General features: G+C 47.2%; 2 protein-coding genes across 2 annotated transcripts; both read right to left on the bottom strand.

The window, feature by feature from the left end:
• Positions 1-897: 897 nt before the first annotated feature.
• LOC115657893 (gamma-aminobutyric acid receptor subunit gamma-4) lies at positions 898-97,744 on the bottom strand. Its single transcript, XM_030576226.1, has 9 exons — positions 96,953-97,744; positions 85,549-85,697; positions 85,021-85,088; positions 39,303-39,523; positions 32,702-32,784; positions 27,418-27,555; positions 22,854-23,006; positions 5,982-6,184; positions 898-4,889 (listed from the first exon to the last, which is right to left on the bottom strand). Exons 1-9 carry the CDS (start codon positions 97,006-97,008, stop codon positions 4,602-4,604), a joined length of 1,359 nt encoding a protein of 452 aa, XP_030432086.1. The 5' UTR covers positions 97,009-97,744; the 3' UTR covers positions 898-4,601.
• A 46,276-nt stretch (positions 97,745-144,020) lies between these two features.
• On the bottom strand, positions 144,021-281,035 carry GABRA3 (gamma-aminobutyric acid type A receptor alpha3 subunit). The gene is made up of 10 exons (XM_030575756.1): positions 280,676-281,035; positions 264,200-264,331; positions 250,369-250,490; positions 197,697-197,764; positions 189,808-190,028; positions 170,526-170,608; positions 163,714-163,857; positions 161,240-161,392; positions 156,425-156,636; positions 144,021-144,477 (listed from the first exon to the last, which is right to left on the bottom strand). Exons 2-10 carry the CDS (start codon positions 264,286-264,288, stop codon positions 144,145-144,147), a joined length of 1,425 nt encoding a protein of 474 aa, XP_030431616.1. The 5' UTR covers positions 264,289-264,331; positions 280,676-281,035; the 3' UTR covers positions 144,021-144,144.
• Positions 281,036-288,358: the final 7,323 nt, after the last annotated feature.

Raw genomic sequence — 288,358 nt, 5'->3', positions numbered from 1 at the left:
CCATAGGAAACTTTCAATTCTGAAGACACTACCTTTTCCAGTGCAAAAATTTCATATGCAAGATTTTGTCATACTCTGTTAAAATTTGGCTTATACATGTGGTATAAATAGGACAAGATAGCACTTGGATGAAGGGGTTTCATTTGTGCTGTATTCAGATCCTTTTATTGGCTGAACATTCCCTTCCATCCACAGTAGCAGGACAGAGAACAGATTTCATGGATGCAGACTGCTATTAATACTGTTTATTATTTACATTTACAGTTAACACCCAAGAGCCCCAACCGAGATCACAGCCCCAGTGTGCTTAGGATGACCAGATGTCCCAATTTTATAGGGACAGTCCCAATTTTTGATTTTTTTTCTTATATAGGCTCCTATTACCCCCCACCTTCACTCCAATTTTTCACATTTGCTGTCTGGTCACCTTAAGTGTGCTAGGGGCTGTACAAACACATATAAGAGTCAGTCCCTGCCCCGAAGAGCTTACAGTCTCAAATTGTTCCATTATACAGCATATTTGTGGGGAGAAGTGAAAGGAATAGGAGGCAGTGCAGTGACAAATAAGCCTTTTTCAAAGAAAATGTATAAAACACGAATGCTGGTGTCATGGCTTCAGTACAGTCATTAGTCTGGTGTGCTGTTTGGTCAGCATCTCAGTTCACCCTGTATGGACAACATACAAGGACATAAAAAGTCAGCAGCCATCCCATTTTAAAACAAAAACCAGACCACAGTACATTGTTGGTTGTAATATGAACCAAGGAATTCATAATTAAGGCTGCCGTTTTTACTTTAATCTGGGAAAAAAAGGGAACTATAGGTAAAGGAGGGTTCTACCCCTAGCTCTGCCACGGACTTGCTTTGTGGCCCAAAGGAAGTCAGTTTTTTTTTAAAAAAAAAAACCCTGTGCCTCAGTTTTCCTGATCTTAAAATAGTAGAATGATCCTTACCCGTCCTTGCAAAGTACTTTGAAATTTATGGATAAAAAGTGCTGTAGAAATGTAAAATGTTAATTAATAAATACATTTGTTTATTTATTGTAATAATTGGGATGGACTCATTTTATCAAAGCCAGAGGAAACTCCTTCTCCTACTCTTAGGAATCAGCTTGATTTTGATCTCTTGTGTTCCAGTCCTTGTAATTCTATTTCCCCCTCTAAACACTCCATCTTTCCAGGCCAGATTACCCATTTTTTGCAGTATCTCATCAAATCCAAGTCTTACTCAGCCCAAGTGCTAACCATCTTTTCCCTTCCCTAGACCTCCTGTGTAATATAATAATCCTCAAGTTGAATTGGCCCAAACTGAATGTAGTTCTCCAAGGGCTGGATCCTACCAAGTGCTGAGTGAGCAGCTCTTTTGAGACGTGGAGTAACTTCCACTCTTATTGATCTGAATGGGAATTGAGGGTTCTGGGCACATTGTAGGATCGCCCCCCAGATCAGTATATACCATCATGGACCCAAGTGTAAACAGATAAAATTCCCAGGACACCTCTGCCTACTCACTCGGCACTGATTTTGCCCATTGTTATATTAGCAGAGGAGGAGGTGTATGTGTGGTGGTGGTCATGGCAGGGGAATTCTATCCTCTTTCATAATATACCTAACCATCTATCTTGCTAAGTGCTGCTGCTTACTGGATAATCATGTTTTCCATGACAACCTCCTAAGTCAAAGTATTCCAAATCCAGGGCTGTATCTGAGGAGTTTTCACTGTCTTTGCTGATGTGCATTACCTTTGTCTTCTATCATGTTTAAACCTGCCTGGAGTTTCTACTGGTGCTGGTGTCACTGGCATATTTCACCATCTGCTACCCATTTACTCCACCAAATCCTTGACGAATATATTAAGTAACGCTTCTTTCCAATACAGATCTGTGGTGCCCCCACACTCACTTCATTCTCCTCTGAGAACAGGCCTTTCCTATGATTCTGTCACTTAAGCAATTTTTAATCCATGGCAATCTTTATTTTCTGGAATAGCCTCAAAGAGACCCTACTGGGGGATCATAGAAATTAGTGATGGCAAAACACCTATCTAGTCCAGCCATCTGTCAGGACATGGTTCATTCATACAGTATATTATGTTGCCACGTCCAATCTCATTTTATTCAGTGGTGTAGTGGTAAAAAAAGAAGTGGGTGAACTAGCCTAACCTAAACTCCATATTCCTCAAATGAAAAGTGGGCAAATGTGGGTTACCCAAGTTTGCCCTTGACTACACTGCTGGTTTTACTATGTTAAGTGAGATTTCACTCCCCTTCGCTCAGGACACAGTTCCATAGCCCAACAGACTTCATCGTCAGGAAACTATTTTTATCCTTTTCTTAGACTTCCTTTTTCTACATTAATTTTTTCTAATTAGAACCCCCCCCTTGTACCACCCTCAATAATTCTGCTCTATCTTGTCAAAAGCCATTGGAAAAATCCAAGTAAATTATGTCTGCTGGGAAACCTTTATCTCCTGATTTATTCAGCATTTCAAAGAACTCTAACAGGTTACACAGGCATAATTTTCCCTTCCAGAAGCTGTGCAGGTTTGACCCTATTAGGTTATACTTAGCCAAGTGTTGTACTATTGTAGCCTTAATTAGGCTCTCTGTGAGTCCCCCTGGAAGCAAGGTAAGGGTATATTTATGAATTAATTAAACATGACATATCATTATTCAGATCACATTCAACAGTGTCAAAGTCCATCTTTAAACCAGATCAAATTTGCTCTCTAAGAATACATATCCCTTTTGGCCCTATTAGCTGTCTGGTAAACCAGCCATTCCCACCTACACTCCCTGCAGGTGTTGTCTCTCTACGTGGGACAAGCCTTTAAAGTGACGGGTTTTTCTAAAACATGCTCTTTATAAAAGATTTATTTTTAATTTCACATGGCAAGTAAATATGAATGGGAAGTCACTTTCTGCAAACAGCATTGTGGGACAGGTGCTTAGCTGGTATAAACGGGGCAGCAACAATGTACTTCAGTGGAGAATCCGGCTCTGTGTTTTTCTGCTACAGATGCAGACTCTTCCTGCTTAGCATTGAATGGCATTTTTCCCCAATCCTCACCAAGGAAAGATTGCTTCCCTCCCCAAGTTACATGGCCACACAAGTTCTGTGACAGTATGTGAGCAAGGAAACACCTACCTCTCCATGCTTGACCTGGCTAAGGGCTACTCAACATAGCAGACCTGGCACTTGCGGATGTTATTGAGTTGCTCCACCCCATCCTGAGAGCCACTCACCAGAAAAGAGGTGGGGAGTGTCAGAAAGTGGGCAGAGCCATGGCTTTCTCCTAAATCTTCCAGTTTAAATTTTCTTTCTGAATCGTAAAGATTTAAAAATAGATCTGTTTGAGCTGCCAGGGCCCCCAAAAGGACCTTGCATGTTTGTTATTCTAAATTCAGCAGGGCCTGATTCTGCCACCCTTACTCAGGTTGAGTAATACCTCAGTCCATGAGAAGCCCCATTGGTTTCAACAGGATGATTTGTGGAGTCAGATACTACCCACTGATGGAGGGCAGTAGAACTGGGATCACACTTTGTTCCCCTGAAGCAGAACTAAAAGAAGTCAGACCCTGTCTACACTACAAATAAAACAATATTAGGGGTAGGGCTGTCAAGTAATCACAGTAAATGCAAGCAATTAACATAAAGCAAATTAAATATATTAAAAAACAGTTGCAAATAATTACAGTTTTAATCTCACTGCTGAACAATAACAGAATATCAATGTAATTTTATTATAAATATTTTGATGTTTTTCTGCATTTTAAAATATATTGATTTCAGTTACAACACTGAATTCTGTGTTGTAACTGAAAGCAATGTACATTGACATGACAGAATACAACCTGGATGTAACTGGCCCTTTATAGGGTTGTATTTGTAGAGTAGATGGATCCTCAAAGGCTTATTTAAAACTTTCCAAATGCATAGTTTCATAGACTGACCAGTGTCTTGGTACCATCTGCTACAGCTGGGGACAGCTGTGGGCTACAGTGAGAGTCCCATAGCAACCCTGCAGGTGGATGCTTCAGGGAGATGCACTGGTCCATCCCAGGTCTATGGCCATGCCCCCTTTCTAGCAAGTACCCCCATCCACATTTTGAACAACACTGGCTCCTGACAGAGGGGAGGATGTAGCTATTTTCTCCTCCCCCACCTCCAGTCCTTGTGGACTTTTCCATGGCCCTTCACCAGGGTCTATGTCAACAGAAGCTGACTCAGGAGTAGAGTTGGTCAAGAAATTTATTTGATTTCCTGCAAAAATGAAAAAAAATTTCACTTTTGTCAGCACTTTCTGTGAAATTACTGGGGTTTCATTGGAAATGGAAAAAACATTCAGGTTTGTTCTTTTGCAGAAAACTGGAAATTTTCACAAGAAAATTTCCCATGGGTTGACAACCTGGTTTTCATCAAAAAGTTTGGCCATGCATTTTTTCCCCAACTGGTTCTACTCAGAAGGGGAGGAAGGGGTTAAGGTTGGGCAAGTGTCAAAAAAAAATGAATGACTAAAATGAGAAGCAACACTATTTCCCTTTTTCCTTTTCTGCAAATCTTGTTGGCCTCTGGTTTATTTCAGCACAGACTGGGGAACAGCTAGAGATAGAGATAGGCGATCCAGTACACGATGTTGAAGAGCAGGAAGGCAGTGGGGAAGAAAACCCGGGAGTAGGAGTCCAGGCGGGAGATGTGAATGCGGATGCGGCCCTCCCGCCACGTCCCTGTCTGACAGTCCTCGATGCAGCAAAAAAACCTCTCACATTCCTTCCCTTCTAGGCAAGGGGCACCCAGCTCCTCCTCCTCCTCAACCTCAGGAGGCCAGTGCATGAGGTTGTTGATATTGATGGTGGTGAAGGAGGGCATCATGTGGGCATTGGCAGGTGGCTAGAACAAGGAGGAGAATGGGTTAGAGATAAAGTAAGGATGAACCCTCATTCGCCCAGACAACAGACCCCACAACTGGCAGCCAATCAGTCTCCTGGGATCTCCTGGATGTACTAAGTGCACAGAGATACTAGAGAGCTCTACTTTCCCATCTTTCTGTCTGACTGTAATTCAGTCCTGGGCACAGTTCTGGGCCGAGAAGACCTGAGAGTGCTAATCCCCCAGCGCTGTCTCTGACATTCCATGCCCCACACAGCAGATGGTTTTCTCAGCCTGTCACATTCCTACTGAGCCCAGATGTGGTCTAGGAGTGCAGGATGCTGCCCAGATATGTTCTCTGATTTCCATCGCGTTTTCACATTTGCCATGGGAGGAAAGCGTGGGTAGTGCACTGATTATAACAGCTCACTCTTGGAGAGCAAGTATGTCTTCAGCTCAGCAGCATAGCTCCTCTCCATCAGAGCAGGGTGGGGGCTTGCAGGAGAGATCCAGAATTCAGGTTTTCAGCCTCATGCCACCTAGGAACTTGGGGATAAAGCCCTGTTTAAGGTCAGATATGCAGAACTGGTTGGTGTGTTGACGGCACCCACTGTGATCTTAAGCAAAACCCACTGAAAGGCATGAGTACAATGGCTAGATTGAATACGTTCATACTCAACAGCTCTCCTTATGTGCTCTGAAGGGCACTGTCACTTCCCTGGGCACCCCTTGCTCCTAAAGTTCTGCCTCTTCAAGCATCCCCCCTCCAGGGGCCCACCAGCCCCTCTGATGCCTACAGTCTCTAAGCTTGGCCTCTTGCACCATCACACCCCTTTGGGGTGTTACTGTCTGTCCCTCTGCCATGCCCAGTCTCCAGAGCCCCACTCTCTCCCAGTCTATTGCCATGTGTCCCTCCCTTCGGCACTCTCTGGAGTGGCACCCATAACAACATAGCATGAGAACAGGCTTTGCACCATTATGCCTTGTGAATACAATATGCTGCTGGCCAGGAGCCAAAGAACACAGCAATTCTCTGTGCAGATGGGATGCGGTGACTTCAGGATATAGCAGCGCTAGCTCCCCATCCCCTCCCTCCACCTTGTCCCTGCCTACCAGTCTGGGTTTCTTGCTGTTGTGCTCTGGTGGTTTCTTGTTTCCCACCAGGTAGTTGAGCGTGGCGTACTCCATGAGAGCAGCAAAGACAAAGATGAAGCACACCGAGACAAAGAGGTCCATGGCGGTGATGTAGGAGACCCTCGGGAGGTGCTTGCGGGAGATGGTACTCAAGGTGGTCATGGTGAGCACTGTAGTGATACCTACAAGGGCATAAAGCACTGTCAGGAGTAACAAAGCCAAGAAGAGTTGCTTATGTATAACATTACCGGTCATCTCCTTCCTCCATACGCCATCAGCGCAGAATTCCCCAGCGGCTCCAGCACGCCACTTTCCCTAACTCTCCAAAGGGAGCCAGGTCGTCCTGACTGGCCATCGAGGAGGTGAGCGGCCTGTTCTATTACTGTGTAACAGTTCTGTTGTGGGGACAGTGGAGGGCTTGGGCAGGGGAGTGTGTTCACCTGAAGTGTAAATCTATTCTGAAAGGGATGCTACAAAAATGCTCCTGTAGGGTTCTGTGCCTATTGGGATTCCCATGCCAAATATAATAGAACCATAGAATATCAGAGTTGGAAAGGACCTCAGGAGGTCATCTAGTCCAACCCCCTGCTCAAAGTAGGACCAATTCCCAACTAAATCATCCCACCCAGGGCTTTGTCAAGACTGACCTTATAAACCTCCGAGGAAGGAGATTCCACCACCTCCCTAGGTAATCCATTCCAGTGCTTCACCACCCTCGTAGTGAAAAAGTTTTTCCTAATATCCAACCTAAACCTCCCCACTGCAACTTGAGACCATTATTCCTTGTTCTGTCATCAGATACCACTGAGAACAGTCTAGATCCATCCCCTTTGGAACCCCCTTTCAGGTAGTTGAAAGCAGATATCAAATCCCCCCTCATTCTTCTCTTCTGCAGACTAAATAATCCCTGTTCCCTGAGCCTCTACTCATAAATCAAAATGCTCAGTTTATACGTAAAAGGAAGGTATAAGGGATGGGGCCAACTTGATTCAGGGACTTAACAACATTCTAACTTTCTGTCATTAAAAGCTAGAGCGAAGATTTCCAAGATGGTAGACTGATTTGGGGATGCCTCTGGCTTGAGACATCTATGGGCAGATTTTCCAAAGTGCTGAGCCTCAAATGGGAGTGGCAGTGCTCCACAACTCTGAAGATCATAGACTCATAGACTTTAAGGTACACTCTAAGTGACTCACCTAAGACCACCCCACACCAGTGGCTCCTTTTCAAAGTGCACACACAAGCATGAACAAGACACACAAGTGACAAAGCAGCTCTTGTTATCCTTTCCACAATGCCCTACCCCCACCCCTTGTAGAGTTATGCTGCAAAAGCTTCAAAGCCCAGTGTTTTCTCTCTTGCTGATGTGCCTGTAATGCCATACAAAGAATAACAACATCTTTGCAAATCATGTGGCTGCCCAGAACTCATTTCACCAGAGACAAATGGAGTTCAAGGCGCAAAAATATCCAGTTCTATTCTAAATCTAGAACCACCATTTGGAGAGGGCTCTAACTGTGGGGAAAGGAGTTCTATGGCAGGTTGTGCTCCCTTCCTACATGCTCCTGGTCTGTGCTAGGAAGAGCTTTAGCAGTTTCCAGCTGTGTGCGCTATAGGTATGCATTTACACACATTGTCCTGTCTGGGAGTGTCTTGGAAAGTCCTGGGGAGCAGACGACAGCGTACCAAAGCCATATGGTAATTTTTGTCCTACTCTCTCCCCTCACTCCCCAACCCTCTTCAGTCCCCCTCATGCTCTCCAGGCCTTTACTCATCAGGTTATCTGTGCAAATTAGATTATACATTTCTCTGGGCAATGAACTTGCCTAATTTTTTGTCTGTAAAGTGCCATCTACAGCACCATCTAAATTATTACAAATAATAACACCGCAGGCAGTGTGGCAGGGTTTGTATAGGAAGGTGGACTGTAAACAGCAAATGTTGCAAAGAGACACAAGTCAAAGAGTCTGCTTTTAGATTGTGCATGAAAACTGGTAACACATGGGTGACAAGGTAACCCAAGGAGAATCCATCTTTGGGGCTCTGATGCCTTGGCTTTTCATTGTCTGGGATGTTAGCAGAGTCTCCTTATGGAGTCATAGCCTTGGCTTCTATCACTGCGTATCTGTGACTTGAAGGGTACATCTACAAGTGGAGCTGGCGGGGGTGGTGTGGGGGGGGTGGTTCCCAGCTAGAGGAGACATACCTGCACTAGCTCTCATCAAGCTAGCATGCTAAAAATAGCAGAGTAACTGTGGTAGCACGGGGAGCGGTGGGAAGGGCTAACTACCCTGGGCACAAACTCACCCGGATCCTGTGTGTACATCCTCAGGTTGCTAGCCCGAGCTACTGTCTTTGCTACCACAACTACATTACTATTTTAGGGTGCTAGCTGTCATCAAGCTAGTGTGAATATGTCTCCTTGAGAAGGGAATTACAACCCACCAGCCCCAAGTGGAAATCCTACACTAGCGAGTGGGTCACACAAGTGAACCCTCGTGAGACTATCTCACTGCCACCTGATTTGTGTGGTATAGTACAATGTACTTCCCAATGCCAAGGACTTTGTAATGTTTTCAACAGTTCTAACACATTGGTCAGAGAAAACGCTTCCGAGTGTTCCTTGTACGGTCTTTGTAGTGTGTCTGAGCCTAGTCCTGAGCCTGTTGAGCTCAGTGGCAACACTCAATGGCGGTAGAACTGGTCTATGTGTGTGATACCAAGTCACCAGCACAACTCCACCAAAGTCAGTCTGTAACTGAGTGGAGAATTTGGCTCTGTTTAATTCTGTGATGTAAACATGGCTGCACAGCTCCCAGGATCAGACACCCAGGGGGAACTGTGCTAATAAGGGGGGAGCAATAGGAAACCAGTAGTCTACCAGCCAGATTAATAAAGAGTTATTAATGAGTTAAAATGACATATCAGATGGAAAAATTTAATTGCTATCACATGGCAGGAACATACCATGGTTATCACCAGGGTGGATATAGATGCTGGAAGTGGTGCATTTTTTCTATACCATGCAATGTTTAAACACTATCAGACATTCAATCTGAAAAAAAAATCATAAAATCACAAAAAGGGCCATAACTCGAAGTAACACAGTATAATTTTGGCCAAAATTGGCAGCAACCTTCTAAATATAATTCCTAATGTAACTATGTGTTTTGGAAAGTTTGGGAAATATTTAACCCCGGCGATATATTTTATGCATTTTCCCATATTTTTTTGCCTTCGGTCAAAGCAAAAGTCTGTACGTGACAGTCTGAGCTCGTTTATACCATGTAATACATTAAAATATTTGTCATTAGCTGTAGAATGGACTGATCTGAGAAAAAGGTTTTCTGTCTGCTACTTTATGTTTTATGAGTATTGGTTACTTTCCAATCATTACTGCTCTGGCAAGTGATGTTAATAGAGCGTATTACAATCTGAAATATTTTCAGGTCATGTTCCACTCTCTGGGCCAAGACTGGACCTATGTAATGTACGATGAAGCAATCTACTGCAAAGCACAGTTGATTAAATGGAGGAATAAAAACAAATTTGACACTCATCACTTTGAGATGGGAGTCGTGCATCATGCAATAAATTTCATGAGTGATATATAGGCAGTGTGATGCAGGAAAGTGGGTTTGAAGACATCCTTGTGGAATCAACATCTTCGGTGCTTCCATCAACAGCCATGCTCTAAGAGAGAAAGGATATAACTGTGGTGTTAGAATCCACAAACTTATGAATGAGGCAATGAACTGCTCGAAATGGATAGCACTTGGCGATTCCATGAAAAATGATGGTCTCCCAAATGATGAGAAGAGATGCATCTTGGAGAAAGCTCAAACATGCACTGAAGCATTTGAAGATGTGGAGAAGGCATACAGAGAAAACAGAGTGGCAGACTTCCCAATTGCCCAATCACTCCAACAGCTCATGGACACTTGTGTTACCCAAGGAAAAATCTGTTCAGATACATTTCTGTTCTGTTTTGGGAAAACTATGTAACAGATTTCTCCCAATTACTAATGGATTACATTGCAGCAAAGAGAGATGATAACAACCTGTCATAAACAGATAGCTAAGGGTTAATGTCTCTTTCACCTGAAGCACCTGACCAGAGGACCAATCAGGAAACTGGATTTTTTCAACTTTGGGTGGAGGGAATTTTGTGTCTGAGGTCTTTGTCTGTCTGCCTGCTTTCTCTGAGCTTTGGAGAAGTAGTTTCTGCTTTCTAATCTTCTGTTTCTAAGTGTAAGGACAAAGAGATCAGATAGTAAGTTATATGGTTTCTTTTCTTTGGTATTTGCATGAATATAAGTGCTGGAGTGCTTTGATTTGTATTCTTTTTGAATAAGGCTGTTTATTCATATTTCTTTTAAGCAATTAACCCTGTATTTGTCACCTTAATACAGAGAGACCATTTGTATGTATTTTTCTTTCTTTTTTATATAAAGCTTTCTTTTTAAAACCTGTTGAAGTTTTTTTTTACTGGGAAATTTCAGGGAAATTGAGTCTGTACTCACCAGGGAATTGGTGGGAGGAAGAAATCAGGGGGAGATCTGTGTGTGTTGGATTTGCTAGCCTGATTTTGCATTCCCTCTGGGTGAAGAGGAAAGTGCTTTTGTTTCCAGGACTGGGAACGGAGAGGGGGAGTCACTCTGTTTGGATTCATAGAGCTTGTGTCTGTGTATCTCTCCAGGAGCACCTGGAGGGGGGAAGGGAAAAAGAATTATTTCCCTTTGTTGTGAGACTCAAGGGATTTGGGTCTTGGGGTCCCCAGGGAAGGTTTTTCAGGGGGACCAGAGTGCCCCAAAACACTCTAATTTTTTGGGTGGTGGCAGCAAGTGCCAGGTCCAAGCTGGTAACTAAGCTTGGAGGTTTTCATGCTAACCCCCATATTTTGGACGCTAAGGTCCAAATCTGGGACTAGAGTTATGACATGGTGTGCAGTGGTGAGATAGAATCCAGAAGCCAGTAGGAATATTATATTTTTCTTTTCTCTGCTAGGGACTTTTTAGCAGAGAGGGTTTGGTTTTCAAAGAAACCAGAGGGAATTTTTTTTTCTGCTCTCTCTGGCAGTTTGTGGCTTGCATATTAAGCAAGAAGCCATTAAGGAGCTGTTACAGGTCTTTTGTCATGCAATAGCACTCCCATTAGGAGTCAAATACCAGCACTATATACATGCAAATAAAGTGGTTTTTCTAGTTTACGCTAGAGGAAGAAAAGGAAATAAGCGCTGTTGCTAGGCAGACTTCAGGAGGCAACAGAGAACCTGCAGTTCTGAAGATAAACACCGGAGGGCACCCCAACACAAGAAAACAGAAACCATGTCTACCAAGACAAAAATGAGGCCGAAGAACAAATCAAAGAAGCTGAACACAGGTGACAACTGGAAAAAAGACAAAAAGAGGTGGAGCTGAAAGAAAAGGAAGAAAGCATCAAACTGGCAGCCTACCAAAGAGAACAGGCAGCCAAAGAGGCAGCACACAAAAGAAAACTAGAAGAAGAAGAGGTGGCCCACCGAAGGAAACAAGCAGAAGAAGAGGTGGCCCACAGAAGGAAACAAGAAGAAGAAGAGGCGGCCCACCGCCGAGACATGGAAAAACAACAAAAAGAGATGGAACTCCAGAGGGAAGCCCACCGACAGGCCATGGAATTAGAAAAGGCTAAGCAAAACACAGCCAACCCTAACAACCCTGCGCCAATTATCGTTCCACAGCACAGGAAATTTCCTACCTACAAGGCAGGTGATGACACCGAGGCCTTCTTGGAAAATTTTGAAAGAGCCTGTCTTGGGTACAGCATCCCTGAAGACCAGTACATAGTAGAATTGAGGCCACAGCTCAGTGGACCTTTAGCAGAGGTGGCAGCTGAAATGCCTAAGCAGCAAATGAATGACTATAAACTTTTTCAAACCAAGGCCAGATACAGAATGGGGATCACCCTGGATCATGCCCGTCGGCGCTTCAGAACCCAAAAGTGGAAACCAGATGTGTCATTTCCCAAACACGCCTACTACGTTGGGAAAAATTATGAGGCCTGGATATCAGGACACAATGTTAAAACCTTGGAAGAACTGCACCTCCTCATACAAATGGAGCAGTTCTTGGATGGTGTTCTTGAGGACATAACACGGTACATACAAGATGGAAAACCCAAAAATCTCGCTGAGGCGGGGGAGATTGGAGCCAGATGGATGGAAGTGGCAGAAAGCAAAAAAGCTATGGTCAAGAGGAACGAATACCCCAAGGGGCACACTGACCATAAACCCTACAACCGAGGACAGCCAAAGACCCCACATACAACCCAAGTCAAGCCACAGATGCCCTATTCTTCCACCTCACCAGTCTCCAGTAACTCACCTCGGCCCACTGACCCATCAGATGGAAGATGCTTTAAGTGTAATGAACTGGGACATATAAAGGCCAACTGTCCCAAGAACACCATGCGAGTGCAATTCATTACACCACCATCACACCAAAGATCCCCAGGCCTGGATGCCTCTCAAATATTCTTGGAGCGAAGGGAAAATTTGAGAGTGGGCGGAAAGAAGGTTACTGCGTGGAGAGACACGGGGGCACAAGTGTCAGCTATCCACCAATCCTTCGTAGACCCCAAATTCATCAACCCAAAGGCCAAAGTGACAATTTACCCCTTCATGTCACAAGCTGTAGACTTGCCTACAGCTGAACTGCCTGTCCAGTACAAAGGCTGGTCAGGAATGTGGACTTTTGCAGTCTATGACAATTATCCTATCCCCATGCTACTGGGGGAAGACTTGGCCAACCAGGTGAAGCGGGCCAAGAGAGTGGGAATGGTTACACGTAGCCAAACCAGGCAAGCTTCCAGACCCATTCCTGTTCCTGAGCCATCCACAGAGGCCCCGTCTGTGTTACCAGAGACCCAGACAGAGGTAGTGGACCCGGATTCCATGCCAACCACTGAAACAGCCACAGCACCTCCAGTCCCAGGCCCGGAACTGGAACAGCAACCAGCACCAGCAATTGCAACCCCATCTTCAAACTCAATGCCAGTGGGCGCCAGCGAGCCAGAACTGGCAGAAGCAACAGACAGCGATACCCAAAAGGCTCAGCCAGAGCCTGAAATGCCCTCAGGTGCACCAGCAGAGAGCGGTTCACCAGCAACGGAAACAACCCCATCACCTACATCGCTTCCAGAGGGACCAAGCCCAAGTCCACAGTCTGAGGAAAAACTGGTGACCCCAGCCTCAAGGGAACAGTTCCAGACTGAGCAGGAAGCAGATGACAGCCTTCAGAAAGCTTGGGCGGCGGCACGGAGCACCCCACCGCCTCTCAGCTCGTCTAATCGATCCTGGTTTGTTATAGACCAAGGACTTTTATACAAGGAAATTCTTTCTGGTGGACACTGGGAAAAATGGCAGCCGCAAAAACAGTTGGTGGTTCCAGCTAAGTACCGGGGGAAGCTCTTAAGCTTAGCCCATGATCATCCCAGTGGCCATGCTGGGGTGAACAGAACCAAGGACCGGTTGGGGAAGTCCTTCCACCAGAATTCAGTAGTTAAAAAGTGTTCTTAAAATGTAGAAGTCTCTTAGTTATATACTTAGTAGTATATGTAAAGGTGCATGTGTTGTAGTAATCTGTTTATTTTAAAGTTCTAGAAGGAAATCGCCGCCAGTGAGCTTCCCCACTGTCTGCAATTTGGGGGGCGTGTCATAAACAGATAGCTAAGGGTTAATGTCTCTTTCACCTGAAGCACCTGACCAGAGGACCAATCAGGAAACCGGATTTTTTTCAACTTTGGATGGAGGGAATTTTGTGTCTGAGTCTTTTGTCTGTCTGCCTGCTTTCTCTGAGCTTTGGAGAAGTAGTTTCTGCTTTCTAATCTTCTGTTTCTAAGTGTAAAGACAAAGAGATCAGATAGTAAGTTATATGGTTTCTTTTCTTTGGTATTTGCATGAATATAAGTGCTGGAGTGCTTTGATTTGTATTCTTTTTGAATAAGGCTGTTTATTCAATATTCTTTTAAGCAATTGACCCTGTATTTGTTACCTTAATACAGAGAGACCATTTTTATGTATTTTCTTTCTTTTTTATATAAAGCTTTCTTTTTAAAACCTGTTAAAGTTTTCTTTACTGGGAAATTTCAGGGAAATTGAGTCTGTACTCACCAGGGAATTGGTGGAAGGAAGAAATCAGGGGGAGATCTGTGTGTGTGGGATTTGCTAGCCTGATTTTGCATTCCCTCTGGGTGAAGAGGAAAGTGCTTTTGTTTCCAGGACTGGGAACGGAGAGGGGGAGTCACTCTGTTTGGATTCACAGAGCTTGTGTCTGTGTATCTCTCCAGGAGCACCTGGAGGGGGGAAGGGAAAAAGGATTATTTCCCTTTGTTGTGAGACTCAAGGGATTTGGGTCTTGGGGTCCCCAGGGAAGGTTTTTCAGGGGGACCAGAGTGCCCCAAAACACTCTAATTTTTTGGGTGGTGGCAGCAAGAACCAGGTCCAAGCTGGTAACTAAGCTTGGAGGTTTTCATGCTAACCCCCATATTTTGGACGCTAAGGTCCAAATCTGGGACTAGAGTTATGACACAAGCCCATGGGCTTGAGATATTTGCATAAATGATTCCAGTTGACTTCCAGTGTGGTCATGCTAGATGGGACTGTGTAAATGTAGCAGAAGCCAGATATATATCATGATCTAGTTCAAAGGGAGCAGTATACTGGACTGCCAGACCCTTTAGGGGTGTATGGCATAACTTGTCCATCAGGCAACCTCTCAACAAGGACTGTGGGAATCATCAGCCTCTTTGCACAAAAGGTAAGGCTCTGACCAAACATTAGCTGACTGCACGTTTTAAGCAAGCTGTAACAGCTATGACAAATGTGTGGAATTCAGCCTTCAGCAACAGATTTCCACAAAGAAGCTATCAAAAAGCACATGACTGCTGATGAAATTGCCGTCCAAGATGTTATTAAAAGTTATGACCGAAAGAATGACAAATCCTTTTAGCATTGAACCTGGAACAAACCCATACAACAGAAGCTACTTGTGAACAGTGCAATATTTCTTGTGACCTCATCTGAAACTGCAGAAAGTTTGCACATGGCAAGAGAAAATGGCGCACAAGAAAAGCAGTTTGTGACTAGTAGGCAGTGAAGAGGTGAGGTAGACCTCTTTGATCTCATAAAAAGTCATAATTTCAAATCATTAGATCCTCCTGGAATCTCCCATTGCTTCAATGGATGAGGGTTCAGCTAGTGTTGATTTGAGTTCTGGGTTTATTTGTTTTTAGGGCTCCTCGCATGAGAAGTGAGTCCAAGCATGAATTTGCAAACGCGGTTGCACGCCTTGCAAATGCAGTCATTGTTGGGGGGAGGGTTTGAGGTGTTGGCCTTATGATGTGCGTTCTACTCCTGCAGAGACCTCATGGCACAGGCCTCTTCATCTGGGTTTGTCGAGTGCAAGAGTTCCCAGGTTCTAATATCTACCTTGCATGCTCTGAGGTTGGCCTTCAAGGTGTCTTTCTATCTGAGGATGGGTTGACCCTTAGAACAGGTTCCCAAGCTCAGTTGGCTGTTGAGCACTGCTTTCAGTGTAAGGAAAACCTCTATGCAGATCACGTGTCCCCCCCAACAAAGTTGAGCCCTGATGAGCACACTCTTCATTCCAGGGATCTGGCACCTGTCAAGGACTTCAGTGTTGGGGATCCTGTCCTGCCACTTGATATAGCAGCTGGAGCTTAGGAAGCGAAGGTGGAAACTCTCCAGCTGTTTGATGTGGCACTGGTAGAGCATCCATGTCTCACAGCCATAGAGGAGTGAAGTGAGTACAACAGTGTGGTGAATTTTTATCTTGATTCTGAGGTAGACTCCATGCTCCCTCCAGAGCTTGTTGATGAGTCTGCCAGATGCCAAGTGTGGTGTTGCTGGAAAGTGTGCTACCCAGGCAGCAGAATTTCATGACTGAGCTGAAGGGTGTGTTGTCAATTGTCGTTGGGATCATGGTGCTCACAATGCTGGTGGTCTGGTGCTGGCTGGTACATGACCTCCATCTTTTTCAGGCTCATTCTGAAACTGAAGCATTTCGAGCCATAGGCAAAGCGGTCCACAATAAGCTGAATGTCCTGAGTGCATATACAATGAGGGCACAGTTGTCAGCAAACAGGAGTTCTCTCAATAGCTGTTCAATTACCTTGGTGTGGGCCCTAAGTCACTGTCGATTGACTAGACCCCATCCAAGCTAAACCGGATGTGTGCGCCTCTGTCGAAGTCCTACAATGTGAACAAGACCTTGCTGAGAAGACAATGGCAAACAGGACTGGAGCCATTATACATCCTTGTTTGGTGCCATTGATAAGGAGGGCTTCTGATGAATCATCATGCTCCCCATCACCCTGGCCATCATGCTGTCATGAACAGAGTGGATGACATCAATCATTTTCTCTGGGTAACCAAATTTATGAAGGAGTTTACATAAGCCCTTGCAATTCATTGTGTCAAAGGGTTTGGTCAGGCCAAAAAACATCATGTACAAGTCCTTGTTCTGTTCACCAGCCTTCCCTTGTACTTGTCGGGATGCAAAAACATGTCCGTGGTTCCACGGCCAGCACAAAAGCCACATTGTGACTCTGGATACACTAAGATCACTAGGTGGGAGACGAACCTGTTGAGGACAACCTGTGCAAGATCTTCCCTGCTATAGACAGCAATGAGATTCCATGATGATTGTCACAGCTAGATATGAATCTCTTCCTTTTCTATAAATAGAGTATGAAAGCATCCTGATATTCCTGGGGCACAGTGCCTTGTTCCCATACAGTCTTCGAAGGGATGGTGAGTTTCCTGATCAGGTGGGCACCTCCACATTTGTATGCTTCAGGTGGAATATCATGGGAGTTGGAGATTTGCCCATGGACAGTTGCTTGATGGCCTTAGTAACTTCATCTAAAGAAGGCTCCACAGATAACTTCTCCAGGGCAGGATGCTGTGGGAGTGAGTCAATGATTTCATTGGACATAGTGGATTGACGGCTCAGGACACTGTCAAAGTACTCTGCCCAGTGAGAGAGAATATCGTTTTTGTGAGCAACTGGTTATCATCTGCGATAAGGACAGGGGCTGTGCCACTGGATAGTGGGCCATACACAACATGGAGACATACATAGAATCATACTTGTCAGCCACTTCTTGTAGTTCTGCAGCCTTCTGCTCCCACCAATGATTTGTCAATATCCTTATTTGGGTTTGTCATGTATGTTTGGTCTGGTGATGTACCAGGACATTTTAGCAACCAGTCAGTGTCCAGACACTGCCAATTAGTGGGATGGACTATTAGTGATTCTTCTTGTTGCATTTAGCCATTTATTAGGCTGTTGCAGGAACTTAGCATAACTAAGGCAAGCCAAGAGTGGGGGTGGGGTACAGCTATGACATGAAGTGGGCTTGACTCTACACCCCTCTGATATGCAGGGGTATGCATCTGTGAAAAATAGGAAGTCTGGCTATATTTCAGGACTGTTGTTATGGAGAAATATGGCTCTCAGATTAACTGCTTGGAAATTGCTTGATTAACAGTTATTCTTTTAGTGACATGTTTTTGTAACACTTGCTTTTGGCCCAGTGACTGATTTTGTTTGGTCAGCAATGTAACCTTTGTTTTTGATTGATATGTCTCTGTAACTTTTTGAGCATAAGAAGGGAATTGTGGGTCTGGGTCAAGTGAGTCACTTCGTGAACACATTGAGATCTCCAGCCACAGAGGGAAGACCAGTGTCTGGAAATCTGCAGCTGAATCACCTGAATACTGCTCCAAACTCCTAGGGGGTAATTGTCAGTTTGGGGTGCTCTATAACCTATTGTGTTTATATGTGCTTGAGAGTAAACAAAGCAGTGACTTCAAGTAAAGGCATTCTAGGCAGAGTGCTGGCTTTAAGTGAAAGCACATAGTTTTGATTTGTTTTTGTCAGTCATACAGCAGGCAGAAGCACTGCATCTCCCTTGGTCTGTCCTGATACTGTCTCACGGAGAGTAAAGTTACCTAGAGCCTTGGGTTCGGGGAGGCTGTCTGCTTCCCAGCTGCCTTGTGTGGAGTTAGGCAGCTTGGAGCATGCCTAGTAACCAGATCCAGGCCCACAAGGAAGTGAGGCAGGGCAACGCCCATTTGTCCCGGTTGGAGAGTTGTGCTGGTGCTTCAGCGTGAGATTAGGCCTCTGGTGCCTGGACTGAGGTAGTGGTACATGTGCTCAGAGGCACCAAGGGAACTTTTAGAGCAAAAACGTAGGTGCCAAGTGGTTGGTTGGCAGCTGAGGGGGGATTTTGTGGCTCACAAAGGTGACTAAAATGGGATTTAGGTGCTCAGGTCCCTTTGTGGATCTGGCTTTGTGTCCCTATAGTGTGGACTGAACATTCTTAGGCTCCTCTGATTTCGGTGCTGTGGGCCTGTGGCATGTACTGAGCACATCCATTCTTAGTTCACTCCCCAGCTCAGCACCGCATGCCTGCTGCATCAGCAAGGTCTGTACTGCCACCTAAAACTCTGCTGGCATGCCCTGGGTAGTTTGCCCCATTGTAAAAACAGGTCAGAGGTAAGGGGAGACTCTAGTCATCCAAGATCCCTAAAATTGTACCCTGGATGTTATTCTGGGTCCTCACCTGGCATGCCAGCTTTCAAGCCAGTCTGGCTCTGCATTTGCATTTTAGAACATTTTAAAATTAAAGCCAGCTCATTTGCTGGAAAAGGAAGGGAGCTGAATCTCAGGAACCCCATGACCAAATGGTACCCAAGGCCTTTTCCTAGCAAATTTCCATGCCAATCTGACTTGTCTATGAACTTTACAGCACTTTGTACAGTTTACCTTTGAACAGAAATGCTACCACAGTCTTCAGGTGTCTCTTGTGCCTGTTGGCATTCTAGGTTTTGCTCACAGCAGCATCACTTTGTAGAACCAAAGTGAAAATGTAACAGAGTTTGTATGATTGGGTTTTGGAGCAGTGTGTTGGTCAGTTCAGGCGAAGGCTGGTGAGATGTGTTCTATGTGAATACTGCTCATTTTCCCCCCAGCTTTGTGCAAAAATCTTTCTTTCCCATCCCAAGAACAAGCGTGAAATATCAGCGGTGGTGTGTCAGTAACCTAACTGCATGCTGTCATTTATAAGCCTGCTCCCATTACCTACAGTGTGAGCACTTTTGAGAGCAAAGAGCAGAAACACTCAGACATGGTCACATGTGAAAGATGATACACCAGTGTAGAAGGTAGTTATGTCTCTGCCTGTAGATGGCTTTACAAAGTAGCACCATGCCTTTGAATTCTTGGCATGGACAGTACTGACCTAACCAGGCAGTTAATGAAGAACACAGCAGTTGCTGAATTAAGCAGTCCTGGCTCAGTGTCACTAGAGAGATTTGAAGGTAGGTAACTGCAGCCCAACCCAACTGCAGCTTTTCCAGAGTTAGCAGCCTATGTCTCACTGGTATCTTGCTTGTTTCTTACCAGAGCACATCTCTGGATAATATGCGCTACATGTTGTTTGCTAAGAAGAACGAAACAAGGGAGAAACTGCCTCCAACAATGGCCTCCTTCAGGCAGTTTCTGAAATGTGCAAACTATCAGCCCTACATATGGAATCATGCAATAGTTCAGTATCTTCAAACATCCCCTGTCAACAACAGATGGGTGATAGCATGGGACATATTTTTCCTAAAATGATGGCGCTGCCACCTGCTCCAGAAACCATCCTCACCTTTGTGCATTGTGGCAGTGAGAGTATCTGTGCACCAAGGAGATGCAAATGCCACAAGGAAGATACAGTGTTATGCGATGCATGCAGCTGTGACAGTGATGAGTGTAGCAACAGAGTATCAAACACATCAGAAAGGTTCTGAGGGGAGAATAGAAGTGTTTCAACTATCTCCAAATTTCGGAGACTATTTTATGAGTAAATATAGCTCAAAGGGGTGTTGATTAGACATTCAGTAGTTTATAGTTCTATGGAGAGGTTACATAAGAGTATATGCTTATACTTCATTAGTCACATGATATATTCATACAAGACAGTCTACAGCCGTTCTACTAAGAATCATTACTGTTATATAAGTAGTTTACATAGATTGTCATTGTCCTCAGTGATGGTAAGAAGATAATTACATTTGTACTAAGCTTGCTTTAGACTTACATCTCCAGCCAAGCAGATAACATCAAAAATATATGTTTTGTAATAAGAGGGTAGGGGTCTTATTATTTGCATAATGTCATAAAAATAGCAGACAGAAAAACTCTTCTCAACTCAGTCCATTCTACAAATGATGACAAATGTTTTGATGTATTACATGGTACAAACAAGCTCAGACTATCATGTGATTACAGATTTTTGCTTTAACTGAAGGCAAAGTAGTATAGCAAAATGCATAAAATATATCACGTGGGCTAAATATTTCCCCAAACAGGACTACCTTAAGCATATAATTACATTATGAATTGTATTTAGAAGGTTTCTGCCAATTTTGGCCAAAATGAGACTGTTTCTATGAGTTATGGCCCATTTTGTGAGTTTGATTTCTTTGGATTAGATGCCTGGTAACATTTAAACATTTTTGTGATACAGAAAAGCTGCACCACTTCCAGCATCTACACCCATTATATGTGCCTAACATGTAGCAATGACATTTTCCTAGCTGATGGGTTACGTAGGGTCTGGGCTGGTAGCTACAGGCTCTGTAAATTCCTGGAGAAAACAATGGTGAATTTCTAGTAGGCATGAGTTAAGCTATGGTCCACCAAGGGCCGAACTCCTGTAACTCCATTGACATCAATGAATTGACACCCACAATGAATTTGGCCTGTGCAGTTACAGCCCAATCCAAAGCCCAGTGAGTCAATGGATGGCTTTCCCTTGACTTTAATGGGGGTAGGATCAACTGCTTAAATAGCTCATACATGGGATCCTGTAGCCTATTCATAAAGAGCAAATGTGGAGGTTGCCGATTCTGAAGATAGCTCCCATGGTCAATAGTGGGAACTCAGCCATAGTGCTGCATGGTACAGAGGGTTCTGGAGCAGGCAGTCCGCATATTCCTGCTTCTTCATTGCTAAGCCAAAGTTATCCTCCCTTCCACCCTGCTGAGGTTGCACAAGATATAAGTGGGAGTAGATTTTAACCGAATATATTTTCCTATTGTGCTTGCATTAGCATCTGGGATATGATTTAGCAGATTTTTCAAATACCACTGAAAGTAGCATAGGCTCTCTAATGTAGGCTGACTCCAGCTTTAATGCATTTGGGATTATTTTTATAAAATACAACAGGGCTACAGAGAGAATACATTACTTTTGACATCCTGAGGCTCAGCATCCCATGGGCAGAGCCCCCTCCTGGGTAAATCCAGTTGTGGAAACCTGCTTTTGGAACGTATTTTACTGCAACAGTGCTTTTTCCTGCCCCGCTGAATGCCCTGTTTGTTGCCATTTATTCCTTCGGATGCTTAGAATGCAATTGATCTCTACCTCTATTAAAACCAACATTAAACTCCCCACCCTGCCCTGCTTCTTTTTATGGGGTGGGGGTGGCATTCCAGAGATTGTGAGAGCATCCAACTAGCCCTGTCCAATGATGATGGTCTCTCCAGTGTCAGAGGAGATCTCACAGGCCTGATGCTGTTATCAACAATCCAGGTGAAAGAAAATGAGTGTGGGGAGGGGAAGAAAATACAAGATGTACATCATACTGCAGACTCCAAATAGAGTTAAGAGCCTCGAAATGGAATCAGAAGAGCTAGAGGTGGTGAAGACCTATTAGATCTCTAAACGCTATCTCCTGCTAGTGGTACCCCATCTCCACATATATAAGAACATAAGAGCAGCTGTACTGGGTCAGACCAAAGGTCCATCTAGCCCAGTATCCTGTCTTCTGACAGTGGCCAATGTCACGAGCCCCAGAGGGAATGAACAGAACAGGAAACCATCAAGTGATCCATCCCCTGTCCCCCATTCCCAGCTTCTGGCAAACAGAGGCTAGGGACACCATCCCTGTATAGTGGAGACATCATGGGACAATAAATGGAGATTACTCTTGATCCTAACCAAAGAGTCAAAATATGTTTTATATCCACTTAAAGTGCCAGCCAGAGATGGTGAGCAAACCTAGACAATGAGCAGGGTCCTCCCCTCTCCGCTTGCCTTGCACTTGTGTGTGCAGACACCTGCATGCATGTGAACCTCAGACCCTTACCAGAGCCCACTGTCAGACTGACACTCCACTGGATAAAAAGCAGTAGCTCTACCAAGTGCACCAAAGAGCTCTTCCCCCCGATATCACTGTGCTGTCGTGAAGTTGCTGTTAGATACACAACTCACCCATGTGGCAGGAGAGCCAGGGCTGGCGGAGTGGTGCAACAGGTGCAGCCTGCTAACGTGATCTAACACTGCTCTGTGTGTGTGTGTGTGTGTCTGTCATTGTCACCGGTTAGGTGCAGAACAAGTGCCAGGGTTTCTCTCAGGCTAATGTGCAGAGACCCATGATGCACTGCAGATTCTTTGCTAGCCAGAACTGCAGTCCCAGCTCTCTCTTGCTCTCAGGCCTGTGTCAAGGATGGAACATTACAAATGAGGTGACCTAGCATCTAGGATGCTAGATACTTTTGAAAATGTTATCCAAGTCCCAGAGCCTCAAAGGTACTTAGGCATGCATTGAAATCTGTGGAAATTAGGTGCCTAAATACTGTTGACGATCTATTCCCACATGCCCCAGCAGTCTAAGTCCTACAAATTTTCACTAGCCTGCTGAGCCACTTAGACATTTTGGAAAATGGCCCTTACCAGCTAGCTGCACACACCTCTGCTGAGACAACAAGCGCCGGCGGCACAGTACAGTCTGCCTTACCCAGAGAAGTCCTGGCCGGTGTGGAGTCTCTCTTGATCCAGAAGGAAACCCAGGATAAAACTACGGTCAGGATGCAGGGGATATAGGTCTGAATGGCAAAATAGCCCATCCGCCTGCTCAGATCAAAGGAAACCGTCATGACCATATAGTCCCCTAGGAAAAGGCCACAAAGAGGCAGACAAGTCAGCATAGTAGGAGGTGGAGATGGTTAATCACCCTTTTATTCCTATTATCTGTCACACTTAGCCCCCAGGACCATACTGTCTGAGTCTGTCACAAGCTTTAATGTATTTAGCTACACAAGACCCTGGTGAGGTAGAAAACCACTACCCCCCACGGGGCAACTGGAGGCACAAAATGACTTGCCCAAGGACATGCACAAAGTCTGTAGCAGAGCAGGGAGTAGAACCCAATTTTGCCTGGGTCACAGGCTAAAGCCCTAACCACTGGGCCATGCTTCCTCACTACCCTTTGGGGAACAAACTCCCCTTCCTGAGGAACATCATTTCCTTTTTCTTGCTACATGACATTAGGCTTGGAGGCCCATGAGGCCTTTGAATTCCTGTGGCAAGTCTGTGGCTTGCCTCTGTAGCTGACCATTTGAACATGAACGAACACAGGGCCTGAAGGTGCCAATGACTGCTCTGCAAAATAGCCAGGCCCTCAAAGCCTGATGCTGATTCATGGCATTTGAGGCACAACTCACTCTCTCACCACCACGGCCAGCAATGACATCTACATGCAAAATTTCTACCTTAACATAAAAGAGGCTAAGAGGATCCCTGCACCTCAATTTACTCGCCTCTCCTCCTTTGCTTTGACACTACACCCTTGTATGCGCATGTGCATCCAAACACAGCCCTAGGCACTCACCGTAGTGCAGTTTAGGAAGCAAGGAGAAGCTACACCTAGGCAGGACTGCAGTGACAATGGGAGCGGTGGGATCCATTCAACATCTCTTTGCCATTAGAAGCTTGGCTTATAACTCAGTTAGCCTGTCATTTTACTCCTTAGTCAATATTGCTTACTGACAGATACTAGCCCCTTCTGTCACACATGGCCCTCCATAAAGCAGCAACTGATTTGCAGACATTTTTACATACTGGTCCACCCACCAGCACACTGATCACCGATTCTTAGCTCTGCTGCTGAAGAGTTTCTTCTTCAAATCTCTCCTGAAAATCCTCTTCTCCCAGGGAGCCTGCCCAGCAGCCAAGTCCATGTCTTCTCCTTCCTGAGCTTTGGCCCCGTGTCTCTGTGTGGTGCAGAGGAGGTTTTAGGGGGTGATGGGAAGAGCCAGCCCCTCTCAATGAGGGACAGAGGAGGCGGTGAGGGTAAGGGGGGCAAAGTCAGCCCCTTCCAGTAAGGGGCAGGAGGAGCAAGAGGGGCAGAGCCAGTCCCTCCCAGCACAGGGCAGAGAGAGGTTCTGGGGGCGAGAGGAGTAAGATGGGACTCAAGGCATTTGAGCCGAGGAAGATGGTGGCTAAGAACAAAAAAGAGCTGCCATACTGCATCAGCCAAGGCCCATCTAGTCCAGTAGCCTGTTTCCGACAGTGTCCAGTACCAGAGCATCAAGGGGCGGGCACAGAGAGATCCACCGCATCATCCCCTCCCAACTTCAGGCAGTGAGAGGATTGCCCCGAGTATGGAGCTGCATTCCTGCCCATCCTGGCTAATAGCCACTGATGGCCCTATCATCCATGGACTTGTCTAGTTGTTTTTTGAACCCAGTTATACCTTTGGCCTTCACAACATCTCCTGGCAAGAGGGTACAACCCGTGTAATTTAGGGCTTAGTTTCCTCTGTCTGATGTGATTTACCAGCTGGCCAGCATCCTTCTTGCTATTTCTGTAGCCAGCAGCCTGTCTGCTGCAATTCTCAGATCTATCCCACACGTGTCTATCAGTGCTATTGTGGGATATGCACAGTCCACTGCTGGCAGCTGGCATGGAACTGCTCCGACTGATCTGTGCATGGAGCACCTGCCTGGGGGCCCCGGGCTCTGTTCTCATTGGATGGGCTGCTACAGCCTTTGTCTGTCTGTCTCTACCTCTCAGCCTCTCTCCTTTGCCCTCGCTGCCAAGCTGCTAACTTTGGCATCTGAGCTTTTTAAACCAAGAGGTGTTGGCATAAATCTGCACTTTTTGATGGTTTAATATATGTGCATGGCTCCCCGGCCAGTTGCTTTCGCCGGGAAAGAAGATGGGAAAAGCAGTTTGTTTTGATTGGTCTGTTTCCCTTACCATGGTGCAGAGTCAGCTCACTCAGGGCACAGGTTTCACATCTGTAAGGATGGGAGATGTGGCAGTGCCCTGTCCGTATTTCCCTGTGACGGATTCTGCTTCCCCAAAGGGATGATCCTAGAGAAACCCTTCGCTCCTGGTGGGAGAAGGCAATTCTCTCTCCATGCGCTCTTCAGTGCTGGCTCTCATGGGTGCCATTCTGGAGTTTGAAGTGCTCCATTTCCAGTGCTCCCTCCTAGAGCAAACCAGTGTGTTTGCTCCCCATGCTTATACAGACTTGGGTTTTCTCCATACGGCTGCACCTCTGTTCTTAGGGTCCAAGCCTGAGGGCTTGCTGTCTTGTGTGGATCAACCCCACTCCCACTGCTCCCTTTTGAAGGACTGTTTTCCTTTCATCAGCAAGGCCCTGCCCTCTTCTGGTGCAAGGGCAGGAGGATTTGATCTCCATGTTGTCCCTCTCCCAGGCTTCCCTTCCCATCACATCACGCCAGCAATCATGTGCTACCAACACAGCGCATATTGGGGAGTCAGCTGAGTCCCTTCCTATCACATCACATCTCCCCTCTTCTTCAGGAGGGCAGGCACTCCTCAGAGGTGATGCTCCCCTGGGTTCTCCTGAATGCAAGGCCTCTGCTGCTACCTTCTGCTGCACAGCTGTGGAATTTACATCTCCTTCACTGAAAGCTCCCCTAATTTACAAGTTCACCTGCTCCTCCTCTACTGCCTACTCCACAAGTCCCACTCTGGCAGCATTTTCTTCACACAGCTAATATTTGCCTGTCATGGATGTACCCCTCTCCGCTTGACCTTTTCTATGTGCACTTGTGTTTTCTAACCAAGCAGGCATCTCAACTACTGCCCTGATCCCTCCAGGTACAAGCCTTCTCCAGTGTCGGAGAGGAGCCAGTGATAGTGCTGAAACCTGCTGCTCCTAGGGCAATGGAGACAAGTGTTGACGATAAAAGAGTTCACACTCCTGAAGCCGAATAGGGGCAGCCCAGCTTGGTAGAGCTAGAGACTGGGGGTGACAGAGGATTTCAGGTTCCCTGGTGAGCTAAGTGAAGCTGATGATTGGTGGTGGGGCAGGGTTCTCTGATAATATCAGGAAAGCCCCTGATGATGGGGAAGGGCTGGGGGCTGAAGATTCTCCATTCCCTGGTGATATTGGCATTGCAAAGCTGGTTTAGATTCATGCAGGTTTCTGCAGTGAGAGGCTGCAGCACATGGGAACACGGGCTGTCATGTATCAGGCCCAGCTCTGCTAGCCAAAGGGACGTGTTGCTACCGAGCTTGCCAGTGTGGAATTATAAGTTTTCACTCTCCTCCTGTCATTCTTCAGTGTCCTGTTGTCCTTCCCGAGACATTAATTTACAAATCTTTGCACTTCAACAGCATCTTTCAAGGGAGGCTCTCATAGCACAATGCAAATATTAGTTCATTTACCCTCACACCTATTCTCACCCTCAGTTTATAGAGAGTGGAACAGAAGGCTTCAATGACTTGCCCAAAATCACACAGCAAATTCATAGCAGGGCAAGGAGTAAAATCAAGGCGTCCTGACATCTTTCCACTTACTCCTGCTGTTAGACACCACTGTTGTCTTCACCTCCAAGGGTTTGCTTAGCTCCATTACCATCATACAACACAACTCATGTGCATTCAGGACAACTAACATGTGGCAGGATGGCCGTTAGATGGAACCTGAGTTCAGACTGAGTATGTTCCCCAGCTGCAGCCACAACTAACAGCAACTTCTGCATAACATTCCATCAGCTGGCCTGTCCTGGAGATGTGCTAGCAGCATATAACAGCTATGGCTTCATCCACAACATTTATACCCAGGAGCTGTCCTGAGACAAGGCCCTACTTTTCATTTACTACTCCACTTCTCAGCCATTGACTCCCATTCCGCCTGGCCCTCATGCTGTCCCCAGCCACACTCTTTATCCCCATTTCCCTTCCTACCCAACCCTTGCTGTCTCTAGCTAGGTCCTTTCTCTGCCCTGCTCCAGCCTCAGGCTGTAGGTGGCTATCCTGTGCCTCTGTCCTACCCCATGCTGTGCCTAGCTACATGCTGTGTCTGCTGCTCTTCTCCATGGGCTATAGCAAGCATATCTCCCTACAGGTTGCCTGTAGCTGGACCCTTCTTTTAATGAGTCTATCTTTGGCTTTATGGCTTCCTACTGCAACCCTCCCCATCTGGTGCTTCCCACCAATCCCCTAACCACTCTGCCCTCTACTACTCTGTGCACATGCTCTCTGAAACTGGGGAGAGCCCCCTTGTAACACAGCAGTGTTTCTATCGGGCCAGGATGCCTTACCAGCTCCTGTCCTGAGAACTTCTGACGTGTTCCTCAGGCCTGTGAAGTCAAACTGATAAAGTCTCCATGTGCGCTGGTCTGAGACCTCAATGGAGTAACGCCTCCAGCGGTAGATAATCTCCTCTCGTGGGTAGCCATCTGGGGATGGGATAAGGCAACAAGAACAATGGGTGAATTGCCATGACACCTTGTGCAGAAATAAGAACCTTGCATGTCTCTTTGGTACCATCTGCTCTGGAGACAATTTGGACTGCTGTGATATACTATTGTTGCTATTTCGTATTTCTAGTGTGGTTGTGCCTAAAGACCCTGCTCATGATTGGGACCCTTTTGTTCTAGGCACTTTGCAAACACACAAGAAGATCTGAGCTGGGATTCTCGTTGACTCAAAGGCCATTATGTTTAATGAGTCTGACCTCCCTGCATAAAGCAGGGCCTAGTTTCCAAGGAGAGTTGGGCACCTAACTCTTAGGCACCTTTCAAAACCCAGCTATGGTCCCCAAAGAACTTACAGCGTAAAGAGGCAAGACAGGCAAGCAGTAATACCCAGATGACAGAGAAGCACCGGCTTGGATCCCAAGCCAGTGTAAATCAGTGTTGCTCCACAGAAATCAAGATAGCTAGGTTGCTTTACTGCTACTGAGGATCAAAGAGCCCATTAAAATGTCCAAAGATCCCTGTCTTTTGTAGTTCCAGTCCTTTAACACTGCTTCCTCCCTATCCCTTGATCAGGTGTCTGAGCCAACACTCCTCAATCCACCCTGGCCACCCTACAGATAACCTGGTTTTTAGCCCTTCCCATGACTATGATTGTTTCTATTTTAACACTTGGGCGTTGGCTCACTCTTCTCTGCTGTGGTTATTTCAGACCCCCAACAACTCCTAACTGTACATTGCAAGCTTCTACTGAGCCATTATGACAGCTTTGTCTCTCCCCCTGCCTATGTCTGAGAGATCTAGCCCTGTAGACCTACACGTCCCTGCAGGCTGACATGGCAAGCGACTACCATTCCCTGTAAGAGGAGACTGTGGAGCAGGTAGCTCACTAGAACAGTGGGTTCCCTCTCTGTGTCGTAAATTGGCTCAGTTTAGTCTGCATCCCAATAGGCCAAAAGGAGTAAAGGTCCAAATCCAGCACTAAGGGGTGGGATCCAAGCCCTGACTCTAGTGGAGTTACATGGTGTGGGAGCCCACAATTGGGAGAACAGTGGGTTTGCTGGTCAGGATTGCGGTGCACTGATGCTGCTGCATTGGAGATCATGGCTATGGCATAGCACAGGGGGCTGCAGGATTGGAATGAAAAATTTAGTTCAGGGAGGCAGTGTGGCCTAGGGGATACGGCACTGAACTACAACTCAGGAGACCTGCATTCAATTCCTAGTGCTGCCATCACTTTAGTGGGTAACTGTAGGTGAGTCAGTTTCCCTCTCTGTGCCTCCGTTTCCCCATCTGTAAAATGGGGATAATATTACTGCCTTCTTCTGTAAAGCACTTTGAGCTCTGTGGCTGAAAACAGATAAGTACTAGAAGTGGCTTAGAAGCTATAGGTAGGGTGACTAGATGTCCCGATTTTATAGGAACAGTCCCAATTTTGGGGGTCTTTTTCTTATATAGGCTCCTATTACCCCCCGCCCGTCCCAATTTTTCACACTTGCTGTCTGGTCACCCTAGCTATAGGTCAGGGGTGGCCCCTGGATTGGGATAATGGGGTGCTGCAGATCAGGGTTGAGATGCACAGGAAGGACTGGGTGGACCAGCAGGTGTGTCAGGTCTGGACAGAGATGTTTGAAAAACTGGTGTGAAGGGACAGGCAGGGACCAGCAGGGTTAGGGCTCACCAGCAGAGCTAAGCTGGTCTAAGATGGGAAGGAAGGGGATGGGGGCATGCCAGCAATTGTGTGCAATGGCAGCACTGCCTGAGAGACACTCGCTCAGGGCTCTAGGCCAGAGGAATTATCCATCACTTTCATTCATACCTAAATTCAGTTAAGAAAGTAACTGCCACTCAAACCTTTGGGAGATGTGCTGAGAAGCTGCATACTGGGTGGGAGGGCCCGGGGCTCCCCTTTGCCCTTCTTGCCTGGGAAGCCCAGGGCATGGGCTCAGTCTTCCCATGCCTTGCTGGGAATTAGTGCATGGCTCCCTGCCCCCGGATCAGCCATTCCTGTATGATCTGGGGGCAGAGGCTGTGCTGCTTCGGGCCAGGCATGGCTGCAGCATCGCAGCTGGTAGGCAACAGCATCAGACAGACTCCCCTAATGAGCGGCGCATCAGCAGCCAGTTAGCTGGATCAGAGAGAGAGGTTGGGCTGTAATTAACGGCCAGCGGCTGGCTTAAGGGACTGCTGTCAAAGCTCTTCTGTTTCTTGGCTCCATGCCACACTGGAGTTCAGCGCTCGCCCTGCACAAGTCCCTGGGGCTCAAATGCTCTCTCTCCTCCATTGCCTTTCAGCAAACAGTCCCTGGAGAGCCCCTGACAGATGATACGCCTCAGAGGCTGGAGCAGCAGTACAGAAGAAGAGTTGTATTTACCGTAAGACCTATAGGCTACTGGTTCAGTGCGAGCTGAATTGGAACCAAAGGCTGATCTGACCCCAAAGCGTGAGATGGGTGCCTCTGCTTACATCTGATACAAATCTATCCAGAGGGCTGCCTCCTGGGTTCCATCCTGTATCCAAAGGAGATCACCCAGCCCTATAGCCAGCCCCTTTGTTATTGGTGACTCAAAACACCGATACTGGGGGCAGAGCGGTGACCTCACTCCTCATTGATGACATTTGCAGCCGCCTTCCCCCAGGAGTTGAGAAATGACCCAGAAGTAACACTGTGCTATGGCATGGGCTTTCCCATGCAGGACTGGGGAAGCTCAAACTCCACCTGATCAAATCAGGTTGCTTTTAAAGGAAAGCTTAGTTGTCCATGCAGAGCTACTTCCAGGGTGTCTGCAGCCAGCAGGGAAACGGGTAATGGTAGAATTTCATTGGAGCCACACCACATGGACATATTTTGCTGGTGAACAAAACACCCTAAGGCAGTGGTTCCCAAACTTGGGGCGCAGCTTGTTCAAGGAAAGCCTGGATGGGCCGGGCTGGTTTGTTTACCTGCCGCGTCCGCAGGTTCAGCCGATCGCAGCTCTCAGTGGCCGCATTCACTGCTCCAGCCCAACGAGACCTGTGGGAAGCGGCAGCCAGAGTGTCCCTCAGCCCGTGCTGCTTCCTGCAGCTCCCATTGGCCAAGAACGGCAAGCCATGGCCATTGGGAGCTGCGATCAGCTGAACCTGTGGATGTGGCATGTAAACAAAGTGGCTTGGTCCACCAGAGGCTTTCCCTGAACAAACGGCGCCCCTACTTTGGGACCCACTGCCCTAAGGCCATGTCTATATTGGATGAGTCCCAATTTCAGCTATCAATGGCCAGTGACTGGTACTGCTGCAATCCCAGCGTAGGCAGCTGAAGCTGCTGTTAGCACTGATGGTGTTTACCCCTGTGCAAATAGCGGCTTTGCCTGCCTACACTAGGGCTAGTATTGGTGCAGCTACAGCAATGGCTGCAACCAGGCCAAAGCTCTGCTCTCATGCTTCTCCTTGCCTTTCCACCCACCTCCCAGTCTGAGCATATCTCTGGCTCCCCAGCAGCTGCACCTTGCAGCAGTGGCTGCTTCTCGCAGACTTGGTTTTATTTGTAAAATGAAATGTCAAACTTGTTTTGAAGCAGGGATCTTGATGCCTCTATGATAGCTCCTTGGGGGAGGGGAGATAGAAGTGCCTGACAGAGTAACTAAACGGTGTTTCTAATTAATTGTCGAGCATGCATGGCATGTACTGTTAATTAGCAAAGAATGAGGGAGGGGCAAGAGGTGGGAGGGGATGAGGGGACCGTATCTCCTCCGCATTTTGTTTTCCTCATAAGCAGCTCACAGCCACACGGTCTGAATCTCGTCAGTGGCAAGGAGATGGGGCAGGGAGGTGGGGAGGGAGCTGCTTTGCAATCTCCTGATGCTGATGGAAATCTCTTGCGAAGACATAAAATGGGATGACAGGCTCCAAGCTAAGTTACTGATGGAGCCCAGTAGATAGCAGGCACCACCAGCGACGCCCGCTCCAAACATGGGGTATGTTTAAACTGCATGCCGAGCATGGGCTCTGACTCAGGTTTGAGCACAAGCCGGGCTCCTGTCCACACACAAATCGGTCTGACTTGGGTTAGAAAGCACACAGGACCCAGGTCCTTGGGCCCTGATAGGGGGATGGGTCAGAACCCAAGTCCCGCTGTGACTTGGGTCCAAGCCAAGTGTGGATGCAGCTCAAGCCACAGATTTGCGTCAGAAGCTCTGCATAGTGCAGTATGTTAGCACGGCTATGAGGTCTGGTCCAGCAATTATAAACTCAGTTTTACAATGCAATGAGGATTCTCAGGCACAGGCTTGGAAACACTGAATCCACTAGCCTGGGTCCTACAGAGCCAGGCTTAGAGTCAGTGTAGACATACCCATCGGGTACATCTATACAGGAAAAAAAACCCTGTAGTGGCTAGCCTCAAAGCTTGGGACACAAGACTCGGGCTTGCGCTACAATGCTGTAGGTAGGTGTGCAGACGTTCCTGCTCCAGCTGAAGCCCAGGGAAGGGATGAGTGTCACAGCCCAAGCTCCAGCCTGAGCTAGAATAGCTACATGGCTATTTTTAATGCTGTCACATGAGCCCAGCAACCCCAAGTATGTAGACCCAGGCTCTGAGACTCACGGAGAATGAGCTCCAGGATCTCGGCCCAGCTATGTCCCCTTGTGCCACTCTGGTGGCCAAAGGGCATGGGATATATCTTATCACCCTTGGCTTGGGGGAATCCCCACTGGGTCATCACAGATGCCCCTACACCATCCTTCCCACAGCTCCTAGCTGAAGTGCACTGTGCTCCAACTACCTTCAATTGGTAGATGATCCCATGGGGAACACTGCTAACTGGTGTAAGTTAAAATGGCCTCCAGACTACTCTAGCCTTCTCCAAGGCTGGACAGATAATCAGGGAGCATAAGCCTTATCCCCGTTTCCCCAGTCCCCCTCTATTGCACTGAGCAGAAACTTAATGGAGCACAGAATCTTGTCCCAGGAGCAGGAGGATGCCCCAGGACATGGCTGAGGTCTGTTGCTGGTGCTGTCTGGGAGAAGACCAGCAATACAGGAACATGGGGTCTGAATTAACACCCACCTAATAGAGTCTGTTCTCCCTGGTAAAGGGTTTGGGCCTGTTGTGTTTCTTCCTTAAACCGTATCTAAGGCACTGATACTCACAACTGGAGAAAACCAGCGGGCAGGAGTGCGTGTCCATTGGAAAATTCTGCAGCTGGAGTAGACATTCCGCCTCTATGGTCAGCCTGGAAGTGAGACAAAAGACTCAGCCTCAATGCAGCTTATTCTGACTTCAGACACAGCTGTGTAATAAACCCACATGGGAATTTTCTGGCAAAACAGTTGTCAAAAATGCTGAGTTGCCAAAACAGAAATGGTTCATAGGAAAGGGTCAGGTTCACTACATTTTTTACTCAAAAATATTTTGGATTTTTTAAAAGAAATTGTTGAAATGTTTCATTTTGACATTTTTGAAACAAAACATTCCAGTTTGAAATGCCTCTTCATTTAGAAATTTAAGCTAATTAGGATAAAAATGGTCAAAATTTGAAATAAAACATTTCAAAAGAGTCAAAGTGATTTTTTTTTCCCATGGATTTTTGGTTCACAAAAATGTCCATGATTTTGAATTTTCATCCTGATTTGGGATGGTAACACTTTTTGATATTTTTGTCTAACTGTGTAACCTTCACTAGCACCAGGAACCCCCAGCATTGAGATATCACTGCATCCCCTCTGCTAGATCATAGCCCAGCCCCTAGTGACACCCAGAACAAGATATCATTGCAACCTCCCTGCTAGATCACAGCAGGGCTGCCCAGAGGATACAGGGGGCCTGGGGCAAAGCAATTTCGGGGGCCCCTTCCATAAAAAAAAATTACAATACTATATTCTCGTGGGGGCCCATGCAGGGCCCAGCGCAAATTGTCCCACTTGCTCCTCCCCCATGGGCGGCCCTGGGAAAAATAAACCTTCTGCATCTCGGCACAAATCCAGTTTTGAGAAAACTTCTTTACAAGGTATCACTGGTTCTTAGCATCAGCTAGTGCTAAAAGGCACTAAGGCTCATTAAAAGGGTTGGACAAATATGTGCTGTCAAAACTGTTTCTGGATCGAAAACTAGGGGTTTTTAAAAAGCAGAAAAAAAATCACAGACATCTGCTTTCCCTAAAATTTGTTGTGGTTTTTTTAATTGAAAAGCTGAAATTAGTCTGCCATAACCTGAATATGGTTTGGGGTTTCAGAAGTGTGTGGCCAAATATCTGCTGCTTGCTGTGTTTGATTGTTTAAAGAAACAATAAAAAAAATTCTGCTTAAAAAAAAATGCAAAACTCTTTGAACCACCTCAGCTTGTGACCAAATGCCTGAGCCCATCCAGTCAGAGATTCTTCCAGGTTTCTGATACTCTGCTGGCTTTCTTGACTCATATCTGTCTCCATAACTTTGGGTTCATTTAGGTTAGAATATAAGAACAGCCATACTGGGTCAAAACCAAAGGTTCATCCAGCCCAGTATCCTGTCTACTGACAATGGCCAATGCCAAGTGCCCTAGAGGGAGTAAACCTAAAAGGTAATGATCAAGTGATCTCTCTCCTGCCATCCATCTCCACCCTCTGACAAACAGAGGCTAGGGACACCATTTCCTACCCACCCTGGCTAATAGCCATTAATGGACTTAACCTCCATGCATTTATCCGTTTCCTAGAGACTGGCTCCATGGGGTATCTCACAAACTGGAGACGGTTACTGTTGGTTTGTCTTTAGTATAGCTTATGTACATACACCACGAACTGAGCATTTGAGCTTGTTCCAAATCTGGGATGAGCCTATGTTGTGAAAACTGAAATGCTGAAAATAGCACATGCATGTGAATGGACATAGGGTGTTAAAATTAAATTACCCCAGGGGTTCTCAAACTGGGGGTCGGGACCCCTCAAGGGGTCACGAGGCTATTACTGGGGGCCGCGAGCTGTCAGCCTGCTCCTTAAACCCGGCTTTGCCTCCAGCATTTATAATAATGTTAAATATATTAAAAAGTGTTTTTAATTTATAAGGGAGGTTCACACTCACAGGTTTGCTTTGTGAAAGGGGTCACCAGGACAAAAGTTTGAGAACCACTGAATTAACCCCTCTGGAGCCTCAGGAAGTATGGGGGGGGTCTTCCTTGGTAGGGTTGGGAAGGAGGTGGGTGGTGTAGGATATTGCTCTTCTCATGTGATCCCTCCCCCAAGGACTAATTTTAAATGAAGCTACCCTCCCCTGACATGAATCTCCCTATGGCACTGAAATTAAATACAGACTATAATTTGGCATTTGAGAAGTGAAAGGGATGGTAGCCCTAACGGAAAAGCTAACAGCTTGGCTCTTCTGCAAGCCCTTACTGCTGAATGAGTTTTAGGGTGGGGAAGGCTGTGCCTCCCAAACAGCCTGGCCCTGCCCCCTATCCGACCGCCACCCACTTCCTGCCCCCCGACTGCCCACCCCCTTCAGAATCCCTGACCCATCCTGCTCCTAGTCCCCTCACCAGCACCCCAGGACCCCACCCCTGCTCCCTATCCCCTGACTGCCCCAACCCCTATCACCCCCCTGCTGAGTCCTGACAGACCCCCGGAACGCTCACGATCCCACCCCCTGACCGCCCCCCCCCAACCTCTGCCCCCTCCCTGTCCCCAGGACTCCCTGTCTCCTAGCCAACCCCTCACCCGGATCCTCACCGCAACCATGAGCTTCGCTCGACACAGGCAGCGTGTCTCCGGCGGGCCCCTGAGCCCCGCCCAGCTCAGAGCCGAGTGGTCAGGGGGCGGGGCTGGGAGCTCCACGCTGAGCTCAGCTCCCTCCGCTTAGCCTGGAGCTCGCAGCCCCGCCCCCTGGCCACGCGGCTCTGAGCGGGGCGGGGCTCAGGCGCCCCGCTGGAGCTGTTCGGGACACTGCTGGCTGGGCTGAGGCTCCGGGAGACGGGGCCGGGTGGGGCCGGGGAGGGAGCCTCTGCCATGCTTATGGGGGTTCCTGCGGAGCCAGGGGCATGCGGCAAATTGCCCCACTTGTGTTCCCCCCTGGCGGCCCTGGATGACAGCACAGCCCCCAGTGACACGCAGCACTCAGATATCACTGCATCCCCTCTGCTAGATCACAGCCCAGCCTCCAGTGACACCCAGCACTGAGACACTGCTGCATCCCCTCTGCTAGATCACAGCACCAGTGACACCCAGCACTGAGACACCGCTGCATCCCCTCTGCTAGATCACAGCACAGCCCCTAGTGACACCCAGTACTGAGACACCGCTGCATCCCCTCTGCTAGATCACAGCACAGCCCCCAGTGACACCCAGTACTGAGACACTGCTGCATCCCCTCTGCTAGATCACAGCACCAGTGACACCCAGCACTGAGACACTGCTGCATCCCCTCTGCTAGATCACAGCACCAGTGACACCCAGCACTGAGACACCGCTGCATCCCCTCTGCTAGATCACAGCACAGCCCCTAGTGACACCCAGTACTGAGACACCGCTGCATCCCCTCTGCTAGATCACAGCACAGCCCCCAGTGACACCCAGTACTGAGACACTGCTGCATCCCCTCTGCTAGATCACAGCACCAGTGACACCCAGCACTGAGACACTGCTGCATCCCCTCTGCTAGATCACAGCACCAGTGACACCCAGCACTGAGACACCGCTGCATCCCCTCTGCTAGATCACAGCACAGCCCCCAGTGACACCCAGCACTGAGACACTGCTGCATCCCCTCTGCTAGATCACAGCCCCCAGTGACACCCAGCACTGAGACACTGCTGCATCCCCTCTGCTAGATCACAGCACAGCCCCCAGTGACACCCAGTACTGAGACACTGCTGCATCCCCTCTGCTAGATCACAGCACCAGTGACACCCAGCACTGAGACACTGCTGCATCCCCTCTGCTAGATCACAGCACCAGTGACACCCAGCACTGAGACACCGCTGCATCCCCTCTGCTAGATCACAGCACAGCCCCCAGTGACACCCAGCACTGAGACACTGCTGCATCCCCTCTGCTAGATCACAGCCCCCAGTGACACCCAGCACTGAGACACTGCTGCATCCCCTCTGCTAGATCACAGCACAGCCCCCAGTGACACCCAGTACTGAGACACTGCTGCATCCCCTCTGCTAGATCACAGCACCAGTGACACCCAGTACTGAGACACTACTGCATCCCCTCTGCTAGATCACAGCACCTAGTGACACCCAGCACTGAGACACCGCTGCATCCCCTCTGCTAGATCACAGCACAGCCCCCAGTGACACCCAGCACTGAGACACTGCTGCATCCCCTCTGCTAGATCCCAGCACAGCCCCCAGTGACACCCAGCACTGAGACACTGCTGCATCCCCTCTGCTAGATCACAGCACCTAGTGACACCCAGCACTGAGATACCGCTGCATACCCTCTGCTAGATCACAGCCCAGCCTCCAGTGACACCCAGCACTGAGAAACTGCTGCATCCCCTCTGCTAGATCACAGCACCAGTGACACCCAGCACTGATACACTGCTGCATCCCCTCTGCTAGATCACAGCACAGCCCCCAGTGACACCCAGCACTGAGACACTGCTGCATCCCCTCTGCTAGATCACAGCACCTAGTGACACCCAGCACTGAGATACCGCTGCATCCCCTCTGCTAGATCACAGCACAGCCCCCAGTGACACCCAGCACTGAGACACTGCTGCATCCCCTCTGCTAGATCACAGCCCAGCCTCCAGTGACACCCAGTACTGAGACACTGCTGCATCCCCTCTGCTAGATCACAGCACAGCCCCCAGTGACACCCAGCACTGAGACACTGCTGCATCCCCTCTACTAGATCACAGCACCAGTGACACCCAGCACTGAGACACTGCTGCATCCCCTCTGCTAGATCCCAGCACAGCCCCCAGTGACACCCAGCACTGAGACACTGCTGCATCCCCTCTGCTAGATCACAGCACCAGTGACACCCAGCACTGAGACACCGCTGCATCCCCTCTGCTAGATCACAGGACAGCCCCCAGTGACACCCAGCACTGAGACACTGCTGCATCCCCTCTGCTAGATCACAGCCCCCAGTGACACCCAGCACTGAGACACTGCTGCATCCCCTCTGCTAGATCCCAGCACAGCCCCCAGTGACACTCAGCACTGAGACACTGCTGCATCCCCTCTGCTAGATCACAGCACCAGTGACACCCAGCACTGAGACACCGCTGCATCCCCTCTGCTAGATCACAGCACAGCCCCCAGTGACACCCAGCACTGAGACACTGCTGCATCCCCTCTGCTAGATCACAGCCCCCAGTGACACCCAGCACTGAGACACTGCTGCATCCCCTCTGCTAGATCACAGCACCAGTGACACCCAGCACTGAGACACCGCTGCATCCCCTCTGCTAGATCACAGCATCTAGTGACACCCAGCACTGAGACACCGCTGCATCCCCTCTGCTAGATCACAGCACAGCCCCCAGTGACACCCAGTACTGAGACACTACTGCATCCCCTCTGCTAGATCACAGCACCTAATGACACCCAGCACTGAGATACCACTGCATCCCCTCTGCTAGATCACAGCACAGCCCCCAGTGACACTCAGCACTGAGACACTGCTGCATCCCCTCTGCTAGATCACAGCACCTAGTGACACCCAGCACTGAGATACCGCTGCATCCCCTCTGCTAGATCACAGCACAGCCCCCAGTGACACCCAGCACTGAGACACTGCTGCATCCCCTCTGCTAGATCACAGCACCTAGTGACACCCAGCACTGAGACACCGCTGCATCCCCTCTGCTAGATCACAGCACAGCCCCCAGTGACACTCAGCACTGAGACACTGCTGCATCCCCTCTGCTAGATCACAGCACCTAGTGACACCCAGCACTGAGATACCGCTGCATCCCCTCTGCTAGATCACAGCACAGCCCCCAGTGACACCCAGCACTGAGACACTGCTGCATCCCCTCTGCTAGATCACAGCACCTAGTGACACCCAGCACTGAGACACCGCTGCATCCCCTCTGCTAGATCACAGCACAGCCCCCAGTGACACTCAGCACTGAGACACTGCTGCATCCCCTCTGCTAGATCACAACACCTAGTGACACCCAGCACTGAGACACCGCTGCATCCTTTCTGCTAGATCACAGCACAGCCCCCAGTGACACCCAGCACTGAGACACTGCTGCATCCCCTCTGCTAGATCACAGCACAGCGCCCAGTGACACCCAGCACTGAGACACTGCTGCATCCCCTCTGCTAGATCACAGCACCCAGTGACACCCAGCACTGAGACACTGCTGCATCCCCTCTGCTAGATCACAGCACAGCCCCCAGTGACACCCAGCACTGAGATATCACTGCATCCCCTGTGCTAGATCACAGCACAGCCTGCAGTGACACCCAGCATGAGATATCACTGCATCCCCTCTGCTAGATCACAGCACAGCCCCCAGTGACACCCAGCACGAGATAGCACTGTATCCCCTCTGCTAGATCACAGCACAGCCCCCAGTGACACCCAGCATGAGATATCACTGCATCCCCTCTGCTAGATCACAGCACAGCCTCCAGTGACACCCAGCACTGAGATACCAGTGCATCATCTTGCTATATGGTAGCACAGCACGTAGGAACCTCTTGCACTGTGACCCGACTGCATCATCATCTCTGTGCTCCTGCATAGCAACACAAAGCTGCAGGGGTTATTTAGTTGCTTTGAGTTTGCGGCTGATGCCCGAGACGTACCGGAGCGTGTAGAGCACCTTGCCATCATTCCAGATCCTGAGCAGCTGGTTGGGTGTGGTTATCCAGTGTGAATCAGCCCGCTTGGAGTTCCTGAAAAAGGTGTCTGGGATCCAGATGCGGCTCACCATGTTAGTGTTCAGAGTCAGGGCTTTGAGGGTACTGTTAAAGCGAAGGCGCCGATCATACCAGGTCTGAGCAAAGAAGATATCAATGGTATATTCCTGCCAAAAGAGACAAGAGAGCATGTCCTATTATGAGGAATTATCTAGCTTGGAACAGACACAGTGCTTTGCTCCCAAAGCTCAGAGGGCAGGGTCTTGGGGCCACTGAGTTCCATTCACACCCAGAACTCCTGGGAAACAGAAGATGAAGAAGGCATCCAGCTGGAGTGAGCAGGGGAAGATGGGCGGGTTGCCCATGTTACTGTTATTTATTACATCTAGCACCTACCAGCACCAGTTCAGATGCCATGGAGACAGAATATGTGGGTACAGTAGTATAGGCATTGTGCATACTATTAGTATATTGATTCATTTGTCAGCCTGAGAGAGAATTTTGGGTTTGACTTTTTGCTATTCTTATATCTTATACTAATATGTGTAAACAAAGGACAAAGACTGTATGTTGCTGCCTAGTCAGATAGATTTGTTAGTACAATGGGAACAGATAAGAGTGGTTAAAGTGTTACTCAGGAAGATTGCCTCAACCCCTATCTCAAGAAAAGGTCAAGCAACCAGTCAGAGCGGCAAGGGGGGATTGAGGAGAAGGTATAAAATATTAAAAGACCAAAGAAATGCCTGTCTCTGACCACAGCACAAGCTCACTCCTTATCCCTCCCATGAGGTACAAAAGGGTGAGGCTGTAGGCATGCATTGCAGGTATATTTGGGCCTGCTAAGAAGGAGGAGGGGGGAATAGGGAATGAGAATGGGGAATAGGAAATGGAGGCTCTATGGTGTCAGAGCTGGAAAGAGAGACAGGAGGTAAACACTCTGTGGCGTCAGAGCTGGGAACAGAACACTGGGAGACAGGAGCTATGGCTATGCTAGCTTGGAACTAACCCCAATAAACATTGCATTGCTTGCACTTTGGACTTCTGGTCCTGTCTGAGTAACAAATACCAGGAAGAGGGTAAAGGGAAAGCCCTCTGACACATACGCTTAGTAAGAGACAGCCCAGGAGCGCTTACATTCTAAATGGACAAGACGGACAAAGAGTGGGAGCAGGGATACATTATACCCATTTTAGAGCTGGGAAACTGAGGCACGGACTGGCCAAGGGTCACACAAATAGTCTGTGGCAGAACCAGGAAGTCAGTCCAGCTCTTGGAAAAAGCTTTGATGGAAGAGTTTTCCATCGGAAAATGCAGTTCTGTCAAATTCAAAAGGCATCACACAATCAGGTTAATTCTGCTGAAATTCTGATTTTGAGAACAAAAGGGGAAAAAGTTCCAACATTGGTGACACATCCCTGGTTGACATTCTCTGGGTGAAACGTTTAGAAAGGGAATTTCTGTTCTGTGTCCAGCTCTGCTCCGAGTGCCAGACCAGTGCCTTAGTGACAAGACTATCTGTCCTCCTGAATTTTATCAGCCAGGGTGACTGAGCAGCTTCCCACAGAGGGACCTCTTGAGTTCTTGGGAACTGGAAAGTCTGCTAGAAAGGCAGTTTATTCAGATTGCTGCCTCACAGTAGTGAAATAAGGGAGATACGTCATCTTCACCAGTGTAGTGCTTCAACTCACTGGTGTGTGTTATCCTAGCCACATGGTCCCTCCAGTGGGATAGGAACCCAAAACCTCATTGCTCACAGGCAGCTATTCTAGCAGGTGAGCCAAAAGAGAATGTCCCTCGGGCCCAGCCAGCGGGAGCCAGGCTGGCCGTTCACACCTGTGAGGTGCTTTGGGTCTAGTCTACATTTCCATTCCACTGCAGCAAACAGTGCACGTGAAAGGGTTTGCTAGCCCTGGAGATTAAATGCCAGCTCTTCCTGGAACAAGGAGGGGACATACTTCCCCCATCAGTATTCCTGTAGACCTCTGGAGCCCATGGCCCAGTCAAGCTTAGTACCAGCCGGGAATATGCCTGTCTGAGATGGGGACTCATGTCTGCTAGGAACTGAGCTGAGACCACCAAACTCATTTCACACTAGCCATGAGATTGCAATGGTTTTTGGTCACTACTGTCCTGTTCCTTCCTGATCTCCTCCACTCTAGTAAAATCCTTAATGCACTCAGGCAGTGTCTGTCTCTCCTCCCTCCTGGACGATGATGAATAGTGTGACTCTGCCACCTCTCTCTCTCCCTCTCTTGATTTATCTCAGTGCAAGTTTTCATGACTGCATTATGTCCTCCCCCTGCTGCCCTGGCCACTGGTTTAGAACCAGCTTCCGAAAATTGGCTATTAAAATAGCCAATGAAAAATGTGTCCTCTCAACATGGGAAGGGGAGCGGAGTGCTAGACACTCTGCTTCATCTTCCCCACTTTGAAATGTTGTCCTTCTGCTGTCAACTGACCAGCGATGAATGTCATTGGTGTTGAATGTGCCCCTCGCATGAGAATGAGATCATGGCAGAACAGCAATACCAAGGGATGGTAGATTCATCATGCGTGCTGGCTCCTGAGAACCTGGTCTCAGTGAGAGATGGGCGGAGGAGGCTGCTGATCCGGATCAGGTTTAGGCTAGGGTTCAGCATTTACACCGGGGCTCAAGCTGCATGGGTGGCAAGGTTTTACAAAGAGTTCAGGGCCAGATTTTCTAAGTATTCAAAATTGGAGCCAGATTTTCAGAAGTGGCCAGTGCCCTGCAGCTCCTGTTGTGACACTGACAGATTTTTAAAAGAGTGCAGAGAGAAAAATGTTGAGCTTTTCTGAAAATCTGGCCTCCTTTTGTGAGGAGGGGGTCCTCCTGGGGTCTGTACCTGGAAGCAGTGCAATGCTATGCCAGCTCCGGTGGAGTTTTAACTTGGGAGAGTTACTTGAGACAGACGCGTCAAAGGGTAGGGGCCAGATGAAAAGCAGTCCACTGATTCTCCAAGTTGGGGGCTGAGCTACAGCCAACAATGGATCTTTATGAAATAATTTTGGAAATATAACCATTCCATTTGCCATTCCAGCAAACATCATGACAAACAGGGATGAGTGAAACTCATTTATGCCCTAAACGCACTCTGATGGCATGGGAAGAATTCAGTTTGTGAGTGCAGAGCCTTCCTGGGAATTCCAGCTTTGCATCTAATTGCAGCTGATATTGTGAGCAAAGCTGGGTGAACAGTCTGCAGGGAAGAATTTACTGGCTGAGTTTATCCCCTTTGTCCTTTGGTGAATGCTCTAAGGGTAGATGTTGATTTTTATGAATGTGTTTGTTATTCAAAATTAGCCAAGGCATGATTTATGCAAATACATTTTAGCCTGTGGGTGGCACCTGACCCGCTGCACTCTGTGAATATTGCTATTCATAACATCCTATTTGCTCTGTGTTTGGTCATCTAAGTCACATGACGTTGTGCTTCCTCAGTGGCTGACTCCCAGTCCCGCAAGGAACTTTCAAGGTGCTAGTGAATGATGTGAATACTCATGCAAAGATCTAGTCATACAATTATTCATAAAACTTTCCCTTTCCCCATGCACAACTGTTCCTGGAAAGCCTCACAAGTATTAGCAAAGCAAAGGTGTGGATTTTATTTGAAAAATTGCTTGCAAATTTTTTTTTGCAGAATCTGCTTGTGAGATTTTTGCCATCTTGCATGATGGAAAGCTCATGAAATCATCTAGAGCACCTACATTTCAAGCCCTAGATGTACCCCTCTTGCAGTACAACATGGTGTTGTAGCCATCTTAAATTCAGGTGCTGCTTGACACAGCACAAGTCTGCACTCTGAATGCTGGTCATAAACAATTTACTTAAGGGGTCTCTCCTGCCAGGATTCTCAGATTCCTTGTCTGCCACTGGGCCACTTCTCTGTGCCTCAGTTGCTCCACCTAGTAAAGGGTTATTGCAAAACATTCCTATGACACTATTGCAGAGGCCGTTGTGAGGATTAACTGAAGTGTGAAATATGTTTTTGGATCACTTGGTGAAAGGTGCTAAAGAAGTGGAACATCTTTTAAGAGCTAAGTATCAATCCAGCCATCTGGGCAATATTTGGTGTACCACACATACACATGCTCCAATATGACACCAGGTGCAAAAGAAACAGCCAGAGACTATTAAAGAGAACCACCAGCCACTGCAAAGACTGGCTGCTTGAAGGCCACCAAAACTCCAGTTGTGACAATGTGTAGTTATCCAAAGCCCAGATGGGGTGATGTGACATTCTTTATTTGGGAGTCCTGTGGACTCAGATCTGATTTGGCCATTCAGCACTTCCCCATCACCCTGCCATCTACACTCAATCAATCCCATCACTGGGAGCTGCTTTTATGCCACTCTGCTCCATTTCATCTGCCATTCATTGCTCTTTTCTTGGTCGACATTGTCAATACTAGCAGAGGCCAGCTCCCAGAAGGCTGCCCATACCTGCTTTACTTGTGCAGCTGAGGCAGGATATTTGGGAAGAGGAGGAGTCGAGAAGGGAGGGGATCAGGGCTGCCTACACAATGTTAAGTGATGCAATTAACATGTGGGTGGACAGCATTCAATCTACAGTTTCCTTTGTGCCATGCAGAACATGTCTCCTCGTTGCATATGCATGAAATGGTAATTGAGCTCAGTAACCAATTTTATTTCAGGCTGCTAAGCTGCATTCGGAATTATTATCGTGTTATCTGAGAGCCATATGGTGTGGTCTGTATCCACTGCTCAAGCAAAACTATACACATTACCCAACACTACAGAGCGCTCTCTGAAACACATAACAAGCAGGAAATACGGAGGGGGAGAGAAAAGATTGTCCTCAAGCAGCCTTGGCATACATTAGAGACTCAGGCTGGCAGTGTTGTAGTTCTAGTGGAGGTGGCATATTCCTTCTAAAATGACTTCTTTTCTCCCAAATTACCCTGCCAGCCAAAATTTCATATGCACAGTCTCAGCCCAGAAGCAAATGTGTATATGTAGATACCTAATTCCAAAAGCAATTCATTCAGCTAGTTATCTGAAGGCAAAAATAATACATATTCCATTACTTTGCCTATTTCCTGTCCCTGTTTACAACTCTTCACCCCTGCTGTAGGAGAGAGAGTCTTCTCCTCTGCGGAAAACTCCCTCCATCTTTGCTCCTCACTGACTGCCAACCTCTTTTCCCTCTCATCCACCGTCATCCTCACTTTTCCCTCTGCTAATCTCTGCAGAGCATTAGGGAATGCATTTCTGAAGGGTACTATATGCAAGGCAGGCAGCAGGGGGTTGAGCCAGGAATTCTAATCCCAGCTGTGACAATGGGGGCCAAATTCAGAGGAGACTCATAGATTCTAAACTGGTATAATTTACACCTTCTCCTGGTTCTTTTGTAAATTACTTCTGCTAAGACTCACACCCTACAGTTTCTACCTTATATCTTTTCTTGCAGATCACTTTGGAATCTGACCCCGTGAATGCAGAGGAGTCTAAAATGTTGTAATTTACAGACTGAAGGCCAAGTTTAGACCACATCCACCCTCCTTCTACTATCTTAACTCACACTGTTAAGTGCCCTTATCTTAGACCTACTTATACCCACTGCCCAGGTGTATGAGGGACTCTGTTAAGGAGCTAGAAGAAGCTGTAAGTTAAAGTAGGGTGGAAGTTATCTTACTGTAATGTAATCTACTGACACCTTCTCTTAGGGTAGGTCTACACTGCTGCTTAAGTCGATGTAACTTACATCACTCAGGGGTTGGAAAAAGACACCCCCATGAGTGATGCAAGTTACAGTGACCTAAGCGCTGTCCACACCAGTGCTGTGTTGCTGGGAGATGCTCTCCTGCCAACGTAACTTCTGCCTCCCACGGAGGTAGAGTAATTATGCTGACCAGAGAGTGTGCTCTCCTGTCGGCATAGCGCGTCTTCACCAGACATGCTATAGCAGCACAGCAGCATCAGTGCAGCTATGCTGATGTAGCATTGTAGTGTCGACTTGTTCTTAGTTACTTTTCGTGCTATGCCTCTCTCTGCTGGCCCTGGATGTGTACATTACACAGGCTCAGACTGCATTAGACTCTGTGGGCTGGACTCAGGGCGATATATAGGTGGGGCATAAATTACATATCAGTTAGCAGGTATGAGCCTATAGGAGTCTCAGAGCAGCTGAATAGGTGTGATGAGCTGGCCAGAAGAAAGGATGGATTACAGCAGCTTTGACTCTCCCATATCGACAAGGCCTACATGAGTTGAGGAAAGTTGCACCATCTTAATTTTGGGCTTGTCTACATGGGGACACTCAAGAAAATTCATCCAAATTAACTATTGAAATTGAAAGTGGATTAGTTAAACTATATCAAACCATTGCATAGACACTCTCCTTCAGAATTAAAGTGATCTTAATTTGATTTAGCTTAATTCGCTTCCAAAGCAGAGACATTAAATCAGTGTTTAAACCCATTTAGTTAAACCAGTGAAAACCTGCGTAGACCTTCTTAATTTGATTTAAAATGGGTTATTTCAGATTATTTTAAATTGATTGGGAACATATTTAAGTCGAGTCAAAATAAACTGGAATAAGAGCATCCACACAGGGATTTACACTGGTTTAACTAAATGGGTTTAAAACCAATATAAATTAAACTGCTGCAACTTTCCCATGTAGACGGGGCCTTGGATGCCTCGCTGAATTCAGTCCTGCCTTATTGTATAATCCTAGGAAAGTCAGGAGTCCTCCCTTTGTGTCAAATTCTTTCAGCAGAAGTGCTTCCCCACTCCCCAGGGCTATGTTGAGGATTAGTTAGTTAATCTTCCAAGAGTGCTTTAAAGCACTATGTTGTTAAGTACTTTTATTGTAACAAAGTTGCATGGTACAATTCTCTAGACTGTAAGATATCCAGGGAAGGACGTTGTCTAGACCCAGCATGAGGGGGCCCTGATCCTGATAGGGGCGCACAGGACAATCATAACCTACTTATTAAGCAGCAATAAGCACTAACGATGCTTTTTGGACTCAAAATGTATGACCTTGTTTGAAATCTTCAAACCTGATGCATGCCATCCTCACCCCCCTCCAACCATTGGGCACTGGCATGACACTTCAGCAAACACTTTAAAATTAGCAGCACACTTGAGGCTTATTAAATGCATAAGCTGTTGCTCCACTTGTTTCTTCTTCACAACCACATTAGCCATACTAGGGTTTTCCTGTGCAGAGCTGGAATAAAAGGGGGAAGTAGCAGGCCAGGATGGAAGAGAACTGGCAGAGCTGCAAACAAAATCCCAGGACTGGAATAGCTAGATGTGCTGCCAGTCAGTTCAGAGCTACATTGGCACAGCTGTCTATGGGGGAAGTTTATGCAGCTTCAGTCTGCACTATGTCTGGGTCAAGTCAGTGTGATTCATTTCTGACTTCCAGCAGCCCATAAATTCACTCACCCATTAAAAAACAACACATATCCTTAGGGAGCATCTCAAACAACCTTTAGAAAAGGGATAGCTAGCTGGGCACACAGTCCAGTTAAACAAGGGCTAGCATTGCCCTTCTGGCACATGGGGCTCTCAGCTGGCATTGGGTCAGGGAACCAATTTAACTCTTATTCTCCTATTGTGATGACTCTTCAGCGATCATCCCTTTTCTGCTGCGGCTAGCTTTGAATTCAGTGGAGCTATGCTGATTTATATCAGCTGTGCATCTGACCCCCTTATGGTTTTTTTTTTCTCCAAAGCATGATGCATCTGATCCCTTTGAAGAAAAATTGGGTACGTCTACACAGGGAGTAAAAATGCGCACTGCTGGCCTGGGTCAGCAGACTTAGGCTCGCAGACTGAAAAATTGCTGTGGGGATGTCTGGGCTTAGGCAGGAGCCTGAGCTCTGGGACCCTGTAAGGATGGCTACACAGCAATTTTTAGTCCCTTCGCTTGAGCTCTAGGAACCCGGGCCAGCTGTGTCCATGTCGCAGGTCTTTTATCCCTGTGTAGACATATTCATTGAGATCAATGCTGGGAGTTGTGGAAAAATCCCACTCTGTGGGGCACATCCTCTACTGGTGTCAACTGTCACAGCTCTGTTGACTTCAGTGGGGCTATGACAATTTACAGCGCCTGAGGATGTGTTCCTATGTCTTCATGGGCCTCAGCCAAAATCCATGGACATCAAAGGGAATCTTTCCACTGACCTCAGGGGGCTTTGGAGCAGGTCCTACATGACTGGATTATTCTTTTTCTAATTTCTTCTTTACCAGTTAAATACTTATGATTGGCTCTTTCTTTTTCTTGCCCTCTTGCTTGCTTTTCTTGTTCTAGAAAGGTGGTAAGAATTAATTCAATCTATACATTGTATTGTTGGGGAAAAGTAAATAGTTTTAATAAAAGTACACCCTTAATGGGACTTGAGCTCAGAGTCAATATACAGCAGACCCTTGGTCTACTTTATTGAGTAGTCTTTGGTTAACGTCCTTGGAGATTTGGACTTATTATTGTGGCCATTGGAGAATGGCAGTATTTTCTGCAAATGAAACATACTGAAAATGTTAATGCTGCTACGAATAATCAGACCAAGTTGAATGGAAAGGCTATGAAGTCCAGAGAATACGCATTTCCCATATACTGCAGCAGTGGACTGGGAGCGAGGTGAGCTGGATTCTAGTCCTAGCTCAGTCACTGACCTACTCTGTGACCTTGAGCCAGCCACTTTACTGCTCTCTGCCACTGTTTCCCCTCCATTTCTCCGTCCGTTGTGTGTATTTAGACTATAAGCTCTCTGTGGCAGGGACAATCTAACCCTATGTATTTGTACAGCACCTGGCACAAGCAGGCCATATGATGAGGTGTCCACTCCCACTCAAGGGAGACCAGGTGAAGTGAGGTCCATTAACCTGATAGTCTGCCCCTGAGGGAGAGCCTGGGACTGAAAGGCTGATTGACGGTAGAGCCCAGCTATGAAGGAACACGTGGGGCTGGTATAAAGCCAAGAAATTGGCAGCAGAAAGGGGCTGCAGGGGAAGTAGTTTCCAGTCACTCCCTGGGAGAAGGGAGCAGTGTTAGGGGCTATGGAGTTCAGTAGTCTGCAGTTACTGCCTGGCAGGAAGGAGTTTGGGCTGGACTCCCAACACAAAGAAGTGTGTGTGTGTGTGTGTGTGTGTGGGGGGGGATGATGAAATAAGAACCACTGACCCAGAGCAAATCATTTAACCTCCCATTTCCCCAATCAGAGATGCAGTCTCACATGGATGTTTGAGGGGATTAACTGGCTAATGACTATGGTGCTTTGATGTCCTGCTGCCTTCTCACCCTTTCCCCTTGGCTTTGTGATGTTTCCCTTTTGGCAAACGCCAACATCTGCTCATTGCAGTCACTGTCCAGTCAGAGTAAAGAGACATTTCCACTGCTCTGAGGCTTCCCCATACATCTTTAACACGGAACCATTCCCTCATGATGCAATTTTCTGCCCTCTAGTGATGTCATTTCCTCTTGGAACCCTAAGGAACCTTGGTGGGTTGCTGTCTCTGCCTGGCAGTGAAGCATGGTATGCCAATTAATTCACCCTTGACTCCAGAGCACGTGACCCAGAAGTGCATATTTTAGCTTCCGATTAGCAGCCATCTCCCAAGGGGAAATCAGGAAAATTCTTGAGTTGAGACATGACATCAGCCAGACTCTGGCTAGTAAAAGCACAGTCTGTCTGCATGCTCACTGATGAGGTTATTATGAAAAAGGCACAGGCGTGGACACGGAATGTTAAAAGCAGATGAGATGGCATAATTAACATGGTGGAGTCAGACCATCTCAGTGAAATCTTGTGCAAGGCACTGCAGGAGAGAAACAGCCTCCTTTCAGTCTTGTTAGCTGTTTTCTTCCCCCAGTTCATGGTATAAAGTCATGTGCAAGCAAACAAGGATGCCCTCCAGTGAGGGTGACCTCCAGAAAGCACTCAAACTGTCAGCAAAGCCACGCCAGAGATACCAGAAATGTTTCATCGTGTGAGATCCTGGGTGGGCTACTTTTTAAATGCTGCTTTGGATGTCAGGGTTAGAGTGACAACTCACATGATCTGGGGAAAGGGGACTGGTGAGAGGGGAATATCAAAGAGACATGGACAATAATGAGGAGAGAATCACAAGTGGCATAGAGCAGGCCAGGCAGGTGCTTTTGTTTATTTGTCTTTAATACAAAAAGGGGGCACTCCATGAAATCAGAAGGGACGGAAGGAAATACCTTTTCGCACAGTGTGCAATTAACCTGTCAGAACTGCTGCTACAGGACAGCCCGAGGAAACTCAAACAAGAAGCTGCAATTTCTATAAATAAGACTAGCATCTGCAGTGACACTCACCAGGGTAAAAAAAAAATCAAGGGCTACCAGTTAGCAAGTTTTAGGGTATATACTGCTCAGCAGGTGAAGTCACTTACTATAACACTGGAGGTCTTAGGACTATTTCAGAAGCATCCAGCCCTAGGCACTGTTGGAAACAGGAGACTGGGTTAGACTTCCTGTCCGCTACAGCAGACATAAGGGCCCCTCAGTTTCCATGCACCTGGTCCGTTTATTGCCCTGCTTCTCTGAACCTATAATGCCTCCACCTCAGTTTCTCCATATCCTTCATTTCCCTTTGTCCATCTTATTTCTGAGCATCCATCTGGCTTCTTGTTCTGGTCTGAAAACCTCTTCGAGCATCCTGGTCCTATTATTAAAAGCAGCACATCTGAACACTCCAGCTCCTACTGCTCGTTCCCTCTCCGGTGCAGGGGCAGGAAGGTTAAGCATTCCCTATCATGATTACACTGAATTCACAGGGGAAGGGCTCTATGTCCAATCCCTCAGGCGGAGGAATAAGACTGTTGAGAAAAAACCTCAGCTCAAAATGACACTGAAATCAAAGGCCCTCACTATTCAGATGATGAAAAAAAATCCAGTGTTGTGACTTTGAGGGCAATTTGCCCACGTTTACCCATCAGGTTTCACACTACAACTTGTCCTTTTAAAAATTTTGGAGTTTGAGTCTGTGGGGAGCATCTCTGTGCTGTACTGAGGAGCCAACTGCAGAGATGATAGCTGCAGTACGAACCCTCCGGGTACCTTTCCTCCCCCAACAAACAACTCGGCTTTAGTGCTTCCCTTCCCTTTGATCAATAAATAATAACCAGGCGTGATGGGCCAGTGATGCAAAGTCCAGATCTGGAGCTGAACATCACCAAAGTTTTGGGGGTGCTGGAAGGAGAGGTTCCAGTTTGAACCATTGTACAAAGAGGAAACAGACCCAAGCTATGGGCGCTGAGCCCTCCTGAAAACTCCAGCCTGGCTCACAGAGGTTCTAATCAGATGCTGGAGTCACTGGGTCACAACATTACACTCTCAGTCCTGCTTGGCAGCAGCTTTGCCAGCTCTCACCTCAAGGTGGCGCTCAGATGTGACTGCTGCTGTAGCAGGCCCCTTGTTCTGAGGAGATGGGGAGGGGGATAGAGTGACTCCACCATGGTAGTAGCCACCGTAAAAGAGTGAATGGAAACAGAGGGACCCAAGGTATATCCAGCAGCATGTTCCCAGGCTAGGGAGGTGGCATGCTGAGCCCCCAGGAAAGAGAAGGGAGGGCAGTAACAATTCAACAGGAACAGCAGTCAAGCAAAGGGTGACTCTGATTGGTCACAAAGGGGGGCTATTGAAATATGATGTTTTCACAGCAGGGGGAAGACTGGAGGCATGAGACTCAAGCCAAACACAGAGGGACAGGGATGCTTGGCATCCCATTTGGAGTGGGGAGGACCCCACAGGTGAGGAGGGGCACGCAAAAGCAAAGATTGGCAGGAAACCAGGCCCTTGAGTTTTGGTTCAATCCAGGTCTAAAAAACCACACTAGAGACCGGAAGAAGAAGTTCAGACAGCACTGGGACCCATGCCCATATGAACATCCTTCCCCCGCCCAAAAGATTCAGGCCCATTGAGCTTCAGAGCCGCTCTGCTAATAATCATGTTTACAAGCTGCTGTCCATAGTGCTGAGATTCCCAGGCCTGGAGGAACTTCAGTGTCTGTGGTTTATCCCACCCCTTTCCAGCTCTTTGGGAAAAATCAATGCAGAGAAAGTTCAACTCACAAAAGGGAGCATGCTGCAGAAAAACACTCCTGACACAGCTATCTCCTGGCCCAGATAGGAGTGGGGAGCAATCCACTCCAGTGACTCTCCGCATGAAAGCGGTTTAATTCTCTCACTTCCTCCTCCACCAGCTCCTCTCGCTCATCTCCTGTTTTCTCCCTGTTTGTCCTTTCCTCTCTCTTCTCATCCCCAATCCCTAGTTTCCCCTCTTTTCCTGCCTCTGTTAATTTAGATCTGTCATCTTAAAGGAGCTTCAGGGAGCAGGATAAACCCAGAACAGGCAACTGGGAGAAAGAGTCAAGACTACAGAAAAGGAACTGTGGAGAACCCTACCATTTCACCACAGCCTCCCTCCAGGGACAGGCTCAGGCTTAGCCCTGACCAGCCAGTTTCTTTGCTGAGATCAAAGCAACCTGACATGTGGCGACAAAATGGAAGCAGAAGTCACATTTATGCTTCTTTCATAGACAAAAGCACTGGAACAGATCTACCTAGGAAGTTACATCCCTATCTCTCTGGACCATTTAGTCCCCAGAATCTCAGCTGTTTGCCCAAGTCTTCCTTTCCTAACTGCTTTGTTGTAAGCACTGCATAGCATACGTGGAGTCGCGCCAAGAGTGGAGGCTGCGAGTTTCAAAGGACCCTCATTGATTTAGGGGCCAAAATTCCACTGAAATTCAGTGGTAGTCAGGTACCCACTCCCTTAGGCCCCTGGGAAAGCCCCAGCAATAATGTATGCCTTTTGTGAAGCCAGCCATTTAATAGTATTTTAAATTCCGTGGTTTGCCCACGCTGTAAGAAATGAGCCTGAGCCCACAGCCAGAATCCAAACAGAGTCAAGTTCCAAAGAGGAAGAGGAGGCTTCCCCAGTTCTCCTCTTGGCTCTAGGCCTCTACATCGAGCTCCTTCCTCTCCAAGACTGTCCCTGCCAGACTCAGGACCCCTGCTCCCCACAGACCATCTCCATGGCAGTCCGGAGCTGAGACATATGCCACAGTGGGTCAAGCGCTGCCGTGCTGTAAATCAGTGCACTCAGGTCAGTTAACTATGTTGTCCTACCTCTAGCTCTTTCCCTGGACAATCTCTGGGCAGAGTCTCTACTTGCCCCATCACACAGAGCAATGGTGCTAGAACTCTGGACTGTGAGAAATAAGCCCCAGTAGCAGCTGCAGGGCTGTCAGCTGATTACTACTGTCATAAGCAGATAAGTAAGAGTTAATAGAACAGAAGTACTTCATGTCTCTTTTGCCTGTAAAGGGTTAACAAGATCAGTAAGCCTGGCTGACTCCTGACCAGAGGACCAATCAGGGGACAGGATACTTTCAAATCTTGAGGGAGGGAAGTTTTTGTGTATGCTGTTAGTGTTTAGTTGTTGTTCACTCTGGGGGCTCAGAGGGACCAGACGTGCAACCAGGTTTCTCTCCAGTCTCTCCAATAAAGGCTCTTATAAGTTCAGAATAGTGAGTACTAGGTAAATAAGGCGAGTTAGGTTATGTTTGTTTTCTTTATTTGCAAATGTATATTTGGCTGGGAGGAGTTTGAATGTGTATTTGGCTGGAAAGAGTTCAAATTTGTATTTTGCTGAAAGGATTTTAATTTGTACTTGTATACTTAGGCTGCGAAGGTATTCCCAGTGTCTATAGTTGAAAGACCCTGTAACATATTCCATCTTAAATTTACAAAGATAATTTTTACTGTTTTTTCTTTCTTTAATTAAAAGCTTTTCTTGTTTAAGAACCTGATTGTTTTTTTTTTTCTGGTGTGAGACCCCAGGGGATGGGGTCTGGATTCACCAGGGAATTGGTGGGGAGAAAGGAGGGAAGGGGGAGAGAAAGGTTAATTTTTCTCTGTGTTAGGATTACTTTCTCTCTCAGGGAGAGTCTGGGAGGGGGAGAGAGAAGGAGGGGGAAGGTGAATTTTCCTCTCTGTTTAAGATTCAAGGAGTTTGAATCACAGTGATCTTCCAGGGTAACCCAGGGAGGGGAAATCTGGGAGAGGCAACGGTGAGGGAAAGGGTTTACTTTTCTTTGTTAAGATCCAGAGGGTCTGGGTCTTGGGGGTCCCCAGGCAAGGTTTTGAGGGGACCAGAGTGTATCAGGCACTGGAATTCCTGGTTGGTGGCAGCGCTACAAGTACTAAGCTGGTAATTGAGCTTAGAGGAATTCATGCTGGTACCCCATCTTTTGGAGGCTAAGGTTCAGAGTGGGGAATTATACCATGACATGGTGGCAGAGGTGGGATAAGATAGAATCCAAAAGCCAGTGAGGTTTTTATTTCTCTCCCTGTCAGCTATCTGCAGGTAGACTGAGAGGTTTGGCTTTAGGAGCAAAAGCCAGTAGGATTTTTAATTTCTCTTTCCCTGCTAGCTGTGTGTAAAGCAGGCTAGAGGAGATTGTTTTAAAAGCAAAGGTCTGCAAGTTTTTTGGTCTTTCCCTTCTGAGTATTCTGAAGGCAAAGGCATTAGGGTTTAACAAGGATCTTTGTTAAACAAAGGGACTCCAGTTGTGAGTCACCATACACCAGCAAAACATATTTGCAAATGAATGGGTTTCTTTTCTTTCTAACTCTGTCGGGAATAGCTAGGTAGAAGAAGTTAAAAAAAGACTCTGTTGCTAAGCAACCCTAAGGAGGCAACAGAGAAGCAGCATTTCAGGCAGTAAACAGCAGAGGGCGCCCCAACACAAGAAAGCAGAAACCATGACTACCAAGGACACTCTGAAACAGGAACGGGCAAAACTGGAGGCGGAGGCACAAATCAAAGACGCAGACCACAAGCGAGACATGGAAAAGAAACTACAAGAATTAGAAATAAAACAAAAAGAGATGAAGCTGAGAGAAAGAGAAAGAGAGGCTGCCCACAGGGGAGAGCTGGAGATAAAAAAGAGTTGGAACTCCAGAGGGAGGCCCATCGGCAGGCCCTGGAATTAGAACAGGCTAAGCTGAAGGACATAGCCAATCCTATCAACCCTTCGCCAGTTATTGTTCCACATCCCAAGAAATTTCCCACCTACAAGGCAGGTGATGACACTGAGGCCTTCCTAGAAAATTTTGAAAAGACCTGCCCTGGGTACAGCATCTCTGAAGACCAGTACATGATAGAGCTGAGGCCACTGCTCAGACCCCTAGCAGAAGTGGCGGCTGAAATGTCTAAGGAGAACATGAACGATTATAAACTTTTTCAAACCAAGGCCAGAATCAGAATGGGGCTAACACCTGAGCATGCCTGTCAGAGGTTCAGAACCCTAAGGTGGAAACCAGATGCGTCATTCACCCGACACGCCTACCACATTGGAAAGAATTATAATGCCTGGATATCAGGAGCCAATGTTAAATCTCTGGACGACATGCACCTCCTAATACAATTGGAGCAGTTCTTAGAGGGTGTTTCGGAGGAAATAGAAAGGTACATCCTAGATGGGAAGCCCAAAACTGTAACTGAGGCGGGGGAGATTGGAGCCAGATGGGTGGAAGTGGCAGAAAAAAAAAGGCTACTATCAAGGGGAGTGAATATCACTGGGGTCACACCGACAATAAATCCTATACCCAAGGACAACCCAAGACCCCACCTACAACCCCAGGAAAGCCGCCGACTCCCTATTCTCTCACCCTACCAATCTCCAGTAACCCACCTTGGCCCAGTGACCAGTCAGCTGGGCGATGCTTCAAGTGTAATGAACTGGGACATATAAAGGCCAACTGCCCCAAGAACCCCAACTGAGCGCAGTTCATTATATCTCCATCACTCCAAAGATCCCCAGACCCAGATGTCTCTCAAATATCCTCGGAGTGAAGGGAAATTTTGAGAATGGGCGGAAAGAAGGTTATTGTGTGGAGAGACACGGGGGCACAAGTGTCAGCTATCCACCAATCCTTAGTGGACCCCAAATTCATCAACCCAAAGGCCAGTGACAATTTACCTCTTCATGTCACAAGCTGTAGACTTGCCTACAGCTAAACTGCCTGTCCAATACAAAGGCTGGTCAGGAATGTGGACTTTTGCAGTCTACGACAATTATCACATCCCCATGCTACTGGGGGAAGACTTGGCCAACCAGGTAAAGTGGGCCAAGAGGGTGGGAATGGTTACATGCAGCGAAGCCAGGCAAGCTTTCAGACCCATCCCTGTTCCTGAGCCATCCACAGGGGCCCCGTCTGTGTTACCAGAGACCCAGACAGAGGTAGTGGACCCGGATTCTCTTCCAATGACTGTAACAGCCACAGTACTTCCAGTCCCAGACCTGGACCTGGAAACACAACCAACACCAGAACCATTGCCAGCACTAATGCCAGCGCTTGCAAACACATCTTCAACCCCAATGCCAGAGGGCGCCAGCGAGCCTGAACTGGCAGAAGCAGCAGACAACCATACTCAAAAGGCTTAACCGGAGCCTGAAATACCACCTGGTGCACCAGCGGAGAGCGGTTCACCAGCCACAAAAACAACCCCATCACCTACATCGCTTCCCGAAGGACCAAGCCCAAGTCCACAGTCTAAGGAGGAACTGGTGTCTCCAGCCTCCAGGAAACAGTTCCAGACCTAGCAGGAAGCAGATGATAACCTTCAGAAAGCTTGGGCGGCGGCACGGAGCACCCCACCCCCTCTCAGCTCTTCTAACCGATCTCAGTTTGTTATAGAACAAGGGCTTTTATATAAGGAGACTCTTTCTGGTGGACACCAGGAAGACTGGCATCCACAAAAACAGTTGGTGGTTCCAACTAAGTACCGGGGGAAGCTCTTAAGCTTAGCCCATGATCATCCCAGTGGCCATGCTGGGGTGAACAGAACCAAAGACCAGTTGGGGAAGTCCTTCCACTGGGAGTGGATGGGCAAGGATGTTGCCAAGTATGTCTGGTTTTGTGAGGTGTGCCAAAAAGTGGGAAAGCCCCAAGACCAGGTCAAGGCCCCTCTCCAGCCACTCCCCATAATTGAGGTCCCATTTCAGCGAGTAGCTGTGGATATTCTGGGTCCTTTCCCAAAAAAGATCCCCAGAGGAAAGCAGTACATACTGACTTTCGTGGACTTTGCTACCCGATGGCCGGAAGCAGTAGCTCTAGGCAACACTAGGGCTAAAACTGTGTGCCAGGCCCTAACAGACATTTTTGCCAGGGTAGGTTGGCCCTCTGACATCCTTATGGATTCAGGGACTAATTTCCTGGCTGGGACCATAAAAGAACTGTGGGAAACTCATGGGGTGAATCACTTGGTTGCCACCTCGTACCACCATCAAATCAATGGCCTGGTGGAAAGGTTTAATGGAACTTTGGGGGCCATGATACGTAAATTTGTGAATGAACACTCCAATGATTGGGACCTAGTGTTGCAGCACTTGCTATTTGCCTACAGTGCTGTACCACATCCCAGTTTAGGGTTTTCACCATTTGAGCTTGTGTATGGCCACGAAGTTAAAGGGCCATTACAGTTGGTGAAGCAGCAATGAGAGGGGTTTACACCCTCTCCAGGAACTAACATTTTGGACTTTGTAAGCAACCTACAAAACACCCTCCGACACTCTTTAGCCCTCGCTAAAGAAAACCTAAAGGATGCTCAAAATGAGCAAATGGCCTGGTATGATAGACATACCAGAGAGCGTTCCTTCAAGGTAAGAGATCAGGTTATGGTCTTGAAGGCGCAACAGGCCTATAAAATGGAAGCATCATGGGAAGGGCCATTCTGGTCCAAGAGCGCCTGGGAGCTGTTAACTACCTCATAGCATTTCCCAATTCCTCCCTAAAGCCCAGAGTGTACCACGTTAATTCTCTCAAGCCCTTTTATTCCAGAGACTTACAGGTTTGTCAGTTTACAGCCCAGGGAGGAGATGACACTGAGTGGCCTGACGGTGTCTACGATAAAGGAACAAGTGACGGTGGCATGGAAGAGGTGAACCTCTCCACAACCCGGAAACGTCTGCAGTGGCAACAAATCAAGGAGTTGATGCACTCTCCCGTGAAAGTTTCCCAGAATCAACTGGTTAAAAATTGTACTTACAATGTGAAAAATCTTGTAGTTTTACATAATTAGTGGCATATGTAAGGGTGCATGTGGTTATTAATCTGTTTATTCTAAAGTTCTAGGGAAAAATCACTGCCAGCGTGGTCCCACACTGTCAGCGATTTGGGGGGCGTGTCATAAACAGATAAGTAAGAGTTCTTCTTCGAGTGATTGCTCATATCCATTCCAGTTAGGTGTGCGTGCCGCACGTGCAGGTTCGTTGGAAACTTTTTACCCTAGCAACTCCAGTGGGCCAGCAGGTCGCCCCCTAGAGTGGCGCCGCCATGGCACCTGATATATACCCCTGACGGCCCACCCGCTTCTCAGTTCCTTCTTACCGCCGTGTCGGTCGTTGGAACTGTGGAGTGTGGCATTGCTGTCCTCCAAGTCCCTAGCTCTCCTTCGTTTTACGGTTCATAGTTGTAGTTAGTAGTAAATAGTTATAAAAGTATAGTTAGTTAATTGTTGTTTGTAAATAGTTGTAAATACTTATTAGCGGGTTTGGGCCATAGCCCTTCCTGGCACCCGGCACCGGGCCCATGCCTGGTTCGCCGGGCTTCAAACAATGCTCGGCCTGTAAGAAGCCGATGCCGACCAGCGTGCCCCACGACGCTTGCCTAAAGTGCCTGGCGGAATCGCACATTTTGGATAAGTGCCTCATTTGCAAGGCTTTTAAGCCTAGGACAAAAAAGGAGAGGGACCAGAGATTAAGGACTCTCCTTATGGAAGCGGCACTGAAGCCGGTAACTTTGACGCAGACCATCGCCTCTACACCGGCACTGGACCGCGTTGGCACCGGAAAGACACCCTGGCACTGTCCTTCGCCGGCACCGGGACCCGAAGCAAGGCCTCGAAGTCTGCAACTCCATCCAGGCAGACTAGAGTGGAGCGCCTGGCACCTACCTCGGCCGCGGCACCACCAGCAGGGATCCCGTTGACTCCGGGCCCTGAGGGTCCGTCGAGTCCGATCCCTCCTAGCTCCCCCATAAGATGTGGGGTTGAGCTATTGGTCCCATTGACGCCGGAGACTTTCGCTTCGGCACGGGACCTGATCGCTCTTACAGAGCCAACCCAGCCTCAACCCTCGGAACCCCCCGGTGCGGGTTGTATCCAGAGGCAAGCCGACAACGATGAGAGCGCCATCTCAGGACTCACCCAGTCCGCGCCAATCGCTGTTGAGGTCCCGATGCCGTGGACACTCTCGCTCCCGGCGCTGCTCACAGTCCCGGCACCGCTCCCCTCGGCGATACCGGTCGCACTCGCGGCGCCGGTCATCCTCCAAACAGTCCCGGTCTGGATCAAGTCACCACTACCGGCACTGGGACTCTAGGAGCCGTTCCCGTTGGCGATCAGCTCCCCGGTCGACCTCCCGGCACCACGTCGGTGGCAGGTCCCAGTCCCAATCGGCCTCCCGGCGCTGCGTTGGAGGCAGGTCCTGGTCCCGATCCCGGCTCCGAGTTGGAGGCAGGCCCCCGTCCCAATCCCGGCACCGGTATGATTCCCGGTACCGGTCCCTGGCACCGAGAACATCTTTGGCGTCAGGACTAAGGGATCCCTACCAGCCGCGTTCGGCCCCTCCATGGCCTTCCAGACAGCCGTCTGTCTCATCACAGACAGACAGTGTATATGCGCGGGACACAGACAGACACGCGGCCCTCTTTCAGGACCCTCCTCCGCAGGACCAGGGACCGCAGCAGTGGGGTTCTGGACACCCTGGGCGTACCACCAAGCCCAGGGCCCTCAACAACTTCCTCCTCAGCCTGCGATGGCTGAGCGCAGGGTGCCGGAGGCATCGCTGTCTCGCCCCCCTCCCTCTCCGGAAGGGGAGGACAGGTCCAACCAGCAGGACCCTGAGCTCCCTCCGGAGTCAGAGGCGCAGTTTCAGACAAAGCCCCCCGTGGACGCTCTTTTGCCAGGGGTCTCCTCATCGTCCTCTCCCAATGAGGCAATAGCAGGCACATCTTCCACCAGACCTCCCCCACTCGACCTCAGGGCGCACCAGGACCTCCTCAGGCGCGTAGCGCAGAACTTAAACCTGCAAGCTGAGGAGGTTTCCGAGATCGAAGATCCCGTGGTGAGCATCCTCTCAGCAGATGCTCCCACCAGGGTTGCCCTCCCCTTTATTAGGACTATCCAGGCCAACGCCAATACCATCTGGCAGTCGCCGGCCTCTATCCCTCCTGCTGCATGAGGCGTGGAGCGTAAATACATGGCTCCCTCCAGGGGTTATGAGTGCCTCCATGTTCACCCAACACCGTGCTCTCTCGTAGTGCAGTCAGTGAACGAGAGGGAGCGTCACGGACAAGAGGCCCCAGCACCCAAGTCCAAGGAGGCAGGGCGTATGGACCTCCTAGGCCACAAGGTCTATTCGGCAGGTGCCCTCCAGCTCAGGGTCTCCAACCGTCAAGCCCTCCTTAGCCGCTACGCCTATAACTCCTGAGTGGTAGCGGATATGTTTAAGGAGCTGTTGCCACAGGATGCGCGTCAAGAATTTGCGGCAATTCTTGACGAGGGCAAGAAGGTCGCAAGGACCTCGTTGCAGGCCTCCTTGGACGCAGCAGACTCGACCGCTCAAACCCTCGCCTCAGGGGTTACAATGCGCCGCATCTCCTGGCTTCAGGTTTCTGGCCTTCCACCGGAGCTCCAATATACCATCCAGGACCTCCCGTTTGAAGGTCAGGGCCTGTTCTCGGAGAAGACAGACCCCAGGCTAAAAAGCCTGAAGGACAATCAGGTCATCATGCGCTCCCTAGGGATGCACACACCCAGGACACAGCGCAGACCCTTCTGGCCACAACACCACCAGCAGCACCCGCCGTATCCCCAGTTCCGCCAGCGGCAGGACCTCAATAGGCGCCGTGGCAGAAATGGCAGGCGCAGACAGTCGGGCAACCAAGGGGGGCAGAACCAGGGCTCCTCCAAAGCCCCACCTGGGCCCAAACCTTTGTTTTGAAGGTGCGCCTGAGGGCACGGTACCAGTTTCCCCCACGGATCCTTCCCCCCCATTTTCCAACTGCCTTTCGTTTTTCCTCCAGGCGTGGACCCAAATAACATCCGACCGCTGGGTCTTACACACTGTGCAGACGGGATACCATCTGCAGTTTACGTCTTACCCTCCCTCCCGCCCCCCACCCTCGTCCCTCTTCAGGGACCCCCTCACGAGCAATTCCTCCGCCAGGAGGTGCAGACGCTCCTCGACAAAGGAGCCATAGAGGCGATTCCGGAGAATGAGAAGGGCAAGGGGTTTTATTCCCGCTACTTTCTGATCCCCAAGGCCAAGGGAGGCCTCAGACCTATCCTCGACCTGCGGGAACTCAACAAACTTATGGTGAAGTTGAAGTTCCGCATGGTATCCCTGGGGACCATTATCCCATCTCTGGATCCTGGAGACTGGTACGCCGCCCTTGACATGCAGGACGCTTACTTTCATATCGCCATATTGCTGCAACACAGACGTTTCCTTCGGTTCGTGGTCGACCGCCATCATTACCAATTTGCGGTCCTCCCATTTGGCCTCTCCACGGCCCCGAGGGTATTCACGAAATGCATAGCAGTCGTCGTCGCATATCTTCAGCACAGTCGCATTCATGTGTTCCCTTACCTCGACGACTGGCTGATTCGAGGCACATCAGAGCTGCAGGTCCGCAACCACGTCCGCAGCATCAGCGGACTCTTTGCTACCTTGGGCCTCATTATCAACGTGGACAAGTCCACTCTGCTCCCCACGCAGAGGATAGAGTTCATCAGGGCCGTTCTGGACTCCACCTTGGCCAGGGCCCTTCTGCCATTGCCCAGGTTCCAGTCACTGTCGGCCATCATTCAACGCTTGCAGGCGGCCCCCCTGACCTCTATAAGGACATGCCTAACCCTCTTAGGCCACATGGCGGCCTGCACATTTGTGACAGGTTATGTGCGGCTCCGCATGAGGCCCCCTCCAATCTTGGCTCATTGCGCAGTACCAGCCGACCAGGCATTCGCTGGACACAGTTATCACCATCCCCCAGGGAGTACTGGACTCCCTCCGGTGGTGGCTAGACCAGTCCGTTGTGTGTGCGGGGCTCCCGTTTCATCCGCCCCAACCCTCGGTATCCCTAACAACGGATGCCTCAGACCTGGGCTGGGGGGCCCACCTCAGAACTCTGAGGACACAGGGCCTGTGGTCCCCTCAGGAAGTGGACCTCCACATCAACATACGGGAGTTGAGAGCGGTCCGTCTTGCTTGTCAAGCGTTCTCCCATCAGCTTCGAGGTCGCTGTGTCGCGGTATTCACCGACAACACGACGACAATGTACTATGTCAACAAGCAGGGCGGCACGAGATCCTCTCCCCTATGTCAGGAGGCGATGCGGCTCTGGGACTTTTGTTTGGCTCACTCCATTCACCTCATGCCTTCCTTCCTCCCCGGAGTACGGAACGTGCTGGCAGACCGCCTGAACAGATCCTTCCTCTCACACGAGTGGTCCCTTTGCCCGGACGTCGCCCTCTCACTCTTCCAGATGTGGGGTTGTCCCCGGGTGGACCTCTTCACGTCCAGGGGGAACAGGAAATGCCAAGTGTTCTGCTCCTTTCAGGGCCAGGAGCCAGGGTCGGTATCGGACACCTTCCTTATCCCGTGGACGGCCCACCTGTTCTACACGTTCCCTCCGTTCCTGCTGGTCCACAAGGTCCTTCTGAAGGTACGCAGGGACAGGTCCCACGTGATTATGATAGCTCCAGCATGGCCCAGGCAACATTGGTACCCCATGTTGCTGGACCTAGCCATAGCCGACCCAGTCCCCCTGCCCCTTCACCTGGACCTGATCACCCAGGACCACGGCAGGCTCTGTCACCCGGACCTCCAGTCACTGCACCTCACGGCGTGGCTCCTGCATGGCTGACCAGGTCCGAATTACGCTGCTCTACCCCGGTACGTGAAGTGCTCCTGGGCAGCAGGAAGCCTTCCACCAGAGCGACGTACTCGGCCAAGTGGAAGCATTTCTCCTGTTGGTGCACGGAGAGGGGCTTCATCCCTATGGAGGTTTCTGTTGCCAATATTTTAGACTACATCTGGTCCCTCAAGCAGCAGGGCCTGGCGATATCGTCCCTTCGGGTTCACCAAGGCGGCTATCTCCACCTTTCATCCGGGTGGGGATGGCCGCTCGGTTTTCTCTCACCCGACGGTGACTAGATTCCTGAAGGGACTAGAATGTCTCTACCCCCAGGTCCGACCCCCTGCCCCTACCTGGGATCTCAACCTGGTTCTCATGGGCCCTCCTTTTGAGCTGTTAGCGACTTGCTCCCTGCTCTATCTCTCCTGGAAGACTGCCTGTCTAGTGGCCATCACCTCAGCTAGACAGGTGTCGGAACTCCGGGCCCTCACGGTAAATCCCCCATATATGGTCTTCCATAAAGACAAGGTGCAGCTGAGACCGCACCCTGCCTTTCTCCCCAAGGTGATCTCAGCCTTTCATGTCAACCAGGAGATCTTCCTCCCCGTCTTTTTCCCGAAGCCTCATTCGTCACGCAGGGCACGTCACTCCACTCGCTTGATGTCCGTCGGGCTCTCGCGTTTTACGTGGAGAGGACCAAACCGTTCCGCAAATCCCCCCAGCTTTTCGTGGCAGTAGCGGACCGAATCAAGGGGCTTCCCATTTCCTCACAGAGGTTATCCTCATGGGTAACGTCCTGTATCAGGACCTGCTATGACTTGGTTCACGTCCCTACGGGCCATGTGACTGTGCACTCTACCAGGGCGCAGGCGTCATCGCTGGCTTTCCTCGCCTGCGTGCCCATCCAAGAGATCTGTCGGGCAGCGACCTGGTCATTGGTCCACACCTTCGCTTCCCACTACGCCCTGGTCCAGCAGTCCAGAGATGACGCGGCCTTCGGCTCTGCAGTGCTCCATGCCGCTACTTCTCACTCCGACCCCACCGCCTAGGTAAGGCTTGGGATTCACCTAACTGGAATGGATATGAGCAGTCACTCAAAGAAGAAAAGACTGTTACTCACCTTTATAACTGTTGTTCTTCGAGATGTGTTGCTCACATCCATTCCAGACCCGCCCTCCTTCCCCACTGTCGGAGTAGCCGGCAAGAAGGAACTGAGAAGCTGGTGGGCCGGCAGGGGTATATATCGAGCGCCATGGCGGCGCCACTCTAGGGGGCGACCTGCTGGCCCACTGGAGTTGCTAGGGTAAAAAGTTTCTGACGAACGTGCACGTGCGGCGCACACACCTAACTGGAACTGATATGAGCAACACATCTCGAAGAACAACAGTTACAAAGGTGAGTAACCGTCTTTTAATAGAACAGAAGTACTTCATGTCTCTTTTGCTTGTAAAGGGTTAACAAGATCAGTAAGTCTGGCTGTCACCTGACCAGAGGACAGGATACTTTCAAATCTTGAGGGAGGGAAGTTTTTGTGTGTGCTGTTAGTGTTTGGTTGTTGTTCACTCTGGAGGCTCAGAGGGACCAGACGTGCAACCAGGTTTCTCTCCAATCTCTCCAATACAAGCTCTTATAAGTTCAGAATAGTGAGTACTAGGTAAATAAGGCGAGTTAGGTTATGTTTGTTTTCTTTATTTGCAAATGTATATTTGGCTGGGAGGAGTTCAAATGTGTATTTGGCTGGAAGGAGTTCAAATGTGTATTTTGCTGAAAGGATTTTAATTTGTACTTGTATACTTAGGCTGCGAAGGTATTCCCAGTGTCTATGGTTGAAAGACCCTGTAACATATTCCATCTTAAATTTACAAAGATAATTTTTACTGTTTTTTCTTTCTTTAATTAAAAGCTTTTCTTGTTTAAGAACCTGATTTTTTTTTTCTGGTGTGAGACCCCAGGGGATGGGGTCTGGATTCACCAGGGAATTGGTGGGGAGAAAGGAGGGAAGGGGAAGAGAAAGGTTAATTTTTCTCTGTGTTAGGATTACTTTCTCTCTCAGGGAGAGTCTGGGAGGGGGAGAGAGAAGGAGAGGGGAAGGTGAATTTTCCTCTCTGTTTAAGATTCAAGGAGTTTGAATCACAGTGATCTTCCAGGGTAACCCAGGGGGGGAAATCTGGGAGAGGCAACGGTGAGGGAAAGGGTTTACTTTCCTTGTGTTAAGATCCAGAGGGTCTGGCTCTTGGGGGTCCCCGGGCAAGGTTTTGGGGGGACCAGAGTGTACCAGGCACTGGAATTCCTGGTTGGTGGCAGCGCTACAAGTACTAAGCTGGTAATTGAGCTTAGAGGAATTCATGCTGGTACCCCATCTTTTGGACGCTAAGGTTCAGAGTGGGGAATTATACCATGACAACTACCAATAAAGTTCCTGTATTATCATGGGGCTGCTCAGATTGGCTGCTGGTGGTGCATTAATAGGCATAGGCTGCTTGTAGCCCTGCCAACAGTTTGAGTCTTTACTTTATGTGAAGGATCTGCAGCTTTGCACAAGCTGCACTGAGTGCAAAACCACAGATCCACCACACGGTGCAGGGCTGGAGGCCCTTGGCAGGCTCACCAATCCGCTCCTGGCTGCCAATTCAAGGAAACCAGTGATAACATTCCTCCAAATCCTCTCCTCTCTCCAGGGAGCCAATGGTGATAAGCCCAGGAACCTCTAGGCAGAGGACAAGGTGAAGAACTTTCAGCACAGAGGTGGTGCTGTGTGAATCTCATTCTAGTCATGGCTCTCTCTAGCAGAGAAGAACAGAGAAGCCTGTCTATTCCTGACTGTTCTTGCAGGTCCTCCCCTGTGTTTGGCAGCTGGGATGGCTACCAACACCACAACAATAGGTGCAAGCCCAGACAATCACTGCCAGGGAATTACTTTGGGTGTGTAATACCTGACCTGCTAGTTTCCCAATGTACTTAGTGGATCAGGTTTCTGGATTTTCTGATTTCATATTGGTATTTGGTGCTACCTGGGCCACTTAATGCATCTCTACAGTTAAATCCCTCAGGTTTATGCTCCTAGTTCTTGTTCCCTCCTCCAACACACACATTTTTGTCTCTATACCCCCTTGAAAGCAGGTGGAAGGGATTCAGACTGCAGTGACAGGTAGGCACGCACCTTGCAGGACTGGATTGTGAAATAGCTGAGGTTGTTTCAGGTCAGGATGGAGGAGCACTGGGAGATCTGAGGGGGGCCCAGATCTGGAATAGCAGGGGGAGCAGAGATGTATTGCCAGAGCTGGTGGAGGGTGGCAGTGCAAGAGCATGGGAGTGTTGGACTGAAGCGCACAACCCTGGCCCATTCTCTGCTGTTAACAAGCAGCACGATCACAGCCACACATTCACAAGCATCAAATTCATTCACAAATCTAGCAGGTGTCTTTGCAGGTAAATCTTCATCCTTGCTCTGGCAGCAATTCCTTTATTCGGTGGAACTGGTCAGGCAAACAATTAAAGCACATCCAGCCAATTGCAGATTGTGATAAATGAGAGGGGATGATAGTTCCCTTTTGTGGACAGCCAGCCAGCTACAAAATCCCCCTTGGTGCTGTTCTCTACTTGCTTTACCTGTAAAGGGTTAACAAGTCCCTAGGTAAAAGGAAGGGAGTGGGCACCTGACCAAAAGAGCCAATGGGAGGGCTAGAACTTTTTAAAATGGGAAGAAAAAAAAAGAACTTTCCCTTTGTCTGTTGTTGTTCTCCAGAGAGCGGAGACATAGAGCAGCAATGCTGTAAGCAGCTTTAAACCAGGTATGAAAAAGCATCAATTCATACCTCAAACCTACTGATCTGAAACCCAGATATGTAAGTAGATCAGGAATTTCTAGAAAGATGTGGGCAGGTTTATTTCTTTTATTTTGTAAGGCTTGTGGACTCCTCTGTGCTAACCCCAGATGTTTTTTTTTTCTTGTAACCTTTAAGCTGAATCTCAAGAGAGTTATCTTGATGTTTAATTTTCGTAATTGTTTCTTTTAAGATCTAGCAAAAAGCTTAAGCTCCAAATGTATTCCCTTTCTTTTTGGGTTTAATACAATTTACCATTTTAAAGAACAAAACTGGATTTGTGTGTCCTTAAGAAGTTTGTGCATATGCTGTTTAATTAGCTGGGGGCAACAACTAATTTCCTTTGTTTTCTTTCTCAGCAATTCCCCGGAGGGGGAGGGGGGGTGAAAGGGCTTGAGGGCACCCCACAGGAAGGAATTCCCAAGTGCGTCTTCCGAGGTCAGAGAGAAGCTGTGACTTTGGGAGTTTTATACAAGCCTGGAGTGGCCAGTATTAATTTTTAGAATCCTTGTGGGCCCCCACGTTCTGCACTCGAAGTGCCAGAGTGGGGAATCGGCCTTGACACAGATCAAACAACAATCAAGGAGACATTCACTCACTGCAAAGCCCCCTACTTACTAAGCAAAGCCTTTCTTATAACATAGAATTTCTGTGGCACGTAGGAGCAATGCTTACTTGAGAGAAGCCACCTGCTGCCTTGATGCCAGCAATCTCCAGATTCATGAACAAAACTCAGTCTGGACACATTGTGGTGTATGTTGAACATACCAGCCTCCCATCGGTGCCATCTCTCTGCCCACATCGCAGCACCAATGGGGCATCTGCCAGCAGAAATCTCCTGTACAAATTCATTTTCCTTCAGGTAGTCTGTATTGAGGACACAGGGCCCAACCAACTATGAAATGTCTGCAAGCCCCATGGCACACGTCTTCACTTCATATTAAATGCACCAGCAGTTTGTTTCACTCTGTAGCTTCTGCACCCAGCATGGTGCCAGGCAAGGGAGAGCATAGACAATATTTATCTGGAAGGTAGAGTGGCCGACCATCTATAGCACGTTTGAGCATTGGCCTGCTAAACTCAGGGTTGTGAGGTCAATCCTTGAGGGGGCCATAGAGGGGTCTGGGGCAAAAATCTGTCTGGGGATTGGTCCTGCTTTGAGCAGGGGGTTGGACTAGATGACCTCCTGATATTCTATGATTCTATCTACAGAGCTGGGTTCAGATTGCTTTGGTCAGGCCTGGCTGGGATTTGGATGACACTTGTGCAGAGATTGCAAAGGGTTTTGCAGGGGTGGTGTGAGAGCATTGCAGAGCTGCTGTGAGGCAGTCGCAGGATGTTCTGCAGACCGAACATGGGTTTAATTGTCTGTGTGGTGGTCCAAATAGCTGGGCCTGCTGCAGATCAGAACGGAGGTGCTTTGGCAGAAAGTGCAAGGGAAGTTTGCACAGCCCCTGCTGTAGCCAGGTCGGGAACTAGCAAATGCAATAAATCTCTCCTGTGAGCACTAATCCAAATGTGTACAAATCAGGAGGGGGGAAAAAAGCAATTAATGATGGCTTGGAGATGCAGGGAAGGTGTGCACGCAGGGGAGAGTTAAGAGAGGCAGATAAAGGGAGGTAGAGAGATTCTTTGATGTGGCCAGCACTGGTGCCTTGCTGGCTCTCAAACTGGCTGTGTCACCAAACCACTGCTGTTTATGTGTAATTTGTGTCTTTGATGATTAAATGCCAGATCCTTGTAGGTTCACACAGAAGGCATTCTAGAGTCTGATTAATGCATCCTTCAGCAGGTGGAATGGACACAGCTTTGACAGTATGCAAATTCCATTTCAGATCTCTATGACTCTGTCTAGTTACTGAACTCTCACGCGTGCTAAGTGGGGCAAGAAGAGGATTCTGCCAAAGATGTTTCTCTGCTTCCATTCATTCCTTTCAGGAAGGGAGCTGTCTTTTTTTTTTTTTAATTATTATTATTATTACACTCAGGGGAATTCACTCTCCATGCATATGCAATCCTGAACATCCTGCACACTGCCCCAACAATGGGACCCCAAGCCAGGCCTGCCAGTGATCACCCATAGCCATTGCTTCCAGGTAGTGTTCTTCAATTAATAGTTATAAACTTATACACGATGGCTAATAGACCATGCAATAGTAACCAATACACTTTAATGGAGATATATTAGAGCTGGTCCAAAAATATTAAATGGAACAGTTTGTCAAAAAATGAAGTTTTGTTGAAATCAAAATGTTTTGTGGGAAAGAGATTTAGACAACACTTCCTACGGGAAAAAAGTTGAAAAGAATCATTTCAACTTTCACATTTCATTTCCATAAGACAAAAATGTTTTGATTTGACTCATTTTGATTAATTTCATTTTGACATTAATATAAAATACTAAATAACGTAAAGTCTAAATGAAATGACGACATTGAAACCAAACTAATCAACATTATGGAAACAAAATGTTTTGATTGTCTCAAATTGAAATTTTTGGGAATTTTCATTTACAGGAAGTATTGAAATGTCAAGTTCTTTTTTGATTCAGCATGAAAAGAAATTCAAACTATAATTTTCCAGGGAATGGAAATTCTGGATTCTGACCAGCATTAGGAGATAGTACACTTGATCTTAGCTGTGAGGAGCTAAGCTCTTAATACACATAACTCCTCAGAAAAGATCTGAAGCTACCAGCTCAGATAAATCCACCCCACCCTGAAAATATCTCCATTCTTCATGTGGCAACTATTGGTGCGTCTCAAAGGCCATTTCTTTCAAAATTGCCACTGTGGTTCTTTTCCTGGTATTTGGACAAACCAAGTCATGGTTGCTCAGGGAAAAATGACCAGAATCAGGAATCAGACCTGGATTACCTGACACAGCCATTAATGGCCCATACACACTGTACATACCATGGTATTTTGGTAACCAGGTTGAGACTCACTTATCTGTTCCATTTAAAATGAACATGGTTGTGTCCATGCTGTGGGTTTGTTCACAATACAGCTGTGTGTCACCCCCGTATGTGAGTCCACACCATGCTCCCAAACTTGTCTGTGTCCATGCGTTCGGGGTAAATTTGGGCAGCTCTCTTTCAATGTCTCAGCAAAGGATAGTGCTCCTGGAGGACATACAGGCAGAGTACCACCAACAGAGTGTGTAGCAATATCCTCCCTTACATAGTGCCGGGAGGAAGGAGGACTGGTCAATCTGTTGGCAAAGGCATGGTTAGAGAAGGCCCCGCTGCCACAGCAAAACAGTGTTATGACTTAATTACAGATAGACAATCACGTGCCATCTTAGGCTTCTGGAAGGAGATAGAGAGAAATGTAGCTGCCATGGTTACAGACAGAGCATTAACCAATGGGTGGACTTTTAAGAGTGCATCTTTAGTGTATGTTCTAATGAAAGAAATGGAAAGTTGAAGAGGCATGACTGTGTGATTTTGCCAAATCAGCAGCAGCAGGGAAGGTGTTAAGAACATGGGTGGGTATCCTTGTTGGTTATGTTAAGGATGGAGAATCAAGAGTTATGCAGTCACTTGTAGACCAGGCAGAGAGCTTGTGTGAAATGACAGGAAAAGCCTTCAGTCAATGTCCTTCATGAAAGGTCCCCATTGATTTCAGGCCAAGTGTTAAAAATAGCTTGGCCAGACAGAAAAAAAATCAACAGCAAGATTAGTTAAAGGATAGGTGCTTTCTCCCAGTGCTGCCAGGAAATGAATTCAGAGTAGAAATGTTCTTGCCAGGAGGAACATCTGGAACTTACGAGAGACGGTTGCTTAATTATGAATGTTGTCTTCTATGTTGCTCAAAGTCCTGAGGCCCTTGTCTTAGTTACTTGTTACACAAGTGAAGTCACCTGCCTCCCTGCATTGAAATTCCAGTGGCGAATTTAAGACTCTTGATTGAGTACAACCAACTTTCCCGTTTCAGCATTTGATTGGGGAGCACAGATGTTAATTAACCTCGGGGCTTTGTTCTCCAGAAATAAATCCCAAAGCAAGAACTTTCCCCAGGAGGCAACAGATCAGGTTTTAATTTTTTTTTGAGCTTTCTTCTTAAAGTGACAAAAACCCAACTTTCATTCCATTGTTAACTGATTCCATATGTTTTCTACACAATAAACTGCTTATAAATAAATTACTGACATGGATGTCACTGAGAGGAGATAGCTGGAGGGGGATTAGTGTATGCTCTACTAATAAATGGAGCAGGCTGAATTATTCATTGTGAATAAACCAGCCCTTTTCCTCTTGGGGAGCTGATCCTGATTTCTGTGAATGTGTTTTATGTGCCCTGGTCAGTAACTGTTCAACTGGACATTTGTTTGTCATGATATGTGATTGGTCACCTCAGTCACATGATGTTGTTACAGGTCCCTGATTGATCAAGAGTTGTGGTTTTGTTGTTTTGTTTTTTTGAGAACAACTATATCCTGGGCACTCTTCTGTGTGTATGGAGGTACCAGGACTGGTATGAAGAACAGCCATTCCCCAAACACTTGTGTGAACAAGAACTGGTTCACGTGAACATTCATTAATAAGGGGTTGAAGCAAAGTGCTGTTTGAAAACCGGAACGAATAGCTGCGAAAATTTTGAAAGATTCAAGCAGCTCTAACAATGAACCAGGATAGAATGATGAGCCATGCTTAGAAGCCAAGGGCTTAATCCAAAGCTCTCTGAAGTGAATGGAGCTCCAAATAAGCAGTACACATTTTCGGACTGGATAGTACATAGTACATCTACTTCAAATGCAGACCGCATTCTTCTTCATTTTCAGTCAGATACTGACCCAGTTACACTGGCATGAAACCAGAGCAATGGCTCTGAAATCAATGGAGTTACATTGGTGCGGCCAGGATGAGAATCTGGACCTTTCTGCCATATGCAGTTCTGTAATGTTGCTGTGTGCTGTTACACAGACATCATTTTCCACCCCAGAGGTGGAATATTTGAACAGATGAGTGTGGAGTTAAGAGATTCCTGTCTAGAGTGTTTGTGTGTGAAGCATTTTGAGATCTTTCAGGAAAAGAGAAGCATAATGTAAATGTAGGATTTTAATATATTTGGGAAAAATTATCATCATCTATACAGTTATATTGTGCTCAGTACCAGAGTATCTGAACACCTTTAAAAAAAACAACAAAAAAAGGTATATTACACCCATTTCAGAACTGCAGTCTAGTTTCCTCTCTACTTACTCCAGGCCAATCAAGCTAGTATAGTCAAGATGTAAATATTCCTTTGAGCCTGGCAGTTTTTATTGCTCCTTTTTAACAGATGAGGAAAAAGAATCATAAAGCAACTGACCTGTGACTTGCACATATTGATTTAGTGGCAAAGCCCTGACTAGAATCCAGGAGGATGCCTGAGTCTCATTTCATGCTCTAACCCAGGGGTGAGCAAACTACGACCCGCAGGCCAGATCTGGCCCACGGGCAGTTTTAAGCTGGCCTCAGAGCTCCTGCTGGGAAGTGCACCAAATGGCTCCCGGAAGCTGTGGCATGGCCCTGCTCTGGCTTCTACAAGCTCCACTGGTCCCCTCCGGTGCTCCAATGGAAGTTGCAGGGGTGGTACCTGCAGATGAGGCAGTGTGCAGAGTCGCCTGGCTGCACCTCCGCGTAGGAGCCAGAGAAGGGACATGCCACTACTTCCAGGAGCCGCTTGAGGTACGCCATTGGACCCTGCACCCCTGAGCCTCTCCCCATGCCCCAACCCCATGCCCCAGCCCTGATCCCTCTCTTGCCCTCCTAACCCCTTGATCCCAGGCCAGAGCACCCTCATGCACCCCAAACTTCTCATCCCCAGCCCTATCCCAGAGTCTGCACACCCAGCTGGAGCCCTCATCCCTTCCCACATCCAACCCCAATTTTGTGAGAATTTATGGCCTGCCATACAATTTCTATTCCGAGATCTGGCCCTCAGGCCAAAAAGTTTGCCCACCCCTGCTCTAACCACTACACTCACTGCCTTCAAAGTGAGCTATTGCTCTGATACAGAAAGACAGACTAAATAACCCAAGAGTTTGTTTCCATCTCTTTTCACCCAGAGATCAGAACAAGGGACCTTTCTCAAGTCAGCTTTGTGGAACCAGACTTTCCTTCATAGCAGTCACTTTTGTCAGCTTTCACTCTGAAGCCCTCTTTCCCTGACTACTTGAGATGTACATGAAAGCAGTCGGTGGGGAGTTTTCTTCACACAAGCTGCTCTTAAACTTTAAATTAAAGTGTGTCCAATGAGGATATAATTTATATTTTACAAGACAACATTTGTAAGTTAATTACGCATCAGCTGATCATGAACAAACATGGGCTCCTCCACCCCTCCAGCATTTTAACAAGTGCGCCACAGATGCAGATCTATTCTGCAGCAGTTCGTCTTGGAAAATATGTTTTTCATGGCCAATTTAGTTTGCATGCTGCATAGTAACTACTGCAACTAGGTGCAGTATTATAGATGTAATAGAGACACTACTATTTGCTAAAGAAATATGGAAGAATTATCAAAAGCACATGTTCAGAGATTTAACTGCTATGGGGGTCTATCCAACCACTTATGCAGAGAGCTGAGTGAATAATCTGCTATGAATAATGTATGAGGAAGCAGTGCAACTTCCATTGAAGCCACAGGCACTTCAGTGAGCTGGCTTTGGCCATAGATGAATTTCAGTGGCCTGCTTCTCCCTTGTGCATCTTGTGTGGTCATTTGCACCAGTGCACAGTGGGTACAAGAAGCAACCTACTCCGAATGGTAACATTTCCAGCATTTCAACCAGCTCTGGTGTGGAGCATTGCGCCTACCCCACCATGCCCAGCACAGCATTCCAGGGCATGTGGTCTATTGCCACCTGTTCATGTCTTTGGCTTGTTCCATTTCCTTTTCCCATGGTCCTTGCAAATATCATGGTGAAGAGTCACCAGCCTCCATGAGTCACTGCTGTGTTGACTCATGTCCTGGGGCTTACAAGTAGCACCATCACTTTTGCACACTCAGGGAGGCACCGTGCTTAAGTTTATTATTGCCATGTTTATTCAATAATTGTGTGGTTGCCCCTGTGCTTGTGTGGTTGAGTTTTGTGCTTTGCAGGGGAATGAAATGTTGTATCTTGAGGATCCAGAGAGGGGAGAGGTCTGAGCCAGAGTCTGCCGTGAGGACACAGCACTCCATGGCCCAGGAAGTTCTCACTATCCCTGCTCCCCTCCCATCCACACCAACTCTCACGTTATTTAGTGAACTCTTATTTTTACTGATTTATTTTTTTAATTTAAACACCCCAGAAGGAAGGCTCTAAGTGCCCTTGACACCAGTTAACACTGTAATCTATAGCGATAAACCCATCCCACAACAAAAGAGCTGTAAATCCCTCCAGCAAACAGCCACCATCAGCAAAAAACAATTAAAAAGCAGAACTTCTTGGTCCCTCAGGTCTCCAACAGAAAGCATCACCCCTCCCCCCATTGCCACAGCCTCCCCCCTCACCACCTCCAAATGCCTGTTCTCATGAGCACCATTGAAGAGAACCACTATAGTTTTGTAAATGATTCACAATGAGACCAAAGAGCTAATACTGAGATTTGCAAAGCTGCTGCCAAGGGGATTCAGGCACTCACATGCCATCAAGATTAATGGGACTCTAACTGGGCATCCAAATCCCCTAGGCAGCTTTGAAAATAGCCGCATTGTTTGTGACAGCTCATTTGGCCAGCCATGTTCCTGGCCCCCGCCCAAGCATCTCAGCGTACAGCCTCGGTAAGTGTCTGTGGCAGAGCTGTGTCCTTGAATAATGAATCAGGATGTTTTTACACTTGCCTCATCAGATGCAGTTGGAGGCTGGGATTTCTGAGGTGAGTCAGGTGCCCAAATCCCACTGAGAGATGATAGGAGCTACGTGTACGGCTTCCTTTGGGCCCTTTAGAAACCCTGGCCTAGCTGTGTGGTTAGCTCTGCGACTCAGCTTTGTCAATGTTACTTGAACTCCTAACAGTAGCTTCAGCCTCTCCACTCTCTCCTCCAGGCCTTTCCTAGGGTGGCCTCTGGACGTACCCCTGGTGGCAAAACATTACAAAGTGACCCTGACATGAGTGCCCTCCTGCAGCCAACCTTGACAGCACAGGCATGACCTGCCTCAGTTTCCCCCTCCAGCCACCCATGCAAAGATCTATTGTCAACAGCAAATTCAACCTTTTTATTCATATAAAAACACTACAGTCCACAGATCCCTCATGGTAAAAGGAAGTTCTCTCATATCCCCAAAGGAGAACAAGGTGACAAGACAGAAGCTCTTCAATCCCATTCGCAGGTCACCCACTCGAAAGTCAATAAACATGTAGTCCCAGCTCCTTTAGCCCCACTCCCCCAGCCATTTGCCTGAGAGTTCCCAGGCCTGTTTCTCTCCCAGGAATCTTCTCCTATAGCCCCACATGAGATCTCCTGCAAGAGGCTCTCCGCAGTGTTTCACTGCCCAGGTCTCCTCCTCATCTGAGTCTTACTCCTGCTCCTGGGGACCTCTCTTCAGAGTCAACACCTTGCTTCTGGGCTCAGCTTACACTGACCACACTGGTTCTTCCCTGCATTCCTAGGGGCCTCTACACAAGCCTCCCCTGCCACTCAGCAGGGCTCCCCAGCTCTAACTAATCCTCCCAACAGCTTTCCTGCAAACTCACTGCCAGCAGCTCACCATGACAGCTCACCTTCAGTCTTCCAACAGCTCCTTCCCTTGGCAACTCCCTGTTGCTCCTACCTTTCACCTGCTTCCAGGCACCTCTACCTGGTCCCTTCCTGTCTTCTAGGGCCCAGCTGGGAGACAGCTGACCAAGCACAGCTGCACTTGCCTCCTTCTTCTTAAAGGGGCCAGTCACATTGTGACAAGGCCCTTCTCTTCCTTCAAGTCTCTTTCCTCGAACATCTCCTTACCAGCTTATCTCCAGTTCCCAGGTCAGACCTCTCCTTTATCTCAAAGTTCTCTGACTGCCTCTCCTTGATTGGCTTCTCCTCCATCCTTATCACTGGGGGCTTCATTGTCTTTGCTGATGTGCCTCTTACCCCCTTCCCTCTGCCCTTTCCTCCCTAGGGCCCACACACTGGGTCCATAAAAGTCAATGGGATTCCATCTGATTGGGATTTGGTGCATATTCTTATCCAATCTGCCATGCTCACACCAGCCATTCCCTTGGGCAGCTCACTATCAGCCATTCCCACTCTGTCTTCAGCCTGCCTGCGATCTCACCTGCACTGATGGCTCCCTGGTGATGTTCAAACACTCTCCAGATCCGAAAATGACTCTTTGGGGCATCTTGCCCTGTTGTGAGGCTGTATTTCATTGCACTGGTTAGTCAGTGCACCCAGGGGCTTTGAGTGCAGGTCAGATCAAATCAACAGCGTGCCCCAGAGAAGGGACAACCAAACAACAATCATTTCTGCTGGGCAAGTACATTGCAGACTCTCCTCCAAGCTCCGGAGAGGGTGCGAGATCCCTCATTCCCTCCCTGTGTGATCAGTGTCTGTCCTAGGAAGGGAGTTTAATCTCACACACATGGTGGATTGTGCGGAAGACGCAGAATTAAATCAGTCAAGTCAGCAATCCCACTGAGTCCGACGCCCTGAAGCTGCCCCTTGCAAAGAAATGTGTCGTAATAATGACTCCTAAGGACACTTAACAAAGCCCTTTGCTAAAGGAGAGTTAAGGATGAAGGTGTTTTCAGTGGAGACCAGCTAACACCCAAGCCACAAGATGACCCATCTGGAAATAAACAAGGAAGGGATCTACTGGTGCCCCACCGCCATACTCTCCTGCCTCATTCCTCATCACCCCACCTGATTTACACTGTCCACCCAACTCTGACTGTGCCCCCTAGCTCCCACAGAACTTGTCCCCACTCAGCACCTGAGCCAAACCCAGCTCAGCCAGATTCCAGAATGGGGTATCTGGGGCTTGGAAACAAGATGAGCCAAGAAAAGGGCAAGGGCCATTTTCAGAACACACTCATGGGCATAATTAGGCAGGAGGGATAGCTCAGCGGTTTGAGCATTGGCCTGCTAAACCCAGGGTTATGAGTTCAATCCTTGAGGGGGCCATTTAGGGAACTGGGGTAAAATCTGTCTGGGGATTGGTCCTGCTTTGAGCAGGGGGTTAGACTAGATGACCTTCTGAGGTCTCTTCCAACCCTGATATTCTATGTTTCTCCACTGTCTTCCTCCTGGGTCATGCCTGGGCAAAGTGATGCAACATGCTACCAGTGCTTACTGATGCTTCAGTGGTGCTAGAGGCCTCAGCCAAGGTCAGGACTGCATTGTGCTAGTCCTGCACAGACACCGTAAGAGACAGTGCTGGCCATGAGGAGCTTACAATCTGCAAACAACAAGACATACAGATGGTGGGGAAGTGATCTGCCACGGTCACCCGGCAGGTCAGTGGTAGAGCTAGATCCCAGGCATCCTGACTCTCACGTCAGCACTCCCCTGACTTGAGACTGTTTTACATCTGCTTTACGCTGGGAAAAATGACTTTACCAGCTGAAAGGCAGTGGGGAACAAAATCAGCCCCCAAATTTTTACCATACCTTTTCTGATTTTCACCAGCTCAGCAGAAAAGCTCTCCCCTGGGTTGATGTGTCATGTGGGAAATTTCAGAGAGATCCTTCTTTCTTTTGTGCAGGGATTGAGAGGTTTGTCCATTATTAATAAATAACTCTAAGTATGAGCCAATAATCAACATACACAGATGAGATAGATGATCCTTTCAGTCTGTACAGGATACTGTAAAGCTTGTTTGCATTTTTTCAGCCTGTCTGCCTTCAGCTAGCTCCTGATTAATAACACTGTTCACACTGGATGATTGATGAGAAGGATCCTAAATTCACTCCTAAAGCAGGGCCTTTCAAATCCCCTTTTCATTTTTAAGGAACAAAATAAGTTTTCTGCCCTGATGTGATTTATCATTTGAAGGTTGAACCAGAGATGAATAAGACTACAGCTCCTACCACTGATAAAATAGTGCCACATTGATGGATGAAGGGGGTATTATAATTAATTTGCATTTCCATAGCACCTATGTGCCCTACTCATGGATCAGGATCCCATCGGGCTAGGTAGTTAACTATTACAGTACGGTGTTGAAAGGAAACCATGGTGTGTTCAACACTCAGACTTGGTTGCCTGCATAAGGGCCTTTAATTCCACTTGCATGTAATCATCCCCACCACAGGGCATCAGAGACACTGAACCTGTAAGTTACAGCACCAAAAGCACAGACCACTACTACTGGAGCTAAAGGAATAGCTCCATCAGCCAGTAGTGGCTCTAGGGATTTTGCCGCCCCAAGCACGGCAAGCAGGCTGCCTCCGGCGGTTTGCCTGCGGAGGGTCCTCCGAAGCCTCAGAACCAGTGGACCCTCTGCAGGCAAGCTGCCAGAGGCAGCCTCCTGCCGCCCGTGGTGCTGGCAGAGCGCCCCCCCCCGGGTTGCCGCCCCTTCCAGTAGCAGTAGTAGGCTCTTATCTTCCACGTAGACCAGCCACTAGAAGGGGTACTGGCATGTTTAGCTAAGACTATAAGTATTGAGGTAACTGAAAGATATTAGCATTTTGTTCCCTGTGTACTGCACCTTTACGTTTAGAGGAGTGTCTGCTGCTAGCAGAGCTATTTTCCAGCTCAAATGCAGAAGGTCACAAAGCAAGTCTCACACACAATGCTCTCGCAGGCACACTCTTGTTCTTTGTCTAGTTGTTGATTTCCTTACTTTGAAATGCAGGTCACCTAGACTGAAAGTACATGGTTTGCTCTTTGCATATGGGAAAAAATTCAGAGAGCGATCAGGCAACCAGGAAGAGCTCAGAGTTTGGGGTAGAAGTGGTGAAGAGGTTCCTTGGTTAAAAAGCAGCAGCACAGAAAAGGTAAAAGATCAGATGTGAGCGGTTTCTACTAAAACCAGAAGGTAGAAGAATTTGGATCAAATGTTCAGAGGGTTGGGTATTGTATTTCTGCCAATGCTACTGAAGACAGTACCAACAGAAAGTTCTAATTTCTAGCATCTGTGTGAAAAGCAGTCTGCATCTGCTGGAGTCTGGAGAGCTAGGAACCGTACAGAGACAAAGCAGTCTCCTTAGGCCAGGACAAGTTCTGTCTCACTTCCTTTCATCATTCCTAAAGAGCTACTGCTCCTCTGACACCCACAGGTGGAATTGCAGTGGCACTTTGGCACCTGACTCCTATTGGAGGCGAGTGAGAGTTAGGCACCTAGTTGCCACATGTGCCTTTGCAAACCTACCCTGTAGTCTCAGAGCTTTTCAAAAGTGATTTGAGTTCTTGGGGGCCACAGTTGTGGGGGTTCCAGCCTGAGATGTCATGAAGTGGGAGCCTTCTCAGCCAATAATATTAGGCTCACCTTTGAAACTCTTGGCTTCTGGTCACAGCGAAGGAGGAGGAGCTGGGAATCCAACTCAGATCTGCCATGTTAGCAACATGTGCACGTACTATAAAAAAACCCAGTGGGGCCAGCTCTGACTCGCTGTCTCGCGAGGCCGAGAGCCGGTGGCATCATGCTTCCCAGGCCCCATTGCTTTGCCCCCAACGGTTCATCAGAATGGAAGTACTGGCTACAGTGATTATTTAGTGCACAAAAAGTTCTGCTTGTTAGAGGCTGCAGCTGTGTGAATCGGCCTAGCAAAAGCAACTTCCCTGCTGGAGCCCTGCAGATGTGGGTCATTTCCCAGAGCCAGCCATGCCTTAATGCTCCTTATGCACAGTGAGTGCACAGTGCCTGCACCAGAGATTCTGCACATTCCTGGATCCCAATTTAGAAAAGGATTAAAAACTTGCGCTAATACTTAAAAACACCCTCCCTCTCAGCTCATGCTCTAAACTCTCAGTTGCATCTCCTGACTTACATTTCCTCGCTTGAGGAAAGGGTAGAGCTTTTGGGGAGAAGGGGATTTTTGTGAGTGGAGGTCAGAGAGAAGTAGATCACTCTCACATGTCAATGCTATAGGTGCATATAGTGATCAGCTCTGTGGATCACAGGCCAGGTCCTCAAATGGTGTAAATCAACTATGACCTCAATGGAGGCATGCTCCTTTACACCACCTGAGCATCTGGAACCATGTCTACACAGCATGATCTCCCCAAGTTCCCTCAGCATTTGCTGGACAGAGTGTAATCACAGATTAGATTATTATTAGGGTTGGAAGGGACCTCAAGAGATCATCTAGTCCAAACCCCTGCTCAAAGCAGGACCAAATCCCCAAATGGCCCCCTCAAGGATTGAACTCACAACCCTGGGTTTAGCAGGCCAATGCTCAAACCACCGAGCTATCCCTCCTCCCCTAAAATAGGGGATAGGAACAATCTCCTTCAGTTGCTTCCAAAGCCTGTCCAGGAATCTAGAGGGACATTCCCTGGGCATTACTCATAGACTTTAAGGCTAGAAGAGCTGATCCTGATCATCTAGTCTGACCTCCTGCACATTGCAGACCACAGAACCTCGCCCACTCCCTCCTATAACAGACCCCTAATCTCTGGCTGAGTTACTGAAGTCCTGAAATCACGATTTAAAGACTAAGTTACAGAGAATCCACAATTTACACTAGTTTAAACCTGCAAGTGACCCATGCCCCATGCTGCAGAGGAAGGCGAGAACCCCCCAGAGTCTCTGCCGATCGATCCTAGGTAAAAATTCCTTCCTGACCCCAAATATGGAGATGAGTTAGATTCTGAGCACATGGGCAAAACCCACAAGGCAGATACCTGGGAAAGAATTCTCTGTAGTAACTCAGAGCCCTCCCCATCTAGTGTCCTGTCTCTGGGCATTGGGGATCTTTGTAGTAGCAGCCACCGATTGGCCACATGCCATTGTAGGCAGTCTCCTCATCCCATCCCATCCACAAAACTTATCAAACTCAGTCAGATTTTTTGCCCCCACTGGTCCCCTTGGAAGCCTGTTCCAGAACTTCACTCCTCTGAGGGTTAGAAATCATCTAATTTCAAGCCTAAACTTGTTGCTGGCCAGTTTATATCCATTTGTTTGTGTGCCAACATTGGCAGTTGATGTAAATAACTCCTCTCCTACCCTGGTATTTATCCCTCTGCTGTATTTATAGAGAGCAATCGTAGTTCCCCTCAGCCTTTGCTTGACTAGGCTAAACAAGCCACACTGCTTGTGTCTCCTCTCATAAGACAGATTCTCCATTCCTCTGATAATCCTAGTAGCCCTTCTCTGCACCTGTTCCACTTTGCATTCATCCTTCTTACACATGGGTGACCAGAACTGCACACAATACACTCAGTCCAGGATCTGAACATTGTGTTCACAGCAGAAAGTGGTGTGCAGAAAGCAAACTAATTTGTAGCTTTTGTGAATAAAGACACAGCTCTAGACCTCTGCATCTGCCTCTCCCTCATTCCAGACAAGGCACTGAGGGTGGAAGGAGGCCACATCAGCTATAGTACACCTTCACAATAAAACTTGCTCTGGCATAAAGGGGCTTCCCAGGAGCTCCAAAGAACTTTCTGATACGGTCTCCCACAGTATTCTTGCCAGCAAGTTAAAGAAGTATGGGCTGGATGAATGGACTATAAGGTGGATAGAAAACTGGCTAGATCGTCGAGCTTAACAGGTAGTGATCAATGGCTCCATGTCTAGTGGGCAGCTGGTATCAAGCAGAGTGCCCCAAGGGTCGGTCCTGGGGCCGGTTTTGTTCAATATCTTCATTAATGATCTGGAGGACTGCGTGGACTGCATCCTCAGCAAGTTTGCAGATGATACTAAACTGGGAGGAGTGGTACATACGCTGCAAGGTAGGGATAGGATACAGTGGGACCTAAACAAATTAGAGGATTTGGCCAAAAGAAACCTGATGAGGTTCAACAAGGACAAGTGCAGAGTCCTGCACTCAGGAAGGAAGAATCCCATGCACTGCTACAGACTAGGGACCGAATGGCTAGGCAGCAGTTCTGCAGAAAAGGACCTAGGGGTTATGGTGGACGAGAAGCTGGATATGAGTCAACAGTGTGCCCTCGTTGCCAAGAAGGCTAACCGCATTTTGGGCTGTATAAGTAGGGGCATTGCCAGCAGATCGAGGGATGTGATCATTCCCCTCTATTCGGCATTGATAAAGCCTTATCTGGAGTACTGTGTCCAGTTTTGAGCCCCACATTACAGGAAGGATGTGGAAAAAGTGGAAAGAGTCCAGTGGAGGTCAAAAAAAATGATTAGGAGACTGGAGCACATGACTATGAGGGGAGGCTGAGGGAACTGGGATTATTTAGTCTGCAGAAGAGAAGAATGAGGGGGGATTTGATAGCTGCTTTCAACTACCTGAAAGGGGGTTCCAAAGAGGATGGATCTAGATTGTTCTCAGTGGTACCAGACGATAGAACAAGGCGTAATGGTCTCAAATTGCAGTGGAGGTGGTTAAGGTTGGATATTAGGAAAAGCTTTTTCACTAGGAGGGTGGTGAAGCACTGGAATGGGTTACCTAGGGAGGTGGTGGAATCTCCTTCCTTAGAGGTTTTTAAGGCCAGGCTTGACAAAGCCCTGGCTGGGATGATTTAGCTGGGGATTAAGTCCTGCTTTGAGCAGGTGGCTGAGCTAGGTGACCTCTTGAGGTCCCTTCCAACCCTGATATTCTCTGATTCTATGCCTTAAAGGAGCTAGAAGATGAAACAGAGGAAGAGTTGTTGGGATACAGTGAGATGGAGGAGGTGGAGGTGACATATGGAAATAGAGTTGTAGCAGCCATACAGCTGTCTGTAGCTTCACACTGAGGCCTTTTGTTTTAGGTGTTCTGCACCTTTACATTTCTGAGGACTCATTTTGTTCCCCAAGTCGCTGCTGCCTACAGAGGAGATGCACACACTATGCTCTTCCATGGAGACTTTACTTTGAGTCTGTCTTGTTGTTGTTTACTCCTTGGTAAAATGAAAGCCCTTTAGACAGACAGCAGTCGTCTGCTTTGTTAAGGGAAATATAAGGGAACTCATGGAAACACTGAGGAGTGGATTTGTTAGGAGGGAGTGTGCGGTGTTAAGAGCTCACAATCCCACTGCTCACAGCATGTTAAGAACTGATGTAAAGCGCTGCACTGACAAAGCCATCTACAGTACACAAAGGATGTTATTAGTCCACAAACGCTACCTAGTCTTGAGTGTCATCGACTGGCACTTATCTGTTAACTACTTATTACATGTATATACAGACCTAGAGCTTTCCTTTACAGATGGGATACATGGAACCAGAGAGGAAATAGATAGGAGGAATGGACAGGGAGAAGGAATGGGCAGAATACAGAGAATCAGAGTGACCAGTCCTGTAATTATTAAGATCAGGGATTTTTATTTGCTGATTTTCTCAGACCTTACCATATCCCCACACTGGCTTTGAATAGTACATTAAGATCTGATGGCTGTATGCGGTGAGCAGTGGACTCTGTCTCACATCTGGGATAGTGGCAGCAATATGGAGCAATCATATGATTGCATCCCACCTCATATCCCTTGCATCCTTCTAAGTCCCTCTCAATTGATGCCAAGGTTCCAGTATGTATAGTACAGCTAGCAGCGCTGGACAGTGCTGGCTTGGTTGTCTGCCTTACCCACTGGGCTACCTGGAATGCAGCTAAGAAATTCAACATGGCAGCCATCCTGCTGCACCCCTCCTCTTCTCCTCCTTGAGAGGGTGTTCTCATCACCCAGGTGTGTAACTTTCACCTGCCTTGAGCCACCTCCCTGAAAAGCACTGGGCAAGGGGAAGCAATGGAAGAGGCCTTCTGAATATAAGATGAGGGAGTCATTCCCTAAGCCTCCTGATAATATCTTTATTATTCAAGCAGTGCACAGCCAGGTCCCCATCTGGGTAGCTTGCATGCTGCCATCTGCAGTATACACTTTCCAGGGGCAAACACTGCTACACCTTATGGCATAAATTTAGAGACAGTCCAAATGTTTTCATCAAAACTTAACAACAACAACAACACCCCCCCTCCCTCACACACATACTCAAAATGGTGGCTCAACAAAAATGAACCCATTTGCAGAACATCTTTGTCTTGATTGAAATTATCAATTTTTTCAATGAAAAAGAATGGAAACTGAAAAATTTCCAGGGTCTGGTACAAACTTTCAGCTTTAATTTGTTTTTTTTGGTAAGATAAAATAAAATAGAGTTCCTGGAAACCAAAAACTCCCTTAATCCCCCAGCCCAAATTTTACTGATAACTATCTTCAGAACCTTTCAGTTTGTTTTTTTTTACTGAACCCATGAATGGATTTCATGAAAAGTTTTCTGGGGAAAAGGAACTTTTTATAAATTTCTCCCTCCCAAAATTGGCATTTTCCAATCACCTAGTGTTAGCTTGTACGCCCGTTGGGGCAGAGACCCTCTTTCCGTTATGTGTTTTTACAGGGCCTAGTGCAGTGGGGTCCTGGTTCTTGTCTGGGGCCTGTATATACCACTGCAATTAAAATATGAACATTAATTATGGCTGCTCAGTCTGACCCATCCAGATCTCATACATGGCAACTTACAAGCTCATGCACCTATATTTCACACTATGATTCCATTACCATAGCAACTATCCCCAGGGTGTATACTCCTATCTCCCGGTTACTTACACTGCTCTCTCTCACACAGCCTAACATCTCATCATGACACACTGTCATCCCAGCAGCGTCAGTGCAGTTCACTAGTATGAAGGGTGCCTGAGAATGAGAGCAATCTCCTTCCTTCCCACGAGGCTGGGGGAAGCTGTCACGCAAAGATGCCTGTTCATGCATCAAAGATCGGGAAGGCAACAGCATCCATCATTGTCAGAACATCCTCTGTCACTTGGTGGTGCAGGATCATTTATCCAAAGCACAGGCACCTGGGGCATTTGGAGAAGGGGGACCTGGTGTAATGGGGTTCACTCATCACTGCATCTGGGTATCTGCTCTTGTTCAGTCCAGACACCCCTTCTGTAACTCACTTGCTCCACAGTCCCTCTCACTCTCCAGGACTTGGGGTGCTCTCTCTTCTTGACTCAGCCCTCCGGTCCGGTCACTGTGTTATTTTCCCCTTCCAGGGTTGCCAGACAATTCCACCAAACAATCTGCCCATGCAGCATCTCAATTCCCAGTCTGTGCCACTTCCTCAGTGGCTGGTACGGGAACCTGGGCCCACCTGCTACTCCAGGTTCCAGCCCAGGGACTCTATCAGTGGCAGTCAAGGTCTGCACAATCTCAACCCTCACTGCTCTTTCTTTGGCTTCTTCCTTGCATAGGCTTTCTTCTCCATAACTCCTCTGGGTAAACCACTTCCATCAGGGACGGGATTCCAGGGCTTGTGCTCCCTGCTGCATCTCCTTCTACCCACCACTCTGTGCCCAGAGATTGACCGCCAGCACGTTCCCTGCAGCCCCCTTCTGCTCTCAACTTTCTGGCATTATACAAGCCCAGCCTGCTCCTGCCCAGCTGGGCTTCATCATCCCTTAGACCTTAGCAGCCCTGCCTCTCCTCCAGGTGCAGTTTATAAGGTTACTTGGCCCTCATCTGAGCCACCTTAACCCCTTCAGGGCTGATGTGTATGTGTGTGTGTGGCGGGGGGTGAACACCTCATCAGACCTGGATCCAAAGCAGCCTTCTTTTTAGCCTGCAAAACCAGAACCCGGCAGGCAAAGATTTCCAAGTCCCAGCCTTGCCTGTCTCCAGTAGCAATCAGCTGTGCTCCTGGCATCTCTCCCCTAGGGAAGGAGAAGAAAATCTGGATCCCTCTGTAGAAGTGCCACCTAGGCCATGATACATGATACAGGGATGGTAATGATTTGGAGGCATTTCTGGGATAGGGGGCTCAGCTGAGATCCCAAATTCCATGTTCTCACTCCCTACAATCTCACTTGGCCCTAGTAGCCTTTAACACTCACCATCTGGATGACGGAGACCGGCCCGATGCTGTTCACATAGATATCCACATCGATGAATGTTGGCTTGACTGGAAAGAGAGTTAAAAGGATGTAGATGAGCCAGGGGCAGGGGCCTACAGGGAGGAACATGGGAGTAAGGGGGGAACAGGCAGGCACAAGCTGAAAGCCCCTGAATTGAGGGCTGGGAGACCGCAAGAGAGCTATCAGCTCTAGACCTGGAACATGGGTGCATAGCGCTGGGGGTTCTAGAATAGCTTGAGGCTATTTCTATTACAGGATGGAGACTGCAGGGAAGAACTCACATTGCTGGAGTCCTCTTTGCTGGTACTGGTGGACACTGCTGGGAAGAAGCTCACAGCACTGGATTCCCCCCTAGCTGGTGCTAACAGGGCACTGCTGTTAAGAAGCTCACAAGGTCTGGAACAAACCGAGCATTTTCTGGAATCAACCATTAAGAACTTACTCCCTCCCCACACACCAACAGGCCTGGGGACCAAGAACAAGCTGAGCTTGGAGGGGGGCACTTACTGCCGATGTCGGGCCTCAGTTTGTTGTCGTAGTTCTTCAGCAGTGAGTTGAGGATTTGTGTGGCGTCTGTCTCCTGCGCCTTGGGGGTTAGGACCCAGGTTTTATTGACACTGAGGTAATCGTAGTCATAATCCTCCATGCTTTCTGTCCTGGAGTAAACGGGCAAAGAATGAGTAAGCCGCCCCCATGGCCCCAAGGCTACCCACCATCACAGGGATAGAGCAGGACTGCGCCTCAGAGGAATATACCCGCCCTTGGGAGTTTCTAAAGTTTCTCCAGGGTCTACCTCAGACACTTGCCCAGCATTGTCACTATGTCCTGGGGCAATGAGTAGAGCAAACTGGAGTGGGAAGGGGAGTTCGATTTCCTACCATTGCCCTTTTTCTTTTCCCCACTCCAAGGTCAGCTTGAGGCATTTATAAGGGCTCAAGGAGAGAGGGCCAGGAGCTCTCCTTGCTAGTAGGGTCAGGAGAGCTGCATTCCTTCCTTTGAACTACTCAGGGGAGCTGGCTATCCATGGAGGGGAAGCTCCCTGCACCCTCCTGGAGCTCCCTCAGGAGCCATGTTGCACATTTGTACCCCTACAGCCGGCCTGTGCCTAGCAAAGCACAGTCCTGCCCTCAATGAGAATATGGTGTTCTAGTCACAAGGAGAACTGCACCTCAGACCCCTCCTGTCTCATCAAGTCCCTCCACTACCAGATCTTGGGCCTCAAGCCATCCCTTGGCCCCAGGTGGAACCACATGACTCACTTGCTGTCAGAACAGGCCCTGAGTGGCAGCCCCCTAGTACTAACTGAGAGTACCTACGTGATATAGTCTCTGTTCCCCACAACAGTCCTGACAGTGGTTATTACACTAACCAAACAGCCTTCTCAAGACTAAGCCTTATTTACTCAGAACAAAAGCATTTAAGAGACAAGAGGTCTTAAGGGAATAAAACAGACTGTATGCATGTCTAGGGTACCAGGTGTCCTATCATATTTCATGCGGGGATCCTGGCAGGTCTCAGATTCCCAGAGAACCCCACATAATCTCCAAGACTGATTGTCATAGTCTGGTCCCTTAACTCACCAACCATTTCTCCCCGTTTCAGGGAAAGTCCCCTTGAAAAGCTGTTCGCTTCCAGACTTGGCAAGACAAGTTTGCCTCTTCCTTGACGCTAACAGTTTGTCCCACTCTCTTTCAAGTGTGTGCTAGGCTGCCTTTACCAAGAACTCCTGGGTTGCTTTCCTGTTCGCTTTTCCCACAGCTCCCTACTCAGTCAGATCAACACATTCATCCAGGAAGTTCCAATAACCCCCAGTAGTTACATTGACCACACTATTCATTCCATCAGTATATCACAGTACCGATCAATTACTACAGAGCAATTCCACATCTACATTTGCTATGACTTTTAAGAATGTCTCCTAGCTGTACATGTCAGCTGTCATTCTCCCCAGTGCTAGAGAGGGCTTCTCCACAGGAGCTGCCATTGCGCTGATACAACCCAGCGGCAACCCTGCAACGCTGACAGGGAAGCAGGCCCTGGGAATGCAGAACTCCTTTTAATACACAAAGAGGCAAAGGCCGGCAGAAGGTTCGAATGGAAACACTATTCTTTTCCAAAGTTGCAGTTAGTTAATCAGGGATTCCTAAAGTTAAAACCCATGTAAAACTTGTTCCATGACCTGTCTGAAGCTCTCTGCCTTTCCTGTGTGTTCAGAGGTGGAGGAGTTTCTGTTATCAGAGGATTGGACCCATTTATCTGTCTGCCTGCCTCTATGTTTTAGATATTTACACATCATGTTAGCACTTCCTGTCTGATTGCTCATTATCCCTTTTGATTATGGGAAAGGAATCGTGTGCAAGTTTGCTATCCAAGAGGAGGCAGTGATTGGACTAGGTCGGGGTAGGCAACCTATGGCACGTGTGCTGAAGGTGGCATGCGAGCTGATTTTCAGTGGCACTCACACTGCCTGGGTCCTGGCCACTGGTTCTGGGGGCTCTGCATTTTAATTTAATTTTAAATGAAGCTTCTTAAATATTTTAAAAACCTTATTTACTTTACATACAACAATAGTTTAGTTATATATTATAGACTTATAGAAAGAGACCTTCTAAAAACGTATTACTGTCACGCGAAACCTTAAATCAGAGTGGATAAATGAAGACTCAGCACACCACTTCTGAAAGGCTGCTGACCCCTGGACTAGGTTGTATATTACACTACTGTTTGCCTTTTAACCTGCCCCACAGGAAGAGTGGAGATTGTTGCAGTAGGAAAGAAGGGATCACCAGATGACAATGAGCCACCTACTAAAGGTCTTGGGCCAGAGGCAGCTCCACCGGTGCAGGCTGGAGTAAATTACCCACTTTCTTCCACTAGCCTGGCCTAGCTCAGGGTGGAATAACTCAATGGAGAGTAGCTCACCCTGGCATTATGCCTCTCCATCTACTGCCACCTATTCTTTGTGTGGTGGCAGGTCACAGCAAGCCTTTTAGGAGAGGAATTATACCAGCAGAAACCAGAGTAACATCTAGCTCTCATCTTAATGTTCTTTAGACCCTCTTGTAAAGGAGCCCTGAACAGGTCACCTGCAGGGATTGACCCCAGGACCTCTGACTTGAAAAGCAACACACTGCTACACTTGATCTAAAGCCCGAGTCCAACAACAGCAAGGCAGTAGCAGACCCATCAAACTCAATACCAGATGCCACCACCAGAGCCCCTATATGCTATGTCAGGATGGATTACTCTACTTTCAGGCTGGCACAGTAATGTCTATTAGGAGAGTGGGGCTGTCATAACATTTCTTCCCAGATCTGGACCTTAGTGTCCAAAATATGGGTGTTAGCATGAAAACCTCCAAGCTTAGTTACCAGCTTGGACCTGGTATCGCTGCCACCAGCTAAGAATTATACAGTGCCTAGCTCACTGTGGTCTCCCCAAAACCTTCCTTGGGGGACCCCCAGACTCAGATGCCTTGAGTCTTACAACAAAGGGAAATAACCCCCTCCCCTTGTTTCCTTGTTACTTCCTCCCAGGCTCCCCTCCCTGGACGACCCTAGGAGATTCCCTGCTTCCACTCCTGGAAACACAAGTACCGAGAGATCTAATCTCTCCCCCTCACCCAGAGGGTATGCAAAGTCAGGCTTAGTAAATCTAACACAAAGAGATTTTCCCCTTGACTTTTTCCTTCCACCAATTCCCTGGTGAGCTGCAGACTCAATTCCCTGGAGTCCCCACTAAAGAAAAACTCCAACAGGTCTTAAAAAGAAAGCTTTATATAAAAAAAAGAAAGAAAAAGACATTAAAAATAGTCTCTGTAATAAGATGACAATACACAGGTCAGTTGCTTAAAGGAAAAAAATGAATAAACAGCCTTATCCAAAAAGAATACAATTTAACACATTCCAGCAACTACACACATGTAAATACAAAAGAAAACAATATAAACCTATTGTCTTACTATCCTTGTACTTACAACTTGGAAACAGAAGATTAGAAAGGCAGGAGATAGAAAAATCACTCTCAGAGCCGAGAGGGTCAGACCCAAGACAAAGAACAAAGAACTCACACCCAAAACTTCCCTCCACCCAGATTTGAAAAAGTCTTGTTTCCTGATTGGTCCTCTGGTCAGGTGTTTGGTTCCCTGTGTTAACCCTTTACAGGTAAAATAACATTAACCCTTAGCTATCTGTTTATGACAGGGGCTTCTTGTGTGATTTAGAGGGGTTTTTGTGTGGCATTTCCATACGGCAAAAGCCCTAGAGCAGGCCCAGTTATATCAGTGTAAAAGAGCTTTTTCCAGTACACTTATTTTGCTCCCTGGACTGCTATAAGCTACTGCAGCAAAAGCACATTTTTGCCGGTATAAACTGCAGCTACACTAAGGTTTTCCAGCATAGCTATTCCAGCAACCCTTTTCAAGTACAGACCTGGCCTTATCCCCCGTTAAGGGCTAAAGCATCTTGTTATTAGATCCATAGGGAGGATTTAGTTCAGTTCCAGGTGAAATGGTCCTTTTCTGTTGCTACACACCATTGCTAGGTTGTGACAAAAATATCTGGAAGGAAGGTGTGTGTGTGCATGTTAGCCCTTCCCGGCTCGCTGTTTCCCAGCCCAGCCCCCTCCCAAGTCAGGCTGGGAAGATGTACTAACTGATGCCCAAAAGCTACCTCAAAGACAGAGCAAACAGGGAAATAAAAGGTCGTATCTGTGCACTGAGACACACGCACAGCTACCAATGGAAATGTCACATAGCTAGTATTTAGTAATCAAGCACATTCAGTGGCTGTTCCAGGGACTGGAGGATATGTGTCCTTGTGCCCAAGCAATTCTGACTGGCAACTTGTGACAAGTACAATCCAGTCCCCATATGTCTCCTGCAGACGCAGAGGGAAGCTGGATCCCTGCTCCTCACATCAGCTCTTCGAAATGTCAAACCACTCAACTCTCAGCATGGTAATACAGCTGAGAAGTGGCTGAGCAGAGTGAAGCAGTCAGAGCTCAGCGAGGAGCTGGGCAGGCAGCAGGTCTGTCAGACACCTGGCGAGGAACCCACCCGCACCCCCCGGTATGGCAAACACTGTGAGTGACACAATCACTCCCTGTCCTGCGACCGATCCGTGCAGCACGTGTGACAGTGATCAGATGCACTCTTGTTTATGGATGGAGTCAGACATCCCCTCCTTGGGCAACGCGTGACATTATTGCACAAGAACGCAGTGTTATTTGCTTTGTGTCTGTGATTCCGAGTGTTGCTTTTCTCAAGTAGCCGCTTGCTGTGTTGAGGATGACGGGCACAGGAAAGGGGACTGATAGCTGCTGAACAATCACAGCCTCTATTTCAGCCTGCGGGGCCAGCTAATCCAAAGAACTCAGGGCTAGATTTTCATGGGCTCAGCCCCCAGTGAACTGCTCTCTTCTTCAAATCTGACTTCAATTAGAGGAGCTGCACCTATCCAAAAATTCTAGCCCTAGCAGTTATGCCATGTGGTTCGGTCCAGCAAAGAGGTGACTGGGAGTCAGGAGACCTGCGTTCTGTTCCTATCACTGCCACAGTCATTTAACCAACCCCTGTGCCTCAGTTTCCCCACTTGCAAAAGATGGATGATGTTACTTCCACATCTTTATGAAGTGTCTTGAGAGCTATGAATTCATAGCACTGGATAGGTGATCTGTATTGTTTTTATTGTGGGAAGTGACAGAGCAAGCTTCCCCGCACCCTGACAGCCAGTGTGCCCCAACCCTGGGATAATTCTATACTCATTGGCCAAACAGTGCTGCTGCAATTAGAACTTAGCATCAGAAACAAATGAGGATATTTTTGTGATGTGGACCCCTGTCCTCCGGGAAGCAGCCTGGTGCTGTAAATACCTGGTACTGAACAACTGTCACAGGATTTAAGCTGTCAACGGGAAGATATAACACTCAGCAGCACAGTCTCAATCCCCAGAGCTGGCCAGTCCCTTTCATGTGCTTTTATGGCCAATTCTTCTTACTTTCAAACCTAAACTCCAGGTGCACAGCTGGGCAAACTTTTTCAGACAAATTGTTTATTTGCCACAAAATGCAGTTTTGGGTTGTGAATTTGGGTCAAATTCAGCAAATAGTTCTGGTCAAAAAACCAAAGATTTTTCCTACCCAAAAGTCAAAATGTTTTGTTTCTACTTTTCATTTAGAAAATTAGTTAGTCATTTAAACAAGCAAGGAAGCAAGCAAGCAAGCAAGCAAACAAATGGGTTAAAAAAAAACCCACCCACAAATGAAACAAAATGAAAACACAAAAAAGAAAAACAAAAATATTGTTTTTCAGGTTGCATGAAGTGTTTTGTTTGCTCCAAAATGAAATGAAATAAGTGGAAAAAGCTGTTATTCACTCAGCTCTCTCTAAGTGTAAGCCCAGAGTTAATAAAAGTCAAGTAGCAGACCCTGGGTTTGTTATCCTGGGGCTTGAGCATCTGCACTTATTTGTAACCCCAGGTTAGGAACTGTTGAACCCTGGGGCTACATTGCATCATGTGGGCCTGAATCCAACCACCAGGGCTGGCTCCAGGGGTTTTGCCACCCCAAGTAGCTAAAAAACCCAAACAAAAAAAAAAAGCAGTGATCACGATCTGCGGCAATTCAGTGGGAGGTCCTTCACTCCGAGCAGGAGCGAGGGACCCTCCGCCGAATTGCCACTGAATACTTGAATGTGCTGCCCCACACTGGAGTGGCCGCCCCAAGCACCTGCTTCCTAAGCTGGTGCCTGGAGCCAGCCCTACCAACCACCCATATCCCAGACTTCCTAGCGCCCTCCCAAAATGTGGCTGCTCTAGCCCTTTCTTCATGGTGCAGTGTGGGAAATCTGGACTGTTCAGAGGGGAAAGGAAGTCAGCCCATGGGGTTGTGGGATACTTTTGGCAGGCTCTCAGAATACAAGTCCAGTGGGGCTGCATCTACCCCGGAAAGCAGGAGGGCTTGCACCAGAGTTCCTGGCTTGACTTAGGCTTGGACGCTTCACCCTTGTAGGGTGTTAGGTCAGAGTCCCAGGTTAGTGTGATTTGGGTGTAGACAAAAGGGGGTGAGGCTTGAGCCTGAGTTCATACCCTGGGCTTACACTGCAGTGTGGACATACCCTAGGTGTCCATAGGTGATCTTATCCCACACTATTGCATCTTTACCTCTTGAGGGATCCAGCTGCAGGGGGCTTCCCATGTAATGCACCGAGTTCTCCTTCCTACCACATGTAACAGTGCCACTGAGTATTTGTGCTAGGTAGGATAAAAGTCTCTGTACATTCAGATATGAGGAGAGAGGAGGAAATAAGCAGTCTGGCCAGTGTGAGCCCAATCCAGAGGGGATACCTTGAATCAGGACCCTGTGCACGATGTTACCCCAGGGGTGGGCAGCCCTTTGGCTGGGATCTAGAAACCCCTGCCACAACTACATGCCTCACCCTCAAATTAAAGGAGCAGGCAGAGCAGGGTCTTGAATGTATCTGGGTGACCTCTTGGTGGGCTCTGAAATGCTGGCAGTGGGGAATCCCTCAGAGAAGGGGATCTCACCGAGAGGCACATTCTCTGAGGTGGCATCATGGGTGGGCATCTCAGATACCACACAACCTAACCAGCCCTTTAGGAGAAGCAGAAGCTCCTTAACTGCTACCGACATGGATCTCCCCTAAAGATGGGCCCAGCACAGCCCCCTGGATTCACCCAGCTCAGCTCTTTGGGTAAGTTCAGGTCCTGATCTGGCTTGGGATGGGCTCCTACCTGCAGCATCCCAAAGGGGAATCCTTGACTCAGCCCACTGCACATTTATTGCTTCCAGTGCCTAAGGGCCCAACTGCAGAGGCCTCATTGTCCCAGAGGTCAATGCTCCGCCATACTAAACTAAACAGGTCCTCAGCTGGTGTCATGTGGCATGGCTGCGTTGCCTTCAGTGGCAGGAGCTGTGCCCATTCACACTGCTGGGGATCTGCCCTAGGAAATCATGACACGTAAGACGCCTCTTCCTCTTTGCTGGGTGGATGGCTGGGAAGTGCGGAGTTAGCTGAACACAAAGGATCCAGCTGGTGCCAGAGGACTCGTTGCAGCTCATGCTGGGCGGAGAAATGGCATGAATCAGTTTGATCTCTACTAACTGGTCACATCCAGACTCAGCCCCACTTAGACTGAGCCCCAGGCGCTAAGTGTGACAGAGTCACACATCACAAGCCGTAGCTGTGAAAATCCAGCGAATATGGGCTGGGAAGCTGGTGGACCTCACTCTCCTCCCACCCCCCAGCAGCCATCCGCTCCCGCTCCACAAGCTCCATGCTTAGAGCTGTTCGGGAGTGGGACAGGGCTTGCTGGAGAACCCCAATTCTCTTTGGGGGATGGGAGAGGCACTTTTGTGGAAACACAGCTGTCTGGGGGAGGGAGAGATGGGACAGTTGATTGGGTGGGGCTTCCTCCTTAGAGATGTGAGTACATGGAATTAAAACCTCCAAATAACCCTGCAACCTTCCAACCTCCAACTGTAGTGTTCAGTGAGTGAATCTGTCACTGGAGATGCTTGGGCCATAAAGCAGAGCACTTCTGCCAGGATCCACATTCTCAGCCTCAGAGTACAGGAATATCCACAAACTAATACACTAGTGCAAGGAATTTCACTTTCAGCCTTTGCACTCAGATACTGTGGTGATGTGCACATCAGACAGCACAGCAGGACACACTAGCAGTGCCAGAGTTCATGTCTCCAGCCTCATAACCCAGAAGGATCCATCTAATAGTGCAATAGCACCAGCATTCATGTCGCCAGCCACAGAGTTCACTAAGACCTGCACATTAGTACAATTGCACTGGGATTCATGAAGATCCACTCACTAGTGCAAATGCACTAGGGTTCACGTTCCTGGCCTTGGCATTCCAGATGATTGGCACACCAGCATACTGGTATCAGGATTCATGCTCCCCGCCCCAGACTGCATTTGTAATGGGATTTGATCAGCTTTATGTCGGCTTATTCTGCCAATTAGCTTCAGCCAGTAAAATCCCTCTTCCCCCGAGCCCGGGGGGTAATGATCTGCTGACAACATGTTCTTTTCCCGATCTGGCCATTAAGCTCACCAGCAGGGTTAGGAGTAGTAAAAACGTGAACACGCTTGCTTGGGGCTTTCAGCGCTGTTTACAGAAAAGCTTTACAAGCTGGTGGCTTTGGGACAGAGTCCTAATCGCCCCACACAATGCCACTGGAGCGTCCCATTGAAATGGGCATCAAGGGCCCGGGAAACAACAGGGACCTGCCAACCTGTAGAGTTTGTGAGAGATGAATGCTCCCTCTCTCCTTCCTGGCTCTGTTCTGCAACCCTGGGGTGCCCATCCTGTGATACCCTGGGTGCTTTCTGATCATGGTCAGCCTCCTTGCATGCCGGATACATATGCTCCCTCCTGCCACACTGGCAAACTGTGCCCTCCTGGAAGTGGACCCTGATCCACTGAAAAGGGGCAGGCAGAGATGCACAGTCTCCTTGGCCCCTGTGCATTAGTGGCTGGGTCCTACGAGGGGCAGAGCATTCCCCCCCTTCCCATTGCAGTCAGTGGGAACGGCTGGCACTCACAGCCAGAGATGAGACAGATCTCCAGGAGATTTGAGTTATAAGGGTACATAAAGAATCTAAGAGAAACGTTTTTCTCTCTCTGCACGGAAAGAGTCCTTTGAAGTCAAAGGGATTTACACTAGCTGAGGAGCCTGGCCAGTGCTAGAAGCATCAATTGGATTCCAAAACAAACCAGAAGAGAGAGAAAGAGGAAATTAAGACAAAAAAGAAAATGTAACAATACTGACTGCACTGGGAAATCTGTGTCTGTGCTGTGCTTGTGCACTGCAGTGTCGTTTGTCTAAGGCTCTTAAGGTGCTGTGCTGTGGGATGAAAGTATCATTATTATCCCCATTTCACAGGTGTGGAAACTGATGCACAAAGAGAAGTGACTTGTCCAAGGTCACATAGTGAGTCAGTCGAGCTGGGAATGGAACATAAGAACGGTCACACTGGGTCAGACCCATGGTCTATGTAGCTCAGCACCCTGTCTTCTGACAGAACAGAGGCCAGTGCCAGGTGCTTCAGAGGAAAGGAATAGATTGGGGCAATTTACAGAGTGATCCATCCCCTGTCGCCCAGCTTCTGGCAGTCAAAGATTTAGGGACACCCTGATTATGGGGTTGTGTCCCTGACAATCTTGGCTAATAGCCGTTGATAGGCCTATCCTCCATGAATTTATACTTCTGGCTTTCACAGCATCCCCTGGCAACAAGTTCCGTAGGTTGACAGTGCATTGGGTTAAACCTGCTGCCTATTAAATTTCATTGGGTGACCCCCTGGTTCTTGTATTGTGTGAAGGGGTAAATAACACTTCCTTATTCACTTTCTCTGCACCATTCATGGTTTTATAGACCTCTATCAGATCTCCCTCAGTTGTCACTTTTATAAGATGAACAGTCCCAATCTTTTAAATCTCTCCTTGTACGGAAGCTGTTCCAGACTCCTAAGAATTTTTGTTGCCCTTTTCTGTAACTTTTCCAATTCTAATATATCTTTCTGGAGATGGGGTGACTAGAACTGCATGCAGTATTCAGTGTGTGGGAATTCCATGGATTTATATAAAGGCATTATGATCTTTTCTTTTTTATTTTCTATCCCTTTCCTCATGGTTCCTATTCTGTTAGCTTTTTCAACTGGTGTGGCACTGAGCGGATATTTTCAGAGAACTATCCACCCTGAATCCAAGATCTCTTTCTTGAGTGGTAACTGCTAATTTAGACCCTATCATTTTGTATGTATAGTTGGGATTATATTTTCCGATGTGCATTACTTTGCATTCATGAGCACTGAATTTCATCTGCCATTTTGTTACTGTAGCCTAGATCTCCTGACTCTCAGTCCTTTGCACTGAATATGGGACCCAGGCAATGGCCTTTTCTTCAGAAATCATCCCTCTCGGCAGCGTACTAGCTGCAGGGGATTGAGGGAAGGTTGATGGAACCAGGGCGGGAGTTCTCTGCTTACCTGGGGTTCAGAGCAGTGGCAGGTTCATGGAGGCACACATGGCATGGTGCTGAGGGAATGGTAATGGCAGATGGGCAGAGCGGGCGCAGCATGTGGGTTTGGGGATGGATGGGGGAGCCCTAAAACGCCACGTCTGGCCGTAGAGGCAATTTCTGCCCTGGCTGGAAGCCAATGCCAGAAAACAGATGAGAAAGCCCACCATGTGGAGATTAATGCTAACCCTTGTCTGACAGAGCAACCTCCGGAACCATCTCTTCCTTCCCCACTGCACTTCCAGGCCCTCTCATCTGACTCTTGAACTGAGCAAGGGAGACGCGCTATTCCACATGCAAAACAATACTTGGCGCCTTTCACCTGAGCCTCCCAAAGTGAAGAACAGCTGTTAACAAAGACAGGCAGCGTCTCTGCAAGCTGTCATGCCCCATTCTACAGGGGAGAGCAGTGAGGTGCTGAGATGAGAAGGGACTTGTCCAAGGTCACCCAGCAGGTGACAGGGCACAAAGAGAACACAGGGGTCCTGGCTCCCTTGCCAGATGTATAGGGGCAGGGAGCATCCCAGGTTAATTGCTCATCACTCCAAGCACCTATCTGCTTCTTCGTACTATGTTTAGTCCCTTCTCTCCAGGGAACAGAACTGGGGGCTCAGTCCCAATGGTCCCATAAGGCTTCTTTCCTTTTCACAACTCCAACCCCACTTGGCATGCGAATTGAAGGCAGAAGGGTCTGAGCTTGGACCAGACAAGCAACACAGCCTACAAAATACAGCTGGGCTCGTTAGGAGCAGGGAGGTGCGTGGATGCCAAGGAGAGGGTGAGGGGGTTGCTGTCAATCCCAGCATCTCTTTGGGATTGGGGTAGGTATATTAGGAGAAAGCAGGATTCTCACCTTATCTGTAGGGCGGGATAGATTGTCAGGTACATCAGGAAAACTTTCCCAGACATCTTAAACGCACGAACCAGGCAATCCCAGGGAAGCGCAGTGTCCACATAAAGAGAGGCAGCTCGGGCTGGCGTGACTGCACTTTGACAGATTCCTTCCTATCCAGTTTGCAGAGGGGCCCAGGGGCTCCCCTCTCTCCTTCCCCAATCTGCCCCAAAGGATGGCCAGCTCGGTCCAGGTGTGCTGCAGCTGGAGTCTCTGGGGACCAGCAAAGAAAACACTTGGAGCAACCAAACAAAAAACTAAAGGTGGCGGTAACGGGGGAAACCCACCCAGGAGAATCCAAGTTCAGAAGGAGGAGGAAAGCCAAGCCTGGTGCCTTTGTGTCTCCTTGCCCTCCAGCAAGTTTAGGGGCTTTTCTTCCATTCCTGCCCGCTTGGGCACTGCCTCTGTGGCTTTATTGTTGAATTCCCAATGTCCAATGTCTTTATGGAAGGGTTTCCCCTCTTCTCCTTTTTCCCAGCTCACCAGCTGTGCCTGTGCCCAGCAGACAGGTGCAGTGAGAGCTGTGTGTGTGCGCACAGCACAAGCCCCACCGGTTGCTATTGCAGCCTAGAATACTGAAATCCTCTTCTCTCTGTCCCCCTCCTTTTCTCTGCCTCTCTCTTTCTCTATTTCTTCCTTCTGTGCTTCTCTCTCCAACCCTCCCAAAATCACCCACCCTCCCTCCGGCTTTTAATCCTTCCTTTCTGATCCTTTTGGAAAGAAGGGTCAAAGTTGGACATTTCTTATCCTACTCCTTAGCAGGAGAGGAACAGAGCGAGTGAGAGGGAGACTGGCAGGGAAGAGGAAGAGAGATGCTCAGAGGTCTCACGCAGGGTCCTAGCTCCCCCCGTTTAGTGCAAGGGGTGGAGGAGGGCCTCCTCCTTCCCAGCAGGGCAAGGGTTAACAGCTTCTTCTTGCTCCTTTCTTAAAGGGAAAAAAAGGCAAAAAAAGTTCAGTTGCTGTGCTGACAAAGGCTGTATCCAGAAATCAAAGGGAAATGCCTATTTGTGTGTCACCGAGTTACCAAATGGAAGCTTTTGGGAAGGCGAAAACCGGAATTCATTAACTTGTGTAAAGCTCTCTCTCTCCTCCTTCACTTAATGAGACATGACAAGGTCGTCGCTCGTTAGTCACATTGTAGCGTAAAACCTCGCTCAACGTTTTGTTAAAAGCTGGGGAGCGAGGCTGTTGCTTGTAAAAATGTGCCAGAAGCAAATGCCAGCAATGCTGAGCGAGGCTCAACTCGGCCAGTAGAAGGCGGCTTCGCACCCAGTGCATTGTGGGTGCTAATGCACTAGAAAGCATAACCACTCACTGCTACCTCCATGGGGTGAACCTCTCTATGCACAGCCTTGCTTCTGGGCTACGTCCAGGTCTAGTGTCTGCCCATCACAAAATAGCCAGGGCCCCAACTCGCAAGTGCTCATGCATGGGATTCCCACTTAGTGTAGTGGACATCTCTTGAAGAGTTGGGCTCCTTCACTCTAAAGGACATTCCAAAGCCCAGCTTTTGCCCTGTGCCTCCCAGAGCAGCCCCGGCAACTGGGTATCTTATCGCATCCCTCCTTAAAATTCTCCTTTGCTAGGATGCCAGCTAAAACTTGACCAAGCACAGTGGGGTGCTGTCCAGGGCTGGGGGTCCTAGGCACTAGGATAATAATAATAAATAATAACTGACTTGTGTGCTATTGCCAATGCCGTTTTGTTGGGGGATTTGCAGTACAGGGAGATAGTGCTGCTTCATGCAGGCATCAGGTGACCTGTGGGCTGATCCCAGCTTTGCCACTGATTCATCTGAGACCTTGGGCAAGTCATTTCACCCTGTGCTCAGTGGCCTCATCTCTTAAACGGGGATAATATGTGTTGACCTTTTCAAAGTGCTTTGAGATCTTTGACTGAGAAACACTGAGAGGATTATTGAAGAACAATAATCACATCCCACATTTTGTCTCTGGGAGCAGTTCGTTCTGCTGAGCCAGAGGTGAAAAGGCCATAACATAGCTTGGATGGAGAAAGCAAAGTTGGTCTTGTGGCTATGACACTGGTGTAGGTCTCAGGAGTTCTGGGTTTAATTCTTGGCTCTGCCACCGATTCACTGGGTGACCCTGACCACATCACTTCATTTTCTCAGTGCTCCCCTCTGTTAAATGCTGGTAATGCTTCTTTTGTTTAGCTTGAAAGGACGGGAGTCTTACATCTCAGTGCAGCCCCTGGCCCAATGGGCCTTAATCTCAGATGGGACTTCGGGATGCTACCATCACACAAACAGTAAATAATAGTAACACACTTGGCCAATTTTGCAAGGCTGGTCAGTAGCAAGGCAGCCATTGCTGACTCTTGCTGCAAATCACCTCAAGCAGTGAAGCGTGAGATTTGACTACCCATCATAAACCACAGGAGCGCAGCTGGTCTCACGGGAGATCCAAGATGGAATGTCCTTCTATTAAGTGACTGCGTATTATGGTTGTTATATTCACAGCAGCCTGCAATGAGCTGGTGGGACCTCTAGGAAGGTAATGTCAGAAAGAGTAAATAATGCAGATCAAAGCTGCAGGGAGTGGGGGGTAAAAAGGGCTCTTCATACTCCAGAGAAGGTCTAGGGGCTGAAACATGCTGGGAACATTGGCTCCTTCATTAAATCTGGCCTCCATTTCGATGTGTACTGTGCCTCCTGCTTGACCAAAACAACACTGGAATAATCCCAGGAAGCAGGCGAACAGGAAGGCTTGTTTTCAGTGTGCGTTGGAACCACTGAACCCTGGAGATCCAGCTGACAACAGGAGATCTGGACTTTAATCGCACAGAGTTTGCTCAGATACAGATCCCCATTGCCTGGCAGGGGAATTTTGCTGGAGTAAGAGTGCAGGATCTGGCCCTTGGGTACTATTCCTGGCTAGGCCCCAGGAACCCCTGAGCCTGACTCCCATCCCAGCCCAGGGTCTGATGGCATGAGCAAGTCTGTGCTCCACTTTTCCCCTTCAGAGGCGGTTCACAGAGACATTCATGAATGTCTGCAAAGTGCTTTGACATCCCTGGCTGGAAGGGGCTAGGGAAGGACAAAGCATTATTAGTGTATTGCTCCATCAGGTCTCCTGGGAGAAATTTCCTAGCCAGCCTCTTGTCTCTTGTGTTCTTTACATTAGACCAAAAGGTACCTCTTGCTTCACCTTCCATGCTGTTCAGTTCTCATCGAGGTCAATAACAGGCAATGTCACTAGGCATGGGTCCTAGGGCCCTCCAGTCAGAACAAAGTTATCCAGTGATAGGCTTACAGCCTCCCATCCACGTGCACAGCCATTTTAAATGTACCGTACTGGTTCTTACACTTGGCTGAGGTGATGGTGAATGATGCTCCCTCTTCCTCATTTATAATAGCAGGCTAGTGCAGAAGGTGAAGGCTGAGTTTAATACACCTTCAACTCTTATCTGCCTGTCGCTTGCACTAAGAGGTGGTGGAGAGCTGGCACCCTGGTCACTCGTGCAGTGGCTTCCCTCTCTAGCTCATCAGTAAAACTCAGTTGATTGTTCTCTTGCCTGCAAAGGGTCTGAATGGAGTCTGAGCTTATGCTAATATTAATCAGAAGTAACTCTGGTAATTCAATGTGGGGAAAGCTGATGTGAGAGAGGGCCCAGGCCTTAGGTGCCTACTCTCCAGAAGAGACCAGGCCCTTGGCATTGGCAGATGTGTGAGGTGTGAAAGCCCACAGGTGGAATATGAGCAGATGTTGCAAGTCAGGGTTGAAATGCACTGGCAGAGCTGCATGGAGGCTGCCAGGCCCAGAAGAGCAGGGCAGGACGGGGGTGCATCACAGAATGGAATGGGGACTTTGGGACTAGAATGACTGGGGATGTCTGCAGGTCAGGATGTCAGGGCAGCAGCAGAGCGGAGTTGTGTCCCAGAAGTGGAATGGCAGAGGGTGCTGACACTCTGGATTGAGGTGAATTTACAGTGCTGCTTGGGAAAAGCTGGCACCGAGCCTGCCCACCCTCTCTCTGGCACTGCTCTGTGTTATCAGTCTGGCAGCACGGCTAGGGGTGCTGTCCTTTCGTGGGGCCCCTCCTCTCTGGCTTTGGTTGGCAGCCCAGGAAACTAAGTGTCCTTTGGTACATTTCGCAAAGAACAGGGGATAGTTCTAGCGTCCTGGCCAACACTCCCTGTTGGAGCAAACCAGGTCCTAGTGGCCTAGGTCCATATGCTGCAAAGCTGCAGTGGTTCCTAGGGTAACCGCTGAACTTTCAGCCCCCGAGCCTCCTCTCACATTAGTGCAAATTGGGGACAAGCCCATTCAAGTGAGTGGGGTAAAAATGGTATCAGGCTCCCTGTGTCTCCTTGTAAAGCCGTCTGGGAGACACTGAGTAGGGTATCCTCCTCAAGCACCAACCTCTTTTCTACGGTACAAAGTGGCCTGTTCTGTTCACCCTGTCAGGACATTTGTTTGCCATCACAAGGCATTTGTACCTCTTACGCTCACTAGAAAGCCCCTGCATGGCGGCAGATGCTGCATCTTAGCTTACGCATCATCAATAACACCTCAAGCTGGGCTCCGACTCCACACTCATTATGGCTGGCGATGATGTATGAAGTGAAGAGGACACAGCTTGATTTTCAGGTGCCAGGTTGAGCTTGCTGTGCCGACAGGTAGAAAGATTTTGTTTTGACTTGTAAGCTGAACAAACATGACAGGGGAAAGTCATGGCAGGAGAATGAAGAGGGACAGGACAGCAAGGCACCATTGTTTGCAGATTTGCTTTTGTGGCTCATTGCCTGCTCAGATTGTAAAAGGTTAAACCACTGATGGGGTCAGTGTGTTGAAGGAAGGGACCTGTGATGAACACAAAAACATCGGACACAAGACACTTGAAAGAAAAAACATTGTAGGGCTTATATAGGGATGGGTGAAGTCAGGGCAGTTTGAAGGCCTGAATATCTCCTTGGGATGCTAATTTATTTTGAACCGGGAGTCATATAGACATACATATAGATAGAGTTGCCGATATAATATCTTATCTGGAAAATATTGTAAATATACACACTATAGAAAAACACATGCATCCACACCCACACATGCAATGTGTTTTTCCAACTAAAGGGAAACCTGTGCTCTGTATTAAGGATAAAAGGACCCACCAAAATCTGGACTGACATAAGCAAGGGCCTGTATATGGCAGGGCATTTACCTTATCACGGGAACACATCTCATTCCTCTTTGCTCCTTTTGTCCCAGCCTTTCTATTTGTTTTCCTCCATGCCCTCTCTACTCACCTTATTCACCCACCCAGCACAGCTGAAGGCAGAGTAAGTGTCCTCCTCAGGGCCTTGCCAGTGTGTCTCCACCTTGCTCCAGGGGGACCCTTTCTTAGGCTGAGAAGGAAGTGCAGTTTCCATGGCCCATTCAGTCCGGCTCTTCTGCTGAGGCTGCTAACAAGACTGCTGCCCCTGCGGCCAGTTATGATAGTGATTTTATGCTGTGGACATTCACACACTAGCTGGTCTAAGAATACTAATTCGTTTCTCTGTCTCTCTCTTATTATATCATACAGGCCATTGAACAGCCATTAGATGCTGAAACTATATTAATAATTCTACAGAACATTCATGCGATAGCTTTTGCCCCTGAAGAATTCCAAAGCACTGCTTTGGATATACAAACTGCAGCGAAGAGAGCGAACTCTTCAACTGTCACTGAAATGCTGCTCTCTCTGGGGTGAAACACTTCCACTTTGTAGCTGCGTACACCCTATGTCAAACTGAACCTTCAGGGGGAATTGAGGTAGATAGAATGTAAGCTTAAAAGCTTGTCTCTCTCACCAACAGAAGTGGGTCCAATAAAAGATATTACCTCACTCACATTGTCTCAGTTGAAAAACCTGGAATTCGGCTAGGATATGGGGTCATCACGGCACCTCTTATGAGGGTTCTTTAATGACTGTGAAAGTTCAGGATCTAGGTCTTTCAGACGAAGGCACCTGCAACCAAGGACACCAGAACAGGGGGGCCCAGGACGCCAAGCGCCATCACCTTTAAAAGTAGGAGGGCTATGGCATACCACTTTTTACTGGCCGTAAGGGCGAGCAATGGGGGAGTTAAGGAGAGAGAGAGGCGTGAACGGGGGCGGGGTCATGGGGGGGAAGAGGCGGCATGGAGGCTGGGCCACAGTTCTAGGGCTGGTAGCCCCCTGACTTTTAGGGATCTTCCATTGTCCCTGACTGCAGCAGAATAAGCTCCCTATCCCCATATTGGTGCAGTAGTTCAGCACTTAGTCAGAGAGCACAGTACCACTTACCGACTCACCAACACAACTTCCTTGTGTGTCTCCTATTTAAGTGCTAACCCAGCATGAGCCTGTTTAGCTTGTGAGATCTAACAGGCTGTGGGCTCCAGGCACTCTATTGCTACTGACCTGGTCAGGATTCAACACAGCGAGCTGGTGAGGCATTGCTTCTCTCCCATTATTAATTCCCCCAAGGCATTTCTGTCCTGAGACATGGGGATTTCAACAACTTCTTTATATACACGCTCTGGAATGTTTATTCAGTAGTAAGCAACTTTACTGCTCATGTGTGTCTGACTTTAGCTTAGGGTGACCAGAAAGCAAGTGTGAAAAATCAGGAGGAGAGGTGGGGGGTGCGTGTACTAGTTGCCTATATAAGACAAAGCCCCTAATATTAGGATGACTGGTCACCCTAGGTTAGAGCCTGCCTTTCACAGTGCAAGTACCAGCTACCTGCTCTGGCATTCATATCTGGGTACTAAGCACTGCTCTCTGTCCTGGACTGGGTCTTTGGCAGTAGCATATTTGCAAACCTCAAGAGCTATGAGGTTTTAACATAGCAATCAAAGGTTTAACTCAAGGAGCTCTGTGTAAGGAGAAACAAAAAGATAGGGTAGTTCTGTTCACCTTAGTGCAGGGGGGACACACTTCCTGTTCCAGCTGCAGAGATCTGGAGGAACGTGGGAAATCTAAATTCTAATCCTGGCTCTAGCACAGTGAGGCCAAATCACTTTGCCTTTCCAGCTCAACTTCCCATCTGTAAAATGGGGATAATATGACTTACCCACCTGCTTCACAGGGGTGTGGTGTGGTTTAATTAGCCAGCCTTAGACCTTCAGGTAGTGTCAATCAGTGTCATTCCAGCGACTATAGAAACGTACTGCTTTCCTAGCCACCAGAAAGCCTTTTGTTTGGGTTGTCAGTGTCCTGCTGTGACACAAAAGCAGGGGTTGAAAATACAGCAGTGACTGGGAATCTGGTTTTTCTCAGCTTGAGCTTCTCTCAATAGAGCCCCTCTGCACAGGCCTCCAAAATGAGCCACCCCACATCATGCCACTGTTCAAAACCAAGCGCTGCCCCTCTGCACATGGCGAGGGATTGACTTTGATTTTCATTTAACCCTTTGGGCCAAATTCTTTCCAGTATTCCATGATGTCTTTCTCTGGGGTATTATTTCTTTGGATATTTGCTATGTCTTTTCAGCACCTCTTCATTTTAGTTTGCTCCCTCCAGAGAGCCCCTGTCTTGCTTTGGTTCACAGAAGGGGATTTTTCTTCTCTTAGAAGTAGTGACAAGAGCCCAAGAAATGTGGGTGCCTTAATTCTTCAACATGATTGGTAAGACTTTGTGGTGGCCCCTAGGAGCAGTCACAGATCAGAACCCATTATGCTAAGTGCTGGACAAACACAGAACAAAAAACCAGTCCCTGCCCCCCAGAGCTTACGTTGAGAGCAGACCCTCATTGCCTGGGACATCTCTCAGGGTATGTCAGAGCTGTGCCATGAATCTGAACTCCTCCTGCCAAAGTGGGGGCTTGTGAGAACTGGCTCTGAAGGGAGGCAGTAGGGGAGTTTGTAAGGGGTTTTTGCAAAAGCAAGTGACCCAGCTTTGTCCAGCCTTAGGTGGAGAGATGCATTCTATACCTACCCACTGCAACCCAGACCTTAAGGTGCTCAGCACAGCACAATGCTTTTGGGCAGGGAGTATACAGCATCCCACTCAGCTGAGCCTGCAGGGCAAAGTGAATGAAAGGAGCCATGCTCAGGCTTTAAAGAAGGAGGAGAGAATCACAGCTCCCTCCTCCACTCACAGACTTGGCGGAGCAGGGCTCCCACACAGCCCTCCTTGGCCGGTGTAATGAGAGCTCTGCTTTACCCATAGCCCAGGCTGGGATTTGGCAGGATGCTTTAAAGATCCCAGATAGTTTCCCAATACCATGCCACGCCATAGATTTAGGGGAGGAAGCACCCACCCTGTTTCCTGCCACAGCTCCCATGAAATACTGACCTAGGTCGACCCTGCTTAGAGCATGAACTCCCAGGCCAAGCTAATCTAGGTGCATGTCCCTGTCTTTGTCCCCAGGTGGGTCTCCGGAGCTCGACAGGTTGAGATCATTGCTCCAAACCAGCCCATTTCATGGGTGGCAGGAGTGTACACATCTGTGCACAGCAGCCTCTTTCCTACACAGCTGGCCCTGTGGCCCTTCATTCTCACTTTTCTTCCCCCTCCCGCCCCACCTTCACCAGCAGTTGCTCAAAGCTGACAGCCTGCATTTGAAGTGCAAAGGAGCTGATGTTGTGAGCTGTGTTTCTTCCACACTCAGTGCCCTCTAGCTTTTACACTCAGAAAATAAGAGGTGCCCAAGTGCCCCTCCCTCCGTCACCCTCCCCTAATGAAACAGAGACGGCGTTGCTGGGATCTGGTAATTGCCATCGCCAGGAAGGAGAGATCTTCCCCTAATACTCACTAAACTCCAATCTTAATCTTGTTCATCGCTATTAAGTCTGGGGGAAATCAGGCTGATACTTTTAAAGGAGGAGAAATGAAAAAGATTCAAGAGGAGGCTGAAGTCTCTTCAGGAAACTGAAGGGGAATAATCTTCAAAGGCTCCACAAACCAGCCTGCCTGAGCCTAGCAGAACTGAATGAGTAACAAGGAGCTTGGTGGTTAGATCCTCACATTATTTGTTTCTTTCAATCAGTGGCAGGGAGTGGGAAGAATATGGAAAGATTTTCAAAGGCACCTCAGGGAATTAGGTGCCCAGGGCACCTAATTCTGTTAGGCTCTTCTGAAAATCCCAGAGATTGGCAGGTTGTTCTAAGGAAAGCCCAGTGCATATTCCAAGAGTGGTCCCTTGTCCCTGGACCAGCAGAGGCTGGGAGAGCTGTGGACAGAGTTCTCAGTCCCTGGAAAGGAGAAGGAACCCCTCACATCACACTCTGGTGGCTCTCTCCAGGTGACTTGTGCCCATCCCTTCCTGGTGAGAAGGATGTTTGGACTGAATGAGGTGAGTGGGTAAATGGGGTGGAGGGGACAGCCCCTTTGGGGAAGGAAGGAATTCCAGGGTATTGTGGTGTAAGGTTCCAGCAAGGGTGGGATTAGACACTGGCTTTGGCCCAGCTGTGTGGGTGTAGGGGCTTCTGGCCCCAGCACTCTGTCTGACAAGCCATGGGGCTCCCTCCATTCCTTTGGGGGAGGAGACAGAGGGGAATCTAGGAATCCTTGAAAGCAACCAGATTCCATGCAGTTCCCACACCCACGGGCTTGTCCTACGCCCGATAAGGACCTCATCCCGCCCATAATACAGGAGTAAATCCCCCGTGACTTCAGTGGGAGTATCCCCAGGCAGGAGAGCAGGCCCCTTCAGGGCAAGAGCGACACAGAGAAACACAAGGGACCAGGAGAGGGAGAGAACAAATGAGAGCTCAGAAGCCTGAAACAGAAAAAGGATATGTGTGTGTGTGAGGGAGAACCGGAGCGTTCACCTACTGTGAGCAGGAAAGGACACACATTGCAAATCAGAGGGGGGTCTCCTCCCACTCCCAGCTGCCATGTCATCCCCAGAAGGGAGTGCTGAAGGACTGCTGGCCAAGCTGAGCCGCTGGCGCATAGAAAGCACACAGACCGAAGATCTGTGGAGTTTGCAGCCTCGGAGGATGTCAGATCACCTGCCCTCATGGCTCCATGCCCCAGCTGCCCCTTCCCAGTCCTGGCAGCCTGCACCACTCAGCTGGACTTTGGCTGCTGCACTCTCATGCCCTGTCCTTGGTGGAGAAAGGCTATGGAAGGGGACTTGCGCCTTCTCAGGAATATACAAATATCACATTGCTGGCTACTCAACGGCTGTTCAATGATGCCTGCCCCTGGCTGGCCAGAGCACAGTGCATGGAGCTGCATTTGTGCACAAAGGAACGAAGTGGATGCCCTATTAGCTACCTTTCCCCTCTGCATGCCCCTCCCCCCTGCTGTCTCGCCTTCCCACCATGCCCTGCAATGGAGCCCACCTGGCCCAGTGAAAGCACCAATGCAGAGCTGTCAGTACAAGCCGACAGACGGATGGCTGGATGCAAGGATCTGGCTCAGGTTTATGCTGAACCCTGCTTTGGATTTAGGGTCAGATTAGCAGAGGCATGCAGAGACTTCAAGGTAAAGTTGGGTCCCAGCTCTCCTCCGACGCCTAGTTCCCTTTCGCCCATGGCAGCATTAGGACAGCAACACCAACACACTTAATGGGCTCTGACAATGAGTAGGTTTTGGAGCACAGTTGAGCGGACCTGCCTGCCGGTATTACACATTTGCTCTGATTGGTCGTGCCGTTCTTTTGTGACAGCTGCCACTTGGAGGAAGCCGAGGCTGCTGGGTACTCCCATCCGCCCGCTGGATGCATCGATTCTGACAGAGGCTGTCTGCCCCTGTGGGCAAGTGCGAAGTGGGGGAGGCAGCTGACATCAGCAGGTTTGTGCTTCCCTCCTCTCCGGGTTTCTGGGCTGACATGCCTCGAGATAGACATGTGGGCTGTCAGTCAACCAACTTGGCCTGTTCATGCACTGCATGCACCTCGTGTGTGCTCCACAGCCACTCTCAGTGCCTTCCATTCTGCTAACAGGGTACACCCACCCCCATGCCAGGCACAGACCAGTTTCCCCACCACAGCACATCTCCAAAGATGTCGCGTTGCACTTACACAATGCCTGCACGCTCATGCCGACACCCCGCTAGCCCAAGGGAACACCCCAGTCCCAGGGGGCTCAGGAAAGATCAGCAGCAGAATAGAGAGGCTTCTGTTTCAAACCTGTCCCAGGCTAACAGTGAACCACAGTGGTTGTTTTCTGATTGCTGCTAGTAGCCACTGAGAAATAAGTGGACAGTGTGAGCCCAGTTTCTAGTGGTCTGGGGTCTGCATGTCCATTGATGCTCTTTGGCCCTCTTGTTGGCTGTCCCAGGGGCGAGGCAGGAATGGAGCTGCTTGGGAACTGTTGATGACACCAACACTTTCCAAGGGACTGTATGGCTACCACCGAGAGCTTCCTCAATTCCACAATGGAATTTCTTATCAAAACCAGGGAGCCCCATCCCACAATAACCTGGGGGGTAAGGCACTCTGCTAGGATTCAAGGCCCTTCTCTGAATCAGGCAGAGCAGAGACCTGATGCTGGGGTCTTGACATCCCAGGTAAGCAGCCTGGACATTGGGCTATTGGCCATGCTGGTAGCTCACTCTTGTTTTTCATGAAAAAGGTTTGTCTCGGTGCAGAATGGGAAGACTTTTGTGGTTCAGGAACATCATCTCCTGCCCAGTTCTAGTCAGGAAGTCTGAATCCCTCTGGAACCCCTCGGGGTGGGGCCTCCAGATGTAGGGTTGAGGCACAGCAGCAGAGAATTATGGGGACTCTTGTCCTGCCATTGCTGATCTTGTAACAGTTTTGGTGACAGATGACTTCACTCTCCAGGGCTGTCAGGCCAGTGCCATCCAACAGCAGTAAAAGTCACTTTTAAAAACCCCAAACCAGGCAACTAAGGAAGCCATAATTACACCCATGCAACTCTCCACAGTCTGCATGGCTCTCCACCCCCATGCTCTCAAATACCTACACAGATAGAGCCAAAAACAAAACAAGTACAGATCAAGAGAACTCTGCCTTTCCCCTCCAGGCAACAGTGAGGCGCCTTTTCTTTAGGGACAAAGATGCAAATATCCTGAGTCATCACATGAAACTAGCAAGGTAGCACCCACGAGAACAGGGATCTAAGTTCCCTAGTGAACAGCCCTACAGAGGGCAGAGGCCTTGCATCAGAAAAATCCCAATCAGTCAACAGATAAGAAAATAAACAAGTATGGTTCGCTGGTGGTGTTGGATGAGATGGCAGGGAGCATACTGACCCAGACCTCAAACTGACCAGAATTTTCACCCAGAACTCAAACTGAACCAGAACAGAACTGGCTCAGAAGTTCAAAAAACTCAGATAAACTTTGTTAAGGTTTCCACTGTTCCAGCTGAAGCCAAGACTGGAGCAGAAGTGCCACAATCCCTCCAGAAAAACCTTTCTCCAGGTACAGTCAGGAGCAGCAAGCACTGGAGATTTCACCAGAAAACTCTTTTTGAAGCCCACCAAAGATTTGCATTGCTCAGATGGGCTGAGGTCTCAGTCCCTCATGGTGCTAAGTAATCCCCTTTATCCAGCAAAGCACTTAAGCACGTGCCTAATGGCAAGCACATGAGTAATCCCATTGAAATCAATGGAACTACTTAAAAGATGCTGAAGTGCTTTGCTAAATTGGGGCCAGAGCAATCAGCAGCATGTGGGATAAAGCCCTTGGGTTCTTCTCCAAGCCAAACCCCTAAATTTTCTAAGTTTTCTACATGCCTAATAAAAGGTAATTTAAGTCTTCCCTGGTAATTAAAAACATCACAAATGCATTTCATTGGCATGTGGGATCCTTACAGATCTTACCTGCCTCACTGTGTGTTTGTCTGCAAAGTACTTTGAGATCCTGGATGGTAGCTCCCATGTAAATCGAAAGCATTTATTATTAGAGTCTATTATTACAGTTTAATCTGGTTCAAATGATACCATGCACAACCATACCCAGCGTGCACATGGAGAGAGGAAAGCCACAGAGAGCACAGCAGAGGATTTGGGCTGATGACGGGCAGGAGAGGGTTGGGGAGAGATCTTGGGGACAGGTGCTGACTTGGACTTTCAGAGAACAGAATTAGAGAACCAGGCTGCTGTACTTCCCATAAGCAAAAAGCCAAACATCTATTTTTTTTAATCTAAAGAGTCTTCATTTAAAATTCAGGAAAACTAGCAAAGAAAGAACGAATGTAATGTATCCATGAGAGAGCGCAGTGCGTGTGACTCGCTCTGCAACATTCCGCATCTGAACTGAAACACAAACTGACTGTTGTTTCCCAGCTTCACCCCTACAGGAGGCAGGGAAATCCTCCACATTTAAAGGTGTGGTACACAGACAATAGAGAGCCAACATCTCCTTCCCAGAAAGCACACGGTCCAATGAGACAGCCAGCAACATGTGATAGATAAAGCAAAAGCGTCCTTAGTTTGCCTCCAATCCCCTCCCCCAAAAAGTAATTCCAAGCATTGGGGAAGGAGGAAGTGGGACAAATGAGATGAATGGAACAAGTATGAGGAAGTATGGTGAGAGACAACTTCATACAAAGAAGGAAAAGGGACGTGGCTGCAAATGGAAGGCAGAGTGTGAGGAAAGTGACTGGAATAATAAGTGACGGATGGATGCCTTTGAAGGGGACTCGAATATCTTAGGTCTCCAGTCTGACCTACTTAAATCTGTCATAATCTGATACAGAAACCTCCTCCAGATTCTAAATACAAACTGCATTCTTTTTTATTTAAATTGCTTCCCTCTGCCACCATGAAATAAAATTCTAATCAATAGCCAGTGCTACTGTACTGCAGGTACTCTGCAGGTACTCACTAGGCTTTTGGGGACCGCTGAGGGACCCTTCATCTAACAGGGGGAATGCCAGCGACCCAGGTCCCTTAATCTCACAAAACAAGCAATGCCCAGAACTGGAAACATCGGGTATATCTGCACTGCAAGCAGCAGTGCTGCTGCAGCATCTGGAGACATACCTGCGCTCACTTTGATCCAGCTAGCTCCAGGAACAAACAGCGAAGCTGCAGCAGCACAGGCTGCACAAACCCACCTAGGAACTTTTATACATTCTCCACGGGTAGCCCGTGCTACCACAGCTTCACTGCGATTGTTACTGGAGCTTGCTAGATCAATGTCACCCCTCTGATTGCAGTGTAGGCACACCCTTAATACAAGATGTGCTAAAATCCTGTCACAACAGTGTAACTTGTTTGTAAAATACTGCACTAGCATCCTCTTTCACTGGTGGACGCTTGGCAGCAGATAGCTACCGGGAGTAGTGGGGCAGAGACAGGGCCGGTGCAAGGATGTTTCGCGCCCTAGGCGAAACTTCCACCTTGCACCCTCCCCCGTTCCCAAGCCCCCGCCCTGAGGCGCGCCTCCCCTGCGGCAGCTCCCCACTCCGAGGCACCCCTCCCGCTGCAAGCCTGGGAGGCAGGAGAAGTGAAGCAGCCACGGTGTGCTCGGGGAGGATGCGGAGCAGGGGTGAGCTGGGGCGGGGAGTTCCCCTGCGTGCCACCCCCCGCCCTTACTTGCTGCAGGCGGCCCTCCCCACACTCCCTTGCCCCAGCTCCCTCCGCCTAAATGCCGGTGGCAACTGGGGCGGCCGAAGATCTGGCCGCCGTGGTCGCTGCCGAAGAAAATGGTGCCCCCCAAATCCTAGCGCCCTAGGCGATCGCCTAGGTAGCCTAAATGGTTGCACTGGCCCTGGGCAGAGGGGAGCTACTTTGTGCGCTGCCCTGTGGCTGTGTAGTGTTTACCAGCTTTGTGTTTGTGAGCAAGGCCAGAGGATGTTGCCCTGCAGTGGTTGGTTCACAGAGAGATTATGGGACCTACTACTGGTTATGAAAAGTTATGAATGGGATTATATGACAGGGCTGCCTGTAACAGCAGGGGATTGGACTAGATGACTCAGAAGGTCCCTTCCAGTCCTGTGTCCTGTCAGATAAGGGCTTCTGCTTCTTGCTGATTACAGTGGGAGACAGACTGTGCCTCTTCAGATCAGGCCCTGTGTAACCTTCTTCTAGAACAAGGACCCTGCTCTGTGTGGTGCCAGCTGTCCCCTGATCATGGTGGTTAATCTACTGCTCTTCTCCCTGCTGGCTGCCTACTTCCTTAGGATGCCCCAACAAAAACACCCCTCCATTTGCCCCGCCCCAAGGAGATACCCCCGTGTCCTGGAAACATCATGCAGCACATAGTTCCATAGCATTTCGTCCTGTGTATGGGGCTCCTTCAGCCTGTCTCATGTGACATTCATTGGAAGCTAAGCCTCCTAGTTGGTGCCCTGCTGCATGGCAGTTACAGTCTTTGCCCAGGAGCACTGAGCTAACCAAGATGTTCGTGTACATGGGCCGTCTATCCTCATGGGTGAGGCATTTGCCTAGTGTATAAGTCAAACTGTAACCACGGATACTGTAGTTCCAGGGTTTCTTCCATCCTCCTCCTTTTGCAGCCACTGTAGCATTCACATCTATTCTTTGTGGCCAGTGACTTCGAGGGCCTGCAGATCATCCCAGACTATGAAGCAGTAAAATAATCCATTGACACATTGGAGCTGAATCCTGCACCAAGGGAAGTTTTGCCACAGTCTTCAGTGGCAGCTGGATGGGGACTCAAGTTGGCATTCTTAAAAAGACACTGTCAGGGTACATAGACTACATAGAAACAAAACAAAACCAAAGGGTCAAGTTTTCAAAAGCAACTAAGCAATTTAGGAGCCAACCCTTTATCCAAGCTTCCTTACCTACATTAGAAATAAAAATATGTTTGATTAGAATGGAAAGAAATGTCAAAATCTAATGGAGTTTTCACTAATTATATGCACTTTTTACATTTGTCTCAGCGATGACAATGAAATTAGATGAATTAGTTTCCCTTTTGTTGATAGTCCACTCCCACTCAGTTTCCTTGGCAGGTTTTCATCCACTAGCACAATGCGGCAACTGTTTGAATTGATAAGTATTTTTAAACTTGTGGAATCTTGCAGGGAAAAAAAAAAATCAAAGAAACTTTTCATGGGCTTAAATTTTGGGCCAAATGTAAACTGACAAATTTCCTGCAAGCAACAGGAGGGGACAGAAATTCTTATGCAGCAGAGAGAAAAAGAAAGACCTGACTGGGAAAATGCATTTAAGCTTTTAGGAAGGCATTAAGCATAATAATCAAACAAAAAGAAAAACCCTATCAAAACAAAGCCACAAAACAAAGGTCTGAGCTTTTTTAAAGTGTTTTTGAGTACTTGTAAAAAATGATGCTTCAATAGATTTCAAGCTGAAATCCTCTCTTTATCTTTAATTTTCCATTTGTGGTACTATTTGGTTGGTCACCTAAGCCATGGGGTCTTGTTTCTGCTCTGATTGGATAACTAAATCTTGTATTAAAAGGAAGAGGAAAATCAGAGAGATTTGAAGGTGGCCGACTGAACACTTTTGGTGTGAAGCTTTGCACAGATACATATTTGCACAACTGTCAGTGAGCTCTTCACTTTCTGTGAATGTTCTTGTGAACAACAACAACAACAAAATCACATGAACAAAGAAACAGGTTTCCATATGACCGTCAGAATAAATAATGGTGTTTATTTGCACCCAGGTTGGTGAATATGTCTGTTCATTCATCCACCCTTTGGTCTCTCTGCTGTAACTGCCAGAAGAGGGGCCCACCAGTGCTATCTGCAGTGGTTATTGTGCAATATTCACACCTTGTCTGTCATCTAGGAACTTGATTGGGACCCACTCTGACCAGCTGTCCACTCCTGACCTAGGCTGGATTTGCACTGCTAGAACGAGAAGGCAGCTACTAATTCCCTATGCCTTTCAGTGCCGGCAGTGGGAAGATCTTTCTATTGATGATGGTGATGAGTTAATTATTAGTAATACAATAGTGTCCAGAGTCAGAATTAAGATCACAACACCATTATGCCCTGGGGAGGACAAACACATAAAACAGTCCCTACCCCCAAAGACTTTATAATCTACATAGACAAGACAGGCAACAGGTGGGAGCAATGAAGGATTGTTAGAATACCTAATACACTAAGCTTCCCATGCTCTCCCCAGGTAAGGATTAGCTCTTGCTGGCTCCTGCCTTGCTATCATGGTGGAATGCCTGTTGGTAGATAATTATGTTTACTCCCACACTGATGCCTTTAGTTAATAGAAGCATTCTGAAGCCCCTTGTGCCCTGCTGCCCCTTTAAATGCCACCCCAGCTTGGCAGCAATCCGGCATCCCATTGTCTTGCAATTTGCAGAGTGGCTGTGTCACACTGAGGTGATCAATTTGTGCCTCAGCAGTGCCAGGTCTCCCATGTAGGAGTGCAAGTCATTTCATTAAGGCCCGGTCTGCATGGCCAGCACTGGCCCTCTCTCATCAATTTTGTTCCGGTAATGGATCTCTCACCGACCCCTGCTCCTGGCTAAGCAGTGCAAAATCTGCTAATTTGATTGCAGTTCAACATGTTGCTTCTTCCAACAACAGAATTTTATGGGTGAGAGTAAGGGGCTTACTTGAAATTATTCCCTTTAGATCCATTAAAGGGATTCTAAGTGCTTTTCATAGTTACTCTCCATTAAAGTTACTCTCTCTTAACCTGGAAATCAACATTTCTGTCTCTACCAATTTTCCCTTTTCATTTGGCAAGTAGTTAGATTTTTCATCCACTCCCTCACCTAACCCCCATCCTTGTGTTTCTTGCAGAGCGGAGGAGTCCTCTTCTCTCCCCACAAAATAGAAGTAACTTCCATTGACTTCAGTGTCTTGGTTCTACTGTCTTTCCATCCATCCCTTCCCTCTGACCATGGTATTGCTGTCTCTTTCACCCAAGCGGTTGGCCAATACTGGGGGCCTTGTCAGGTTGTTTCCATCAGGTGAAGAAATGATGATATGAGTGAAATATGATCTTTGATGCAACTCTTTTTATTTACAAAAAATGTGCACTCAGTCCTGTTTTCCTGAACACAGTAGGAACAAACAGCAGGGAGCTTCCTTACTCACAGTTTCTCAGCCTGCCTTTCTACAGACCTGTGCACCAAGTAGTGCTGTCCTTCTGCAACCTCTCAGGGCCACACTCAGCCCTACTTCTTTCACTGGCTACCTCTCTCACACACAGCTTGCCAAGCAATCCCCTAGCATGTGCATTTTCAACCAGTCCCAGAGAAATGCCTCAGGCTACATAACTTAGCCCTGCTTCACTGTTGGGTTGACTGCCTGGGGCAGTAGCTTCTACAGTCTCTGGCTATCTTAAGGGTGATTAGACTGCACACCAGCTTCAATGAGGCATGTGATTGTCTATAGATCAAAGACTCACATGATGACCTCCATTAACATCTTCCAAAAGAACAATATCTATCTGTCTTAGAGCTAATGTAGATTTTTTACAGAAAGTTTTTTTTGTCAAAAAAGGCCTCTTTTCAAAAATGAAACTTTGTAAAAATTGTCAATATTATCAACATTTTCCATGATATTTAACCAAATTTTTTGTTGAAATTGTTTTTTAATTCATTGCAGAAATTTATCATTGACTGAAAACTTCATTTTCTTACTGAAAGCTTGGGTTTGATAAACAAAATATTCAAAAGTGAAAAAAAATCAAAGTTTTTTCTCAGTGAAATTGTTTTCCCATTTTCCAACCAGCTCTACTGTTATCTAGTCACCCGTTTCAAATATGTGGCCTTGATATTCATGTGTTTAAACATCTTTCTTTTAACCATTTTACTCTACTCTTCTGATAAATACCTATCCACTACTACTAACAACCATCTCTTTACTACTCCTGAGTAACACACTTCTCAATAAAACCTTTGTCCTGTTCCATATCATCCTGTGTATATAGTGTTAGTTTCTAGGAAGATGGTGCACAGTTCTGAAAGAGGTTTTGACTATGGCTTGGCGGAATCAGGACTAGCTTTTGAGTTCAGATTTGACAGCACCAAACTGTTCATTAGATTTTAGTCCAAAGTGGTGGTGATAATTATACATTATTTGCTAAGCACTGAAGACATGCTCTTGTGCTATACAAGACACAAACCGTCCTAGCCCTGAGTAGCTTACAGTCTAACAGACAAGTACAAAGAAGAGAAGAGATGCTATGAGACATCATGATCTTCTTCCCAGGGACGCTGGAACAATTTTTATAGTGGGGGTGCTGAGAGCCATTGAACTAAACTGTAAACCCTGTATATAATGGACACCGCTTCAAGTGAGGGGGTGCGTTAGCACCTCTAGGTCTAGCACCTTTGCTTCTTTCTGGTGCTGTTGTTGCTGGAGAAGCAGTAAATCATGGATTAGGGGGCGTGGGGCTCTTGGAAGCATGCCTGGGGAAAGGACAGGTATCCTGTAACACTCTGAAGCCCCTTGTGCCCTGCTGCCCCTTTAAATGCCATCCCAGCCTGGCAGCAAGCTGGCATCCCCTTGTCTTGCAATTTGCAGAGTGGCTGGGTCACACTGAGGTGATCAGTTTCAGAACCAGAAGTAGAGAACAGCTCCCTTCTGCTGTGGTTTTAGTGTCAGGGATTCAAGCTTGAGCTCCACTCCCTGGAAATTCAGGCTGCTGTTGCTGGGATTGATCTGAAGTTCTGGTTCAATCCAACCCCTACTGTCAGTTTTTCAGGACAGATTCAACTCCCTGTTACACCCATCCAAAGCCAGAGTTAATGGATTTACTTTAGATTTACTCCAGCATAGCTGAGGTCAGATTCTTGCCCATCATGTGTATGTAATATGGGCCAGATCCCTAGCTTGTGGGAATCATCCTAGTTCTATTGGCTTGAAAGGAGCTACGCCACTTTCCAACAGATAAGCAGCTGGCTGTGTCTGTTTACAAATAGAAACAAACAGGCAGATCCTCCCTGGGTTAAACTGGCTCAGCGCCATGAATTGCATGGAACTACACCGACTGGCACTAGCGGAGGAGGTAGCCAGCCCAAATACAGTATTTCTGCCAGTTACTGGGAGTGATGGGTGAATGGAACAGGAAACATATCAACTATATACATAGTGAGCCAGATTCTCTGCTGGTGGAAATTGCTGAAGGCAGTAGAGTTATACTAATTTTCAACAGCTGATTAGGCCTCTGTCTGGATAAAGGGTAGCTATCCACATAACAGGAATTATGGTGTGTGTGGGGGGGAGGGGTTAACATTTCCATTACATTTGAAGCACACGGTAATTTTTTCTTAGGGTCCTAGTTGTCAGGTGTGATTGCAGAGCAGTGTATGTATCAACATTCAAAACAACCAGTGACAAGTCAGGGGAATAATTGAAAATGTCACACAGTGCCAAATACCTGGAACAATTAGATCAACAAACAACATTGATGCCTTTGCAAATGAGGCCAAGATTCTATCTAGGTATTTCTTTTTCCTCCCCCTCACCCCCAAAACCTCTGAGTGCGTTCAGGTCTCAAAATAACAGACTTTCTTTTTTTATCCTCCACTGTTGCTCACAGTTTTGTTGGGGAGTGAATTACAGTCTCTGCTCCTTCTACCACAAAGTCTGATTTCAGGGGAATAAAATCTCTCCTCCAAGGCCTAGTGAAGGCATCAAGGGCTGCGCTATGGGAAGAATATAGGAGAGGGAGCTAGATATGTGGTTCTGTCTCCTACTGTGTCCAATCCAGGAGAAGATAAAGGTAATGCGATTACGTCAGTCACTTTTTAGCTCCCTTTGCAGACTCTAGGATCCCTTTTATCAGGCACGGCGGCCATTTTCCTGGGGTATCCCTCATTTCCACGAATGCTGGTATCTTTCAGCTGTTTATTTTTCTTAATTATTTCTATAATGCCTATTACTACAGTATGGAAGTACTGAACAAATTAGGCTAGATCTTCCTACTGTTAAGAGAAGCAGTGTGGCAGGCTGGAATTGAGGAGACGTGTTTTTGGGCCTTGACAATGGCCTGCTGGGAGATCTTGGGCAAGTCACTTCTCTGTGTCTCAATTTTTCCATCTGTAAAATGGGGGTAGTAATACCAATCTACATTAAAAAGCAGTGTATGGATGAAGAAACACTGCACGATGCTGGCTATTATTATTGTTCATGGAGAAGTTGTTCTTTGCCCTGGTTGGGTTAGAGATTTTCTTTCTAGATATTGTGTGCAGGGACTCCCTCTCATAATTAGTTTAAAGGATTCTGGGGATCAAATCTTCCATAATCCTTCGGGATCTGTTATTGCCTTATTTTCCAGACCCCTAACCTCTTTCCACTTTTCGGGTGCCTGATACCACCTGCCAGCCTGAGGGTTATTTTCCACAAGCTATTGCAGCCTAGAGTTTGCAATGCTCAATAAAAAGAAATGGGCCATCCTGCCTCCAGGAATAGCCAATGTTACCGGGCAAGGCAACACACACACTCACATCTCATAATGAGACTAACTACCTGGGCAGTGATCTCATCTGCGGGTCTCATTCATCAGAGCTAGCGCACACATGTTTACTCAAGGTGGAAATTTCACCTCCAGATCAAGAGCAAGTTTTGCAGTCTGGCTGCTCAGAGCTGGGTTACGCCAATTCAAGTGCCAATCACCTGGGTTAATGCTGCAGTAAAGATAAGCCCTCATAGGCTAAATTTACTCCTGCCACATGAATTTGGCCTGTTGCACATCTAATATATTTTATAGAAAAAAACACAACAACATGAAAACTTATATTTAACAGACTTCATTCTCAAGGCCTCTTTGGTTAGCAACTTGCTCATTAACTATTCTGATTCCTACAACTGTCCGTGCTCTTTTCAACTCTTTGCCAAACAGTTTTGCATATTTGCTGTTCCTGAACTGTTTGCAAGTCACTATACATGCAGTGTGATTTAGCTGACCAACCACAAGTTATCCTTTCCACACCCTGCCTGGGTGACAAGTGATTTTAAACAGGTGAATAATGGCTGAGACATTAATGTAGTAGTAAGTTTCAGACTAACATGTATTTATGCTTATGTGACAGTTTGAGGAAGGCAATATGCTAATGGCAGGTACAGGGTATCTTTCCTTTTCCTGTACCTCAGCTTACTGTGGTTTAGTCTTCTCATGACTTTGATATATAGTTCATAGATTACAAAGCCAGAAGGGAACAATGTTATTGTCAAATCTGACCACCTGTCTACTGCATGTCATATTAATGTGTTTGAATGAGAAGCTCTTTCAGAAAAAGAGCCAATCTTGATTTAAAAATTGTCAGTGCTAGAAAATCCATCATAACCCTTGGTAAATCGTTCCATTAGTTCATTATCATCAGTGTTAAAACTTTACTCATTACTTCCAGTCTGAATTTGTCTAGCTTCAACTTCCAGCTATTGGATCTTGTTATATCTATGCCTGCTAGATTGAAGAGCCCATTATCAAATATTAACTCCCCATGTAGGTACGTCTAGATTGTGATCAAGTCACCCCTTCATCTTCTCTGTGTTAAGCTAAATAGGTTGAACTCCTAGATTCCATCACAAGATACGGTGTATACATTATATAGAATTAAATCTCTAATAGGAGAATGACACAAATATCTACAAGGAAAACATCTATATATAGCAGTTTACTTATAACCATTGAAACAACTGTGAATATCATCAATTGACTCTTCTCAGACTCATAGACTTTAAGTCAGAAGGGACCATTATGATAATCTAGTCTGATGATCACCCACCCATCCTGTAACAAACCCCTAACCTATGTTATTGAAGTTATTGAAGTCCTCAAATTGTGGTTTAAAGACCTCAAGGTGCAGAGAATCCTCCAGCAAGTGACCCATGCCCCATGCTGCAGAGGAAGGCAAAAAACCTCCAGGGTCTCTGCCAATCTGCCCTGGAGGAAAATTCCTTCCCAACCTCAAATATGGCGATCAGTTAAACCCTGAGCATGTGGTCAAGACTCACCAGCCAGACACTCAGGAAAGAATTCTCTGCAGTAACTCAGATCCCACCCCATCTAACATCCCATCACAGACCACTGGGCATACTTACCTGCTGATAATCAAAGATCAATTAATAGCCAAAATTAAGCTATCCCATCATACCATCCCCTCTATAAATTTATCAAGCTTAGTCTTGAAGCCAGATATGTCTTTTGCCCCCACTACTCCCCTTGGAAGGCTGTTCCAGAACTTTACACCTCTGATGGTTAGAAAACTTCATCTAATTTCAAGTCTAAACTTCTTAGTGTCCAATTTATATCCATTTGTTCTTGTGTCCACATTGGTACTAAGCTTAAATAATTCCTCTCCCTCATTGATATTTATCCCTCTGATATATTTATAAAGAGCAATCATATCTCCCTTCAGCCTTCTTTTGGTTAGGCTAAACAAGCCAAGCTCTTTGAGTCTCCTTTCATAACACAGGTTTTCCATTCCTCAGCTCATTCTAGTAGCCCTTCTCTGTACCCGTTCCAGTTTGAACTCATCCTTCTTAAACATGGGAGACCAGAACTGCACACAGTATCCCAGATGAGGTCTCACCAGTGCCTTGTATAATGGTACTAACACCTCCTTATCTTTACTGGAAGTATCTCGCCTGATGCATCCCAAGACCGTATTAGCTTTTTTAACGGCCATATCACATTGGCGGCTCATAGTCATCCTGTGATCAACCAATACTCCGAGGTCCTTCTCCTCCTCTGTTACTTCCAACTGATGTGTCCCCAATTTAAAACCGAAATTCTTGTTATTAACCCCTAAATGCATGACCTTGCACTTTTCACTATTAAATTTCATCCTATTACTATTACTCCAGTTTACAAGGTCATCCAGATCTTCCTGTAATACCTCCCAGCTTTGTGTCATCTGCAAACTTTATTAGCACATTCCCACTTTTTGTGCCAAGGTCAGTAAATAAAAAGATTAAGTAAGATTGGTCCCAAAACCGATCCCTGAGGAACTCCACTAGTAACTTCCTTTCAGCCTGACAGTTCACCTTTCAGTATGACCCGTTGTAGTCTTCTCTTTAACCAGTTCTTTATCCACCTTTCAATTTTCATGTTGATCCCCATCTTTTCCAATTTAGCTAATAATTCCCCATGTGGAACCATATCAAATGCCTTACTGAAATCGAGGTTAATTAGATCCACTGTGTTTCCTTTGTCTAAAAAAATCTGTTACCTTTTCAAAGAAGGAGATCAGGTTTGTTTGGCATGATCTACCTTTTGTAAAATCATGTTGTATTTTGTCCCAATTACCATTAACCACAATGTCTTTAACTACTTTCTCCTTCAAATTTTTTTCCAAGACCTTGCATACTACAGATGTCAAACTAACAGGCCTATAGTTACTCAGATCACTTTTTTTCCTCTTTCTTAAAAATAGGAACTATGTTAGCAATTCTCCAGTCATACAGTACAACCCCTGACTTTACTGATTCATTAAAAATTCTTGCTTATGGGCTTGCAATTTCATGTGCCAGTTCCTTTAATATTCTTGGATGAAGATTATCTGGGCCCTCTGATTTAGTCCCATTAAGCTGTTCGAGTTTGGCTTCAACCTCAGATGTGGTAATATCTACCTCCATATCCTCATTCCCATTTGTCATCCTACCATTATCTCTATACTCCTCATTAGCCTCATTAAAGACTAAGGCAAAGTATTGTTTAGATATTGGGCCATGCCTAGATTATCCTTAACCTCCACTCCATCCTCAGTGTTTAGTGGTCCTACTTCTTTCTTTGTTTTCTTCTTATTTATATGGCTATAGAACCTTTTACTATTGGTTTTAATTCCCTTTGCAGGGTCCAACTCTACATGGCTTTTGGCCTTTCTCACTTTATCCCTACATGTTCTGACCTCAATTAGGTAGCTTCCTTTGCTAATCCTTCCCATCTGAAGACATCAATTTCATGGGTTTTTACTACTTGTTATTCTCATAGTTCAAATGAGAAATATAATCATGCATGCATAAATACACTTCCTTTGGTCTCTTCTGTGAGAGATTTGAGCTTCTGAGACATTGTGGAATGGTGTCCAATTCCTCTGTAGGGCACACCAACTCCTCAATGTCTGGGAAACAAGTGACAGTCCCACAGTCTCAATCCAACTCCCATTGAGTCTCTGCAATGTCAGCCTGCATTTGCACAGCCTGCGGCAATTCTAGCAATCTTTTTCTCCAGTGAGGTCAGGGAGCCTGCAGTCTAAATGCAATATGCTGGCACGGTCCCTAGAATACAATCTTTACAGCAAACTCTCCTGGTTCCTGTGCTGCTTCACTACTGAGCCCTGAGTCCTCCTTCTCCATTCTGTCCCCCACTCCTCTTCTTTATAAACTCCTCCGCTTGAGTTCCCATTGGTTCCTCCCTTAGTGGGTGACTGAGTATGTCCTGCCAGACTGCCTGCCCACAATGGAAATCACCTGAGTAGCTGCAAGCAGCTAATGTGCATGCCTAGCAGCCACCATACCCAGTTTCTGGGTGACACTAGCCCACTGTTTCACAAACACGGCCACCATGGCCACATGTGGCCACCATGGGGTTTCTCTGCAGCCATGGCAATTTCCTGGGCAGTGCAGGTGGGGGGGGGAAGCATCAGCCCGTCCCCATTAATCCCCCTTGCTCCTGCATGCACCACCTCTCTGGATACACAGGTGGGACACATAATGCTTCAGGAGCAAGGTGAGGCAGTGAGGAAGGGGTGAGAAGGAGAGCGGCAAGGCGAGCAGTGGGCGGGGGGGCCCTGGCAGAAGAGTAGGGAGGAAAGCGGCGAGCCAGCAACAGGGTGAGGAGGTGGGTGGGCAAGGGGAGCTGGCTGTCAGCCGGGGAATGAGGAGGCGAGCAGGGGTGTGTGTGAAGAGGCGAGTGCTGAGACAAACACCAGAAGGGGGGGTGAGGAGGAGACCAGAGAGCCAGCCGCAGGGTGAGGAGGGCTGGTGGGGGTCTGGCTGCAAGCGGGGGAGTGAGGAGGCGAGCAGCAGATGGGTGGGTGTGGGTGAGGAGGCAAGCGGTGAGGCGAGTGCGGGGGGGTCCTGTTGGCGGAGTAAGGAGGGGAGCGGCGAGCCTGCAGAAAGGTGACAAGGCGGGCAGAGGGGTCTGGCTGTGAGTGGGGGAGTGGCGAGGCGGGCAGGGAGGTGTCTGTGGCAGGGGAGTGAAGAGGGACACAGGAGGTGGGTGGGGGGTCAGGAGGTGAGTGGGGGGCACATGGGCAGCAGATTGATCCCTCCTTTGGGGAGGCTAGTCCCTGACTCCACCCCTTCTGCCCATGCTCCCCCTAAAGCAGCTGGAGCCCCAAGACCCCCTGCGCCTGAAGCCACAAGCCCTCCACCCAGAGAAGCTCCGAGCGCCTCCCCCACACCATGGCCAGACGAGCTCCAGGCTGGACAAAGCCCAGAGCGTCCCCCGCCCCTTGTCTGGAGGAGCCCCCGGGCCAACCGCAGCTGTGCATCCCCTCCCTTTCCCGCCCCAGACCCAAGCCACCCAGATATCTTTGTCATTATTATTTGGACTTCTATTATGTCAAAGCATTTTTTAATTTACTTCAGAATTGTTTTACAACCATATTTACCAAAAAAGCAAAAGAAACAATCATAAAAAAGACAAGAACATGCAAAACACCTAATTTGTGTTTCTATTCTGTTAGGTCCAGTGAAGAACAGACATAACTGTGCATGATTTTTATTATTGAGTCTGCCAACCCCCCTTCCCCAAAACATTACATAAATAAATTACAATGATTTGGATGTATATATGTGCATATTACTTTATTAACTTTTGCCTAAAATTATTTATTTTTCCTAAGTGTCCGTGCAGCCACCAGCAAGAGTTGGTGGCCACACTCTGAGGCCATGAAAAAATTTGTTGTGAGAGTCATCCTGCCTGGTTTTGGCAAGATTGCAAGTAAATCGAGCCCCCTAAAATAACAACAAGAATTTCATATCCTTCCACAGTTCCTTCCCATATTTACACCCCAGAATGCTGTGGGTTACATTGAGATTTGCGTGCTTTTATTTGTAAAATATTCATGAATCCGGGTTTTTGGTTTTTTGCTTTTTAACCTTTTGACCAGCTAAAGCATTTACAAGGAAAACCAAAAATAGACCATATAAGCGAGATGCTATGTAGATAAGCTAACAGTGGGGGAGGGGGGTAGAGGGGGGTGTCAATATATACTGACATTTAAAGTCCTAACTTCACAATCCGCATCTTGCATTAGACAGATTGTTGGGAAGTTCTTTGTATTTAATTATGCTGTGCATAAAAATGTGCTGTATATCCATGGAGCAATGTGTAGCTTTAATGGTGTGCTTGAGGCACAGTGAGAGCTTCTACACTCATGTCTTGTCTCTGACGGTCTGTCTTGATCGCTAGTAAAACAAGCTCAGTGCTCTGGAGAAACACTTACCTACATCAGTAAAACTACCACTTTGTTTGGCATAACTGGCCGTCTCTGGTCAGAAGAATACCAGGAGTGGAACAGTAAGAGCTTCAGATCAAGATGGAGGTTCTCTTCCCCTCCCCCACTCCAAAACAGGGCATGGGGAGCTAGGATCATGATAGCTGAGGTGTTGCTAATGTGGATGGGAGTTCATTATCTGAGCTGGAGGCAGGTTCATTAGCGGCCAGTACCAGAATAGCAGGGAGGCTGGGGATCAGGGCTAAGGTTCATTTTCAGAGCTACACAGAGGAAACTTGCACAGCACCTGTCTATTCCTGCCTCTAGTCCTCACCACTGGACTCTCATTTACATAATCTTGAAAATTTACCTCAGAAAATTGTAAAATAAAAGGGAACTAGAGCAGCAACCTGGCGGTGTTAGTGCAAAGAGCTGCAGCAGAACCCCTGACTTGTGAGAAAGTCTCTCCTCCCTCCTTTCCAGGGATTTAGGTGCACCAGTCCCACTGAGAGTCACTGGAATTTGCACTCCTAAATCCCATGGGTGTTTCTGAAGATATCCCCCTGGGTAAAAGACAAGGCTAAAGCTTTTCAAACCTTGGTGCCTAAAACTAGACTTTTAAACCCATGTGTCATGTGGGATTTTCCAAAATGCCCAGTGTTGGTCTAACTCTGCTCCCACTTAAATGGCTGCTGCAGCTGGTTTCCGTGAAAGCCATGCCAACTGCCATGGCAGTTAGGCCAAGGTTGAGCAGTTTTGCAAATTCCACCTGAAGGCATCTTACCAAGTGGCCTGGTTTTCAAAGGTGTTGAATACCCAGCAACTCCCATTGACTTCAGGGAGGTGCTGTATGCTCAGCAGTTTTGAAGATCAAACAGTTGATATAGACACCTAACTATGGATGTAAGAATTAAACTTTAGGCACCCAGTTGGGATAAATCTTGGCTGAAAGCTTCAGAACATGAATGGGCATACTGGGTCAGACCAATGGTCCATCTAGCCCAGTATCCTATCTTTCCACAGTGCTCAAAGCCAGGTGCCCAGAGGGAATGAACAGAACAGGGCAATTTATTGAGTGATCCAAACCCGGTTGTCCAGTCTCAGCTTCTGGCAGCTAATAGCCACTGGTGGCCCTATCCTCTATGAACTTATTATATTTCACAACATTCCCTGGCAATGAGTTCCACAGGTTGACCATGCATTGTGTGAAGAAGTACTTCATAAATGATTATTTTAAAACTGCTGACAGTTAATTTTATTGGGTGACCCCTGGTTCTTGTGTTATGCAAAGGGATAAATAACACTTCCTTAATCACTCTCTCCACACCAGTCATGATTTTATAGACCTCCATCATACCCCTCCTTAGTCATCTCTTTTCTAAACTTCTATTTACATGCTAAATAGAATGGCTAGAATAGGGTACAACTGGAATTCCATCTCTCCCTGTCCTGCTTCAAACATGAGGCAAGTAGGCTGCATTGCCATTCATTCCCCATGTCTTTTTCTTTAGTATCCCAAGGCTACGTTTCCTCAGGCGCCGCACTAATTGCTCTCTGCTGGGTGCCCCAGTTTCACAGTGCTGTCTGATTACAGGGTTCAATAAATCACCACCTGGTCGGTTTATTTTTACTGGCTCAGCTAGGTTTCCCTTTGTTATTCCCCATCCCAATGCTAGTTGCAGCTGAACTGAAATAGGCTTCCTTTTATAAGTGCCTTTAAGAAAATAAAGTTTCCTTTATGTGAGAAAGTGATAAGCGCCTCTTTGACTATGGTAAGTGTTTCCAAAAACTAGTCCCCCAACTGAGGCTAAAGGAAGAGCCAGGATATTTTAGGAAGGCATCAGCCCAAAAGGTTGAGCACTAGGATCTTGCTCCTACAAAGACTTAAATGGATGCTTAACTTTATGCACAATGAATAATAATCATATCTAGTTCTTATATAGCACTTTACATCTGTAAATCAACCTGTGGAACTCTTTGCCAGAGGATGTTGTGAAGGTCAAGACTATAACAGGGTTAAGAACTAGATAAATTAATTCATGGCGGATAGATTCATCCATGCCTATTAGCCAGGATGGGCAGGGATGGTGTCCCTGGCCTCTGTTTGCCAGAAGCTGGGAACGAGTGACAGGGAATGAATCACTTGATGGTTACCAGTTCTGTTCATTCCTTCTGGATCACCTGGCATTGGCCACTGTTGGAAGACAGGATACTGGCCTAGATGGACCTTTGGTCTGACCCAGTATGGCTGTTCTTATGTTCTTATGTTCTGTTCTTAGACCTCAAAGCACTTTACAAAGGAGTTCAGTATCATCCTCATTTTACAGATCGCCAAATTGAGGCACAGAAAACTGAAATCACTTGCCCAAGGTCACCCGGCTCTGTGTTCTAGTTCAGTTCTCAATCCACAAGGCAACACTGCCTCCCATTGACTTATTTAGTCCCATTGACTAAAGTCTTTGCAGCATCTGATTCTTGGGATTGTGTGGAAGTCTGCATTTCATTCTGCAGGAGTTTGTGGGAACTTTCTCTTGGGGCTAGGGCTGAATTTCATTTTGGGGTCTGGGTTCAAACTGAAAAGTAATTGAACCTGTAGAGTTTCATCTGTTTTTTTGCATCCAAACTGGGAATCTCAGTTCTGCACCCCAGCAATTTTTCATTTTAGGGTGGGGAATGCTCACTTGTGAATCCACAAGGCATGGACCTGTCCTTATGATTCCAAGTCAGACTCAAGTTCAGAAAGGCCGTATATTCCTCATTCTGGACCGGATGACACCTAGTCCAGATTCTCACAGGAGCTGTGTATGTTCAGCATCAGGCCACTTCGCTGCCTGAATTTGGATTTAGGTGTCTAACCTTAAAAGTCCACAGCAATAAAGATGGGCCCAAGGTGCAAAAATGTGGGTCTAGATCCCAATTTGTGCACAGTCTGGTGTGTTTTGAAGGCAACATTTGGATGGAATCACAGATGGTGACTGTGATACTGTCAGGTCCTACTACCCTTGATACGCTGAAGCCAATCAGAAAAATGCACATTCACATGCAAGTGCAGTTCTTAGGCTCTTCAGCTGACTTGCTGAATGTTGATTGGCCTTTTTAAAAATGCCTTTTCTCCTTGCTATTTTATGATTCATTAACTGAAACTTTGGGGGTGGGGGGAGAGAAAGCTTTTTGGTCAACTTGCTATCAAGCTGACAGATATTCTCTTTGGTGTGACAGGGGATAATGCTGGTGGAATGACCAATATCCCGTTGGGAAATCCAATTCTAATCTAAAAGGCAGTATGTGTGTTTAGCTCAGTTTGCCGTGTAAGTATTTTAGGATACTTTGACTATGAAAAGCACTCTCTCCATCCAAATTTCATTCCATCTCCTTCAAGCAAGAAAGCAATTTAGTGTATAAAGTATTTCAATGGGATATTTGAAATTTCATTTGCTGAAATTGTCCTTAGACTTTGAAACCATGCTGAAATATGTCAAGTGAAGGCAATTTCAAAACACTTACTTGTCCTTTTTGTGTAAGCCTCAATACCAAGAAGGTTACCATGACAACAAAGCCCACTCTCCAACTGGTCAAATTAATTATTTGTTTTCAAATGATGTCACTATTAGCTGTACTTCAACCAAATTGCGCAAACCGTCTCCATAGACAACAGAACTACAAAAAGTCCAGTGATGCAGGCCAACAATTATGCTCTAAAATTAGCAAAGGAAATAAAATGTCATAAAACAACAATCGTTAACCTATAAAAATATATAAAAGGCCATTAAATAAAAAACAAACTCTAAACTTCTTCATATGCATAAAAAGAGAATAGGTCTGACTTTGATCAAATTTGGGCTCACCTAATTAATACAATTGCAGGCAAAGATTAGTCCACTTATCCAATTTGTGTGCACAATCCGAGTGCAAATTAAGCGTGCAATTGTTCTCACATTAATGGATCCAAAGTTTGTAAACATGACTCCCAACATGATCTGGTAGTAGTTTTTTTGGCATGTCTCAGAATCTCAGTTTACTGCTCTGCTCTTTGTGGATTCTGTGTTGGATCAAAGAGCATTAGGGCAGATGTTCTGTATTGCAACCCACATCATGACATAGCCCTGCACAGACAGATCAAACATATAGGATGGGCCAGATCCTCAGATAATGAACTCTGGTGTATCTTCAGTGAATGGCAGAGCTGGTTGGACACTGGAAAATGCTGATTCATCACATTCAAAATGTTTTGCAGGAATTTGCCAAATTAGATCTGACAAAGATGGATGGATTTTGAAACCCATCTGCCAGTTCATCCACCCAGCTCCATGGCAATCTGCCTGATAGACTGCCTCATTATCAGGGCTCTAGGATCTTCCAGGGACCACAGCTCCAGGATGGCTCAGCCATGCAAACTGCCCCAGCATCAAGGACCCAAGGACTTCCAGGATCCTTGCCATAGAGCTGGAAGCCCAGGCAGCAACAGCTGAGCCTAAAGCCTTAGAACTTGGGGTTTGCACATGAGTAGTGGGAAGCTGTTGTGGAGAGGAGGGCACTGGGGAACCTTTTGCAAAGCCAGGAGCTTATACTAAAAGGATGGTCTTCCCCTTAACCAAAAGGGTATAGGCTGTTGCCAATTACAATATGGTTAATGCAGTACCAGCTTTCAGATCAGACCAGTGATAGGAACAGAGGGTTTGTGATACCAGTTCAGATGATTGGCCCATCAAGGCCAGTATCTGCTTCTAGCAGTGACCAACTCTGGCAGTGAATTCATAATGCTACATGTGATTAGAGAGATGTCACAATGACACTTATAATGATCTATATAGTGCTCCTTTACTATCTATCCCCAAACATTAATACATAAACATAATCATTCATCTGATTGGGAGAATTCTAGTCATGATAAAAGGAGTTTGTTCACGGATCCACTTATTCCTCAGCAGTAGGGTTGCCAGGCATCCATTTTTTGACCAGAACACCTGGTCAAAAAGGGACCCTGGTGGCTCTGATTGGCACCGCCAAATGGGCAGTTAAAAGTCCAGTCGATGGCACAGCAGGGGCCCACAGCTAAGGCACTCTCCCTGCCTGCCCTAGCTCTGTGCAGCTCCCGGAATGACTGGCATGGCCCGAGACCCCTAGGTGCATGGGCAGCCAGGGTGACTCTGCACACTGCTTCTGCCCTGAGTGCCAGCTCCTCAGCTCCCATTGGCTGGGAACCATGACCAATGGGAGCTGCGGGGGGGGGAGCACTTGCAGGTGGAGAACAGCGTGTGGAGCCTCCCTGGCCTAAGGGCTGCAGGAACTTGGTGGCAGCTTTCTCTGAGCTATAGTAAGTGCCACTGGAATCCCGCACCCCAACCACCTGCTCCAGCTTGGAGTCTCCTCCTGCACCTAACTCCCTCCAGGACCCTGCAGCCCACACACTCCTTTCCTGTGTAGAAATTGCTAGGAAAGGGACTGAGACAGCTGCTTGTGTCAGGCATGGGCCATCACACACCATCCAATGAGAAAAGAATTCTGGACATGACCAAAACAGACCTGGATTGACCTGGATCACACTGGGAGGAGAGTGGTCTATGCTGCCTTTAACTCCCACAGCCAGTTCTGTACTAAAACTGGGCAGACACTGAGGCTGGGTCTTGCTTACTCCATTCCTGTTCTTGTGGTAGGTACCAGGGTGTGTGTGTAGAAAATAAAGGTGGCTTTAAGTCTTTGCATTCCCCGTATCCTAGGGCCATGTAGTGATCTAACTAAGCTCCAGTGTGAGTTTCCTATGAGCCCTGGAAAGCAGAGAATAGCCATAGTGCAATGCAATCCAACAACATATCTGGCATACCTGTGATCCACTCCCTAACCTGGGAGTAGGTCCTTCTGCCTATTCTACACGTAGCAGGTAGGTTCTCTGCAGAGGAGTGTTTCTTAGGGAAACATTTCTGCCTACAGTCAGGCCATATCACACTGCCTGAGTGGTGTCAAGGGGACTAATCATAGCTGGGAAGCCAGCCTGTTGAGAACCAGGGGCAGTCTAGAGAAATTATGCTTTGTAGGAGAATCTGCCCTGCTTCCTATTCTTCTCAGGATTTACAAGGGTGGAATTTACCTCCTTAATTTTAGCTAAGCATGAAAATGAGGGGGGTGGGGAAGGGGGGAGGGTCATTTAAGTTTTTTTGACACTTCCAGTTTAAATGAACGTTTGTTTCTTGTTCAAAGGCATGCAATTCCCCAGCTGGGTTTCAATAAAGACTACAACCTGCCATCCATGAAATTATGAAGAATTAATAAAAAAATGAGTCCCATAACAATTAATTTAAGTGGGCTTTATGAGACACACTAGCAAATTAAAAGAAAAATAATTCAGCTGCCACGTTCCTTTAAAAGCAGTTCATCTCTTTAAGCAGCGATGGAAACAGAGAGGTTGACTTACCTGCCCAGTCAGTGACACACACCAGGTCATTTTTGCAACATGGCTATCAGCCACAGCAGGCTCAGCAATGCTGATTATAATCAGGGTCTTATTTTCGAACACAACTGACAGTTCATAGAGTCTGTGATTGGAAATGCTGGTCCCAATAGGAGCATTGAGAATGCAGCACTGATCAGTCCAAATGCAATCTTCTTTTACATTCTAGCAAACAATATCCCAGAGCCCAGCACATTCTTGTGGCTACTATCTGTGATGAGCTGAGTGCATTTTTTGGTACTTATGAAAGCAAAGGGGCTGATACTGATTAGAATCAAGCACAGTGCAGGCAATGCTCTATACCTCCTTATAGTTGCTCAGCACCTTCCAAAATGTGCCAGGCTAGCTTTTCCACTTAGCTCTGCCAACATGACTTAGTCTCAAATCGCCAATACTTCAGGGTCTTCTCATAACATTCATTCCATCCAGCTCCTTTTCTGCTACTCCCTCTGCCATTTCAATTAATACATCAGGCCAACATAAGTAAGATTTAAATTGCAACATACCCGCCATTCAAATTTAAGTTTCTTCCCACATCTCTCTATGTGTTCCTTTCTCCTACCCTTTGTCTGACTTGTGTAGCTGGACTGTAAACTCTTTGGAGCTAAGTCAGCTCACTACACAATGGGGTCTTGCTGTAGGCTGTAGCCCTTCAGCTAGCTTCTCCCAGCAGGCCCCTTTAAATTGCCCTCACCTGGTTCCACCCAGACTGGCAGCAAAGGCTTGTGAAACAAACAGAACACCAAACAAAACCTACATAACAAAAGTACGTTCCTCCCAGGCATCTCTGCTAGGGCACAGTCTTCCAGCCTTCCTCCACCACTTAGGGATCAAGTTAAACCATCTCAGTCCTTTCTCCTCTGGGCAGGGGGAAGCAAGCAAGCAGTCCTTCTCCTGCTAATGGCTCTCTCCTATGAGGGAAGAGGCAGATTTATAGGCTGCCCTCTTTTCCAGAGCTTGTCCTGATTGGCTGGGAGAGATGGGAGCCATGTCCCACTCTACACTGCAAGGCTCCTCATCCTGAACCCTTAAAGAAGCAGTAGCCTGGGATTTATCCTCAGACACTAACTATTATCCTGGAACCACTTCCTGTTTCTAGCATCTGTCCCTGCCATTCGGTAGGTACTCATCTGCTCCGAAATTCTTGATTTGTTCTCTGGCCTTAATGGACTAATGTATCCTATTACAGGCCTCAGTTTTGACTGGAGTCTCTTGTCATTCCTATAATACAAATAAGTAACAACATTATCTGTTGTTTCTAATAAGCCTGTATCTAAGCACCTGCTCTACCAGTGCAATTAACACTCTCTCCTGCAATGCCTTCTCCTGCTGAATTCTCCTGGCTCTATTTACTTTCATTAGTACTTCACTTCTTTGGACAATATCATCTGTCCCTCTTTATTCCTTATTCCTCAAATTCAAATAAATAAGCAACACTATAGCAAACCTCTTTTCATCAGTGTATTTCTGCCTTCAGAATCAGAAAGATCTTTCCACACTAAACCCAACCCTGTGGAATTTTGGCTAAATAAAAGCCTAGTAACAAGTAAGGACTTCAGCTTCCAGCAGCCTAATTTTTCTTTTTCTTTCTTTCACACTCCTTCTTCAGGAATAAACATATGAGCCCCCAAGTCCAAAGCCCATGTTCACCATCCATCTGCCACAGCAGCTGTGAGCCTGACCGTCCCTTATTCTCCTATGTCATCTGAATCTTGGAGCAAGAGGGTGGAGTGAGCTGAATACCGCAAATTCAAACCATAACTTTTCATTCAAGGTTGCAATATGTTTGGAGATATTGTCCCGCCAGCAAGCCCCTGGTGCAGCATCCAGATGGCATGCAAGGAAATCCAGGGAGGGAGAATGGTGTTTCACTCCTCTCTCCACAGAGCCTCTACAGTAGAGCTGGTTAAAATGATTTTGCACACTAATTTTTTCCTAAAAAATATTGGCTTCTCTCCCACCCTAAAACAAAATGTTTTTGAGAACAATTGCCAGCATTATTGTCATTTCCATGCTGTGTTTTACTGCAATCTTTCACTTACTGAAAACAATATTTTCTTAGTAAAAACCCAAGCACCATTTATCACTAGCTGCATGCTGAGGGAAAAGTACATGTTGTGAGGCCAGACTCTCTGGGGTGGGTGATTTAATCTAACCTAATCTATCTAGCTAAAGACTTAAATATTTTAACCATAATAATGTTATTCATGTCCTAAAGAATTTAGTCCGGTAGAAATAATGCTTTGTTATTAAAGATTTATAGGTTGCCACACTAAAAAAATGTGTTTTATGCAGACTAAAGATATCATCACATTTAGCTTGTAAAGCAGTCAATAGCATGTTCCCAGCTATCGTGCCAGGTAATATTCTCCAGTGTAGTCAACCTTCTATGCAGTGCTCGGTTTGGTGCAATACAATTCTACCCCCTCTTTCTTCTGTTCTGGCACTGCCTAGCAAGAAATAGGTTGGATTTTATACATTTTTTGAGGCAGAAAGGACCATTATGAAAATCTAGTCTGACCTGTGCATAGCATGGCCCACTGAATTTCACCCAGGGATTTCTGCATCGAGTACCTAGCTGTAGTCATACCTGTGATTTTTACATCACAAAACTATGGTGCCTGTTAAAAAAAATCCTGCAGTGGTTTCAAGATATTTTATGTTCTATGGAATGTTTCTTTTTAAATGGGTAATATATTTACTATGCTCTGTCAATGGGACTACTTGCATACAGTGGATGCATCATCCAGGCTTCGAGCACCACCTCCCTGCCCACCATTCCCTAACACATCAACTCCCACTTTGGAACTCAGCACATTCTGCTTGAAGAAAATAAGTGCTCAGAGTTTGTTAAAATATGAATTTTTATTTATTTATTTCAGTTGGAGTTTGAGAGAGTATGTAGAGCGGATGGCAGATGATCTAATTCAGTGAAGAGACTGTACAGTCCCATCTGGTGTAGTATAGCAGGAGATTAATACTTGGGTTGGAAGAATCTTCCTCATCCACTCAGATCACTGGTCTCCGTCATCCAGTTTCTGTTTCAAATCTCTCTTCAGAAGTTTGTTGTGTTTTATTTACTTGCTTAACATTTTCCCTTGCTTTAACTTATCAAAAAAGCTAAAAGCTGCAAAAAATCGCAGGACTCTGAGCCCCACCAATTAAAACTGGGTGAATTAGGTTTCCAGGAAAGGTTGAAAATTACACTTCAGAAATACAAACAGCATTAAACATTGCACCAAAAAGTATTCGAAACACACATCTCAGAGACCGAGAGAGAGAGAGATCACAGTTTCCATAAGAAATCCTTTAAGAAGGTCATTAATAGCCAGTCAAGAAAGAAAATAAAGTCAATAATTTAAAAAAAAATCTCTATTTCTCGAGTCGTTAATTATTTACAGCTGCGCTCTTAGGAGTAATAAGAGGATTGTCATGCATTAAACTGCTGCTCACTAACTTCTTTCCCATAGTGGAGTAAAGACAGTCTTACAAGATGGGAAACAGAAGAGGCAACATGGGAGCAGATTCAACCTGAGGCAGCAGAACTAGGCTGTCTCTGGTGTTTTGTTGCAGGGTGTTTTTCATTGCGATGGACTGCCTTGGCATTTTGTTCATGAAACATTACTAATATCTGTGATCAGACACCAATGCTGCAGCTAAAGAAATGGCTGGTGCTGCCATCTTGAAGTCTGATATTGACCTATGGTACTCAAAGGGCCAATGGGCGGCGAGGGTCTAAATGATTTGTTGTCACATGACAGGACAATAGTGCGATTTGAAAATACTACCTCATCTGTTTAATTAAAGGGTCACCTTCAACTTGAAATCTAGTCCATTAAAAGAAATGTGATGAAAACTACCCCTGTTCCATGATCCTGCTCCCAGGTTTGGGGTTGTTACAATCAAATTGTTATTATTTTTAATGTCCCCTGTCTGCTTCCTTGTTACTGCATGAAAAGCAACAGGGAAAACTGGCTGACTATAGAGGGGAATCCAGAAAGTCGCAGATCCTACAGTATTTAGGCACCTAACTCCTATTGAAATCAAAGTGAGTTTGGTGCCTAAATACCTTGGAGGATTTGGGCCAAAAGGCCAAATGTACAAAATAAGCCAATATTCAGACAGAACTGGGGTTTTCAAGTTGACAGTTCCTTTAAACAGCATTGAGTAAAGGCTTTATCCAATACCCTTTGAAGTCAGTAGGAGTCCTTCTGGTGATGTCAATGCATATTGGATCGAGCACTGTGCTAGCTCCCTCTACTAGGTAGAAGAGATCCTTACAGCTAGGTACAAAAGTTTCTTCAAATTGGTAGGTAATGAGTGCTAAATGGTACTTAAAAAGTTGTTTGACAGAGAACATCTCTTCCCTTAGGTTTGTGTGAAAGTCCCACTTCACCAATATTGGCTTTCATGGTATTTCTGGTGATGAAACATCAGTACCAGTGCAGGATCCAGCCCTTATTCATTAAGGCTTTAGACTTTCTATATCAGGACATACACCATTACTGTTGACTTCAAGGGACATTGCACATGTGTCTGAAGACAGCACTGAACCTGATTTGTTTGTGACTGGTGATGTTCTTGGCTTTCTAAATATATCATACAGTGACTCCCCTCAATAACTAGTTGTAGTATAAAACGTTCTGCTGTCCTGTGATAGAACATGAGAGACTGTGGCAGCTGACGATGAAGCTGGAGTGTGGACAGAGAAGCCAGAGAAAAGAAGTGAGTGAGTTAAACCAGGCCACCACTGCAAGAGGATCCACTGTTGTTAACGCACACTGGAACAGTTATGTGATGTCCATCTTATATGTTCAGGTGGGTATCACCACAACCTGTCTTTGCCTTATACTGTATGATAGTCTTGCCCCAGAAGAGCCAGACCCCAAATGCTTAACCTGCAATGGCCCCAGTTATAATTAATATGCAGGTTCAGTTTGGAGAACCAGACAAATAGGCATCAGCCCACTTGGCCAGCAGCTGTCTGGTGAAAGGACTAGTGTGCTTTCACCTATGGCTGCAGGGTGCTGGCTGTACTGAACTTTTGCATAGCAGCATCTCATTTTGGCCACAGCCAGGAACTGCTCGCACCCCAGCTCTTTGGTGGTTTTGGAAGCTTGATTTGCTCCTGGTACTGTCTGCTGGAGCAGCTTGGGGCGCTCTGTCCCACCCCACTGTAGAAGCATCTTCTCCTCAGGGCTCCAGGCCCCCTCCCATGCTTCCCTCAGCAGTCAGGCTGCAAGACCACTTTGTCTCCAGGGATACAGAGAAGCCTGGGTGACTGAATGTGAGGCTGGGTGACTGGCCTACTGGGTGTGTGGCTGGGTGGTGGAGATGACTGGGTATGGGTGAGGAAGAGAATGAATAAATGAGTGGGAAGAAAGTAGCGGAAGAACTGAACTGAATGGAAGTGGAGAGCAAGAGAAGGAACAAGTAGGAAGGGAAGAAGCTGAAAAGATAGAGAATAGAAGCTTGAGAGGCAGAAAGGGACAGGAAATAAGGTAAACATGGAGCAGGGCAGATTTCAAAAACAATAATAGAACTGAAAGCAGTTGGGCCTGCAGACAGACTGGGGTTGACTCCTACAGTAAAGGGACCAGGAGTGGACCAAGTGCATGTGTAATCTACACACATCCTGGGTGTAGTGTTCTGTCTCATCTAGTGGCACCAAGACTACTTAAAGAGAGAGATAAAATGAGTCTGTTCTACAGCCAGCTGGCTTTTAGCTCTTGTGGTGGAGGCTCATACCCTAAGCTCTAAAGATCCCAGGTTTGATCCCGTCCACCAACACCTGGGGTCTGTCGGCGTTACAAGTGGGGGCTCATACAGGATTCCGGCTGGGAAGTCTCTGAAGCTCAGGACATGCTTCCTCAGCTAGAGGAAATATGTAATCCACACACATCCTGGGTGTGGTGTTCTGTCCCATCTAGTGGCACCGAGACCACTCAAAGAGAGAGATAAAACGAGTCTGCCCAATAGGTGGTTGGCTTTTAGCTGATGTGGTAGAGGCTCATGCACTAAGCCGCAGAGGTCCCCAGTTCAATCCTATCTGCGGATGACTGGGTCCGTCAGTGTTGCACATGCACACTCATGGTCTCTAGAGAGAATACCTGCTGGTATGGGCTGCTTCGCTTGTCTTGCTCATCACTCTTGAGTCATGCTGGTCAGCCCAAAAACACCTTGACACCATACTGTGCTATCACATTACCTTGCTCTCTGTGTGCATGTGGCTATAGAGCAAGGCATATAGATGTGCCCCTTTCTGGTCACATGCAATATTTCCAAGGTCTGCTCTAAATATCACTTAAAATATTGCGCCTATCTGTCTATACTAGGTGCTTGTATGTCGTCTGCCACTGCAGGGTCTGAAAAACTCCCAAGTATTTAGCAATCACAATCTCTCTCTTTCTTCCTTCCTAGCTTCTAGGAGAAAGCTTGATTAGTTCATGGAGCTAACTTTGTTTTTGCTTGTGTGTTGTTTTTGCCCACCTGGCATGGACACTGTGCAAAGCCATGGGGATGAGAACATAAATGACTTCCTATGCCCAGCTGCAACAGACCCTGCCATCAGGCCCCAGGAAGAGAAGAAACACAAGTGAATCTCTGTGTCTCGCTGGAACAGGGCCTGGGGACAATCCCCCCACCCTCCAGGAAGAGAGGAATTGGAACAGGATTGCTGTAGTTAGCTGGAATGGACTCATGAAGAAAAGCAATTAAACAAGATTTCTGTTCTCCCCCAGGCATAGATGCCAACCAGAGAAGGGTTTGTGGCTTTGTGTGGGCACCCAAGCATGTTCTGAATGGCTAGCTGGCATTACCGGATAGTCCAGCTCTGCGTATCATTTAGCTAACTGCATTTTTGAGGGAATAATTGCATTCAGTGAGCTGGGCATTTGAAAGTCATGCTGCCTTCCTGACAGCCCCTGTCAGTAATGAATGGGCAGCGTCAGTAAAAGTTGTGCCCTGCATTGGTACATTTTCCTGACAGGTGCTTGGTGGCCCCCCTGGCAGTGTCCTTGGTACCAGGCAACAATCCATTAGCGAGCCCTGAATACAGATCGGATGCATTCTCTCTCATCCCCATGCTTCCTGCTGCCCCCAGGCTATTTGGGGAGGATCTGAGAGGGACTCGGATCTCTCCTGGCCGTGTTTTTATGCAGATGTAGCAGAGAAAGAAAGAATTTAATAAAAATGGACATTTCCCCTGCTCTAGAGAGGAAGTGTTTTTACTTTTAAATACGCCTAGCTTGTGAGCCACAACTCCCCCCCACCCCCAAGCACTTGGCTGCCTGAACAATAACAAGGTCAAATACTAAATATTTCTGCCTTGAAGCCATCAATATCATACAGAGCCGTGGCCTCTTGCCAAACCGCCTTCAGGAGCAGTTTAGCTTGACACAAGGAGAGGATTGGTTTTACTTTGGCATTAATAAAGTGTTTAAGTTTTCATGAATGCTCAATCCTCCCCCCTTCCTGGAAACCACAAAAGACCCTGAAACCTGTAGATTGAGAGAGAGAGAGAGAGAGAGAGAGAGAGAGAGAGAGATTGGAGGGCATTTGATCTAGGGGCAGGTGACACCTCAGAGTCACATGAGAGATGGGACCAAAGTGGGGAGCACACCATCCAGGTGCTTCTGGCTTGTGGCTGCACCATCCATTGATCTTCTCTGAGATAGCATGAGAAATCCTTGACCTGTCAAGTACCCAAACTCAGAACAGCATAAACCAATTCAATAGCTCATGCCAACACACAGAGTAATGGGCTACTATAATGTGCCTCTTCCTTAAACAGTGCTAACTGTGCTAGCCCTTAGGTAGGCATATACATTTAAGAAACATTTTCCTTTAACAGCTCTTTCTCTTTAACAGCATTATTTCTTGAGCACACCTGTCCCTTTAACACTGTTGTCTCTTAACAAGGTTTATCCTTTTAAAGTGTCCCTGCATTTAACAGCATGATATGTTAAACTGCTCTGTCCCTTCAACAATCTTATCCCATAAGCACGGCTTGTCTACAAAAAGTCAATTTCTAGAGCAGCTTCATGCTTTTCACAGCTGTGCCCCCTGAATAGGTTTATCCCTTCAGTAGGTCTATCCCCAGTAAAGTCATTTGCTCAGTAATGTTCCTTTAACAGGACCCCTCTCTCTCTGGGCCTTGCTCTCTCTGTGGGATAAAGCCATGAATGTTAGATTAAGGTGTCAGCTCCACTTGGGGCACTGGAGATCTCAAGTGAGGTTCATAAAGGTGCTGGATCTCTCACTAGTTTAACTGGCTTGCACCAAGAAACCCCTTCTGGTCTGCACAAAACGTGCATGGCTGTGTCTGCTCATAGGAATATACCATTGACTCTCTGCACTGTGACATCATTCCTTGATTCCTTAATCATTCCTTTAGAAGAGGATCATTACCAAGGATTCATTATTACTGTCTCATCTATCCTCAGCCGGGTGGTCTTGGAAACTGCAGTGGGGAGCCAGCCAGAGACTGATGCCTCCACAACAGCTGCAGAAGCAGCTAAAGCAGGGACTGCTGGACACTGAGGATAAGTTGTACTGTTTGACTTTCTCTGCCCTTGTTTGCTTCAGTTCCTTCCCACCCCATCACACAGGCTTTTCACTGCAGACTCACTCTACCTCAGACCTTCTTCCCTGCCCTCTTCTCACTAGGTCTGTCCCCCTCCCTCTTCCCTTGTTTTTCTGTTGTCTAATCCTGCCCTAACTAAGATCCCATCCCCTAAAAAATCATGGCATTTGCATAGTGTCTGCCACCATCACATCGATAGCTCTGCTTGCATATTATATTTAGAGATGGTCAGAAAAAGCTTTGACAGAACCATTTTCCATCAGAGCATGTGGTTCTGTCAAAATTGAAGCACTTCAAGAAATTCTGTCAATTTTGCCAAAATTTCATTTAACAGAAAACGAGGGGGGAAATGTTCTAACAATGTCAAAATGTTCTGTTTTGACATTTTCCAAATAGAATATTTCAATTTTTCCTTTCATTTTGATTTTTTTTAAATTGTGTCTTAGATATATTATAATATACTATGGACTAAAAGAGGTCAAAGTCAACACAAAACATTGAGATGTACCAGATACAAGATGGTGGGTTTTTAAATTTTCTTTCATGGAGAATTTTGAAATTTTGGGGTTTCATTCCTAATCAGAACAAAATCAAATGACCCAATATCAAATTCCTCCATGAGATAAAATTTCCCTTCTCTGCCCAGCGCTAGTAATTCCTGTATCTGCCTTGTTAGTTTAGAGAGTAAGCTCTTCAAAGCAAGTCTCTCTACTCCTCTGTGCTTGCTCAGTGCCTAGCACAATGGTGACCCAATCTTGGCTGTTCCTTAAGCACTACCATAATAACCATGACTGTTAATAATCTATAAACTAGTCTTAAGCACAGGCCTTATCTGGGATTCCTTTAGAAAGGTAAATTTATGAACAATCTAGTGTTAACTGGAAGGACATGTCCTAATCTCAGCCTCCAATAGAAAAGAGCATTCTCTGTTCCCTAATGTCAGCTGGCAGGGAGTGTTAAACCATTTATTTATAACTATCTTTCCAAAACGCTTCCTTGCTTGGAAGCAAAACTACAAACCCTGTTTGTTTTGTTGTTTTTTTAACCAAAGGATGCTGGTCTCTCTGCCTCCAGTTGGCATTCTGCAGCACGCATCAGTGCCAGGTTTTGGTGGGAACGCACTTGGCTTTTGCTCAGTGTTAACTAACACATACTCAGGAAGTGAGCAATTTATCAGGCAGACACCTAAAATCTAAGAGTAACATGGTGGGGTGACCCATTATCACTTCACCATCACTAGCCACCTCTCTAAGAATAACCGCCCCAGAGTGAGAAAACAAGAGACTGAAAGGCTTCATGCTAGATATGGGCATGAAACACACTCTGAAGGCCGAGGGTGAGACAGATAAGAACATCCATGTTGAAGAGTTTCCAAAAATCACCTTTAGAAAACACTCATTCAGAGAAACACCAACCAAGGCCTCTCCCATCTCTTACCATGCCTAAGGCTTGGGCCTGGCCCAAATGCGTATAGAAGAGTTCCAAGAAATAGCCAGGCTGTGGCCCTGATAACTCAGTAGGCAGCACACTTCCCTTCGTGTGGGTTTGGAATCAGTGTCCCAGTTAGGGGTAGGGGAAGTGAGGGATCACTCCACTGCTGGCCGTGGCATTTTTCAGATGCCATGTAGTGGCTAATGAGAGCTGCTGGCAGTTTTCGGTTGGTTTAATCTAGATGTTTGCTTTAGAAATAATTTAGCGAGAGTTAAAATAAACAGACATCGAAGAACATTTCCAGGAAGCAGGACTGTCAGCAGCAAGAACGTGCCTAGTGAGACATTGGGCAAAGGGATCTTTGCTTCCCATGGCAGAGCGGCTGAAGGGGATGAATGCACATATCCAGTTGGAGCATGTTGCTTATCACTGCTGAGATCATTGTGACATTGCAGGGCCCATGTTTAAGTTTGCATTCGATAGAATACCTTTTGTAAACACTTGATATTCTTTAGTAGTCATTTTATTGTATTTGCTTTCATAGGGTTTCTATTTCACTCACTTAGGCTTGACTATGATAGCGACATGACTATTTTATGACATTCACTTTGTCTTGGCCAGTTAAGAAAATGACCTGGAAATACTTTCCAAAACACCCAACTGACCCTTGGCAAAGGGCTGCCCCCTGGTGGCCATGAAAGAGCCTGTCAGCAGTTAGCCCTTGTAGTGTTAGTCACAGAGTTTGGGGCAGGGATAATGTTAGCTCCAGGGGTGTTAAAATAGCAGTGCTTGGAATATTTAACGATGTTAGTGCCCGGGGGGTTAGAGTAGCCTGTTTGCCATAGGGCTGGCTTTAGTGGTATATGGTAATTTAGAGAAAGGTTGTTTGTGACAGCAGTGGTGTTAGAACACAGTGGTGTCAGAGTAGAGGAGGTTGCAAAAGCTGTGAGGTTAGCCCCTACATCCTGGCAAATTCCAACATTTGAAGGCCCTCTGCAGCCTTCCTGGTTATCATAACCTTTTCATTGTCCGTCGTGGATATGACGCCGTACCACACAGCCGCCGTACCACACCCCAGCGTCACTTCCTGTAGTGGCAGGTGAGGCGAGCCCTCACTGGGAGCTGAGTCAGCTCTCTGGCATGACAGGCATTGAGGAAATGTCACATGCATTCGGGGTCTGTGTGCTCCTCACTAGCCCCTGAGTGGAGGGGAGCGCAAGTCTGTGGATGTCAGATTATCGCACATCTGCCTACTGTGGGGTTCTTGCACCTTTCTCTGGGGTTGGGAACAGTCAGAGACAGGATAGTGCACCAGATGGAGCATGGGTTTGATCTAGTCTGGTCGCTTCTAGGCTCCTGTCCCAGTGGCTGTGAGAGGACAGCCAGCGCAATGCTGCCATCGAGTCAGTGGAGGGATAAGAAGCTGTGGGAGCATGTGTAATAAGAGCTCGTCCACATGAGTAACGGTTGCACAGTCTAGCCCTAAATTCCCTGTGCTTCCCTGCTCTGATCCTGCAGTCCCCATGAATATTGCAGAAGGGCATGTACCGTTCTTAATGATCATTTAAGTCTTTGCCCACCAAGGATGAAACTGATCCCTGAGGGCCAGCACCAGGCCAATGCACCATTTAAGTCCCACTGGTACTAGTGCCCTGCACGAGTGTCAATTTCACCTGAAATGCACATGGGTGTACACAGAAAGGAGGCCATATGATGCTCGCAGGCCAGTGAGCTGGGCTGCCAGCAGCCTCCTCGCAGAAGCCACAAGACTGCATGGGGGCAGATGAAGGTGACACCAAAGAATCAGCATGGGTTGGGGTTAAGAGGGTGTATCAGATGCAGCATGTAATTCCCGATGACTGGGCAATGTGTCCGTATGTCCAGACTAGTGGGAAAGGAGATGGGAAGAGGAAAGGACAGCTGGAATCTCAGCATATCGGCACAGCTGTTGGGGAAGGTGCGGCTGCCCTTGGCTGGTGGGAGGAAGAAAGAGCCTCTCTCAAAGGGAGCAGCCTGGGGATTCAGGTCTGGTTCTGATCTCGCTGGCCAAACTCCATTGGCTTCAGTAGAGTCACTCCTGATTTACATGAGTCACAACTCCTTGTAACCCCTGCCCCCAAGTGAGGATCTCCTCTCCCTCTTGTCAGGAGAGAGTCTTATTCTTTCATAGCCAAGGATCAACATGGCCACTGCATTAGGGCTCCACCTTATCGGAGCAAAGATACTTCCTGGGCCAGGCTCCAGTGGGACTGCACATCTTGGTGCCATGCTGCTGCTAACACTAAGGCCCTGTCCAGTTCCAGACATCTCCCTTCTCATGTTTCATCCTTTGAAGGTGAGGTCTGTAAAAGCTTGTAGCTGGTGGCAGGAGAAAGGATGATTTTGGAGGAATGGGAGGGGAAAAGTTAATGAAGAGGAGAAGGAGATGGATTCAAGGAGATTGGAACAACAGGAAAAAAATAAAGCCACCCATAAGCCCACACATTGCCTTCCAGCTTATAACTTTTCAAGGATTTGGAAACCTCTCTTCAGCTTCTGGTGCTCCTCAGGGAGGTCAATCACTGATTCACCCTAATGACACTTACGTGTCTCTCTGGCTAATGGAAAGGACCATATGAAGTGCCCACTGGAGGCACAAATAACTAATGTTCTGCTTGTTTTCACTCCATTAGGAGAGGGTGGTAGAACTGCAGTGGAAGAGGATACTCTGACGGGGGTGCTTGGTTCTGCCCTGAGAGATGAAAGGAGGATGGAAGGCAGATGGTTGGGCGAAGATGGAGAACTGGCAGCCCTGAAGATGTCTACATGATACTGCAGCCAGTTACACGACAGCTACAGCCTCACCCATTGCGTTCAAACAGGAAAGTTGCATGTGGCAGCTGACAATGGTAACACAGAGGTTGCCTTGCAGTGAAGGCTATCCAGCTCCCTGAACAGCTCACAAACCAGTCACTGCTCTAAGAATAAAGCTACTGCAAAGAATAACACAGTAAGTCAGCCCAACTGGCAGGATGTCTACAGAGGTCATTGCATCCTTGATGTCCCTATGCTTCCAGGAGTCTCTAAGCAATAGGTATCCACAAAACCAGGGCAGTCTATCACAGGGTGGGAGTGAGGTTGAAAAACACACCAGCTGGCCTCAGTAAAGCTTAGCATAGAATGAAAACAGCATGCAAGCAGCTTTCATTTCACAGGGAGTGGAGGGGGAGAGACATGGGCGACGGGGACGGGACATCAGACCCACGATGTTAGAGGCACACTTTTTTCCCTAATTCTTTTTTATCATCAACAGAAAAAAATAAACTAAAATAAATAAAAAAGGAGTTAAATAAATATCACAGGTTTGTTTACATTAAAAATGTTCTAATAATAATCAAAATAGGTCAAATTAATATTATTAATAATAATAAATCAAACAAAGAAGAAGAAAGCCCCGGAGAATTCCTGCCTGGATGGCATTCATAGACGGAAGGTTTGTGTGGCTGGGTTATTGTTTGGGGATCATGCCCTTGATGGCTGACTCCCGGTTTACATACGTGGCCCAGTAGACCAGGTTGAAAATGGCGAAGAGGACGGGAAAGACAATGCGCGACATCTTGTCCACCTTGCTGACGCTGTTGTAGGTCTTCTTGCTTTCCGGGGGCTTCTCCTCCATGCGGGGGCCTTTGGGGGGCACGGTGGCAGTGGCGGTGGCAGTGGTAGCAGCACTCTTGGAGATGGTGGGCAGGCCGGGGTCCTTGGTGATGTTGAGGGCATACGTCGTGCCCACAATGTTGTAGGTGTTGTTGGCTTTCTTGGCCAGTGCCACCGGCTCTTTTTTCTAGGGAAGGGGGAAAAAATCTGTATCAGACCGTGTAAAAGTGTAAGGAGAACATTCCCCTTCTCAGCTGGCAGCTGCGTGGGTGGCAGCCATACTGCGACCCAAAGGAAAAAAAGGTGGGGGAAGAAGACTAGTGTTCAGAAGCCTCTTCATCCCTGCTCTACTTGGACTGCTGGAGATGGGGATGATAGCATTCTGGATTCTCCTTTTGCTTACACCAGTTGGAAACAGGAGTCACTCCCTGGAAGTACAGCACACAGTGCCTAGCACTATGGGGTCATGGGACTCCTACATGCTACTGCGATACAAATAACCACCAAAGGCCAGGTTCTCAGTACAGTGATATCCCCTTAGCGTTGCTCCAGTGGCACAATGGACACATAGCCAACATGCTGGCTCTGCTCCAATCCCTTCCCTCTTCCATGTAGGTAAAACCAGCACCTGACAATATGGGGAGCCACTTTTGTCTCCACCTCATCTAGGCTGAATCTTGCTCTGGCACATGTGAGGAGTCACACGGTAACTGTGGTGTATGTGGGAGGAGAATCAGACCCAATGAGCTCAGCGACCTGGGAAAGTGCTCGAACAAACTATCTACCCCTGCTTCCTGGCTCATGTTGTGGTGAGGAGCATCACTGATACAGATTAGGGGTTGCCACGTGTTTGTATTTGTCCGATGGGACAAAGTGAATTACCTTGAGAAACCGGGTTATATCATCGCGACCTTTGTGTCTTTATGTCAGGATGCTTGTATCATGCATGATGACACCGGATCGTGGTGCCATGACGCAACACCATGTGCTGCCTCCACATCTCAAGGGCAGGTCATCCACCCTTTGCACTGCTGTGCTGCACAATATGATGTCATGAGGATTCAAATACATCCAAGGGTCCTTTTAAAGTGCCTCAGGAGCTAGGCTGGCAGGATGAAGGACAGACCCTGGCAATCGGGCTGGCTCATGGCTTTTGAGATGGTGGGCATGGCAGTTCCAGCACTGAGGGAAGTTTCCATCTCACCCTTCTGTCTAGGGAGTGCTGCTACTAGGCAAAACAAATCCAAGGAGATATATGCACCTTCTCCACACATATCTCCTCTCACCAGTCATTGGGCTTATATGAAAACCAAACTGCAAGCAGAGTGACCTGATGGTAAGGGAACTTTCTGCAGCATGTGAAGAAACTACATTGGCTGTGGGTTGGTCACGCTGCATGAAGTAGAGATGCAAAATGGACAGTGTTGATGGTAAGTGGATGGCAGGCTCAGGTTTACCAATGGTGGACATGGAGTGTGTGTGTATGTGTGGGGAAGATTTGGGCTAGGAAAAGGGATAGAAGAGGAGACTGGATGTCTCGAGGATGAGACCAGACCCAGCGAAGGAAAATGGTACATATTACACAAGCTGACCTTATTCATGTAATGAAAAGCCCAGAGAGACTCTGACAGATCACCCATACATCCCACTCTATGCTCATTGCAGTTGCCACAGAGCAGATCCAGGTGCCAGAGGTGCAAGATATGGCATCCTAGAGATTTATGCTCACAAACACACATAGGTACAACGAGTGTGGACAACAGTTGCTAGCAGTAACTGCTTTACAAGGGAGAAAGCATTTCACAGATGTGCCTGCTATACCATGTAGACAGTACTGCTGAACATTCTCTGGCTGTGGCTGGAACAGACCAGCCGGAGCTGCTAGGACAACAGCCTGGGAGGCAAGAGCCACAAGAGAGGCACTAACCCCCTGTGTAATCCCAGATCAAACCACTCTACTTGCTTGTGACTCAGTCACACCCGGCATGGAAGTCTGTAAAAGCAGAAACGTCATTGCAATCCCTATGCTGCACCAGTGCTGAATAAACAGCCTGCCCAGTGGGAAGCCCGTAGGATTCTACTCAGCCCCAGCCTCCAGCCTGGTGAATTCATATCAATCACTATCTTTAGGTATGGTGGGGAGCTATCAGGCGATGGGAGCCCAATTCATCCCCTGCATCCTCCATTAACTTCACTAGAGTTCCACCAGGGACACAGCTGACCCTATCACTGTATATCCCTGTCAAACATGGACATAATCGCCAGAGTGCTGACTGAATAATGTGATGCCATCAGAGTTTTGAACATCACATCACATCACCCACCTTTTCCAAGCGCCTGGGCTTTGAAGTGCCTGTCAGCAGAGCTGGCCCACCTGTTCATTGTGCATAGCACTAGTACAAACAGCTCCTTTTTTGGTTCACAGATTGTTCACTGAGCCAACCTGGCTTACCATCTGGCTGTTTTTTCTACTTCTTTTGACTGCTCACCATCCATTGTCCATGATTTGTCAGCTAAGTTACATGGCATTGTTCATGCTCATAGGCTGGATGACTGCAACTTTTTAAACTCAAGGAGCCTCAACAAAAAAAAAATGGAGCTATGCCAATCTCCTAGAACTGGAAGAGACCTTGAAAGGTCATTGAGCCCAGCCACCTACCAGGACCAATTTTTGCTCCAGATCCCTGGGTGGCCCCCTCAAGGATTGAACTCACAACCCTGGGTTTAGCAGGCTAATGCTCAAACCACTAAGCTATCCCTATCCCCACAAACCTGCTGCACTTTCTGCTATAAATGTTCAAGACAAATATTAACCTTTGCTAAAGTCTGTGAAACCTTCAGTATGCATGGGTATTTCCAGGAAGATACTGTCAACTTCAAAAAACACGTCAACAACAAATATCAGGACCCCAAGCATCAGAGCGAACCTGACTCAGTGATTATATATTTGCAAAGGTTTTTTTCCCCAATTGCTTGTGCTCCGAAGGCGGCATGGTACAGCCAATCAAGCCCCTTCACTCCCATACATACCTGGCTATGACCATTAACTCCACATCTCTCTCTCCTGCTGAGGGAAGATTCAGCATTATTCTTGCAATCTCCCATACTAAAATGTGCCATTAATCATGTAGGGTGAAATAAAGCACCAGTGGCTGGGTTTTGTGAAGGTCTCTTAGCAGATGCTGGGATAGACCACCCCAGAACAGCAACGCAGTTCTTCTCTAGCTGCTCTTCAACCTGTAGACTGCAATGGTGGCAGCTGCTTTTCTGCAATCCCTAGACAGGTGGTATGGCATGGTCCATATCCAAAGCTCCTCTGCATAAAAACTTAGTTGCAGGCACCTTCCTGAAGTACCTGGGGCATGGAGACTCCCCCACCTGTCTACTCTTTCTGCAGCCTCACAGTGCTGCTGAAGCACAGGTGAATTTTACCCCCGGTCAGTTACCTCAGGAAAATGTGACAGTCCACAATGCATGTTCAGTGGGATGCTACAGGCAGCAGCTGATCATTCTTTAAACCCGCATCCAATCAACACATTAAGTGATGGCAGTTCCAATAATAACTCCTGCAATTGCACAAATAGAACTGCAAGTGACAAAGTGCAAAGACTGATTAGACTAATGGTCAGGCCACGATTGTAGTATTTTATTGAGAAGGTGGTAAGGATTGTTATTGTCTTCAGTGGTTAACTGACCAACTGATTAATGATCAATTAATTTGATCAGAGCCATGATTAACTGTACATCCTCAAAGAAGGTGAGCTGTGTGAGCATGTTGTGAGCCATCAAGAGATACATAAAGATTTGAAAATGTTTTACCATTTAAACACTACATATACTGTGATGAATTCTTACCGTAGCTACAGGGTGTAGTAAGATTATTAATACATAATAATGGATTGAAAGAATGATCAATTACTGCTTGCAGAATTCTACTGAAAGTGCACTGTGTTTTACTTTATTGTTAATCAGCTATGTTACTGACTGGAGATGAATGAGAAACTGCAATTGACATAACATTTCTCAGCCTGGACAGTGCTTCCCTCCAAGAGGTGACCTTGCCAGCCTGGTGTAAGCATGTGAAAAGCTGCTTGGCATCCTTTACTCCTGGCACTCACTATAACGAAGACATTGTATGTACTGAACTCACTCACTGAAGTGAGTATCTTCCTGTTGGCTTCAATGGGCTTTGGATCAGGCCCTTAAGCCCTAAGGAAGGCAGGAAGTGCAGGAATGCTTGAAGCCTAATAGCCTTTGACTTTCAACTGCTTGGGAATGTGGTGTGTGATGACGCTTAGAGTGCTAAGGCTGTGCACACACTGTAATGAGTTTCCGAGGGTATCCTGGTAACCGAGGCTCAGAAGCTCAAGAAATCAGACTCTTGAGAGATTGGCACACATGGTCTGTCCCTAGGTTCCCTGGGCTGTGTTTTATATAGTTGATGATTCACGCAAGACTTCAACAAGGAAAAACATGTTTATTACAATCAGATACAAACCAGTCCTCTGACCTCCCGGCGTGTTTATTTGTGTGGGATTCCCTTTGCTAGCAAAATAGAAAGGAAAAGTGGAAAATCAAAAAGAACAGAAAAACAACCTAGGTCTTTTAAAACCAGTTCAGGTCTCACCATTGGGAGAGAATGTGTGGTCACTCTCCATCATTCATCACAAAGCTGACTTTACACATTGCATTCCTAATGGAGGAAATGCTGGAAAAGCTAGCGAGACAAGACATACATTTCTAGTGCATTATAGACGTCTCATCACATAGACTCATAGACTTACAGACTTTAAGGTCAGAAGGGAACATCGTGATAATCTAGTCTGACCTCCTGCACAATGCAGGCCACAGAATCTCACCCATCCATTTCTATAACAAACCCCTAACCTATGTCTGAGTTATTGAAGTCCTCAAATTGTGGTTTGAAGACCTCAAGCTGCAGAGAATCCTCCAGCAAGTGACCTGTGTCCCATGCTACAGAGGAAGGCGAAAAACCTCCAGGGCCTCTGCCAATCTGCCCTGGAGGAAAATTCCTTCCCGACCCCAAATATGGCGATCAGTTAAACCCTGAGCATGGGGGCAAGACTCACCAGCCAGCACCCAGGAAAGAATTCTCTGTAGTAACTCAGATCCCACCCCGTCTAACATCCCATCACAGACTACTGGGCATCTTACCTGTTGATAATCAAAGATCAATTGCTAAATTAATTGCCAAAATTAGGCTTGATCATACCATCCCCTCCATAAACTTATCAAGCTTAGTCTTAAAGCCAGATATATCTTTTGCCCCCACTACTCCCCTTGGAAGGCTGTTCCAGAACTTCACTCCTCTAATAGTTAGAAACTTTCATCTAATTTCAAGTCTAAACTTCCTAGTGTCCAGTTTATATCCATTTGTTCTTGTATCTACATTGGTACTACGCTTAAATAATTCCTCTCCCTCCCTGATATTTATCCCTCTGATATCTTTATAAAGAGCAATCATATCCCCTCTCAACCTTCTTTTGGTTAGGCTAAACAAGCCAAGCTCTTTGAGTCTCATAAGACAGGTTTTCCATTCCTCGGATCATCCTAATAGCCCGTCTCTGAACCTGTTCCAGTTTGAATTCATCCTTCTTAAACATGGGAGACCAGAACTGCACACATTATTCCAGATGAGGTCTCACCAGTGCCTTATATAATGGTACTAACATCATGTTCTTGAGGCAAGCTTCCCTTCTCCCCCTGCCATACACACACACACTGGTTGGCAATGAGATTTTTGCTGAATCTGATTCTGTCTATATATAGCTGAGCCATCTCCTTTGAGAGACGAAAGCCATGACCAAGGATAGGTGGATTTCATCCCCCACTCTGCCATTGACTTTCACTTACCTTCTCTGTGTCCCAGTTTCCCAGTCAGATAGTGATACCCACCTACCTCATAGAGGGCTGGGAGGATTAGTTCATTGCTATTTGTAAAGCACATTTGGATCTTGGGCTATGCAAAGGATCTGTTGTCTGCCATTATTTATAGATAGGGTATTTGTACACCATAGAACGTGGTTTCATTGCTCCCTGAAACATTTTCAGTTCAGGAAATTTTCGATCCCACGTTTGGAAGGGCACAGTGGACTCTACTGCTTTAGCTATGCAGTGGGAAGAGGGTTGGAGGAGGGGTTACAGAGCTGGCATGAGGAGTGGATCAGAAGGGAAAGTGTTTTCTGGAACAGTGGCTGGTGTGTTTCGAACGATAGGGCTTGCACACACTGGAGACTGGATCCTGTGCAATGAGGGTGTTGAATGCAGCACAGACAAGTGGCCGGGTAGCAAGTGCTGAACAGGACAGGAAGCACAGAGAAATGCAACCTTGCATTAATGAGAATGACGCATGGCCACCAAGTGACTCCTGCCTATTAGCAAAAATGTAGCTAAGCACCTCATTTGTATGATGAGGATCATCTTTATGCCCATGTGGCCTCTGACATGCTTATTCTTCATCATCATCCAACCCACTCTTCCTTCGCCCTGCATACCTGTAGGGGAGCAGATAGGCCAGGGGCCTCCAGCTTGCTTTTGCTCAAGGCAGAAGGCTTTGTCCAGTGCTTAACCCCACTTGTGCCCATGTGTAGCCCCTCCGTTTCTTTGTGCTGGATGGGGCGCAAAACCTTTGCAGGATCAAGGCCTGAAAGCAGACAGGGCTGAGAGAAGGATGCAGCTAACCATACAGCTGGAGAAGGGAAAAGGAGGAAGCATGGCCAAGGAACTGCAAGTGGGCTATATCGATGGACCTTTGAAGTAAAGCCAATTTTAGGGATAAAAGGAGCCAACGGGCAACAATGAGTATCCGAGGTACAAGATAATGGAGACTTGGGCCTGCGGACAGCAAGTAGGTAAGGGTGAGAGAGCTCAGCAAGCTCTTGTTTGCTCTCGGGGAGATGGGGAGAAGCAACTAGTAGAGATGGGCCCGAGCCATTAAGTGTGGATCTGGCGCATAACTTTCCTAAGGTTTGGCAGTGATCCGATTGAGGATTTGGTACCAGTCCATCTCCTCTGGTGAGGGTGAGAAGAAAATGGATGCACTGTGTACAGTAACAAAGGGGAAAGAAGAAAGCATTCCCATATAAACCGTTTTCAACATCTGAGTTGCAGACTTGCTTTATGTGATGTTCACTGATGAGGCACACAAATCCTGCATCATTCACTCACTCACTCACACACTGTTCATACCTCCCACAAGGGAGGGAACCAGATAAAAAACCGAGTGAAAAAGTTTTGCTTATTTTTTGGTAATGTTCTTTGGTGACATACACCCAGAGAAGACAGGAAGGAGAAGAAGCTGCCTGAGCTCAACTTCACAAGTGATTAGAACCATGACCTGATGACCAGATGAGAAAGGAGCGATATCCTCTCGCCGCCTGACATGGGACTTTACACTGCTGCATTTCCAGGTGTCTGGTTGCAGCTACTCCAGTTGGGAGCTGTTTTGCTCCCAGGTGTTCAGGTGAGTGCAGAGCAGGCAAGAAGACAGAACTAAGTGGTGATGCTTGTACAGACAATGATGCCATTGCAGGGGAGTGGTAGGTAAGCAGGCCCAGAGGAGGATCCTTTGAAGATGCCCCACCCTCAGGGAGGGACATTGTTTCTGGGTGGGACAATCCTTGGCAATTTTCATTCTCACAAGTTTGGCGGCCTTTCCAGAGTCCAGTGACAAAGACCCATTAGAAGTGATCTCTCTGGATGCCAGTTGCAAACATCACCATAAAGGTGGCCTGCATAGATTTCAGCGGTGACAATCTCACTGCAGTTGGTCCCTTGCGATTACAGTGTGGTCAGAATCATCTTTAAGGCAGCCAATCTACCCATAAGTGGTGGGGAATCCCCTCAGATGTGGCACCTCCCTTCTGAGGCTGCATTGCCAGAGTCCAGTAGGAAGACTCCCCTTAGATGCAAGCGATCTCCTTTCCAGCGATGAGGCTGTCTCACCACACAGGCAGTCCCTCCAGGTTCCATTCAAGGGGACCGTCTTAGTGGAACCACTCTGGGGATTCCAGTGGTGAAGTGGATTGTCATGAAACCATTCATCTTTCATGGGCACCTCAGCCTTTTCTCTTCTCTGATTTATTGCTGCAGTTCAGCACACCACTGCAGATTGCTCTTCAGAACTGATCCCCTGCCCTCAAAAAAAATAATTTCATTGGGCACCAGAGACCATTCTCCAGTTTGATCTATAATCCCAGGTCCACGGCAGCAGCTCTAACCTTGTGAAAAAGAGCTACTGCAAGAAATTCTTTATCCAACAGGGCTTCTTAGGAAGCCACTAGTGATAGAGAGACACAAAAGGCTTATAGGAGGTTTGGTTCCAAGAAGCATTAGTCAAACCATATCAAGATGTGGGCTGGGGCTGGGTGACTTTCTCATGAGATCTGCGGTGCTTCCTGATTTTGCTTGGATGAGAATTGCAAATAATGAAGCATTTGGGCATTTCCTAGCTAGGGCCCAACACTGTAGCTGGGCTGTAAATTACTGGACAGATGAAGAGTGAGGGAAAGGGGAAATAACACACCAGCAGAATGTACCACAATGTGCCTGGTCCTCTAGACCGCTGACAGCTGTAGTGAGAGGGCAGATGTCCAGGTGGGGGAGGTCAGCAGATTCTACCGAAGTCCTGAAAAAGCAGGATGACTCCACAAAGTCAAGACACCCAGCCACCCTAATTGGTGGGTTGTGTGGGAGAAGCTGCTGTCGGTGCCATACATAAAGATATGATTTGAGCCTCAAGGGCTGTTAATCTGGCCCCTTTCACAAGTGCTAATAATTACATCTTTTTCTTCTTCTTCTTCTTCTCTCTCATCAGGGGCTGGGGGACTGGGCAAGCATCCACCACCTTCATTGGGCCGAGGCAGCTCTAGGGTTCACTTGCTTACCATCTTCTTTGACCACAATCCACCCACTGCTTCCTCAACTTTCCTTCAGGTCTTTTTCCTATCCCCACTCCTGACATCCTGCCTTCACCAGGTCCTCTTCATTCATCTTCTGTATGAGACCAAAGTAGAAAAGTCAGGCTTCCTGGAGTCTGTCAGCTACATCAAGGACTCTGACTTCCACCCTAAAGCTTTCATTTCACAACCTATCTCTTTGTGTAACTCCTTTTATTGTGCAAAGACATCTCATGGTAAACACCTATAGGCATTGATCTTGCTGCCTCTCTACTGCCCAGGCTTCTGCACCATACAGCACTGTGGGTGCACCATTGATCTACACAACTGGGCTTTTAGTAATAATCACAAGGGTAAATAACAAACCCTCAGGTTTCAGGGACAGCTTTCCAAAGACCAGAGCTCAGCTTGGGCATATCACTTGGGCATATCACTGTTAGTTTTACTGCTGGTACAAATACTTCTAACATTGCCAATATCCAGTCTTGAGCCTGTAGGGTGTTTTTGTTTTTTATGGGTGTGGTTTTTTTCCAGATTCAACCACCTAATTTGACATTTGATTCAAGATCAGCTCAGTGAAGGCTGAAACTGAGCCAGCGAGGAATTATCATGACATTCTGCCTAGAAACATGTCAGCAGGATAGAAAAGCAGAACAAACGTGGGGATGTAGCTAATTCCCAAGCCCCATGAGCCCACCACTCTTCCTGGAGTGCTCTTTTAATAGTTGGTGTTAGACGTGGTGGGAAAGAGAATAGAAAGTACATCCGAGATGGAAGGAAGCTGGTCAGCTTTCCTGATCTGTAACATGACCAGAAGTGGGTGAAGCTCATAAGGATGGATAAGCACCAGGTAGATAAGCACCCAGAAATTTGGATGTTTATCTGACCGTCTTGAGCTGCAAATCTCACAGGAAAGACTCCCCTTGTAAGATTTTGGGTATTTCACGTATCCGCACTGCATTACTGCAAGGACAAGATTTCTCATGGTATCTTCGTGTTATTTTAGCACCTCTGATTCAAAGAGAGCAACTCAGAAATAAAGGAGTTTTTTTTAATAAAAAAAGTTAACTGAGGTGTTTTTTTTTTGTTTTTTTTTAATTTAACTTCTGGAGTCATTTGAGCTGAGTTTGGTTTAAGTGATGGGTGAAGGACCACATTCATCCTTATTTTAGCCACTCTGTTCTGCCCATTCCTAAATATGACCCAACCAATTTAGGATCTGATCCGACAGCCATTGATGTCAATTGGAGTCATTCAATTGACTTCACTGGGTCTTTAATCTCTATGGGCCAAATTCAGCCCTATTATGTGAGGTTGATCTCAATGGCGTTGCACCTGCCTTACAGAACCACTCTGCTAGGCCATCTCTTTTGAAGTGCAGATTCAATCTGTAGCATCACACTGGTGTAAAGAATATCCAAGGACCCAGAAGAGGCAGGGAATCAACATTAGAGGTAACGAGGGCTGGGCTTGCTATGGCAGGGCTAATATTGGCTCTAGTTCTTTAATCTGCCCCCCATTTGCACGTTGCCCCCCCTCTTTGACCTTGTTTGCAATGCTGCTGCTCAGTCAAAATCAAAGGACTGAACTACTGAATTCCCTCTCCCCAGATCTTCTTTCAGTGATGCAAGATATTTGCACATGGCCCCTCAACAATTCCGAGCAGCACATCATGCAAAAAAAAAAAAAAAAGTGCTCCAGAACCAAGAACAAGGGCAAAGCTGATTTTGAAATTGATTCAATAAATATAAACAAGGGAGCAGCCTGCAACAAGCAGTTCCTCTGAGCAGCCCCAATTAGATCATCATGGAGGAAGGGGGGTGTCAACGAAGGCCAGCGATGGCTGCCACAAAGGAAGCTGTCAGAGATGCTGATCCGAAGCCAGAAGAGAAAACCTGGGTGATACTCACTTATTTTCTGCCAGTTGCCACTTCAGATCACTCTCTACACCCCCCCCCCCCAGTGTAGCCGTCTGCCAATGGCTGTGGGCAACAAAGAGCACCTGTTAAAATCACCCTCCCTCTTATATGCCTGATCTGCACTGGGGGGAAAGCAGGGCCAGTGCAACTATTTAGGCAACCACGCTGGGGTTTAAGGGACGCCATTTTCTTCGGCAGCCACCACGGTGGCCGGATCTTCCGCTGCCCTGGTTGCCACCGGCATTCAGGTGGAGGGAGCTGGGGCAGGAGAATGCAGGGAGGGCCTCCTGCAGCAAGTAAGGGTGGGGGGCGGCATGCAGGGGAACTCCTCGCCCCAGCTCACCCCTGCCCCGCCTTCTCCCCGAGCACACCGTGGCTGCTTCACTTCTCCCCTCACCAGGCTTGCAGCGCCTAAGCTGGCTGGTGCCGCAAGCTGGGAGGCGGAAGAAGTGAAGCAGCGACGGCGTGCTCGGGGAGGAGACGGGGCAGGGGTGAGCTGCTTCACTTCTCCTGCCTTCCAGGCTTGCCGCACCAATCAGCTTAGGCGCCGCAAGCCTGGGAGGCAGGAGAAGTGAAGCAGCGACAGTGTGCTCGGAGTGCTCACATGCGGAGCAGGGGTGAGCTGGGGTGGGAGGGTGGACGGTGGGGGATGGGGAGCTGCCGCAAGGGGGCACCTCAGGGAGGAGGGAAGGAGCTGCCGTGGGGGAGGCACCTCAAGGAAGTGGGGGTGCAAGGTGGAAGTTTCGCCTAGGCGCGAAACATCCTTGTGCTGGCCCTGGGGGAAAGCATGGGGCATCGACTGTGACAGGTGGTGAGGGAGCAAGAAGCATGAGGCTGGCAGCTTCTCTTCTTCAATGTGGCCAGCATCGCACCAAGCACCTGGCTTTGGGGCTTTATGCTGGTGCATCAAGGCAGCAATATGGCGCAAAATGCAGCAGGCAGTGAGCAAAGGAAGAGAGAAATTGAACCACACAGAGACATGCACAGCTGCAATCAGAGAGAGACAGCCACACATACACAAGCGCACACGCGCACAGAGGGAGAGATATATGGAGACATGAGTGTTATAGAGGTTTTTTCCCAGCTAACAATCAAGACAATATATTGCACCAGCCCTTTCTCCTTCCACCCCCAAGAACCGCTCCAGTCAAGACCTGAATTGATGACCCCAGTGAATAGCATCCAGCCTACTGGAATGTGCCGGGCTGCATGTTACCCACTCTTGGTCCCAATGCAGCTCTCTCGTGGGGCGTTTCTTTGCCCTCCCGTGCTCCCTGGCCTTGCCTACAGGACTCACCTTCATCTCCTGGGCCTCTAGCACCTTCTTGCCATCCCAGGCCCAGCTCCGCTTGGTGAAGTAGTTGACAGTGGCAAACTCGATCAGCGCAGAAAACACAAAGGCGTAACAGACGGCTATGAACCAATCCATGGCCGTCGCGTACGCCACTTTTGGTAAGGAGTTTCTGGCGCTGATGCTCAGTGTGGTCATGGTGAGAACGGTGGTGACACCTGCAGGAACAAAGGAGGAGAGGACAGTGCTGTCAAAACATGCCGCCATGTTTGTGTGCCTGGTCAATGAGCTCTCTCTTCCCACTCTCTCTTTGACCTCCCAGGGAGAGATGCCATCACACCCATGGACCAAATGCACCAAAGGCGCAGGAAGGGCTAGCCCCACTGATTTCACTGGGCCTATGCCCACTTACCTCAGCAATGAGTTTGGCCAGATGTGGGATTTAGGGGGCCTAAGTTCTATTCCTGGCTCTGCTACTGGCCTTCTGGGTGACCTTGGGCACATCCCTTCACCTCTCTGTGCTTCAATTTCCCCTCACACATCTTGTCTACTTAGGATGGCAAACTTTATGAGGCAGGGCTGATCTCACTATGTGTTTGTACAGAGTCTAGTACACTGGTGCTTCTGGTTGCTACCATATAAAATAGCAAACAGTGGTAGCAGTGGTAAGATGCAGCCAGCCAGGCAGACCTAACTGGACATTTGTGAAGGAGCTGCTATTAGGACATTTAAAATTGTGTTTTGTGGAGTATTTAATACATATCTGTCTGCGCTCCCCTCCTTACTTTCTCCCACAAGAAAATAACTAACACTTAAGACTTATACAATCTTTTCCATCTGCTGACCTCAAAGAACCTCACAAAGGTGGGTAAACACAATTAACCCCATTTTACAGATAGGGAAACCGAGGCACAGAGTGGGGAAGTAGATTGCCCAAGATCACACAGGAAGTCTCTGGCAGAGCTGGGAACAGAGTCCAGGTATCTAGACTTAAAGGCTGGAGCTCTCACCACTGGACCATTCTATCAAGAATTCTTGCAATTATTCATTGCAAAATGGCCTTTTAAACGAATGACATTCTTCATGAAAAATTGTTAACAGTGTCAAAGCTTTTCAATTCATGTGACAACTCGTGTCTTTTTCAAGTTCAATACGGCAGCCTGTATTTCTTTTGTGGACACAGAAATTCCCAGAAGAGTCCGTAGCATACCATACCACTTCAACACAACAAATAAATACGTGTTTATCTGGTAAGGTGGGGTGTAGTTTAGTGACTGGCCTGGAGAGTGGGCTCCTCTCCACAGCAATGAAAATGTTTTTTCCCCATCAGAAAACACTGATTCATTGAAACCGACACTGTTCCTGAGAAAGGTTGTGTTCCAACAAATTTTTTGACTCAAAAATTTGTTTTAAAAAAGTTTTGAAATGGTCAGAAGATATCATTTTGCTGTTTTTGAAATGAAAAGCTCTGGTTTTCTGGTTCAAAACAAGATTTCATTTTGAAATGTAAGCCATTTATAGTTTTTTTTAAATGGCAAAATTGAAATGAAATATTTCAAAATTATTGAAATCTGAACCGAAAGGTTTTTTGCATTTTCAGTTTGCAAACGTTTTCTAGATTTTGACTTTTTATTTTTATTTTTAGGTCTTGAAACTTTTTATGGGACAGGAAAAAGCATTTCCCATCCAGCTGTAATACAAGGCTCCCTCACAGCTCCCTGCCAATCTGCCTCAAGCATGATCTGCAAAGAGGAACCTCCGAAGGGATGCGTCTCCATGGTCTGTTCAGTTTTGGCCTCCCTGCTTAGACTGAAAATACGGGTGAGCAATGGGACACCTGCCCCTGGGCAACTGGACTGAGATCAACCAATTCATTTCACACAGGCCAGCACACATGGAGATCTGAACCAGAAACCTGGAAGTGAAAGACTCCATATCCTATTATCCATTCTCAGAGCCTCCAGATTCCCATACATGTGCATTACCAGGCTATTACTTCCCTACTTCACTTTTATGATATCACCCATCGGAGGAGGAACTTCCTAAATTTCAAAGTTTTCTTTGCTTTGAACTCTTATAAATGAACCCACTTTTCTTTTCTTTCAATTGCCAGATGTTCACTAGTTGATGTTTTTATCAAGAATATTATTGAAATCCTTCATCTATTAGAAATCTGTGGGAGGCAAACAAACAAGGTCAAAAACTTGGTTGAAAGGGTCTCTGTTATTACTGCGTGTGACAATAGCTACTGTCTTCCCCACACCACGCACTATCTAAGGTCGCTCTCACCTGCCATCATAGGTAGAGATTAAAATATCATGAGGGATGAAAGGGCTGGGTCCAGCTCTATCCCAGCCCAGTGCACAGCGGAGATCCAGGGGATGGGGAGTGGGATGCTGGAGAGCAGGCCTTCCCCGAACTCACCCCAGCAGAAATGGCTCCACTCCTGTCCCATGGGGCTGGTCCCAGGGGATGGAGAGTGAGCCCTCCCACCCTGCATTCATCCTGGCTCCATCCCGTCCCACGATCTGGGCCCAGGGATTGGAGAACGAGCCTGGGCAGCGGTGAATCCATTCTGACCTTTGGTGCTGGCCTGGGCCAGGCTCCCACTCCAGCCAGTTGGCTCAAGGCGTCCCCTGCAGCATCACATGGCATGCATTGGGACTGACTGCAGAGATGGGCATGTGCCCGAGGGCAGCCAGGCAGCTGGTGAGATGGTGAGGTGGATAGATTTGGGGGGCTCAGCCCTCTCTAGCTCTAGCAGACTGCCATCTCCATCCGTCATGCTTAAATGGAGCCCTCTCTAATACCAGCAATGTCGTAGAGGGAATGAGGAGACCCTGGTCTCAGGCCTTGGCAAGTGAGTGAAGGAGGAACTCATTTTAAAATAGTTCATAATATATTTGTAGCTCTGGCCCGACCTCCCACCTCTGACAGCAAACTGAAAAGATATTGCGTAAAGAAACAAAAATAATGACAATCAGTTTAAGGCTCAGCCCAAGGATCAGCACATGCACAGGTCGGACCAGGAGTGTAATCAGCAGTACAAGCTGTGTAGGCAGACCCATAGCCCTCTTCCCCATATTCACCTGTTATGTCTCAAAGCCAGTTCTGTGTAACTGGCTTATCAGTATCTAGATTCTTGTTATTATTCAGGAGAGCTGATCAGGAATTTGTTGATCAGGAATTTGTTGACAGACAGTTTTTTTGCTGAAGAATACTGATACTTTGAAACCCTAACTGTTTCCGTGAAACAGGGTCAGTTTTGATGAAGGCACTGACTTGAAAAATTTGGGGGGGAAAAGTGTCAATATTGTTGAAATGGAAAATTTCAGGTTTTTTGTGTTGAAAATCTTTTCATTTTTAAAAGAGGGAAAAGGTCAGAACTGAAACAAAACATTTTGAAATTATCAAAACAAAACATTCTGACTGACACAAATTGATTTTTTAAAAACATTTTTGGTTCATGAAAATTGTCAATATTCTGAGTTTTCATCCCCATTGGGACTGGAAAACTTTTTGATGTCTTGAAAATCTTCAAGAAAACTATTTGCTGCCCTGCTCTGTTACTCAGCACTGATCTGCATCACTTGGGGTTTTCTCACTGATTCCAATGGCTGCACGATGGGCTATTCTGAGGAACACTAAGGGTGTGTAGGGTGCTGTGGGAAACACAGGGGAAGGAATGGAGCTCACAATCTAAATTAGTCATATTTCCAGCAAAAAACACTCCCCACCAAGCACAGTAAAATCTATTAAATAGGAGAAACAACAGAATGTTCTGTTTATGTGAGGGGCTGCTGGACAATCAAATTACATTCATTTCTGCTGGGTTCTGCCAACAGGTCAACAACATCCATGATCAGTCAGAGAGCTAACAGTGTTATCCAGGGCACCTGAACTTGGTCCACTGCCCAGAGAAAACCAGCAGCAATGCTGCCTCCAAATTGCACCTAGGCCTCAATCCTGACTAGAGGGAACACAAGGCCAAAGGTAGATTCCGCTAGCATTGTAAACCTTCTCAATGACTTTCTTCACGGAGGGCAGGTTTTAACCCAAGTGCTGGCTCCTAGGCTCACAGATTTCAGGTAATGACTGGCTAGCTACAGAAGAAAGGCTCTGACACCTGCTCCTTACTCATTCTGACTTTCTTCTTGCCTCTCAGCCATCCTCATTGTATTCTGAGTTGCCTCCCTCCTTGCCTCTCCTGTTCTCAAGGTGCCTCTTTCCCCCTTGTGTCCAATGTGGCACATAGACATAAGCGGTTAGGCTGATTAGAATCCAGGCTGGCAGTGCTTTGGAGATCAGGATTCTGGCTACTTCCACCTTGCTGTTTGCCGGCCAGATAGGCATTAATAAGAGGTTTGAGGAAGGATAAAACCCCCATCACGAACATTACTCCTTAGAAGTTAAAATGAGCGGTGGCAACAGACACAGCATATGCCTGCCTATGCCTCTGGGGCTAGCATGCTTCAGCAGAGGGCAACAGTTCACATGAACCCGAGGCACCAATTAATAGGTGAGAGAGAACAGATTTCAACGATCCCCAGCACTGCTCAGCAGCCCTGAACATTAAACTGACCCCCAAGCAGGGGGCTAGGGATACTTTGGAAATATGCTGTATCCACAAAAGAAATACAAGGTTCACAAATGAGGTGAACACGTAGCACAGAGAAGAGCACCAGACAGATTAGAAGACACTGGCAGGCAGATAGACAGGTGTGGTGCCATTCCCTTCAGTAATATGATTACCTAAGCAGCCATGGTTGCTCTTCCACTGAAATCCCTCACCCATCAGTATAATGCTTGTAAGAAACTCACCGAATACAGTCCGGGCGGGAACAGACTCCCTGTTAAGCCAGAAGGAAACCTGTGATAGGATGACTGTCATAATGCAGGGCAGGTACGTCTGGATCACAAAGTACCCAATCTTCCGCTTGAGGTGAAAGTGCGTGGTCATGACGACATATTCCCCTGGAGGGACAGCAGGTTAGAGCAGAAAGCAGCAGAACAATTGTTACTTGCCAGGCCTGAACCAATAAATCCTTAGTCCAGATCTCACAGTAGCATTTTTATCCCCAGAGGGTGTGAGTCGTGTGAATGTCTCGGTCCTGTAGGGTTGTATCACATGATATTGCAGCATGTGTATAAATTACCATCTGATGTATTATGATATCTCATGATAAAGTAGATCATACCACAATGACATGAAACTGGTATATGTTTGTTGCAATACAAAACTGGAGTCTCTGTCACTCTTGTATACAAACATAGAGATTGCTTTGTACAAACAGAGATTGCTTTGCATGTGGGTAGGTGGACGTTGTTGAGAACTATCATCAGTCAGAGAAGGGATATAAAGATCCAAGCACTAGAGTCCCTTTCCTCAGGACTTGACAAAATGAAAGCAAACCAACTGAAAACCACTGAGCAACAATCTCCAATGGCTTTCCCTGCTTCACCCAGCCCAGACGGGAGAAGACACATCCCTCCCACCTGCTTCTCTTCTGAACCAGGTCCCACTCCCTTCTATACTCCCACACACACACGCAGCCACGTGACAGGAAGGGCCCCGTAACGCTTTACAGACTGCATCACCTGTACCTTGTCACAGTAAGAGTCTGGTACTCTCTATGGTTTGACAAAAGATGTTATGATTTGTCAATACTCAACTCCTCCCCCGTATCATTCATCTGGAAGGTCGGGACAGGAGGCTGGTTGTTCAAGGCCTGGGGTGCAAGACAGTGAATTATGTCTATTTGCCATCTCTATTTACCTTCCCCTCCCTCTGCCTCAGCGCTCAGGGTAATGTTGAAGCCTTCAGTTTGGCTCCATCACTGCTGGACGGCGGTGTCCTTTTGTTTCCACGCTAGCTCTGTTAAGCCATTACGCGTTGGTGTCTCTTGCAAATTTCATACCATTTCAGCCTATTACTTTGTTATTATTTTTACTACAACTTGAGGGCAGAACTAGATCGAATATTATGACATGTAGTTCTCTGGACTCCCCACATGTCCTCAAGGGAGGCGATATGAGTTGTTAAAGATGGATATAATTAACATCAAGTGCAACAGAGAGGAAATATCCTAGAACTACTGGCGCACACACACACAAAAGGAGAAAGTTAGAAGAGACACACATGGGGTAACTGCAACTTTCTGTACCTGAATTCACAGGGGAAAGGGAGGAGCAGCAGATGGGGAGAGAGAGAGATGATTAGTATTGGTCATTAAACAGAAAACATTTGGTTGGGACACTCTTCTGCAACTGATGTAATATTTGCTGAAGAAAATTCAGTGAAAATCAGAGTGACACTCTTCGGGATACTGAAAGTTCAGCCAATTCAGCGGCACCCCCAGGTGATGAGAAGCAGCCAGGCAAGGCGAGAGAGTTCCAAAGGCACATGTGGCTGTTAGCTGTCAGAATCCCATTGGTTTTCAATGGGAGTGGGCAAAAAGACGCCTGTCTGCCAATGCAAGTGAATGGCAGTTGGGCGCCTAACTGACATTTGTGCCTATGAAAACCTCCCCTGACACTTCCTCTCCTGCTCCATTGCCCAACAAAATATGAGCAGGTGTCTCTGCTACTGCAGATGCTGTGTGGTAGCTCATAGCGTGGATATGCTCCATCTACAAACACCCCAGAATAGGAAGATAAGCTCTACAATGCTGGGGTAGGGTCCTGAAAATCCTGGATATATTCTATCCTCCAGTCTTCCTAGCATTGTTATGGCACTCGGTACAATGGTTCCTGCGCACCAGCATCATGTTATGGAGCTCTCCTTCATAGCACGGACATGCTGTGTCCACTCGAACAGCTGAGTGTCACATCAGGTGACCCTGTGCAGCTGGAGATTTTGTCCCATCATAACCTAGGAATGTTCCCTCTCTCACCAGGCCAGCTTGTTCTTACGGGGTGCTGCGCTGCTTATCCTTCAAAACCTCCTTCTGCTCTGTCCAACAACAAGAACACAGCGTGGTGTTAAGGAGTGTTGTGATGCTCATGCATAGCCTGAACTGCTAGAATAGCTCCATCTCCCATTACCCCAGCTTGAATCTGAGGCGACTGTGATGCTGGCCATGCTATCCTTGGATATGATCCACTGCCTGCAAGTGTCACTGGGTATCACTAGAAGTTCTGCCTTTGACTGAGATACCTCCTGTGGCTCCCATTTACTTTGCAGACATGATGGACCCAACCACAACAAAAACATACATTCAAATCACATGGGAACACCCCACCGGATAGCGCACACAGCTCTTATGTCCACTTCCAGCCCCACCTCACTCCAGTACCTGTACTGGATCGGACTGTCTCTGTTCCAACCACATGGCCCAGGAGGTCATACTGATTCAGGCGAGATCCACCTTTGGCTACTTCCACTGATTTATCCTTCCCCAGCGTCCAGGAGTAGATCACCTCTGCCTTTGTGTAGGCATCTGCAGATGAGGAAGAGGAAGGAGGTCATGCTTCTGACCAGCCTAAAAAATACCAAAGATTTGGGGCCACACTCAGCCCCATTGCATCTTCAGAGGAGCCACAGCGAATAATATGGCCAGTTATATCTAACCACCAAGATGACTTTGGAAACAGTTAATCATATAACCAAAGTCAGGGCTGCCTGCCGGATGTTTAAAGTTTAGGGAGGGGTCGAAGGACACTTTAAGGAGCAGCGCACTCCCCTTTAACGTTCTGACCTACCTGGCAGTGACTTGTCATTTCTGAACACATTGGAACATGGAGAGCTAGCTGTTGCTCTCTGCTCTAGCATCCGCTTTAGATATCCATTGGGCTGCATCAGAAAAAGAATCTGGATCTGGCAGGCCTGGGTTTCCCAAATCACAGCTATTCTGCATACAGAAGCTTCTTTGCTCCTAACTCCGTCCATGCTTTTGAAAATCTGCTCCCTTTATTAAATGAGGTCCATGCCACATACAAATGGCATGGACTTTCTCCTCAAAGAGCTTCTGAGCTTCCTCCCTCTCCTCAGTCCTCCATCTTCCTTCCCCAGGCAGGCAGCTGAGTAAACAACTGGGCTCCACTCTGTCCTTTGCAGTGCTCAGCCTCCATGTCACTGCTCCATCAGGGCCCTCTGTAACCCACAGTCACCAGCACATTGGTCAGGGATAATTAGTCTAATAAGCTGAGGATCTAAGGGGTGCTGGGCTCCAGCCACTGGAGGGATGTGTATACTTTCTGCTGAACGTTAGGTCATTTCTTACCAGGGTGAGAAGAAAAAGGCAGAGATCGCTTCACACTCACCAGCCTGCAGCTCTTGACAGCTGCCATTAAGCTCCCCCAGTGCATGTGAAAACCCGGCTCTTGAGAAAGTTTTCTCTCCTCTATTCTGCCCCCCCATTTGCATGATCACAGGCTCCCCCACCAGCTTGCCAGTCATCCTCCCCAGGAGTTAGCTACAGGGACTGGACACTGGAAGCGGCTGCCTGCAAGTTGCAGAAGAGACAGTCCCGCAGGAGACTGCAAAATTACTGAGAGAGGCGGTACTGTGCAAGAACAAAGCGGTGCTCCAGCTACTTGCCTGGTTACTGTCTCCATGCACCTCTCCCCTCCGTCAGCCTCCTCATGTGCTCACACACACCTTCAACCCTCCCACCCCACTCACAAACATACTCACGTTCACACCATCCCCACTGCACTCCCCCCTTACACTTGCATGCATAAACACCCCCACTCACACTTATACATATTCACATGCTTGCTTTCTCACTATTTCCAACCCTGCAGCATTCAAAAATCACGAGTCAGGCTCCAAAGAACCATGAGATTGTCTTTAAAATCATGAGCTTATACACAAAACAATACATTTTGGATTCTTTGCATTTGCCCTCTGGGGCAGGAGTGTTTAGAGAGTCACATTTTCAAGATTTTCACCTCAATCAGGTGGACTAGAAATGGCCTTATTGAAAAAAAAATATAGCTGAGGTTTTTGCAAAATCACAGGACTCCAGGAGCTGGCACTTGAAGAAAAACGCCAAATATCATGAGACTTGCAATATGCTGATAACTCTGCTCTCTTTGAACCTCCCACCTCCTTTCCTCCTGCAGTAAGCCAGTGAGTCCCCCTGGCTCAGCAGGGGAGTTGCTAGCTGTTTCACTGGAGGGTAAAGAGAAGTGGAGTCCCATGCAAGGATGGCGCTTCCATTTAGGTGACCTAGGCGGTCGCCTAGGGAGCTAGGATTTGGGGGGGTGGCATTTTGCCACCCTCGGCGGCAATTCGGCGGCAGGGGGTCCTTCTGCGCTCCGGGTTTTCAGTGGCAATTCTGAGGTGGGTCCTTCACTCGCTCCGGGACTCGCCGCCAAAGTGCCCTGAAGACTGGGAGCCACGGAAGGCCCCCCCCCCCGCCGCATAATTGCAGCCAACGACCGGGAGCGCGGAAGGACCCCCGCATAGGGTGCCAAAAACCCTGGCGCTGCTCCTGGTCCCATGTACTTCACTGCCACCTGCTCCTTTCCTCGCACTAGGGAAAGAACTTGCAGCTCAAGTCTATCTCAAATCCCTGTCCCCTCAAAAAAGACAGCTAATGGGCCTGAGTTCTCCTGGAAGGTGGAGGGAGGTTGCAGACAATGAGGTGCATACCTGCAGACAGCTCCAAGGCACAGTTTGTGATGTAAGTTCCCTGACATGGGTGTTCAGAACCAGAGACCCTCCCAGCCAGCCAGAGGCCATTAGTTGTACCATAAGGGCCAGATGGCAAGATTCCTGCTTTAATCCACCCCTGACTGCAGCTCCCTGCGGTGATCACGTCTACACATCTACCGCAGAAGTCTGCTAAACAGACGCTGGGAAAGGACACTGACGAGATGTTTAACTCTTCCCCTTTCTCTAGGTTTCCCCTACAAGACTCAAAATGAGACCAGGATATTTTTCTGCAGGATCGATGATTCCAGCCTAAGTTTTGTGGGACATTGTGGGTTGAAAATTCAATGATTTGTTTAATTAAAAAAGAAAAGCCATGACTGCATTTTCTCTTTTGGCAAATCTGTTAAGTGTTAAGGAATGAAAGGATGATTTTGATGAATGGGCGACGTTTCTGTGTGCATAACGGTGCTGTGTAAGCACTTCCAGCGCAGCTCGGCTAATGCATCTTCAACCTGACCAGCAGCGCTTTGCTTTTCCAAGCCTGCCCTTCTCCCATATCTGCCAGTGCACCAGCATCCTGATCTGTAGCACCTCTTTTTATTGCAGTCCTGGATCCCCACAGTCCATGCATCTTAACCTTAGACTAGACAGCCCACCTGTTATTTTGGTGCTGGACATCTACCCCCACCACCTTCCCCCGTGTTATCCTGCATGCAAACAAGGTTGTCAAGTCTATAACAGTCGTCCTCTGGGACAAAGGCATTCCTTGTGTCACGTACCAGTGGCACAGATATTTTGGGTCCGTTTAAAGCCCTGAAGATATTTCTGGTCTGTTTAATATCTTCTTTGCACAATGTGGGGCAGCCCAGTCCAAATCAGGACCATAAGTGGCACAACTCCTGCGGCATCCTCTGCTGCCCTAGTCTTGAGCATCCCCGGCACAGATGTCCTACTTTGAGCCAGACTGCATGGTATTTCTCTGATGTGTGTGATGCTGGCAGACCAGGTGCCAGCTCACACCATGTCTCAACGGATCACTGACAAACACATGGCTGAAATCGGCCTGGCTCACCTGTGTGCTAGTGTTGTCAAAATAGGTGTTAGAGTTATAAGAATGAGTTTAGTGTTTAGACTTCATTGAATGCTTGTAAGTTGCTGCATGCATTAATCTCATCTACAACATATATATCCCCATATTGTAAGGCAATATTTGAGCCATTGTGTTGTAAGCCCCTGTGACTGTGTAAATCATCAGGTAGCAGAGAGACATTAACCAGCGTGAAGCGCTGGTCTCCAACAGAAGGTGTTAAGTCCTGCCCAACAGGGAAGGTCCATGGACACCAGACAGACTATTGTGGAACATTAAAGAGGACCAAAGATGTTTGTTTTGTCTTTCCCCCACATAAAGATGAGTCATGCAAATGGTTTTCTCCTGTCAGCTGTGTTGGTCACTAAGAGCACAAATGAGGAGAGGGATAAAAACCTGTGACAAGACGGAACAGAACAGGATCTCTCTGCTGCTTGGACTCTTGGGGACAAGGTTTACTAGGCATAAGCTAGAGCTCCCTAGCGTTTAGCCTGGGTTAGCCCTAAAGGTCACAAACAGCTTGCCTAGCGTCTATTACGTTCTGAAACTTAAGATTTAACTCATTTGTGTTTATATATTTACCTTCTTTAACCTTGTAAATAACTCTCTTGTTTCCTTTTCCTATTTAATAAATCTTTATATGTTGAGAGACAAGGTCTGTTGGGGAGAGCGGCAAGCTTTGGAGCTTACACAGAGCTCTTCTTTAAGTCTGGGAAACGTACTCAGAGCATAGTAGAGCAGGGGTGGGCACACTTTTTCGCCTGAGGGCCATATCTGGGTGAGCAAATGGTATGACAGGCCATGAATGCCCAGTGGGGTGGAGGAAAGACTCTATGGGATGTAGCATGGTGGGTTCTATAAGGGATGTTACCGAGGTGGAGGGAGGGGGGACTCATGAGGTGTGGCATGGGGGCCGGAGGGGGGCTCTACAGGGACATTACTGGGGACTCCTAGGGGCCCTGCTGGCAGTAACATCAAGACAGCTGCACCAGGCACTGCCACGGCTGGAGGCACCTTAGCTGGGATGGGTGTGGCCCCTGGCCGGTTTCGAGGATTTCAAGTGTGGAGCTGTAGGAGACTGGAAGGGGATTGGGCACAGTGCTCTGTGGTGGGGGGCTGCCATGTAGGGGCGGGCTTCCACGCCTGGAAACAGAGCGGTGAAGTCGCACCTCCACAGTATGGCTCTGCATGCTGGAAGCTGGTGCTCATCAAGGGAATTGTGAGTCCGGAGCTGGAGAGCACTGGGTGAGCAGAGCAGGATAAGCCCCTGACCCCACTCCCTGGCGGGAGCTCAAGGGTTAGATAAAAACATCTGATGGGCCAGAAGCAGCCCGCGGGCTGTAGTTTTCCCACCCCTGTAGTAGAGTGTCCTGTGAGTACATTTCTCAGACTTGAAGAAGAGCTCTGAGTAAACTCGAAAGCTTGTCACTCACCCCAACAGAAGTTGGACCAATAAAAGAAATCACTTCACCCACCTTGTCTCTACAACAATACTGCATACAACAAATCTTTATACAGTTTATTATAGGATTGGCTATGAGACAGGCTAAGATTTTGTCTGGGTTATTTTTAGCAAAAGTCAGGGACAGGTCATGGGCAATAAACAAAAATTCACAGAAGCCAATGGCCTGTCCCTGACTTTTGCTAAAAATAACCCAGACAAAATGGGGCTGACAGGGGGGATAAGAGTTTGAGTCCTGCTGTGTGAGGGGCGGGGGGAGTCTGGCACCTGCCACTGCTGCAGTTGACAGCTTCATGGTCACCCCCAGCCACTGCCCGTGGCAGCTGAGAGCTGTAGAACTCACAACCAGTTTGAGGATTGTGCCCTGGTTCCTAACAGTCTTGGCACTCATGCTCTCGAGTCACTGCAGGATGGCATGACAATGTGCACATACATCTCCTAGGGAACACAGAGAAACCTTCAAACTCATTTCACTTCTAGTCCTTGGAACAATGTGCACACGGGGGTCGGTTGGTTGGTGAAAAGTGAAAGCTGCTATGCAAAGCTTGGCTCCTTGCTTTCAAGGGAGCGCTCTGCCTTGCAGCCACTGGGAAGGCTGCCACCACTAGAAAGTGGCATAGAGACAAGAGATCGGCAATGAGCCATCCAGCTTGCCAGGATCCTCAGGAACCTGAACTAAGTTCTGCTGAGTCTTTAAAGAATATGTCTGGTAAGTTAAAGGGACACTGTAGAAGCCCTTTAAGGCTCAGATCTGACCAAGCCTAAACTCCTTACAACTATGTGGTGACCAGCTTCCTGGTCTGTGGGGGGATTTGCTGAGGGTACACTCTTCATGGGGGTATAGGTGGGGTTTTGATGCCATTCTGTTGAACGAATGAGCCGTGTGCTCAGACACTGTACTGATGGGTGCCGTATGGATACTGATCATAATCACAGCCAGTTTTACAAGCTCTCTGCTTCTTATTTCAACACTCCCATCATTCAGATACTGAAATATTAAAAAAAATAAAAAAGAAACTCCGCCATTGCAGGAGCCTGCCGCAAATGTGTGTGAGAGTCTCCTTCCTCTGCCCTCTCCCTCCAGGCCTGCGATGGGATCTGAGATCGCAGAGTGGATTCTAGGCTTTGCTGGTGTAGGAGCAGATGCAGGGTTAGCTACCCTTGCCCCAGAGCAAGCTGCTTTTCCTCTGAGTCTCTTTTCTCCTGGAGTGTCCATCCAGGACACTGTTTTGTTTAGTTGGGAATAGGTAACCCAAAGGGGTTAAAGTAGATTGAACCAGACAGGCAGCTCTCTGCTTACTAGGCAAGGAAGTGGTGGCTCTGTGTAGAGCTGTGCAGAGGAAGGTGATTCTGTTTCATGGAGGATTTAGATTTTTCACAATTTGGTTTTGTTCTGACTGGGAATGAAAACAACCAATTTCAGAATTCTCCACAAGAGGGAACAGAGCCCCAGCTCTAGGACAGCTCAGCTGACAGGTACTCTGGAGCTGGGGACCCTGTCAACAAGCTCGGAGTCTGACAGCTTAGGAGTTCAATAGTTCAATAAATCCTACGGACAAAGGTTTCATCAGAGAAATGCCTCCAGCTCTGTGGGACAGAGAGTTGTGGGAGGAGCACTGCTTACCCAAGCCAGAGAGAGGTGAGTGAAGCTGTTTGTCCCCGTACTAGCTTAGTAACCTTACAGTGAGACCCGGGGTCACTTACCCATCCGTGGAGTCCAAATTACCTGCAGATGCACACAAACAGCTCCTATGGACCACAGTGGGAACTGCATGCACAGTACAGTTTGATAACATTATATGGAGCACCTGGCAAATGTGTGGGTGCTGCATGGTTAATAATAATGCCATCTAAAATACCTGACTGAAGGGTTCCATTAAATAAGCTACCAGCATATGTTCACACAAAACTGTACTTGTGCCCTTCCCCCTTTAAGAAGGTTGAACTAGGCACTTACAGCTCCCAAATTTCAGCGGGCAGGCATGCACATCCATTGGGAAGTCCTCCAGGTGCATGGGACACTCAGCGTGAATGGTTAACCTACGAGACAAACATAGGCCGTCATCATAAAAACACATCTACTGAGGATCCAGCATGGATCAGCTGCTGCAGCATCTTGTCCCATATCCACTAAAGGCTACACTTTCAAAATGCTGACTCCTAGCAGATCTCTCGGCAGCAGGGCTTTGGGTATGGAGAGAACAGGTTGTACTCAATTGTTGCCACCTTCCCCAATTTGCAAACTGAGTCCGACCGACCAAGTTCACCTTTATCCACTAATTGCCATCTAGAAAATCTATCACAATCCTGTACATTTGTGTGCCTATGCATTGTGTCCAGAGAGATCATTAACACCTCGTTCTAGCAATGCCAGGGGTTGCATCGTGGACCTTATTGCAAAGCTGATGGATTATACATTCAGAGTCTCCATGTGCTATATGGTTACTAGGGATAGACAAACCATCAAAGCACTTCAGAGAGTTAAAAACCTGGGAAGAACTGGGCACAGCTCTTCATTACCTTCCTGAGCTCCGTGGAATTCAGGGCAATGTGCCTTCTACTACAGCAAGGTACAACATACGCCCCTAAGCATGCCGGCCACATGGACTGGCTAATGAAGTAGGGGTATCTTTAGGCCACAGTTCCACTTCTTTATACTCCATTATGGTTCTCCACGAAGACACAGTGATAAAGACCCTGCACGTTGGGAAGGGCAGGGACTGTGATTGTGTCCTGCTGCTGTGCAGAGGGGATTGTGTATCAGGGACTCCGCGAGCACGCTGCCCCACTCTCCCCCCGCACACATCCTTGTGAATCCATGGAGCAGCAGGACATAATGTGGTCCTATCATCACTTCATCTCAACATTAACATGCAGCTGATTCAAGGGTGGCGCACAGCAACCATTATAACAGCACCAGTGACACTAAAGTACTTGTGGCACACATGGAGGGGACTGATAATAAAAGGACTCAAGAAAGTGTTTTCATTCAGTTTAGAAGTTCATTGTTGAACTATTGCAACTGGTGGTGAAAGTCTGCAGCTGTTTAATATACACAGAAAGGAGCCAGAACAGAAGGGGCTTTAGAGACTCCAAATAACTCTGTTGAGAATTCAGATGGTCAAGAAAGGTTCCTATGGCTTCGCTAGAAGGCATGGCTGATGGACACTGCAGGTAATGGAGCTAGACCAAGGCTAAAGTTGTCTTAAGAAGAACCTAGATCACAATGAAAATTTTCCATTGCAATATTTTTTGATGAAGAATGGCTTTCAGCAAACTGGAATTTTTCATCAAAACAAAATGTACTTGTTCATTGAAAATGTTCAGGTTTTTGTAAAAACAAAACAAAACAAAACAAACGAACAAAAACCAAAGAACTCTGAAAAGTTTTTGTCTTTCAGATACCAAAAGGAAAAAAAATAGTTTCGGAGTTTTTGATAAACCCAAAAAAATTCAAAGAACATTTCTGATGAAAATGAAAAAGAAAAGATTTTGAAATTTTATCTAGGACAAAAATAAACTTTTCTCAAGCAGGTTTGCAGGTCATTGTTGTGAAGCAAACCAGAAACAGTGCACTTGGGAACCACTAGATCCAGGTATCTGGATCTACTGAGGTTGACACAATTGATCAATTTCTGGTATGACATTCCCTTGGCCTCCTCACTGAAATCACTGGGATAGGGTGACCAGATGTCCCAATTTTATAGAGACAATCCCAAAATTCAGGCTTTGTCTTATATAGGCACCAATTACCCACTGGTCTACAATTTTTGAGAAGTCGTCTGCTTCAGAGATAAAATGTGATATTTATTATGTATTTTGATGTGCTGAATTCAAATATGACAATTAAAACAACTGATTGGCTATTGTTTCTAAGATATTTAAGTTTTTACATTTTATGTCTATGTATATTGTGTAGATAGTAGAGTTTTAATCATAAATTGTAAACCTAGGTCTTTTCATGTGTTTATGGTTGCTTTACATGATAATATTTCACCTGTCCTGTTTATGTAACACTTTAAAAATTAGAAAAAGGGTTCTATAAATAAAATCTATTATGAAACAAAAGGCAAAAAAACTATTATGTACATAGTTTAGTCCTATTCAGTGTCTGCTCGGCGCTTCTTGGTTTGTCTCTTGTATTCATTAAATGGAGCATCTCTTGTCACTGTCCAGCAATAGTCTGCAAGCATTGATGGGCTCCATTTGCCCTGATAGCCTGCCAGGAGATTCTACTGCTGTAGTCTGGAGCCCAACAGCTCTGCCTTACTCTTGGGTAGTTCCAAATCCCTGAAAGGTCATTCAGTTCACCTTGTGTTGTGAGGTGTGGTTCAGAGGAGCAGGATGGGAGAAAATGTGGGTCCTGTGACATTGATGGTTCAGGACCAGAAGTTTCATCCTCTCCTCTTCCTCGTCTGATTCAAGTGAGAAGGATTCTGGTGCATCAGGAACCGGCAGTCCTTCTCCGTGGGGTACTGGGCGTATAGCTGATGGAATGTTTGGATAATGCACAGTCCACTTTTTCTTCTTTGACACACCTTTCCCAACTGGAGGCACCATGCAGAAGTAACAATTGCTGGCATGATCTGTTGGCTCTCTCCAAATCATTGGCACTGCAAAAGACATAGATTTCCTTTTCCTGTTCAACCACTGGGGAAGATTTGTTGCACAAGTGTTGCAGCATACGTGTGGGGCCCACCTCTTGTCCTGATCTCCAATTTTGCAGCCAAAAGAAAGGTGATAGGCTTTCTTAACCATAGTGGTTATACTGCGCTTTTGTGATGCAAAAGTCACTTCACCACAAACATAGCAGAAGTTATCTGCACTGTTCACACAAGTACGAGGCATCTCTGCTCACTTTGGCTAAACAGAAATGTGTCCCTTTGCAAAATCAAACACTGACAAATAAGAGAGCACGACACTGTATGATTTCTAGAGCTGATATAGGGCAATTTGTTCAGCAGAGTGATGTAAGCTTCGTTATGATTGCATCATCCATGACTTCTGGGAATAACATGATGCAATTCATATCATGTGTGACGCAATACCAGCTTCAGATTGCAGCATTCATTGTTTTGCCTAAAAAGCAAGTACTGTCCAAACCCAGTCATAGATTTATTCAAAGATCCAGTCAAAGATGTATTTTAGTCATTTCTGGTTTAAATTGAGATCCCTTCCCTTTATAACTCACTTATCCTTTGCCATTCCCAAGTCAAGGGTCGTATATACTGACCCAATAGCATATCTTGAAAACTAGAGCCAATCAACAATTTTAAGCATCATTTTCGTTCTCAGTGACCCAGAATTAGTAAAGTTGGACTACATTTATTTCAGAAGCATTTTGGCTGTAGAGCAGTGTTACCCATCACCCCCCATCCTGATTTTTCACACTTGCCATCTGGTCACCCTACACTGAAATTGCATGGATTGTATGTTTGTGCAACGTTATTGTGAGTCAGTAGATGGAGCTGCTACAGATAGCACTCTGAGTTCTGTTCAACTGAATATAAAAGGGGATAGCTCTTGCAGCAATGCTTATTGTCAGCTAGCTGTTCACGGAACAAATTTTGTTAGAAAATTGCTCTGATGCAACGTGTTGTCATGTTTGTCCTGCCAGATTAGCAAATAAATCTTGAAGTGTTGGAACAGGATATCACTTCCAGTTAGAGGGGTCTGGTGACTTTATAATTCCCACAAATCCTCACACTCCCATCATCTAGAAACACACACTATAAGAACAACACATGCTCTAAACTTTACAGGTCCCTATTTCTGCAATTCTTTTGATTGCCTTTCTTGCAAGGCAAGAGGTTCTTGCAAGGCCCAAGAGGCAAGAGAAATGTAAGTCTGGCACTTTTAACAATATGCCTTTTTGCTTTTATGCCTTTCACAATCCCATGTCTGAATGAAATGCAGATATATATTTTCCTTGTAATTATATCCACAGGACCTAACAGGCCATGTAGAGCTGCCATTCTCAGTTCCTGCTCCACCTCCCAGCCCCCATGGTGTAGAGGAAGGGGCAAGAACACGGAGTGGCAGGGAAGGGCACATTGGGCATACAATCCCTGTAGGACTGCTGCCAGCTGGGCCCGGACTGGTGCAGAGAACCCACTCTCCTGGGCAGTGCAGGTCTTTAACTTGTTAGGCAAATGACTGAAGTATAGTGAAGAGTAATTTCCTTCTGTGACAGTTAATGGGAAAGGCAAACAGGAATGCTTGTACCCTATATTGGCCTGCTAGCGTCCCAAAGTCTCTCTCATCTCCACCCTCGTGTTCCAGTACTACACCACTTTCTCTTCACGTAACAGGAGCATGTTTTCACTTGTATGTTTCTTCAGCAATGACATATACTGGGGCACTTCTGCCAGTTTCCGTGATCCTATTTACACAGTTGATATTAATCCTATATAGAGCATGGGAGATTTGTTTCTGTGTCCTACATAAAGATGTGAGCAGGGCTATAAAACACCAGCTCTCTCACTAGGAAGAGGCCCTGCATATTTACTGTGCACCAGACTAAATCCTGTATTCCCAGTGGGGATTGGTTAAATGGAAGTCAATGGGACTAGTCATGCAACGGCTCTCCTTTGGGAGTGAGGGGCTCCCAATCCAGCCCACAGCTGGTGAGGTGCTTCATACTCCTGGCTGAGTGTGATCTGTTGCCCAGGCCTCTCTGACCCTAGCTCTGGCTTTTTGGCCTGATAAAGAAATATTAAGCAATCTGAATCAACAAAACCACACATGCTGCCCCCAGTTTGCTGATGTCCTCTTCAATCCTCCTAATACACGGAATGGACAACAGGGCATGTAGGCAGAGGGGTATCTTTCAGTGCCTGATCCAAAATTCACTGACATCAGTGAAAATACTGCCATGGGCTTTGCATCTGGTGTGATGTTTGCAGTCCATTTCCTTCGTTGGGTTCACATACTAACACTGCATACACTGCTTATTCCAGCTTCAGTTCCTATGTCTTAATTCTAGATTTCTGATCCCAAATACAAAAGGCAGACAAGTTCCCAAAATGACTGGGGATGAACACCCAGAAAATCAGATACACTTGCTACTTTTCTTTGGTTTCTTAAGTGAAGCGTCTCTCTCTCAGCTACAAGTTTGTTTGGGGAACTTAGCATTATGTTAGCTCTTCTGTCAGGTCTGTATAGTTCTTATCACTCCGTCCTTGAGGGAGACATATGTCTTTCTGGGCTGCAAATGTCTCTTCTCCAGCTATAATGGATTGCTTCTTGTAACCCCCTTCAATGTTATTGGCACAAAAATACTGTTGGTGCATGAACTTCAACTTCCTTGCTGTTTTCATCCATGTGGAAATTGCCCATTTTACTATCCATGGCCTGTTTTACCCTTTCTTTTAGTCGTCTTCTTTGGCCCAGATCCTTCTTGCTTCACTCAGGCGTGGCTCTAGGCACCAGCATGCCAAGCGCGTGCCTGGGGCGACAAGCCACAGGGGGCGCTCTGCCGGTCGCCGCAAGGGCGACAGGCAGGTTGCCTTCAGTGGCATGCCTGCGGAGGGTCTGCTGGTCCCATGGTTTTGGCGGACCTCCCACACACATGCTGCTGAATCCGCGGGACCGGGGATCTCCTGCAGGCTTGCTGCCGAATCCACGGGACTGGGGACCTCCCACAGGTGCACTGCTGAATCCTCGGGACTGGGGACCTCCTGCAGGCAAGCAGCCGAAGGCAGCCTGCCTGCTGTGCTTGGGGCAGCAAAATACCCTGGCTTCACTGATGACCTTATCATTTCAGAAACACCCCAGAGAGTTGATTCCAAAGTCATCCCACCCAAAGGACACACCCTCATCATTAGTGCTTTTCTAATAATCCAAATCTGCCTTTTTAATTAACTATACTGGGCTAGATGCTCAGCTGCCATCAGTGTCCCCTAGGAGTGGCTAAGTCATGGAGGGTACAAGGATGCTGGTTATAGACCCCAAATTTTGGGGTCCCTGCCACGATGGTCCTAATGTACTTTAGAGCAGTACCAAGGCAGTCTCTCCCACAGCTGCACCTTATCGTTAGCAATGACAGTATCCACCTGGCCCTCAGCCTCAAACTCCTCAGTCTGGCTGCCCACAGATCAGAGCAATCAGTCTTTTTGACTTGGGTGTGAAGGATCCAGCACAGAGTGTTTCACATCTGTAGGTGGAATCACTATTGTAGGTCTCTGGACACTTCCGATCTGCTTGACCTTGTCTGCATCTGTCTGTGTGTATCGCAGATGTTTGCATGCTTCTGGTCATTGCTGTAGCCCTGCACAAGCCAGACTGCCATGACCACTTCATGTGAAATTGCAAATGTATGGAAAGGATGGAATTTCAAGCTCAAAGAGAATTTGACTAGCTGATACCAAAGGAGCCCACCCCCCTCACCACAAAACAACAGCTTCTCCCCATCCCATAAACTGGAGGAATATAGAGGTCTCTGAAATTATACAGAAAACTAAACATTGAGGTCTCAAAAAACCACAGGAAATGAAATGGCTAAAATGTTCAGGCAAAATCTCACCTGAAACTTTTTAGCTATTTCAACCAGCCAAAAAGTTAGTGCCTCAGATAACATGATCAATGGTAGCATTTTCTCACTGTAGTGAAAAGGGGAATAGGCCTTAGAACTCTCTCACATGCAGGGGCACATAGGGGCAGGCATGTGCTCTCTCTCACACACACATGCACTCTCACACGTTCTCACACACACATTCTCATATGCAACTATATGTGCTTTCACATATTTTCTCTCACACGTGCACTTTCCTATGCACTCTCTCTCTCTGTCTCACACACACACACACACGCACACCGTACTCTTCCACGTACACACATTCCATGGCTTTCACACATGTGATCTCTCTCATGCACACTTCCTCTCTCTTGTACATGAGTGTGCACACTCTGACACATGTGATCTCTCTCTCTCTCATACCCCAGCATGCTTGCTCTCTCTTCCTGCTGCTACTAATTAGGTAAAATATTGATGTGGACTTTGAAATCAATCACAGCTCAGGAGAGGAAACATTCCTCCCTTTCTCCTCTCCCCCCAGATGGCCTCTCCTGCTGAGCCTTGTTCCTGGCCCAAGGACTCTTCAGGACCATATGCTTTGCCTAATGAAATGTCAAAATGTCAGACTAAGAGGAATATGTCTAATTTCTCAGGCAATTACCACAGCCTCTGCAGCACTTGTGCAAAAAGACTTGTTGCAGAGCTATACATATTTACTGCAAGACTACAGCTAGCAGAGAAGACAGTCCCATCTCAGAGGTGCAATGCCATCTTGGGGCTCAGGTAGTTTAGTTGTGAAATATCACTATGAATCCCAAACAGCACGTTATGACTGGCTGAGGTACCTCTGACCTTGCCCCGGGGAAATAACTGATTTTTCAGTTCAGTGACAGAAATAAAAACCCTGGGGAAAAATTCATTTTGGGTCCACCGGAAATGAACATTTTCTCAATGTTTTTTCAGCACAATGAAAAATGGAAATTTTTTTTGTTTACAGTCAAATAATATGTTTAATTTCACTCAAAACAGGATATTTCAGTTCATTTTGGGTTTTTTTATCCTTTGTTTTGTTTTGTTTTTAAATAAAATGAACTAGGCTTCACAACAAAACCTCATTTCACAACAAAGAGTTGAAATGTTCTGTTTCGAAAACGTTGCACTGAAATGTTTTTACATTAAAAAAAAAATTGTCTTTTTTTTTCTTGGCTGAAACTATTCACTGAATCTGACCCAAACTCGTAAACAGTTTCAATCAACTCAAAACTGCAGTTTTCAGCAAATAAATTATTGGTCAAAAACATTTCACTCAGTTCTAGTTGCTCTCCTAATCCTACCATTCTATCCTCGAATCAGTAATCTTCTCTGTCCCACCCACCTACAACACACCTTTTGTTTATAGCAGTCTTGAAATCACCCTGCAAGCTCTAAGTTTTCTCCTCTCCTGCTCCACCCCCAGCAGGAACAACCTGACAAAAATTAGACACACGGGAAAAAATTATGTTTTCCTTCATACAATCAGCTGAGTTCCTTTAAACAGCTAAATCCAATGGCAAGAAGTGTGTATCAGGCTAAATACACCTCTCCAGGGATGATGGTACTACAAACCACTTCAGCTTTGGTTCTCATGGTTACCATGAGATTATCAAAACCTTTGATGTGTCATTATCGCTCATGCAGTTACCTGTGTAGTGCTAGCGGATGAGCTATAGACTCATTCCAATTTCTTGGAGTTAAATGTGATAAGCCCTTGGTCTATATATGGCACAGAAGCATTATAGCACCCTGTACAGCACCAGAGACTTTGTTTATGCCAGTTATATCATTTTGGCTTTGTCCTTTTCTATAACTCACTTTGCTGTCCCAGGTTATTCCTTAATGCTCACAGGTAGGCTGAACAGGTGGGGTTTAGCTCTGAGTTGGGTTTAGGCTCCAGTCTGCGGTTTGGGTTTGAGGCTGAGTCACTTCTAGGATTCAGAGTTTGGATCTGACAGCACTGAAATCTCATGATTTGTTTTCAGGAAATTTCAGCCTCAAATGGCAGAATTTCAGCCCAAGATGGGGATCAGCTGGTCTTATGAGATTTCTGCCATCTAAGACATGTCCTTGCAACAGTTCAGCTGCACACAAACCGAGCAGGAAAATAGGTCTCTTCTGATTTTGGATCCAACATGGAAGCTTAATTGTAGAGACAAATTTGGCTCTTGGGACTCAGATCTCAGGCTTAATGTTCCAGCTTTTGGTCCCTCTCTGTTAATAACAACTCTGGAATCTGTGACAACTTTAGCAAGGGCAGAATTCAGGCTGTGTCTATGCTGAGCTTTCTCCAACTTCCTTGCAGTTCCACCACCAATGGCAGCCACAACAGTTTACCAGTTTTGTGTCAATGTACACATGCAGTCCCCTTGAAGACAAGGGAGCTGCACATATTTCACTAAGGAGATAAACTGGTCCCCAAAACCTTTATTGCTTGAAGATGGTGCCCGAAAACAAAAGAGCCCAGCTTGCCTTTCAGGTACCCAGTTGAGTTTGCAGGGCTGGCAATGAAAGAAAACATCTTTTCCCTTGTTTACCTGAGCACATACAATTTGGAAACCACAGAAAAAATATATGTGTAAACCCCACAATGCCTTTTTTGAGTCGCTTTGCAGAGCAGAAGGGCTCTTTAAGGGCTAGGTTCTCAAAGTGTTGCGCTCTATGCACAGAATTAGGCATGTGACATTTTCATACATTTTAAGGCCAGGAGGAGGAATCATTATGATCATCTAGGCTGACCTGAATAAAACAGCCCACAGATTTCACCCTGATGTTCCTGCATCCAGCCCATTGCTTCTGGTTGAGCTATTTTCATATCCTGTGCAGATCCACATACGCTCGTTAGTCAGTCTGGGCTCCAGAGCTACATTTGGACTGTGGGATGCTGAATGTGGCTTTTGTGAACTACATGTGCCTGAGACTTGCTCTACAAACTGCCACTGGTGTCAGATAAGACGGCAGAGGGAGCACTGCATAACAGGACTAAAGCCCCTGTGTTCTACTGCTGTTCCTCCAAGCAGGTAGGAAAGTAGGGAATAGTAACACTGATCACTATAACCAGCGGTGAAAGTAATTTACAGGACTTACCGGTACTGCCAGAGTCTTGAGGGGGCGTGGCCTCATCCAGAAGAGGCATGGCCTCAACCAGAAGAGGCGGGGCTTCTCAAGATTTAAAGGCCCTGGGACACCGGCTGTGGATGGGAGCCCCAGGACCTTTAAAACAGGCCGGGGCTCCCAGCTGCAGAGGTGGCTGGGAGCTCCTGGGGCTCAGGGGCAGATTAAAGGGCCTGGGGCTCCGGCCACCGCGGAACTCCGGGCCCTCTAAATCCCTACCGCCGCTCCGGCTGCCGGAGCTGTGGGGGGGATTTAAAGGGCTTGGGGCTCCCCGCAGCTCCGGGCCTCTTGAATCCCCACGTGAGCCCGACTGGCTGGCTGGGGCTGCGATTTAAAGGGCTTTGGGCTCCTCGCAGCAGTGGGAGCTCTGCGCTCTTTAAATCCCGGCCCCAGCCCAGCCGCTGGAGCTGCGGACAGGATTCAAAGGGCTCTGGGCTCCCCGCAACCATGGGAGCTCCGAGCCCTTTAAATCCCGGCCCTAGCCCAGGTGCTGAACTGTGGGCAGGATTTAAAGGGCTCTGGGCCCCTTCTGCGGGAGCTGGTGCAGTCCGACATGGCGTACTGGCTTACTTTCACCTCTGACTATAACTCAGCAGCCAGAAGGAGGGGAACAGAGAGAGGAGATATTTGTGCTGGAGCCGGGAAGGCCATAAAATAATCCAGGTGCGATGCCTGGACACCATGTTCTGATTTCAGCTTTGTGACGCTGCGTGAGAAGGTTGCGTGGTGATGCTATGATATCTCTGGATACTGAGCTACAGTTGGTTTGTGCAGTTCAGTGATGAAGGGGCCTCTCTCCAGGAGCTATAAATACGGTCACACGTTGCTGGATGCATGTGTCAGAATTGTTGTTCCAGCAGAGTGGCTACAGATGAATGCAAACTCTTGGCGAAGAGAAGTTTGGTTTCCTAACAGTATAAATAGCAGTGGAAATGCCTCCAATTGCTTATTTTAGCATTTGACGCCTCTAGGGGGCTGGATTAGGATAGACCTGCTGCAAGCTTAGGGAGAAGGCAGTATCTCGTGTGTCCAGTTGCATAGTGCCATACAGAGCAAGACTGTACAAGCAGAGGGAGAACAGAGCAACACCTTCCCAAGGGAGCTCAGAGAGGTACAATCAGTTCCCAGGATCCCCACTGCATAGGTCTGGGGATGTGTGCATGCAACACTATGCTGCCCCATCCCCTCTAGTGTGACTAGGCTGGGCCAGTTCTGAGGGATGAGGGGGAATCAGGGCATGGATCTGCCCCTTCACTACTCCTTTTAGAAAGCTGCACACACCTGGGGGTCATGGAAAGAGCCGTCTCTGCACCCCTAAGGGGCAGGATGCATGAGGGGAGGGGAGGCTCCTTACACTGGCCCTAATTCTGAGCACCCCTTCAAAGGCACTGTCACAAATCCAGTCTGGCCCACAGCAGGTATTTCCTTTGGGGCCATGTAGAAGAAGTCATGTTAGATACATATGGGACAAAAAGCCATGCTGCATTTCTGGAAAGGGGGCAAACCGCGAGGTAGTAGGCTTGAAATGGGCACTTTCCAACACAGAGCACTGGCCCTTTCTTTGTTACTAGAGCTGTGCGGGAAACGGATTTGCTATTTCACAGGAAATTCTGCGATATCGGCCTTTTCGTGTATTATGAAATAGAACCCAAAAAATTCTCAAAATTCCCTTGGAAGTAAAATTCCATTTCTTTGTTTGCTGTTGGTTGATTGCAATGCTTTATTTTGAGAAAATCAAAACATTTCAATCCAATTTCAACCGTTATTAATCATGTTATATTATACAAATTGGAAACAATAAGTCATTTTGAAATGAAAAATCAAATTGTTCTGTTTCAGAAGAGACACTGCCCCTAAGAAGTGCAGAGGCTGCTCTTTCACCCTTATCAGAGTGCTCTGTTCTAATTAGTTTTTACGGATGAAATTTCATCAAAACTGACATTTCAATTTCAATGAAATGGCATTGTAAGTTGGAAAATTTCCAACCCACTGTGTTTGTTACCCTGTTCTTTCTAAACTTTTCGACCACACCATCCAGGGCCATCTCTTACAAAGCCTCCAACTTCAGCGTGACCCACTGCAGCCAATACTTCAAGCAATGCTGCTTTCATAAAGAGTTGGAATGACTTTGCAGTGACCATCTCAGCTGGGTGGGGAAAGTTTGAATTACAACAAAGCTACTGGCGCCATTTGATATTTTACCTAATGAAAAGCCCTGATCTCGGCTATGGGATGCTTTTGGTATCCAGGGGCATGCAGTCTCTCGGGAGTAAATCCTGAGAGATGGTGAACCACTGCAGGGATTGCAGGGATGAAGCATCTCTCAGGATGTGGGGTCCCTGCTTTGGGCGAGATCTGTTGGATCATTCATTGTGGTGGCTTGTTGCTCTTTTCTCTTATATCCTTGTAATAAACTATTTGAGGCCAACTATTTTTCAATATATGGGATCTGATGACCCTTGGGCTTAATTTTTATGAACTTTCATTCCACTTCCATGTAGATGCTCTACACATCTATAACTCCTTATCAGCATTTTCAGATTCCCTTCATCTCTGTGTTCCATGTTGTCTCGTGACGCCTCAAGCCGGGTGCAAGCTTAACCTTTAATTAATGCAGAAAAATCCAGAAATGATTTGGGGGGAGGGGTCCTATTACTCATTCTCTTAGGTATTGTCTTTGTGGTGATTTATCTTTGGGGTCTGATCATACTGCCCTGTCTCCCAGGCATGTAGAGACAAAAGACGGTTACTCACCTTTGTAACTGTTGTTCTTCGAGATGTGTTGCTCATATCCATTCCAGTTAGGTGTGTGCGCCGCGCGTGCACATTCGTCGGAAAACTTTTACCCTAGCAACTCAGTGGGCCGGCAGGTCGCCTCCTAGAGTGGCGCCATCATGGCGCTTGATATATACCCCTGCCGGCCCACCCGCTCCTCAGTTCCTTCTTGCCGGCTACTCCGACAGTGGGGAAGGAGGGCGGGTGTGAAATGGATATGAGCAACACATCTCGAAGAACAACAGTTACAAAGGTGAGTAACCGTCTTTTCTTCTTCGAGTGATTGCTCATATCCATTCCAGTTAGGTGAATCCCAAGCCTTACGTAGGCGGTGGGGTCGGAGTGAAATGTGGCAGAATGAAAACTGCTGAGCCAGAGGCTACAGCATCTCTTGACCGTTGAACCAGGGCATACTGCGAAGCAAAGGTATGGACCGAGGACCAATGGAGCTGCGCGACAGATCTCGTGGGAAAGAACACGAGCCAGCAAGGCGGCAGATGAAGCCTGAGCCCTGGTAGAATGCACGGTGATGTGGCTTGGGGAAATATGAGCCAAATCTTAACAAGTGCGGACGTCCGCCATCACCCAAGGTGAGATCCTCTGAGAGGAAAACAAGCAAGCCCTCCCTTTGGCCCGCTACCGTGACAGAGCTGGGGCACCTTATGAAATGGTTCTGTCAGCGCAATATAAATGCGAGCACTCCACAGATGTTCAAGGAGTGCAATGGTTGTGCCCATTGCGTTGAGCTGTGGGTAACATGAAAGGCCGAAACCACCTTAGGGAGGAAAGCCGGGTGCGGTCATAACTGCACCTTGTCTTTGTGAAACCTAGTGTACGGCGGAACCACCGTAAGAGCTCTGAGCTCGGAGACCCGTCTGGCCGATGTAACAGCTACGAGGAAAGATGTCGTCCAAGACAGGTATAGCAGAGGGCCAGTCGTGAACGGCTCGACTGGGGGAGACATAAGTCTGGTTAAAACTAGGTTGAGGTCCCAGGTTGGGGCTGGACGGTGCACCCGAGGGTGCAAGCGCTCCAAGCCCTTGAGGGACCTCGAACCCATAGAGCGTGAGAACACGGAACGTCCACCTTAGCCTGGCTGGAAGGTAGAGATGGCTGCTGAGTGTATCCTCAGCGATGATACCGCCAGGTCCTGCCGCTGAAGGCCAGAGACAGGCCAAATAGAGGGGATTGAGACCTCAGCATGAGCAAGATCGAGCATATTGCAGCTGTAGAAGAAATGCTTCCACCTGGCCCGGTACGTTGACCAGGTGGAAGGCTTCCTGTCACCCCGGCTCAGTTACGCAGCAGCCACACCGTGAGGCGAAGAGGCTGCAGGTCCGAGTGACGAAGCCTGTCATTGCCCTGAGTGATGAGGTCTGGGTGGGGTGGCAGGGTAATTGGGTCTGTTATTGACAGGCCGAGCAACGTGGTATATCAGTGCTGCCTGGACCACTCTGGAGTGATCATGATGATGCGCGCTCTGCCCCTGCGGAGTTTGAGCAGGACCTAATGAACCAGAGGGAACAGTGGGAAGGCATAATGGAGTTGGCCTTTCCCCGGCACCAGGAATGCGTCCAAGATCAATCCCGAGGAGAGACCTCGGAAGGAGCAGAACATCTGGCATTTTCTGCTCTCGCGGTGAGCGAACAGGTCTATGTGAGGAAACATCTCCACTTCTGGAAAGCAGAACGCCTCATATGGGGCAGAGTGATCACTCGTAAGACAGGAAAGACCTGCTGAGTCAAAGCGCCAAGACGTTCCGAACGCCTGGGAGAAAGGACGTCACCAGCTCCATCGAGTGGGCCATGCAAAAGTCCCGGAAATGGATGGCCTCCTGACAAAAGGGGGGAGTACCATGTCCCTCCCTGGATATTCATGAAGCACATGGCCATTGTGTTGGCTGTAAACACCGAGATACAATGGCCTCGCAGCTGCCGCTGGAACCCCTGGCACACCAGGCGGACTACTCTCATTTTTGGGGCATTGATGTGGAATGCCAGCTCCTGAGAAGACCAAAGGCCTTAAGCTCGGAGTGAGCACTCGAGCAGAGAGATGACGCGTCCGTCGTCAGGGGCAGTGAGGGCTGGGGCGGATGAAACCGCATCCCTGCCCACACCAGGGAGGGAGTTAGCCACCACTCTAGAGAGTCTAAGGTGCTCGAGGGAACGGTGACTACCATGACCATCGGCTCCCTGTCCGGGTGGTACGCCGAGGTGAGCCGGACTTGGAGAGGACGGAGGCGGAGCTTGGCGTGTTTGGTTACAAACTTGCGGGCAACCATGGACCTAGGAGACTGAGACAAGTACGAGCCGAGGTCGTTGGGAAAGCCTGCAGACCTCAGATGACTGTTGCCATCGCCTAAAACCGCAGTTGTGATAAGCAGGCTCCGGCTAGGTAGGAGACCAGGATAGCCCCTAGGAAGTCCAACCTCTGCGTGGGAACCAGAGTGGATTGCTCTATAGTAATCATCAGGCCTTGACCCGTGAATAAGACCGTGACGATGCCCACGCGCTGAGTGGTTTGTGTCTCAGAGTCTCCTCGGATAAGCGAATCGTCCAGATACGGAAAAACGCATATCCGACATCAGCGAAGGTAGGCGGCGACTATGGTCGTAAACCAGAAGTACTGACAGTTGGCTAGAAAGCGGAGGTATCTCCTGTGCGGAGGGAAGATGGCGTTGTGAAAGTACGCGTCCTTCATATCCAGGGCGGCATAGTAGCCCCCAGGAGGCAAGGATGGAATAATGGTTCCCAGGGATACCGTGCGGAACTTCAACCTTATCCTAAACCGGCTGAGTCCGTGCAGGACTAGGAAGGTCTGAGACCTGCGTTCGAGTGGGGGACTAGGGCATAACGGGAGTAAAACCCCTTGCCCCTTTCGTCCGCTGAAGGGGGACAGGGCTGGAACAAATTAGAGGTGGTACCTATGCTCCACCGTGCGCAGGACCCAGCAATCTGAAATTAACTGGGGCCACGCCAGGAGAAAGCGGGATTGGGATCCCGGCCTGTGACTGGTACACCGCCCTCAGGCGCACCTTGGAAGGTTCGCCTTTGGTCCCAGTGGTAATTGCGAGGGACCTTGACCTTGGCTCTTTAGGGGTCCTGACGTTAGTCTGCGACCACCTTGGCCTCGCCGTTTGCCAAAGTCCTGTCTCTGGCTAGGCACAGAGTATGGCGGCTGGGGACAGAAAAGGCCTGCGTTTGGTCGCTGGCATATGCATGCTGAGAGAGCGCATTAGGACCCTATTGTCCATCAGACTTCGCAGCCTGGGGCTGTCTTTGCCGCGAAGAGGCCTGTACCAACAAAGGGTAAATCCTGAATGGCATACTGCTGCTCTGGCCGGAGGTTTGAAACCTGAAGCCATGAGATGCACCTCATGGCGGCACCAAAGGCCAGAGTCCTGGCTGCAGAGTCTGCTGCATCCAAAGAGGCCTGGAGGTACGCTCTGGGTACCTTTTTCCCCCCCGTCCTCCAAGACGGCAGCGAACTCTTGGTGGGAGTTTTGAGGGAGAAACTCCATAAACTAAACTACCTTCACCCAGGTGCTACAATTATTGCAGCTAAGCAAGGCTTGTTGCTTTGCTACCCAGAGCTGCAGGGCCTCTGCAGAGTACACCTGGCGGCCAAGCAGGTTCATTCGCCAAGGCCTCTTTCAGTTTCGGGGCTGGCGCCCGCTGGCCATCATATCAGAATCGCGGTCCTGAGCATAAGATCTGCGCATGTGGGACGACACGGATGCGTGTCCGGATGACCATGGAGGTACTAAAAGAAGGCACAGGCAGAGTCTCTGACTCTATCGGACCTTGCCCAACTTGGCACCGGGGACCAGCACCAGGAGGCGTACCAGTACCTGGAACGAGATACAGACCCGCAACCAGAACGGTGCCGGGAGGTCGACCGAGATCTCGAGGCTCGGGGAGAGGCTACAGGAGTCAAGGTACCTGTCGCAGTGCCGGGAGTCGGAACGGTGCCGATAGCGGGTCGGCGAACAGGATACCGACCGGTGCAGCGAGTGCGACCAGTACCGATGAGGAAAACAGCACCGGGACTATAAGTGGTGTCGGGCGTGCCGACAGGACCTGGAGTGTCTGTGGGACCGTGATCATGAAAGGTGCCGCTCTGCTGTGCTGACAGAGGACGGTCACATGAAGAGACTGTATTACCCGCACCGGCGGTGCCGGGGTCAGGCAGCATCGACTCTGTCATGGCAATGAGATCCCTCGCTGCTGGTAATGTCTCCGGCGTGGAGGGAACAGCAGGCTCAACCACAGTGCATACTGGGGAGCTGTCAGGCACCGGATTCGACGGCCCTCGTGGGACCGGGATCGACGGTACCGAGGTCGTCAGAGCTTCGGTAGGTGTCGGTGCTGGGCGATCCGAGTTAGATGAGCTGTCTGGCTGCGGTACCGTCGGCACGGAAGCAGCAGGAGCAATAAGCTCAACCACGGCGCGTGCCGGGGAGCCGTCAGGCACCGGATTCGACGGCCCTTGTGGGACTGGAATCGACGGTGCCGACGCTGTCGGTGCCTCCGAGGTGTCGGTGCCGGGCAATCCGACTTAGACGAGCTCTCTGGCTGCGGTGCCGTTGGCATGGAAGCAGCAGGAGCAGTAGCTCAACCACGGCGCGTGCCGGGGAGCCGTCAGGCACCAGATTCTACGGCCCTTGTGGGACCGGGATCGACGGTGCCGACGTCGTCGGTGCCTCAGCAGGTGTTGGTGCCGGGCGATCCGACTTAGACGAGCTCTCTGGCTGCGGTGCAGTTGGCACGGAAGCAGCAGGAGCAGTAGCTCAACCACGGCGCGTGCCGGGGAGCTGTCAGGCACTGGATTCAATGGCCCTGGGGGACTGGAATCGACGGTGCCGATGTCGTCGGTGCCTCTGCAGGTGCCGGTGCCGGGCGATCCGACTTAGACGAGCTCTCTGGCTGCGATGCAGGTGGCACGGAAGCAGCAGGAGCAGGGGGCTCAACCACGGCGCGTGCCGGGGAGCCGTCAGGCACCAGCAGAAATCGTAGGCTTTCTCGACCTCAGAGGAAGGGAGCGGTGCCGAGTCGACTTCGGTGCCGGCGACGGCCGGTGCCGAAAGGCCGTGGCAGTACCGGCGGGGTCCGGTGCCGAGGAGGCGCTTCTGCCAGCCGCTTGATCATCGCTCGGCGCCCAAGGTGGAGGGGTGAGTGAAAGTCCCGCTCCTTTTTGTTCTTGGCTTAAAAGCCTTGCAAATGGGGCACTTAGCTGTCAAGTGTGATTCCCTGAGGCACTTCAAACAGGAGTCGTGTGGATCTCCCTTCGGCATCGGCTTCTGGCAGGCCTAGCCCATTTTAAAACCCGGTGAGCCGTGCATGGGCTCTGGCATCAGGTTCATGGAAGGGGCTACTTCCTGAACCCCGCTAACAATTACTAAACTAACTATGTTAGCAAAGAAAAACGTATAACTATACAAATATATATATAAAAGGATTATAACTGCATAACTATATACGAGAACTACGAGTAGCTAGGGAAGTGGAGGTCAGCTAAGACGCGCTCCACTGTTCCAACGACCGACACGGGTGGTAAGAAGGAACTGAGGAGCGGGTGGGCCGGCAGGGGTATATATCAAGCGCCATGATGGCGCCACTCTAGGGGGCGACCTGCCGGCCCACTGAGTTGCTAGGGTAAAAGTTTTCCGACGAATGTGCACGCGCGGCGCACACACCTAACTGGAATGGATATGAGCAATCACTCGAAGAAGAACAAATGCATTCAAGATAATGAGGCACTGAGATACTTATGATAATGAAGGCCAGATAAATACCTTCTGACCTTCAAGTCTATGAGTCTGTGAGATTGATCCTTCTCTTAGGCCACGTCTACACTACAGCATAAAATTGAAATTATTAAAACCGGTTTTATAAAACTGGTTTTATAAAATCAATTTTACGCGTCCACACTAGGGCACATTAATTCGGTGGTGTGCATCCATGGTCCTAGGCTTCCATCGATTTCTGGAGCGGTGCACTCTGGGTAGCTCAGTAAAAGAATGAGACCAATAACTTCGATTTCCGTCCACATTAACCCTAAATCGATATAGTAATATCGATTTTAGGGTTACTCCTCTCGTTGGGGAGGAGTACAGAAATCGATTTTAAGAGCCTTTAAAATCGATTTAAAGTGCCTTGTAGTGTGGACGGGTACAGCGTTAAATCGATTTAATGCTGTTTAAATCGATTTAACGCAGTAGTGTGGACCAGGCCTTACGTGCATTCATTTAAAACCAGTGTAACTCCACTGAGTACAATGGAATCACTCCTGGTTTAAAGTCAGTGCAGTATAGTGTAAATGCGACTTCCATCCTGATGAAGCAGCACTTTATACTCACTTTTCACAGATTTAAATGAGTCCACAGTGGTGTGAGGCAGTGGAGCATCAAGCCCAGTATTTTCACCTTTTTTTTAATCAGGGACACCCTGTCATTTAGCCTCTGTGCCCCAGTTTCCTCACTGGAAACAGGAGCATATTGATCCTGAGAGACCTACATCCCAGGACCACAGTGAGGATTAATGAATGTTTGAAACGTACTACCGAAATGTTAAGCATTGTTTGCCAGTTATAGGCATCATAGCTTGTTGACACTATGCAGATTAATCTGCAGCTCAACTGTCAAGAGATTAAATTCATTTTGGTCCTTAAAAAGTGGGAAGCTTGCACAGCCATGGACATAGCATGCCATAGGATCACCTCAGCCTAGAGCCTCGCCAGGGCCTGGAGTTTTCACAGAACCATGGCCTCAGGTTCTGTTCATGCCCAGGAGAGGCACACCTACCTCATGGTGTACAGAAGGGTGCCATTGTCCACCAGGCGCAGCAGTTTGTTAGGTGTGGTCATGTTGTGGGCTACCGATTTCTTGCCATTGTGAAAGAAGGTGTCAGGAGTCCAGATCTTACTGGCCAGCAGGTTGTTAAGGGGAAGGACCTTCATGGGGCCATCAAACTTAAGCCGCTCATCTCTCCAGGACTGCCGGAAAAAGACATCAATGGTGTATTCCTAGGGGGAGAGAGGAGAGCAAATCGGACTTGATTTTATCTAGTTCTTCATTGCAAACCACCCCATAACTCCAGAGAATGAAAAACGCTCCCTTCATTGAGTGCAATGGGGTTTTGGGAGCACTGCACTCATGACTGTGGACCAGAGTGGCATTTCAATCGTTGGAGTGGGGACAAGAGGTATTTAGCAGGGCGGCATTCTCCAGGGTTGATAAGACCCTAAGGTAAGCTGGAATTGCTACCCCTGGTATAATGACTTTACATGAATACCATATAGTACTCATCTATATCTTTCATCTCAAAGTGCCTTATACACTGTACATATGCCATTGGTATTGTGAAAGTAGAATGAATTGTATTGTGAAAATAGAAAGGATTAAAGAAATGCTGTCTGTACCTTTAAGCAAAACTGTTGGAATGCTGCAATCCAGGTGTCAGGAATACAGACATTAACATAGAACAATTGCACCGTTTAAGGGCAATTGGTGAAGTATTAGCCTTAGATCGATAAGAGTTAGTAAGGAAGTAGGATATGCATGCTGTGCCCCAGGTGAATTTTACTGTTTTGCTTTCTTTGTCCCTTTGTCTAATTCCCGCTCTTTTATCTGTATAAATAAGACTGTTTGGGTCTTGCATGGCCACTCACATTATCTGGGTGTTATTGGTGGAGCGCTGCGCTAATAAAACAGAGTGGTCTGACAAATTGTGAGTCCTGATTCTAACTTTGACAGTATCATACACCAACCAATGAAATGCAGCCACCCCTAGGGTGGCACTGCTCAGCCATTCTGTATCAGCAACATTGCACAGCAGTTTCAGGATAACAGGAAGCAGAGGATGCAACTGACACCACAGGCAGATCCTAATGATTTTAACTCATGTGCTTAAATATGGATTCAGATACCTAATTTTATGCAACCATGATTGAAACATCAGGACAATACTCTAAGTCACTTTCAGTTCTAAATTGTTGTGCAGTGCTGCCAAGCATCATCAAACAGCTACCACTTTTCACCCCAGAAGTGGCTGCATTTCAGTGATGTGTGCAACGATTCCCACATATGAAAGGTCAGGACTCAGGGATCCTGCAGGTATGCCATTAGCACTGAATTAATAATATAGAAATCAACGTTATTCACTGGGACAACAGAAATGAACTTTCCCAAGAATGAGAAACCCAGAAATGCAGCAGATATATTTAAACCTGGATAAAATTAGAATTAGGATAGGGCACATGGGGCCAAAATAATCTCGGTGTAACCCTTTTTGAAACCAGTGGGGTTACACTAAGGCTGAATTTGACCCCTTAGAGGCTTGGGCTCAGGTCTTCAGCTGAAGTAAATCGATTAGAGCTGAGTGAAATTTGTCACACACTTTTTTCATTGAAAAATTCAGATTCGGTGACACCAAAATGTTTCATGAATTCATGTAGGTATCGCCAATTTTTTCATTTGCAGAAAAACATTCTGAAAAAACCAAAATGTTTCATTTTGACATTTTCAAAATGCAACTTTCAATTTTTTTTAGTTTAAAATGACTTTTCATCCTTTAATTTTTAAAATAAAATTCAAAAACATTTTAAAATGGTGGAAGCAAAACATTTCATTCACACAAAAACAATTTTTTTTCAGCTTTTCACTTCACTCATAATTTTTGGTCCAACCTGAAATGATTTTTTTCCTGACTTTTTTAAATTGCCAACAAACTGAAAAATCTGTTATTTGTCCAGCTCTAAAACTGATGTTATTCCATTACAATCAATGGAATGATGTGGATCTACTACAGCTGTGGGTCTATGCCTTCATTTTTTTCTTATGCTGAATCAAACAGAACTCTGACACATGACATCTTTGTCCAGATGCTGCTGATCACAAGGTATAAATACCTAGCATCAAATTCTGCCCTGCTGTATGAAGCACGCAATCCAAGCTAAACAAACAGGAACAGAAAAGTGTGCCAGGCTGGGGGCATTTGTTCCCATGATTTCTCCTCTCTGAAATTCCCTGTACATTTAAACCCGTAGTTTGACCATGGTCCCTTTGGGAGTCTGTAAACAACCATCTTTAACAGAGAGTGCAGCAATCTCTCTCCAAGGCCTCCTGAATGATTCTTTGGCAGTGTGGGGACAAGAGGTCCAGCAACAAGTGCAGTGAAACAAAGCCCTCTGCTCCTTGCCGTGTCAGGAGAGACAGAGTCCTTATCAGAGGGAGAAGAGAAATCTAGTTCAGGACCTTCACTCTGATGAACAATTTCCAAACTACACCACAGAGAACACAAACTCAGCTCCTCCTTCTGTACTAAAAGTCTAATCCTCAGAAGAAGAGAAACGATGGCCAGGGTCTCTTTCCTCTGGCCCCTAGTGTTCTTCCCATGTGAGTGCAGACCCCCAGCTCAGATTCACCTCCTCCCAGTGCCTGCATCTACACACCATTCCAGGTGAACCAAGAATTGTAAGTCACATTCTTCTCCATCCAGAGCTGTGACTAAAATCCATGTCAGAGAACCACAGAAACAGGGCTCAAGTTCTTCTCCTCTGCAGAGTCTCATCTTTGTCCGAGTTAACAAGCTGAGGGACAGCTGGAATACTCAATATCTGACATTAGTGTGGACTTTATCAGCCAATGCTTTTCATGTTGAATAGCTCATGAGGTTGGAGTCTCCGTGCCCCCACACGTCAGACAGAAGCAGACAACACTCCTCTGTAGTTAGTAATCAGCTGCTCTCCACTCTCAACAGCAAACATTATTTGCCTCACCTCCCAGGTCCCTCATCATCATTATAATCTGTCTGAATCTGGATGCACAAGGCAGACTTTCAATCGCAGATAATGATGGCTATGGTATGCACAAGGGCTGGATCATCAGACAGATGCCAATGTGGAAGGAGTAACTTCCTCACTTTTCTATCTAAGATAGGAAAACAATCTTGAGAAAGGTGCAAGTTCATCCTCCGTTCCCTGTGTGGTTCTCTCTTGAGCACCCATTTCTGTGTGCTCAGCACCAGAACTGCATTCAGTAGCACATCTGCTATGCATGGGCAAAATCTATGGAACTAAAGCATGCAAGGGGAGAGAAAATTTATTATTCTTTAACTGTCTTTCTAATTTTAAATTCATTTTGTCAAATCACACAGTGGAGAATAGTTTCCTCTTTTCAATACCTCATATTTCTTCTTCACAGTTCATTATCCATGCTCCCTTAATCAAATATGCTCCACCTTGGAAGTAATTATCAGATACTCCCTAAGGGCTGGGATTGCTGAATATATTATTGGTCTTTGCTGCGGTGTGAAAGAGAACAAGATGGATAGAGAGAACTCAGATGAGATTAATACTCTCAGCTAGAGTGACATTAACTTAACTTTTAACCCTGCCGGGAGTGGTCCTTCCAAAGCAAGACAAACTCCTCTGATGGGGGGAGGCATCAAAATGAAATTCAGAGATTTAATTCTCCTCTAATCCTCTGATCATCAGTGCTAATAGTCTGTGGGGGGGCCCGCTGGTAGAGCGGCAGGAGATATGTCTGTGGCTGAATGAACATGGAGAATGAAATCCTCTAGGGTCCAAAGGTTTGGAGGAAGGTTGTTTTAGGACACTGATCCTGCCCAAGCCTGTTTGGATTCAATTCTTGGCCCCCTGCTAGGGAGACCCTTCAAGCCAAACTGAGCATCCAGCAGCATGGGGAAATCCAAGACGAAATGACACTCAGAGATGAGGCACACACCAAAGTGTCGGTCCCCACTAATGATGCCAGCATGTAATTTAAAAATAAACACAAACTACCAAATCCTCTTTTTGTGCAATACAAGCTGCAAGAAATGCTTTTGAGAAAGCTCACTATTAATTATGCTCCACAGTTCTGTTTTAATTAGAAGACAAACTGTTGAGGGAATACAAACCTAGATTCAGTCCTCAGGCCTTTTCACTAATAATTTTCCTTAAACATATCAGAATATGCCAGTCAGTTCACTCGTTTTCTCTGTCTCTCTTACCCTGTATATTTGTCTCAGGCACTTAGAGCAGTTTGGTGAAGGAAAGGGGACGATCCGCTCCACTTACATAGGGTCAGAATCTGACACTCTTACCAAGGAACTTACTCCATGAGTAGTCACACGGAAGAAAGAGGAGCTGGTTATGAAGAAAGAGGCTACTCAAGATGAGTATATATTTGAGAATATATTATTGCCCTTATATAAATTGATGGTACACCCACATCTCGAATACTGTGTACAGATGTGGTCTCCTCATCTCAAAAAAGATACACTGGCACTAGAAAATGTTCAGAAAAGGGCAACTAAAATGATTAGGGGTTTGGAGAGAGTCCCATATGAGGAAAGATTAAAGAGGCTAGGACTTTTCAGCTTGGAAAAGACGAGACTAAGGGGGGATATGATAAAGGTATATAAAATCATGAGTGATGTGGAGAAAGTGGATACGGAAAGGTTATTTACTAATTCCCATAATACAAGAACTAGGGGTCCCCAAATGAAATTAATAGGCAGCAGGTTTAAAACAAATAAAAGGAAGTTCTTCTTCACGCAGCGCACAGTCAACTTGTGGAACTCCTTACCTGAGGAGGTTGTGAAGGCTAGGACTATAACAGCGTTTAAAAGGGAACTGGATAAATTCATGGAGGATAAGTCCATAAATGGCTATTAGCCAGGATGGGTAAGGAATGGTGTCCCTAGCATCTGTTTGTCAGAGGATGGAGATGGATGGCAGGAGAGAGTTCACTTGATCATTGCCTGTTAGGTTCACTCCCTCTGGGGCACCTGGCATTGGCCAGTGTTGGCAGACAGGATACTGGGCTAGATGGACCTTTAGTCTGACCCGGTACGGCCGTTCTTATGTTCTATGTAGTAAGGGAGGCAGAATCATGCTGTAGGAAGCTCTTGCTCTTTTGATGATACCCCCCAAATTGCTTCCCTTTGCACTCACTGAAAAAACCCACAAAACACCCTCACTTCATCAGGCAGGAAAAAAAGCATTAAAAGACAAGATTCATGCTTCTCTAAATCAAAAGAACGAGCAGATGTCTGAAGTCATGCAGCCTTTTTTTGATGGGAAGCGGCACATGTCCCAGCAATTGGAGATACAATAAGGTGTCATTGGACTGCATTAGAAAATACTTTTGGTTTCCATGGACTTCCTTCTGGTGGGTAAACATGTCTTTCCTCCTGTCTCCCTTCCATTCACTTGGAAGTCACAAATGGCTACACTGAGCAATGAAACATAGGGAGCAATCCTGCTTCCCACCCCCACACTGATATCAATGAAAAATACTCAGCAAGTTCAATAGGACCAGGATTTCACTTTTTGGCCCATGTCTACACAGGGATAAAAAACCCACCGCATGGCCACAGCTGTCCAAGCCAGGATCAGCTAACTCAGGTTCGTGGGGTCAGGCTCTGGAGCTGAAAAATCTTTGTGTAGATGCTTGGGCTTGGGATGGAGGCTTTGACTCCAGCCCAAGCCCAAAAGTCTCTATATAATAATTTTTAGCCATGCAGCCCAAGCTCCGCTAGTCTAAGACAACTGACCTGGGCCAGCTGTGGCTCTGCTGAGTGTCTTTTAGCCCGGTACAGACGTACTCATAGTGTGCAAAATAGAGCTGTGTGAATAACTGATTTTTTTGTTTTGTGAGCAGTTCTGAAAAATAATAATAATAAACAAGAAATAATTTTCGGTCGACACAAAATGAAAAATTTTCAAGTGTTTTGGTTGAACCAAAAAGTTGAAAATGATTCATTTCAAGATAAATGAAATGTTTTGTTTGACTCAATCCAAAATGTTCTGTTTCAATTTGAGCATTTTTTTCAATATGTCTACATTTTGGAAATTTAGAAACAAAAAGTTGTTCTGAATTGAGAAATTGAAATGATTCATTTTGATAATGTTGAAATCTTTTGATGTTTGTAGACAGTTTTTTGTTGGTGTTTTTTTCTCAACATGAACAATTCAACAAAACTGACATGAATTTACAAAACATTTTGGTGTTAACAAATCTGCATTTGTCACCGAAAAAGAGCTTTAGATGAAAACCTTCACTCAGCTCTAGCAGTCCAAAGGATACTGACAGAAATTCCTTCACAGATTATTGTACCTGGATTTAGAGTAATGCCAATGATTATGTTCGGTGGATTTCCAAAAACCAAAATGAAATTGAGAAGGAGACATGAAACCAAAATTGAGTCTTTTTTTTTAACTTCTATTGCAACCGTTTCTGCGTTAAGCTCCCACCAAAAGCAACAGAATGGGATTTCTTGATATTTGTTACAGAGGAATGAGACCTCATCTAGTTCTGTGATTTATGCTTCTTGAATTTACTGTGATCGTTGTCCTCTTGAAGATATCTCCAGCTCCATATCTGCTGGCTGCCACTATTGCAAATGACGAATCATAGAATCTTAGAATATCAGGGTTGGAAGGGACCTCAGGAGGTCACCTAGTCCAACCCCCTGCTCAAAGCAAGACCAGTTTCCAACTAAATCATTCCAGCCAGGGCTTTGTCAACCTGACCCTAAAAATCTCTAAGGAAGGAGATTCCACCACCTCCCTAGGTAATCCATTCCAGGGCTTCACCACCCTCCTAGTGAAAAAGTTTTTCCCACTATCCAACCTAAACCTCCCCCACTGCAACTTGAGACCATTATTCCTTGTTCTGTCATCTGGTACCATGGAGAACAGTCTTGATCCATCCTCTTTGGAACCCCCTTTCAGGTAGTTGAAAGCAGCTGTCAAATCCCCCTTCATTATTCTCTTCTGCAGACTAAATAATCCCAGTTCTGTCAGCCTCTCCTCATATGTCATGTGCTCCAGTCCCCTAATCATTTTTGTTGCCCTCTGCTGGACTCTTTCCAATTTCTCCTCATCCTTCTTGTAGTGTGGGGCCCAAAACTGGACACAGTACTCCAGATGAGGCCTCACCAGTCAAATAGAGGGGAATGATCATGTCCCTCGATCTGCTGGCAATGCCCCTGACTTATACAGCCTAAAATGCCGTTAGCCTTCTTGGCAACAAGGGCACACTATTGACTCATATCCAGCTTCTTGTTCACTGTAATCCCTAGGTCATTTTCTGCAGAACTGCTTCCTAGCCATTCAGTCCCTAGTCTGTAACAGTGAATGGGATTCTTCCGTCCTAAGTGCAGGACTCTGCACTTGTTCCTGTTGAACCTCATCAGGTTTCTTTTGGCCCAATCCTCTAATTTGTCTAGGTCCCTCGGTATCCTATCCCTACCCTCCAGCGTATCCACCACTCCTCCCAGTTTAGTGTCATCTGCAAACTTGCTGAGAGTGTAGTTCATGCCTTCCTCCAAATCATTAATGAAGATATTGAACAAAACCGGCCCCAGAACAGACCCTTGGGGCACTCCACTTGAAACTGGCTGCCAACTAGCCATTGATCACTACCAGTTGAGCTCAACAATCTAGCCAGTTTTCTATCCACCTTATAGTCCATTCATCCAGCTCATACTTCTTTAACTTGCTGGCTAGAATACTGTCAGAGACCGTATCAAAAGCTTTGCTAAAATTTCACAGGCAACCTGCATAGATTTCTTGCCACACTGTTTCCGTAGTTCATACTTTTGTCCAATTAACCTGGGACAAGAAGTACAATGCACACTCCCAGAGTCCCAGAGTCAGACCTCTGTGACCTACAGCACCTACCATGTCTGTGTCTGACACAGGGCCGAAACTCGTCACATAAATGTCTGTCTTGACTTCAGTTACGCTGTCTGAGAAAAACAAGAAAGAAAAGTAATTAGAGAAGTATTTTCATTTGCATAGAAAAGATTTTAGCATTTCATTGTGTTTTGTTTTTCATACCAGATGCTTCCCTGCTGTAGTGTTGAATTGTCATCACCATCATGTTGTGAATAATGGCCAATTTTATAATTCATACTGGGGCAAATTCACCTCTGGGACAGCTCCATTGACTTCCACAGAGTTATACCAAGGATGGATATATCCTAGTACATTCACACAGTGCATATTTACATAATGTACACAGTCACACAATGCACAATTTTCTATGGTTCTATCCATCTTAAATATAGAGGTAAACCCTGATGTTGTGAAATTCTAATCCAAAACCCCTTTGTATTTGCCGGCCTGATAAGTAGGCCATTGCATTTTTCCCGTTTTAGGAAACCCCGGTTTTGTTAAAGTTTTGGGTTTCTTTGAATGTGCAAGAATCAATATTTGGATTGCCTTTTACTCTCATCACATTTTCTGTTTTCCTACTTGTCTCTTTCACGAAGAATGACAGCTCTCAAAAGGCTAGTATTGACCCGTTTGCTATAATCTCCTAGCTGCCAGACTCCAATACCTGTATTGATGCCAAGTAACGTCTTATTCCAGGAATAGCCCAAAATCATTGGGAAGCCCCAACTCAGGAAAGCGCTTTAGGCCGTGCTTATCTTGAAGCACTTGCTTAAGTCCTATTGTCTTCAATGGGAGTAAAGCATGTGTTTAAAGTTAAGCATGTGCTAAAGTGCTTGAAGCCAGGTGTAGCGGGGTGGTCAACTGCTCCTGCCTTAAAAGGCTTAAAACAGTCCGGTGAGAGGGCTGTGGCAGGGAAGGAAAAGCGAGGCTGACTGGGGAAAGCAACCTCAGCTGGGGACCATGCACCAATCAGGCCGAGTTGGCTTAATGAGGGCCCAGCTGGCCCTTATGAGAGGGCTGGGGCCAGGAGCCAGAGACAGACTCTCTCTAGCTTTGAGAGGGAAGGACTCGGCTCCAGGGAGCTGAAAGAAGGTACCTGGAGTGGAGCAGGGCTGGGGGAAGGCCAAGCGAGTTGGGGAGCTCCAGCCTGGAAACCCCCCAGGCTGCAGCCTAGTGGAAGGCCAATTAGGTACTGGGGTTGCAGAGGTCAGCCCACGGGTAGGCAGAGGCAGTAGGTCCAAACCCCCCTTGCCTATGATGAGTGACTTTTACACTGCAGTCTGCCCCAGTGAGCGGAGGCTGGCAGTAGCCCACAACTGAGGCAAGGTGGGGATAAAGTGTTGGGGGTTCCCCTATGTTGGGAGACCCTGAGACTGGGGGGTATTGCCAAGGGGCAGCACCCCAAATACAAGGGGCACCGGGTCCTGGGAGGGACATGGAGGCCAGCATCAGCAGGACACCGGCCTGAAGAGGGTGCTCTGGAGGCTAGAAAAGCTAATTCCCTGAGATGACCAGCAGGACGCGCCACAGCGGTGAGTCACGCACTGCGACACCAGGTCAGAGTTAAGAACTGTTCCATGTGAATAATAATAATAGTAGCTAGCTCTCATACAGCACTTTTCATCAGTAGATCTCCAAGCGCTTTACAAAGATGGTCAGTATAATTATTCTCGTTTTATAGATGGGGAAACTGAGGCACAGAATGACGATATGACTTGCCCAAGGTCACCCAGCATGTCAGTATCAGAGCAGGACTCCTGGGTCCTAGTTCAGTGCTCTACTCACTAGGCATCTCCCAGAAATGTGGCCAGATTTGGCCCCTAGAACAGAAGACTTCCATTAACAGATGTTAATCAATTTAGGACTAGACTATGTGCTCTCACTTCCTTCGAATGAGACTAGATGACCAGAATGGTACTTCCTGATGGAATTGTCCATTTGAAGCCACCAAGAGAGATTCCTGGCTTCATCTAAGTACCTAACATTGGCCACTGTTGTAGATGTGATCTTGGAGTAGAAGATGCCCCTTTGATCAATTCAGTTATGGAAATTCCTCTGTTCTCAGAGGGATATTTTGTCACATTTCGATTTATTTTGCAGCATTATGAGGCTTCATTCTGCAGTTTGAAGTTTTGCAGCTAAAGTAAGATAATGCATTCTGGCAGGGTTTTCTCCTTAATGGCTAAAATATAGTATACATGTCTTTAGTTATTATGATTGGAGAGCTTCCGAGGCAGCCTGTGGCATCTGAAAAAGTGGGTATTCACCCACGAAAGCTCATGCTCCAAAACGTCTGTTAGTCTATAAGGTGCCACAGGATTCTTTGCTGCTTTTACAGAAGTCAATTAGGCATTTTTCTAAGCAAAGCAAGTCACTTTTGTAATACTTAGACGCTCGGAGTATCTCTCCATGTCCTTCCAAGCAGGACCCAAAATGAGACACATAGCAGAGAAGAAAGTGCTTATGTTTTAAGGTTCTTTTCTTTCACATGCACTGCTTTTTTTCCCTCTTCCCTTTCAGCATTCCTGACATCCATAATTTACAGCACTAATCACCATGCTAAGATCCAGGTTCAGCCATGGTCCTTGTAGTCTGCAGAATGAAATATTTTGAGGCTCAGACAGAAAGGGGTTGAGATGTTGCAAGGGAAGGTAGGTCAGAGAGAGGATCTGTCTGTCATAAAGTGACCTGCAGAACTCAGGTGTTGGAGAACTGGCACAGGAATTGATGAGCAGATGATAGCAGGCTTGTGGGGCAGTAGAGAGAACTTTGGTACATGCTTTTGAGTGATCTTGGTGGCTTTATTTCTAAGCTCATGTTAGGCACAATCCCAAGGAATATGACAGCACACGGGTTTAATTAAAAAATAGGTGTATTTTTTGCAGATCCTTCCTAGAAAGTTAGTTTCTGCATAGCTGAAACTCCCACTGTCTCCACACCAAACTTAGCAATGAGGCCTCTGTAACAGAAATAGCTGAAGAAGAATGGCTGGGCCTAGGAAGTTGTGAAGGAAAAAACAAACAAAACAAACTTAGATGGATCTAACCTGATCCAGGGTCCCAATGAATGCAGCCTATTGTAAACTGTCCAGTCCCTAGAATCTACGGTCCCTTTGCTCCTGCAGGATATAACAAATCTCATTGAATTTGGTGGGATTTAGGCATACCCTGCATCAGGAGATTACAGCCCAGGATTTTCCTCATCCGGACATTGACATGTGCTTATCCATTGAGACCTGCAAACCTTGGATGAAAGTGCACATCCGGTAACAAACTTGCCAGGTTACTAAGAGGAGGACAGACAGAACAGCTTACCTCTCTACCCTGCTGATGACTCATTCACGCTCTCTGATAGAGAGAGCGCAAGTAAGGACTGTCGCACGACAGGACCTCACAGTGCAGTGAAAAACAAAGCCATGCACATGATGTACTGGGACAGAGGCTGTTGAATCCAAGTGGACGAAACCATTTGGTAATATCAGCTCCCAAGGGCAATGGGTTTTCCCTGGTCTAGTATGTACTTATTCCTTCTCGACTCTTTGCATAAATGATACTTCTTAATATAATACATAGACAGCTGCAATCACAGTGTGACAATGTATTGGACAGTCAGTAACTGCATCATGTCAAAGACTGCACAGTGAATCATAATTGAGAAAGCCAGTGTCAGCCATCAGGCTGTCCAGCAGTCACTATCCATACAAGTGTCCATTTAATTAAAACAGTCATAGTCACAGGGATGTTCTGGAAACCACAGGTCAAATGGCCTCAGGAAAAGCACTGGGCACTGGCCTCAGGCTGTAGCCAAGACTTGCTTGGTGTGGTTGAGGATGGGAGGGGACAAAGGTGGCTGTAAATATTGCTACCTTTGTGTCCCCCTGTTCCTGGGACTGAATGGGGACCAGACCAGTTACCAAGGCTACCTCTAAACTAGAGCCAGTTGCCTGTAACCCCAAGGGGCTGTTGTCACAGCTGGGGTCATCACGCAGAGGGACACCATAGTCATTCAACCTCTCTCTCAGGAATGCATCTTGCACATTCTGGCTAAATCCTCTTCCAGTCTTTTTGTCTGTTACAGGCCAGCATCGCATTACCTTTGACAAGAGCGTGATGACTGCACCTTCCACCACACATGCTTCCACCTTGGTCCAAAGATCACAATTAGTCACATCTTTCCGCCCACACAGAGCTCAGGGGCAGCAGCTTGCTTTATCCACTGTGCCTCCTGAGCCAGAGAAGCCAATTTATCCTGTAGAGCCTCTACATCTAAACTAAGTTGCCACTCTGTATCTTGGCCATTCACCCTCATGTCATGGCCCTGAGAGCCTTCCCCACCCCTCAACCCCCGGCCTTTTCTTTAAAAACCAGATACACCCTTCTACTCCAATAGACTTGGGCACAAATTCCACTCTGCTTGATGTAAATGCTACTGAATTCAACTGAGTCACACCACACCAACACATCTTGCATCTCGGCAGGGGGTTGGACTTGATGACCCTTGCAGTCCCTTCTAACCCTATGGCTTCATGATTCTCTGATCAGCGCAAACAGTGCTCTGTAGGGAATAAGGGGATTTCAGACAGAGGATCCCAGAGTCATAGAATTGCTAGCCTCACTGTTGCTCCTCTCCTGGGCCGTTCATCCTCCATCCTCCTCTGTGTGACAGCACCCAGAGATACCCCATGTGGCTGGGCTTGCAGGCATCCTGGCTTCCACAAACCCTGCCCCCATGTGCCTGGGGGACATCCCTGGTCATATAGGAGAGGCATAATCTGACTTTCTTTTGAATTAGAGGGATTTCCACAAAAAAAATAGCTGATGCCCACATACAAATTCTGGTTGAGCTATGAAAGTTGTAACTAACAAAAGCACTAGCAGATCACAGCAAACTACAGTCTTTGGGATTAAGGCCATTCATGATCCTAGCAATATTATGCAGCCCAAGGACTTCTGCAATGCATTGCTTATAGCACTGTATGAGTTCACCGGCTCTGTGGCAGGGTGGATAAAAATCAATGATTTTTTTTTTAAATAAAAAAATTGATTTTTTTTAATTCAGATTTTTTTGATAAAATGATTTTTGAGGGAAAAAACCTATCTAAAGATAGTTTTAATTAAGATACATTATAGTTCAAAGATATCTCATCATGGAATAGGGATTATGAATTCTAATTCTATAGTATGAGACAATATATTCATGTAATGTTTAAGAAAAGTTTTGTAAATGAGTTCCAATAGTTCATGGATTAGGGACCCAAGCTTATGGGGTTCTACAGGCTTCTGTATAGATTATTTAGGTTAATCTTTCTACCTACCCAATGGGACTCAGTGCTCAGTCTAGAAGATACCATCAGAGATACTTAGTTTTTTTCAATTCTCAAACTGTGGATTTGTCTCTCCAGAGGTAACATGCTTATTAACAGCAAAAATGTTTTTAAACAAATAAATAATATATTGAGGTGAGAAATAACAGACCTCAACTCTGTTGTCCCTCTGCAAATTTGTGTACACAGAACCAATCCCTTACCTCTCTCTAAAAGTGCAAAGTTTCAAAAAGTTCAAAGAATAGAAGATTGTTGGGGGCGGAATAGATCTGGACAAGGAAAAGAAGACTGGAGATAAATGTGAGGAGGGAGGGACATATGCTTTTTTGTTAAAATATTGTTTGCTGTTGAAGAAAAAAAATCCAGAATACTTAATGTTGTTGTTTTAGTTAAATAAAACAATTTAAATGTCTGTCTGGTGACAGCATGGCAAGAAAATCTTCCAAATATTAATGATTAACTGGGTGAATTGGAGATAGTTCATCTCCCAATGACTTCATAAATATCTGCTTCAATTATCTTTGGTAAATGAAATAACCAATCACTCATTTTCTGATACAGCTGTAAAATTAATCTGAAAAGTTTTCAAAATAAATCACTGTTTAAAAATATATAGTGTGTACCTTCTAAAAATGAAAACTACATCTATCTCTGAGTTGTGAAAAATATGTGTTAAGGTTACAACAACCAACAAGAGTGCACTTCTATGTAGAAAACCAGGAGTAAATCAAGTCTTCCTGACAAGTGATTTAAGTCATGATTTAAATCATGATTTAAATCAAATCCACCCTGCTCTATGGTAATGATACATTCTGTCCCTAGCAGAATCCTACAGATATTTAGATTAGAAAAGCAAATATCAGGAACACATTGCACGTGTTTTTACCTGGGCAGAAAGCAAAGAGCAGCCTTTTCTATTACAATCCAAAATACAATGCAGAGTAGCCTTGCTAATTCTCCCCTTCCTAGTCTGCAGACCTGATCATTCGCCCATGGAAAACTGGCCATCTCGCCACACATCCCAGCAAATATTTAATAGCTGAGTGCTAGATAACTGACACTTCAGCGCTTTCACCAAATCGGCCGCAGAACATTAAATAACACTTAGTCCTTCTCTAACATCTTCCCGCCGAGCCTCTCAAAGCTGGTTGAACACATTCATGAACGAAGCCTTGCAGTTCCCTTGGAGGCAGGTTAGTGTTATGATCCCCATTTTACAGATAGAGAAACAGAGAGAAAGAGACTTGCACAAGATCATTTAGGAAGCTGGCAGTTGACCAGGGAATAGAACTCAAGAGAGCCAAGTCCTTAGCCCACCTTTCTCCAGTGTAGGACATATGGTGCACTGTGATGCATTGCTAACAATAATCGCTTGCTGTTGTCTATTGTCCTATGTGTAGTTTGTAAGCCTCTTGGGACAGGGACCATCTTGTGCTCCTGGGCCTTGACTATGGGGCTATAAATAATAATAAAATGGACACGGTGTATGTTGAGATGTCACATCTCTGATTTCCCTATTCTGTTTGCAAGTGACTACTGTATTTGTTAAATGTTAACATTCTCTAATCCACCATTGGCCTACCTTCCCAGCCACCAGCGCAATTTATTAATTCACACTAGTATTGATATTGCAGTAGCACCTAGAGGCTTCAATCAGGGATCTGGGTTTTGTAGCGCTAGGTGCTGTACAGACACAGAATAAAGACACAGTCCCTTTCCTAAAGAAGCTAATGACTAGATGTAACAGGTGGCTGTAATAAACAAATGGGGAGGGATGGCAGAAAGTGGAGAATGAGGCAAGTACAATAAGCATCTGAGCAACACACACTCTGCATGCTGGGTCTATGCTGATTCCAGGTCTGTGCATCTAGGACAGAGTCATTAACCTGTAGGGTGACCAGACGTCCCAATATTACCAGGACTGTCCTGATTTTAGGGGACCTGTCCTGTGTCCTTACCTTACATCAGTCGGGATGCCCTATGTCCCAATATCGGCGACCGTCCGAACCACAACCGTGGTGCCGCTGCTTACTGCTTCCTGGGGCAGCTCCTGGCACCTGCCCACTGGCAGGAGTGCCATGTGCTGCGGGGCGGGGCTTGTAGGCACTGGGAGTGGGCAGAGAGCCCTCCACCCCCACCCCCAGACCCAACCCGAACCGTGACCCAAGGAGCCAAAGGGACCAGTCTGCCAGATGTTTCCCAGGACGGGAGCAGCCCCAGGTGAGCACCGCTGGTACTCCCCATCTCACTCCCTGGCAGGTTCCTCTGGCTCTTAGGGTGGGGGGCTCTGCGTGCTGCTGGCACCTGCAAGCCCCGCTCTGCAGCTCTGGCAGCTTCCATTTGCATTTTTCCTGGACAATGGGAGTCACAGAGCTCATGGTTGTGGTGGGCACAGGGTCTGGAGAGTCCGGACACTCCCCTCACCGCTTTCACCCTTAGGGGCCAAAGACCTCCCAGCAGGGTTAGCGAGTGTGGCCAGGGAAGGGGGCAGGGTGTGTTGGTGAGTGTCTGGGAGGTGTGTGTGTGTGGGTGTTGGGCTGTGAGGGTGTGGAGGGTGCTGGGCAGTGGGGGAGGTTTGTATGTTTTGGGATGCTAAACAGTAGGGGCTTGTTGGGGGGTGCTGGCATTGGGGGAGATCTGTGTGTGTCAGGGCACTTGGCAGTGTGGGTCTGTGTGGGGCATTGTGTAGCTGTGGTGGTGGGGTGTGGGGAAGGGCACTGGGAGGGAGGAAAGAACGGAGGGAGGGAAAATCTGTGTGTATTGGGAAACTAGCGAGTGGGGTATTCTGTGTGGGGTGCTGGGCAGCTGTGGAGGGGCTTTGGGCAGTGGGGTGCTGGGCAGGGTTTGAGTGCACAGCACTGTGCATCTGTGGCAGAAGGGTTTTATGGGGCTCTGGGCACAGTGGATCCAGAGGGCACTGGGCAGGGGAGCTGTGTGGCGCAGCATGGGCCCACCCTCAACAGGAAGGGGCATGCTGGTAGCACAGGTCCAGGCGGACCAGTGTGCCTCTGGTTCCAGTCTGGGCTGTGCACCTGTGTCTCCCCTCCAGAGGTGAAAGTAAGCTGGTATGCCCCGGTACGGTGTACTGGCAAGAGCTGGTGCGCCGTACCAAGGTGGATCGGCTTCCCCTGGTAGCAATTTAAAGGGCCTGGGGCTCTCAGCAGCGGCTCTGGAGGCTCTGGAGCAGCAGGGCTCTGGAGCCCTGGGGAAGCAGCGGTGGGGCTAGGGCGGCAATTTAAAGGGCCGGGGTGCCTGCCGGAGCTACCATCCCGGGCCCTTTAAATCATCCCCAGAGCCCTGAGGTAGCGGCGGCAGGGCTCCAGCAGCAATTTAAAGCATCCAGGGCTGCAACAGCCCTTACTGCCCCAGCCCTTAAAATCACCTCTGGAGCTCCGCCGCTGCCTCCCCAGGGCTCTGGAAGCAGGGATCTGGGGACGATTTAAAGGGTCCGTGGCTCTGGTAGCTGCTACTGCCCTGGGCCCTTTAAATCATCCCTGGAGCCTGCCGGAGCCCTGGGGTAGTGGTGGGGGGCTCAGGCGGTGATTTAAAGAGCCAGGGGCTCAGCTACTGCTACTGCCACGGCCCTTAAAATAGCTGCCAGAGCACCACCGCTGCTACTCCAGGGCTCTGGCAGCAGGGCTCCGGGGATGATTTAAAAGGCCCAGAATGGTAGCGGCCGCCGGAGCCCCAGGCCCTTTAAATCACCACCTGAGCCCCCAGCTGCTGCTACTACCCCAGGGCTCCGGCAGCGCAGCTTGGGTGGTGATTTAAAAGACTTGGAGCTTCCACTGCCGCTACCCTCTGGGGCCCTTTAAATCGCCACCCGAGCCCCACTGCTGGAGCCCTCGGGTAGCAGCCACGGGCTCTGGCAGTGATTTAAAGAGTCAGGGGCTCCTGGCTGCCACTACTGCCATGGAGCCCCGGGCCCTTTAAAGCGTCACCAGAAAACTGGGCCCCCTACGATGGTGATTTAAAGAGACGTGGGCTCCACTCCAGTAGCAGCAGCTGGAGCCCCAGGACCTTTAAATCACCCCCGGGGCTCCCAACCACCTCTGCAGCTGGTAGCTCAGGGAGTGATTTAAAGGGCCCCAGGACTCCTGCTGCTGCTACCCCAGCCCCAGCCCCGGGTCCTTTAAATCCTGATTTAAAGTGCCTGGGGATTTAAAGGCCCCGCCTCTTCTGGTAGAGGCGCCGCCCCCTCACAAGGACTCCAGAGTACCGGTAGGTCCTTTAAGTTACTTTCACCCCTGCCCCCCCACCCTCTACCCCCAAATCGACCAGTGTATCCTGATATTTCACTCTTGTGATCTGGTCACCCTATTACCTTGCAAGGGGAGGCAATGTTTTCGAGTGACAAGCTAACAGATCCTTCGGTGCTTGGGATTCCAGCGGGGGAGGAGGTGTTCTCATTTGTTAGCAGTGACTGGGAGGGAAGGAAGGAGCCAGACTCATCCTATCCAGCTACTGCAGTGTTAGTTAACCAGTGGCTTATGGTGCACGGTGGGGCCAGTCGTGACGTCAGAAATGGATATATGTAGGTGTCTTCAGTGGCCATTTGCAGCAGTCAGGAAAGATCATGGCATAGATTAGGTAATGTCCACCCCCACCCCTGAGGAGCTGCCACTGAGCATAAGCCTCTCTTCTCCCACACTTTCCACTTCCCATGGTAGTGAGCACAGATCTTGGACTCACCCTGTCCAGGACTCCTGCACTGAATGTCGGGAGCACTCAGCACAGCTCAGAGTGTGTGGCACAACAATGAACTGAACACAAGGTCTTCCAAGATTCTGGCTAGTTCCCTAATCACTGCAGCATCCTTCCTTGCCAAAGAGCGTATTCCCTGATTTGGGTGTACTTGTGTTTCTAATGCCATCTGGAGAAATTTTGCAGGCAGAAGCAATGCACTACAGGCTGAGCAGAGGCGCTCCCCCCGCACCCCCACCCCAGCACAGAAAAATATTTGTTAACTCGCCCCTCCTTCCCAGGCAATGCTGCTTGGCTCCTGTTGCAAAAATCCCCCAGAGCTGGGGCAGATCTTCAATAGAAATGTAAAACAGAGGCCAGAACATCCCTTCCTCAAGCATAACCCCCTGTTATTCTCAATACCCGCTCCTCTTCAAAAGCTACCCTCCCCATCTCCAAAAAATTCTCAGGCCAGATCTACCTTGCTTGCAAAGACAATAAATAGCTGTATTCACTCGACACCGAGGACTGAATTCTGCGCCCACTGATTCCAACAAGCAGAACATTGACAGTAGCATTATCCAGGGCACTGCAGGGCTTCCATGACACAGCACATTTGGGACATGCCTCATATACGGGGCCAAAGGCCCATTTTCTTCCTATTCCTGGCTGTTGCTGCTGTGCATCACCTAGACTATGAATGATCTAGTCCCTGCTTCTTTTCCTTGCTGGCTCCCATCCTTTGTGCTGCAGACAGAGCCAGCCTGCCACCCCCTCACCACCCACTCATTCCTGAAATCTCCCATTTAAGTGCTCACGACTCCCTGGGCAAGCAAGGGGGGTATATATTATTTACAAAATGACTGAGTGCTATTTTTATTTGCTTCTCAGAAGCACTAGCGGCAGCTGAGCTGGAATACAAATTACCCTGTCTCAATTCCTCTCCCTTCTCTGGCTGTCTACAGTGGGACTGCCTCTACAAGTGATTAGGGGAGGGAGGGAAGTAGGAAGGCTGTTATTAAAAATTCAGCTGTAATCACCAACTGTTATTTATTTAAGAATCTCAGCCCTAATATAATCTGCTGCTATGTTTGTGTGTCAGTTTGTAGATGCTGCGCTGTGATGTGCCATAGCAGGAGTAATGCAGTGCTAGGGGATCCCAGAGGCTGGGCTGCATTCTAGCAGAGAGGATGCAGTCGTGTCTCATTGTGGGGTGTTCCCGATGGTGTACTGTAAGAAAATGGGGAGTGAGGCAGTTGGGGCTTAGTGCAGGAGCTTTCTGAGTATTGTGCCAATATAGTGGAGGTTACACTGTCTTGCTTCTGTGCTGGTGTGTTCCAGATGCTGTGCCGTTATACTGCAGTGGTGATGCACAACTGCAAAGTGCTGAGAGGGTCCCAGGTGCCGTGCTCATAGATTCTAAGATCAGAAGGGACCATCATGATCAACTAGCATGACCTCCTGCACCTCGCAGGCCACAGAACCTCACCTATGCCTGAAACAGACCCCTAACTGCTGGCTGAATTACTGAAGTCCTCAAATCGTGATTTAAAGACTTCATGTTATAGAGAATTCACCATTTACACTTGTTTAAACCTGCAAGTGACCCCATGCTGCAGAGGAAGGTGAGAACTCCTCAAGGTTTCTGCCAATCTGACTCAGGAGAAAATTCCTTCCTGACCCCAAATATAGCAATCAGTGAGCATGTGGGCAAGACCCGCCAAGCAGACACTTGGGAAAGAATTCTCTGTAGTAACTCAGAGCCCTTCCCAGCTAGTGTCCCATCTCCAGCAGTTGAATATTTTTGCTACTAGCCACATGCCATTGTAGGAAGTCCAATCATATCATCCCCTCCATATACTTATCAAGCTCAGTCTTGAAGCCCGTTAGGGTTTTTCTGCCCCCACTGCTCCCTTTGGAAGGCTGAGCTATATCGGAGGTTAGGAAGTCGTTCTCAATGCTAGAGGTTCCTGGATCCCTTGCTGTATTATGGCAGAGGTAAAAGTGTCATGTCTAAATGCCAGGAGCTTCTGGGTGGTAGGTGCTGTGCTGTATGCCAGCAATGTCAGAGGAAGGATGGGTTTGTGGTTTAAAGCACCAGCCAGGGACTGAATTCAATTATTGACTCCAGTCTTTGTGTGTAATTTTGGACACACAAGTCACTTAGCCTCCCGATGCCTCAGTTTTAAAATGAGACAACAATACCACCCTATCTCTGAAGGGTTTTGTGAGATTAGCTGCATTGATGTTTCTGAAGCAGGTAGGGTCAACAGAGATAGGCATATACAAGTGTCAACAGAGAGAGATGCAGTTTTATCCCAATCCTGGAAGTAGCCATGTTCTGTGAACTGTACCGGTGGGTCCTGGCTACAGTCATGTCTAGAGCTTAGCAACGTATTTTGTCTCTGACAGAAATGTCTCAATAAAAAGCATTTTTCAGGGTTCTGGAATTGTTTGTGAATTCAGGTCAAATCTGACAAATAGTGAGGCATAAAAACCTAGAAAAAAATGAGTTTTGACAAGACATTTTGTTTTCAAATTTGGCCAATTAAAAAAATGAAGTAAGATGAAAAACACCTGAAAACTGCTGAATTTAAACTCAAAACTCAAAACAAAAATTGTTTTGTGTTGACACAAAAAATATTTTGGTTCACTCAATGGAATTTTTTTAGTTTTTTGATTTGACTATAAGTTTTTTTTAAAAATTGGTTTCAGTTCAAAGTGGATTTTTCCCCCTCTAGATTTTTCTGTTCTGCTGCAGAACCAAAATAATCCATTATTCACTCTGATGTGCTCGTGTCTCAGTGCAGGAGCTCTCTGATGCTGTGCTGTGGTCTAGCAGAGGGAATGCAGTTGTGTCTCAGCGCTGGGGGTTCCTGGGGGCTGTATGATGATATAGCAGAGGGAATGCGGTTGAGTCTCAGTGCAGTAGGTTCTCAGATGCTGTGCAGTGATATAGCAGAGGGGGTGTAGGTTAGTGCTAGGGGCTCCTGGGTGCTCTGCTGTGATGATATAGCAAGGGGATACCGTAGTGTCTCACAGCAGCAGATTCTCATATGCTGTGCTGTGATATAGCAGAGGCTTCTTTCTCCCTGAGAGTTGTGTCTACTTTGCTCTTCTTTTTGCAATTAATTTAAACACAACGCACTGAGCAGAAACACACTGAGCAGAGACTGGGCTGAAAACTTTAAATTCCTGCCACCTCCCAAGTCCTTGCCATCATCAGATGGATGAAACACCTAAGTACTAGAAGGTAATTTCTACAGCTGCACGCAGAGGCTTTATGGTTCTCTCATTCTTCATTTTCTCAGCTTCTCATTTTGGGGATTTAATTTCTTTCCAATTTTAGCCCTAGGAACAAAAGAGGAACAGAAATGTCTTTTCCTTCTGCGACCTTTGCTGCCGCCCCAGGAGAACTGCCTTCAATTAATGTGCCTGAGGCTTAACAGAGCTGGGACTGTGCAAAAAAGAGTACTTGAAACAGGGCAGTGCTCTCCTGAAGGGGGAGGAGCACTGTAGTCCCCTCATCAAGAAGCTCCACCCTCAGGTTCCTCCCTTCTCATTCCAGAGAGCAAATCCCGCTGAACACTGGGCCTTTGGACTCACTCCACCTCCTCCATTTGCTCTCCAAGCCCCCTTCATCACAGGGACCATCTGGCTAAGATCCAGCGAAGCACCAGTTTTTGTCTCTGACAGACCTTTTATCTGGGTAACAGGGGGTCCCATCAGTTTCGGCAGGGCAATAGACTTCACCATGCAGACATGAAATCCCACTACATCTTTAATATCACACTGTAGTGACCGAGCCTACCCATTGCAAGCAGGAGTCTCCACTCTCCGGCCCCTTTTGGTCCTGAGCAGGTCCTTATATTGCATGCAGCAGGGAACCGGGGCTTGATTCTCTACTCCTGAGGGCATTCTGCATCAAAAAACTTAAAAATTCTGTGCCAAAAAATAAAAATTCTTCACACAATATTTTAAAATTCTGCAAAATTCTGCACACTTTATTTGTCAGATAAATGTGGCAGCTCCAGCATGTCATTGGGGAGCACAGGCCAATGGCAGCACAGAGGTGGGAGATCACTATGCAGCTCCCCCTCTGGGACACAGACTCAGTGGTGAGGCTGCACCCAACCCTGACACAGCGCAAGGACCAGGCCTGCCCCAGAAACACCTCAGGGCTCTGCCCCTCTGTGCCAGGTGCACCAGGTGTGGGCAGGCAGGCTCAACAAGGCAGGATCTGAGTGTGGAGGGGCTTAGTGGGGGGGGATCCAGGTGTGGGTTGAGAGGGTTCTGTGTGAGGCAATCTGGGCACTCTCCGTGGGGGATCCTGGTGTGTGTGTGTGTGATCTGGATGCACAGGGGCTTGTTGGGGTGCTCTTGATGCAATAGGACTCTGCAGGGAGGGTCTAGGTGCACGTAGTTGGGGCTCAACAGGAGGGGTGTCTTGGTGTGAGGGGAATAGAGCTCGTCAGGAGGGTCTGGATGTGAGAAGATTAGTGGTGGGGTCCAGATGCTGTGGGAGTGGGGCTCAGTGGGGTGGAGATCCACATGCAGCTGGTTAGGGCCCGGTATGGTGGGGATCTGGGTGCGGGTGGCTCATTGGGGTGGTGCAGGGGAAGTGCAGTTCGTTGGGGGGTTCTGGGTGCAAGGAAAGAGGTGAGGCTGAGTTGGGGGAGTCTGGGTACAAGGGGGTCTGGATGCACAGGGGTTTGTTGGGGGGCTCTTGATGCAATAGGACTCTGCAGGGGGGGTCTAGTTGCATGTAGTTGGGGCTCAACAGGAGGGCTGTCTTGGTGTGAGGGGGATAGAGCTCATCGGGGGGTCTGGATGCACGGGGGTTGGGCGGATGGGGGAGCAGCTCCATGTACAGTGATCCCTCCTCCTGCAGCTGAGGCGTGATGGGTGCAGGAAGTGTGCAGGGATGAGTTTTCAGAGCTTTCTACAGCCGGTGAAGAAATCTGGGGGTGAGATGCCATGCAGGGGAAAAGGAAGTCCAGTCCTCCCCAGCCCAGGCAGGACTAGCAGCTGAGCCCAGCACAGGGTAGGAGCCATCAGCTGGGTCTTCCCCAGTCCTTCCCCCTGCCCCACAGTGATTTACCTCTCTGCTGGCAGCCCTGGGAACCTGAAACATACTGCTGGGGAGGGTCAGTGCTCTTGTGGCTTCCTTTTGCTTCCCCATCAGAAAGTCATTTTTCTGCAGGGAAGCAAAGAAATCTGCAGGGATCATAAATTCTGAAGATGCGCAGTGGTGCAGAATTCCCCTAGAAGTAATACTCATCATACTAATGAGGGGCTAAGCCAGCACTCCCCTAGCTGGAATTATTCCAGCATTCCCTGGTTCTTCTGTGCTTCTGCTCCTGCTCATTCCTTCCTGTCTTGAGCACGTACACACCACACTCTGTCCCTGAGCTCAGCGTGAGCAAACTCTCTGCACCTTTATCACATCCCTAGTTACTCAAGCAACCAAACCCCTTTTGTCAACAAGGAATTCTCTCCCTCAGCACACTGCCCTGGTCTTTCTCCCCCGGCACCACTACTGGCTCAGCCCCATCTCTGTCACGCAGGGAGCAAGCCAAATACTGGGTGTAGGCTGGGAATAACGCCTCACACACTAAATCCAAAAATAGGACAAGACAATCCCTGCAAACTCTGTTGTCTCCAGCCAAATGAACCACATTGCTGTCCAAGATATACTGGGCCAGATTTATCCCTGGCACAGCTCCCTCAGAGTCCCTGGAGTTAGCGGGGACCCATCGTGTTCTTTTCTTTCATTGGAGTTAGAGCTTCATTAATAGCCCAGGTAACCAAAGTGCACAGATCACCCACTGAACAACTAATGTAAACTCTCCCCAACAACATGGGCCTCAGCAGGAAGGAACCACTCCAGGCCAGAGGGTGCTCACTGGGGTCTCAATAGTGGAGGCCATTTGGGGCCAATTTGCTGGTGCAAACACTTGCCCATAAGGAAATGGATGGAGAGCAACAGTGGCCCTCACATAAGCCACCAGATGGCCATGACTTTCCGTTCCTGCCAGCCTAACCTGGGTTTCAGAAGGTAACCTAGGAGTGGAATCCCTGGGGTTGTTTCATTCCCCCAGCCTGTGGTTCTGGAATCAGGACCGCTGGCAAGAATGTTCCCCTCTCAAGTTAGAAGGGTGCAGCTTTTACTAGTAAAGAGGGAGGAAAGAAAGGGATGGGTGAGAGAACTCTGCGAACAGAGGAGGACTGGTCCATGTTACAGTAGAGAAGAGACAGGGCTGGTCTGGAATGAATATAAAGGGGGTTTTCTATTGCAGCTACTGGACACAGCCAGACCCTGTGGTCTCTCTAGTTCACTAATGTAATCCCACAGGGTCTCCCTGAGGCCTACTACTACACTATTAATAGAGGAAGAGAAAACAGGAGCAAAGGAGGAGATGAAAGAGTAACTCAAAGGTGACCTGATAATCTAGTGTCACTAAAGAATACACCAAGCCAGAATGACAGGAATGCCTCCCCTCCCAGCTCTCTGCTAGGAACAACAAACCCTTGCTGTCTCCCTGACTACTGCTCTGTGCTGTGAGACACCGCATACCTCTGAGGCTGTTGCTTTTGCTTGGGAGCAGCAACACAGAAGAAATCATCTTGCAGAACAAGGCTCACCAAGACTGGCCTTGCCACACCGGGCCATCAACTCCAGACATCCAAGCCCAAGAAAACCCATGTGCTGTTGCTGGTGGGAAAAAAAGAGACCAGAAGAGCATCCCCTGCCAGCACAGTCCAAGGCGCAGGGGTTGGGAAGGGGCAGAGTGAAGAGAGGAAAGCTGTTAGTGCCTCCTCCAGCATCAAATCTGCATCTGAGAGAGTGAGAGAGACAAGGGCCAGGAGCTCAGGCACATCTTAACAGCTCTCAGCAAAGCAGCTTTTCTCCTCTCGACTGGTTTTGACTTGGGGATGTTTCTTGTTTTTCTTCATTGCATGTCCACCTGTGACAGCCACAATGTGTTTTCATAGTGACTAGCAAGAGAGAGCACAGTCCAGGGGACAGAGGGGAAGAAGAGAGCTTTTCCTTTCTCCATTTCATTCATGCCTGGTGAGGAAGGGCTTTTGTTAAGAATGAGCCACTGGGAGCAGGGAAAAACACTCCATAAACAATAAGGACCTGAAAGGAAAGGGGCTTGGGAATCATTTCAGAGCCAGGGACCAGATCCTCAGCTGGGATACACTAGCTCAGCTCCATTACTTCAGCATTCACCAGCTGGCCCTACTGCTTCAAAAAACACCGTATAATTAAAGGGTTTCTGAAAACCCATGAAGGGCAGCAGAGGAAAAGGCACATTATTCTAGAAGCGATTCCACATCACAGGACATTTTCTCCCCTTGTAGACAGAATGTCAACAGAAATCATTTCAGACAAGCATTCGTAAAGGTCTTTTGGCCACATATGTATACAGACAGATTAGCCAGTGACCACATGCATGCAGCTTCAGCAGTAGCACTCACCACCATTCCCTCCAGAAATACAGGCCTCTGCCACTAAACTAATTAAAATCAATAAACTAAATAAAATTAATAACCAACTCTTAAATAGCCTATTTCATCTCAAGATCTCAAAGCACTTTGCAAAAGAGGGCAAATTCATTATCCCCATTTCACAGCTGGGAAACTCAGGCAGAGAGCAGGCACAGCCAAAACGTTCATACTTGTGTTTCTACAGTCAATGGGTTAAATAAGTGGCCTAGTTTTCAGAAGTCAATGGGAGTTTCAGTGGCTTAACATCAGCAGATTCTGACATTGAGTAGCACCTTGTTCCACAAGTGGCCCCATTAACTGCAGTGGGCCGCTTACAGAATATGGTATATTCAGAATTTGGCCTAAAGCAACTTGCCCAAGCTCACACAGAAAGTCTTCTTTTTGAATGTCAAGTTACTTATTTAAGAGCCTAGACTATGGAGGTTAGCCTCAAAGGTCAAGCACACAAGTTTGAAAATTTTGGCATATATTTATTTGTCAAAAGCATACTGTAATGTGTGCGCATATCTTAAATATAGTTTGAACATTATAAAATGTGGGTATTGTTGCTGGCATCCTTTCGTCTACGAGAGATGGTGGGAATTGCAGCCTGTGATGTAGATGGTTTGCAATGTCTCATGTGACTGAATAGTCCAATCCAAGATTTGCATGAACTTTGGCAGCTATTCCAAATGTATGTATCTTGATTGGGAACCGCGCGAGCAGCCGACCATCCACAGGCATGACTGCGGCAGCTCCACCGGAGCCGCGGACCAGCAGACCCTCCGCAGGCACCACTGCCTGCAAACTGCACACTAGGAAGTTTAGACTTGAAATTAGACGAAGGTTTCTAACCATTAGAGGAGTGAAGTTCTGGGACAGCCTTCCAAGGGGAGTAGTGTGGGGAAAAGACATATCTGGCTTTAAGATTAAGCTTGATAAGTTTATGGAAGGGATGGTATGACGGGATAGCCTAATTTTGGCAATTGATCTTTGATTATCAGCAGATAAGTATGCCCAGTGGTCGGTGATGGGATGTTGGATGGGATGGGATCTGAGTTACTGCAGAGAATTCTTTTCTGAGTGCTGGCTGTTGAATCTTGCCCACATGCTCAGGGTTTAGCTGATCGCCATATTTGGGGTCGGGAAGGAATTTTCCTCCGGGGCAGATTGGCAGAGGCCCTGGAGGTTTTTCGCCTTCCTCTGCAGCGTGGGGCATGGGTCACTTGCTGGTGGATTCTCTGCAGACTTCAATAACTCAGACATAGGTTAGGGGTTTGTTATAGAAGTGGATGGGTAGGGTTCTGTGGCCTGCTTTGTGCAGGGGGTCGGACTAGATGATCACATTGGTCCCTTCTGACCCTAGAATCTATGAGTCTATGAGTCTATGAGCTCCACCGGAGCCTCCTGCCTCCCCCTCCGGCAAAATGGCGCTCACCATTTATTCTGGTGCCCTACGTGATTGCCTAGGCTGCCTAAATGGTAGTGCCGGCCCTGAGTTTACCTGTGAAACACCATGCCACAAGATAAAATGAGGCCAAGAAAAGGATGGATGTTTAAGTGGACAATGAGAACTATCCACAGTAACATTAGATAGGATCAAAATAAAAGAACAGAAGCCTCTTTGTTTCATGGTATAAGCCAACCACTAACTCACTGCAGTTAGGAAGAAAATTCTTCTATGGGCACGTTATTACACTGAAACAGCTAGAGTGCTGACCCCTGCCAGAGATGATATATATGACTAGATGGGCCACTGGTATGATATGGTATAATGCTTCCTCTGAGCCCAGGCATAATCTCCTGCACCTGATGCTGCTGCAGCACACTGGAGGGAAATGACACTTGTTCCTGTCAAGGTGTATTATCCCCCACTACCCCATCTCCTATCAGCATCTATAATCGGTTCATGATATTGTATACTAACAATACAAATCTATTTATGGAAGTTAAGTGCCAAAACTCATTGACTAACCTCATTAGCTGGCGGCAATAGTAGACTGTTAACCTTTCAGTGGACTAGTCACAAAAGGAGAATGCAATTTAAGAGAGAAGTTGTGGAATCCCTGCCATTGGAGGTCTTTAAGAGCAGGTTAGACAATCACCTGTCCAGATAATACTTAGGTCTATCTTGAGAGCAGGGGACTGGACTAGATGACTTCTCTGAGGTCCCTTCCAGTCCTACAATGCTATGAAGAGCAGAAGGATGATTCAATAGTTAGGGTGCTAACCTGGGGTTTGGAGACAAACAGGTTCAGTTCCTTGCACAGCAAAAAACTTCTTGTGGACCCTTGGGCAGATCACTTAGCCTCTCCATGTTTCACTTCCCCATTTGTAACCTGGGGACAATAGTACTGCCTAGCCTTACATTAACAATGCATTAAAAATTGTGAAGTGCTCAGATACTGCAGCAAAAGGGGCCATAAAAGTACCTTTGATAGATAGTGGGTTGGGGACTGTAAGTGTAAGGGGTTGCAAATGCACTTATTGCACTGGGGTTGGGCAATCAGTCCTCTTAAGTACTCTAGAGTATATTAAAACACACAGTGATAAAGGAAGCAATATAATGAATGAAATAAATATCATGCTCTAGCAAAGTCGGGGCTAGTGAAAGCCTCAGGGTATTATCAAGGAGAACATTGCACCAGATTGCCCTCTAATTGCATTGGAAGATTTGTCTTTAACCATTTGTCTAATGCAGTTTTGTTTTGGCTAGTCAATAGCTTCCTGAAATAGTATCCTTGTCTGTTTGCTAAGGCTGAAGATTTCATTCTCCTCATTCTGGATCATGGATCTGACTCCATCCTCGTTATGGTTCCAGTGACTTCCAAAGACTTGCGACCAGAAACTCACATATAAAAGGGTGGCTGTCGGTCTCCCTCAAAATCATCCAAACACCGAGAGGCCCAATGTCTCTCACCAAAGACCAGTTTATCATCTATCAATTACAAAGAAAATTCCTTCACGCTGCCAGCAATATAACTGTACTGCGAGTTCCAGCAAAGTTGCATGATGGGCTGCCTGAGATAATTAATCACTTTCTTCTCCCTGGTGCAATGGAATGTCACTGTCTAGAATCAGGTGTCCTCCAGCCAGACTGGAAGAGAGCCATCAGGACTGTAAACCCAGATATGCATATGGAACCATTTCCTGCCTTGTTCTTTACGTCATCCTGGAAGGCTCAGCATAAAAGAAGCAGGAGTTAAAAAGACTTCCAGAGAGCATCTTGAGAGATGCCCAACGATGTTGGTTACACTGAATGAGAGAGTTCAGCATGTTCTACAATTATGTGTCTTTAATTTTTTAAAGTAAAGCCATATCTGTCAAATCCCTCCAAGGGACAGTCTGCTTCTGTGCTCATTTCACTCAGTGTAGTGAAGGTTTCAGAGTGGTAGCCGTGTTAGTCTGTATCAGCAAAAAATACGAGGAGTCCTTGTGGCACCCTAGAGACTAACAAATTTATTTGAGCATAAGCTTTTGTGGGCTAGAACCCACTTCATCAGATGTAGTGAAGGTTATAGAATAGACCATGAAATTTACATACATTTAATTACAACTGGTATTCCAGTGCCTTTTGCTAGAATTGATCTCACTGATAAAAAGTGACCATGTCAGCTTGCAAGCCAAGGGTCAGAGTAAGTGTTTGGTTGGGCATTGCAAAGGAGTATAGATGCCGAATATGTATAATCACCAGGACTGGGATCTCACCAGATATTACATGCTATGTAGGGTCAGTGCTTAGGATGAGAAACGACTAAGAAAACCCCCAGGTGCTCCATGATGTGCAGATAGGCCCAAGTCTCAAGGATCAGATACTGATTTGAATTTCCCCCAGATTTGGGACATACTGGATGTAGTGTTTTTACTGGGGCTCATCTGCTGTAGGAAGTAGACTAGACAATGCAGTAGGTTTGATTTAGGTTCTGAATTAATATTGCACCAGTGCACAAGTTTGGTGCCAACAGGTACTATGATCCTGGATGTGCCGTACTTTGGATGAGAAGTAAAACTGTGGCCATTAGTGGTTCTATAGCACTATTCATAATTACATTCAACCTCTCTAACCATGCTACTCCCTCCCAGCAGTTTCAATTGCATAGGATAGCCTTGACTTCCTGTCAAAAACTACTGTAAGGTGAAGCGGTGCACAATTACATTGCTCCTCAGTTCCACCTGAGCCAGGATTATAAATATATAGGGTGAAATGTTGCTCACACAAAAATCAATGGGAAAACTCTCATTGATTTAAATGAAGCCAGGATTTCACCTATCTAATCAATGATGGTGTGGTGTGTTCCCATTTTATCTGGACAAAACTGGGATGGGAAGAAGAGCTGGATCTAGCCTATAGAACTCATTCCTGGCAGGGACAATATTGACTGCAGTCCCCACCAGAACAGATGATGCAAAACTGGAAGGTGTTGCCAATATAGAGGAGGATCAGAATATCAGACAAGATGATCTGGGTGATCTTGAAAAGTGGAGAAATAGAAACGGGATGAAATTAAATAGCGCAAAGTGCAAGATCATGTATTTACGGGCTAAGAAGAAGAATCTTTGCTATAAACTGGGAATTTATCAGTTGGAAGAGACAGAGGAGGAGAAAGATGTAGGGGTATTGGTTGATCACAGGATGATTATGAGCTGTCAATGTGATGCGGCCATGAATATGACTAATGCAGTCCGAGGATGCATCAGGCGAGGTATTTCCAGCAGAGACAGGGAAGTGTTATCGCCATTTTACAAGGCATTGGTGAGACCTCATCTGGAATGCTGTGTGCAGTTCTGGTCTCCCATGTTTAAGAAAGACGAACTCAAACTGGAACAGGTGCAGAGAAGAGCAACCGGGATGATCCCAGGACTGGAAAACCAACCTTTTGAGAGGACTCAAAGAGCTTGGCTTGTTTAGCCTAGCCAAGCGAAGGCTGAGGGGAGATATGATTGCTCTCTACAAATACATCAGAGGGATAAATGCCAGGGAGAGAGAGGAGTTATTTAACTTAAGTGCCAGTGTGGACACAAGAACAAATGGATATAAATTGGCCATCAACAAGATTAGGCTTGAAATTAAAGGAAGTTTTCTAACCATCAGAGGAGTGAAACTGTGGAACAGCCTTCCCAGGGAGCAGAGGGGCAAAAAAACCTAACTGGCTTCAAGACTGAGCTTGATAAGTTTATGGAGGGGTGGTATGATGAGGTTGCCTACAATGGCATGTAGCCGGCCTGCAACTGCTAGCAGCAAATGTCTCCAACAGCTGGTGCTGGGACACTAGAAGGGGAGGGCTCTGAGTTACTAAAGAGAATTCTTTCCCAGGTATCTGCCTGGTGGCTCTTGCCTACATGCTCAAGGTCTAACTGATCGCCTGTTTTGGGTTGGGAAGGAATTTTCCCCCCAGTAGGATCAGCAGAGACCCTGAGGTTTTTTGCCTTCATCAGCAGCACAGGGCAGGGGTCACTTGCAGGTTTAAACTACTGTAAATGGTGGATTCTCTGAAACTTGAAGTCTTTAAATCATGGTTTGAGGACTTCAGTAACTCAACCAGAGGTTAGGGGTCTATTGCAGGAGTCGGTGGGCAAGATTCTGTGGCCTGCAACGTGCAGGAGGTCAGACAGGATGATCATGGTGACCCCTTCTGACCTTAAAGTCCATGAGTCTAACTAAACATTAACCTCAGTTATTTGACTTAATTTCCCTCTCTGTTACTAACACACACACACACACACACACACACACGCTTTTATTATTAAACATTTACAATGCAGTAGCATCTAATTGCCACAATCAAGTTGGCTCCATTGCACTAGGTGTTGTACAAACAAATAATGAATGACAATCCTTGTCCCCAAAAGAGCATTCAGTCTAAAAGACAAGACATAACTGGTGGTTAAGACAAGCAAGTGAGCTGGTGTGGAGTCGGGAGACAGGCTAAAAAATAAATATAACAAGGTGTACATAGTTCATAACAGACATATCGCATGCATCTTCAGTTGGTCAGACCCACAGACAAATACACACCTGCAAACATGAAAGAAACCCTATAGATTAGTCAAGTTATTTCTGCTACAGGATGGAAAGGAAGAAAGGAAAAAAGCTATGGCTATTGTAGTTTCTATTTAAAATGCTTAGGAGACCCTTAGATATTATAGGGATTAGGGGGACAAGGCATGTGTGTGTATATATATTTAAAGCTCATACAGGGATTTAAGATCCTTCAGTAATGGGATAAAAAGTGCTACATAGATCTAAGATATTTATTATAAAGACAACCAGAAAGTGCTTGAGTATAAAATAACATACAGGGGAACCTCAGAGTTACAAACTGACCAGTCAATCACACACCTCATTGGAACCGGAAGTATGCAAGAGACCAAAAAAAACCAAAACAAAAAAGCAAATACAGTACAGAACTGTGTTAAATGTAAACTACTATAAAAATAAAGGGATTTTTTAAAAAAAGATTTGACAAGGTAAGGAAACTGCTTCTGTGCTTGTTTCATTTAAATTAAGACGGTTAAAAGTAGAATTTTTCTTGTGCATAGTAACGTTTCAAAGCTGTATTAAGTCAATGTTCAGTGTAAACTTGTGAGTTATGAACATTTCAGAGTTATGAACAACCTCCATTCCCGAGGTGTTCATAATGCTAAGGTTCTTCTATACACCATCATATTAAATATTAAAATTCTGCTTCTGATGGTTAATCTGGAGGAAAGGCAGGATGGGAACTGGTTTATGACACCCCTTCCATTGAGGGCCAGGCAGCTATTGTCTCAAATGGTGTTATTGCTAAAACACGCCAATTGCAACAAAAAGCTTTAAACCATCCGATAATTCAGAGACCTGGATTCTTAGCCTGTGTAAATAGATGCAGCTCTACTGGTGACAAGGGAGCGACACTGATCTAGAGCAGCTGAGAACCTGGCCCAAGGATTCTGCAAGCATTCAGCTGGCTGCAATAGACAGCTTTCCTTTTAATAGTGGTCTGAAGGCTAGTGGTGAAATATCAGATCACACTTAATATTTTATGAGTTACCTCCTAACCTGCCCGTAACAAAAACTGGATCTGGTTCTGTGACCTCTCAACAACCTGTGTTCCTGGTAACTCATTTGGAGTAGACCCTGATATTGATGTTAATCTGATGGCACACCCTCACGGAACTACTTATGCACCCTGAATACCCTGGCTGCTCATCATGTACCCCTCCAGGAGATACTATGTCAGCACGAATCAGACACTGGACTGCTGACTTCATAGCTTCTCCTCTTCACACAATGTGCTCTGGTAGTTCAGCTGAGAGAGAACTATTATACTGTGTCTAAGCAGAACCGCTGTATGAACAATGGCAATACACCTACGGAACAGTCAATTCACCCCATCACCCTTTCAATAACGTGGTTCATTCTTCCAACCAAACTACTGCACTGGGAATCAAAGGATCAGCTACCTCCCTCAGTAAGGACTTTGGGATTCAGCCCATCACCAGTAACCCCCCACTTAAAGAGCAAACATAGTTATTTATCAGCTAGGAACTCAATCTGTATGGCACCTTCACAAAACAGTTATAGTTTAAAGACTGGCTCTGCTACTCAGCTCTGAGAGAACCATCTCAACCTGGCAGCTGTCATATTTCAGCGCATACACAAGTCAGTTCACCATACTCCCTGCTCACCAACAGGAAACATGCACGTGGAGCTATAAGTAACTATCCCTATACCACAGGCAACTATTTGGTGGTTGTCAATAATACTGGACTAACTCCAGTCGAGGATGTTGAGAAAAATGGGTGCAGTTTTCCTTTGCAGCAAAGTTCACATGGTGAGAAGCATATATCACCATGTAGAAATTGTGCACTGTCTAAAAGTAATTAAATTCCAAGCAGCATCCTGAGCCTCGGATTGGGTTGCACTGCTCTAGTATCTCATTCTGGCTGTATGGAAACCCAATATCAGAGACAGCAGCCAATTTCTACCTAGCTTTAACACTGGTGTAACAATCAGAAGACAAACTTAACTGTAATATTTTACATTAAATTGCTAAGGCAGTCTCCCAGGAAGGAACTTATGACCCTATCTGAAGGAGGAGAGCTCAACACAAATTATTTACTATTTGAGACTCATTAATTCAGAGAAAGTGACTGAAAAAGACTGTAAAGCTAAAAAGCAAATGGGGAAATGCACATGAATACCAAACACAGAAGCATGCCATCCTGCTTATTGGATGTTACCAGAGGGGGAGAGGAAGCCAGTAATAACAACAGAGAGGGCAATGTGGTCAGGGCATAGCACTGTGAGCGTGGAACTCCTGAGTCCTAACTCTAGCACTGACTCACACCTCAGTTTCCCCATCTACACTTTAGTCCTAACTCACAACAGCCCTGCTATATCACATCACTGGGCCTCTCTTGCTAACCTGCTGCCATTTGTGCTGAATTTTGCCAAACTACACAGTAGCTCTGTAATGTGCATACAGGAATTGCCATACAAATCTGATGAGTTGGCCATCTAATCCACTATCCCATCTCTGACAGAGCCCAGTACCAGCTACTTCAGAGGAAGGTACAAGAAACCCTGCAGTAGACAGCTATGTGATAACTTGCGCCTGGTTTCTTCCTAACCCCTCTTCATTAGTGGTTGGCCAACAGCCTGAAGCATGAAGATTTATGTCCCTTCTAAGAGGGTTTTTATATTCCTTCTAACATGGGTTTTATCTGAGCTAATGATACTGTGCATGTTCTTATTATCCATATGTGGTTTATGCAGGGGGCACTTTAATGCTTTCAGTATTAATTTTCCATCCTACTCCTCATTTTGCTTGCCTTTTTTGACTGCTGCTGCTGCACACTGAGCAGAGATTTTTATTGAACAGCACATAGTTGTGCTGGTCGTTTTCCATGAGCGGTCACCAATAATTTAGAACTCAGCAATATTTATGAGTAGTACAAATTAGTCTTTCCAACATGCATTTGTCAGCTGTTAGTTTCCTCTGGCATCGGATTTCCCATTCATTTACCTCGGTTAGGTCCCTCTGAAGTTCCTCACAGCCTTCTCTGGCATTGACTAATTTGATCATTGTGTATCACCTACAAATGTTGTCACCTCACTGCTCACCCTGTTTTCTAGATCATTGGTCACTAGATATCTGTGGCATTCCACTGTTAACTTTTTGCCACTTGAAAACTGAACCTGTACTCCTACTTTTTGTTTGCTGTCTTGTTTTCACTTGGACTATTCATCAGTAGGTCTCCAGAAAGACAAGGTGAAAATATTCATGGAGGCAGTGTTACCTAGTGGATAGAGCATTAGACCCGTACTCAAGAGACCTGGATTCTATTCCTCTCTTGGCCATTGGCCTGATGGGTGACATCAAACAAGTTACTTCCCTCCCTATCCCTCAGTTTCTCTATCTGTAAAATGGAATAATGATACTGACCTTCTCTGTAAAGCACTTTGTGACCTACTGATGAAAGTTACTAAATGAGAGACAGGTATTAATTATTATTATTATTACTAAGCCCTCACATCACCTACTTGCCAATATGGATTTCCATACCCATCTAGACAAGTCCTTGGCTAACAAACATGGCTAGTTCATCCAAACCTGTTAAAGCATAACCAGGTAGTCCAAATTTCAAAACTATTATGAATTATGAAAACATACACACAAGACCAAACCCATTTACAATTGGCTCAGTTCAAGCTCAGCATCTTTCATTCTATAGCAATTTCAGTACCACAGTATCTCCTATTCTGAGTATAGGATGGTTCTTTGTTTACTGCAGTCATGTGAGGTGGTAAATGCTCACTTTTCAATGGTGCCCACTACATCTGCCAGCAAGAAACATGAGTTACGATAACCCTGCAATCAGCCATAGTTAGAGAGCAGATGCCTGCAGACGTAATTTTTAATTTCCTTTGCTGCGGATAATGTTTCCTTGTTTTAGAGATGTTGCATTCCAGTTGTTATGGCAACTTTCTGGTTTTATTTTGGATGTCATTTTTCACCACATCTCTTCAGAACAAGACCACCTCTTGTCAGAACTTGTAGAGAAAACCTCTCAGATACTGCTTCATTGCCATGTTTCTCTGCTCAGTCACAGCCTGCTAAGGAGAAAGCTGTCTCCAGAAATATGTTGGCTGCCAAACTGCCTTTTCTCAGCTTCTCTTTCCAGCCAGCACTCTTATTTTTTCTGCCACATGCATATTAGCCAACACCTGCTCTTTTTTCTTTCCCCTTCTGTTCCTCTTCCTCCTCCTCCCCTCAAAGTAATTGTAGTGTAATAAGTGATTTTTCAAGTTGTCATGATATCCACACCTGGTTTGTTTCTGACTGGCACAGACACCATCAGATCTGTGCCTTTTCACAAGAGCAAAATTTGGTTGCTAGATCTGATCCTGTAACAACAGCTGATGGACCCGCCAAGGTCCTAAGTACCCGACTCACCCTTAGCCCTGTTTTTTTAGGGAGGCTGTGCACTGCTACTCCTTTACAGACAGACCCTTCAGCTGCTGCAGGGAATGCCTGCTAGGCCTGCGTGATCAGAGTTCATAGGAACCAAAACACCTTGGGATCTATGTTGGCTTATCAGGGGGTTTTCTTCTGGTTTGTCTTAGATAGCCATTTATGGGTCTGACCATGCTTCTATCATCCAGAATCCAAAATATTGGAAGGAGGTGCCTTGAGATTCACCTGGCATAGAAGGATGTTAGCGAGTCAGTTACAGACCTCACTCACAATCTACGTCAAACCCTTAGGTGGCTCTAGCTTAGGCCATCTGTCTACAGTTCCTATGGGATCATATGCCACTGGAGAGTCAGAAAGCACAGCTGTGCTCTGCTCTACCTCCACCCCACCTCGACATTCCTCCTGCTGCAGGGGGAGCAGGGGAACAGCTCAAGAAAAAAGCCAGCATAGCCGGGTTTTATATGCTGAGCACTGACTAGGGGAATTCTAGCCTAGGCAGGAAGGGCCAGGAGCCACAAGAGCAATGCAAAGGAACCAGTACAGGGGGAGACAACCATGCCCAAGGTCCAGCATTCTTTTGGCCCCATAAATGGTTTCACAATTTAGTGCAACTGCACCTGGGGTCCCTTTCTGTGGTCCCTTGAGGGCAACCACCTTAGGCTCCCAGTTCCTCAGCCATCACCCCTCTTGAGAAGATACCTGTGTCTCTCTCCCTCCTGACTAGGGTTTTTCCAGGCTGCACAGTTCCCTGCCTATGCTGTGACATCCTCAGCAAGCCAGACTGCATAAACTGCCCAGCATCTGTGCTTTGCTTTTTCTCCCAAGACTATGACTAGAGTAATGGCCCAAAGTTAATAAATTACCTCTCAGCTCTTTTTAAGCAAGCACATTTATGAGGAGAGACTGTAGGCTAGATGAGCTAGTAATCCCTTCTGGCCTTGAACTCTATGACAGGGGGAGGGATAGCTCAGTGGTTTGAGCATTAGCCTGCTAAATCCAGGATTGTGAGCTCAATTCTCAAGGGGGCCATTTGGGGCAAAAATCTGTTTGAGGATTGGTCCTGCTTTGAGCAGGTGGTTGGACTAGATGACCTCCTGAGATCCCTTCCAACTCTGATATTCTATGACTCTGTAACAGATCATCAGCAGATAATGGCCCTCTCCTCAGGGCATAGCTTCAAAAGACTGGGTTTTGCACTATGGAAAATGGGGAATTTGCACACACCTCTGCCTAGATATTATCCAAGAAAACCACTTCACAGTCTTTGTTCCAAGACTTTATTTGTTTTTGGCTCCTTGTTCAATATAGGCCTTTGAACACCCAGATCTCAACTCTGTCACATCTCACCCGTCAAGAGGTTACATACAACCCTTGCATGCAATAATACAGAAACCATTAATTTTATACAATGGACCTCAAATAAACTTAATTCAACAAGGGCTCCCAAGGATATTGCAGGAAATTGCCATACGTCTCACAAAGAGATCCCTGCAGCAGTGTAAACCCCACTCAGAGAAACAGAACTACTGGAATCATACTACCAACCTTCTGTGGAAGTAGGGACCATGTCTAGTTCTATGTCTGCACAGTGCACAGGGAGCTGAATAGGATGGGGGCCTCTGAAAGCTACTAAAATATTTATCTTAAAAAGTGACCATGGACCATGCAACATACAACCTGACCATACCGCATTGATTCAGTGACAGTTACATATCCTCCCCATCCCACAGAGAATGTTTCCTTAACCTGGTATCCAGCAAGACACATGGGCTCAGGTTGCATGGTACCACTGATGCCAGACATCACCCGACCAGCCATTAATCAGACATTATTCATAGGCATTTTTACTGAAAAGTCTCAGCCATTTAGTGAAGTATATGGAGGGCCACGTGCTTCCATAACATGAGATAAATATTCATGGCAACAGCTTTGGAGGGAGTGAGACTTGGTCTTTGTCTACCCACAGTAGCTGTATCAACTTAAACAGGAGGTGTGAGTTTAAACCAGTTTAACTAAACTTACCAGAGAAGGCTGTGTGGAGACTTATTTCGATTTAAAAGGGGCTTATTTTGGTTTACCTTAAGTCAGTTAGGAATCAGTTTAAGATAAACTTAAATAAGCCCTTTTTAAACTGAAAATTCACCCGTCTTAAACTGAAATCTAAGTGGCCACATAAGAGTTTGCTGGTTTAGCTAAAATGGGGGTTTAAAATTATTTCAGTTAAACTGGTTCTATTTGTTCATGCCTTAGCATACAGCTCAGCTGGCCCTTGCACAAAGAACCTCTTGAATGCATACTGGATGAGACTCACGAGCTCTGTGCTGCTTTGGCCCTGAAAAGTGCCCTGGAGCAATCTTTTGCCATCCAGCCAGCAGCATCTTGGCACGGATGGTGTCTGTCTTGGGAAATGTTCTACAGTTCCAGAGCCAGCTCCTCAGCTCGTGTAAGTTGGTGTAGATCCATTGACTTCAATAGGGCAATGCTGATTTATACTAGCTGAGAATCTGGCCACCATTTTTAATATGATAGTGACCTCAGTGGAAGACTGTGGCATGGTTAAAATGGCAAAAAAACAAATAAAAATCTTCTAATCTTCGGAAGTTTCCTTCCTCAGCATTTATTCCAATGGGTTAGAAACAAGAAAAGAACATAGTTTAATACACCAGCAAAGACATCAAATAAAGCCCACACATTTGGGTACAAACTGGTCTCATGATCACTGGGCATGAAGCCCGACCTTCCCACAGATGTCCTTCCTCTTCTGTCTTCTTCTTATAGACTGCACCCTTGAGCATCTGGAATGACAGTTGAGAATTACCCCTTGCTTGCCAGCAACGAGCTAATGTGCTCACACCTTGTTCCATAGAACAGTGGTTCTCCAAGCCAGTCCGCTGCTTGTTCAGAGAAAGCCCCCAGCGGGGCGGTCTGGTTTGTTTACCTGCTGTGTCCGTAGGTTTGGATGATCGTGGCTCCCCTGGCCACGGTTTACCACTCCAGGCCAATGGGGGTGGCAGGAAGCGGTGGCCAGCATATCCCTTGGCCTGCACCGCTTCTCGCAGCCCGCATTGGCCTGGAGCGGCAAACCATGGCCAGTGAAAGCCATGATCAGCCGAACCTACGGATGTGGCAGGTAAACAAACCAGCCTGGCCCATCAGGGGCTTTCCCTGAACAAGCAGCGGACCAGCTTTGAGAACCACTGCCATAGAACACATATCAAGGATCCTTATTTGAGTTCTCCTTCTGAAGGCAGCAACTAGCAACCAGATGGACAGACATTAAATCTGACACATGGATGAAAATCAGCAGAAAGCCCACATCCAGACATCCTCTATCACTGTGCACTATTATAGCCTCTAACTTCTTCATTGTTAACTGGAGCGGTGAGGAACTGCAGCTTTTAAAGTAGCAATGCAGGGCAATTTAATCATGGCTAAAACTCCTGTCATGTTATCTTCATCAATACCTATCCCTTGAAAAAGGCTGCTTTCAAAATCAAGTGCCTCATTTTGTCATTAACACAAACTGACTTGTTTTCATCATTAAAGCCTCAGCCTCATTCCCATGCACTTTCTCCCTACAGCGCTCAGATCTCTAGGGAGGATTTGCTCTCCCTGTTTGCTTTTCGGTGTTTTAATGACATGAAGGTTGTGACTAGCCCTGCAGTGGCACACAAAGGGAGGGTGTGGGGAGAGGCTGCGAACAGTCTTTTCCACCCCTTTTGCCTGGGTGCATGGAACTAGTCGCAATCACATCCCTTGTGCACGAAGTCTGTGTGAAGATAATGCTCTCAGTGGTGCCAGAAGCCACTCTGGCTAGTTCTCCCAGGCCAGGAAAAATACCTCTAGGTCTGCTCCCCCAGGGACAATGCTCCTGTATAATGCATGGGCACTGCTCGGTGATTAGAGCCCACTGAAATCATACACAGTTGTTTGGATCGGTCATATTCATTACTAGTAATCTGCAAACTTCCATCTGGGCTTTTGGCCTCTCTCACACACACGCGCTTGCCCAGTCAGACTCTTCGTTTCCTTCCTCGTGTTAAAACAGGAATCCAGGACCTCAATGATTATTCTCCCCATAGACAGCCAGTAAACCTGCCTACCTGAAAGCAGTGCTAGACATATGATACCGTACTAGATGGTGTCATTCTTTTAGTTTACTTTCTCTTGGATGCACGGTCAGACAAATAATGTCATCTGCAAAATCCTGGATGTAAAAACATAAAGCTTAATTGCCTTGAACAGGGCCTTTTCTATTGGCTTCAACAGAAGGGCCATAAATATTAATACATCTATAATTAGCCACTTTAAATTATACATACAAAATTAAACCTCTTCCCAGGAATAAATCAGTCAGGATATGATGTGAGTTTTTTGCATCTATATCAAAATACCAACATAATAACTACAGTTTTCAAGGAGAACGATGGAAGGAAGTTTAAATATTTTAATATGGTTTGAACGTTCAGGTAGGTTGCACAAGATTAGCCAGACCAGTGTGTAACTGTTAGCCTCATTTTCCCTCCTATTGTTCATTTAATGTACCGATTGAATCTTGTCAAAGTAGATTCTAGGTTCTTTGTGGCATGCAGATCATGTCACCTTATACTTTTGTATTGTGCCCAGCAGATACGGGACAGCTGACTGTATTGTGCCTGATCCTGATTGGTGCCTCGAGCCATTATTAAAATATAAATAATAAAATTAATGCCCATTAAACGAAATGCCAATACCTTCATCATCTCTCCTCTGTAGCCTGAAATGAGAAGGTCTCATCTGCAGTCTGTTCACGCCAAAGCAATCTCTCGTGCAGTTAAAAGCCTTCTTGTATGAGAATCACATCTGCTTTCCTGATCTGCAAGTTAATTATATGTAGCTTCCCTTGCCAAAGTAGACTTAATGTTATTAACATTACATGACACAAAGGGAACTGATCAGGAAGCCTTTCTCACAGCAATTCAAAGTAAGTGAGCGGCGGGGGGGGGGAGAGAATCAGATTTTACACTTTTTTCTTTAACTGTTCCACGTGAAGGGAGAGATGATCTTCTCCCAGAAACAGCAGGCGTTCCTGTTCCAGAATTCTCAGACTCATCTGCCAAAAAGAATTAAGGCCCTGATCCTACAAACACTTATGCACATAACTTTATGCACATGTGTAGTCTATTCAGTCTCTTTGACGTCAGTGGGACTATCAGTGTACGCATTTTTGCAGGATCATGGCTGTGATATTGGAGACTGCTCCTTTAGCTTAACGACTGAGCTTTCCAGACAGAGCACCATAAGAACATAGTGAACTGATTTCTGACCACCATAGCTGCCTTAATTTGCAAAAGTGATCTCTGAAAGTGTGCAGAAACCTGCGTTTGGGTGAGCAAATAGGAATGTATCTGTGAATCCCTGATCTGCGTCCTAAGTGCCTGTAAGTGAGCAAATGTGCAGGCATGGTTAGAACTGTGAATGGACAAGATGCACACACAGTACTATGTACACAGTAACTAGATCCACTTCCAAACATTTGTTCCAAAATGTTCAAAGGAGGAATCAATCCCATCAGTCCTATCAATGCATCCTTCTCTCCAGCCTCCAGATCCTGACTACTCTGTTCAGCAGTCCAGCCTTTATTGCCTAAGTGCTCACTAATTCTTAGTGGACCGTATCAGCTTCCTGAAGCTCAGATGGGTAAATAAGACGGCTTCCTTCTTGCCTTTCAGTAGTTCTTGTAGAGGACACTGGCACCTTTCTTCTTTCTAGAGTGCTGCTCCTTTCTCAGTGTCCGTTCTCAAAATCCTCCTTTCTCAAATCTTCTCCTGCTGAAGTTTCTCTTATTAGAATTTCAGGCAATTCAGTCTGGAAATCTCTGGATTGACTTTTGCATAGCTGGAATATTTTCTCTGAAATTTTCAGAACCAATTTGTTTCACTCAAGTTATGTACCATCTTGCCCACTGATTCAATCTGAACTTTGTCATCAACAGTAATTTCCAGCAGGTTGTGGCAAGGCACCTCCTCAGTCTCCCCAGTCTCTGCTGCTTTCAGCCCTGGTGAGACAGGCTCAGGTAATGCGGTCCCCCTTGGGACACAAGGGAAATTTGCTCCCTGTATCTCCACTAGTCCTGGTTAGTGAATTCTTACCCCCCTTGTGGGAGAAAGTACGGCCTCTCCTCCTGGAGGGTCTCGCTGTTTTTCTGCTCCTGCACTCCTGGCAGCAGGGCTTCTTCTTACTCTACTCTCCTCCCCTTCCTTCCACAGGGAAGGGTTTAAAAAGGTCTCAGGCAGCCCCAAGTTGGAATCAGCTGGTCCCAATTAACCTCAGGTAGCTCCCCCCTCAGCTGATTCTAATTTACTACCTTGGTAACCTTTCCCAGCTGAACCTGATTGACCTGTGGTTGCCTCTCAGTTGATAAGGAGGAGGGTCTTTTAACCTTCTGTTACTGATTCCTACCCCTCCCTTGCAGCTATCTGTCCTGAGTTTATCACAAGGTTTATAGAACTACACTCGTTTTCCAAGTCTGCATGCTCACTATTCTGGTTTAATTAATGTTCTGTCAAAGAATAAAGTGAACAGAATGTCCCTTCCTTATAAATTACAAACAATCTCTCCTCTCTTGTCCATACTGGCTTGTCTCATTTCCCTCACCCCTCCACTTGCTTCTTTCTCAATGACTGTGGATAATATCACCCTCCTGCTTGTCAGTCAAGCCTGTAATCTAGGTGTCATCATTGACTTGGACCTCTCTCTAGGCCTTCATACTTAGGCTATATCTGAGTTTCGCAGATTCTAACATATGGCCTTTCCTAGCCATCCACACAGCTAAAACTCTCACCATCATCTTGATTACGGCAACATCTTTTTCTCTGGTCCTGACAAATGCAGCCAATTCAGAATACTGCTGCAAAGGTCATTTTCCTAGTTTATGGCTTTGACCACGTCACCCCTCTCTTTGCATCCCTCCACTGACCACCCCTCCTCTATGGTATCAAACAAGCTACCAGTCTTAGCTTTCAAGACCCTTTATGGTCAATCCGCACCCTGCCTATCGTCTCTCATGCATTATCAAAAGGTCGAATCAGCCCATGAGGCCAGCCTCCATTACTCACATGCTACATTTTCAAACAAGCACCTTTGTGCTTTCTCCTGGGCTGCCCCTCACACTTGGGAGGTGCTCTCTGTAAACATCTGCCAAGCCGCTTCAATGTTCTCCTTAAAGCTCTTTGCCATGATGCCTACAAAAAACTTGGCAGCAGTTAGGCTGCTGGCATGCTCAGACCACTGCCTGTCATGTTCACTGATTTTGTCTCAGTGTTTTCTTATACTCCCCAGTCATAACCATTCATTTTGTGTTGTCTTATACCTTGATTGCAAGCACTCTGGAAAAGGAACAGTCTTTTTGTTCTGTTTGTACAGCACCTAGCACAATGCGGTCCAGAACTCCCATTGACATCAATGAGGCCAGGATTTTCCCCATAATTAGATTACTAGGTCAAGAGTCCCAGTGTAATATAAACTTTAGAGCCTTGCAGGCGTAAAACCCTTGGATCCTTTCAGAACCTAAGAAAATCCAGCATGCCCCGTTTTTTATGTAATGAAATATAAATATCCCTTACAGTAATGGGACAATGTTCCAGGCCTTAACATGGGTCCGACTCACAAAATGGTCCCTATTATATTCGCAATTAATGTAGCCAAGGATTTTTCCCCTTGTCAATCACCACATAAATTATCTATACGACCTGACCAGCTTTATAGATGGCTGAATTATATTTGCCAGAGTAATTAGTCACAATTCTGACTCTCAACTGATAAAATATTTGCAAGGCACAATGTCAGGGCTTAAAGTCAGTGGGGACCACCAGATCATCTCATCTGACTGCCTGTTTGTCATAGGCCACCACACCACCCAGCCACCTCTACTCAAAGCCCAACAATCAGAGCTGGACCACAGTATTAAAACCCTCAGGAGACTAACCCATTGTGTGGCACAGGCAGAGAACGAGAGACACTGAGGTGCACCAATACCCAAGGCCTCTGCAAATGTTTCTTTATTCGATCTGATCTACCATCAGAAGCTTTCCAGAATACCAAAGAACTAACTAAATTTGATTTCAAACTCAAGTGGGGAAGGCCAGTAGGTATGGAAGTGGCTCAGGGAAAGGCAGCAAGGTGCAGGAAATGGACCTTGGCTGATGTGTAAAGGGTCCCTGAGCCAGCCACTGTGGGAGTGGCACTGTGAGGCAGTGAAGCAGAAGCTGAGACTGCTGGAGAGCAGGAACCTTGATGCACTGCCCCACAGAAGGTGAAATCACAATAGTGAACTTGCCGGAGAGCAGAGTCAAAGGACAGCTGCAGCTCCTGAGAGTGAGAGAGAGGCTGCAGAGGAGAAACTGATGGGGTGAAACCACTGGAAGAAGTGTTAGCCTGACCAAGCTAATCCCCCAAACTGCCCGGAGGCAATGCCGTCCAGCAGTGAGTGGAGTGAGCCACCCACAACAGAAACTTAGAATACAACCATTTGTAACTCAGCACACTGCCTGCTACCATTAATTGCCCACTTCAAACCCTTTGTGCCAGGGCCATCTTTAGGCATACACGCTGCATAAGGCACCCAAAAATTTGGGGCACCATTCCCCTCGCTGGCCGCGGCTGGAATCCTCTCTTCTCTGGCCTCTCCCCTGCACTCAGCCCCGCCCTCTCCCTCATTCACTCCTCAGCCGGCTAAGGGCTCCAGCCTCCGACTGTGCTGCCCCAGCCCCGGGGAGCCCAGAGCGGTGCAGCCAGCCACTGGCAGTAGAGTGGCCTGGCCCACTGCCACCTGGAGTGGAGTCCCTCCCTGGACCCTGCCTGCCTGCACCACTCTGTCTCCGGCGGGGGCCAGGCCTGGACCAGGGCCAGGACAGGAGGAGTGAAACTTCCACCTGAGTCAGTGGGTGGGGGGAGGGAGCCGGGCCGAGCCGAATTGGGAAGGGAAGGGGAACTTAAAGTGACAGTGCACTCACTATGTCTCACTTCCCTAACACACCCTAAGACACACACACCACTCTGTCTCACACACAGACTGGCTCTCACATCCACATACACTCTATCTCTCACTAGTCACAGTCCCTCAACACTGGCTCTCTCTCTCTCACACACACACTTGTATTAGTGTTGCTGTTATTACTGCTTAGTACTTCCTGTCAAAATGCTCGTGGTGAACCAGGTCTGGCTAGGGGCTGCAGGAGGGATGGGGGCTCTGGCAAGATGCAGCCCCCATGTGACAGCGTGAAGCCTGCCTTGAGCCACTGCATCAGCATCTTCTGCATAGAAGCTCGGTGTGTGTCAGCAATGGGGGCGGGATTCTGGGGCTCCGCAGGCAGGGGTGGTAGCTGTGCCCCCTTGACACACTGGGATCAGTGGCGCCAGCTAGGGACTGCCTTCAGTGGAGCATAGGGGCACTAGATTAATAATACTGCGTAGGGCCCCATAAATCCTAAGGACGGCCCTGCTTCATGCATTACAATCTGACCCCCCAATTGCCCACTTCATTTGAAGTGACTGCCTCCCACATATTGCCCCTTCTGTTTCACACTCTGTATTTAGCTTGTATTTAGCTCAGGCACACTGCTTCTCTCCCTAGACCTGAAAAAGAGTTCCATGTAGCCTGAAAGCTCGTACAGCAGTTGGTCCAATAAAATACATTACCTCACTTCCCATGTGTCTGCTATACTTTAAATGTATGTTTAAGTGTTTTCCTGAACCCATCACCCAATGAAATCCAAGGAAAGCTTGCATGAATGAAATGGGCATTGGATTAGGAATCTGGGATGGACCTCTCTCTAGGTTACATGTACATCAGGAATAATGTGTCTCTATCCCAAACAAGCACCAGATTTCACTCATTCCTACAGTTCTGGTGGCTGGTTAGGTAATTGCCATGGCAGGTAGTCCCTGTGGAAATCCCAGGGGTACATAACCCAGGCTCAGTTTCCTATTTGAATGTGATGTATTTAGGCAACAAACTACTTTCAGAGTGAATGCTGTTTGAGGCAGGGACACTGGTACTGGTTCCATTTTCTATTGTACAGTACTATGAGCAGCTCTGTTGTAGGAGGGAGAGCTGTAAGGCTTACCCAAGGTGTGTACGCTCCCTTGGATATTCCAGGGGATATAGCCCAAGCCCTGTTTCACACTGAACGTTATTAGCCTGATTTCACAATGGATTTCTAATATCTTTGGCATGTGTGTGTTCTCTCTGCAACTCTGATCTACTCTTGTTGCTCTAAACAAATTTAGAACTTATTTAAGACAGGATTTTGACCTTAGGCATAGCCATCAGTTCTGCCTTTCTCACATGCCTTGGGAGTTGTAGACAGACCAGACCTCATCATGCAAAACTGCCACTTTCCATATGACATGGGCTCTAAACAAAAGCACTTCGGTGAACAGCTGCAAAAGAGATAGTGGCAAGGTCTGTGTATCTCCATTGGTAATGCGACCTTCAGAGAAAGCTACTCATGGGTAAGCTAGCTTTTTCTGCTATTGATTGTAGATTCAAAAGCCAGAAGGGACCACTATGATCCTCTAATCTGATCTCCTGTATAGCACAGGCCAAAGAACCTCACCCAGGGATCCCAGTATCAAGCCCATATCTTGTGACTGCATTACAGCATTTTTTTTAGAAAGATATCCACCCCTGATTTAAAGACTCCATAGGATGGAGACTTTGTCATGGTTCTCAATAAGTTGTTCCACTAGTTAAGTATTGTCACTGTTACAAATGCGTGCCTCATTTCTAGCCTGGATTGGTCTTCCAGCTCTTGGATTTTGTTATGCCTTTGTCTGCAAAGACAAAGGAGCAATATACTATCAGAAACCCTCTCCTCATCTAGACACCTATAGACTATGGTTGCATGACACAAAGCTTTGACTGGAGATAGATCTAGACTATGGAACTTACAGTCACAAGAAAGATGAAATGAAAGGTCTCACCACATTTAAAATAAATCTAAAAACCTCTCCTCTTGGATTTCCTCTTCCCTCAGTAAATTCTTCATACACACACAACATGCACACTCACCCATAAACTCTATAAACTATTAATCCAGCTAGTTCTTCTACAGGCCGGGAAGGTAGAAATTGTTATTGCTGCATCTATTTTTAAATACTTGAAGGCAATGTTCAGATATTGCTCATGATGATGGGGGCCAGACAAGTGAATAGATTCAATAGATTTGGTACATCTTTAATCCACAAATGCAGCCTGTGTTCATAGATTATTTGCCAAACTCCTGAAATGTAAAACAGCGTCCCTATTGGTCTGAAAGGTAAATATAAGACAGTGCTGGTAAGACAATTCTCCAGCATTAAATTATAATTCTATAAAGGAGTCTCAAAGAGATTGAAATATTTTCTTTTGGAGTCAAAGACAAGATATGCATTCTTAAAATAGAGGGTCAAATTCCCCCCTGGAGTAATCAATCCCAGGCATCAATTCAGACCACAAACTAAAAAAAAGTTAGGATGAGGGGGTAAGGCTATAGAAATAATATGTTCTGTGCTAACAGGCTGTCCTTACACATGGGAACTTGTAGCATAAAACACAAGGTGGAAGGGGAGAGAAATCCCCATGCTCAGCACAGATAGGGGAAGACCAAGATAATGTTACAACACAGACACACATTGAATGCCTTCATGATACTACAGTGAGAAAGCAATGTTTGTAAGCTTAAGGACTCTGCACTACCGCATGTCCAGTCTCATCTGGGTAGCCTAGGCACAAGATTCCAGTGCTGCTGTAGGGTGGAATGAACCTTGACTTGCCCCTCAAGTTTCAATCCTAGATCAAGAAGATATGTGATAGGACAACCAAGTGTCAATGACTTATGGACACAGGATCCCTTACTATGTCCATGCGCAATGTAATAAAAGGCTGCGAGGGCTTTTGAAGGTGCTTTATCCACTCCAGATGGAACCTAAAGGCTCTCTTTAGGTCCAACTTCTGCTGCAGGAACAGCATGAAGGCAAGATACTGAGCAAACAATTACATAGCAGAAGGCTGAACTCTGGAACCACCTTAGGAAAGAACTTCAAGGGAGGACTTCAAATCCCCTTGTTCTTATAAACAGCAGCATAGGTTGCATCATTCGCTACAGCCCAGAGATGGCAGATGGTATAGGCTGAAGATGTACATCTAAAAATTAGGGAACTCTCTGCGTCTGCTACTAGGAAACAAGCTTTTTAGCAAAGTACTTGCACTCAATTTAACCTTAAAGCTCAGAGGGGTGTTCTTCAAAAAAAAAAAAAAACCCACAGGGTTTCCTAACGGGAGGTTTCAGATGCACCAAATACCTCATACTCTGGACTATTAAAGTCTAGGCAGAAATCTTGTACAGGTTCCAGAGAACCTGAAGCTACAGCTATGTGGACTTTCAGAAGTAATGTCCAGAGGCTAGATTGATAAATGCAGAAGGTGCTTATGCCGCTGCTTTTGCTCAAACTTCTTCTGAAAACCCTGACTGGAGCAAAGGGAGAAGAAAGGAGGGTGGCAAATGCTGCTGCAGGGATTCAGTCATACACACCCATGCTTATGTAGTGGTCTAAGGTGGAAAGTCTCGGATTATTCTTCCAAGAGTGGAATGGAGATCCAGCCTTTCCCCTGTGGCCCCCTAGTGGTTTATAAAGCATCTGAAATCTGAGCAGAGACATGAAATGAGACTTTGAATGTATAGTAGGGTTGCTCAGGATCCAGAATTTCCAGTCCATCAAAAGTTCTGACATTTAAAAAAAAGTTCTGAATTGAAATGAAAAGCTGAAATTTTGAAAACACCTATGAAATGAAAATTGCAATAATTTTTTAGTCGAGGTCATCAAGATGAAATCATTTAGGACTTTTGCATTTTATTTAAAATATATCAATTTTATAATAAAATATTTAATGTAATAATATAAGTAAAAATGAAACATTGATTTTCCCATCTGAAAGTTTCATAGACATTTACATGTTCCCACTGAACATTTCAATTTCAACAAAATTGCATTTTTTAAATGGAAAACTTCCATAAAAAAAATCAACCACACTAGTCTTCACCTGTCCCAACCCCTTCTTGTCTATGCTCACACAGGCCCATCGCAGGTGCCTAAATACCTTTGAGGATCTGGGCCATAAGGACTAACATGTCCTTGGCTGAAGGAGACCAGAATAAATTGATGCATTGACATGCACCAACATTTTGATGTTGAAAGTCCCAGTGCAACATTGTGATTCAAAGGAATTAAGGCAACCATGGGTGGAAAGTGCACCAAGACTCAAGTTCTCCATGCATCAACATTTGAATCAATGCAATACAGATGGGATGACTTCAGTGCTAAGTGTTCGCAGGAGAAGGGTAGCAGAAGGGTATCTTGGTTGTTTTTGAGACATCCTGAAAAACTACAGCTGCATATTTTAAAAAAGAAATAGTGCATTGTGTGTGGGGGTGAGGGACAAACCCAATCAATGAAGCAAAACTTTAATGAACTTTGCTTATTAAAGAACAAAGGGAATATTAACTGGAATAAAACTAGGATAAATATTAAGTGATTATAGATCAATAGAAAAACAGACTATATAGCTGCTTCTGGGAAAAATAATAGAATGAGGACATATAGACCATGAAAGCATGTTCAACACCAGACAGACAGATGAAATCTAAATACCCAGCCCAAATCCTAATGAAATCAATAGGAGTCTTTTTCTTGACTTCTGTGGATACTGGATCACATTCCTAATGACCAAGCTACACATCACTTTTCTGCTGCTTTGAGATCCACTGACAGAATTGACCTTAGCAATAGCACATTCAGTAGCTTATCTCACATCCACTCCATATTCTAAAGCTCTTAGGTATGGGAGATACATAGGAGCTGCTATCATGTAAAATGCACTGCAATAGATCCGGGCTTTTTTATTTGTCTCCTCTTCAATACAGAACCCCACGTAGCACAAAAAAATAACTAGGGACAAAATACCTGCCCAGATTATTTAAAATTAGCTTTAAAACTGGGAATATAAAATCTCTCCTGTTCTTCAGGAAGAGAATGTGTTTCTTACAGGAATTTAGTGGTATTCATCAGGCAGGGCAGGAAAAATGCTGTAAAAGTGTTGAATGTGGAAAGTGGCAGGACTGTGCAGAGATAGCCCTCATGGATAGAAGTCTGAAGCAAACAGAGTAACAGAAGCTGATCCTGTGTTATCTCAAAGTCCCTCTCTCTCCTTTAGAGATCTTCCACAAAATCCTAAAATCATCCAGAGCGATTTTCTCAAGGGATCACAAGGTTCAACTCCAATCCAAGATTTTGGAACTCCCTCCCAAAGATGATTATGGTCAGACCTGTGATGCCTCTTCTTCTCAGCATTTCCCAAGGAACCAGAATGTTGGGGAATGAGGTGGTAAGCTCCAAAGTAACAAACTGAGGTTAAGCCAACAGCAGGATCAAGAGCTGACCTCAGCATGGCCGGATTAAAGCATGGACACTATATGCCCTTGCACCAGGGCCCAGATTCTGGAGTCACATGATTACAAAATCTGAGCTTCCATTTAAAAAAAAGATGAGCTAACTAACAAATGCAGTGAAACCTGCCTGAATCTGCAGACAGCCTGAAACAACAGTTCTGGTCTGTGCCTGGGGGAACTGCTCCCAGAATAACCAGTGCAGTGATGTCTGCCTAAATCTGCAGAGAGCTTGAGACAATAGCTCTGAGAGGGAGAACTGCCCCATGCTTTGGAGGGCCCTGTTAACACCAGCCCAGCAGAAGACTTGCATGTGTGGCAGGAGAAGAGGCCAGTGGCCCAGCTAGCAACTCAAGCAGATATAGCTTAGCTGATGGGGTAAGTAATGGCTACCTCATGCCTCTCTAGCGGTGGGCAGGAGGCCCTTGCTGCCACTCCTGAGGTGGAGAAGGGGTTCCATGCCACTCCTGAGGTGGAGAAGGGGTTCCATGCCACTAACTCAGCCTCTGTGGGAGAAGATGCCCCCGTTCCACTGCAACTCCAGCTTGGATGGGTTCATAGCATGGGAGGGTGGGGTCACAACAAGAGGACTGAGCCACAGCGAGTTGTGTGCTTCAAACCTTGGATTGCTTTAATCCAATTGTGTGTATTAAACTCACATTATGGGCCCTGATTATACCTATGTAGGATGGATAACCGACTGCCCCTTGTGCATCTCACTGTGTTTTTAATCCTTGCACAGTGCTTAGATCCTATGGTGACAAACACTGTACAAAGGCGGATAGACAGACAGGATGGCTGGTCAGTGAGAGTTCCATTAACCAGGTGCTGGGGAGTAGGGCTTGACTGACTCTCCTTAGGAATATGGCAGGAGGCTCCAAAAAGATAGTAATTTAAATTGTCTTGTGAGCAATGATATGACCACAACAGAGAAAATTATCAGTACCGGTCTATCTGCTGAACATGATACAAAGTTCTTTCTTTCCTTCTTTCTTTCTTACTGCTAATTTAGAATTTTAACCCATTTTTTAAACAACTGCAAACTGCATCATTTTCTCTCTTGGGGTAAAACTTTTGCCTACTATGATTCTATGGTTTCCAAAAGGCAATTTAAATGACATAGTATCCTGGTCGCACTTAGAAGCCCTTTGGACTGTGCATCAACCATACGCTGCAGCCTCTGCTCCTCAGAATGCTCCCTGGATAACCTCCTGTTGCATTGTAATACCACCTCAGAACACCCACAGAGTTGGTAGTGCATGCACTGTAGCACAGTGAATTTGGGATGGATGGGGGCCTTTGGAAGTCAGGACAGCTTCTGGGTGGGGGGAGGAAAGGGTCTTAAGAGATCCCAGAGCTTTTCGTTTTGTGGGGAGGGCTGGGGAAGGAGAGACCTAGGAAGATGCCACACCTTTTGGTTACAAAGGGGTGGAGGTGGGGCTGATTTTACTATTCAATGAGGTACCTCATTGAGGTTATTTTCAGTAGGGTCTCATTTCTGTAGTCTCTCACAGTTGTCCCCATTCTCTGCTTTTGGCCCTGACACACAAATCCCTTCAAATTTTTCCCCACTTATCCCCCTCATTACTCTCACTCTAAACCATGATTGGGGATAGTGGGGGTAACGGATTCTCTTTTTTCTCCCACCTCACCTGCACCAACATGGCACAAAGGAAAAGGCCTGGAATTGGGCCAAAAGACATGCTAATTGGATCATCCTCAGCTGGTGTAAATCAACATCCCTCTATTGACTTTGGTGTGGCTACATTGATTTACACTGAGGTTCTGGCCCCATAAATCCAGAACCTCTGGAAATTTGAAATCTGGATCTGAGGTTTATGATTTGGGCCTATCTTTAGGTCCTACTAGACAGTAGCAGAGCTTATAGCCACTGTTCTCCTGGAAGATTGTCCTGCAAACTGTAGTCTCCACATGAATTGGGAGCATGCCTCAAGCTGTGTGTTCTGTGGGACACAAAAGCTACCTCAGGGAGGGGGCCAAGAAGAGGCTTCCAAAAACCCCAGATCTCTGGGAAGGGGAAGGAAAGTCTCTGTAGAGCCAAAGCTCTCCGCTGTGGATGTCCTTGAAGCTCCATGACATGATGGAAGGGGAAGAGGTATCAAAATACCCCCCAAATTTCTCTGTTGTGGAGGTTGGAAGAAGCCTCAAGATTGTGATGAAGAAAAAGCCTAGGAATAGCCCACACCTCCATGTTGTTGTAGGGAGGGACAGTGGCTCAGGAAATTCCCACAGCTGCAGTCAGTGAGTGAAGGGTAATATGGACCATAAAAACGCTATCACTATGAGGTTTTTTTCTGCATGGTTGGTCATTATGGCAGATGTCTCAATTCCCTTGGGGTACACGCCATTCCTCCTCTGACTTAATAACCAAGCTGCACTGTGTATCCCCAGGGGAGACATTTTATCTGCTGAAGTTTTGTCTTTATTTTAAATAATTCTGATCCCATAAAGTAATCTGCTCATGCAGCTATACCTTTGAAAAGCAGTTGGAGCTTGGAGCAGGGCTCAAGCCTGTGCCAGATTTGCTCTATAGCATCAGCCTACTCCCTCTCTGCACTGACAGGGGATGGGATTGGTGCAGAAGGGGCAAGGCAGGGGATACGGAGAGGGGGCGGTAGTAGAGGCTAAGCCTTACATCAGTCATTACACACCTCTCATTGCTGATATAAGCAGCAAAAGCATCTCTTGCAGTCCCACCATATTCTCCTCAATGGGGGTTGCCTTGAGGGATCAGGAGATTTGCCAAGGGGGTGCGGGGCTGTTCCCTGGGGGAGCAGGGAAAGGTGGCAGCCATGCTGCTCCATGGCACACAGTCCAAGTTCTGCTCTGTGTGCCAAGGGGAGTCGTTGTAGGAACCAGCTCACCCAGCACACACCATAGGGTATTCACGTCTCCCATTTCTTTAAGGGTCACCAAAATAATAATCAGAGCAGGGTGAGGTCCCCCCACCTCTGTTGTTTCTTCAGTGTGAGGCCGCTAGGTAGGAAAACTCAGTGTCCCCAGAGTTTGGGCAGCTGGGACAGTGAGATGACCCCCAAAGCTTTGTGAAGGCCACTGTGTCCGATTTGCTAACCCTGACTCACAGGGCTGTTTTGGACAGGGCCTTCAGCAGGGAGGTAGGCACGAAGGTGCTCAGAGCTTATCCAATGCTGCTGCCAAGTCAGCCAGCAGGGGCTGCTAGGCCCTTTCTCTCTCTCACTGCACAGGAACAAGAGTTTTGGAAGCACATTGCCACATCACAGCATTGCTCCTTTCTAAGCCAGCACTCGAGCACTCCCCCATGTCTTTTGCTTGTCACACAAAACCACAGTTCAAACGCCAGTCTCCCCGTGAGAGAACACTCGGTCGAGGTCTGGCATCCTGGTAGAGTCTGGCAACACCGCTTAATCTTCTTCCACCATGGTGCCATTCTCAGGGCCTGGCTCAGGAATGCCAGGCTCTTCTCATCAGCCTCAGTTCCATTTTGCTAGAGCAATGCTCCTCTGGCATCCTGGCAAAAGAAACAGCTCTGGCGTGAGAGCTGTTGGAGTGGGCCAGAGCAGATGGTAAAAACAGAAGGGATAAGAAATAAATATAAAAAATGGTAGCATGGGTGGAGAAGTTGCCACATCAACATTCTGCTGCTTACATAATCTCTTCCTAAAGCCTGACAAACGTTGCTCAGCACCTGGCAGGACATGGGGAAGGCTCCGCAGAATGTATGAAATGGGCAGCCCCGGCTCTCAGAGCAGCATTCAGCAGAGAGCAGGTGGCTTGCACTCACGTATGCTGTGCTCAGCGCTTGCTGTCCTGGCTAAGTGTTTTCAGATGGATCTCTAAACGTTTGCCGCGAGGTTGTAAATATTTCACAGGACGTTAAAAGTAGACTGTGCCATCTCTGCCCGCCTCCCATCCTCTCTCATTTTTCTTGTCTCACACTCTCTCCATCCCTTCTTTTATTCTCCTCCTTTTCACTTCTCTACATTGCTCTTACATTATTACTTGTTCAGCATCAATGCTGTGCTCAGTGCTGTATGAGACCTCAAAAAAGACACAGGCCCCAAAGGGATTACAATATGAGCGCCTCTCCATTAGGGAAGCCGTTTAGAATCACTCGATCCTTCCCTCCCACCCATGGATTCCTTCCTCCTCCCCCTCCCCATAGATTCCAAGGTCAGATGGGGTCACTGTGGTCATATAGCCAGACTGCCTGTATAACACAGGCCAGAGAACTGCCTGAAAATAATTCCCAGAGCAGATCTTTTAGAAAAAAATATCCAAGCTTGATTTAAAAATTGTCACTGATGGAGAAACCATCATGACTCTTGGTGAGTTGTTACAAGATTAATTACTCACTGTCAAAAACATACACCTTATGTCCAATCTGAATTTGTCAAGCTTCAATTTAGAATATCAGGGACCTCAGGAGGTTATCTAGGCCAACCCCCTACTCAAAGCAGGAGCAATCCCCAGCCAGATTTTTTGCCCCAGATCCCTAAATGGGCCCCAGAAGGATTAAATTTACAATCCTGGATTTAGCAGGCCACTGCTCAAACCACTGAGCTATATTGAATTGTGTAAGACCCTTCTCAGCTAGATAAAAGAGCTCATTGTTACATAAGAACATAGAACATAAGAATGGCCGTACTGGGTCAGACCAAAGGTCTATCTAGCCCAGTATCTGTCTACCGACAGTGGCCAATGCCAGGTGCCCCAGAGGGACTGAAGCTAACAGGCAATGATCAAGTGATCTCTCTCCTGCCATCCATCTCCATCCTCTGATGAACAGAGGCAAGGGACACCATTCTTTGCCCTTCCTGGCTAATAGCCATTTATGGACTTAGCCACCATGAAATTATCCAGTTCCCTTTTAAACATTGTTATAGTCCCAGCCTTCACAACCTCCTCAGATAAGGAGTTCCACAAGTTGACTGTGCACTGTGTGAAGAAGAACTTCCTTTTATTTGTTTTAAACCTGCTACCTATTAATTTCATTTGATGACCCCTAGTTCTTGTATTATGGGAATAAGTAAATAACTTTTCCTTATCCACTTTCTTTACATCACTCATGATTTTATATATCTCTATCATATCCCCCCTTAGTCTCCTCTTTTCCAAGCTGAAGAGGCCTAGCCTCTTTAATCTTTCCTCGTATGGGACCCTCTCCAAACCCCTAATCATTTTAGTTGCCCTTTTCTGAACCTTTTCTAGTGCTAGAATATCTTTTTTGAGGTGAGGAGACCACATCTGTACACAGTATTTGAGATGTGGGCGTACCATGGATTTATATAAGGGCAATAATATATTCTCAGTCTTATTCTCTACCCCCTTTTTAATGATTCCTAACATCTTGTTTGCTTTTTTGACTGCCTCTGCACACTGTGTGGACGTCTTCAGAGAACTATCCACGATGACGCCACGATCCTTTTCCTGACTCGTTGTAGCTAAATTAGCCCCCGTCATATTGTATGTATAGTTGGGGTTATTTTTTCCAATGTGCATTACTTTACATTTATCCACATTAAATTTCATTTGCCATTTTGTTGACCAATCACTTAGTTTTGTGAGATCTTTTTGAAGTTCTTCACAATCTGCTTTGGTCTTAACTATCTTGAGTAGTTTAGTATCATCTGCAAACTTTGCCACCTCACTGTTTACCCCTTTCTCCAGATCATTTATGAATAAATTGAATAGGATTGGTCCTAGGACTGACCCTTGGGGAACACCACTAGTTACCCCTCTCCATTCTGAGAATTTACCATTAATTCCTACCCTTTGTTCCCTGTCTTTTAGCCAGTTCTCAGTCCATGAAAGGACCTTCCCTTTTATCCATGATAGCTTTTATCCCATGTTCACCTTGTAAGATACTTGTACTGTGATTAACTCCCCCTTAACCTTCTTTGTGTTAAACTAAACAGATTGAGCTCTCTAAGTCTATCACTTTAAGGCAGATTTTCTAACTCTTTAATCATTTCATGGCTCTTTTCTGACCCCTCTCCAATTTATCAACTTCCTTCTTGAATCGTGGGCACCAGAACTGGACACAGCTTTGCAATGGTTGTTGCACCAGTGCCAAATATAGAGGTCTCTCTACTTCTATTCAAGATTCCCATTGATGCACTCCAGGATTGCATTTGGTCTTTTGGCCACAGCATCACACAGAGCTCACATTCAGCTGATTGTGAACTGCAACCCCCAAATCTTTTTCAGAGTCACTGCTTCCCAGGATTGAGACCCTACGAATAGCCTTGCTGTTCCGAAATTGGTGCTGTACCAAGTCACCAATAGGGTAGCAGCTAAGTCCATTTGGAGCTCTGCTTCCCACCCAACTTGGTCATTCAAGCTATACTATGCCTACCCTCTCCTGTCTCTCCTGGGAGTACAAATGGCACCAATGGAATAACCCCAAGCTTCCATCTATCCTTGTGAATTTGCTTCCATTGTAATTCATGTTCTTTTAATGGAAATCTATGCAATGGCAAAGACATCAAGTCAAAATGCCACGGAAGGGTTAAAAGTTCCTCAAGTCCTTCTTCAGCAGCTACGTAGCAGCTGGAGAGTTAATTCCCTAACATCCCAGAGGTTTCTCAGCAGATAGCCTCTCTTAGGGTATTTGCTTTCCAGGGAGTAATGGGTTCATGTCAGAGCTTTATTTATTATTTCTAAAGATTCATGGGACCATTCAGCACTCAGTCACAGCACACACATGAACCATGGAAAGCTCAGGCAGGCCCTGTGTGATTTTCCCTTTGTAGCTTTGCCAACGCAACCATGTTTATTTCAGTCCTGGGCTAGCTCACAGCTCTGAAAATGCCCCTCAGTCACAAGCCAGAGGACCCCCGGCTATTCCAGACAAGGCCTGAAATAGTGATTGCAGTGGCGTTGGAACAATTTGTACAGTGGGGGTGCTGAGAGCCATTGAACTAAACTGTAAACCTTGTAATTGATGGAAACCACTTCAAGGCAGGGGGTACAGCAGCACCTTCGGAACCCCTAGTTCCAGCCCCCAGGAGTGATTGCCACTTATTCATAGATTCATACTTGTACAAAGCTTTTGTGGCATACCCCTGCTTAGGGAGAGACACCAATAAACTCATTCACATGTGGCTTAAGCCAAAATTTGAACTCAGGTCTATAGCAGCAGAAGGTGAACGAACAATCCCGCTAGGTCCGGGCCCAGCTATATCTTTGTGCCTGGAGTACGGTAATGAGATTTCACCCTTTATTAGGGAGTCTATATTACTTAGGCGTGGCTTTTCAATGGCAGAAATCTGGAGACTGCCCCTGACCCAGCCATCATTATTTCATTATCATTACCAATACTTCGTGCTTTTTAATACCTTTCTTTGGGGGATCTCAAAGTCTCTGTGGGACAGGCAGCATTACCTCTGTTTGTAAAATGGGGAAACTGAGGCAGAGAGGTTGTGATTTGCCCATGGTCACACAGATTCAGTGGCAGGGCTGGAAACTGAACCCACATATCCTGACTCCTAGTCACTTGCTAACCATTAGGCCACGCTTTCTCCTAGCTACCCCTGACCTTTGCAGCCTTGCTGCATATGGTAGCTGGGGACACAATAGGCTCAGCATTGTGTTGTGTGTGAGGATAAATGACACACCCCAGCGCAAACTGTGCAGAGATGATGAAAACCTGCTCCAGAATGAGGTATGAGAGAGGGAGAAAGGCAAACAGATGGGGGAGGGGATCCCTAAAAATGTCAGGAGGGTTGGTGCATGTTCTGTAAATGACGTGGCCCGCACAGACGTCAGACTGATATCCCTGAGGAAAGCCAATGTGCTTTCCAAAGCAGCATGCTAGCTACCAGCAGTGCAGTGACTGACTTAAAGGGAAGCAGAACCCTCACACAATCTTGATCATTAGACCTGAATGGTGCCCTAAGACACCCAGGTTACCCTCTACCCTCCACACAGTGGGTTCATTAGCATCCACCTCTCCAGCCACAAGAGGCTGGCAGACAGGACTGCTGTATATCACCTCTTCCAAACGTCCACCGGCAGCAGCCCCTAGAGACCCACGCTGCAGTGTCAGCAATGAGTTTGAACCCACAGCCTAGCTCAGAGGTGAGAGGGCAGGCTATCCTGACACAGGGAAGCTCAGCCCTAGCTAAGAATCTTATTTCTTACCTTTGCCAGCCCTTCCCCTCTGGTGCAGCTATTAACGAATCCTGCGCAAAGGGAAAGCAGAGGTGAGGGCAGCTTTGTATAGGATGTGCCTGTTCTGGCTCAGGCAAAGGCAATTCATTACGTTAACTGTTTTGCTGAAGGACCTAAGCAATATTCCAGAGACATTCCTAGGAAGGTTTTAACTTCTGCAGAACGGGCTCATGGGAGTCCTCTTGTTAATAGTTTGCGCTGGGGATTGGTTTGCTATTGAGCTCAGAATGAGCCACAGATGTCCCCTAAGTCCCCTTCCAGACGCAGTTCATTGGAATCGATCCACCCATCAGAGAGGTTTGAGGAAGCAAAGCTATCAGTGGGATTGCGGTTAATTCTGGGGGAGAGAGATGAACAGTAAAAGCGATAAAACTGATGGATGGCCTATGCAGATATTTTAACCCTTTCCCTCCTGGGTGAAAGAACCATGCAGCAAGGCAGGTTTCTGAAGGCAGAAGAGCTTGCTGGCATGCACCTGGATTTTGGCTGTTCTCTGCCTGAGGTTTCTTTGGATAGGTGTAGGCATGCAGTAGCAGTGGCGGGGGGAGAGGGGAGAAGGAAGTGACAGTTTAGGACTCTGTTAAAAAAAGAGAATCTGGTTATCTTAAATGAAAAGCAGAGCAGACAGAAGCAAAGAGGGGAGGAGACTGAATGCTGGGTGTTACAGGTTAGAAAGCCTCTCCCAGCAGGGAATGGAGCAAGAGCCTCCCACCAGGGGAAGATCACAGCTGCTCTAATCCCAGGTGTTCCCAGCAGAAGTTCTCCTAGGATCAGTACAGTATGGGGAACTCAGGGACTTCACTCTCCTCCTCCCCAGCAGGAGGTGCTCTTGGGAGTAGTAAAGTAGTGCGGCTTGCAGGGGAGCTCATGATTACTACAGTCCTAGATTCATTCAGGAGTCACTGTAAGAAGCTGGCGAAGCACTAGCTGTGGGAGAGATCACTGTCGTTTCAATTCCAGCAGAAGCAGCTAGAAAATATAGTGCAAGACCGCTCTGTGGGAGAGCTCAGTCACAGCTCCCTAGCTCCAGCTTCTCCTCGCTGTAGTGAATGGGATGGGGGCAGTGGCTGTGGAGTGGGGGAACTCTCAGCTGTTCCCTACAGACACGGCGCAATTCCTAAACCCATTGCTCTGGTTTCACAAACAAACAGTGGCCAGCAACATTCTGGCAATGGCAACCCCCCTTGAGAGGAGCCACCTCCCATGCATCAGACATATTCCTCTGAAAAATTGGAGGCAAAGCCTACACAAAGCAAAGGAGAGGAAAGGTAACGACATCCCCCTACTCCTACCAAAACACCCATCATGTATCCATGCCTCACTGAATAATCCCATCACCTTACTGGTGTAACTCTTTTTCCCCCTACCCCTCCATTCCATCTGTTGTCCTTCGTCATCACTGAGTCCCAGTGAGAGAGGCCTAGCTGAGTAGAGACCCAGTGCGAAAAGAATCTCCAAAGTAATTTCTAATGGGACATAGACACAGAAGAAATTATTTTGATACTGAAAGCATTTCTCTGAGAAAACCCGCTGAAGTCAATTGGAAGAAGGACATCAGTCTGATGGCCAGGTCCCTGGGGCTCACTTGGGTTCTGCTATATGAAAGCAGATTACAATAATGCCTGCCATGGGTTTGGCTTGGGTTTGTTTCTAGGGTTTCATTTGGCAGAGCCTTGAGGTAGGAGCCCAGGACTGAATGAACTTGAAGACCAAATTCCATTCTCTGCACAGGAGAAGGAGGTCTTCTCCAGGAGGAGGTCGGGGTCCATTAGTGTAGGAAGAGAAGCCCACATTGGTCGATCTAGAGGTCTGTTGATGAAGCTATCATAGAAGCTCAGGATATAGGTCAGAGAGAGATCATCTTCCTATCTCACCTCAGGAGAACAAGGTGAGTTTCTCTCCCATCAGAAGATTGTTGCCGTTATAAAGAACCAGGGAAAAAACAAACAATAGCAGGACTGAATTCCCCCTTTACTTCATGAATGATGGTTGATATTACTCTGGAAGTAAACTTTATAACTTGTTTATGAAGCTATGTAGTGAAGGAGAATAAAATCCTCACAATGCAGACTGACCTCCAAGTCCAGGTCTCAGCCGATTGTCATACCCATCCAACAGCCGGTCCAGAATGCGTGTGAAGATGGTGATATTGTCCTTGCTGTCATCAACAATTTCTGGACCATGCTTCTGAGAAAGCCTAGGGAAAGAAGAGAGAGATAAAAAGGGAAATTGAACTAGAAATCCACGTTTGATATGCCCTGAGCTCTTGTTTTAAACAAAGATGTTCATTCAGACATGGTCTGCCTCTGCAGCCTTGCGCTGCAGTATGTTTTATGTTTGTCCATAGGATAACGTGTGTAGGAGGCTGATTGCAAGAGACATCACACCTACTCCAGTCCCAGCCTCTTTTCCTTGTAGCCACTGCAGAGGCTGACTGCAGAGATGTTACCGCTACTTTACCCATTTAAAGTTGCAGTATGGGGGTGCTGGTAACTAAAGTGCTAGAATCTCCCATCAACCAGACATGTGAGAAATGGTTTAGAGGTCCTGATTGGGAGAATCATCTTCCCCTGTTCCAGCATCTCCCACTCAACATCCTATGGAGAAAGGTTTAGCAGGAGCTAAGGAGACATCACCATTACTCTAGTCCCAGTGAGATAAGCAAGCTACTTTGGATGTGAGGCACTGAACTGTCACTTAAAATCAGAAGTGAATTGTTTCTGAAGTTGGTTGACATTGTCTCCACTTTGAATTGAATTTCATTCTCACCTGCCTATGCTTCCTGGCTCTGTTCAGAGCACAAATGCTGAAATATTGTTTGTATGGAAAGTCTTTTTTCACAGTATTTTCTGGGCCAGGGCAACCAGGAAAGTATCAACACACATGAACAAGCTTCACCTCACAAGATTTCCAGTGCAATTTTGCAAACCTCAGGAGAGATTCAGATAAGCATCCAAATGTTGCAGTCTGAAAATCATGCCTGTGGTTTGAATAGAGGTGCTGAGCACCCTAATTCTCACTGGAATCAATTAACTTCTGAAATTCAAGTCACAAACCATTAGATGCCCAACAGCGTAAGGGACAGTGTAATGTAATAATGCTGTCTATAAGGGCATTCCCAGCCATTTGAATCCCAGAAGGAGACATCAGTAGGAATTGTAAGTGGACAGACAATAGACTAAGTGAAGGAGAAAGCAAACGGAAAAAGCTAGAGAAATGCAGAAATTGCAGGAAAGATGAAGTTCAGCTACAAGAAGTTGCAAGGAGACAGAAGGAAAGATTAAGAAGCCTGGGCATGCAGCATGATAAATAAAAAAAACACAGGAAGGTACAGAGATGAATGGGTGGTTTAGCGGATGAATTGCTAGAAGTGGTGCAGGAGTCTCCTCTGGCGGGGGTTGCAGTCCAGCACTGACAAATCGATGCATTACTGCTAAACAGAGAAATAAATGACTTGGGAGCAGCAGCTTGATTAAGATGAGTGAACATGGCAAATGGGAGAGACACCAATACTGGTTGTGGGGGGTTGTAAAGTATACAGGTGGATTTGCATAGCAGAGCCACTGGAATGGGGGGCCCCTATTAGGAGGTTGGTAGAGCAGCTTTGGCAGTATTCCTACCCCATGACTCTGCACATTTAGTTTGTTTTCTCCCTTTCCTCCCCTCTCTTTCTGATTGTTTTCTCTTTTACTCTTAATTTTTCTATTTTTCTTCATCCACTTAAATGTTGTTTCTTGGGTGCTGCTGCATTAGGGTTCATTTGTAGGATGGGCAGCTTCCCTTTGTGGTGCAGAAAACAAGAGGGAACCTACATTCCCAAATTGCAAATTTCGATTTCACTTCCTTCTTCCCCAACGTATTTCTTCTAGGAAAGTGCCAGTGGTGCTGCAGTGGTGAGGAGCTTCCGGCATGTATGTGCTGGACTCCATTCTGGCTTGTCAGATGAGTCCTGCATTCATCTCTCTGACAGCTTTGCTAAGCATGCTGGATGAAGCCACTACTAGCTTGGTATAATGATTACTATCCTAGCTAATCCCTTACCACCACAGCTAGTTAATGACAGGACAATCTCACAAGGTTCAAAGGAGCACCCCCAGAGGTCCATAGGCCTATATGAACTTCAGCCAAACTAGCCAGAGATCTTGGCTTAGGAAGCAACAAGAAGGGGCCTGAAAGCTCATGAAAACAGGTTCTCATGAGAGACCTGTCATCTGCTGGAAATACAAGAACAGCATCTTCTCAATGTATATTAGTACTTCTAGTCTGAAGCACGAAATGCAGAGTCTGGGCAAAATGGAAGAATAATGAGGGGAGGAATGGTGGCTAGCATTTTCAAGACCAATTGTATAGCATGGGGTTTTGTTAGAGAGTCACACTTTATATTACAGATACACTTATAAATAGTTTATAAAGGGCCAATAAATGACAAATAATAGAGCTGGTCAGGAATTTTCCATCTCAATGCGTTTTGTTGTTGTTGTTTATTTTTGTGCACGTGGGGTTGACAGAAAATTCACTTTGTGCAAAATCTAAATTTCCTGTGAAAAATTTTGATTTGACCAACATTTCTTGGTTTTGTGTCAGGAAAAATCAAAATGCAATATTTTGTGTAGGGTCAGGTTGACACATTTCAGTTAATTGACCCCAACTGAAATGTTTCATTTCAGGTCTGTTTGACATCAGTCTGTGTTTGCTTGTGCTGTTGCATATCTTGTGGAGTATTTGAGTGCCCCAGTTCTCCTTTTTGAGACAGGCTTCCTGGCTAGACTACATCTCCCATGATGCACCACAGGCTCCAGCCTTGTTGAGTTGCCATGATGCATCATGGCAGTCACATGACCATGGTATATCAGAGATTTAGTCCAGCCCATAGAAGAGAATGGGACCGGAGGCATTTGAACTATAACTCCTATCAGGCACTGTGGCAGCTGAAAGAGATTAAGAGTATTGTCCATCCACACCAAAATGAAATGCGTTGTTCTGGAAAGTCAGAAGGTTTTGTTTTTAATCAGAAATGTCAAAACAAAACATTTCGTATAATTCTTTTGGAGCTTTCCATTCTGTAAAAAAATTAATATATATCGACTTTTTGTACAGATTTGGTACAAAACAATTTTTAAAATATCCATGGGACAGAAATCTGATTTTCAACTATGTCTAATAAAGAGCCCTTTTTAATAAGTGGGACTGTAATAGTGCAATTGGAATAATATCCCAGAGATTGCTTAACCATGAGTTTTAACCATCTGTCTCACCTTCTGCTGATGTGCTTATAACCATCTAGAACTCATGAAATGTATATTTGTATCATGCTAACAACATCTATTAATAATTTATTATTGCTTTATAAGCTATTTAGAAATGTAACCTTAACGTAAAGTGTGACAGCAGAGCATTTTAAGAGCAGTGCCTGGCAGAGGTTCAGTAGTGATTGGCAAATTCATCTTGTCCAATTTTGAATCCGTTTTGCTTTGTTTGAGGTTTGAGATTTTGACTCAGACTGGAACACTGTGGAGTTCACATTTCGCTTAGAAGACTATGTGAAAAAGCAGCACAGCTGGGGTAATGAAAATTTCAAAGGAAAGAATCAGGAGTATCTCTATGTGGAACCATATTTGAGGCATCTGCTTGGTCCAGCGTAGCTTTGGAGAGGGGCTTGTCTATCCTTAATATAAAGCAAAGGCTGCCCTTTGGCTCGGGAAAAACAATGGGACAAATTGATCCTTCTCCCACTCTGACCAAGTGGGACTGGAGGGTGCAGAAATAATGAATGAAAGGAGAACAGATGAACAAGATCAACACGTGGCCAACAGCATGTGAGATGATGACATGCATGTGTGGGACAGAGGTGGAGTTGGGACCCGAGAATATGCAACGAAGGGGCAATAGAGAGATCTGAAGGGACGCAGGCCGGTTCAGACAGCGCTATCAAGCCTGCAGCCAGAAGAGCTGCAAGGTCAGGCAGGAATGCTGGCAGGATGTTTATGGTTCATGCCCTAGCAGTGAGTGGCATGGAATACAAGCTGCTTCATATTGACTGACAGCTTAGTGGGACTCCACATGGTTCCCCCTTTATTGTGGTCCTAGTTTAGGCAAATCACAGGCTTCCCATCATCTTGAAAAAGGAACCTCCAGGTGCTATTCCCTGGGCTCTAACTTCCAGCTCAAACCCACACATACCAGTTCTGGGCCCCATTTCCTGTTCCACCCAGGCTGGCCACATGGGGCTGAATGTTCCTCTGCTAGGTAGCATGACTCACGTGTTTGGGATGGGGATGAAGATAGTTCCCTGGACATTTGGTTTACAGCCATGGAGGCCACGTGTAGATTTCTCTGAATTGGTCTTGTTGGGCTGAAGACGTCTGAAAAGAGGGGAGGGCAAGAAGTATAAGAGTGTGTCGTAGTGGCAGGTAGATCAGAGCGACAAGCAGCTGCATAAGAAGAGGTGACAGACCATAGGATAATGCCAGGTCAGAGTGAAATGGAGGAAGATTTGGGAAGATGTGGGACAAAAGAGCATGGGCTAATGCCATGTCAGTGTGGGTTGGAGGGGAACTGGGATCTGTAATGAGGCCTAAGACAAGAAGAGAGAGAGGACCAGAATGCAGAAAGGCTGCCTATAGAAAGCAAGATTAACAAGCAGGGCCTCTTGCAGGAACAATGCAGGCTGGCTTCCAATGTGGCTCCACAACTATCTACTATCTAAGTAACTACTTTCAGCACAGTGTAGAAGGACTTCATGACAAGTGAATGCCCAGATTCCCAGGTTAAAGACAACAGAAGAACAAGCAGTTCACTTCCACTGCCTTAATCTAAATTGCAGTGGTTCTTGCTGCCACCCTTATCACCAGGGGCCTGTCGGTATTTCCTTTACAATGAAAACCCTTCCCTTTGTGCTGGGTTTATCTTGGGCGGGGAATGGGGATGGAATGAAATTTCACATTGGCAATTTACTGCTCCCTACACACCAGTGACAGCTGTGATGAAAGCACTGAGGTAGTGCAGTTGTAGGAATAGCAACTCAGCAAGTGTTCTGGCTATTGCTCCGAAGCCCATTTACTGTGTCAAAGAACAAAACAAAGCCTTTCTTCGCAGCGTAGAGAGAAGGGGGGTTATTGCCTCTCAGGAAGAGTCGAGCAGTTTTTAGAGGGAGATTTTCATGTGCACTAAGGGAGAAGAAGCCATTTTAGCTCGCAAGTTTAACTGCAGCAAGAGTGTGCATGTGTGCACACAAGAGCATGTATGCACAGGTAGGCATGCAAGCACCTCTCTCTATGTTTACACAAGTGTGTGTGCACATGTAGGTATGCGCTTGTAAGAATGGGGCATGGATGTATAAGTGTGCATGGGGGTGTGCTTGTGTATGTGCAAAACAAATATGTATCAGTGCCTGTGTACACTTGCAAATGTGTGAGGAGACTGAGTATGCAGAAGTGAAGGCATGTGGCAGGTGTGCATGAGTGTGTGTGTGTGATAAGTGTGAATAAATGTGTTTGCATGCTTCTGTACAGACACAAAATTATTAAATCTCGTGGGACCCTATTTCCCTATGCTGAATACGGGACATCTGGTAAAATTACTCATATTAAAGCCAGTTCAATGGCAATCAGTTAGAACTATCAAGTACGAACATTCAAATTAACATCAAGTTGACTGAGTCCCCGTTAAAAAGAAACATTGCGTAGTTGGACTCTTTTTATTTACTTTCTTATCTTCAAGGCTTTAGGGTTCACACAGCTAGGGGTGACACACACACCCCTGCCTCCCCGCACACACGGGGAGAGGTGACACACACACACACTCCCGTACACCTCTCTCACACAGGGGGTGACCGACTGACCCAACCCTCTCTGCCTGGCCCTCTCTGCCCTCCATGCCTGGCTGGGCCCCCAGGATGGACCTGCCTCTCTTGGAACCCTGTGCCGCATCTTCCTGAGGCAACATGTGGATGGGGGGCATGTGGGATCACATGTCCCCTAGCTTTCTGCCATGGTTCACACCAGAATGTGGCCAGCAGCAGCCTTTCGGCACGTGCGGAAGGGAAGGGACAGGAGCTGCTTCCAGCTGCAGGGGAGGAAGGGATGACCTGGCCAGTGTCTTTGTAAAGCTCATCCCCCCACCCCCATTCTCCCTTCCCTCTCCTCCCTGCTGGAAGCCGCTTGTCCCTTCCTGCCTGCACAGTGTTGAAAGGAAGCTAATACCTCCAGGCTCCTGATAGCCACCAACATAACCCAGCCGCCTCTTGTCCCCCGGCTACAGTACAGGCGGGAGAGGGTTAAGCGCTAAGGATGCATTGTGCACCAGGGCCCAGAGAACCTGACTGCAGGGGCTTCAGTGAACCCAGCCAGAGAGATGGCTCAGCAGGGGAGGATGCCTGGGGACAGAGCAGCCCCGCACTCCCTGGGGGCAGGACTCAGGACAGGAGAGAGGTGAGTGAAGAGGGTGCTAAGCCCCTGCTCCGAGCGTGCTGTGGAGCCTGCAGGTTTGGGGTATGAACAGGCTAGAAATTGCTTCCCCCCACATGCCACTCCAGAGCTTAGCTGAGGGGCGGAAAGGCTTTCCAGTGCCAGTGCTGCATGGGCTTCGGCTCATGCAGGGCTCGGCTCCTCCTGGGCACCGTCCCAGGCCAGAGGGTCTTGGACTTTCCTGGGGTGCCTGGGTGAGAAGTGAGGAGAGACAGAAAATACGGGACAATTTGCCTGTTTTTAACAGAAGTCGGGACACCTGCTTAAATACAGGACTGTCCCTTTAAAGACGGGACATCTGGTCACCCTAATAAAACCAAATATTGCTGCCAAAGATGGATGTGGTATGTGTGTGTATATATATATCCCTCCAAAGGGATTTTTACTTGGGCATCTCCTTATTCCTCATCACTGCCCACATGGACTATGCTGTGCTGGGCCTTCCTCTGTTTAAAGGAAATCATCCCTCCTGACTTTCTGACTGTCAACAACAAGAGGTCACTTGGGAGGTACAGTGGAGTATTATCCTGCAGTTGGACTACATAATGATCTGGTTACAGGTGGCCAACTCTGGACAAATGGACTCTCGTTTTCTCTGCTCAGAAAAGACGGTTACTCACCTTTGTAACTGTTGTTCTTCGAGATGTGTTGCTCATATCCATTCCAATTAGGTGTGTGCGCGCCGCGTGCACGTTCATAGGAGACTTTTTACCCTAGCAACACTCGGTGGGCCAGCACGTCGCCCCCTGGAGTGGCGCCGGTATGCCGCCTGATATATACCCCTGCTGGCCCGCCCGCTCCTCAGTTCCTTCTTGCCGGCTACTCCAACAGTGGGGAAGGAGGGCGGGTGTGGAATGGATATGAGCAACACATCGTGAAGAACAACAGTTACAAAGGTGAGTAATCGTCTTTTCTTCTTCGTGTGCTTGCTCATATCCATTCCAATTAGGTGATTCCCAAGCCTTACCTAGGTGGTGGGGTCGGAGCGAGACGTTGCGGACTGTAAAACCGTTGCGCTGAAAGCGGCATCGTCTCTAGCTTGCTGGACCAGTGCATAGTGTGATGCAAAGGTGTGCACAGAAGACCAGGTGGCCCCACGGCAGATTTCCTGTATGGGGACATGAGCCAAAAACATGGCAGACGAAGCCTGAGCCCTGGTAGAATGGGTGGTAAGGGCCCCCGTTGGCACGCGGGCCAAGTCGTAACATGTCCTGATGCAGGACCTGACCCAGGATGCGATACGCTGGGAGGATATTGCCATGCCCCTCATGCGTTCCGCTACTGCCACAAACAATTGTGGTGAACGTCGGAAGGGTTTAGTTCTCTCAATGTAGAACGCGAGAGCCCTTCAGACATCCAAGGAATGGAGCTGTTGCTCTCACCTGGATGAATGCGGCTTTGGGCAAAAGACTGGCAGGAAGACGTCTTGGTTAATATGGAAGGTGAAGACGACCTTAGGGAGGAACGCCGGGTGCGGTCGCAGCTGTACCTTGTCCTTGTGGAAGACAGTGTACGGGGGGGTCGACGGTCAGAGCCCGAAGCTCCGAGACTCGCCGAGCTGACGCAATAGCCACTTTCCAGGACAGGTACAGCAGCGAGCATGTGGCTAAGGGTTCGAAGGGGGGCGCCATGAGCCTGGTCAGGACAAGGTTCAGGTCCCAACTAGGGGTAGGCCGTTTGACCTGAGGGTATAGTCGCTCCAGGCCCTTGATGAATCTTGACACCATAGGGTGGGAAAAAACGGACTTGCCAGCCTCGCCTGGATGGAAGGTGGATATAGCCGCGAGATGGACGTGCAGAGAGGAGATCGCCAAGCCCTGCTGCTTGAGAGACCACACGTAGTCCAAAATAGTGGGGACTAGCACGGAGAGTGGTTCGTGGCTGTGCTGGTTGCACCAGCAGCAGAAGCGTTTCCATTTCGCTAGGTAGGTTGAACGCGTGGAAGGCTTCCTGCTGCCCAACAACACTTGTTGTACTGCGTCAGAACAGCGCAACTCGGACTAGTTTAACCAGCCAGGAGCCATGCAGACAGATGGAGGGACTGTAGATCCGGATGGCGCATCCTGCTGAAGTCCTGTGTGATCAGATCCAGCCAAGGAGGTAGGGCAATTGGATTTGCCAGGGACAGATCGAGCAGCATGGTGTACCAAGGCTGCCGCGGCCAAGTCGGAGCGATCAGGATGAGGCGGGCCTTGTCTCTCCAGACCTTGATCAGGACTCGGTGGACGAGAGGGAAGGGTGGAAAGGCGTAGCAAAGACGTCCGGTCCACGGAATGAGGAACGCGTCCGACAGGGAGCCCGGGGAGCGACCCTGTAGGGAGCAGAACACCTGGCATTTCCTGTTCGATCTGGAAGCAAACAGATCTATCTGGGGAACCCCCATCTCCGGAAAATGAAATAGAGGACGTCCGGATCGACGGATCATTCGTGGGACAGAAAGGATCTGCTCAGGTGATCCGCAAGGGTGTTCCGCACTCCCGGGAGAAAGGAGGCCACTAGATGAATAGAGTGGGCTATGCAAAAGTCCCACAGACGTATTGCTTCCTGACACAGCGGGGAGGACCGAGTCCCACCCTGCTTGTTGATGTAATACATGGCCGTTGTGTTGTCCGTGAATACTGCGACACAACGGCCGTGTAAATGGCGTTGAAATGTCTGGCATGCTAGGCGAACTGCCCGCAGCTCCCGCACATTGATGTGAAGAGTCAGCTCTCTCTGTGATCATAGTCCCTGTGTACGCAGGTTCCCAGGTGCGCACCCCAGCCCAGCGATGACGCGTCCGTTGTCAAGGACACTGAGGGCTGAGGGGCATGAAACGGTAGGCCCGCACACACTTGGGAGGGCGTTGTCCACCAGCCTAGAGAACCTATAACATTCGGTGGAATTGTTACGATTGTGTCTATGGCGTCCCTGCCTGGTCAATAGACTGACGCGAGCCAGGTTTGCAGCGGGCGCATGCGGAGTCTTGCATGCTTGGTGACGAAGGTGCATGCGGCCATGTGCCCCAGGAGAGCGAGGCACGTTCGAGCAGATGTGGTCGGGAAGGCCTGTAGGCTTGTGACCATGGACACTATGGCTTGGAATCGGTGCCGGGGGAGGCTGGCCGTCGTGAGGTTGGAGTCCAGCATTGCCCCGATGAACTCTATGCTCTGCGTAGGCACCAGAGTGGACTTGTCCGGGTTGATGGTCAAGCCTAGATTCGCAAACAGCTCCCTGATGATGGTGATGTGCCCGGTCACCTGCGCCTCCGACGTGCCTCGATTGAGCCAGTCGTCGGGGTAAGGGAAGACATGGATACAACGATGGCGCAGGGCAGCGGCGACGACCGCCATACACTTGGTGAATACTCGGGGGGCCGAGGAGAGCCCAAAGGGGAGGACCATGAATTGGTAGTGGTCCTGATTTACCACAAAGCGAAGATACCACTTGTGCGGGGGAAAGATCGCAATGTGGAAGTAAGTGTCCTTCATGTCGAGAGCGGCGTACCGATCTCCGGGATCCAGGGAGGGAATGATGGTTCCTAAGGTTATCATCGGAACTTGAACTTTTTGATGAATTTGTTCAGGCCTCGCAGGTCCAGGATGGGTCGAAGGCCCCCTTTTGACTTGGGGAATAAGAAGTACCGGGAATAAACCCCCTTGCCCCTTAGCTCCCTTGGCACCTCCTCTATAGCTCCGATGAGCAGGAGCTTGCGAACCTCCTGGACGATAAGTTGCTCGTGATAGGGGTCCCTGAAGAGGGACGAGGAGGGAGGATGGGAGGGGGATGGAGAAATAAACTGAAGATGGTAACCAAACTCCACCGTGCGCAGGACCCAACGATCCGAAGTTAGCTGGGACCAAGACGGCAGGAAGGGGCGGAGGCGGTTGAGGAAATGAAGGGGATCCAGGGAAGGGATTGGTAAGCTGCTCTCGGGCGCACCTTCAAAAGTTCGTCTTGGGTCCCTGCGGTGGCTTGTCGGACCCAGAAGTGTTACCCCTTTGAGGACCTGACTGACGTCTACGGTTCGGCCGGCCTCGCCTCCGGTTAAAATCTTGTCTGGGGCGAGGCGGGGGGTAAGTGCGCTGATGGTAGGGGCGGAATGGCCTTCTCTGAGTCGGGCGTGTGCATTCCCAGTGAACGCATGATGACCTGGTTATCCTTCAGGCTCTGTAGCCTGGGATCCGTCTTCTCAGAGAAGAGGCCCTGCCCATCGAATGGCAGGTCGTGGATCGTGTACTGTAGCTCCGGAAGTAGTCCGGAAGACTGCAGCCACGATATACGGCGCATGGCTACGCCTGACGCCAGTGTTCTTGCTGCCGAATCTGCGGCATCTAAGGACGCTTGTAGCGAGGTCCTGGCGACCCTCCTGCCCTCTTCCAGGAGAGATGAAAATTCCTGGCGTGAGTCCTGGGGAAGCAGCTCTGTAAATTTGCCGACAGCCTCCCAGGTGTTGTGGCTGTAACGGCTCAGGAGGGCTTGCTGGTTCGCCACATGGAGCTGAAGGCCTCCCGCAGAATAAATCTTGCGTCCCAGCAAGTCCATGCGCCTGGCTTCCCTGGATTTTGGCGCAGGAGCTTGCTGGCCGTGGCATTCCCGCTCGTTGACTGATTGTACCACCAAGGAGCAGGGAGCGGGGTGTACATAGAGGTACTCATACCCCTTGGATGGTACCATATATTTCCTTTCCACTCCGCGGGCCGTGGCTGGAATGGAGGCCGGAGACTGCCATATGGTGTCCGCCTTTGCCTGGATCGACTTGATGAAGGGGAGGGCTACCCTGGTCGGTGCCTTTGCAGAGAGGATGCTTACCACTGGGTCCTCCACTTCCGGGACTTCCTGTACAGGAAGGTTTATGTTCTGGGCAACTCGCCTCAGAAGGTCTTGATGTGCGCGGAGATCAATCGGCGGGGGCCTGATGAAGATGTGCCCACTACCGCCTCCTCTGGGGACGAGGAAGAAGACACCCCAGGGAGGAGTGGTTCCTGAACAGAAGCCTCGTCCAGAGGGACCTCCACTTCCCGGGCATCCTGCTGCGCCAGGGGATCCGCAGGGTCTTCCTCCATACCTGAGGGGGGAGGCCAGCTGACTGTGATGCTCCGATTGACTGGAGCGAGCTGGGCCCGAAGGTTCGCCCTGGGCTTGGTGGTATGCCCAGGGCGTCCAAAAGGACCATTGTGGTGGTCCCTGGTCTGGGCGGGCCTGAACATCCGAATCCCCGTAAGAGGCGCTGTCCATACGGGAAGAAGCGGACGAGTGCCTTGAAGGCCATGGAGGAGCCGTCGATGACTGCGGCAGGCCTCTGCGCATCCCGATGTCGTCTCTGCACGGTGCCAGCGAGCGGTACCAGGAGTCATGGCAGTACCTCGATCTGGACCGGGACCTGCTACCAGCTTGGTGCCGGGAGGTCGACCGGTGCCGTACGCTGCCATGCCGGGATCAGCTGCGGTAGGAACGTCGGTGCCGCGATCTAGACTGGTGCCGAGAGTAATATGGCGGCGACTGGGATCTTGATCGGTGCCACAAGTACGACCGGTGCCGTGGGAGTGGTCTTGGGACTGCGAGCGGCGTCTGGATCTTGAGCGGCAACGCTGAGAGTGGTCCCTCGATTTGGAATGGGACCGATGCTCAGTAGTGCCTGGCGAATGCGGCCACACGATGGCGGGCTTGCCCATCGACTGGATAACCCGCATCGGCGGTGCCGGGGGTTGGGGCAGCTCGGGCTCTGTCAGGGCGATGAGGTCGCGTGCAACGGAGAAGGTCTCTGGCGTGGAGGGCGCGACAAGCTCAACCGCTGTTCTCACTGGGGAGCTGAGAGGCACCGGACTCAACGGTCCCTGAGGAGCCGGAGTCGACGGTGTGACGACGCTCGGTGCCGCGGCGGATGACAGTGCCGGGCAGTCAGGTTTGGAGGCACGCTCTGACTGCGGTGCAGTTGTAGGTACCGCAAGAGCCCTGTGCTTCTTGCTCCTCGGGGAGAGGAAGTGGTGCCGGCTAGGGTGCGGGCCGGTGCTGAGCAGGAAGTTGAAGACTTTGCCGGTGCTGGGCGGTCCGGAGCGGAGGCGACACTTGGTCCCGGTGCCGGAGTCGGTGCCGACGGTGGGGGAGTCAGCGCTGCCTCCATCAAGATCTGCTTCAGGCGACTGTCCCGCTCCTTCTTCGTTCGGGGCTTGAACGCCTTGCAGATCCGGCACTTGTCCGCAAGGTGGGACTTGCCTAGGCACCTCAGGCAGGAGTCGTGCGGATCTCCTGTGGGCCGATGACAGGCCGCACAAGGCTTAAACCCGGGTGAACCGGGCATGGGCCCCGGCACCGCGGGGAGGAAAAGGGGGTGAACCCCTGATCCTCTGTATAACTATTTACAAACTACACTTAACTAGCTTTATAACTACAACTATTACTATAATTACAGAACTATATACACTATACTGTAGAAGAGTGAAACGCTAGGGAGGTGGAGAACGGCTAGCCGTGCTCCACAGTTCCAACGACCAACATGGGTGGTAAGAAGGAACTGAGGAGCGGGCGGGCCAGCAGGGGTATATATCAGGCGCCATACCGGCGCCACTCCAGGGGGCGACCTGCTGGCCCATCGAGTGTTGCTAGGGTAAAAAGTCTCCGACGAACGTGCATGCGGCGCGCGCACACCTAATTGGAATGGATATGAGCAAGCACTTGAAGAAGAACAATGATACGAATGCAAGAAAGCAAGCTAGGTCAGGCAGTAGCATCCCAGATCATGGGCTCCTGGGCAAGTCCAAGAACCACTAACCAAGGCCAAGAACTCCATCCAAGATCAATGCATTTTTTCATTGTCATTTACACTTGTAACAGTCAAACAGCTGAATCAATTCCATTTTTCAAATTTTGTGAAATAAATAAAAAATCCTGGAAGCAATCTGCCAAGTTTTAGCCCAGAGTGAATTGCTCATGGGCCAAGTTAGAAAATTGTTTTTTGTCATAAAAGTGCTGACATAACCTTAACTATAGCAGCTTGAACAATGCTAATGTAATCTCAGTCACTCTCAGCTACAAGAGAGTGAATATTCTGGGGGGGGTGGGGAGGGGAGGTGTTCTATGTTATGCTAGAATATTGCATGCAGACAAGGAAAACAGAGACTTGTGCAGCAGTGAAATACTGCATATGAGATGGAGAATGGTGCAATCAGCATCCTGGAAAATATTGCAGAAGACGAAATGGAGCAGGTGCTAGAGAGGGGGGACACGTGAACCCTATAGCAAGGTTTTGGCAAGGGTGTGGGGAGGGAAGTGGACACTCTTCTGGGTTTATACTGGAATGCTTTAAATAAAATCCAGGGGTTGCCTTTTTCTAGGTTATATTGGAATACTCCACATGAAGAAAAGTGGGAGTTGGGGACCTTACACTCGAATATCCCAAGGAGAGCATGCGGAGTCCTCAGTCACCAGTGTTATTAAAACCCCCAGGTTCTTGTCATCTTACCCAGCTTCAGCAGGGAGAGCATATGCCATGAGCAGAATTCCAAGGCTAATGGTACAGAGAGGAACAGTTCCTGGGATGCTCAGCACCATGTCCTCAAGACGCAGCAATGGAGAGTAGGAGAGTCTCTGAGACCTGCCAGGGTAGGGGGCGGGAGAGTGGAGCAGGGGACAAAGAAAAAGAAAAGAGATTTTACTCCCTAGCATGAAAGCTTGTCACCGATTTTCCCAGAAGCTTACAGGTTTATCCATAATCCCTTCACAGCCAGCCAGGGCTGGGCTTGGGGGTACAGTATAAATGCGGTTACAAGTCCCTTGAGTTCTGAGATGACCCCAAATCAGTTCACTTCTGTGATGGACGGTGTCACCCTAGCTACCACCGACAGCACTAGCATTGCTGACAATTCCTGCTCCCAGCTGCCTATAACTAAGCCAGCTCCTATGCGGAGCCACCAGCAAGAGCTTTGGCCACAAGAAGGTGCAGTTGAATAGCATGAGAGGCAGTGGGGTCTAGTAGCCTACGAAATCACCAGAGCAGGGGACAAAAATCTCAGCTCCCTTTGTGGCCTGGGCAAGTCACAGATGGGCATTTCCACACTTGGGTGGAAATTTGTCACTCAAAATTTGTCATCCAAGTCCAGATGTGCTGAGTCCTGCAGTGCCTACTGAGGTCAGCACCTCCAACAATCAAGCCACTTAGATGCTAATGCCTCAATATCAAGTTAGGTGACTAATTTAAACCCAAGCTTGAAAATTTGGGCCTTAACCTCTGAGTGCCTCAGTTTCTTCATCCGTGGAATACAGAGAAAGATGCTGACCTCGTTCACAGGGCAGCTGTGACTATTAGGGCAGTCAGTGATTGCCAATACTCAGAGATAAATCTTAAACTCACCTGAATGCAGGCAAAATCCCCTCACTTCTGGGGGGCTCACATGTCCCTGAATCCCTAAGCTTACTTGGACAAATGTCCCTTGCAAAACTCTAACCACTGGCAGCTAGGCAAGTACCCCAGCACAAGCAGCTTGGCTTCACTTCTGTAACAGGGAGACTAGAGGGGACAGGACTCAACTGAACCTTGCCCCACAAACATACATTTGACATCCAGCAGCAGTAGCGGTCTTTATTATTCATACTACAACAATATCCTTCATGTTATAGGCACGGTACAAAGATATAGCAATACACAGTCCCTGCCCTGAACAGCTCACAAGCTAAGAAAACAAACAAGTAATTGAGGATGCAGGAGAGGGTACAGCAGATGATCAACCTTCCCCGCCCATCAACATCAGCACTTCTTAAATGGTCTTTGCCCTAAACATCAGCAGCTGGTTGATGTCTTGTAGGAATCATGGTAGAAGTGCGTCTTGAAGAGGTGACATTGGAAGGAGAAATGATCAGCATCCTTATGGATCGGAGTGGGGAGCACTATCTGTGACTAAGATGAAGCGTGGAAGGAAGCAAGATGGCAGCTTTGGGAGGAGCAGTAAACGGAGTGACGGCTGGTATCATTGGCAGCGGGGAGCGGCTATGAGTGGATAAGCAGAGTGGACAGAGTAGTGTAAAGCCAGTTTAGTTTGGGGCCTGTGGCTAACTCAGGACAATTAGCTACCAGGAGAGGGGTAGTAATTAGTCCCAGAGGAGTTAAAAGGCCTCTCCCTATCCATTGAGGGGAGATAGCCACGGAGAAACAAGGCTCAGCTGGAACAGGGGTTACCAGGGAACTAATTAGCTTCAGCTGGCCCCAATTGCTGGGGACCTTTTTAAACCTTCCCTGGCAGGGAAGAGGAGAGAAGTAGAGCAGCTACTAGTGAGTAGGATTCTGAAACTCTTCCTGCAAGGCAGATTGCACTCTCCCCAGAAGGAGAGAAAAACTGAGCAAGGGACTGGCTGAGAAGGGATCAGCCAGACCCTGTGCGACCAGGAAGGGCTTTTGCTTTGCCCAAGCCTGCGGCTCCAAGGTGGCAAGGGACTGAGCCAGCAGAGGAGAAGCAGCTACTTTGCCATAGGCCTATGCCAAAGAAGTGTGGATGCCAGCCCTCAGTCTGATAAAGCAGCCACCTGCTTAAGGCAGTAGCGCATTAAGCTGCCTGCAGGCTCACAGCAGAGAGCCAAGTCTGCATGGGTCTGGCTCAGTGGATGTGGGGAGAGCTGAACTGAGGTGGGGGCTCACTAGGAAGGACAGGAGGACAGCATTAGTATGACAAACCAGGGGGAGATCCCTGAGCTGCATGCATGCTCCTCCAGCCTGCTGCTGATCCCATCTGCTTCTGAAAAATACACTGAGTGGTACCAACTGAGCTCTGAAACAGAATGGGGAGGATGCTATGTACAGCAGTGGATCCAGGTGGGGTATAGTCCCCTTCTCCCTGCTAGGGTAAAACACCCTATACTCAGTGCAAGATATTGCATTCCAAAGTCACTAACCGTGAGCTCTACAGAAACACGAGGCCCCCAATCAAAGTAATCTCTGACTGGGGTGTTTTACCAGAGAGGGGTGACTCCATCAGACTAAAGGGAAATCTCTGCCCCCCCCCAACACTCCATTTAGTGGCAGAGATTTTGCACCCAGCTCCAAGAGCTTCCTCCACCAAGCACGTCACTAACAGAGGGCTACATGACACAACAGGTTAACGCCCTTTTGGAGGCCAGAACTCACACCTGACCTGGCTTATGAGTGGAGTGAGAGCAGTGGTCTCAGTTTAGTAGCTAATGGACATTTTTTCCTCTCTTACCACCAATATTACTGACATTTGTATGGTGGTTCCTGCCTGTTTAATTAGAAATCTAGGTGTCTTATCAAAAGAGGAACTATGCAATCAGAGCCTCATTTCCAGGTAATTTGGTACTATCGTAGTGAACTGACAGGCCAGGCCTACACGGACGCTCACATGCTGGCTGCAAGTTGTTGGAGCACGTTCCTTTCTTTTCCAGATATGACTAGTGCAGATCACATAAGAACATACATAAGAATGGCCATATTGGGTCAGAGCAAAGGTCTAACTAGCCCAGTATCCTATCTTCCAACAGTGGCCAACACCAGGTGCCCCAGTGGGAATGAACAGAATGGGTAATTACCAAGTGAATCATCCCGTCGCCCATTCCTAGCTTCTAGCAAACAGACACTTCAAAGCATGTTTTTGCACCCCTGCCCATCCTGGCTAATAGCCACTGATGGACCTATCCTCCATGAACTGAGCTAGTTCTTTTTTGAACCCTCATAATCTTGGCCTGCACAACATCCTCTGGCAAAGAGTTCCACAGGTTACTGTGCATTGTGTGAAGAAATACTTCCTTTTGTTTGTTTTAAACATGCTACCCATTAATTTCATTTGGTGACCCCTAGTTCTTGTGTTATGAGAAGGAGAAAATAATACTTCCTTATTTACTTTTTCCACAGCAGTCATGATTTTATAGACATCTGTCATATCCCCACTTAATCATCTCTTTTCCAAGTTGAAAAGTCCCAATCTTATTAACCTCTCCTCACATGGAAGTCGTTTCATGCCCCTCATCATTTTTGTTCCCCTTTTCTGTACCTTTTCCAATTACAATATATCTTTTTTGAGATGGGGCGACCACATCTGCATGCAGTACTCGAGATCTGGGCGTACCATGGGTTTAGGTAGAGGCACTATGATATTTTCTGTCTTATTATCTATCCCTTTCCTAATGATTCCCAACATTCTGTTTGTTTTTTGGCAGCCTCTGCATATTGAGTGGGTGTTTTCAGAGAACTATTCACCAGGGCCGGTTCAGCCGATTCCCAGGAATCGGGCCCCGCGCCGAGAGCCGGAGCCCCAGCCAGAGCACAGCAAGCCGCCCCGCAGCCCCGGTCTCCCGGCTGGAGCCCCGGCCAGAGCACAGCAAGCAGCCCCGCTCTCCCGGCTGGAGCCCCTGCCGGAGCACGGCAAGCAGCCCCACTCTCCCAGCTGGAGCCGCAGCCGGAGCGCGGCAAACTGCCCCGCAGCCCCAGTCTCCCTGCTGGAGCTCCGGGCCCTTTAAATAGCCCCCATAGCCCTGGGATCGGGGGCTATTTAAAGGGCTGGTGCTCCAGCTGCCTCTGCCACCCCGTCCTTTAAATAGCCGATGGAGCCCTGCCACCCCCATGTATTCTACAGGGCTCTCACCGCTATTTAAAAGGTCCGGGGCGGAGTAGAAGCAGGGGAGCCCCGGGCCCTTTAAATAACCCCCAAAGCTCTGGGATAGCGGGAGGCTTGGGGGCTATTTAAAGGGCTGGGGCTCCAGCTGCTTCTGCTGCACCCCCTGCCCTGCCCCCAGCCAGCTCTGCCCCCAGCCAGCTCTGCACTCCATGCCCACAGCCAGCCCCTGCCAAACCCCCTGCCCTGTCTCCAACCACCCCCTGCCACACACCCCTGTGGCCCTGCCCAAAGCCAGCCAGCCCCCACACACCACTGCCTGCACCAGCCCTGCACACCCTGCCCGCACCCAGCCCCAACCCCCCTGCCCTGTCTCCAGCCAACCCCGCTGCACTCTCCTGCCTGAATCTAGCCAGTTCTACACTCCTCTGTCTCCAACCCTTCCCAACCCCTGCTGCATCCCCCTGCAGCCCTGCCTGAAGCCAGCCCACCCCACACCCCCGTCTCCAGCCAGCCATGCACCCCTTTCCCTGCCAGCAGCTAGATCCTACCTCCAGTCAGCCTCTGACCTGCCTCCAACCAGCCCCATGTCCACTGCTGCCCTGCAGTTCCCAGGGCAGTAATCCTGCACACCTGCTTCAATGAGGGGGGCAGGGAGCAGCTGGGACCCACACATGTGCACACCTGCAGGGAGTGGAAGGGACCCACACATGTGAAATGGCAGTCATTAATAAGCAATCAACAGCATATATGATGCAATGTACCTAATATATAATTGTATTATTTATATAGTTATGGAAAGTAAATAATACATGGAAAAAATGAAAGGCTTTTTTTTACACGTGTTTTTTTTTTAGTCATCCCTTCCAGGGCCCCACTGAAAATGTTCGAATTGGGCCCCGCACTTCCTAAAGCCGGCCCTGCTATTCACAGTGACTCCAAGATCTCTCTCTTGAGTGGTAACAGCTAATTTAGACCATCATTTGATATGGATAGTTGGGATTATGTTTTCCAATGTGCATTACTTTGCATTTATCAACATTGAATTTCATCTGCCATTTTGTTGCCCATTTACCCAGTTTTGTGAGATCCCTTTTAACTCTTCTCAGTCAGCTTTGGACATAACTTCTCTCTGGTTCCACAGACAAGGCTCTGCACGAGCAACAATTGCTACAGTCTGCTGCTAGTGGTGCTGGCTGATGCAAATAGTTCTCAAAAGATCTCAGCAGCTCCAAAGAGTCATCAGAAGCACCAAAGTGACTTAAAGATTCTTCCCCTTCCATTCAAGTCCCTTCCCACCTCTCACCTCACCCTCGCCCTTGTCACCTCAGGCTTGGGCATTCCCCATTATTGGGGTCATGGCCTGCATTTGTCCACATCTGCAAGGCAGCGCATGCCAGAAGTCCAGTGAATGGCTTGTCACCCAGTGCTCCATTACTTTAAACCACAGCCTAAGCACATCCAGACAGCAGAAGCTTTCAGCATTTTCCATTCATGTCTGAAGACCCATTTTTTCCAAATGGCCACTTTCAGGTGGCTATGCCTAGTTTCACACTGGTAATGACACTGCCAGATCGAGTCTGGGCATCAAGGCCTAAGGTGGTTTCAGTGGCCACTTGGCTGCCCTGCCTCTCTAGTATGTTCAGATTTTACATTAATGCTCAGCTGTATTTTCATTATAACGTTCCTGCATAGTTAACTGTCTTTCCCCTTTTAGGTCTCTCAGTACGCTGAGGCACCTTGGAGTGGCTGTACCAAATAACAAGCTGCATACATACACTTTGTTAGGATGCCTCCACATCACACCACCTCACATTTGATAATTGCAGCTCAGAGGAGGCCCAGTACTTCAACATCAGGTAGAGCTGGCCTTTGAGAACCCAAAAAGCATGCTGCTGCTGGCAGCCCAATTTGGAAGACCAAGAAATGGTTCAGCTTTCAAGTTGTGAAGGCTCAGTTTAATGCCAGTCTGCTGGGGTTTACCGCAACCATGAAAACATGCTGGCTTCTGTCAGATCAACCAGGACATGAGGCTAGGCCCCATGCACAGACATTCCTGGTTTCAGGGATGCAGTATTGCCTTAGCTAGCTTCAAACTGAGAGGACAGTTATCCATATTAATGTGGAATTGAGTGTGAGCATGAGGTACAAGAGTCAAATACCAGTTCTGTGGAGAGTAGAACTGGATCTGGTCATGAATTTTTCAGGTAGACCCTGCTGGTGCTCACTGAAGATTCTCTAGTGTGCTTTAACGTAGTACTGATTAAAACAGTAATGCACACCAACAGGGCCTACTGGACCAATCAATGTGCAGCATGTTAGTGTGCTTTAGAAATCACACCCCCGCAGAGCACATTATCCCATGGTATAGACAAGCCCTGAGATGCACTGAGAGCTGTATGAAGACCCATGACTGGAGCAGCTAGGAGCACATCTCATCAGGAATGAGGTACATTAGCTGAATTTTGTGGAGACACAGCTCTGTAATAGCAAGGTCAATGTAGATCATGATTGAGGTGCATCAGCAGAGCAGTTTACGGGCCCAGAACTGAAAAAACCAGGGGTGTTATAGGTCAGAAGTGATGTAGAAGGGTAGAGTTCCTTGAAGGCTCAGTACAGGAACTAAGAGATATACCCACAAAAAATTAATCCAAAATTTTACAGCCATGATCCCAAATGCTTCAGTAATGTTTTTGCAATTTGTAGCATTTTGGACCTACCCTGGAGAATTTTTTCTAAAGTTGAGCAAAGAGGTAAGTACGTCCTTCCCAGATCAGCTTTGCAAAGAGCTGGTGAGATGGCAGAGTGGAGGGATGCAGGGAGCCTGATGCAGAGGAGGAAGCCTTGCACTAAGGGTCTGTCTATACTTTGAACTGGGGATGTCATTCTGACTGAGCTAGTGTGTTAAAAATAGAGTAACTGGTGGGGCAAGCAGCAGGAATTGCTAACCACCCAGAGCACCTGGCGAGCATCTTAGATGGGTATGTACTGGAGCCATTAGCCTCTCCTGCCACTTGCACCACTACAGACACACTATTTGTAGTAAACTAGCTGGATTAGAGCTAGCATAGGTATGTCTCCTGCAGCTGGAAATCACAACTCCAGCTCAAAGCATCAGTGGACACATACAAAATGGGAAATGACTGCCTAGGAAGGAGAACTGCAGAAAGGGATCTGGGGGTTATAGTGCCTCACAAACTAAATAGGAGTCAATAGTGTCACACTGTTGCAAAAAAAGGCAAATATCATTCTGAGATGTATTAGCTGGGTGTTGTAAATAAGACACACAAAGTAATTCTTTCATTCTATTCCACATTGATTAGGCCTCAACTGGAATATTGTGTCCAGTTCTAGGTGCCACATTTCAGGAAATATGTGGACAAATTGGAGAAAGCCCAGAGAAGAGCAACAAAAATGATTAAAGTTGTAGAAAATATGACTTATGAGGGAAGATTGAAAAAATTGGGTCTGTTTAGTCTGAAGAAGGAAAGACTGAGGGAGGACATGATAGTAGTTTTCAAGTACATAAAAGGTTGTTACAAGAAGGAGGGAGAAAAATTGTTCTCGTTAACCTCTGAAGATAGGACAAGAAGCAATGGGCTTAAATTGTAGCAAGGGAATTTTAGGTTGGACATTAGGGAAAACTTCCCTAACTGCCAGGGTGATTAAGCACTGGAACAAATTGCCTAGGGAGGTTGTGGAATCTCCATCATTGGAGATTTTGAAGAGCAGGTTAGAGAAACATCTGCCAGTGATGGTCTGGACTGTATTTGGTCCTGCCCTGAGAGCAGGGGACTGGACTCGATGACCTCTCAAGGTCCCTTCCAGTCCTAAAATCTATGAATCTAGATAATACTTAGTCCTGCCATGAGTGCCAGGGACTGGACTAGATGACCTCTTGAGGTCCGTTCCTGTCCTATGGTTTTATGTACCTTAACACTGGAAAAGTTGTGTGAAGGGGCAGAAAGGAGGATGATGCCAGATATGTGGAGGAACCAGGGATGTAGCGAACAAAATCTATGGTAATGCAGGCTCGCTCAAGACCATAGTCAGTGAAAGCAAGAGCTGAACTGGATACTAGGATGGTATTAACATTGACCATAGCTACATACTAGGAAATTGACTATGGCTCCATCAACTCCCACGCATGCATCCTGTAAAGGGCCCTCATTCAGCAGGGTATCTAGACATGATTAACTTTACAAACACAAACAGTCCCATTGAAGCCAATGGGACTGATCACATCCTTAAAGTTAGGTACATACTTAAGGACCCTTCTAACTCAGGGCTATGTTGCTGAAAATAATTTGGGCCCATCCACACTAGGGCAAAACTGTCTTTACTACCAATTCAGGTGGATGCTTTGCCAGCAATAGCTCAATTTCCTAGTGCAGACAGTGCCGCTGAGACTACAGAAGATAGCTTGGCACACCAATCAACCTCTCCTTCCTTTCGTTTGTGCTTGATTTTTATTGGGAAAGGTGGGGCGTGAGCTATAATTAGAGCAGTTTGTGGTCCTCAATCTAGAAAGGCTTTTTCTTGAAGGGAATGGAGAGCTAAACAGGGCCAGATCCTGAGAGTCTATCCATTTGACACTTCTGCATACATTTTCTCTGATGCATTGCTTCAGCTGTTCTAAACAAAAGCAGGGGTCATGGGATGGATTGTGCCTGGTGGGCACTGGCTGGCATTGGAGCTGCATTACCCCCAAGGTAATGATGGGCCAAATCACCGATGTTCTTATATCAACACTCATAAGCATCTGATCACCTCCTGTGAGTAAAAATAATGTACAATTCAGCATTCTTTCTCCTTTCCTTGCTGGCACAAGGCAGGCTATGGGGCTCTTTTAAAGCTCCCCATTGTTCCCAAGCCAGGTCCATGGGCCATTTGGGATGGTTTGAGTGCTCCCCCATGCAAAGGGACATTGGCTGGACCCCTCTGAGCACAGGGTCTTTGACTGCACCTGTCCTTTTCACCAGGAAAATCTAGCTCTGTGCGAGGCACCCTCTATAAATCCAGCAGTGATTGTCTGAATAGACTGTTTAATTAAAAGGATGGCAGGGCTATGGGGAGGTGATTGGTTAAAGCACCTCTGTTTTTAACTAACTATGACAGGGATGCCAAGGTGCTAGCACCAAGGAGCCTCTTTCTGAATGGCTCTGTCTCTCAGGCTATTTTCATGCAGTGTCTGTAAGGAGGAGGTGGTTTATAGTAGACTTTGATCCAGCCTGGAATAAGAAATCCATTCCTGTACAGCAGACAGCCCTCTAGTAAGCATGAGCAGCCTAAGTGCTGCTGGAGTTCATCCATCCCCACAACACTGTAATGCTAGTAATTCTTGCAGTCTGAATTAACCCTGCAAGGCACTGTCCACACGGAAGGTGCTTAAAAAAATTGTCTGTTTACCTCAAGCCTTTCATAGAGGAAGGTTCCAGAGAACCTGACAAACTGATCTGCTTATTTTTCTTATTACATGCAAGGATCACTTTCCTCACCATGGTAAGAGAGAGAATGTAAGAGCTTCCTATTCCTCTCACCAGCAGAGGAATCTTTGAACTCACAAGCACCTGTGAGATGCACACAGAACAACCCCAATGACACAAAACACACACACACACAGAAAACCTGTGGGACTCCCACACATACTTAGGAGGCATATATATATTATATATTTATATGTTTATCATCTGGCCTTGCAAAGAATCTGCCACTCAAACCAAGTGTTAGAGACACATGGAAGCTCCCAAGTGTGGTTTCCACACTACAATACCAATACAAAATACTCACAAAGGAGGAGGCATGTGAGGGGAAAAATAAAAAGACAGGGCAATATGGAAACAAGGATGCTCATTCGATTGAGTCGAGACCCAAACTGGGTCTGTTTACCCACATTCCCCAGTGTGCTGGTGACTATGATAATTATGAGCAGGGTCCAAACCACCACTGGATTTAATTTAGCAAAACCAAAAGCCGCTCAACAACCATTTCCCATAAACCAAAACTAATCCCGGTTCCCCTCTCCCCCAGTAATTTCCTTGGAAGTGAGTCCAGGTAGAGACTAGTTCACCACCACCACAGCTACAGGAGGAGCACAGACTCAGCCACAAGTGTAACAACCTAACACTAGTCTGACCACACAGCAATTAGAGGCAGACACAGATCCACAACCACTGCAATAGCAGAAAAAATGACTCACAATCACAGCAACTGCCAGCTCAGACTAACAACCACAACAGCACACACAGTATTGGAAATCTGATGCTGCAGACTATACACATGACTGACAATGCTATTATTGTAGTAGGAAGAGAGCCTGAGACATAAGCCCTTGTATTAGAGGCCTGAGCTAAAGCAGTAGTCAAAACTTTGCTGATATAAAGCAAAGTTAAGTTGTGAGCAAGAGGCAGGACCTACTCACAGAATTTGGCAAGAACAGGGCTGATATTGCAGAAACACACATTCCTAAGTAGTGCTAGGCACAAGAATATATATGTAAACATATTCCAGAAGGGTGGTTTCAGAACACCTTGATACCAACACATTCCCTAAAAATAACAGAAACATGCTGACCTATCTTAAAGATAAGGTCAGGATGACAGTGTACAAGGTGATGGGTGGTAACTGGCTACATTAGGTGGTGTCATATGTACACACACGTACTATACATATATACCCATATACACTACAAACATATGCACCATATCCATATTACTCATGTATAGTAATTATTTAAATGTTCCACCAAGGCTCAATCATAAAACTACTTTCCTCAAAGTCCCTGGCCTAACATTCCCAGGTCCACCCTAAGGAACTAAAAACAATTGAAAAATAAAACCTGTCCATCGGTCGTACAAAAAAATGTACAAACTATGGAACAAATGGGGCATAAATGTATAAATGGTAAATAAGGTACCCACATAACAGTGTTTAGCCCAATGCGTCATCTTCAGTTCATGCATTATGGTTTTCTGAAACGATGGGTAAACATCCTGCTCATAAAAAGACAAAAAGGGGTGGAATGTAGTAGGAAGAGAGCCTGAGACATAAGCCTGTGTATATGAGGCCTAGTATGAGGCCTGAGCTAAAGTAGTAGTCAAAACTTTGCTGATATAAAGCAAAGTTAAGCTGTGAGCAAGAGGCAAGCCTTGCTCACAGCATTTGGCAAGAACAGGGCAGATATTGCAGAAACACACATTCCTACACAGTGCTAGAAGGATGGTACCAGAACACCTTGATATCAACGCATTCCCTAAAGATAACAGGAACATGCTAACCCATCCTAAAGATAAGGTCAGGATGACAGTGTAATGAATAGAGATGTACAAGGTGGTGGGTGGTAATCAGCTACCTCAGAGGGTGTCAACTAACAATGTCAGAGGGGCATTATGTAACTTGTTTGCATTAATTTATAAAATGGGCCTTCAAATGGAGTGTCTCTCTCTCTAGCCTAAGGAGGAACAGAAAGTCCCTTCATTCACTAAGATGGTCCATTGTTATGTGCATACATGTATTAGTAGTCCGGTAGAGTCTGTGGGATATTAATACCGTGCTTCATCAACAATAAACCTGGCTGGGTGCCTTCGTACATTAACGGATCTTGTGGTCATTGGGTGTTTCACTCAAGATCTACTGTACCAACTGTCTGCGCAAAGCTGGGACAGCACACAGGGAGAACACACACGCAGCCAAACATCTGACCGCAATTATATATACATAAATGTACCTGTGAAACTAACTAGAACTTTTGGCATGCCATGGATCACTAACTGAAACCATGACAACCTTTTGTTGTGATCCTTGCACCTCCCTTCACCTTCCTCATTCCTGTTACCTTCACTGACATTATTGATAAATAGGTGCTTATTCTTAACCCAAAGAGCTACATCTTCTATTTGCAAAATGCTATACACACACAGCACTAAATAGATAAATAAAAATATCTGTACCTGTAACCCACACACCTCCTGGCCGTGGTGTTCTATCCCCTCTAGTGGCACCAAGGCCACTTAGAGATTAATAAGTCTGCTACAACCTTCGCTAAGAGCCATGTGGCTTTTAGCTCATGCAGTAGAGACTCATGCATTTAGCTCTAGAGGTCCCGGGTTTGATCCTGCCAATGACTGTACTCTGTCGGTGTTAGATACAGATAATGGTCCAGTGTAAGGCATACATAGACAGTCTATGTACACATACAATGAAAACAGCCATGCCAGCCATGGACACATACATACTGAGATACTATACACCACTGGTGGGCAACCCTCGGCCCACCACCGTAATCCGCTAGTGGGCCACCAGACAGTTTGTTTACATTTGCATGGCTCCCCACAGCTCCCAGTGGCTGTAGTTCGCTGTTCCTGGCCAGTGGGAGCTGCGGGTGCTGGCCGCTGCTTCCCACAGCTCCCATTGGCCAGGAATGGTGAACCACGGCCACTGGGAGCTATAGGCAGTCATGCAAATGTAAACAAACTGTCTGGCATCCCACCAGCAGATTACTATGACAGGCCGCAAGTTGCCCACCACTGCGATATGCATATACACTGAATACCCAGACTTGATACATCTGAAATGTACGTATGTGCAAAATGAATATACGTTTAGCTCAGAGACATGACAGCAGGAGAAAGTGATGGCAGTAGTAGGGACTGGAGGAGTATTTGAAAGGCAGGATTATTTACTATGCTATCTGTCTGGGTGTGTAATTATGCCAGGATTCGGTCTGTACATTGTGCTTTTTGTAAACATTTGGCAGGAATACACCCACAGTTAAAGGGCTGGGCTTTTTTCTTCAGAGCTGAGCTGGAGCAAAACTGAGGAGGAGGAGGACTTGAAAGGAAAGAATGAGAGAGAGAGAGAGAGAGAGAAGAAATGAGAGAACACTGAAATAGCAAGAGAGGAAAGGAAAGTGGGGATGCAAAGAAGCAGAATGAAAGTAAGTCTACAAAATGGAGAAGGATGGGAAAAGAAGGAGGGAGTAAAAAAGAAATGTATAGAAAGAAGGGGACTGAGAAAGAATTAAGGTCGAAGGAGGGAAGTTTCATGACATATTTGTCAGAAAAGACACAGAACCAAAGAAAAACAGAGCTCCCTAGATGCTGAGCTATCTGCACAGTGGTGCACAGAATGTACCTGTGCATATACACATGCTGCACTTTTTACCATACAGGAAAAAACAAGAGGAAATTACAGGAGAGGTGGTGGAATCTGCAATCAGACCTATGTGCCAGAAGGTACCATGTACAGCCCAAGCACCAGCAACTTCTCAGATCTCCATTTGTTAAGAGAATTGGACACCACTGTGCTCACTTGCCTCTCCTGGTTTTGTGTATCAGGAGCGATGGGGAAAGCAGAAACTGGGTACAGTCTGGACAGGCAATCAGGCACTGAGCATGCTCTGAAGGACAGGTAGATAGAAAGTCTACAGGAACAGCAGCATCATTTTCAAAACCATTGGAGATCCTTTAGGTTGAAGGCTCCTCCTTTAGGGCAAAGAGGCAGTTAAAAAGCTACACTGAAAGGCCAGGATTGCATCCATAGCACCAGCATCTTTATCCATCTGTAGAACCACCTCACCCTGACTAATTCCATTATTTGGAGTGGGCACGTGCTTGTCTCTTGCCTAACTTCTCTCCTGACAATCTAGGACACTGTTAGTTCTGTCTCTCTCACACTCTTCCTTGAAAAAGATGAGGTGGCTGGATGATGGATTGTCCTCTATGTCACCGGATCAAGACCAGCCTTGGTGAATTGTGCCCAGAAATCATTGCTCACTGGAGGGCCTCAGCCCATTTTCTCTGTCTGAAGACACCACCGTGCGAGCAGATAGCTGGCAGACTCAGCAGGGAGGCCAAGGATCTAACTTGGTCATGGGATTAACTGCTCATTCACCGCTAGGGTGGTTTCTCCCAGCCAGGTGTACAGAGGAAGTGTGGGGGAAGCTTGCACTGCTGCTGCTCAGACTGTGACTGCTCTGTGGGTAACAGATTTCAGTGAGTAGGCTTGTCAATCCAATGCTTAACAACATTGTTCCTTTTAATAGGTCCACGTCTCAGAGCCCAGCACCTCAGAGTGCCCAGGCCCAGAACCCCATATCCCCTGCCAACCCCCCAACTTCAGAGTCTATCAGGCATGGCTGGTGGCTGCGTTATTTTCATTCTCTCCTCTTTCCTTCATGCACCATCTCACTCTAGAAACGTGGCTACAAGATTATCCCAGTCCAGAAAGTTTGTATATCCTATTCTTGACCTCATGTCCTACCAATGGCTGCAGTACCTCAAGCCCTGAGGAGCCTTCTCTTTCCTCTACCAGGTATGAGATGGTGTATATAGTAGAGCCCTGCAGTGGGTCTGGGATCCCGCAGAACCTGCTGCCATAATAGCGGGAGCCAGTAACATGTACTTTTTTGCAGGTGGGATTGGGTGGGCAAAAAACAGACTGTGGTAATTTGCAGGAAAACACTAAATCTCTCATCAGTTTGCCACATAAAAATTGTGTCTAATTCTGTTTCTGTATATACGATCGTGACTAAACAATTTTGTTTTGGTTTTATAGTAGTATAGGAGAATTGGTGTCTCTTGCTAGATCTAAGGTTTTTGCAGATAGGCTCAAGATAAAAATCAACAAGAAACAATGCAGGAGTGGATATTGCGTGGTGGGACAGGAAGAAGATTTAAAAAATAGTCCTACTCTGGGCTCTAGTACACAGGACTGCATAATAGTTAATTCCCAGGAACTCTACATCTTTTTTATGAATTCCACCAAGCATAAGTGTCCCAGAATGTCCTGTAGCACCTGCACCATCCAGATCAACTAGAAGCACCATAGTGTAGATGCCTCAGCCTTTGAGGGTTAATCACCTTTGCAACACAACACTTGCAGTAGCTAGGACACACTGAGCCCTTACTACTCGGCGTTGTGTTTTGCTCTCTCCCCAGTTCCTTTGCTTGGGTATCTGCAAAGATGATGTGCCCCGACCACTTAATCAATATTCCCTTCCAAGCATCTCCACTGGGGCTGCAGCAATCAGCTTCCTCCTCTTAAAGCAACAAGCTAAGCGGCTGCTCCCAGAGAGCAATCAAAGGGGCTGTCATTTAAGCACACTGACTTTCCATGTAGCTCCCTCAATAGCCCCCTCTTTAAAAAAAAAAGGGGGGGGGAGAGAGAGAAACTCCTTCACCAGAGAATCCCTCCAGAGCAAGCAGGGTGGAACCAAACCTAAACTGCAGCTCTTGCTCATGCTGAGTAGATTCCAGCTTGCTTCAATGCCACCAGCATGATTTAACCAGCTCTTTGATGCTGCAGACCTGATGCAACTGCCATCAATACAGGGGAAGTCACTGGAGAAGGCGGTGTAGAAAGGGTCTTTTCTAGTCCACAGCTAATTCTCCTCTCAACCCACACTCCCCTTTGCTGATCTCCAGACCAAGCTGACCCCATTAGCCTATCATCTCTCATTCCCCTCTCCCTCCCTCTATAACAGAGCAGATATCTGAAGTGCTGAGCAGCACTATGGGTAAACGCCACAAAAGGATGCGGGTCTATCAAACAGTTATTTAGCCTCGCAGGTGTTTGTGTCCACCCATCCAATGAACAAACTGTCTTTCCCAGATCAGCAGCGTACTGAAGAAAAGAATAAAACATCTGTTTGTTTATCCTCTTCTATTGTTGTCCACAGAACAAGCAGCAGCTTGGATTTAAAAAAACCCTCTAAGCAACAAGGAACAAATGAGGTTTGCACAGGTCAAGAGAAAGAGCTGGGCTTTGTACTTCCCATCAGAAATACCCCCTAGATTCTCAATATATTTTTACATTCTACTCTCATCACCCATTCACAGACAGACTCATTTGTTTCCCTGGACAAAATTGTTATTTACAACTTTGCTGTACCCTGCTTCCAAGCAGCAGTAGCAAGGGGGAATCCAGTAAAAGAGTCTATGTTTCTTTCGATTTCCCTTCTGCTGTGGGCAGTGGAAGAGAAAGGGTTAAACAAACACTAGCCATTAGTCATTTCCTTTAGGTCCCTCTCAGGCGTGTGGATGGCTATGGAGAGTAAGAGAGATGTATGTGTGCGCACCGGTATATGTGCGTATATAGCTAGATAGTCATTGGCAATAAAGAGGTCGACCTGCCTCCAAGTTAATAAAAAGGAGAATGGTTATAAATAATGAATAGCAATTAATAATAATTGTTCCCATCTCCAGCGACCAACATTTAATCCAGATTAAAAAAAGAAAAAGCCAGAGATGCACTGAGCTTGCCATCACGCCTGAAGATCGTAAAAAGGGAAAAAAATAACCCCAAATCCATCGAATTAGAACCCCCTGCTACAAATAAATTCACTGGGACAAAGAAAAAAAGAGACAAGCATTTGTATTCCTTACCACGCCACACGACCCCTTCCCCAGCGCTGCAGGGAGAAGAAAAATGAATGAGCTGGAGCGAGTTATGGGATTGTTGACGTTGGGTTTCCTGCTTTCTTTCTTCCCTTCTGTCTTTCGCTCTCCCTTTTTTGTAGGCTTGGGTTTTCAGTTCGCGGCTGTCTGAGCTTGAATGCTCTGCTGTTCCAGCAGTATCTGAATACAGTGGTTGAGCTGAAAGCATTTAAACCTCTGTTGCTTCAATTGAGGCTAAAGTATGGTATTCTTGTATCTGTTACGGGGGAGAGAAGCCCAGAGAGACAGACAGACAGGGGAATTATTGTAGGGACGGCTGCCTGAGAGTCTCTTTTAGCTGTTCTGAGATTGGAGATGAAAGGAGAAAGTCTCCTCCCCACCTGCCTCATTCCCTCCCCTCCCCAGTCTCTGGAGGAGGGTTTAACAGCCCTGTCCATGCAGATTCTTTCTTCCCGGAGAGCAATGAAACAGAAAATACACAGCAATGGCACATCAGCCACACACAGGAAAGAGCACAGCGTGGCAGGGAAACCCACTCTCCCCCCTGCCTTGAAACCCTTCAGGTGGAAAAGCCAGTGCCACAAGGCGTGGCTCAGTGCCTTTTAAGCGTGGGGCACCGACCTGGCCTGAAGGTGGGCAGGAGGGCCTGCCTGAGCAGAGTGCTTCTCGGAGGGGAGGGAAGCAGCAGAAGGAGATGGCAAAGGACCTGGTGCTGATACTTCCTGGTCAAAACAGCTACCTGTTGAGCTGGTAACTCTCAAATGCTATAACCAATATGTAACAGATGGTGCTAAGCCAGGCACTCACTTGCACCCAGGACAAAGCTCTCCATCCCCTCCCATCTTTTAAGCACATTCACTGGGCAGGGGTGCATTCACTATGCTGAATCCACTCAGGCACCATGGATGTGAAGTTTTTGCCTTGAACTTGAATGCTGCTTGGGTTCCTATTCCTGTCAGAAAAGAATCCAGACAGAAAACAAATGCAGAGAGAAAATCAGGGTTAAAAATGGAGCAGAGTGTGGGCAGAGTGAAAACAAATAGAGAGACACAAGCAGGGGTGAAGTGACACTAGATAGACCAAATACTGGCTGAACTTTGGGGGATGGTTCTGTCCTTAATTCATAGCACAAGCTCTTCGCTAACTAGAAAGAAGAAGGTTACTTATCGGTAACTGGAGTTATACGAGTATATTGTCTCTGAAGATCTACACTCTTGAGACACACGCACCTCCTTACAAGCAGCAGCAGGGACTTCAAGTTGCACGCACACACACACACACACACACACACTGAGCATTTGATATGAGATTATAAACCCAAACACTTCTGCAGATTCCCCACTCCTGGGAGAGCGACTATGAGTAAAAGCCCCTGTATGAGGGCTGGAAAGCTCCTAATTGGAGAAAGAGGGATGCCTTCACATAAAAATCTTCATACTTAGCGCTTAGGTCGAGCAGCTAAAGGGGAATGGAGCGCTACATTGCAGTTTTCAGAGACGGAGACAATTCTCAATCATTCCACAGAAACTGCCTTAGCATCTAGTAAAATGTTCCTTCATGGGATCTTTCACTGGCACACCCACTTGGTCATAAACAGGATTGAGTAGAGGGTCTGTTCCACTCTAGACAATATCTTGGAGGTTTACTGTTCACTTGAACGTCTCCATAAACACCACCCCCAAAAATCTGGAGGCCAGAGAAAGATTTTGTCCTATCCAACTAATGGACTCAGGCTCTTTTGCCATCTGCTTTATGTGTTCTGAATTTCTCCTGGTTAGACACATGGTTCTGGAAAAGAGACCAGTGGACTATTTGAGATGGCATCCAGAGAGGACGTCAGGGAGAAATTTAGGGTGCAGATTCAGCACCACCTTATCCTTAACAGAACATTGTGAAAAGGGTTGGCTACAGGCACTTCATCTCGCTCACCTCCAGGCTGATGTAATGGCTGCTAGGAATGTAGCCTGAGGGACAGGTCACAATGGAAGCACTGGCCCATGAGCTCCAAGAAAGGTGCTTGAATCTTGCCAGTACTGAATTCAAGCTTCAAGGTGGCACAGGGCCACCTAGATTGAACCTAGATTAAGGAATCTTGTCATGGTCAATTGAAAACAACAAATGATCCCTGGAGTGGAGGGTAATAAGCTGCTAAACCTGCCATATAGAACTTGAGTAGCCAAAGGAAGTGCTGTTTTTAAACAAGGAATTGAGGGAATCAGTCAGAGTGCTGGTGCTGGATTTACCTGTGCTGATCTGCATGTTCCTCTCACTCGCACCAGCTTTGCACAAGTATTACTACATTGAGTTCCACAAAGTTACTCCTGAGTTACAGCACGGAGAGCAGAATCGGGCCTTTAAGGCCAAGTTTCTGCTACTTGTCTATATGGTAAAGGATCGCCATTTAGTATGTGTCTAGTAAGAGAATTCTTAGATTCCAAAGGAACTTGGAGTTGTGCCTCACCTAAGCATTCAAGAGCTACAGCTGCCAGGGTGTGAAGACCGGTTGTGCTGTTAGAAGGAGTGAGTCTGGGCCTGGATAAAGAACCTGCTGCTTCTAAGTCCTGCTTCTAAGAGTGTCAGAGGAAATGAAAAGAAGCACAGTGGTTCTGCTGACATCAGGGAGCAGAGGTATTGGAGAGACAACATGAGAGTCCTGACTCCAGTCCACCAGGAGTGAGTCTGGATCCCTGGCATCCCTGCCTGCTTTCAAGTACTGGAGAGAGAATTTGGTGCTGTCTTCCAAGGCACACGGATCCACTGCCCATAGACTGACAATGGTCTTTTCTAATGAAGTGACCAGGGGCCACTCTTGTTGGCTGCATTCAGACCATCGAGAAAAGATCTGCTTTTCCCAGGCAGAGAGCCAAAGTGAGGCCTAGTGAAGTGGGCATGAGTCCCAGAGGCCTCACAACATCCGGTGCGGGGGGATCAGACACATCCTTCGGGGCTGAGATAATGAATGGCTATGGTTTTGTCTGCCAAGATCTGTACTGACAAGCCCTTGGACAGGAGGAAGGAAAGTTTTTATTAACACTAGCCATAGCACTTGAAGGTCTGTTCTGGATTCTTTAAACTACTCTCAGTTATTGAGATGGGCTTCCCAATCCTTGTTTGAGACATCCATCCCCGGTCCCTGCAACTGGAAGTGGAACACCCCAAAGGACAGTTCCTGAGCAACCGTGCCTCCAGACCGTCCACTCCTCATCTGTAAATACAGGCTGAACTGAAGAGGCCTTATCACTAGCTCATGGACACTCATAGACTAGAAGCCATGAGACCCAGAAACCTCAGAAAGGTGTGATTGTGCTGGAGGTTGCATCCTTAGGGAAGGGGTGGTCTCTCAAGTGCCTGCAAGCAGCTCTTGTAGGCAATGGAAATCCCCATTATGGAACAAAGAGCTGCTCCCATGAAAGTTAGCTTTTGCCCTCAGACCAGGCTGGGGCTGTCATAGTATAATTCCCAACTCTGGACCTTAGCGTCCAGGATATGGGTACTAGCCTAAGTCCTCTAAGCTTAATTACCAGCTTAGATTCTGTAGCGCTGCCACCAATCAGGAATTCCAGGGCCTGATACCCTCTGGTCCCCCCAAACCCTTCCCTGGGGACCCCCAAGACCCAGATTCCTTGAGTCTCAAGACAAAGGGGAATAAACCATTTCCCTTCCCCCTCCTTTCCTCCTCCCAGCTCTTTCCCGCCCTGAGTACACTAGGAGACCACCGTGATTCAATTCCTTGAATCACCACACCGAGAGGAATGTTCCCTTCCCCCTCCCTTCTTCCCCGGAGAGAGATACAGAGATAAACACAGAGAGCAGGTTTTTCTTCCCTCCTCCCTTCCTTTCTCCCACCAATTCCCTGGTGAGTGCAGACTCCCTTCCCTGGAGTCTTATAAAAGATAACCAAAAAAATCAATTAGATTTTTAAAAAAAAGAGGAAAACTTTAATAAAGAAGGAAAAACATAAAAATTGTCTCTGTAATCAAGATGGTAAATATACAGGGTTTTTATAGCTTATAGACAATAGAAAGAAGCTTTCTCCAGCAGAAACACAATTTAAGCTACTTCCAGCAAGTACACATCTGCAAATAAAGAAAAACAAGTTAAAAGACTATAACTGCCTTTGTACTTACTCACTATTCTGAATAGATAAGAGACTGTAGCAGGGAGATTGGCAGAAACCTGGTTGCACCTCTAGTCCTGTCCAGGACCCAGAGAGAACAATGCACAAACCCCAAACCCACAAACAAGGCTTCCCTCCACCTAGATCTGAAAGTATCTTGTTTCCTCATTGGTCCTCTGGTCAGGTGTTGCAGGTCACTGTTTGTTAACCCTTTACAGGTGAAAGAGACATTAACCCTTAGCTATCTGTTTATGACAGGGGCCCATCTCCAGAGGAAAGAGGAAGGTATATGCAGGCAGGAAGAAATTCCTTGAAAGTCATCCAGGTAGGGGTAGAACTGAACCTCTTAGGAGAGGCAGTGTGATCAGGAGACCTGGGTTCTATTTCTGGCTCTGTGGCTGACCAGCAGGTTGACCTTGCGTTAGTCACTTCCACTCTCTGTGCCCATTTCCCCTCTCACCACCTTTTGTCTGTCCTTTCTATTTAGACTGTCCGTCAAGGACTCTCTTTTCACCATGTGTTTGTACTGCACCGAGCACGACAGTGCCCCAAACTCAGTAAGGTTCTCTAGGCTCTAGCATAATATAAATAACCTCTTGGATGGGCTGCCAGGCATTTAAGTAAGCACCCAGGGGGCCATGGCAACCCAATGGGCGAATGTATGAGGTACTTCCTATGAGCAGCTCTCATCGGGATACTGAAATAAGTAGACATCTCTCAGAACCCTTGCACAGAGGAGAAGGTGATGATTAACAGCATCACCATATGAAGTGAGAACAACTGACTGAATTTGTTCAGCTTTCTGAAGCTAACAATGAAGCAAAGTCCTCCTGTTCTCTCGGCGATTAGAAAGTACAGAGAATAGGAGGTCCCATCCCCAAGGTGTCCTGTAAGAACGTTCATCCTTCTGAGAAGCATCTTTGTCTCTGGAACATCCATTTCTTCTTGGGGGGAGACAGATGGTGGGGAGACAACATAGCATGGTGCAAGACTGGTTATTAATTTTTTGTATTTCAGGAATGCCTAGAAACTCCAGTCTTGGACCACAGTCCCACTAAACCAGGCACTGTACAAAACCACAGCAGAAATACCGCCCCTGCCCCAAAAAGCTTACCCTCTAAGCATTGCGTGATTACCCTTACTTTACTCTTGCTGCTGGTCTGAGGTAGTTCTCCTCCATGGAACAATGGAAAACAGAAGTCACTCTCCAAAGCCCCTTTCACCTTCTCATGGGTTGCAGCAAACTTTCAGCACCCAGTGGCTGCATCAGGTTTGGAAATGTAGGGAAAGGCCAGATGAATGATGGAAACTGGAAACCCTGGTTCCCAGTGAGTGTTTGCTTGCTCCCAAGTCTCCTCAGAGAAATACCCCTCTGCTTCTCCAAATCTTCCGTGCCCAGGAACACAAGGCTATTAGGAAGGTTAGAGTGGAGATCAGAAGGAGATGGGAGAAAGGAGAGAGACCTTAGATCCTGTCGTTCACTCAAAACTGTCATCCATCAATCCATCACACTCCTTTTGAGAACGGCACCGAGGGTTCTAGAAACAAGGCCCTGTCCTGTGCAGATGGTAACACTCAGGCCATAAGAACAGCCAGCAATGCTCAGTGCTCAGATACACCAGGCCCCAGACAGTACCACAGCAGGCTCAGCATGGAGGAGGCCCTAGCTGTGTGTGCTCTCTCAGTTCCAAGCAGACGCACCTGAACCATAGAGAGCTTGAATGCTGTGGTGAAGTGGGATCAGAGACAAGTCTATTCGGAAAGAGAAATGACTTGTGATTTTAAGGGATCATATTCTAAAACATTGCTATTTTTACTTGTTTTAGCACTGATGAGAAGTGCCTATGTTCCAGCCTTTGAGATCAAAGTTCTCTCAAATCACAGGGCAGGTCCATCGCATGTAATAACACAAGATTCCCCAGTGGCCTCCCCCACAGCTTGCCTCTGTCCTGGGTTGATGACACCACCTATAAAGGTGAAAGAGGACCTCATTTCCATGGCCCATTCAATCCTTGGGATTTCTTGAGATTGCTAGCAAACAGGGCCAGTGGAGATGCTGGCTTCGGGATGCGGACTGAGATCCACCAGCTTGTCCCATGGGGGCTACTAAACAGGAGGCAGGTACTAACAGCCACTCCCAAATTCGGCATGGCGGCAGCGTGGAAAAGCTCCATTTCCCTTAACCCAATTCCAGACACTTTCCATTCTGAGGTTGCGCACTTTAAAAGTTCCTCGTAGACAAAACACTCTTTGTCTCCTGCAAATGGGACCAAGTGCTGGTTCCCCATGTACAGCTAGAGCCAATGGACCATATTTGGGGAGTTACACTGGGGTAGGGAGGGACAGAACAATAGTGTATGGGGACATGAGTTCAGCCGCTGTGTACTCACAAGTGCAGCTGGTGGGTGATGGGAGCAACCCCTGCAGCCCCCCAACACTGCGGATTGGCCCAGTGGATCTGCATATTTTACAGACATGCTGGCCCCATCCATGCCCAACCCCTGCAGAGTCCCCCTGCCATTCTCTCCAGGGGGTGGGATGTAATAAACGCCTATGTAAGAAAAAGTCCCCCAAAACAGGACTGTCCCTTTAAAAACGAGACATGTGGTCACCCTATCCCCAGGCCTTGGGCCTTGCATATTGGGTTATATGGGCCCTTGGCAGGGTGGAGGTGGACTTTCAGTCCAGACCAAAGCCAGGTCCCAAGTGGTCAATCTCTAGGCATCTCTCCCTGTGTTCTGGCTAAATACCAACTGTCTCACTCTTTGCTTTCAGAACTTTTCCAGGAGAGGCTCCAGAGAACTTCTGCTTCTTAGTTCTGCCCCCCTTATCACCCAGCCACAATCTTTCAGCCAGCCCTTTGAAATTACTGAGGAAGGCACTGTTATGACACAAACAATAGAGGACCTGGGGCTTAGTGAGGTCATTCTTCATCCAAGCAAGCAGAGAAAACCAGCCGACCGACAAAGGAGCCAACTACTCTTGACATCTGGGTATTTTATGGTGACACATTTAATAAAGATACAAGGGTTGCCCAGAGGTAGCACAGCCTGGCTCAGAGATCAATGGGCAGGATGTTATCAGTGAAAGGTTCTGTCTGTGGAAGGAGAAATGTTATTAAGATGTTAACTAGCTGGTAATGTCCAGATCTGGGGTTACTTTAGAAGGAAGGACACTACTGATCTCTGTGTTACCTGGCTGGAGATGTCATGGCAATAGAACGTGAGACTCCGCAAAGCTCAGTGCAACCCCTAGGACATCCATCAAGCTAAGAGGCATAAAAGCACCTTGTGAAACAGGCAAGCAACTATCCTTTAATGCTTCCATCAAATGGGTTCTTTTCTTTTTGAATGTAAATCCTCCCTTCCCCCTGCCTTTCTCCTTCACATCTAAGGCAGCTAAATATGAACAGAAACTAAAATCTGGGACAGCTGAATCTGGGAGAGTGTTTGAGGTGGAACCTTTTTGTTATGTTCTGGGTTATTTCCTAAGAGTGATTACAAGATAACTAAGAAAGATCTCTCTGACTTTAAGCAAAGCAGCACAGAAATACA

The sequence above is a fragment of the Gopherus evgoodei genome, chromosome 9 (assembly GCF_007399415.2).
Source record: "Gopherus evgoodei ecotype Sinaloan lineage chromosome 9, rGopEvg1_v1.p, whole genome shotgun sequence".
Lineage (NCBI taxonomy): Eukaryota > Metazoa > Chordata > Testudines > Testudinidae > Gopherus > Gopherus evgoodei.
This window is presented reverse-complemented; position numbering and strand designations above follow the sequence as displayed.

What these genes read in the sequence shown, in the direction of transcription:
- LOC115657893 (XM_030576226.1), bottom strand. Translation starts at nt 97,008, where the DNA reads ATGTCTGGGAAAGTTTTCCTGATGTACCTGACAATCTATCCCGCCCTA. An exon ending in AAGGTGCTCTACACGCTCCG is followed by an intron (nt 32,785 to 39,302) that starts GTACGTCTCGGG and finishes TCTCACTTCCAG; the next exon opens with GCTGACCATAGAGGCGGAAT. An exon ending in AGTTCTCAGGACAGGAGCTG is followed by an intron (nt 23,007 to 27,417) that starts GTAAGGCATCCT and finishes GCCTTTTCCTAG; the next exon opens with GGGACTATATGGTCATGACG.
- GABRA3 (XM_030575756.1), bottom strand. Translation starts at nt 264,288, where the DNA reads ATGGTGCTGAGCATCCCAGGAACTGTTCCTCTCTGTACCATTAGCCTT. An exon ending in GCTCTCCCTGCTGAAGCTGG is followed by an intron (nt 250,491 to 264,199) that starts GTAAGATGACAA and finishes TTCTTTCCCTAG; the next exon opens with GCTTTCTCAGAAGCATGGTC. An exon ending in TCCCGCCCGGACTGTATTCG is followed by an intron (nt 156,637 to 161,239) that starts GTGAGTTTCTTA and finishes TTGTTCCTGCAG; the next exon opens with GTGTCACCACCGTTCTCACC.